Raw genomic sequence first — 288,358 nt, 5'->3', positions numbered from 1 at the left:
TTTTTTTAATAAGTTTATAATATTTCCATTTAACTCATATTTTAATAAGAATATAACTAACTAGATTAGTCTAATATTTAAATATGTAATAACTTTTTTAACTATTAATTTATATATATTTATATATATTTATAACTGTAAGTTTATTAAATGGTCCCTTTACTTTTATTTTAATTAATTAATTTATTTAAATATAGGTTTTTCCCCTAATCTAGTCCATCTAACCATTTCCCGACCAAATTTAGCCATTAGAAAATATAGCCATTATCTGGTCAAGAATTATAGCCGCTTGATGTTCTGATCAAACTATTTAAGATGCTAAGCTAGATCTGATTCTTCAACTTGTCTTGACGATGAACCACACTGGTTGGTTCAAAACACGTAAACAAATGAAATTTCTTGTGATTTACGCTGAAAAGTCTCTCATAAACTTGATATGGATCACAAAAGCCTCAATTCAACAAGGCTGTACTGTTTATGCGAAATCGGCAAAAGGCGTGGATGACATTTTACTAACATGTGTAGATCCATTTGATAGAATATGAAAAATATTATATTCTTCTACACTCGCTATGCTTGAGTGGTATGCCATAGTGAAGCATACCTTGTAGCCTCACATACATCTAAAAGACCTAAAGGGAATTGTGTTTTCTTTGCCTCTTTCTATGCTAACACAACAATGATCAAGATTAATGAGGTGTAGTGGAAATATGTACCTTTCTCCTAGACCTCATGACATTCGTCCACAAATTTGTTGCATAAGTTTCTAGCCTAGTTATACTGGACTCCATTTGTGAGCTGAATGGCTAAAGACACCACCGACATGAGAACTTCATTTGCGCGACATTGCGTCAGAATCTTTCTGGTCAAAATGTGTGCGGCAAAGTGGAATGCTTGGTCGTTGATCGCGTTTATGTCGTACCCCATTTTTCCTTTGAATATCCCATACTTGTTCTTCATATTGTCCACCAAAGTGTGATCGTGATCCTTTCCGAGGAACTCCTTGTAGAAATTCTGTCTAGAAATCTATCTCTGTAGATCTGACGTAGGTTAACCCAATAATGCAATATAACTAAAGAAAAATACTATAACCTACTTCTACTATCAATTTGCGGAAGCTTAAAGATTGAGCAAGATCAAGCTGAACACATACCCAGAGGAAGAATCAATGCACATGAAACACATAAAATACTCAGGGGAAAGCCTTAGCTAAAAACACCCCTATATGTATTATCATACAAGGTGGAAATATATTAGAACTACATAAAGCCTTAGCTCTCATAGCTAGCCAGCTCCCAGTACAATCCTCACAGATGCTCACAGAGAAAATTGGCTTCTCATAAACCTTCCTGTCTACCCTCCAATCTCCTATTTCCTTGCACATTTTTTCCTAGGTGATCCTCCTATTACCAAGTGTAACATTGATCTCACACACTACTCTAACACACTATGAGAACTATGCAATCCTCAAGGAATGATTTCTTCATTGCATGCATGAGTTTTCATTATAAGAGAACACATGCAACTGATAGTACATTGTCCATGTCTTTAATCTCAATTAGGTCTTTCTTAGAATAGACATGCATGAGTTACTAATAAGCGAACCTTTAGTTATCTGGAGTACACTAGTTGAGTGCATGCATGCATCAACTAAATGATAACTCACAATTAGTTCCTCAAATAGTTTGGAACTAATTTCACTCGACTTAACTCAGTAAACTGAGCTAACTAATTACAACTCAAGTATAACTCAATATTATCTCCTTAATTAAGGGATAATCTCCTTAATTTAAGGGATAACTGTTGCATGACTTCAGAAAGACTTCAAGTTAGAAGTCTTCCTATAGTCCTTCTGAAGTTAGAAGTCTTTATGAAGTTAAAAGGCGAGCATCTTGCTCCTCTGTCAAAATATACTGCAACAACATGATCCTCCTCGCTACACAGTCTCTAAGATGATGATATTGGATGTCGGTGTGCCTGGACCTATCATGAAATACTAGATTCTTGAAGAGTTTGATACAACTCTAATTATCACAATACACCACAGTTGGATCCATCCTCTGATCAAATAAACCAACTAGGATCTTCTGCATCCAGATGGCCTCACATGCTGCCTGACTTGCAGCCATGTATTCAGCCTTTGCCGAGATGATTATAACCAACCTTTGTTTCCTGCTATACCAAGAAGCTACAGCTAACCCAAGGTTGAAAATCCCTCTTGATGTGCTCTTCCAATCTGATGGACTCCCTGGCCAATCTGCATCAGTGATGCCCTGTAGCTTCACTGCCTTTGTCTGCATTTACCATAATCCATACAAAGATGTGCCTCTGAGGTATCTCAATACATGCTTTGCCGCCTTCCAAAACATCTTTGTAGGCTGAACCATCGCTTAACTCAGCTGGTTCACGGCATAGCACAAATGTGGTCATGTGTTCACTAAGTACAACAGTGAACCCACAAGCTACCTGTACACAGTAGCCTCCACTACTTCTCCTAAAGTAACATCCTCCTTCCTCTAGTTACCAGCTAGAGGAGTCTGTATGGGCTTGCACTTATCTCATTAGCATACTTTCCCTGAGACAAAAATAACTCCCCATCCTTCTGCCACACTTCCATGCTAAGGAAGTAATGCATGAGACCCATGTCTTTCATCACGAATTCTCTTGCAAGGTCCTCCTTATAAGACATGATCAACTGATCATCACTTGTCAATATGAGATCATGAAGATAAAGTACAATGATTAATGACTCACCTTTCACCAAGATGGGTATAGGTTCGCATTCACTTCACTCTTTGTGAAGCCCAAGCCAGTGAAGTAGTTGTTTATCCTGGTGTACCAAGCACAAGGTGCTTACTTCAGCCCGTACAAAGCTCTCTTGAGTCAACACAAACACGACTCATGATCAAAGGTCTTAAAACCTTTCGGCTTCTCTATGTACACCTCTTCCTCAACCTTGTCATTGAGGAATGCAGTCTTCACATCCATCTGATGGATCTTCCAACCCATACATCAATATAATAGATTAGTACCTTGCGACACGAGAAAGTGTCTCATCATAGTCAATCCCCTCGACCTGTGAAAAGTTGCAGGAAACAAGTCTTTCCTTATGCCTCTCCACACTACCATCAGCAGATTTCTTTACCTTGTAAAACCAACAGGAACACATGAGTTTTCTAAGAGAACACATGCAACTGATAGTACATTTTCCATGTCTTTAATCTGAACTGGGTCTTTCTTAGAATAGACATGTGTGAGTTACTAATAAGTGAATCTTTAATTATCTAGATACACTAGTTGAGTGCATGCATGAATCAACTAAATGATAACTCAGAATTAGTTCCTCAAACAGTTTGGAACTAATTTAGCTGGACTTAACTCAATAAACTGAGCTAACTAATTACAACTCAAATATAACTCAATCTTATCTCCTTAATTAAGGGATAATCTCCTTAATTTAAGGGATAACTATTGCATGACTTCAGAAAGACTTCAAGTTAGAAGTCTTTCTAAAGTCCTTCTTAAGTTAGAAGTCTTTCTGGAGTCAAAATGTCAACATCTTGCTCCTCTGTCGAAATATACTGTAACAACATGATCCTCCTAACTACACAGTCTCTGAGATGATGATAATGGATGTCAGTGTGCTTGGACCTATCATGAAATACTGGATTCTTGGAGAGTTTCATACAACTCTAATTATCAAAATAGACCACAGTTGGATCCATCCTCTGATCAAACAAACCAACTGGGATATTTTGCATCCAGATGGCCTCACATGCTGCCTGACTTGTAGCCATGTATTTAGCCTTTGCCGAGATGACTATAACCAACCTTTGTTTCCTGCTATACCAAGAAGTTGTAGCTGACCCAAGGTTGAAAATCCCTCTTGATGCGCTCTTCCCATCTAATGGACTCCCTGCCCAATCTGCATCAATGATTCCCTAGAGCTTCACTCCCTTTGTCCGCATGTACCATAATCCATATAGAGATGTGCCTTTGAGGTAGCTCAATACATGCTTTGCTGCCTTCCAAAACATCTTGGTAGGCTAAACCATCACTTGACTTAGCTAGTTCACGGCATAGCAAAAATGTGGTCATGTGTTCACTAAGTACAATAGTGAACCCACAAGCTACCTATACACAGTAGCCTCCACTACTTCTCCTAAAGTAGCCTCCTCCTTCCTCTAGTTACCAACTAGAAGAGTCTGCATGGGCTTGCACTTATCTCATTGGCATAATTTCCCTGAGACAAAAACAACTCCCCATCCTTCTGCCACACTTCCATTCCAAGGAAGTAATGCATGAGACCCATGTCTTTCATCACGAATTCTCTTGCAAGGTCCTCCTTATAAGACATGATCAACTGATCATCACTTGTCAATATGAGATCATCAACATAAAGTACAATGACTAACGACTCACCTTTCACCGTGATGTGGTATAGGTTCACATTTGCTTCACTCTTTGTGAAGCCCAACCCAGTGAAGTAGTTGCTTATCCTGGTGTACCAAGCACAAGGTGCTTGCTTCAGCCCGTACAAAGCTCTCTTGAGTCAACAAAAATGCGACTCATGATCAAAGGTCTCAAAACCTTTCGACTTCTCTATGTACACCTCTTCCCCAACCTTGTCATTGAGGAATGCAGTCTTCACATCCATCTGATTGATCTTCCAACCCATACATCAATATAATATATCAGTACCTTGCGATAGGAGAAAAAGTCTCATCATAGTCAATCCCCTCGACCTATGAAAAGCTGCAGGAAACAAATATTTCCTTATGCCTCTCCACACTACCATCAGCAGCTTGCTTTACCTTGTAAAGCCAACGCGAACTCACAACTAACTTATTCTTCGGTCTCAGAACCACCTCCCAAACACTATTACGAACTATGGAGTCATACTCCTTCACCATAACATCAACCCAAATCAGCTGCTGCACTGCTTCCTCAAAGGAAGATGGCTCGGTCTCAACACATTCCCCAAAAAGGGCCATGTATCCAGTCTACCTCTCAGGTGACCTCCTCTGTCTGTGATGAGAAGATGGTTCTCCCACATTCTTTCTCACATCCGTCAACAATCTTTCAACCTCTCTTGTGCGCTTCCGTCCATCTTTGGAAAACTCTGCTTAAGTGGATGTCTCCACTCTTGGAATCTCTGCATGCAGCTACTCTGCATCAATCTAAGGCTCCTCCTCCTTGGGAACCAACAGTTCCTCCATAGCTTATAGTTGGATCTCCCTCTCAAGGGAAACTCGCATGGCCTTCTTCTCATCAAACTTGAGATCTTTGCGAACCATTGTTCTCTGATTGGTAGGCAAGTACACACAATAGTTGTGAGGTGTATCATTGTACCCCACAAGTATCCCCAACTCTCTTGTCGGCTCAGGCTTCTTGTGTGCATCCTTTGTCACATGGAAATATATCGTTGAGCCAAAGATCCTGAAGTGACCCACATCTGGTCTTTTACCAGAGAAGGCTTCCTTTGGTGTCTTCATCCAAAGTATGCCTTGGTCATGCAGCATCGCCTGTGCTACCCGTACAATAGTTTTTTTCTTCCTCTCGACCACCCCATTCTTCTATGGGTTATGAGGTGTTGTTAACTCTCATTTAATTCCTTCTGCAGTACATAAGTCCTTAAAATCTTGAGAGACATATTCTCCACCGTTGTCACTTCTCAAGGCCTTGATCTTCTTCCATGACTCTTTCTCGACCAAAGCTTTGAACTCACAAAACTCTGTGAAGGCTTGGTCCTTCTTCTGCATGAAATAAATCCAACATTTATGAGAAAAATCATCAACGAAAATCACATAATACCTTTGCTTCGTTGTGGATGCCATTGAGAATGGTCCACACAAATAAATATGAAATCGCTCTAAGATGGCCTCTGCTCGACTATCTCGATCATGAAAGGAAGACTTTGTGTACTTTCCCAAGGTACAACCTTTGTGTGTGTCAACTTACTCAAGTTTACCTTTGGTAAGTCCTGTAGATATCTGTTGCAATATCTTCAAAGCCCCATGATGCAAATGGCCCAACCACCTGTGCCACAACTCGCCAATATCTTGCCTTTACACCAATTCTTCTTTTGTACTCAATGCTGCACAATCATATACCTCTAGTTTATAGAGATTCTTCACCCGAATCTCGATCCTCTTGGTCTGACCCAAGGCTATGTGTCTTAGGAATGCCTTTCCTTTACTGAAGACAACATCGTAGCCTTTGTCCTCCAACATCGTGATCAATACCATGTTCTTCTTCAGCCCAGGCACATACTTCACATCTGTCAAGGTGAGAGGAGCTCCATGCTCCCTCTGAAAAGAAACCGTGCCCACTCCTGAAACACTATACTTTTCGTCGTCACCCATCTCTATGCACATATTGAGCTCTTTCTCCTCCAAGGTACTAAATAAACTTTTATCACCGGTCATGTGGAATGAGGCTCCACTGTCAATATACCAAACACAACCCATCATTGATGACACCATGCATGCGATGAGGGTAAATTCCATTTCGAACTAAGAGGCTAATGCCTCACCTTCCGATCCTTTTGTGGATCCCTTCTTGGACTTCTTCGATGGGAAACTAGTTGCATAATGTCCCATCTCATGACAGTTGAAGCATCTCACTTTAGACTTGTCACCCTTCTTCCCTCCATGAAAAGAACTTGATTTGGAATGGGAAGCCTTCCCCTTTTCTTTCCTTGCCTTACTTGCTAAGGCCATATTTTCTTCATCATCATTCTTTGATGAAGAACTATCTCGTGTGCTCCTCTTGATCTCCCCTTGCATCAGATCCGACCACAGTCGTTCCCAATCCAACAGTTTCTCCCTTCCATTCAAAGAGTTCTAGTAGCTATTCCAACTCTTTGGAAGGCTGAGGAGAGCGAGGCCTACCATATCATCATCAACGGTAGTTATTCCCACACTGCCAAGCTCATCTTTGCAAGTTGTGAGCTTGGTCAAATATGCGGAAATAGTATCGCCCTTCTCCATCTTGATTTTTCGAAGCTTATCCTTGAGCGCTAATTTCCTCTAGTCGCTATTGTTCTAGAAGAGGTCCTTCTATGTCTTCCATATTGAAAATGGAGTATCCTTCCCATGGATACTCGAGACAATATGGTCTCGAACTCCCTCAAGGATGATTTGTCTCGCCTTTGCTACACGCTTCTTCCACTCATCCAACTCTTTTGCATTAGCTGCAGCTGACTTTGGGATTTCTTGATCAATGAAATCCATCAAGCGATTGTCTTCTAATACATCCTCCATTATATCTTTCCATGCTATGTAATTCGAGCTGCCTTCCAAGGCATACTTGAGCCTCAAGCCATAAAACACGATTGACCAATGTGAAGTATAATATGAATTCGATTTGCACCTGCAACCCTGAACTTGAAACTTCGAACGCTCTTCTCAGTATATTGTTCACAGCTCCAATAACCTTTGCTTTGATACCAAGTAGAAATTATGTCTATAAATCCAACTCTATAGGCTCTATATGTCTGCTGCAGGTTAACCCGATAATGCAATACAACTAAAGAAAAATATTATAACTTACTTCTACTATCAATTTGTAGAAGCTTAAAGATTGAGCAAGATCAACCTAAACACATATAAACAGAAGAAGAATCAAGGCACATGAAATACAGATAATACTCAGGGGAAATCCTTAGCTAAAAACCCCAATATTTGTATTTCATATAAGGTGGAAATATATTATAATTACGCAAAGCCTTAGCTCTCACAGCTAGCCAGCTCTCAGTACAGTCCTCACAGATGCTCACAAACAAAATTGACTTCTCATAAGCCTTCATCTCTACCCTCCAAGCTCCTATTTCCTTGCACAGTTTTTCCTGAGTGATCCTCCTGTTACCAAGTGTAACACTGATCTCACAGATTGCTTTAACACATTGTGAGAACTGTGTAATCCTCAAGGAATGATTTCTGGACTACATGCATGAGTTTTCTTTATAAGAGAACACAAGCAACTGATAGTACACTGTCCCTGTCTTGGGTCTTTCTCAAAATAGACATGCATGATTTACTGATTTAATCTCAACTAGGTCTTTCTCAGAATAGACATGCATGAGTTACTGATTGATAACTCACAATTAATTCCTCAAACAATTTGGAACTAATTTAACTGGACTTAACTCAATAAACTGAGCTAACTAATTACAACTCAAATATAACTCAATCTTATCTCCCTAATTAAGGGATAATCTCCTTAATTTAAGGGATAACTATTGCATGAATTTAGAAAGACATCTAATTTTAATTTCTCCAACTAATTAACTCAAGATGAATTAATTAATTATTTTCAAGCAGCTAGTGAGACTAAATTCAAATTCTAATTCAAGGATAAATTAAAATTGGAATATTTTTGTTGCCACATTTCAACACTCCTCCGGGCGATTCCACCTTGGTAAGGTAATCTTGTGATCCTCGAGATCAAAATTTGGTATATGGGGATCTTATGGGGTGTATATCATGTATTAATACTAACAATTGTTGCACATGATGTGTTTTCTTAACTTCTACAAAAGTGCGCACATTCAATCTTGACTGCACCAACCCATTTACCCAACATTGTGGTTCCAATGTTGCCACTCTGCTATTTGGGTAGTGAAAATGCTACAAGTAACGATCTGGTGCAAACTGGGGGTACTTCTTCTAGTTATTAAAATCATAATCTATAAATTTAAGCTGCAAAATCTTCCCTAAAATCACTCCTAAAAATGGCACAATAGTGTTGTAAATGTCCTCTCTCTCTCTCTCTCCCTCAATCGATATATATATATATATATATATATATATATATATATATATATATATATATATATTCTTTATTGGATATCTAGTGGTGACTTGGTTCCTCCGATCTTAGGGCTTCAAATTATACACCCTAGCACCAAAAGAATTATTATTTATTCCATTGAACCTAGAGATTTGACTAAGTGAAAAATTTTAAGCCATGTTAAACCATTGTCAAGATGGTCATTCATGTTCAACATGTCCAAGCATAATTAGTCATGATCAACCATTTTCAAGCATATAGTTTATAATCTATTAAAAAGACTTTAGTTTAATGTGCATAACCATAGTCACCATAGTAAATTATTTGTTGACTCAAACTCACCCTGTCAACAACAAATTTACCAATTTACCAAATTTAACTATAGAAATTATATACTATGGTGTACTAATCCTACCCACATACATTGGCCATCAAGTAACAAATATATTAATAATCTACATCATTCTCCACCTTTTACCAATTTACCAAATTTAACTATAAAAATTATGTACTATGGTATATTAATCTTACCCACATACATTGGCCATCAAATAACAAATATATTAATAATCTACATCATTCTCCACCTTCCATACACCAATTATTAACATTAAAAACTGGGAAAAAATATCAACCAACGTATTTCAATCACTTCACTAGTGTGGTTATACCATGAATAAAGCAGTTTCAACCATATAAAAAATGATGTTAATCAACCTACTTTAATCAATTTACTAGTGTGCTTATACTACGAAGAAAAAAATCTCATGTATTAATGCCTATGCTTAATGTCTTATAGACCAAGAATTAAATAAACATTTCAAACTAGTTCCACGAGATGGAGGTTCAAATCTCATTGAGTATATGGCTTGTTGTGTCTTGGCTAGAGACGTCATAGTGGCAGCCAGTTGGATTTGATTTTATTGGTAAGTGTTTCAATTTATTAGTATAAGAAAGAGCTAGTGATAATGATGATTATGAAAATTATTTTTCTCACGTAATAAAAAAAGTAAATTTTTTTATGTATTTTTTATTTATAAGTAAGAGAGAAAGTGAGAAGCTCTTTGATGTAGTATTAAAATATATAATATTAATAAAAAAATTACTTCTATTACCCATTGAATTGTCCCATAAGGCTAAACATTTTATTTATATTTATATTAAAATATTTTTTATTATATTAACTATAAAATGATTTATAAATATTATTCAATTCCAATATTTCAACACAAACACATATACACAATATATACATCTTATATACAAAAAAAAAAATCTATTAATATTTTTATTTTTAATTTCTTTTACATACATTTGATTAATAATATATATATATATATATATATATATATATATATATATATTTTGTTAAATTGGCAACTAGGGCCAAACTCCATGTGGGTCAGCGTTTTATGGCAGCTGATATTTTTATTGGATCCCTCTCATCGAGAGGTGTAGGATTGATCCAAAGATCATCCGATTTCGATAAGTATTTATGGAGATATGAATTTATTTTGTTTATGTAATTATTATCAAGCCGACTAGCTCTTATGTAGGCTCTACAAGACCAACCGACGTGTCTATTCATCATCCTTGTTTTAGTATAAATAGATGAATATTTGATGTCATTTGAATATGTATTCTTGAGTGATCTCCTCCTCTCCATGTCTTGGGTTTTTGGAGAAGGAGACATCATAGAATACGGTGGCCTAGATGATGCCCTAGCTCTCACGCAGATGATGCCCTAAATTACAGTCAGTATGCAAACCTATATGTTTTTCATGATGAATCTCTATATGCTGCTCAGGAAGTGAAACCCTACGTTGTTCATGGAAACACTTCATACATATACGCATGGCATTACGATGGCCTTACGCCTAGCATTACGCTGGCCATATGATAAACACTGTAAAAGGAAGCTTCTATACGAAGCCCTTAAGGAACTTCTATACGCAGTCTAGGGTGCCACTGTCATCTAGCCGCGGTGATAAAATAAGGCTCAAGAAATGAAGCCATCCTAACTCACGCAAAGGATAACTGCAGACCTATTCATGCAATGGATACTCGCAGTTTTGTTCACACAATGGATACACGCAATCCTGTTCACATAAAGGATAAACGCAGTCATGGTATTGCAATATTACGCACAACATTCATAAGATAGTCAGCGTTCTACACCTAACATATATATGCTGGGTAGTCAACATGAATCTAATCCGAAAAGAAACAACCGCAGTAAGGTTATTGAACCCGCAGTCAAGGTTAGGGGAGCCACAGTCTACAAAGCAAAAAGCAAACAAGATAGATCTCGGATGGAGAAACAGGATCTGACTGCACCTCAGTTAGTGTATGAGGTGCATTCATGACCAGAACGAAGAACTATAGATCTCGAATGAAGTAGCTGCAGTAAGGTCTGAACTACATGGAGACATAGCCCTTGGTATGACAGTCTTGGTATTACATGGATAAGGTATGACAATATGTTGTCGTGGTACTCCTATAGAATACCTGGTATAAGGATGACCATGTCATGGATCTATTATATAGATCACATGCCTATTTATAAGGGAAAGCAGTACCAAAGCTACTACAATCTAATAATCGTTGTCGCAGTATTGATAAGGATATCAAATATAGTAATCATGTTGTAGACCTCATTAGAGACCTTGTTGACATAATGAAATGACCGTCATAATAAAAATCTTTGTAAACCAGTCACTGAATACACATCAGATGGGTGCAGATACATGATGTTGAGATCAACTCAGTGATATTTGGGTGCAGTGCAACATGATGAATGGGTAGCATGAAGATCATGAGCAGCATGATGATGCAGGATGCAACATGTTGGTGCTACACAGTAAGGTGCAACAAATGAACGAAATGGATAGAAGCCATCATCTAGGAGAATCAGTTGAAGCAGAATGTCTTCAACTGATCTCATGTATTATTGTTATAGGAAATAATCTATGCTAGATCTAGATAAGTCAAGGTGTTGACTTCTGTTGTAATTGTACTCTCTCTCTCTGCTGATCTTTGAAGATAAAAGAAGATTTGATCAAAGGGTTTCCCCACACATTGTGGGGTTTGTCCCTGGCTCGTGCCACACCTTGTGTCCTCTTGTCTTGGCTTGTCTTCTGCGTTTTATATTTATGTTTTATCTGCAGTTTATTGTAATGCTGATGTGATTGCTAACTGTGAAAATTTTAATAAATTGCTCTAGCATAGAACATACCTAATCTTAACAATATTCCAAATATTTTGTTTATTGTTTATATTAAAAAATGTTTAGTTATTAATATATATTTCAAATAATATGGCCAATACTTAAATTAGTAAACATTTTCATGCATGTTAAAATTAATATACTTGCTAATGGAGATTTGTAGTCCTTCTAAAAAGTTAAAAATCTTTTTGTTACATTGTAATTTTGTTTTTATTAATAAAATTATGAATAAATTTTTAGATTAAAAAAATCATAATATACATTTTATACTAAATTACATAAATAGCAACAATAAGTTAAGATCCATTTTAGCTTATAAAATCGAATAATGATTTTGTAACCATATTTAAATTTAATTAATTATAATCACATAAACTTATAATATAACAATATGTTTAACATGCCCACTTTGCCATAGATATTAGTAACTTGTAAATAGACTTTGTTACCATACCATAATAATTGCAAGTGTCACAAGCACGAGGAGGATATATTTGAAATTAGTTGGAAGCTAGTGTCCATGGTATGAAGTTATGAAGGCATTAAGATAAGTTTCATAACATGGATTCATATTTCAAGGTTCTCCTCCTAGCATAAAGCACTGACATGACACGAGGTTCCGCAATAGAATAAGTTTGATTCTACCACTGAAAAAGATTACACTCAAAGCTAGAGTAGCTTTATCGTGGATGGATTCCCATTTGAGACCCGCTTCGTTAAACCATGATAGACTAAGGGGTCCCCAAAGTGAACCTGGATAGTTGACATAACCACTCCTGTGATTGCGATGTGATTGTGATGTCCAAACTGATCCAGTTGATGATGAGGGTGGCACATAGCAGAGTGTCAGTTGGATAAGCAGAGTGCAGTCCATTTAATTGGCAATCACGACATATGGGACACTTTACATATACTTCCACCATCTAGCCTGAATGCAGCACGATAACCATATCACTAGATAAGAAGAGCCACATCATCTTCCACCGTCATCGGACACCACCATGGCTCTTCAGCTTTTGAATGTCACCACCGCCATTTTTGCACCGCCTTACCTCATCAAAGATCTAACAGTCACCACCGCCTGCCTGCAGAAATGAAAGGGCAACAAGGCCTCACAAAATAATAATTTAATTGATGTAACCCACTTCAGTTTCTGCTATAAATAGAAGAATGATCAGTGAAAGGTGAACATCATCCACTCTCGTCTTTCTTATTTGCGAGTGTAATTTGGCAGTTGTAGTTGTATTTTATCGACTTCATGTTCTATATTGTTCTATGTTGATTTTGTTCAAGAACAGTTGAATGGCGCGGAGATGCAGTGTTTTGACAACTGAAGTCAAGTCAACGTAACGCTGTACATGTGGTTGTATGAACCTTCGACTACCCATATTCCTATTTGGAGTGTGAAATTTATGAACAATGAGTACATTAAGTTGTTGGATCTGTCATCACTGAGTTGTTGTGAGTAGTTCTTGTATTATCAAGTGGCTGGAGTGGAATTGTGTTTTTCAAGTTAATAGTGGCTTGTACCAAGGACGTCAAGTTTGTTTTTCTCCCAATATAGTTTTTCTTTCAATATTTTCTTAGAGAAAGTTAAGGAGTCGAGTGCATGTAAGATAAGGAATGCACTGTTTTTTTCTTTCAACAAACAAATAAAAGAAGCAAAATCTCTTTATTTTCTTTGGTACTATTTTGAAATTTACTCAATCATCATTTTCAAGAGAATTTAGCTTAGTATTGAAGTCTTTTATTTCTCTATCATTTTCTATAGTTTACATTAAAGGAAGAGACATTAATTAGATAGAAAAGTGGTTTTAACTTTCATTCTAATATTTTAGTTATTTGTGAAAAATGGCTTCAAATACGGATACTCAGTCAATTCCTATTTTAACTCAGAACAACTATGATTCATAGTTTATTCAAATGAGGGCATTGTCGGGTTTTCATGATCTTTGGGTATCTGTTACTAATGGGCATGAGAGCCTGCTATTGAGGCTACACATATGGCTCTTACAAATGCTAAAGGAACATTGTTAAGAGAGAACAAAACTAAGGAAAATAAAGCCCTTAGTCTTATTCAACAATGCTTAGATGGCGTGATACTTTCAAAAGATTCAAATACAGAATATTCAAAGAAGGTGTGGGACACTCTCGAATCCTTTTATCAAGGTGTATCCAAAGTGAAAAATGTTAAGCTACAAAATTTGAGAAGAGATTTCGAGAAGATGAAAATGAAAGATGATGAAACTGTGGATGATATAATTCAATTCATGAGTGTTTTTAATCAACTGAGATAGTATGGAGAAGACCTCTCAAACAAAAAAAGAGAGTGATCGATAAACTCTTTCGAAATTTACCAAAGAAATTTGAAGTGATTGTTGTATCCATATAAGAGTTGAAGGAAACAAGTCAAATGCAGATTGAAGAGTTGGCTAGATTCTTGATTGAACAAGAATCCACGATGTCAAGATATAATGCTAACACGTTAGAGAATTCCTTCAAAGCTCTACTTAAATTTAGTAGAGGAAGAGGAAATAGATGAAGAAAAAGTTTGGATAAAAGCCATGGATGAAGAAATTGATGTTATAGAAAGAAATAATACTTGGGATCTTGTAGATTTGCCTCAAGATAAAAATACTATAGGTGTTAAATGGATCTACAAAACTAAAGTACATGTTGAAGGTGAAATTGAAAAGCATAAAGTAAGATTTGTAGCTCAAGGGTTCAGTGAACAACCTGTTATTGATTATACTTAAACTTTGTGCACCTATAGCTAGACTTGACACAATAAGAAGAGTATTAGCTATTGCTACAAAAAATAAATGGAAAATATATCATATGGATGTTAAGTCTGCATTTTTAAATGGTTTTTCAGAGGAAGAGGTTTATGTGAAACAACATCCTAGATATGAAATTGATGGTCAAGAAGATAAAGGTTAGAAATTAAAGAAAGTATTATATGGATTCAAGAAAGCACCCATAGTATGGTATAGTAGAATTGATGAATATATGATTAACAATGGATTCATCAAGAGAGTCAAAGTGAGCGAATTTTTTATACAAAAGTAAACGAGAAAGGTAAAATTTTGATTGTGTGCCTGAATGTTAATGATTTGATTTTCCCTGGAGATCTCTCAATAGATGATTTTGAGAAAAGCATGAAAACATAATTTGATATGACTGATTTAGGCCTAATAAAATATTTTCTTGGTATTGAAGTAACTCAATCTGAATATGCTATTTTCATTTGTGAATCTATGTGTGCAAAGGATATATTGAAAAGGTTCACGATGGAAAATTGTAAGCCAATTGTAACCCAATTGATACAAAACTCAGTAAGGATGATCAAGGTTTAGATATTGATCCAACCTTGTTTAAATAATTAGTTGGATGTCTTATTTATTTGACAACAACAAGGCTCGATATAATGTTTGTTGTAAGTTTAATTTCGAGATTCATGGAGTCTCCAAAGAGTACCCATTGGCTAGTTGGAAAAAGGATTTTAAGAAATATTGTTGGAACAAGAAATTATGGTATCCTATACACATCTAATTTAGATTTTAAACTAATTGGATATAAAAATAGGGATTTTGCATGGAATATTGATGAAAGGAAGAGAACATCTCGGTATGTGTTCAATTTTGGTTCACGTGTATTTTCATGGGCATTATTGAAGCAATCCATTATGACTCTATCATCAGCTGAAGCACAATATGTTGCAGCCACAACCACAACATGTAAGATTGTGTGGATGAGAATAATTTTAAAAGAGTTGTATGAATGCAAAGAACCAACTAATATTTTATGTGACAATAAAACTACTATTACGTTATCAAGAAATCATGGTTTCCATAAGAATAGTAAACATATTGATACGAGGTATCACATCATTCAAGAATTAGTATGCAATAATCAAATATGTATGGAGTTTGCAAATGAGAAGACCTATTTGCAAACATATTTACAAAATACTTGGGTAAAGAATTGTTTGAAACTCACAAGGAAAATGTAGTAGTGTATGATGTAACAACACTTCAATGTAATAGAAAACCTTTTTTTGTTTTTTCTTGGTGGAATAATTAAGGGGGAGAATGTAACTGTAATTATTTCAAGCACACGATGTCTTCCACCACCACAGCTTCCACCACCAGGGCACACCGCCATGGCTCTTAGCTTCCATAGGTCACCACCTCCATTCTTGCACCTCCTCACCTCATCAAATATCACCTACAAAAAATAAAGGGCAACACTGCTTCACAAAATAATAATTGAATTGATGTAACTCACTTCAATTTTTTCTAGAAATAGAAGGATCAACTAGAGGCGGACATCATCCACTCTTGGCTTTCTTATCTGCCATTGTAATTTGGAAGTTGTAGCTCAAGTTATCAACTTCCTATTCTATACTTTCTATTTCAATTTGTTTGAAGGAAATACAATGTAAGCCCCACATTTAAGACCTTGTGTAATAATAATTTATCGTTTTTATTTTTATTTCGTTTTTATCTAACTTTTGTTTTTGTAATTTTTTCCCCTTTTTTATTATTTCCATTTTCATGAATTATAACTTTTGGTCCATATTTTCAGTTTAAGATAACTTATTATTATAATAAAAACATATTTTAATAAATTAAAGTATAAGAATTATATATTTATTAATACAAAATAAAACACACATATTATATATATATATATATATATATATATATATATATATATATATATTAAAGTGTATATATGTTAATATAAACAATATTAGTTAAATATATTTCATCATTTTTGGTGATGGCATTCAACTATACAATGTTTTATTAGGTGTTTCATTTTTGTTATGAAATCTTTGTCTTTATTATTTGTTAGTTTAATTAAGCTAGATTTAAGTTAAGCCTAAGGTACTAGCTACTATGTAGCCCTTGTTAACATTTCTCAATGAATCATATATTATTAAAATTCCTTAAAATTCCTCATCTTTTTGTTACTTAGTCAAAAATCTATATGTTACCTTTGTGAAAACTATAATGAGTCATATAACATATTCAAGTTAAGTTAAAAATTTTACCTGTATTAAATTTATTTAAAAATAATAATTAAAAATCCTATATTTATTAAAATTATTTTAAAAATATATTTTTTAATTAAGTAATTTTGATTACATAACTTTTTATTTGTTTAGGGATATTTAATTTCATTTTTCCTAAATGTTAAGGATAATTTATTGATAATTATATAGGAAAATTGTAGTAAATATGTGAGAATGATTTTTCATTAAAGACTATATTTCACCAAAGTTTTATCTTTATGCCTAACTATCTCATGAAATATTCGCGTTACCTATGCATAATGTTAAATAAGTTGAGGCCAAAAAAAATTCATAGTTTCAATTTATTTAAGAAGAATTCATTAAGTTAAAGTGCATGGTAAACATAAGATTGAAAAAGAACCCATCTTAAACTTACTCTTTGAGTTTGTGGTTGAACACATAGTGGAATAATAATTCTTCTAATGTTTACATTCCTGGACTTAAGTTAGGTTTCTTTATGAATTACTGTCCTTGGGATATGTTTAGTATGAAAACAAATTTGAATTCTTAATCACATTCAATTTGAATACAGATATAAACATAGAATTTTATTTTATTTGTTTTATCTCTTTAGATATGGTTATCGTGGAAAATGTTTTGCTCTTTAATAATTTTGTTATAGGTGTTATTATTGATAATAATTCATGTCAAAATTAAATCCTTAGAATCCTTTAAGTTTCTTCGAGGAATTACAGGTTAGTCATTCCCTCATAGATTTGATTTTGTTAAGATCCACCCTAACACCCTCATGTGATACAATATGACCAAAATATGTCATTCCTTGAACACCAAAGGAACACATTGATAGATTTGCAAACAATTGTTACTATTCACAACATATGAACATGTTTTATAAGCTCTTCCAAAGATTTGTTCTAGATTAGTTTATCATCAAAAAATAATAACACAAATTTTCTAAGGGTTTGAAAACAAAATTCATCAAACTTTGAAATGTAGATGGTGTATTTGTAAGTAAGAATGGCATAAATGACCTTGATGTGTTCTAAATACCATTTTGGGAATGTATTCCTACCACACTCTTATTTGATTATGTCCAAAATGAAAAAGATTTAACTTAGTAATGAAAATTTCTCCATGCAATTCATCTAATAACTCAACAACGACAATCGAGGGTAAGAGGAAACATTGGAGCACATCCTCAGTTCTTGTACTTTCATTGGGGAGATCTAGCATATTATTCTTCAACTACTTTGAAATTTGGATCGCTCTCCTCAAAATCTATAAGAGACTAAAAAACTCACGATTATCCCTTTTTAAAAACCCAATGTTAAGTAGAACATGTCCTTAAGATTTTCCTATGGGAAGTATGGAAGGAGCATAATTAAAGGATTTTTCTAGACAATTGCACATTTAGTGACATAGTCCGACATATTGAAGAAACACATATCAATAATATAATACTTAATGAGTCCTAGTCTTCCCACAATCGGAAAGTATCACATTAGGAGGCTACTATCTTGAATCTACTGGAAATAGCTCCATCAATAGTTAACTAGAAACTTCCAAACCCATAAATCCCCCAACCTACTCCCCATTTCATTTTACTCCCCCCCTGAGGCTTCATCAAGTTAAATTTTAGTGGGGCCTCCATGGGACACTCATGCCAAGTAGATTTCGATGGCATATTCATATATTTGACAAGAAAGAAACTGAGGGTTTATGTGGCCAATTGTGGCACAACCAACAATATTGTGGTTAAATTATTAGACCCAAAGATTAGTCCATAGAGATAGTGATAAAAACTATATATTTTAACCTTTAGGTAGATGAGGATTCACAATTAGCCATCTCCACTTTTCAAAACTTTATGTATGGAGCCCTTGTCACCAAATTGGTAAAGAGCTAGAGACTGTAACTATTGGTTTCTCATGTCCAAAGTTTATTGTTGGGTCTTCCACATGTAGTTACCTCTTACTCTTGACTTTACGAAATAAAAAATTAGACATATTGGCTAATTGGCAAAGTCAAACTAGTGACCTGAATTTCCACTCCCTATGGCCCCACCTTAGAGTGTTTGTAGGCACTGAACAATTGTTTACTATTTTAATAGATGATAACTATAAATAAATGTTGGTGGATCATATTAGTTCTTATTCCTAATGGAAATCTATTACATCTTAATTTTAATATTTTTTATGATTTTGTGTCCCTCTCTCGTTTCTGAGAACAAAATAGTTCTAACTTAAAGTAATCATTTTTGTAAATTTTCTATTGACCAACAAATATTGCAAGAGTGAGGTTGATAGAGTTTTTCTAATTAGTGAAAAATTATGTAACATTGCGTTAAAAATGAAAATTTTCAACTTAGAAAAGAATGACAAGAATAAGAATCTTATCATTGATTGTAATTTTGTTGATTTGTTTGTAATCTACACATGTATGCTATGAAGCATTATTTTTTATTACTGTCACCAATAGTGAAGAGAAGGCACCATGGATAGGTTGAATCCCACCTCTAACATTTCTTGAACGCTATGCTCAATATCACTCTTTTGTCCATGTGGTTATATGTAAGCTCTAATGTTAGGAGGTACACTTCTAGGTTGCAAATGAATAGTATGGTGACAACCCTGAGAAGGTGGAAAACCCTTAAGATTCTCTACAAATACCTAAGAATGATTGCTAATAACTTTTTGTAGATCAAGTGATTAAAGTGATATAGATGATTGAACATATAATGAACTCAATTGTGAAATTACACCTCGATGTCCTTTCTTTAGCAATGTTCTCATACTACTAGAGGTTATTACTTTAGTAGTTTCCCTTACATACATATAAACTAAATTTCCTTTCCTTCTGATAAAAATCCTATAATAATGATCATGAAAATTTAGGGCCATTGTTCCCAGTGATTGTAACAATTGGACCCCTAATACAAAATCAACACCATCATATTGGATTGCAATCATGGGACTAACCAATAAAAACTCGAGTATATTTACTGTAATATGATGGAAATTTCATAAAAAAATTATGGCACCTCCATCTTTAATCATTACCTGAAATTCTAGTACTATACATATAAAGCAAATAACAAGTTGTGCCAATTTGCAATTATTGACTTATTAGTACTACTTGAATCGATCCATACTATCGTATTTTTATTTTTGATATATCTTTCTATATTGAGGGTTCATATTTACGATGCTTCCACTTCTTGATCTTCTTCATATTCACCGTGTATCACTACTACACACAGCATGTTTTAAGATGATTATTTAAGATGAAATTTTAATTTGTCATAGGCTAACTTTTTAAATCTCTTAATTAAGACAAAAGGGAAAAAGACATTGACAGGCTCCATTAGGTAATTGTCTCCATTAACAAAAAGAAAAAACTAAGTCAAAAGGAATCCGGCCGGCAAGAATGTAATTGTCTTAATTTATGATTGAACAAGAAAAACACCCTTTCATTTATGATTGAAGAAGAAAAAATCCCCTTTCATTTCTGCATTCGAAGATGGGAATTTAGATTTGCAGAGGGCTGAAGTGACCAGTAGCAGCTGGAAAATCTTTAATGTTTTTTGAAAAATCAGCCATGCCTCCCAAGCTTGATCACAGGGGTCTAGAGTTTTGGTATTTAAAATAAATTTGCAAAGAATCTCACGGGTGTTCCATATACTCTGGGAAAAATGACACAGCAACCACACCATTTAATACCTTGTGACAGACCATGATTCAACACCTATATTTGATAGGTGGAGATTGAACTTTGTCCAGATCAGAGTTATTAGGTAAGTTAGGAACCCAGTTCGGGTTTTTACCCTTCTCTCCTTAAATTTCTTCTCTGCGAGGTTTTCCTTTCAGATTTGGCTGGAGCCCACCCAATTAGGGTTTTTCCCATCCCTCCTTTAATTTCTTCTCTATGGGGTTTTCTTTGCATTTTGACTCGGTGCGCGGGGTTTGATTTGTAGATTAGGCTCAGTGTTGGGTATAAATGCCAACAATGGCTTCGGTTCTTAATTCTTTCATAACTTAGTCATTCTTAGTTTTATCAACTTCATTCAAGACAGTCTATTTGAGTCTGAGTCTGGTCCTGCATTTACGACTAGCTTGTGCTTCATTGCAGGTAACCTTCTAGGTTATATTCGTGATCCTTTTTGTTTTGCAGGACGCGATGGTATAGTTGTGTTCTTCCAATGGCCACCCCTTTGTTTTTTGTTGAAAGTCGGTTGTATTATGGTTGAACTTGTAGTAGCCTCGGCGAGGGTTCGTTACCCATTACAGGTTATTTGTATTTCTTTCACGTCGTCTATTTAAAATAGTCCTTGATAAGTCATTTGTGCAATTTCTTCCCTGTCTTGACTCGTGTGATGTTCTTTGCTCAGGGTTCAGTAGAAGGTTTGTTGTTGAAACCTTTCTTATGGACTTCTGGTGAGATGGTTTTAATAGAACCTTTCCTTACAACTCAGGCTTTCTAGGAATCGAGACAGGCTCTTTCAACGACAGGAAACCTACAATTCTGAAGAGTGACAGATATTCGTTCTTTAGCAATGAACTAGATTTACCAAAATCTTATCATTCCATAGATGATTACAACCGAGAAAATCAAGGTGCAGAGAATATCCTCTTAACCTAGGTTTAAAACCATAAAAAGAAATAGAATTTTCGTGTGGGAAATAACTAGCAAGTTCAACAAGGAAATCCTCCATTTTTCTATGAACATGAATAGAAAAACCATCAAGAAAATGGCAATTGAGCAACCATTAAAGCAATTAATAACTCTATTTTTCAACGGACAACTGCTAATGCTTTTGTGATTAAATTTATAAGTCCCTTATCACAGAAACTGAACTTGACCAAAGATCCCACATCAAATGTATTGTCATTTCGATTATAGAACCCTGAGTTGCCACCAAGGATAGCACATTTTTATAACACCAGAACTCTGACCCCTTTAACTGCCAACTGCTTTGCAGCTTTCAAGCCCCCAATGCCTGACGTGGTGACTCTGGCATCATACTCTTCTAACTTGCTAGAAAATATCTCACTTTTTCTAGGTGCTTGTCTTGCGATTCCATCATAGTGTTACACAACTTTCTTTTTCAAACATAGAGGCTTTCCTGGTGTCTCTGAGGATTTGAGAAGAAATTTTTCCATTGTCGCAATCGATTGATACAATTTATAGCATGCACCCTTTGCTGGAGTTGATCAATCCCTTCATATGACCTACACTTACAGAACTAGCACTGATCTTTACATAGTGAGGTCTAACAATGTAGTCCACCTCATATTTCCTGAAATAATACTTGTTTTCATGGTGGAAGAAAATTTATTTCCTATTATACAAATATGGACTCGCACTTGTACAATGTCACAGATATCCAAAGCTACAACATCAAGCTCAACTTCATATACTAGTTTGGATGCAATCACAACTCTAACCCTACACTATTTGGTTACATGTAATTTGTATTTTTCACACACCCAACTTCCAAACTCTATGGTCAATGTGCAAAAACTTTCGTTAATAGAAAAGTCAAGCTTTAGATTCCATTCGCATGGAGGAAGAGGCATGCGTGTGGCCAAGAGTGTGGCCAAATGTGTTTTGCAGCCACCCAGTGAACCTTCCTAGGCTCACACATAAACTGACTCATCGTGTTGACTGCCAAACAAATATCTGGTCTAGTGTTGACCAAATACATCAAGGAACCAATCAGCTGCTTGTATAATGTGGGATCCACCAACTCGGAATTTGAAGCATGAAGCTTCTTCCATTTGGTAATCATTGGTGTCAACATGGGTTTAAAATCCTCCATGTGGAATCTTCCAAGGATGTCCACAATATAATTCCCATGCTCGAGGAAGAAATGCCCCTCCTCCAGCCACACCTCCAAACCCAAAAAGTAATGCATCAAGTCGATGTCCTTCATCTCAAACTCCACCACAAGATCTCTCTTGCAGTGCTCTATGATTCTCTCTACACCTCTAATGACCAAGTCATCCACATACAACACCAGAATGAGAGGCTCCTCACTAATCACAATAAAGTAAAGGTTTGGATCTACCTCACTCTTTGCGAAACCCATCCCCTACAAGTATGTATCTATCCTGGAGTACGAAGCTCTGGAAGTTTTCTTCAGGCCATAACGGGCCTTCTTTAGTATGCACACGTGGGACTCCTTCCCATGCACCTCAAAGCCCTTGGCTGCTCAATGTACACCTCCTCCTATATGAAGCCATTGAGAAATGCAGTCTTCACATCCATCTGTTGAATCTTCCAACCCATCTCTGCTGTTATCGATATAATGGAGCGGATCGAAGTATATCGAGCCACGGGAGCGAAGGTCTCCTCATAATCGACTCCCTCTACCTGGGAGAACCCTCTAGCCACAAACCTCACTTTGAATTTCTCAGTTCTGCCATCTGCATCATGCTTTACCTTGTAAAGCCATCTGGAAGTAACCACGGATTTTCCCTCAAGTCTCGTCACCACCTCCCAAACATCATTCTTCATGATAGAAGAATACTCCACCTACATGGCCTCTCTCCAAACCTGCTGGCTAGCTGCCTCCTCATAGTTAGAAGGCTCAGAGTCAAGGATGTTGGTAACCATTGCCATATAGCTACAAAACCTCTCAGGTGGTCTACTCTCTCTAACTAGCCTCTTAGGCTCAGCAACAGATGTGGCATCTCTCAAGGTGTCCTGAAGCCACTTGGGCTTCCTCTTCCCTGAGTGCACTTCTCCCATAGGAGAATGAAACTCCTCCTCCCATCATCATCAGGAGCCTGAACACCTGACTATCTATCTACTGTCATCCTGCCTGCACCTGAACCTGTAGAAGTTGAGGTAAAATGTGAGTTGTCCATCAGTGGACTCCCTAGTGAACTGCTCTGCATGCTGCCCAGAGCACCACCCCTCTGGCTCGGCGAGCCACTGCTCACTGACGGACCTGATATCCTCATAGATGTACCTCTGGATCCTCCTGATCCCTACCCACTGGATCCCTATGACTGACTCAACTGCTGCTGAGGGTCTGGCTGATCCAGATACTCTAACTCCCATGACCTCCTAAAGGCCATGTCCTCCTCAAACTTCACATCCTGTCTGACAACAACTTTCCTTTGCATAGGAATGTAAATCCGAAAGGCCTTTGAAGTCTCATTGTAGCCCACAAAGATACCCTTCTCTGTCATGGGCTCTAGTTTGGTCCTCTTCTCCTTGGGTATGTAGGAGTATGTGATGCACCCAAAGATACGAAGATGTCCAATATCAGGTTTCTTCCCAGAAAAAGCGTCCTCCGGAGTCATGTGCCACAAGGCATGATGCAGACTCCTGTTCTGCAAATAAATAGCTATGTTGCAGGCCTCTGCCCACGAGAACAATGGAAACCCTTGATCATGTAACATGGCTTTGGTAGCCGCTACAATGGATCTATTCTTCCTCTCCGCAATCCCGTTCTGTTGGGGGTTGTAAGGAATAGTGAACTCCCTCCTAATGCTTGCCTCCACACAATAGTCAACAAACTCTCCAAGGGTGTACTCTCCCCCATTGTCTGACCTCAGGGACTTGATCTTCTAACCTATCTGTGTCTCCACAAGAGCTCTAAACTCCTGAAACCGCTCGAAGACCTCACTTTTGGTCTTCAAGAAATAAATCTAGGTCCTCCTGGAGTGATCATCAATGAATAAAACATAGTACTCATATCCACTCAAGCAAACATGAGACATCTGACCGCTCACATCGGAATGAATCAAATCAAGTATCCTAGTCACTCTACTGTCACTGCTCAGAAAAGCAGATTTGGCAAACTTGCCCATCGCACATCCTCTGCAAGTATCAAAGTGATCAGTACTAAAATCTAGCACACCTGTAGTGATCTCCCATAAGTTCCTCAAGGCTCCATGATACATATGCCCCATCTTACGGTGCCAAATATCACACAGCTCAGAACTGCTAGCTCTACTGTCGGTACTACTGCTCAATGCCAAAAGGGACTGGAATGCAAACTTCTACACCTTTGCATGGCGTACACCTATCACTGTAGCTGAATCAGTTGGAGTGCCCCTGGGATACATCAACACCTGTCCTCCCCTGAACAATATCTCATATCCTCTGTCCTCCAAAGCTGAGATGGATATGAGGTTCTTCCTCATCCCTGGCATATAAAGAACATCTGACACATTCAAGGGAGGTTTGGACTCCCTCTAAAATGTCAGTGTTCCCACCCCGACTACTCTAACAACTCTGTCATCACCGAGTACTACCTCTATATCAGTGCCACTCTCTGAAAGCTCGAAGAAGTACTCACAGACTCCTTTCATGTGACATGAAGCACCACTGTCCACATACCAGATACCCAAAGATGCCATGCTCATCAAGGGAAAAGCATGCTCCCTCTGAACCTGTGTGGCACGTGATCCTACACTAGACGACTCATACGTAGTGAACCCGAACTCCCTGTCAAAACGAACTGTAAAGTCCTCAACCTCTATTGAAGCTGCCATGCTCTGGTTTTGCCCCTTCTTCTTCTTCTTCTCTGGACACACAACTGCATAGTGTCCCATCTTTTGACAATTCCAACACTTCACCTTGGAATATTCCCTCTGTGTGTTATCCTATTTACTTTTACCTTTGCCTTTGCCCCCACCATTACTTGTGGAAACCTGCTTCTTCCCTTTGCCTCTCTTGCCTCTTGCCACCAGTGCTACATCCTCATCCTACTCAACTGGGCTGACTGCCCCAAGCTGACGTTTCCTGATCTCTATCTGAATGCAATCATCCCAAAACCTCTCCTATGTGGGAAGGGTCTCACGTGCACAAACCCCATCAACAAAGTTCATCCATGAACGGGGGAGACCATTCACTGCAATCTGCACCAACTCAGTGGGTGGAATGTCCTCTCCAACTTCTGCAAACTCATCTCTCACATTAGTAATATTTGTGAGATATCTAGCTGCACTATCATTACCCATATTAATAGTCTTCAGCTTCTCCTTCGAGACCATTTTCCGGTTCTCATTGGTACTCTAATAGAGATTGGACAATGTTGTCCACATCTCATGGGCATTTCTCTTTCCTCTCACATGAGGAATGTAATGGTCTTTGACTCCATCTAGAATCAGTCTCTTACCCTTGTTTTTCTTTTTATTATACTCGACCAACTGAGTAGCATCAGTAGGCACAACAACAGGGTTCTGTGTGGTATGCACCATGATGTCCCAGACTTCTGCCTCCTCAAAGATACTCTGAATTCTCTCCTTCCAAACATTGTAATTGCTATGTCCATCCAACCTATCCTACACCCCCAATCCCAATGACATCCTGCTGTCCTGAAACTGAAAAATAGCACTGTTGTGGTAAAAATAAAACTGCTATTTATGAAAAATCAGCTTGCTGGAATTTTCTTACTGAAAAATCAGTAGGCTGTAATTTTCCTCCTTATTGTCCCACACTGCACTTGAGCACTTAAGCTCTGATACCATGAAAAAATTTCTCATTTCCCACCCCGGTTTTCAGTTTCACCTTATTTCTCCCATATAGTTAAATGCCCTTTCCAATATCCATACATTCATCAACTGAAAAAATAAATTTTTGTTGAAAACAGAAATTCTGGAAATTTTACAGAATGCTGAAAAACGCAAAAATAAAAAATCAACAGGTACACATAGCCATTTAACACATTTAAACACAGTGATTTTTGGTCAATGTGACCTTGGAAAAACTCCTTACAACTCTTGGGGAAAACCAATTCCAGAGCTCTTTCTTATTTCTGGAAAAGTCTTTTTACAGTGAGAAATATTCAGCAAAAAATCAGCAAGCAAATTTTACAACTTATCTCATTTTCCATGCCTTACAACCAACTAGAAAAACTAGCAACAGCAAAATAAAACAGCAATAAATGTTGTACGACCTCCTCGATTTTTGTGCCAAATTTGTTGTACAGCCTCCTCGATTTTTGTGCCCAACTGCTGTATGGTTTTCCTAGAAAATTGTGCCCAACTTGCTATACAGTTTTCCTACAAAATCGTGTCCAACTGTTGTATGACCTCCACAAATAAACTACTGTACGGATTTCTAGAAAATCATGCCAAATAATTGTCTTTCACTGTGTGCTCACTCAGCTATATGGATTTGCTAAATTGTTGCCTTGGAATGTGTGCCAAGCTGCTGCCTCCTTCTCCTCCTTGTCTAGAAATCTCCCTTGCTCTCTTGCTCTCTCTCTCTCTCAATCTGCTCATGAAAGAATGAATGACCTTTTCCTCATTTTCCTCCCTTAATCTAATCCTAAGTGACTTTTGGGTAATCCCTAAATCCAATGGCTGAAATAGATTGAGATCTAAGGCTAGGATTAAATGCTCATTTAAATCTCACTTTCTATTTTTTTAATTCACCCCACTCTAATAAAGGCCCACTTAGTCATTTATTTCCAAAGTCACTTTTCCTTTCTGATTTTTCATTAACTTTAATAAAGTCACTTTAAAACTAGACTTTAGTAACTTTATCACTTAAAGTCACTTTTAAATTAGATTTGACCTTATAAAAATTATAAAGTCATTTTAGGAGAAAAATTAAATTCTTTTGGACACTTTTCCCTAGGCCAAAGATCAAAGCCTTAGGGAACTACCTATCCTCTGATACCAAATTTGAACATGAGAGACAAATTTAGACCTCATTTCTAGAAACCTCTCAAAAAATAGACATAAAAGATTTGAAGAGATAGGGAAGATCCTCTTGGTGTGTATCATTGCATGACCTATATCTAAAGCCCAAAAAAATTCCTCAAAAAAATGGCATACCACCTAATACCTTGTTGTGCCTATATAAAACAATCAATATAAAGAAAAAGAGGGAAATTAATGCGCCACCCATCACTAGTATAGTGTGCAATGGTCATCACTAATCATGAGAGGCACATAACCTCCCTTGTAGCAAAATATTTATTGGCACCACGAGGATATGTCACATGGATGTGACAAATGGCCATTTTGGATTAGTGAAAGGGAAAACAAATCACACATCACAAACCTCATGTGCTGCAATGTGGCTTGATGACACCAAAATGAAATCATGAAGAAAAAATCTAGTTTCATATGGGACAAATTCATATGGTATGGTCATGTTAAAGATAAAAAATTGGGGGATCAAATATCAATGTATTTGGGTTCCACCACTCGTCACAAATGTTAGCTCCTAATGGGCATATGAGAAACAACATGTCTAATATCTAGGTATATAGGGTGAATGGATTATCCCATGGTTTTCCCTCACACTCCTTTGGAACAAAAATAAGATAAAACTACACATGAGATGTTTCTCCTAAAAATAAACTAACGATCAAGGAGTTCTAAACAAATATAAGTCATTAGCAATTTTGAAGGAATCTACAATAATGATATTGTTTAACTATAATGTGGCTAGGTCATTTTCCTTGGTGACTTCTTTAGATAAGCACATTGTTAACCTGTTTATGGATTCCTTATTGCTATGATTTTCATTTGATTCATTGTTCTGGATAGACTTCTAATACTTTTGCATCTCTCTCTCTCTGTCTCTTTTCCTGTGTGTGTGTGTGTGTGTGTGTGTGTGTCTATCTATCTATCCACACACACACACACACAGATCTATATATATATATAGATCTATATATATATATATATATATATATATATATATATATATATATATATATATATATATATATATATATATAATCTGTGTGTGTGTATGTATGTATATATGTATGTATGTATATATATGTATATATAGATATAGATATTGTACATGTCAAAGTCTTAATATTTGGCCGACCAAATGGGTAGGCAGGTTATTAGTGCTCTCATTTTTGTAGTTCACCTTTGATTAATTACTCCTATTAAAGTTCGAATGTTTATGAAATTTTACTATATATTTAATATATATCTACGACCTCAACTCATTTGAGCTTGACACCAATACAATATATGAAAGCAGAGGAATAACCCTTACAAGCCCCACTATCTACGAGAATTGGTAGATGTGATGAGTAGTTTATAAGAAATAACCCTTTAAGCTAATTTCCTAGTAATATAGGAAGTTATTAATATACACCATAGCCATATAATGATGCACACTATCTAATGGTATCAGAAAACATGCAAGTTATAAATATATTGATAGTGTCTCCAACACATTAATGATAAGATTCAAAAAGAATAGCACAATCATGAGAAAATCCACAAGAACCAATGAAACATCGAAATGTGGCATCATTAAATTTCATAGACATGGAGCACATTGAATAAACAATTCTAACGTGATTCCACCAAGAGATGCCACGTGATTGTGACACATGGCAATTTTGGATTCGGGAAAGCAAAAAAATTGCATATTGCAAACCTTATGTGCAGCCACATGGCTCGATGACATCATGATGACATCATTAAGCAAAATTCCAGTGACCTGTGAGACCAAGTCACATGGTATGGTCATGTTGAAGATAAAAAATAGAAGCTCTAGTTAACTCCCAATGGGCATATTAGAAATAACATGTCTAAGTTCTAGATATATGGGGTGAATGGATTAGCCCAAGGTTTTACCTCACACTCCTTGGGACCATCAATAAAATAAAATTACACATGAGATGGTTAGCCTCAAAATAACAAAATATCAAGGAGTTCTAAACAAAGATAAATCCTCAACAGGTTTGAAGGAAACTACAATAATGATCTCGCTTGAGTATAGTGTGACTAGTCCATTTGCCTTGGTGACTTCTTTAGGCAAGAAAATTGTTAATGTGTTTATGGTTTCATTGTTGCTATGATTTCCATTTGTTTCATTTTTATGCATAGACTTCCTATTGTTTGAAATCTAGAATACAAACACACACACATACACATATGTGTGTATGTATGTATGTATATATATGTGTGTATGTGTGTGTGTATTTTATATGTCAAATTCATTAGATTTTCACAACCAATTGGGTGAACATATTATTAATGGTGTCATTTTTCTAGTTCACCTTTGATTCGTTACTACTATTAAAGTTTGAATGTTTATGAAAATTTTCTATATATTTCATTATGCAATTGATTCTAAAGGTATAAGGTGTGGTTGGTCACTATGGGATGTCCACGAGGATGATCTATGGCCTCAACAAATTTGAGTTTGACACCACTACACTATATGAAAGCAAGAAAGCCCTTACAAGCCCCACTGAGTAGCAAAATTGGTGGATGTCATGAGTTGAGTATACTAGGTTTGACCTATGGCAGTTGACAAGTGCAATGTTATATATAAATATATATTGTTAATCTATCGCATATTGAACATTTGGTGGTGACTAGTCCTATAATCTCGCAACACACTTGGAAATAGGTATTATATGGAATATTTAAGTTAATATATGGTATATTATGAATTTTTAAGAGTTTTGGGAGGATTATTTTTCCAGATTCAGTTCCAAAAGAAATTTCATGATTAGAGTTCAAAGATGAATGTTTAATGTCTTTTGGAATAATATTTGATGTCTATAATTTTGTTTGGTCATTTTGAATATCTATGAGCACATTGTGGGTGTTCTAGATACATAATGATAATAGGTTATGATATTTTTAATGACTAGATTGAAGTTCATAAATTCAAGCATAATATGGGACAGAACATGATAGCTAGCATGAGAGTGTTAGGCCCCTATACTACTAGTGTAACCCCTTATTGTTATTAGTATAACCCACTTATTATATTGATGTACCCATGTAGTGCCCATATTGTTACTATTGTGCCCCATAGAAGCCCACTATTGTTATTATTGTGCCCTTACATTATTATTGTTATGTCGGCTCTGATTATGTTATAACCCCTTAGACTCCTATATATAGAAAGGAGGTCGTTTCATTTGTATCATCCAAGCATTGTTCATTTATGTAATGTAAAGGAGGTTGCCCCCTCGAAGAGGCTGAATTCTAAGGCGTTGATCTATCTTTTCTATATTTTCTTGAGCTGGTTTCATAACATTTGGTATCAGAGCTTTGGATTGTAGGGTTTCGCTGCTCCAAACAGGTCATCGTGGCATTTTCGCTATAACTTTTTTTCTGTGATGTTTCAGAACTTGCAAAAAAAACCATTTGAGAAGAAATCGCGCTAAACCTTGGGTCCGAATTTCAGAGCTTTGCGTGTGACATTTGTGGAGATATGATCTGAGGAAGTTGGTCTTTTTGCAGACTCTTGAATTACATTCAAAACAGGTGACCTGGGGAAAATCGTCATAACTTTCTCTCTCGGGATCGGATTGAAATTTCGTAAGAAGGTATAGAAAGAGGACGGACTGTAGTTACTTCTGTGTGTGTTTCAGATTCAAAGGTTGAAACAGTGACTCATGGCACGTCGTACAAGTTCGCTCTACTGAACGAGTCTAAAAGCAAGTCACTGTGGGAGATTTCACATAACTCTTCCTTGGAGAATCCAATTTGGTTAAGACTTCTGGCATTAAAAAGAGGACACAGAGAGCTACTATAGTTCACAATTTCAGAACTTAAAGATCTGAAATTATAGAGTTATAGTCATTTCAAGGTCGAGCTCCTAAAATCAAGAAAAAGCAAGATGAGGAAGTTTGATGGCAAGGATCCGGTAAATTGGATACTTCAGATGGAGCAATATTTTGATCTACATGGTGTACAACTGTATGAACCAGATCAATTTTTATGGTATGAAGGGCTTTGTTCTCGTAAACAACTTGTTACGTGGTCAATTTTCATGGAGGAAATGGTAGCACATTATGAGGATAAAAAGAGCAACACCTTCTTGAGAGGAACACCACAACAAATGGAAAGAGTAAAAGGGCTTTGTGAGATATTGGAAACCAGATGAGGAGTATGAGTAGCATGTTTGCCAAACATGGAACTATAAGATATGTTCATTTTCCCCATCTAAGAATTTGTCCTTTCTTCCCTATCCCAAAACCCACCATGTAAAGAGAAATGTGAAATTAATTTTACTAATTTGTTTCACTTTTAAAGGATATTTGTTAAATCATAAGTAATGGATGAAAGTTTTATATTGCTGTGACTAAACTTATGCAAATAAACCATGAAAGTTTAGGTAAATTCCAAATTTTTATTTCAATAAATTCTAAAAAACAAAGGAGATATTTTTTCCTTTTTACATGCAACCATGTAGATAGTCCTCATTTCCCTCTCATTCAACACTATAATGTATTAGTTAAATTAGATTAATCTATTAGTTAAATTAGATAAACCAGCAACAATAACACATTAAAACTAAAAACTCAAAGTCTACTAACAAGAATGCACTAAGGTATGAAAAAATAATTTCAGTTAAACAACAAGATTACAAGAACACAAGGAGAAAGTTCCAATTTGTATACATAGTACCAATCTTTATCATGCTAATAAGACATTATTCATGTGGGATTTCATGATTGGATTTCATTTCATATCCTAGTGAGAAAGGTATACTAATCGTGCCAAAAATGAATTTCTTAAGTACATATTGTGGGCTAGATGGAATGTAAACCTCCAAAAACTTTAATTACAACTATACTTCTGCTTGAGTAATACATTGTAGGAAACTACTGCTTGAGTAATACAAAAACGATATGAATACCTATACTGCATTTTTATGGAATAATTCATGACACCAGCACATACCTATGTACTTCTGCAATGTACCAATTCGCATCAATGCATTACAGAAGGTTAGCCCAGGGTAAAACGGTAGTAAGCCCATAATTACACAAACTTATTGGCGCCAAATATTCCTTAGCAGACTAAAATCCTAACGCTACAAAAATTTCACCCGTAAATCCGATGGAAACTCCTGGATTATGTGAATTGAATGCTGAGAAATACCACACAGATTTAAAAAGATCAAGACATTGAGGCTATCTAGCTCTTAAATTCGGCCCTGCATAGAGGACATTCGAGCTTAGTAAAAAACCACTGGCAAATGCAGTTCCGATGAAACAGATGATTGCAAGGCAATTGACTTGCATTTTGTCCAGTAACGAGCATATCATGACAAATGGCACATATCAATATCTCGCCCTCACCATCATCCATGCCAATGGATTGGGCAGGAATGGTAATGGTTTGGGAACAGTCAACAGCCGCAATAGCAGCCGCTACGGGATAACGGTCATGGAGAGCAAGGTATCGCTGACGAAAATGAGGATGAAGATCATAACGTTCAACTCTTAATTCTATACAATTAGCGGCATTACTGTCGTTTTCCAAAATTTGAAGTAGCCGACGCCAATTTGAAAAACTGCCACTCCACACAACTTGCTGGCTCCACACATTTCCGTCTTCCCGACTCCAATCTAAGATCATTCGCAGCAAAACAATATTCATGTTTTCAGCCATTGCAGCCTCCATATTCATTTGGCCACTGTAGTTCGGAGGACGCCATTCATAGATGGCCTTCTCTCCAATGTCATCTAATCGACGTACAGACACATTATCCCAAACATTCTCCAATTCCCACAGATATCTGTTTTCCGTTTCAATCCTTCTAAACACCACACTAGAAACCAAGTGTTGCTGAACAGCACTCTCACTTTCCATGGATGCCGATTGTTCATCTGAAACCACGTAACTTTCCCATACCGTCTTGTCCCCCATCACGTGACAATTAATTCTCCGAAAGATTCCTATCACAATACAGGTATAATCAGTATCACTCCCATTTCTTGATTTCTCCATCCTGTCGCTTTCTGAAAGATATGTCGTAGAAGTTTCTGGACGTACCGCGGAGAAACTGTGAAGATGATAGCGCGATCACACAGCTTTCCTCCGATTACCTCACATATTAATCCCTAAGGGGGTTTATATACTTCTATCATTTTAAAGTTAATACTTACCATGACGTTATTTAGGGCAAGCCGACACAAAAAAAATTGTTGCGTTTTTCTTTTTAAGTTGGAAAAAAAAAATTCTTGTTTTATTTCCCTCTAAAAACATACACAATTATATTTTTCTACATGTTTATATATATATATATATATATATATATATTCATTCAAAGCTCTACCATCAAGTTTAACCATCTAATACGTTGAAAATAAAAATAAAAAATCCGAGAATAACATTAATATTTAAGAATAAAATAAATAGTATAATCAAAATTCATATAAAAAAGAAAAAAGAGTTTTGATTAAATGCAAGGAAGCTCACAAATATGATATCTTTTATTCTCTATTATTTCATTGAAAAAAGAAAGTAGTTTATAAGAACATGTTTTACTTTCTACTTTTGTATATAAAAAAATCCAAGAATAATATTAATATTTAAAAATAAAATAAATAGTATAATCAAAATTCATATAAAAAAGAAAAAAGAGTTTTGATTAAATGTAAGAAAGCTCACAAATATGATATCTTTTATTCTCTATTACTTCATTGAAAAAAGAAAGTAGCTTTATAGTAAAATGTTTTAATTTTTACTTTTGTATTTAATGTTAATTAAAAATTTAGTTTTGTACAGAACAATTTTCATATTTTTCTCATTAGTAATGATTTTTCTAAAACACAATCAAATGTTTCACTTCATCCAAGAAAAAAATTATTAATAGTTTGTGACGTGTTTATTTATCATTCACTCATTTTATGACAATATTACCTATAAATTGTTAGTTCTTTGTTCATTTGTTATGGACAATACTATTTCTAATGTCATCAATTCTTCACAATTATTTGATCCCTATCCTAAAATTGTGAGTGATTATATCTAAATGATAGAATCCTCTCTCTCCACATATTTGAGATCCCATTGTGATGATGTATCAAAAAAAGCTTAGGGAAATGCCTTACCAATTTATTTTTAACCACTACCCTCAAATACATTTTCTCTTTACAATGTAGGAAATTGCTTTATATATTGAGCCTGTTTGGTATAAAATTTACTGAAAAGTGTACTTAAAAAAAAAAAATGAAAGCTTCTTGACCATCCATATTTCTCATGCCACTGTTAATGAAACATCATCCGAACTATTCGTTCATGTATTCCATGCACAATTCTTAAAATTGTTAAAATTCTCAATTCCTCATACTTAATTCCTCAAACTTACATCAATAAAACCCTCTAGAAAAGTGTTTTTTAATCTTGTTATCGCCTCCACTCCTAACACACTTGTTTAAAACATTGAAAATGCATGACAAAATGACCATTTTTCTTGTTAATGAGTTTGTAATAAGCACATTGTTAGAAAATTATATAGTACGGAGCAATGGAACACATAAAATATTGCAGAAATATAAACATAGAAAACACACAAAACAAGAGAGATACTGATATACATGGTTCACCCAGTTTGGGCTACGTCCACCCCGAACAGCTAGTCCTTCCTTTCCATTATCCAGCAAAATGAAGAGACACAACCTACAGCAAATCCGCTGTAATATCCTCTGTTTTCTCTCACAGTCTCACTTCTCTGTTGATTCACTCACAGAATACACATCTATATCTCAGCCTCCAATACAATGCCTTCATACAAAGAGAGGGGTTTCCTTCTAGGGCCAAAAACCCTAAACTAAACATAAGTTCTACCATTAGATCATCTGCCTAATGAACGGCCCAGATTGACTAGAAATTCAATTTCACATTTGTTTTTAGCTTCGGGGGCACTGCCCCTGAGCCCCTGGACCCCCCAGTCTGGGGCGATCGGCCCCCCCGGACCCCCGCGGGGGGGACAAGTCCCCCCTGCACCACCCCTGCGTGGAGGGGTGTACAAACTTCCTGGGGTATACATCCGGCTGAAACAAAGACCACTGAACAATCATGCTCCACACACAACAATCTCCCACTTGGAGAATGATTGTAGAAACTCCACCGCTGCTTCATTTGCTGGACAATGACACCTCTTTGGACCTGGTTGTTTCTCATCTTCATCTTCATCCTTGAAGACCAATTGAAACTGAGCATATTCCCAATTTCTCCCTAGTTACAACTTTTGTTAGCATATCTGCAGGATTCTGGCTAGTATGTATCCTTTCCGGCTTCAACTCTCCATCTTCCAACGCTGATCGTATGAAATGGTACTTGAGCTGTATGTGTTTATTCTTGGAATGAAACGCTGAGTTCTTTACAAGATAAATGGCACTTTGGTTATCACTGTATAACGTGCCCTTATCATGCTCCTTACCCAATTCACCCATAAACCTTTGTAACCAAATAATTTCTTTACTAGCCTCTGTAGTAGCAACATACTCTGTTTCTGTTGTTGAAAGTGCAACAACACTTTGGATTTTTGAAACCCAACTGACAGCTGTTCCTCCAACAGTAAATACATATCCTGTAGTGCTCCTCCTGTTATCTCTGTCACTTGCCATATCTGCATCAACATATCCTTGTAGGGAGATGTTTGAACCACCAAAGCATAATGCTTGATTTGTGGTACCTTTCAAATATCTGAGAATCCATTTCACTGCCATCCAATGTTCCTTTCCTGGATTGTTCATGTACCTGCTTACAACTCCCACTGCATGTGCAATATCAGGCCTTGTGCAGACCGTTGCATACATTAAGCTTCCAACTGCTCATGCATATGGAACTTTAGACATATAATCCATGTCTTCTTGGGTCTTTGGGCACATTTCCTTGCTAAGTTTGAAATGGCTAGCAAAAGGTGTACTAATTGGTTTTGCATTGTGCATGTTAAATCTTTTCAACACCTTTTGTATGTACTCATTCTAAGACAATGTTAATTTACGATTTTTCCTGTCTCTAGTTATTCTCATACCAAGGATTTGTTTTGCAGTTCCCAAATCCTTCATTGCAAATGAATTTGCCAATTTTCTTTTGAGCACATTTATTTCCTGCATGTTAGGTCCTGCAACAAGCATGTCATCTACATACAATAACAATATAATATAGCTGCCATCATTTTTCTTTTTCAAATAAACACAATGATCAGAGTGACATCTAGTATAACCTTGTTCAGACATAAACTTGTCAAATTTTAGATACCACTACCTTGGAGCCTGTTTTAAGCCATACAAGCTCTTCTTCAACCTGCACACTAGTTTCTCCTTCCCTTTCACCTCATATCCTTGTGGTTGCTGCATATATATCTTTTCCTCCAAATCCCCATGGAGAAAGGCTGTCTTTACATCTAGCTTCTCAAGATGCAAACCTTCAGCTGCTACAAGACTTAAAATAGTTCCGATTGAAGTCATTTTAACAACAGGAGAAAATATTTCATCAAAATCAATACCTTTCTTCTGTGCAAACCCCTTCACCACAAGTCTAGCTTTGTACCTCTGTTTTCCTCCATCTTCTTCCTTCAGCCAGTAAACCCATTTATTCTTCAATGTAGTTTTTCCTGCAAGCAACCTGACTAAGTCCCTAGTCCTTCTTCTTGCTTTCAACCTGCATTGCTTCTTCATAACATTCAGGTTCACCAGAATGAGTCAACAATAAATAATATAATGAAGGAGAGTATCATTCAGGGGATCTACTTATCCTGGTAGATCTTCTAACACCAATTTCAGGTGTTTGGGGTGCATGTTACTGTTGTGGAGGTTGTTGTTGTTGATTATTATTATTTTCAAGCACCTTACCTTTTCAGTGATTTCATCAAGAACTACGTATTTCTTGTTTTCTTTTTCCTGTTTCTTTTCCTACAACTGATTCTTATACAAGACCTTTTCATTGAATATTACATCTCTGCTCCTAATGATTTTGTGATTTTCGTAATCATATAAGAGATAACCAAAATCATTAACACCATATCCAATAAAGGTACATTTCTTTGACTTTGCCTCAAGCTTTGTTCTATTTTCTTTATCAATATGGACAAAGGCCTCACAACCAAGAGGCTTTAAAAAGGAGTAGTTTACCTTTTTACCTGTCCATGCTTCCTCCGAAACACCACCATCCAAGGAACTTGAAGGCCCTCTGTTTATTAGATAAACAACAGTATCTACAGCATCTACCCAAAACTGTAAAGGCAATCCTGCATGCAATCTCATGCACCTTGCACGCTCCATGATTGTTCTGTTCATCCTTTTTGATACACCATTTTCTTGTGGTGTTCTTGGAACTGTCTTCTCTTTGAAAATTCCATGTTCTGAACAGTACCTATCAAATTCTTTGCTGCAATATTCACCTCCATTGTCTGATCTAAGACACTTCAATTTCTTTCCTGTCTCAATCTCAACCAAAGCTTTCCATTTCTTGAAAGTATCAAATACATCAGATTTATTCTTAATACAATAAATCCAAGTTTTACTAGTTGCATCATTTGTGAATCTATGTGTGCAAAGGATATATTGAAAAGGTTCACGATGGAAAATTGTAAGCCAATTGTAACCCAATTGATACAAAACTCAGTAAGGATGATCAAGGTTTAGATATTGATCCAACCTTGTTTAAATAATTAGTTGGATGTCTTATTTATTTGACAACAACAAGGCTCGATATAATGTTTGTTGTAAGTTTAATTTCGAGATTCATGGAGTCTCCAAAGAGTACCCATTGGCTAGTTGGAAAAAGGATTTTAAGAAATATTGTTGGAACAAGAAATTATGGTATCCTATACACATCTAATTTAGATTTTAAACTAATTGGATATAAAAATAGGGATTTTGCATGGAATATTGATGAAAGGAAGAGAACATCTCGGTATGTGTTCAATTTTGGTTCACGTGTATTTTCATGGGCATTATTGAAGCAATCCATTATGACTCTATCATCAGCTGAAGCACAATATGTTGCAGCCACAACCACAACATGTAAGATTGTGTGGATGAGAATAATTTTAAAAGAGTTGTATGAATGCAAAGAACCAACTAATATTTTATGTGACAATAAAACTACTATTACGTTATCAAGAAATCATGGTTTCCATAAGAATAGTAAACATATTGATACGAGGTATCACATCATTCAAGAATTAGTATGCAATAATCAAATATGTATGGAGTTTGCAAATGAGAAGACCTATTTGCAAACATATTTACAAAATACTTGGGTAAAGAATTGTTTGAAACTCACAAGGAAAATGTAGTAGTGTATGATGTAACAACACTTCAATGTAATAGAAAACCTTTTTTTGTTTTTTCTTGGTGGAATAATTAAGGGGGAGAATGTAACTGTAATTATTTCAAGCACACGATGTCTTCCACCACCACAGCTTCCACCACCAGGGCACACCGCCATGGCTCTTAGCTTCCATAGGTCACCACCTCCATTCTTGCACCTCCTCACCTCATCAAATATCACCTACAAAAAATAAAGGGCAACACTGCTTCACAAAATAATAATTGAATTGATGTAACTCACTTCAATTTTTTCTAGAAATAGAAGGATCAACTAGAGGCGGACATCATCCACTCTTGGCTTTCTTATCTGCCATTGTAATTTGGAAGTTGTAGCTCAAGTTATCAACTTCCTATTCTATACTTTCTATTTCAATTTGTTTGAAGGAAATACAATGTAAGCCCCACATTTAAGACCTTGTGTAATAATAATTTATCGTTTTTATTTTTATTTCGTTTTTATCTAACTTTTGTTTTTGTAATTTTTTCCCCTTTTTTATTATTTCCATTTTCATGAATTATAACTTTTGGTCCATATTTTCAGTTTAAGATAACTTATTATTATAATAAAAACATATTTTAATAAATTAAAGTATAAGAATTATATATTTATTAATACAAAATAAAACACACATATTATATATATATATATATATATATATATATATATATATATATATATATATATATATATATATATATATATATATATATATATATATATATATATATATATATATATATATATTAAAGTGTATATATGTTAATATAAACAATATTAGTTAAATATATTTCATCATTTTTGGTGATGGCATTCAACTATACAATGTTTTATTAGGTGTTTCATTTTTGTTATGAAATCTTTGTCTTTATTATTTGTTAGTTTAATTAAGCTAGATTTAAGTTAAGCCTAAGGTACTAGCTACTATGTAGCCCTTGTTAACATTTCTCAATGAATCATATATTATTAAAATTCCTTAAAATTCCTCATCTTTTTGTTACTTAGTCAAAAATCTATATGTTACCTTTGTGAAAACTATAATGAGTCATATAACATATTCAAGTTAAGTTAAAAATTTTACCTGTATTAAATTTATTTAAAAATAATAATTAAAAATCCTATATTTATTAAAATTATTTTAAAAATATATTTTTTAATTAAGTAATTTTGATTACATAACTTTTTATTTGTTTAGGGATATTTAATTTCATTTTTCCTAAATGTTAAGGATAATTTATTGATAATTATATAGGAAAATTGTAGTAAATATGTGAGAATGATTTTTCATTAAAGACTATATTTCACCAAAGTTTTATCTTTATGCCTAACTATCTCATGAAATATTCGCGTTACCTATGCATAATGTTAAATAAGTTGAGGCCAAAAAAAATTCATAGTTTCAATTTATTTAAGAAGAATTCATTAAGTTAAAGTGCATGGTAAACATAAGATTGAAAAAGAACCCATCTTAAACTTACTCTTTGAGTTTGTGGTTGAACACATAGTGGAATAATAATTCTTCTAATGTTTACATTCCTGGACTTAAGTTAGGGTTTCTTTATGAATTACTGTCCTTGGGATATGTTTAGTATGAAAACAAATTTGAATTCTTAATCACATTCAATTTGAATACAGATATAAACATAGAATTTTATTTTATTTGTTTTATCTCTTTAGATATGGTTATCGTGGAAAATGTTTTGCTCTTTAATAATTTTGTTATAGGTGTTATTATTGATAATAATTCATGTCAAAATTAAATCCTTAGAATCCTTTAAGTTTCTTCGAGGAATTACAGGTTAGTCATTCCCTCATAGATTTGATTTTGTTAAGATCCACCCTAACACCCTCATGTGATACAATATGACCAAAATATGTCATTCCTTGAACACCAAAGGAACACATTGATAGATTTGCAAACAATTGTTACTATTCACAACATATGAACATGTTTTATAAGCTCTTCCAAAGATTTGTTCTAGATTAGTTTATCATCAAAAAATAATAACACAAATTTTCTAAGGGTTTGAAAACAAAATTCATCAAACTTTGAAATGTAGATGGTGTATTTGTAAGTAAGAATGGCATAAATGACCTTGATGTGTTCTAAATACCATTTTGGGAATGTATTCCTACCACACTCTTATTTGATTATGTCCAAAATGAAAAAGATTTAACTTAGTAATGAAAATTTCTCCATGCAATTCATCTAATAACTCAACAACGACAATCGAGGGTAAGAGGAAACATTGGAGCACATCCTCAGTTCTTGTACTTTCATTGGGGAGATCTAGCATATTATTCTTCAACTACTTTGAAATTTGGATCGCTCTCCTCAAAATCTATAAGAGACTAAAAAACTCACGATTATCCCTTTTTAAAAACCCAATGTTAAGTAGAACATGTCCTTAAGATTTTCCTATGGGAAGTATGGAAGGAGCATAATTAAAGGATTTTTCTAGACAATTGCACATTTAGTGACATAGTCCGACATATTGAAGAAACACATATCAATAATATAATACTTAATGAGTCCTAGTCTTCCCACAATCGGAAAGTATCACATTAGGAGGCTACTATCTTGAATCTACTGGAAATAGCTCCATCAATAGTTAACTAGAAACTTCCAAACCCATAAATCCCCCAACCTACTCCCCATTTCATTTTACTCCCCCCCTTGAGGCTTCATCAAGTTAAATTTTAGTGGGGCCTCCATGGGACACTCATGCCAAGTAGATTTCGATGGCATATTCATATATTTGACAAGAAAGAAACTGAGGGTTTATGTGGCCAATTGTGGCACAACCAACAATATTGTGGTTAAATTATTAGACCCAAAGATTAGTCCATAGAGATAGTGATAAAAACTATATATTTTAACCTTTAGGTAGATGAGGATTCACAATTAGCCATCTCCACTTTTCAAAACTTTATGTATGGAGCCCTTGTCACCAAATTGGTAAAGAGCTAGAGACTGTAACTATTGGTTTCTCATGTCCAAAGTTTATTGTTGGGTCTTCCACATGTAGTTACCTCTTACTCTTGACTTTACGAAATAAAAAATTAGACATATTGGCTAATTGGCAAAGTCAAACTAGTGACCTGAATTTCCACTCCCTATGGCCCCACCTTAGAGTGTTTGTAGGCACTGAACAATTGTTTACTATTTTAATAGATGATAACTATAAATAAATGTTGGTGGATCATATTAGTTCTTATTCCTAATGGAAATCTATTACATCTTAATTTTAATATTTTTTATGATTTTGTGTCCCTCTCTCGTTTCTGAGAACAAAATAGTTCTAACTTAAAGTAATCATTTTTGTAAATTTTCTATTGACCAACAAATATTGCAAGAGTGAGGTTGATAGAGTTTTTCTAATTAGTGAAAAATTATGTAACATTGCGTTAAAAATGAAAATTTTCAACTTAGAAAAGAATGACAAGAATAAGAATCTTATCATTGATTGTAATTTTGTTGATTTGTTTGTAATCTACACATGTATGCTATGAAGCATTATTTTTTATTACTGTCACCAATAGTGAAGAGAAGGCACCATGGATAGGTTGAATCCCACCTCTAACATTTCTTGAACGCTATGCTCAATATCACTCTTTTGTCCATGTGGTTATATGTAAGCTCTAATGTTAGGAGGTACACTTCTAGGTTGCAAATGAATAGTATGGTGACAACCCTGAGAAGGTGGAAAACCCTTAAGATTCTCTACAAATACCTAAGAATGATTGCTAATAACTTTTTGTAGATCAAGTGATTAAAGTGATATAGATGATTGAACATATAATGAACTCAATTGTGAAATTACACCTCGATGTCCTTTCTTTAGCAATGTTCTCATACTACTAGAGGTTATTACTTTAGTAGTTTCCCTTACATACATATAAACTAAATTTCCTTTCCTTCTGATAAAAATCCTATAATAATGATCATGAAAATTTAGGGCCATTGTTCCCAGTGATTGTAACAATTGGACCCCTAATACAAAATCAACACCATCATATTGGATTGCAATCATGGGACTAACCAATAAAAACTCGAGTATATTTACTGTAATATGATGGAAATTTCATAAAAAAATTATGGCACCTCCATCTTTAATCATTACCTGAAATTCTAGTACTATACATATAAAGCAAATAACAAGTTGTGCCAATTTGCAATTATTGACTTATTAGTACTACTTGAATCGATCCATACTATCGTATTTTTATTTTTGATATATCTTTCTATATTGAGGGTTCATATTTACGATGCTTCCACTTCTTGATCTTCTTCATATTCACCGTGTATCACTACTACACACAGCATGTTTTAAGATGATTATTTAAGATGAAATTTTAATTTGTCATAGGCTAACTTTTTAAATCTCTTAATTAAGACAAAAGGGAAAAAGACATTGACAGGCTCCATTAGGTAATTGTCTCCATTAACAAAAAGAAAAAACTAAGTCAAAAGGAATCCGGCCGGCAAGAATGTAATTGTCTTAATTTATGATTGAACAAGAAAAACACCCTTTCATTTATGATTGAAGAAGAAAAAATCCCCTTTCATTTCTGCATTCGAAGATGGGAATTTAGATTTGCAGAGGGCTGAAGTGACCAGTAGCAGCTGGAAAATCTTTAATGTTTTTTGAAAAATCAGCCATGCCTCCCAAGCTTGATCACAGGGGTCTAGAGTTTTGGTATTTAAAATAAATTTGCAAAGAATCTCACGGGTGTTCCATATACTCTGGGAAAAATGACACAGCAACCACACCATTTAATACCTTGTGACAGACCATGATTCAACACCTATATTTGATAGGTGGAGATTGAACTTTGTCCAGATCAGAGTTATTAGGTAAGTTAGGAACCCAGTTCGGGTTTTTACCCTTCTCTCCTTAAATTTCTTCTCTGCGAGGTTTTCCTTTCAGATTTGGCTGGAGCCCACCCAATTAGGGTTTTTCCCATCCCTCCTTTAATTTCTTCTCTATGGGGTTTTCTTTGCATTTTGACTCGGTGCGCGGGGTTTGATTTGTAGATTAGGCTCAGTGTTGGGTATAAATGCCAACAATGGCTTCGGTTCTTAATTCTTTCATAACTTAGTCATTCTTAGTTTTATCAACTTCATTCAAGACAGTCTATTTGAGTCTGAGTCTGGTCCTGCATTTACGACTAGCTTGTGCTTCATTGCAGGTAACCTTCTAGGTTATATTCGTGATCCTTTTTGTTTTGCAGGACGCGATGGTATAGTTGTGTTCTTCCAATGGCCACCCCTTTGTTTTTTGTTGAAAGTCGGTTGTATTATGGTTGAACTTGTAGTAGCCTCGGCGAGGGTTCGTTACCCATTACAGGTTATTTGTATTTCTTTCACGTCGTCTATTTAAAATAGTCCTTGATAAGTCATTTGTGCAATTTCTTCCCTGTCTTGACTCGTGTGATGTTCTTTGCTCAGGGTTCAGTAGAAGGTTTGTTGTTGAAACCTTTCTTATGGACTTCTGGTGAGATGGTTTTAATAGAACCTTTCCTTACAACTCAGGCTTTCTAGGAATCGAGACAGGCTCTTTCAACGACAGGAAACCTACAATTCTGAAGAGTGACAGATATTCGTTCTTTAGCAATGAACTAGATTTACCAAAATCTTATCATTCCATAGATGATTACAACCGAGAAAATCAAGGTGCAGAGAATATCCTCTTAACCTAGGTTTAAAACCATAAAAAGAAATAGAATTTTCGTGTGGGAAATAACTAGCAAGTTCAACAAGGAAATCCTCCATTTTTCTATGAACATGAATAGAAAAACCATCAAGAAAATGGCAATTGAGCAACCATTAAAGCAATTAATAACTCTATTTTTCAACGGACAACTGCTAATGCTTTTGTGATTAAATTTATAAGTCCCTTATCACAGAAACTGAACTTGACCAAAGATCCCACATCAAATGTATTGTCATTTCGATTATAGAACCCTGAGTTGCCACCAAGGATAGCACATTTTTATAACACCAGAACTCTGACCCCTTTAACTGCCAACTGCTTTGCAGCTTTCAAGCCCCCAATGCCTGACGTGGTGACTCTGGCATCATACTCTTCTAACTTGCTGGAAAATATCTCACTTTTTCTAGGTGCTTGTCTTGCGATTCCCATCATAGTGTTACACAACTTTCTTTTTCAAACATAGAGGCTTTCCTGGTGTCTCTGAGGATTTGAGAAGAAATTTTTCCATTGTCGCAATCGATTGATACAATTTATAGCATGCACCCTTTGCTGGAGTTGATCAATCCCTTCATATGACCTACACTTACAGAACTAGCACTGATCTTTACATAGTGAGCTCTAACAATGTAGTCCACCTCATATTTCCTGAAATAATACTTGTTTTCATGGTGGAAGAAAATTTATTTCCTATTATACAAATATGGACTCGCACTTGTAAAATGTCACAGATATCCAAAGCTACAACATCAAGCTCAACTTCATATACTAGTTTGGATGCAATCACAACTCTAACCCTACACTATTTGGTTACATGTAATTTGTATTTTTCACACACCCAACTTCCAAACTCTATGGTCAATGTGCAAAAACTTTCGTTAATAGAAAAGTCAAGCTTTAGATTCCATTCGCATGGAGGAAGAGGCATGCGTGTGGCCAAGAGTGTGGCCAAATGTGTTTTGCAGCCACCCAGTGAACCTTCCTAGGCTCACACATAAACTGACTCATCGTGTTGACTGCCAAACAAATATCTGGTCTAGTGTTGACCAAATACATCAAGGAACCAATCAGCTGCTTGTATAATGTGGGATCCACCAACTTGGAATTTGAAGCATGAAGCTTCTTCCATTTGGTAATCATTGGTGTCAACATGGGTTTAAAATCCTCCATGTGGAATCTTCCAAGGATGTCCACAATATAATTCCCATGCTCGAGGAAGAAATGCCCCTCCTCCAGCCACACCTCCAAACCCAAAAAGTAATGCATCAAGTCGATGTCCTTCATCTCAAACTCCACCACAAGATCTCTCTTGCAGTGCTCTATGATTCTCTCTACACCTCTAATGACCAAGTCATCCACATACAACACCAGAATGAGAGGCTCCTCACTAATCACAATAAAGTAAAGGTTTGGATCTACCTCACTCTTTGCGAAACCCATCCCCTACAAGTATGTATCTATCCTGGAGTACGAAGCTCTGGAAGTTTTCTTCAGGCCATAACGGGCCTTCTTTAGTATGCACACGTGGGACTCCTTCCCATGCACCTCAAAGCCCTTGGCTGCTCAATGTACACCTCCTCCTATATGAAGCCATTGAGAAATGCAGTCTTCACATCCATCTGTTGAATCTTCCAACCCATCTCTGCTGTTATCGATATAATGGAGCGGATCGAAGTATATCGAGCCACGGGAGCGAAGGTCTCCTCATAATCGACTCCCTCTACCTGGGAGAACCCTCTAGCCACAAACCTCACTTTGAATTTCTCAGTTCTGCCATCTGCATCATGCTTTACCTTGTAAAGCCATCTGGAAGTAACCACGGATTTTCCCTCAAGTCTCGTCACCACCTCCCAAACATCATTCTTCATGATAGAAGAATACTCCACCTACATGGCCTCTCTCCAAACCTGCTGGCTAGCTGCCTCCTCATAGTTAGAAGGCTCAGAGTCAAGGATGTTGGTAACCATTGCCATATAGCTACAAAACCTCTCAGGTGGTCTACTCTCTCTAACTAGCCTCTTAGGCTCAGCAACAGATGTGGCATCTCTCAAGGTGTCCTGAAGCCACTTGGGCTTCCTCTTCCCTGAGTGCACTTCTCCCATAGGAGAATGAAACTCCTCCTCCCATCATCATCAGGAGCCTGAACACCTGACTATCTATCTACTGTCATCCTGCCTGCACCTGAACCTGTAGAAGTTGAGGTAAAATGTGAGTTGTCCATCAGTGGACTCCCTAGTGAACTGCTCTGCATGCTGCCCAGAGCACCACCCCTCTGGCTCGGCGAGCCACTGCTCACTGACGGACCTGATATCCTCATAGATGTACCTCTGGATCCTCCTGATCCCTACCCACTGGATCCCTATGACTGACTCAACTGCTGCTGAGGGTCTGGCTGATCCAGATACTCTAACTCCCATGACCTCCTAAAGGCCATGTCCTCCTCAAACTTCACATCCTGTCTGACAACAACTTTCCTTTGCATAGGAATGTAAATCCGAAAGGCCTTTGAAGTCTCATTGTAGCCCACAAAGATACCCTTCTCTGTCATGGGCTCTAGTTTGGTCCTCTTCTCCTTGGGTATGTAGGAGTATGTGATGCACCCAAAGATACGAAGATGTCCAATATCAGGTTTCTTCCCAGAAAAAGCGTCCTCCGGAGTCATGTGCCACAAGGCATGATGCAGACTCCTGTTCTGCAAATAAATAGCTATGTTGCAGGCCTCTGCCCACGAGAACAATGGAAACCCTTGATCATGTAACATGGCTTTGGTAGCCGCTACAATGGATCTATTCTTCCTCTCCGCAATCCCGTTCTGTTGGGGGTTGTAAGGAATAGTGAACTCCCTCCTAATGCTTGCCTCCACACAATAGTCAACAAACTCTCCAAGGGTGTACTCTCCCCCATTGTCTGACCTCAGGGACTTGATCTTCTAACCTATCTGTGTCTCCACAAGAGCTCTAAACTCCTGAAACCGCTCGAAGACCTCACTTTTGGTCTTCAAGAAATAAATCTAGGTCCTCCTGGAGTGATCATCAATGAATAAAACATAGTACTCATATCCACTCAAGCAAACATGAGACATCTGACCGCTCACATCGGAATGAATCAAATCAAGTATCCTAGTCACTCTACTGTCACTGCTCAGAAAAGCAGATTTGGCAAACTTGCCCATCGCACATCCTCTGCAAGTATCAAAGTGATCAGTACTAAAATCTAGCACACCTGTAGTGATCTCCCATAAGTTCCTCAAGGCTCCATGATACATATGCCCCATCTTACGGTGCCAAATATCACACAGCTCAGAACTGCTAGCTCTACTGTCGGTACTACTGCTCAATGCCAAAAGGGACTGGAATGCAAACTTCTACACCTTTGCATGGCGTACACCTATCACTGTAGCTGAATCAGTTGGAGTGCCCCTGGGATACATCAACACCTGTCCTCCCCTGAACAATATCTCATATCCTCTGTCCTCCAAAGCTGAGATGGATATGAGGTTCTTCCTCATCCCTGGCATATAAAGAACATCTGACACATTCAAGGGAGGTTTGGACTCCCTCTAAAATGTCAGTGTTCCCACCCCGACTACTCTAACAACTCTGTCATCACCGAGTACTACCTCTATATCAGTGCCACTCTCTGAAAGCTCGAAGAAGTACTCACAGACTCCTTTCATGTGACATGAAGCACCACTGTCCACATACCAGATACCCAAAGATGCCATGCTCATCAAGGGAAAAGCATGCTCCCTCTGAACCTGTGTGGCACGTGATCCTACACTAGACGACTCATACGTAGTGAACCCGAACTCCCTGTCAAAACGAACTGTAAAGTCCTCAACCTCTATTGAAGCTGCCATGCTCTGGTTTTGCCCCTTCTTCTTCTTCTTCTCTGGACACACAACTGCATAGTGTCCCATCTTTTGACAATTCCAACACTTCACCTTGGAATATTCCCTCTGTGTGTTATCCTATTTACTTTTACCTTTGCCTTTGCCCCCACCATTACTTGTGGAAACCTGCTTCTTCCCTTTGCCTCTCTTGCCTCTTGCCACCAGTGCTACATCCTCATCCTACTCAACTGGGCTGACTGCCCCAAGCTGACGTTTCCTGATCTCTATCTGAATGCAATCATCCCAAAACCTCTCCTATGTGGGAAGGGTCTCACGTGCACAAACCCCATCAACAAAGTTCATCCATGAACGGGGGAGACCATTCACTGCAATCTGCACCAACTCAGTGGGTGGAATGTCCTCTCCAACTTCTGCAAACTCATCTCTCACATTAGTAATATTTGTGAGATATCTAGCTGCACTATCATTACCCATATTAATAGTCTTCAGCTTCTCCTTCGAGACCATTTTCCGGTTCTCATTGGTACTCTAATAGAGATTGGACAATGTTGTCCACATCTCATGGGCATTTCTCTTTCCTCTCACATGAGGAATGTAATGGTCTTTGACTCCATCTAGAATCAGTCTCTTACCCTTGTTTTTCTTTTTATTATACTCGACCAACTGAGTAGCATCAGTAGGCACAACAACAGGGTTCTGTGTGGTATGCACCATGATGTCCCAGACTTCTGCCTCCTCAAAGATACTCTGAATTCTCTCCTTCCAAACATTTAATTGCTATGTCCATCCAACCTATCCTACACCCCCAATCCCAATGACATCCTGCTGTCCTGAAACTGAAAAATAGCACTGTTGTGGTAAAAATAAAACTGCTATTTATGAAAAATCAGCTTGCTGGAATTTTCTTACTGAAAAATCAGTAGGCTGTAATTTTCCTCCTTATTGTCCCACACTGCACTTGAGCACTTAAGCTCTGATACCATGAAAAAATTTCTCATTTCCCACCCCGGTTTTCAGTTTCACCTTATTTCTCCCATATAGTTAAATGCCCTTTCCAATATCCATACATTCATCAACTGAAAAAATAAATTTTTGTTGAAAACAGAAATTCTGGAAATTTTACAGAATGCTGAAAAACGCAAAAATAAAAAATCAACAGGTACACATAGCCATTTAACACATTTAAACACAGTGATTTTTGGTCAATGTGACCTTGGAAAAACTCCTTACAACTCTTGGGGAAAACCAATTCCAGAGCTCTTTCTTATTTCTGGAAAAGTCTTTTTACAGTGAGAAATATTCAGCAAAAAATCAGCAAGCAAATTTTACAACTTATCTCATTTTCCATGCCTTACAACCAACTAGAAAAACTAGCAACAGCAAAATAAAACAGCAATAAATGTTGTACGACCTCCTCGATTTTTGTGCCAAATTTGTTGTACAGCCTCCTCGATTTTTGTGCCCAACTGCTGTATGGTTTTCCTAGAAAATTGTGCCCAACTTGCTATACAGTTTTCCTACAAAATCGTGTCCAACTGTTGTATGACCTCCACAAATAAACTACTGTACGGATTTCTAGAAAATCATGCCAAATAATTGTCTTTCACTGTGTGCTCACTCAGCTATATGGATTTGCTAAATTGTTGCCTTGGAATGTGTGCCAAGCTGCTGCCTCCTTCTCCTCCTTGTCTAGAAATCTCCCTTGCTCTCTTGCTCTCTCTCTCTCTCAATCTGCTCATGAAAGAATGAATGACCTTTTCCTCATTTTCCTCCCTTAATCTAATCCTAAGTGACTTTTGGGTAATCCCTAAATCCAATGGCTGAAATAGATTGAGATCTAAGGCTAGGATTAAATGCTCATTTAAATCTCACTTTCTATTTTTTTAATTCACCCCACTCTAATAAAGGCCCACTTAGTCATTTATTTCCAAAGTCACTTTTCCTTTCTGATTTTTCATTAACTTTAATAAAGTCACTTTAAAACTAGACTTTAGTAACTTTATCACTTAAAGTCACTTTTAAATTAGATTTGACCTTATAAAAATTATAAAGTCATTTTAGGAGAAAAATTAAATTCTTTTGGACACTTTTCCCTAGGCCAAAGATCAAAGCCTTAGGGAACTACCTATCCTCTGATACCAAATTTGAACATGAGAGACAAATTTAGACCTCATTTCTAGAAACCTCTCAAAAAATAGACATAAAAGATTTGAAGAGATAGGGAAGATCCTCTTGGTGTGTATCATTGCATGACCTATATCTAAAGCCCAAAAAAATTCCTCAAAAAAATGGCATACCACCTAATACCTTGTTGTGCCTATATAAAACAATCAATATAAAGAAAAAGAGGGAAATTAATGCGCCACCCATCACTAGTATAGTGTGCAATGGTCATCACTAATCATGAGAGGCACATAACCTCCCTTGTAGCAAAATATTTATTGGCACCACGAGGATATGTCACATGGATGTGACAAATGGCCATTTTGGATTAGTGAAAGGGAAAACAAATCACACATCACAAACCTCATGTGCTGCAATGTGGCTTGATGACACCAAAATGAAATCATGAAGAAAAAATCTAGTTTCATATGGGACAAATTCATATGGTATGGTCATGTTAAAGATAAAAAATTGGGGGATCAAATATCAATGTATTTGGGTTCCACCACTCGTCACAAATGTTAGCTCCTAATGGGCATATGAGAAACAACATGTCTAATATCTAGGTATATAGGGTGAATGGATTATCCCATGGTTTTCCCTCACACTCCTTTGGAACAAAAATAAGATAAAACTACACATGAGATGTTTCTCCTAAAAATAAACTAACGATCAAGGAGTTCTAAACAAATATAAGTCATTAGCAATTTTGAAGGAATCTACAATAATGATATTGTTTAACTATAATGTGGCTAGGTCATTTTCCTTGGTGACTTCTTTAGATAAGCACATTGTTAACCTGTTTATGGATTCCTTATTGCTATGATTTTCATTTGATTCATTGTTCTGGATAGACTTCTAATACTTTTGCATCTCTCTCTCTCTGTCTCTTTTCCTGTGTGTGTGTGTGTGTGTGTGTGTGTGTCTATCTATCTATCCACACACACACACACACAGATCTATATATATATATATATATATATATATATATATATATATATATATATATATATATATATATATATATATATATATCTGTGTGTGTGTATGTATGTATATATGTATGTATGTATATATATGTATATATAGATATAGATATTGTACATGTCAAAGTCTTAATATTTGGCCGACCAAATGGGTAGGCAGGTTATTAGTGCTCTCATTTTTGTAGTTCACCTTTGATTAATTACTCCTATTAAAGTTCGAATGTTTATGAAATTTTACTATATATTTAATATATATCTACGACCTCAACTCATTTGAGCTTGACACCAATACAATATATGAAAGCAGAGGAATAACCCTTACAAGCCCCACTATCTACGAGAATTGGTAGATGTGATGAGTAGTTTATAAGAAATAACCCTTTAAGCTAATTTCCTAGTAATATAGGAAGTTATTAATATACACCATAGCCATATAATGATGCACACTATCTAATGGTATCAGAAAACATGCAAGTTATAAATATATTGATAGTGTCTCCAACACATTAATGATAAGATTCAAAAAGAATAGCACAATCATGAGAAAATCCACAAGAACCAATGAAACATCGAAATGTGGCATCATTAAATTTCATATTGACATGGAGCACATTGAATAAACAATTCTAACGTGATTCCACCAAGAGATGCCACGTGATTGTGACACATGGCAATTTTGGATTCGGGAAAGCAAAAAAATTGCATATTGCAAACCTTATGTGCAGCCACATGGCTCGATGACATCATTAAGCAAAATTCCAGTGACCTGTGAGACCAAGTCACATGGTATGGTCATGTTGAAGATAAAAAATAGAAGCTCTAGTTAACTCCCAATGGGCATATTAGAAATAACATGTCTAAGTTCTAGATATATGGGGTGAATGGATTAGCCCAAGGTTTTACCTCACACTCCTTGGGACCATCAATAAAATAAAATTACACATGAGATGGTTAGCCTCAAAATAACAAAATATCAAGGAGTTCTAAACGAAGATAAATCCTCAACAGGTTTGAAGGAAACTACAATAATGATCTCGCTTGAGTATAGTGTGACTAGTCCATTTGCCTTGGTGACTTCTTTAGGCAAGAAAACTGTTAATGTGTTTATGGTTTCATTGTTGCTATGATTTCCATTTGTTTCATTTTTATGCATAGACTTCCTATTGTTTGAAATCTAGAATACAAACACACACACATACACATATGTGTGTATGTATGTATGTATATATATGTGTGTGTATTTTATATGTCAAATTCATTAGATTTTCACAACCAATTGGGTGAACATATTATTAATGGTGTCATTTTTCTAGTTCACCTTTGATTTGTTACTACTATTAAAGTTTGAATGTTTATGAAAATTTTCTATATATTTCATTATGCAATTGATTCTAAAGGTATAAGGTGTGGTTGGTCACTATGGGATGTCCACGAGGATGATCTATGGCCTCAACAAATTTGAGTTTGACACCACTACACTATATGAAAGCAAGAAAGCCCTTACAAGCCCCACTGAGTAGCAAAATTGGTGGATGTCATGAGTTGAGTATACTAGGTTTGACCTATGGCAGTTGACAAGTGCAATGTTATATATAAATATATATTGTTAATCTATCGCATATTGAACATTTGGTGGTGACTAGTCCTATAATCTCGCAACACACTTGGAAATAGGTATTATATGGAATATTTAAGTTAATATATGGTATATTATGAATTTTTAAGAGTTTTGGGAGGATTATTTTTCCAGATTCAGTTCCAAAAGAAATTTCATGATTAGAGTTCAAAGATGAATGTTTAATGTCTTTTGGAATAATATTTGATGTCTATAATTTTGTTTGGTCATTTTGAATATCTATGAGCACATTGTGGGTGTTCTAGATACATAATGATAATAGGTTATGATATTTTTAATGACTAGATTGAAGTTCATATATTCAAGCATAATATGGGACAGAACATGATAGCTAGCATGAGAGTGTTAGGCCCCTATACTACTAGTGTAACCCCTTATTGTTATTAGTATAACCCACTTATTATATTGATGTACCCATGTAGTGCCCATATTGTTACTATTGTGCCCCATAGAAGCCCACTATTGTTATTATTGTGCCCTTACATTATTATTGTTATGTCGGCTCTGATTATGTTATAACCCCTTAGACTCCTATATATAGAAAGGAGGTCGTTTCATTTGTATCATCCAAGCATTGTTCATTTATGTAATGTAAAGGAGGTTGCCCCCTCGAAGAGGCTGAATTCTAAGGCGTTGATCTATCTTTTCTATATTTTCTTGAGCTGGTTTCATAACATTTGGTATCAGAGCTTTGGATTGTAGGGTTTCGCTGCTCCAAACAGGTCATCGTGGCATTTTCGCTATAACTTTTTTTCTGTGACGTTTCAGAACTCGCAAAAAAATCCATTTGAGAAGAAATTGCGCTAAACCTTGGGTCCGAATTTCAGAGCTTTGCGCGTGACATTTGTGGAGATATGATCTGAGGAAGTTGGTCTTTTTGCAGACTCTTGAATTACATTCAAAACAGGTGACCTGGGGAAAATCGTCATAACTTTCTCTCTGGGGATCGGATTGAAATTTCGTAAGAAGGTATAGAAAGAGGACGGACTGTAGTTACTTCTGTGTGTGTTTCAGATTCAAAGGTTGAAACAGTGAATCATGGCACGTCGTACAAGTTCGCTCTACTGAACGAGTCTAAAAGCAAGTCACTGTGGGAGATTTCACATAACTCTTCCTTGGAGAATCCAATTTGGTTAAGACTTCTGGCATTAAAAAGAGGACACAGAGGGCTACTATAGTTCACAATTTCAGAACTTAAAGATCTGAAATTATAGAGTTATAGTCATTTCAAGGTCGAGCTCCTAAAATCAAGAAAAAGCAAGATGAGGAAGTTTGATGGCAAGGATCCGGTAAATTGGATACTTCAGATGGAGCAATATTTTGATCTACATGGTGTACAACTGTATGAACCAGATCAATTTTTATGGTATGAAGGGCTTTGTTCTCGTAAACAACTTGTTACATGGTCAATTTTCATGGAGGAAATGGTAGCACATTATGAGGATAAAAAGAGCAACACCTTCTTGAGAGGAACACCACAACAAATAGAAAGAGTAAAAGGGCTTTGTGAGATATTGGAAACCAGATGAGGAGTATGAGTAGCATGTTTGCCAAACATGGAACTATAAGATATGTTCATTTTCCCCATCTAAGAATTTGTCCTTTCTTCCCTATCCCAAAACCCACCATGCAAAGAGAAATGTGAAATTAATTTTACTAATTTGTTTCACTTTTAAAGGATATTTGTTAAATCATAAGTAATGGATGAAAGTTTTATATTGCTGTGACTAAACTTATGCAAATAAACCATGAAAGTTTAGGCAAATTCCAAATTTTTATTTCAATAAATTCTAAAAAACAAAGGAGATATTTTTTTCTTTTTACATGCAACCATGTAGATAGTCCTCATTTCCCTCTCATTCAACACTATAATGTATTAGTTAAATTAGATTAATCTATTAGTTAAATTAGATAAACCAGCAACAATAACACATTAAAACTAAAAACTCAAAGTCTACTAACAAGAATGCACTAAGGTATGAAAAAATAATTTCAGTTAAACAACAAGATTACAAGAACACAAGGAGAAAGTTCCAATTTGTATACATAGTACCAATCTTTATCATGCTAATAAGACATTATTCATGTGGGATTTCATGATTGGATTTCATTTCATATCCTAGTGAGAAAGGTATACTAATCGTGCCAAAAATGAATTTCTTAAGTACATATTGTGGGCTAGATGGAATGTAAACCTCCAAAAACTTTAATTACAACTACACTTCTGCTTGAGTAATACATTGTAGGAAACTACTGCTTGAGTAATACAAAAACGATATGAATACCTATACTGCACTTTTATGGAATAATTCATGACACCAGCACATACCTATGTACTTCTGCAATGTACCAATTCGCATCAATGCATTACAGAAGGTTAGCCCAGGGTAAAACGGTAGTAAGCCCATAATTACACAAACTTATTGGCGCCAAATATTCCTTAGCAGACTAAAATCCTAACGCTACAAAAATTTCACCCGTAAATCCGATGGAAACTCCTGGATTATGTGAATTGAATGATGAGAAATACCACACAGATTTAAAAAGATCAAGACATTGAGGCTATCTAGCTCTTAAATTCGGCCCTGCATAGAGGACATTCGAGCTTAGTAAAAAACCACTGGCAAATGCAGTTCCGATGAAACAGATGATTGCAAGGCAATTGACTTGCATTTTGTCCAGTAACGAGCATATCATGACAAATGGCACATATCAATATCTCGCCCTCACCATCATCCATGCCAATGGATTGGGCAGGAATGGTAATGGTTTGGGAACAGCCAACAGCCGCAATAGCAGCCGCTACGGGATAACGGTCATGGAGAGCAAGGTATCGCTGTCGAAAATGAGGATGAAGATCATAACGTTCAACTCTTAATTCTATACAATTAGCGGCATTACTGTCGTTTTCCAAAATTTGAAGTAGCCGACGCCAATTTGAAAAACTGCCACTCCACACAACTTGCTGGCTCCACACATTTCCGTCTTCCCGACTCCAATCTAAGATCATTCGCAGCAAAACAATATTCATGTTTTCAGCCATTGCAGCCTCGATATTCATTTGGCCACTGTAGTTCGGAGGACGCCATTCATAGATGGCCTTCTCTCCAATGTCATCTAATCGACGTACAGACACATTATCCCAAACATTCTCCAATTCCCACAGATATCTGTTTTCCGTTTCAATCCTTCTAAACACCACACTAGAAACCAAGTGTTGCTGAACAGCACTCTCACTTTCCATGGATGCCGATTGTTCATCTGAAACCACGTAACTTTCCCATACCGTCTTGTCCCCCATCACGTGACCATTAATTCTCCGAAAGATTCCTATCACAATACAGGTATAATCAGTATCGCTCCCATTTCTTGATTTCTCCATCCTGTCGCTTTCTGAAAGATATGTCGTAGAAGTTTCTGGACGTACCGCGGAGAAACTGTGAAGATGATAGCGCGATCACACAGCTTTCCTCCGATCACCTCAGATATTGATCCCTAAGGGGGTTTATATACTTCTATCATTTTAAAGTTAATATACTTACCATGACGTTATTTAGGGCAAGCCGACACAAAAAATTGTTGCGTTTTTCTTTTTAATTTGGAAAAAAAAAATTCTTGTTTTATTTCCCTCTAAAAACATACACAATTATATTTTTCTACATGTTTATATATATATATATATATATATATTTTCATTCAAAGCTCTACCATCAAGTTTAACCATCTAATACGTTGAAAATAAAAATAAAAAATCCGAGAATAACATTAATATTTAAGAATAAAATAAATAGTATAATCAAAATTCATATAAAAAAGAAAAAAGAGTTTTGATTAAATGCAAGGAAGCTCACAAATATGATATCTTTTATTCTCTATTATTTCATTGAAAAAAGAAAGTAGTTTATAAGAACATGTTTTACTTTTTACTTTTGTATATAAAAAAATCCAAGAATAATATTAATATTTAAAAATAAAATAAATAGTATAATCAAAATTCATATAAAAAAGAAAAAAGAGTTTTGATTAAATGTAAGAAAGCTCACAAATATGATATCTTTTATTCTCTATTACTTCATTGAAAAAAGAAAGTAGCTTTATAGTAAAATGTTTTAATTTTTACTTTTGTATTTAATGTTAATTAAAAATTTAGTTTTGTACAGAACAATTTTCATATTTTTCTCATTAGTAATGATTTTTCTAAAACACAATCAAATGTTTCACTTCATCCAAGAAAAAAATTATTAATAGTTTGTGACGTGTTTATTTATCATTCACTCATTTTATGACAATATTACCTATAAATTGTTAGTTCTTTGTTCATTTGTTATGGACAATACTATTTTTAATGTCATCAATTCTTCACAATTATTTGATCCCTATCCTAAAATTGTGAGTGATTATATCTAAATGATAGAATCCTCTCTCTCCACATATTTGAGATCCCATTGTGATGATGTATCAAAAAAAGCTTAGGGAAATGCCTTACCAATTTATTTTTAACCACTACCCTCAAATACATTTTCTCTTTACAATGTAGGAAATTGCTTTATATATTGAGCCTGTTTGGTATAAAATTTACTGAAAAGTGTACTTAAAAAAAAAAAAAATGAAAGCTTCTTGACCATCCATATTTCTCATGCCACTGTTAATGAAACATCATCCGAACTATTCGTTCGTGTATTCCATGCACAATTCTTAAAATTGTTAAAATTCTCAATTCCTCATACTTAATTCCTCAAACTTACATCAATAAAATCCTCTAGAAAAGTGTTTTTTAATCTTGTTATCGCCTCCACTCCTAACACACTTGTTTAAAACATTGAAAATGCATGACAAAATGACCATTTTTCTTGTTAATGAGTTTGTAATAAGCACATTGTTAGAAAATTATATATTACGGAGCAATGGAACACATAAAATATTGCAGAAATATAAACATAGAAAACACACAAAACAAGAGAGATACAGATATACATGGTTCACCTAGTTTGGGCTACGTCCACCCCGAACAGCTAGTCCTTCCTTTCCATTATCTAGCAAAATGAAGAGACACAACCTACAGCAAATCCGCTGTAATATCCTCTGTTTTCTCTCACAGTCTCACTTCTCTGTTGATTCACTCACAGAATACACATCTATATCTCAGCCTCCAATACAATGCCTTCATACAAAGAGAGGGGTTTCCTTCTAGGGCCAAAAACCCTAAACTAAACATAAGTTCTACCATTAGATCATCTGCCTAATGAATGGCCCAGATTGACTAGAAATTCAATTTTACATTTGTTTTTAGCTTCGGGGGCACTGCCCCTGAGCCCCCAGACCCCCCAGTCTGGGGGGATCGGCCCCCCCGGACCCCCGCGGGGGGGACAAGTCCCCCCTGCACCCCCCTGCGTGGAGGGGTGTACAAACTTCCTGGGGTATACATCCGGCTGAAACAAAGACCACTGAACAATCATGCTCCACACACAACAATCTCCCACTTGGAGAATGATTGTAGAAACTCCACCGCTGCTTCATTTGCTGGACAATGACACCTCTTTGGACCTGGCTGTTTCTCATCTTCATCTTCATCCTTGAAGACTAATTGAAACTGAGCATATTCCCAATTTCTCCCTAGTTACAACTTTTGTTAGCATATCTGCAGGATTCTGGCTAGTATGTATCCTTTCCGGCTTCAACTCTCCATCTTCCAACGCTGATCGTATGAAATGGTACTTGAGCTGTATGTGTTTATTCCTGGAATGAAACGCTGAGTTCTTTACAAGATAAATGGAACTTTGGTTATCACTGTATAACGTGCCTTATCATGCTCCTTACCCAATTCACCCATAAACCTTTGTAACCAAATAATTTCTTTACTAACCTCTGTAGTAGCAACATACTCTGCTTCTGTTGTTGAAAGTGCAACAACACTTTGGATTTTTGAAACCCAACTGACAGCTGTTCCTCCAACAGTAAATACATATCCTGTAGTGATCCTCCTGTTATCTCTGTCACTTGCCATATCTGCATCAACATATCCTTGTAGGGAGATGTTTGAACCACCAAAGCATAATGCTTGATTTGTGGTACCTTTCAAATATCTGAGAATCCATTTCACTGCCATCCAATGTTCCTTTCCTGGATTGTTCATGTACCTGCTTACAACTCCCACTGCATGTGCAATATCAGGGCTTGTGCAGACCGTTGCATACATTAAGCTTCCAACTGCTCATGCATATGGAACTTTAGACATATAATCCATGTCTTCTTGGGTCTTTGGGCACATTTCCTTGCTAAGTTTGAAATGGCTAGCAAAAGGTGTACTAACTGGTTTTGCATTGTGCATGTTAAATCTTTTCAACACCTTTTGTATGTACTCATTCTAAGACAATGTTAATTTACGATTTTTCCTGTCTCTAGTTATTCTCATACCAAGGATTTGTTTTGCAGTTCCCAAATCCTTCATTGCAAATGAATTTGCCAATTTTCTTTTGAGCACATTTATTTCCTGCATGTTAGGTCCTGCAACAAGCATGTCATCTACATACAATAACAATATAATATAGCTGCCATCATTTTTCTTTTTCAAATAAACACAATGATCAGAGTGACATCTAGTATAACCTTGTTCAGACATAAACTTGTCAAATTTTAGATACCACTACCTTGGAGCCTGTTTTAAGCCATACAAGCTCTTCTTCAACTTGCACACTAGTTTCTCCTTCCCTTTCACCTCATATCCTTGTGGTTGCTGCATATATATCTTTTCCTCCAAATCCCCATGGAGAAAGGCTGTCTTTACATCTAGCTTCTCAAGATGCAAACCTTCAGCTACTACAAGACTTAAAATAGTTCCGATTGAAGTCATTTTAACAATAGGAGAAAATATTTCATCAAAATCAATACCTTTCTTCTGTGCAAACCCCTTCACCACAAGTCTAGCTTTGTACCTCTGTTTTCCTCCATCTTCTTCCTTCAGCCGGTAAACCCATTTATTCTTTAATGTAGTTTTTCCTGCAAGCAACCTGACTAAGTCCCTAGTCCTTCTTCTTGCTTTCAACCTGCATTGCTTCTTCATAACATTCAGGTTCACCAGAATGAGTCAACAATAAACAATATAATGAAGGAGAGTATCGTTCAGGGGATCTACTTATCCTGGTAGATCTTCTAACACCAATTTCAGGTGTTTGGGGTGCATGTTGCTGTTGTGGAGGTTGTTGTTGTTGATTATTATTATTTTCAAGCACCTTACCTTTTCAGTGATTTCATCAAGAACTGCGTATTTCTTGTTTTCTTTTTCCTGTTTCTTTTCCTGCAACTGATTCTTATACAAGACCTTTTCATTGAATATTACATCTCTGCTCCTAATGATTTTGTGATTTTCGTAATCATATAAGAGATAACCAAAATCATTAACACCATATCCAATAAAGGTACATTTCTTTGACTTTGCCTCAAGCTTTGTTCTATTTTCTTTATCAATATGGACAAAGGCCTCACAACCAAGAGGCTTTAAAAAGGAGTAGTTTACCTTTTTACCTGTCCATGCTTCCTCCGAAACACCACCATCCAAGGAACTTGAAGGCCCTCTGTTTATTAGATAAACAACAGTATCTACAACATCTGCCCAAAACTGTAAAGGCAATCCTGCATGCAATCTCATGCACCTTGCACGCTCCATGATTGTTCTGTTCATCCTTTTTGATACACCATTTTCTTGTGGTGTTCTTGGAACTGTCTTCTCTTTGAAAATTCCATGTTCTGAACAGTACCTATCAAACTCTTTGCTGCAATATTCACCTCCATTGTCTGATCTAAGACACTTCAATTTCTTTCCTGTCTCAATCTCAACCAAAGCTTTCCATTTCTTGAAAGTATCAAATACATCAGATTTATTCTTAATACAATAAATCCAAGTTTTACTAGTTGCATCATTAATAAAAGTAACATAATAACGAGAGCCACTGAGAGATGATACCTGAGCAGGTCCCCATACATCTGTATGCACAAGCTCTAATTTTTCATTCTTCTTTTCTTTCCCAACTCTGATAAATCTGACTCTCTTCTGTTTTCCAGAAATGCAATTCTCACAGAAGTCCAAATCAACATTCTTCAAACCTGGCAATAAATTCCTTGAGTGAAGAATCTTCATACCCTTTTCACTCATGTGTCCGAGCCTATGATGCCATAATGCTGCATCTACTCCTTTGGAAGTTAAAGCATTAACAGAGTTAGAAATACCATTGCATAAATAAAATGTACCAACCTTTTCGCCTTTTGCTATTACCAGGGCTCCTTTGGTGACCTTCCAAGCTTTATCTGTGAAATTTGTCACACAACCTTCACCGCCTAACTGCCCTACTAAAATCAGATTTTTCTTTAGATCTGGAACATGCCTTACCTCCTTTAATAGCCATTGGTTTCCATTCTGTTGTTTTACAAGAACCTTAACCATTCCAACAATTTTATAGGGTTTATCATCAACCAGATGAACTTGTCCAAAATCTCCTTGAACATAGTCATAAAAGTATTTCTTATCAGGTGTGGCATGGAATGAAGCCCCTGAATCTATCACCTACGAATCAGTAATATTTTCGAAAGAAAGAATCAAAGCATCTTGTAACACCTCACCTGTCACATTTGCTTCATGATTGTTTTCTTGTTGTGCATCTCCTTATTTTCCCTTCCGAGATCTACAGTCTTTCTTTAGGTGTCCTTTCTTTCCACATTTCCAGCACACTATCCCCGATCTGGACTTGGATCTGCCTTTCCTTGATTTACTGCGATATCCTGAGCTCTTTCCTCTTTCCATTTTTCTTCCTCTAGACTCTGCACTCAAAGCATTTCCCGATGTCTCACCGGAGCTTTTCCGTCACATTTCCTCGCTAAGGATATCACCGACAACATCATCAAACTTTAAAGTACTAGATCCAGAAACGGAGTTACTAATGGCCATTACCAAAGCATTCCAACTTTCTGGTAATGAGCACAAGAATAACAAAGCTCTAACTTCATCATCAAAGTTTACCCCTACAGAACTTAACTGACTTGTAACTGTATTAAAATCATTTAAATGGTTTGCAATAGATCCACCTTCCAACATATTCATATTAAATAACCGTTTCATAAGAAATACCTTGTTTGAGGCCGAGGGTTTTTCATATAGTTTCGACAACGTCTGCATCAAACCCTCTGTCGTGGTTTCCTTCGAAATGTTGAAGGCGACTGATGCAACAAGGCACAACCGTATTGTTCTGAGTGCCTTTCTATCGAGAAGGTTCCATTCTTCGTCTTTCATACCTGTCGGCATCTTTGTTTTTCCACCAAATGGTAGGTATAGATCTTTCTGATACAGATAATCTTCCATCTGCATCCTCCACAACGAGAATTTTTGGCTGTTAAATTTCTTGACCCTAAACTTACCATCTTCCGCCATTGCTCCCACTCGAACCAGGAACCCTTCTTTCCTGCGAGTTTATCAGCCAAATAGACCTTCAGCTCTGATACCAGTTGTTAGAAAATTATATATTACGGAGCAGTGGAACACATAAAATATTGCAGAAATATAAGCACAAAAAACGAACAAAACAAGAGAGACACAGATATACGTGGTTCACCCAGTTTGGGCTACGTCCACCCCGAACAGCCAGTCCTTCCTTTCTATTATCCAGCAAACTGAAGAGACACAACCTACAGTGAATCCGCTGTAATATCCTCTGTTTTCTCTCACAGTCTCACCTCTTTGTTTCTCACTCACAGAATACACATCTATATCTCAGCCTCCAATACAATGCCCTCATACAAAGAGAGGGGTTGCCTTCTGGGGCAAAAAACCCTAAACTAAACATAAGTTCTACCGTCAGATCATCTGCCTAATGAACGGCCCAAATTGACTAGAAATTACTATACTTTTACAAGGCAATTTTACATTTGTTTTTAGCTTCGGGCGCGCTTCCCCAGAGCCCCCACCGGGGGACCTCTGGCCCCCGGACCCCCCAGCCGAGGGGGATCAGCCCCCCCAGACCCCCGCGGGGGGGACAAGTCCCCCCCGCATGGAGGGGTGTACAAACTTCCTGGGGTATACATCTGGTTGAAACAAAGACCTCCGAACAATCATGCAACACATATGTGATATTCCTCTTGATTCCACTTCTATATTTTTTGCCAATTTAACATTGTGTTCATCAATCAACACTACATAAACAAATATTCTTTGCAACATTTCAAATTCCAATGATAGTACTACCACCATTGAAGTTATCGCCTTCCTTCTTTTATGCTTAAAAACATATATCGAATCTTGTGCATGTAAACCCCCCAAAGGAGAAAAATATGACTCTATTTCATCTTGATTTTCCTCGATTCAAACACGACTCCTTTCTAAACATGATCAAAAAACGTTCTATGAAACTACTTCATTTCCTATTAATCTTATCTTATCAATCATAATTCATTCTTTCCTCCACATTTCAATTGTAGGTGGATTTAAAATTTTGGAAAGCATACCTATTTCCCTTAGTTATTGAATTAGTTTTGGTTCGATTAGATGGTATCTTCTACTCCTCACGTATGCATTCTCCATGATCTGAACAAACTTCACCAAACCTACGTTCAAAGATAGCATCTACCTCACCTCCACTCTCCCCCTATAAAAGGAAAATCCGTCACCATTGTCTTCCACATCACTATAATATTGTTCTTAGATTTTCTAGTAGCCCTTATTCGATATTCCATCAAATATGGATAAATATACTTTGGATCACTAGTTAACACCACAATTATTCACCTTTTGAAAAATAATCCAAACACTATGGACAAATATACTTTGAATCACTAGTTAACATCACAATTCTTCACCTTTCGAAAAATCATCCAAACACTCTTCAGTACAAAATATTTTGAGAAAAGGAAAATACTCTCATGGTACCATCCTCCCAAATTTGGTATAGCTAAGTTCTCCCATTTTACCCTTGAAGTCACATTTTTTGGGTTTATGTGTAGGGTTTATATACTTCTAATATACTTTAAAGCCTAATATACTTTCCATGGTGTTATTTTTGACAAACGAACATGAAAAATTGTTGTTGAATTTATTTTTTAATTCGGAAAAACCTTCTGTTAGGCCAGGAAGTAACTCCATTAGGTAGAAAATAATTGACTATCTTATTCCATCAAGTAGGTCCTTATTATATACATGAGGGAGAGACTGTTCAGTTTGTCTTCCGATCACTATTCATATTCCTATTTATCTATTTACAATAATTCACCCAATCATAAGGATTAGGTGTCAACATCCCCCCCCCCTTAATCTGAAGGGATGTTGGTGAGTCCAAGCATCATTCTGAATCATTCAAGCTTTTCCCTTCCAAGTGCGTTGGTGAAGATGTCTACAATTTGCTCATTTGTGGAGCAATGACAGAGATGAATTGTTTTGGCCTCAACTTGATGTCGAATCAGATGATATTTAGTATTGATGTGCTTCGTTCGATCATGGAACTTTGAGTTCCTAGCCAACTTTATTGTAGAGGTGTTGTCAATCATGAGTGGAGTAGATTGTACTTGTTTTACCTATAAATCTTCAAGAATTTTCCTGAGCCATACAATTTCTTTTGTTGCTTCAGCTGCTGCCACGTATTCTGCATCTATTGTGGAATCTGCTGGAACTGATTGTTTGCGTGATCTCCAGGAGATAGCTCCTGATCCAAGACTCATAGCACATCCTGAAGTAGATACTCCAGTTTCTTTGTCTCCATCGAAGACTGAATCAGAGTATCCAATCAAGCTGAAGTCGTCCACCTGTGTATACTTGATTCCAAAGTCTTGAGTTCCCTTCAAGTACCTTAGAAATTTTTTCGCAGCAGACCAATGTCCCTCACAAGGCTTTTGCATAAACCTCGAGAGGATTCCAACAGGAAATCAAATGTCTGGTCTGGTAGTAGTTAGGTAGTTGAGACTTCCTACAAGCTGTTTATACTTTGTTGCATCCTCAAATTCCTTTCCTTCAATAGATGTGAGCTTTAAGTTTTGTTCCATTGGAGTAGTAAGAGGATTGCACTTTGTCATGCCAAACCTGTTCAACAAATCTCCAATGTATTTCTTTTGAGAAAGAGATATGGACTTTGGATGTTGGGTTACTTCAATGCCAAGATAGTAATGAACATAGCCCAAATCAGTCATTTCAAAACTTTTCCTCAATTCCTTATTTATGGATGTAATGTAGCTTTCATTGTTCCCTGTCATTAAAATATCATCTACATATACCACAAGATATACAACTGTTTTTCCAACTTTCTTGACAAATAAAGTTGCATCATCAAGATCAAAATGATTGAAATAGAGTTTCAGAAGATGCTCAGTTAGCTTTTCATACCAGGCTCCCGGTGCTTGTTTGAGGCCATACAAGGACTTCACAAGTTTGCATACTTTATGTTCATGTCCTTTCACAGCAAAACCTTCAGGCTGGGACATAAAAACATTCTCTTTTAGATATCCATTCAAGAAAAAAGTTTTTATATCTATTTGATGGAATATCCAACCGTTCTGAGCTGCTAGTGCAAAGAGTGTCTGGGTGGTAGCCCATTTTGCTGTGGGGACAAAAGTATCCTAATAATCGACCCCTTCCTTATGTGCAAAACCTTTTGCAACCCAATGGAGAAAGAGGATAGTTATGACAGAATAGGAATCTATGTAATTACATACATAAGATCCAAAAAGCAAGGGCCTTGACTCTACTTCCTTCATTCAGTCAGGGTATATTTTGTGAGATAGAGAGGAGGTCAAGGGGAAAGTAGGTAGAAAGAGCAGGCGAGCCTAGCTTTGTGCTTGTCAATTGAGCCATCAGCTTTATACTTGTTCTTGTAGACCCACTTGCAGCCAATTGGCTGGGTTCCAAATGGAGGATCAACCAGCTTCCAAGTGTCGTTCTTTATGAGGGCATCATACTCCTTTTGCATCGCTTCTTTCCATTCATCATGAGAAGCAAATTCCTTGAAGGAAGTTGGTTCAAAATCTGTAGACAAGTTCAATTCACAATCATAAGAAACATCCATATCAACAGGTGAATTACATTAATCTACATCACCTCCATTTTGCCGGTTTGAATTTATGGTTCCTGTCTTTCCAACTTCATCAGGATGAACACTTTCAAGTGCCTTTGTCAGCCACTTTGGGGACCTTTCACAGATGGTCCAGGCTGCTCTGTTGATTGAGTTGGGACTGAGTCAAGATTGAGTCTCGCAATTCTATCAATTACATCACTTAAATCATCATCCATTGTTGGAGTTTCATGCGGGGGAGAGTGTTCTTCAGAAGAAGATTCCACATGTTGATCTAGTATAGGAATCCCCCCTTCAAGATGTGGAATCTGATTATCAAATTCTTGAAATGATTTTGCTTTTGCAAATCTATCTAAGAGATCAAGTTGCCGCTCAACAACATTGTCAGTTTTGGATGATTCAAGAAAAATTACATCTCTAGATACAACAAACTTCTTGTTTACTTCATCATGGAGGTGGTATGCTTTCAACGTGTTTGAATACCCTAGGAAGATACACTTATGACTTCTAGCACCAAGTTTGTTTCTATGTACCTTTGGTATCAAGGCATAACAGGTGGAGCCAAAGACCTTGAGATGCTTTACCGAAGGAACATGTCCATACCACATTTCATAAGGAGTCTTGTTTCTTATAGCATTATATGGACATCTATTCTTTATACATGCAGCACATAGAACAGCATCAGCCCAAAACATTATCTTTACATTTTTGAAGAAAAGCATGGATCATACCATATTTAAGATTGTTCTATTCATTCTTTCAACTACACCATTCTGTTGGGGATTATAAGGCATAGTTGTTTGATGTTTGATCCCATGTTGGCGAAGATAGTTTTCAAATTCAGTTGATGTGTATTCTTTTCCATTATCAGTGCAAATAGACCCAATATGAGATTGTGCATCATTTTCAATCCATTTATGAAAATTCTTGAATGTTTGAAAAGCGTCAGATTTGTTCTTCAATAAATAAACCCAACACATTCTGGTGTAATCATCAATCAATGTCATGATATATTTATTTCCATTTGCAGAAGGAATAGGCATTGGACCACATAAATCTGAATGAATGAGTTCAAGCTTCCTATGCGCTCTTGAATGTGAATCATGAAAAGAATGTTTGCTATGCTTTCCTAGAATGCAAGCATCACATTGCTTAAGTTTCCTAGGAATTGTAGGCAAACCAACAACACCATTTTTCTTCAATAAGTGGAGACTGTCATAGTTCAAATGTCCAAATCTGGCATGCCATAATAAACTTGATGGAAGTGTACCTTCTTCATGATGAGAATTGTATGAGAAATGTTGTGCATGAGCAGAGGTTCCTTGTAGTTTGAGAAGCCTTTCTTCCTCTATTCCGCTCATGACAAGTGAGTGATTAGATGATTTTCTTACCTCAAGCTTTCCATCCAACATATGAATGGAGTGACCTTGCTGGCGGATGTGGACCAAGGACAACAAGTTTCTCTTGAGCTGTGGGAGATATAAAACATGATGCAGAAGAAAGTCTGGAAGACCAGGTAGTTTAATCATGATTGTGCTAAGCCCTCATGGCTTGATTTTTGATTGATCTGCAAAGCATACTGCTCCATCAACATTATCAGTAAAATCTTCAAAAAAATCTTTTCTATGAGTCATGTGGCAGGTTGCTCCTGAATCAAGCAACCAATCATTTTTTCAAGAATCAAGTGAAGCATTAAATAGATCTTCATTTACTCCAATGTTACATTGTGCCACAACATAGTGAGTGGATTCAGGTGCTTTACCTTTGTCTGTATCATCAGCTTTACCTTTCTATTGGTTTCTTTTCTGCTCAATTTTGTCCCATGGTAGCTTGCATGTATAGCCATCATTTGATCCATTTCTTTTACAGTGAATGTAGTGCAAATCTTCCTTTTCTCCTTGAGAATGTCTGCCCCCCTGCCTCTGAAATATCTTCCTCTTCCTCTTCGTCCACCTCTTCCTCTTATAGAATCTTGAGCAGGATGCTTTTCTTTATGAGCAAGGTGCACAATCTCTTTAGAAGATTCAGTGGTTGTCTTCTTTCCAAAAGTTTTCTCTCTTTTAGCAAACTTTTTCACAATAGAGTCAAAGGTTATATCTTTGAGATTTCCATTAGCTTGCAATGACTCAAGATAATTGGAGTAAGTAGGATAAAGTGCCTTGAGAAAAGTGATAAGAGGAATATCCAATTCAACCTTAGTAGATTTGATATCATGCATTATAGACTTTACTTCAGATGCAAGAGCAAGAGGATCATTATTTTCCAGTTCATGAGTGTAATCATGAGTTGAGCAACTCCAAATGCAGAATGTGAGTCATAGATTTCTTTCAGCTTTTGTAAGGCTTCATAGGTAGTTGAATATGATGAAATATGGTGAATCACCTCTTCATTTATAGATGTTGCGATTAATGCATAAGCTTTGTTGTTCTTGTTTTCCCACATGACAAGCTCTTTGTCTGAGGTAGGTTGTGCTGGGTCATTGTCTCCTTCTCCGACACACACTCCTTTCCACAGCTCATCGAAAATGAGGGTGTGTTTTATCATATGGGACCATTCAGGATAGTTCCCTTGCCAATGAGAACTATTCCCACCATGGATATGATTAAATGCATTCTATAAAAGAAAATTACTTCTGCTGATAGAAAAATACTTCTGCTATTAATGTATAAAATTGTACTTCTCGTGGAGAAAAAAGTGCAGCTCTAGTGTAAAAAGATTGCACTATTATATATAGGACAAAGGTATTACCAATTCCTATATGGTGGAGATGATATTACTCACAACACAAAGCTTTAGAGAACCACATAACCTCGAGCTAGAAAACTCGTGCAACGTACCAAATAATACAATGTTCAAACAATACATATGGCTGCGTTAAAAAATACATATGGCTGCGTTCAACAAAATACATATGGCTGCATTCAAAACATATCTAATGTAGAGGTATCATACTGTTATAACACCATTCAAAAGTACCATTCAAGGGAAGCGGCTTCCTATACAAAAATCCCCAATGCCCTCTCTTTTCTGTACATCACGAGGACATGAAATCAGTAAATTACACTTTCATATGCACGCCAACCCGAGATCGCAAACCAAACCAAAATATAACTTCAGCCACACTTTCCAGCTCTTACTTCGCCTTACTTTCTTACTTTCATCGGTCTCTGGATTCTCCACGCATCAGCAGCATACGCATGAAAAGTTCATAATCCAAAAGCAGTCAGCACATTTCCACGCATCTCAGGTATTATAACCACAATAACCACGCATATCAGGTGTTATAACCACAATAATATGCGTATAACAGCGTTCAGGTATTATAATAATATGCGTATAACAGTGTTCAAATACCAAAACGATTTCTAATGCATACTCCAGCAATCACAAGACAGGATTTGAATGTTTAGTGGTGAGGATTCCACGCTCACCGCACCAAGCGCCTCGCCCAAACTCAGAGATACAAACTGAAGACAACATCGCACGAAGAACAGGCAGAGGAACGTTTCAACTTGGAGCAGCGATTCATTCAGGTGAATGCACAACACTTCTGAAACGTTTATGAAACCATGACCGTTTCCATGTCAGGACAGCTTGGACAACGCTGGCAGTGTCAGGCAGAGGAGCATTTGCAATGTCAGGTGTAGGTCTGTATAAAAAGAATATGGAAGACAGGCAGAGGAGTTACAAGGAGCATGAGAGCTAAAAAAGGAGCTGGCTCTGATACCATGTCAGGCCAGGCAGTAACTCCATTAGGTAGAAAATAATTGACTATCTTATTCCATTAGGTAGGTCCTTATTATATACATGAGGGAGAGACTGTTCAGTTCATCTCCCGATGACTATTCATATTCCTATTTATTTATTTACAATAATTCACCCAATCACAAGGATTAGGTGTCAACACCTTCTAATTCTATTTTCCTTCTAAAAGCTACATAGTTATATTTTTCTACTTCTAGTTTAAATATTTTTCTCTATTCTAGGTTTTATCATCAATTTTAAGAATATAATATATTCAAAATAAAAATAAAAATAAACTAAGATTACATTACCATAATTGAGATATAAATCTAATATGTAAAAATAAAATAAATATTATAATCATAATTCATAAAGAATAAGTTTTGATTAAGTATAAGAAATACCTCCCAGATGATATCTTTTCTTCTCATTATTACATCGTGAAAAAATTAAAGTAACAACATTCAAAATGTTTCACATTTTACTTTTTGTATTCAATGTTATTCAAATTTCTAGTTTTGCATAAAACATCAACTTTCATACTTCTATGTTTGGACATATGATGTTTGAAAAACACAATCAAATGTTTGACTTCATCCAAGAAATAATTTATTAACACTTTCTAACATTTTTTATCATTCACTCATTTTTTGATGACACTACCTATGAATTGTTTATTTCTTTTTCATTTGTCATGGACAATACTATTTTAATTGTGATTAAATATGCACAATTACTTGATTCCTATCATATTCTTGTCCTAAAATTAATGGAGTAATTATATCTAAGAGATAGAACTATATGAGTCCACATACTCAAGATCTCATCATGATGACCACTACCCTCAAATAGATTTTCCTTTCACAATGTAGGAAATTACTCTATATGTTGAGCCCATTGGGTATAAATTTTACTCAAGAAATGTACTTTTCTTAAAAGAATGAAATATTTCTTGCAATTTGTATCCCTTGTGTCACTACTAATAGAAAAACAGTAGCATTTTTTGTTTGTTTATTCCTTGCTCAATTCCTACATATGTTGAGTCCACTCGCTACAAAAATTATTCTAAAAATGTAATTTTATTTAAAAATTGAAGCACCCGTCATGGCCATTTGTATCACCCATGGAAATTTTAATGGAAGAGCCTTAAAATTATTTGTTTTTGTATTCCCTACTAAATTCTTAAAACGTACATCAATAGAATCGACTAGAAAAAAAAACATTTTTTGACCTTGTTACAACCTCCACTTCTATCACACTTGTTTAGAACATTGATAATGTATGATTAATTGACCATTTTTCTTGTCAATAAGCCTCTAAAGAGCACATCCATAATGCTCCTCATAATTACTCTTCTAACATTTCAAATTTCAAAGGTAATAGTACCACCACTAATATTTCCTCCTTCCTCCTTTTATGCTTGGAAAGATATATCAAATCCTGAGCATGTATACCCCCAAAGGAGAAAATGACCATTGTAGTTCTCCTTGATTTTCCTCAATTCAAACATTACTCCTCAATAAAAATGATTAAAAATAATTCTATGAAACTACTTCATTACCTGTTAAGCATGTTTTGTCTATCATAAGCTATCCATGCCTCCACATTTAAGTTGTAAGTGGATTTAAAATTCCAAAAAGCATCCAAAAGAATATGTCCCTTTGTTAATTAATTATTTTTAGTTCAATTAGGTGGTGGCTTCTACTCCCAACCCATGCCTCCACCGTGTTATGAATGAAAGTGGTCACACCCACCCTCCTAGCTAGTGACTAACCCTGTAGAAATTCACACTGTAGATTAAATTGATTATCCAATGTACTAAAGAAAAATACTTAATGTACTTCTACAATAAAACTTGAGGAAGCCTAATCGATTTGAGAAAGATCAAACATCACACATATAATAGAGAAGAAGATTCAATCACACATGAAACACAGAAGAATACTCTAGGGAAAGCCTCAACTAAAAAACCCGCTATCTGTACTAGCATACAAGTGGAATATCTCAAGATTACACAAAGGTTTAGCTCTCAAGCTATCCAACTCTCAGTGAAATCTCTCATTGCTGCTCATAGAAAGAATAGACAACACATATGCCTTCCCCTCTATCCTTCAAGCCTCTTATTTCCTTACGCAGTTTCTCCTTGGTCCTCGAGCTATAACATGTGTGATTCTCACCTCACACACTGCTCTGACCTTTGTAGTAACTTCACAATCTTGAAGGAATGAATTCCATCTGCGTGCAAGGTATTTTCTTATAGGAAAAGCATAGAAACTGATAATACATTGTCCCTGCCTTTAATCTCAACTGGTTTTTTGTCTAAACTGACATGCATGATTTATTTATGAGAAACTATTTAGTTATTTGGAGAACACTAGTTGCATGCATGCATGCATTAACTGAATGAACTCACAATTAGTTCCACAAAATGTTTGGAACTAATTTAACTAGACTTAACTCAGTTAACTGAGTTAACTAACTACAACTCAAATACAACTCATCCTTATCTCATTAATTAAGGGATAACTTCATCAATCAAACGGATAACTGTTGCATGTCTTCACAAAGACTTCATGCTTGAATTTCTCCAACTAATTAATTCAAGACAAATTAATTAATTATTTTTTAAATAGCTAGTGAGACTAAATTCGAATTTTAATTCTCACTTTTGATTAAAGGAAAAATCAAAATTGGAATATATCGTGAAATGTTATCTATAGAAATGTTATTTTTAGCATTTCTTGTTGCTATTTTCAACACTCCCTCTCAACAAGAAAGGAATTCAACTCGATCCTGATCCTGAACCTTTTGAATGTTTTGCATGCAACACTTCTCCCAAGTTTTGTTGCTTTGGAAACTCAGGAATAAAAAAAATATCCAACCTGAATGAGAATGATGCCTCTATCATCAAAGTATCTGACTGCTATTGTCTCTGTCAATTGAAAACTTTGCGCTACTACTAACTCTGCCTAGTCATTCCTTCTCTGCGCTCTTTAGTATCTGACTACTCTAACCTCTGTCACTTTGATCTCGGACTGCATCGATCCCACTGATTCCTTCTGCTGCATCCATGCTGCTGCTGGTCCTTTCTCCCAGCACTACATCCACATTGCACCTCCTCTCATCATGTTGCATCGTGCTACCCAATGCTACACTGCAACTCAGTTACTAAGAGGTAAGTAACTGATCTCCCAATTGACCTCCATTTTGGGCTAGAAACACCCTCTGATGCTGAAGCTTCCTGTGCCGCTCCATCTGCATCTGTCTCTACCCACTTAGCCAGTCCTGCTACTCCTCGTCGAGGCTCTCGTAGCAAGGTCTAATGAAAGAGGCTGGGCACCACAAGGATGTTGCCCCTATTCCAGCCTTCTTGATACTATCACTTCACATTGCCCCAACTCCCACCTAGAGGTATGGTTGCATTTGATCCCTTTACCCACTTGGCTCGAAATTCCCCCCTACAAGAGGTCTCTACATGAGTGGATGCCTCAACTGAGTCTCCTCTTGGCTTCTCCAGTTATGGCTACTCCAAAACCTCCTGAAGCTACTTCACCAATTGTGGCTCGTCCACAATTGCCTGAGACTTCTTTTGAGGCTACATGTTGGGAGGTAATTTACTCTCCCTCTCAACCACCAAGTCTCTAACATTTGCCTTTCTCTTCAAGGCTTTGCATGCACCTTGAACCTCAAAAGAATACAGGTTCTGTACTCATGAACTGATCTGCTTCACCTGTCTCATGGTGATGTGTCTAAGGAATACCATTCCCTTACTCAAGACAACGTTGTAGCCTTTGTCCTCCAACATCATGATCGATACCAAGTTCTCCTGCAGTCCAGGCACATACTTCACATCTGTCAAGGTAATGAGAGCTCCATGCTCCCACTGAAAAAAATCATGCTCACTCTTGAAAAACTATACCTTTCATTATTACCCATCTCTATGCACATCTAGAGGTCTTTCTCCTCCAAGGTACTGAATAAATCGTTATTGCAGTTCATGTGGAATGAGGCTCCACCATCAAGAAACCAACCACAACCCATCATCGATGAAACCATGCATGCGATGAGGGTAAAATCCAATTTGAACTGAGAGGCCAATGCCTCACCTTCAGATCCTTATGAGGATCCCTTCTTGGATTTCTTCAATGGACAATTAGTTGCATAATGACCCACCTCATGACAATTAAAGCATCTCACTTTAGAATTGTTAATCTTCTTCCCTCCATGAGAAGAACTCGATTTGGGATGAAATTCCTTCTCCTTCCCTTTCCTTTCCTTACTCACTAAGGAAAAATTTTCTTCAACCTCCTTGCATGAAGAACCATCTCTAGTGCTCCTCCAAATCTTCTCCTACATCAGATCCGACCACAGTCGTTCCCAATCTCACAACTTCTCTCTTCCATTCACTGATTTCTAGTAGCTATGCTAGCTCATAGGAAGATCGAGGAGAGAAATACTCACCATATCATCATCAGCTGTCATGATTCCTACTTCCAAGCTCATCTCTGTAAGTGGTGAGCTTGTTCAAATATGTAGAGATCGTGTCGCCCTTTTCACACTTGATTTTCCTAAGCTTTTCCTTCAGCGCCAGCTTCCTATAGTCATTATCGTTTTGATATAGATCCTTCAATGTATTCCACATTTAAAACAAAGTCTCCTTCCCATGGAGACTTGAGACAATATGGTCTCTTACCCCCTCGAGAATAATCCTCCTCACTCTCGCCACACATTTCTTCCATTCCGCCAATTCTTGGGGATTAGCTGTTGCTGGCTTGGGTAATTATTGGTCAATGAAGTCCTTCAAACCATTGTCTTCTAATACTGCTTCGATGCAATCCTTCCATGCTATGTAATTGGAGCTTCCATCCAGGGCATACTTGAGTTTCAATCCATGGAACACCATTAGTGAATTTTGAGATGTGATAAGGAATTCATTTTGTACCTACAATCAAGAACTTGAAACTTCGAACCTCTGTCTTCTTTGTATACTGTTCTCTACCTTGATCACCTTTGCTCCAATACCATGTATAAATTCTCACTGTAGATTATTGATTATGCAATGTACTAAAGAAAAATACTCAATGTACTTCTAAAACCAACCTTGTGGAAGCTTAATCGATTGAGCAAGATCAAACAGAACACAGAGAAGAAGATTCAATCACACATGAAACACACAACAATACTCTGGGGAAAGTCTCATCTAAAAACCCTGCTATATGTATTATCATACAAGTGGAAATATCTCAAGATTACACAAAGCTTTAGCTCTCAAGCTATCCAGCTCTCAGTACAATCCCTCACTGTTGCTCATAGATAGAATAGACAACACATTTTCCTTCTCCTCTATGCTCCAAGCCTCCTATTTCTTTATGCAGTTTCTCCTAGGTCCTCTAGTTGTAACCTATGTGATTCTCACCTCACACACTGCTCTGACCTCTATAGTAATTGTGCAATCCTAAAGGAATGAATTCCTTCTGCATGCAAAATATTTTCTTATAGGAAAATCCTATCAACTGATAGTACATTGTCCCTGCCTTTAATCTCAACTGGGTCTTTGTCTGAACTAACATGCATGAGTTATTTATGAGAGAATATTTAGTTATGTGGAGAACACTAGTTCCATGCATGCATACATTAATTAATTGAACTCACAATTAGTTCCACAAACTGTTTGTAACTAATTTAACTGGACTTAACTTGATTAATCGCTAACTAATTACAACTCAAATACAACTCATTATTACCTCCTTAATTAAGGAGTAACTTCCTCAATCAAAGGGATAATTGTTGCATGTCTTCATAAAGACTTCATGTTTGAATTTCTCCAACTAATTAACTCAAGATGAATTAATTAATTATTTTTCAAACAGCTCGTGAGACTAAATTCGAATTTTAAATCTCAATTTTGATTTAAAGAGAAATCAAAATTGGAATATATCCTGAAATGTTATCTACAACAATGTTATTTTTAGCATTTCCTATTGCTATTTTCAACAACCCCATCGAAGGAAACTCTTTCACAATGGTCTTCTACATCACTAAAATTTTATGATTAGATTTTCCAATATCCCTTATCCAATATTCCATATAATATGGATAAATATATTTTTCAATCACCATATAACAACACAATTCTTCAACGAGAAAAATCCTCCAAACAATCTTCATTGCAAAATATTTTGAGAAAAGAATAATTCTCTGGGGGTGTCATCCTCCCAACTTTTATATAGCTAACCTCTCCTATTTTACACAAGAAGTCACATTTTTGGGTTGATCCTCCCCACAGAAAAATATAGCTTACCCTTCTAACCTTTTCAAGGATCCATTTTCAGTTGAACCATTTAAGTGGTTTATTTATATGTCACTCTAAATGGGCAATAAATGATAGATATGAGCTAATGAAATCTTTAAAAAATTAAAGAATTTAAATAATTTATGGGTAGCTAACTTGATTACGTTGATAAAAACTTATTATTAAAGGGGGAATTTTAAGTTTTTTGATAGGAAATTTATGAAATAGTCTCGAATGGGTTTGCGTTTATTGAAATTTGATAAACAAATGTGTTGGGTGTATTAACTGAGAAAAAAATTCCTCAACACTTGTTTTATCAATCTAAGAGTAGTGAACATAGATGCATTACATAGTATGTGTACATACAAGAGCCTAGGTACATGCTAACAATAATCTATCTATCAAGGGAAACCTCACATGATCAACATAAAATATATCTATCAAAGCACAATTTCATGGGCTTCAAACAACTAGGATACTTCTACTGGTAGTATCTTAATCAAAACATAAAAGAATTTGAGCTGAAAGTGCCACTATGTTCTTTATTTTTGCCTCCTCCTAGGATGACTCACTTAAGGTCTCACTTATCTTGCTAGTGGATAAAGGGACTCAGCACGTCGCTATGGTATCCATGAGCATAAGACAAAAATGTAAGAGTTTGTAGTTCTATCTCCTTCTTGGCTAGTTGACCGAGTGTTTCACTTATTTTCCACTCGGTAAAGGGACTTAGGGACTTAGTATCTCTATATAGTTTCTATAAGGATAGAGTAGAAAAATAATGGTTATGGTTAAATCAAACAAAGCCACTAAGTAGCATTGTAGTTAGTCTATATTGAAGGATAAAAATGACTAATCCTAAACCTTTCCCCAAGGTTATCATACTGTCAATCACTCTTTATTCATCTCAATACACACTAGATGAGGTTACCTATTATTATCTACTACAAATCCATACTTCAACAAGCAACAGACATCGAATACAAAAAAATTGTAATAATTTCCTCCATAATAAATTAGAATAGAGCATAAAAAATAATTATAGGAACAAAGTAATAAATAGGCTTAGCTTCAAATCTTATCTTATTACAAAATATTACATAAATGGTTGCCTTGAAATGTCAACCAACACTTGTAGCTATAATGAACTTATGTGTAAAATGTGCATATGATATAAACATATTTCTAGAGGTCCACAAACTCATATATCATTAAATAATAGAAGCCACTGAGAATCCATTATAGACTTGCTGATAAATAACTTTTCATCTCAAGCACTTAAGTCTAGATTAAAATATCCCTTTTATGGTCATCTTAGATGTCTATAAATCAAGATTATTCTAGACTAAGAACATCAAGTTGATGTCTACAACCCCATAACAATACTATATTTTAAAAATTGTATAATACACAACATATAGTAAATCCCCACAAACCTCTCTATAGAAATGATATACCATTTACATGAAAGTCAACCTTACGAAACAAGACTAGCACTCAACCCTTGAATTAGTTTAAAACCTAAAGTGACATAAATACCCATATCCCCATACATTTGTTCTTGAATTCAACAAACCATTAAGTAAGTTAAGATAACAAGTCCACGCATTAAAATATTCTATGAAACTTCAAATCTGAGAAACAACTGTAGGTTAAAATTAAATACACAAACACTTCCAAATCTAGGTCATTATCACTCTCATATATACATTTTGGGAAGAGATATACAAGAGAGAAATGAGCTAGGTTGGTGATCCCAAGCTAACCAACTCATTGCCTCTACTAAAATAGATCACAAAAATAATGAGCTCAAGACCAATAAATATTGAATCGTAGTTATCAACCTTTTGAATAAGAGAGCCATAGTCATTTACCTAAAAAAAATATATAAATTTTTTTGATCCCACTAGTCACCACATAGGGTCATCCCATAAGAGAAATGTACTAAAACAACTTCTCCTTTAGAAAATTTTCTCCCCCCAATCACGATCTTCTCCCAAATATTTATTCAAGAAGGATGAAGGGATAATTTAGATAATTTCCCCAACAAATAACTCATCATACCATAATTAAATTTACAAAAGATTGATTTCTCTTTTTCTTGCACTAAATATTAGATGGCGTAAAATTCACTTATGAGGATAGTATCTGAAAATATCTTAATATAGTATGATTTTTGAATTGATAGCGTAGTTTGGGTATAATTGGATCATGGTTGTAACCTAAAATTTTTCTTTGAACACACCATGAATATCTCCTAATATCTATGCTATTTGGAGAAAATTATTCTCAGTAACCAGACTAGGGATGTCTTGGACAAAACCCACATTTTGTATTTCCTAGATTCCACTATGTTTTTCTAGAAATAGCACTCGAAGCTGATGAATCAATTCTTCCTAGCACAAGTTCTCTAAACTACTGATCGTTTCCTCAAAGCTTCTTGAATTGACCTAGGTACAAAGTAAACAACATGAAACCATGTCATTGATGCTATGGGAAAAACTCATGTCTAAAAATTCTCCTTAGAGTCATGTGGATATGCCAACATCAGAAGTTGCTTGCAGGACTTGCATAGGAATTGCAAGAACTCACTAGACAAAACTATTGTTAATAAAAAAATGAGCATTATCCCCCGTAATATATTAAAAATAAAAGGAAATGACAATAATTAATTACTTAGCATTCTTAGGCTTATTATGACATGTTCATGAGAAAACCAAGAGAGGCAATGAATAAGTGAGAGCATGTAGGGAAATGGATAAGAAGAGATGTTTTAAGTGGCAAAAAGGAATGGAAAATTGATAACCCAACATCTCCCACATCCATACACCTTTGGATGTCCCCATGCAGCCAAGGTAATTCTAGTCCTTAGCTAGATTGTATAATCCCTAACGTTGTATGTTATGCCCATAAGATTTTTCAAGCTCCATCAAATCCCTGACATGTACTATTCAAGTTTCTTCCACAAATGAACTAATAAAATATGCATGCTTGTCAAGGATTTCGAAGAAATAAACAATAATATATGAAACTTCTCTTGTAGACTCCCTAGTTCTTCAAAGTCCCACATATTATTTATCAACATAAGAAATCATTTTCTCTCCTTATTTTCCAAGTACACGTTCCATTTCACAGAACATTGAATTAACGTCTAAAATAACAATGGCGAAGACATCATATCAAGCTAAAGATCATTTATATATTGTTAAGTTGAGCTTCTAAAAAACTTTGATAGGGAATCTTCATTAGGTTCGTTATCTATATTATGCATATCTTTAATGTCAAACTGATATATTTTCTTCGATTTCTCCATGCTCTCCATTAGTCCTTCTGTAATCACACTTTTAATAGAAATAAAAGATTGTAATTTTTCATCAATACTTCTTAGTTGTTGTTATTGTTGTGATATTGAATCCAAAATCAAAATATTGCAGACATCCATATATTGTCCCAGTCGAGAGTGAGATGTTTGTTTTTACTTTATATCTTATTCTTCCTTTTAATTTTTGCTAATAAACCATCTACATCATGTGCTACATTTTATATATTCCTCCTCAACAATGGATCTTAGTGTTGTGGGAATAGCCTCCTGAACTCCCCTATGAGGGAGATATGGGGTAGCAACTTTTAAAGAATTAAAACTTTAAAACTACAGAATACCAAAAGAAGGTATGACTCCATTTTGTATTTTTTTATCACTTTCATATTCTGTATCCCAAAATGTTTGCAAAAAATCTTCAATGTTCCTACCATTTCAAATATATTTTGCAATTTTTTCTTGATGGAAAATAAAATCATTACACAAGTAGACAAAACTAAATATAGACATATTAGGAAAAAATAACACAAGTTTTGAAAGAAAACATACTCTTGATAGGAGGTGATAAAAACTCCATGTACATAGCCTGATATGATAAGATACAATAGATTCATAACACCTATGTGCTTGATTTCACTATTGTATGTGGCCTGTAATTTCAGAGTTTCATTACAAATCAGTATGCTTCTAGGTTTTGAATAACATGTGTTCATTCCAACAACATAACTAGTTTTACTACTAGGATCTCTTTCTTAACCATAAAGTGGTAATGAAAATGAATGTCTTGACTATTTTGACCATAAAGTATTGAAACAATTCCATGAGTGTGTTGGTTCAAATCAAAACCATAGTTCAGGCTCAATTTTTCTTCATACATAGATAAATCCAACCCTTCGTTAATTTTTGCGACATCTTCTAAGAATTTTGTTACACTACTTCCAGTATTCAAAATGTGAACAATAAGGATGATGGTAGTACATAGAAGGTAACCCTAATTAGGTGAAAGAGAAGCATCAATGAAATTCCAGTGTATGTTTCTAGCAAGCACATCCTTCTTATTTGTCTATCCATTCAAAGAACATCCTTGACTTTATGCTAAGATTTGCCTCATTCATTTTGCGAGTATCCCACATATTTTTTATATTTTATTTTTCATTAAAAACGAAGAAAATTCATCTCCATGGCTATCAATGAAAGCAATGCATTTTGAATTTCCAACTAGAGTTCCAGTAGCACGTTCCTTGGATCAAAGGCAACACCTATCCCATACCTTGGAATAGATGTCATCACAATTGAAGTAGTGCAAGTGGCTAGTTTCATCTACAAATGATACTCTATTGACATCATCCTCATGAGATGCTATCTTTAATGAGAAAAAATTCATTTGTAGATAATGGATACACACACACACACACACACACACAGATTATATATGTATATATATATATATATCTCATATTTCTTTCAATAATTGTTAGACTTCATTTTGTCACCATGAGAAATGATCATCAAAATTGGATCTCTCGCCATTCAACAACTTATATACGTTGAATAAAGTGTAATTTCTAGACCTCTTGGTATAAAACCCCATTTTTAGGCATATGCATAGTTTTTGTGAACAAAAACCGCTCATGTGCAGTTTCTTCCACTGTAAATTGCGCAGAACTATGCTATGTTTATGAAAAAAAACTGTGAAGGTTAATCAATCAAAATTAAATATAAAAAGTGAGATCTAGAAGCATTGTTGGGTGAATCATTCCCAAAAGGAAGCCTCAAACTCATGTTTATTCGTGCCTAGCCTCATTTTTTATGGAACTAATTCCCATTCTTCAAGGAGCCATCATCCCTCTTTTAGTGGATCTCATCCTCGGACTAAGGATCTCAGAATGCTTCCTTTTGGCCTATTAATCAAGCCATAGGTGGGGGAATTGAGGGAGGCTACTAATACTAAGTTTATATTTCAGTAATCAGGTTGGAGAGCTTATCATTCTTAGAGATGATTGAGATCAATGGGAGGAGCTTCCCAACATCGAGGGACAAGTTTTGTAGATCCTTTATGTTTCTAAAATATATACAAACAAACATTTCTTCTCACTTCATCGTTTAATGGATTAATTTACCAATTTCATGGATGGTTTATGTTATTAATATTTTCCCATTCGAATGATGTTATTTATATTTGTCCATTGCAATGATGTTTGTTACTAGTCTCCTTGATCACTAATTTGAATTACTGAATCATTTATGTTGCATATTCAAGCATGGAGGAGTTGCAATGAAGCAAAAATGTGATCATCATCGAGCATGTCATAATAAGATATGAATTTTCATTTCTCACCTTATTAGGTTAGGATTCAAGAAAAACAGATTCAGGGAATGAAATAGCTTGATTGTCTATTTGTTTCTATTTTCTGTCTAGGATCTATTGAGATCACTCTTATCAGCAAGAGGGATTTATCTGCCTTAAAAATTGGTGACCATACATGGGAATTTCCTATTCTATTCCATCTCCTTGTTTTTTATTGTCGAACCTTTTTTTATAACTTTATCTAAGTCTTGACAAGTTAATGATATTTCATATTTTGTGATTTGTTTGGATACTTTTTATTTCTTGTTTAAGTTTGTTGAACTGCACAATTTCTTCTTACAAACAGAGCATAGATCTCTACAGATCTCCTTTAGCAACAGTGGGCATGCGCATTGTAGTATATTGTCTACTTGCAAATACTCTGAGAATTTTTTAATAAAAACTTTTCCCCTCATTAAAGTATGATTTTTTGTTTTTAAGGTTTCATTACATTTGTCTATGACTTTAGATAGTGTCCATGTGTTTGATCAAGTGTTGTGAAGGATTTTTCTTGAAATTTGTTCGTTTTCAAGGATTGAAAGATAGGGTTTCTGAAGAATTATTGTGTCGATGAGATGTGCTTCTTGTGTTGCATTGAAAACAGGAGTCATTTTTAATCTATTACTGAAGTTTAATCATAATTACACTTTAAGTGTGTATATCATAATATTCATTCAAGCATTTTCATTTTAAGGATTTCTTTGGGTATTTTGAATTTGAATTCCTTTGGTCATTTCTCAAAGATTTGTCTCAATTTCTTAACATTTTTTGCAAAAAAAATCTCCCCAAATTGTGTCTAAGTATTAATCGCGTCTGCGTGTTATTATTTGTTTTCTTTGGATTTTTCACCTGATTTCCTTTACTTACACATGATTGGTTCTTTCGTTGCATTAGTGAAAGGAATAGTCTTGTTTTTCTTTCCCTGATTTGGAATCATCTCATGTTTGTTTTGAAGAATTCTCTTTCTTAGATTACATTTGCATAATTAGAATTCTCATTTCATGAAAAAAAATTGTGCCTAGATCACATTTGCATAGTGTTCACGAAAATTATGCATAGATTATGTTTGCATAGCTTTCAAGCAAATTGGGCATAGATTACATTGTGTGGTTTGAAACATAGAGCTTTAAATTGCATTGAAAAATTAGAAGTGGTACATTTTGGAGTTAATATTTTAAAGAAGAACCTATTTACTTACTCTATCTGTAATTCATCGAAATGAAAATATTACAAATTTCATATTTGATGCATTAGATTTTTGGGTGAAGTCATAATACCATCATTTTCACATGCATTTACCCTTTGAGTAAATAACAACTTATTAACACAATGTTAAATAAAATCAGTTAGTATTTTCCATTTTTTAAGGATCTTGCCACCTACAGTAGCTTAAGTGTAGGGCTTTGGAATAGGGAATGAAGTAAGGTCTCCAAAGCTACAAACAAATAATAGAATCTTGAGTTACAGAGAGAAAATCCAATTATTTTAGTTGTTCTCTCGGAATCTCTTCTTGTACATGCATTAAGAACGAGATGATGTTGAATCTCATGAAGTGATCATACCTACTTCATCAGCTAAGATATAGTTATTTGCATGTATTAAAATGGTACTGAAAGGTACTTGGGGTCACTTGATAGTAAACCTCTAATTGATCATGTGGAGGAGCCTTCAAGGGGATTGAGCTTGCTACTCTACCCTTGTGTGTACATCTGATCTATGAATGTTACCCCACGTAAAATTGTTGTATTTGGTAAACCTAGTGACCATAATGCTAGGGCTCTACCTAAGGTGCCAACAAAGGGAAGGTCCTAGTGTACCTGGAAGAGACATTGACTAGACTCACTTGGACTTTTTTGAGTGTAATCTTTTCTTGAGATGGTATAAGCGAGGTTACTTGCCCTAGACTATTTCATTAAGTAGGTTGTCAGGGTAACTAGTTCTAAATGTTCATATCTATAAATATTTTCACCTTGATCTCTGTGACATCGAATTGTATCACCAACTAGTAAATATTGATCTCTGTGAAAGGTGAGTTTGTATGGTTTGAATCCCTAGATTTTTTAGTGTTTGTTACCTTATTTGTTTTAACTTTTTACAAGACCTTAGGTGTGGATTATGAATATTATTTAATTATAATAATAAAAACTTATTTGGATTGAATATAATGTGAGAAGTTACCAATAGAGACATCCCTTTTAACGGGAACCATAATCCTCTCCCTGATTTTGCAAATGTAGGCCCTCCTTATATGGCTACATTTTCACTTCTTGGATTCATGATAGGTTTACCTTTATGGTTGTTCTCAACTTATTTAATTCCAAATACTCTAATTGTACCATCTCAGCCGAGTTTTTCATCTTAACCAAGTTCTCCATCTCAGCATCACCAACCTACTATTGACCCTTTACCTTATTCATCCAACATGTCCTCCTCCCTTTCTTCTTCTTCTCTTGGTAAAAGACTTGATGCCAGTAACCAAGTGACTAAGAAGAAGAAGAATCAAGATAAGAAAGTAGTCAACCAACCAACCATGGTTGTAAGTATTGGTAATGCTAAGGGAACTTATACAATGCATCATAAAGGAAAATACACTTGAAATGTTTGAAAGGTTGACCACTTCCTTATCAATTTTCCTGTTATTCCTAAGGTTCTAGACGTATGGTCAAATAATTTTCATCAAAAATAATTTTGTTACGCTGTAATTTTGTTTTTATTAATAAAATTATGAATAAATATTTAGATTAAGAAAAATCATTATATACATTTTACATTAAATTACAATAATAGCAACAATAAGTTAAGATCCATTTTACCTTATAAAATAGAATAATGATTTTGTAATTATATTTAAATTTAATTAATTACAATCACATAAACTTACAGTATAACAATATGTTTAACATGCCCACTTTGCCATAGATATTATTAACTTGTAAATAGACTTTGTTACAATACCATGGGCTAGTACATTATCAATACAATCCCTGAAATCATCTCTCATTTCACAATCAATTATCTGAATTTAATTTTATAACAATTTTTTATTTAATGTAAAAGAAAAAATATTATAATTACTTTTGAGATATATCTACACCTTTATCACATGAAAATATATAAATTATAAATGCTAGCTATAAATTAAGATCCATTTCACCATATAAATTAATGTAATTATTTTGTAACCATACTTAAATTTCATTAATAAGCGCAAAAAAAACAAGATTTTTAACTATGGACATTAATTGCCACTTTACCATGGATATTATTAATCATACCATGCCATGAGCCAATACAATGGCACCAATAACACATGCCCAAAAATCATCCCTCATTTCACAATCAAAATAATACATTTAATTTTATTACATTTTTGGGCTAAGAGACACTCTTCATCTCAATATGGAAAAGTTGTTGTAATGTCCATTTAGATTATGCTATCTAAACATTTTGACCTTTCGATATTACATAAAAATAAAATTATTAATTAAAGATTTTGACTCACTGAAATTATATAAAAATAAAAATGAAACTAAAAAAATGAAAGTAATAATTAAACTAAACTAGATCCATCATATCTCTCCCTTTGAATGTATCAAGCTTGGAGTCTTTAAGTTTGAAAACCTTTCTTTAAGTTTTGCACTGAGAAAATAGGTTTTCACATTGAGAGATTTCATCCCACTAGGCACTTGATATATACGAAATTAAGATGGATCTAAGCTAGTTTATAAAAATTAAGAATCCACATTAAGCCTATATATTAGCCCCTAAAACCTAAAATAATGCATAATAACCATTTATAAGCTAGACAAAAATCTTTCATCCTATGAAAAATAACAAACAATACACATGATCCTAGAGACCTAAAACAAGAGAGAAAAAAATATCATACGACAATTAAAGAATTATATATCTATGGAATTCATAAAAATAGAATTAAGTAATATGAGTCTAGATAAAGTAATTTAATAAATAAGTAATTTAATAAATAAATAAATTAACTTTATAGGAAGGAGTAACCAAATCATCATTAAGTTGATCCTACATAAAGATAGATTACATCACAATGAAGTATCTAAGTTTAGATCAATACTAAAATTCACAATCAATACATCGAATAAACAATATAACTATATTCCCTCCCTTACCTCCAATGAATAAATAATTGTGCTTTAGAAGTGAAATTTGATGCAGTAAAATCTTGGTAAAAAATTATTTCCCTCGTCAATTGAGTAATTCTGTAAACAGTTATATTCAAGTGAGGAGAATCTATGTTAGTTTCGGTTTTATGTTGAAATGTCCCTGAGGGACATGTGTGACAATTATGTTAGATGTTGTGGAATTAGCTTCTAAAAGAGCGGTATATATGTAGGAATATGAGAGGGTTGTTACTTACAACCTCAATTTTGTATTAGAGTTAATTTGAAAAGAGAATAATAAAATATATTGCGTCTTGTATAGTTATTGGTCATGTGTAACAAAATTGCAACTTCTTGTAATGGTTTGTTCTATGTAATTTGATGTTAACTTAAATGTTTACTATGTGCTTGGTCCTTGTCATTTTGTGTTAACATTCTATGAGGAGAGGAGATAATTGATCACGTCTATCGTATTTATCATCTCTATTCACTAAAAATGTCATTACAATAAGGATCACTTGTTGAGGGAGTAAATAATTGCAAGTGTCACAAGCACAAGGAGGATATATTTGAAATTAGTTGGAAGCTAGTGTCCATGGTATAAAGTTATGAAGGCATTAAGATATGTCTCATAACATGGATTCATATTTCAAGGTTCTCATCCTAGCATAAAGCACTGACATGACACGAGGTTCCGCAATAGAATAAGTTTGATTCTACCACTGCAAAAGATTACACTCAAAAATCCACAAAAAGCTAGAGTAGTTTTATCGTGAATGGATTCCCATTTGAGACCCCCTTCGTTAAGGCATGATAGACTAAGGGGTCCCCAAAGGGAACTTGGGTAGTTGATATAACCACTCCTGTGATTGCGATGTGATTGTGATGTCCAAACTGAGTTGATGATGAGGGTGGCACATAGCAGAGGGTCAATTGGATAAGCAAAGTGCAGTCCATTTAATTGGCAATCACGACATATGGGACACTTTATATATACTTCCACCATGTAGCCTGAACAAGGCGCATGCAGCAAAGATAATAACCAAGAAGAGCCACATTTGTGTAAGTATGATTATTTCAAGCGCACGTCGTCTTCCACCGTCATCGGACACCACCATGGCTCTTCAGCTTTCGAATGTCACCACCGCCATTTTTGCACCGCCTTACCTCACCAAAGATCTAACAGTTGCCACCAAAGTGAAAAATGTCAAAATACAAAATTTGAGAAGAGATTTCGAGAAGATGAAAATGAAAGATGATGAAATTGTCGATGCTATAATTCAATTCATGAGTGTTTTTAATCAACTGAGATAGTATGGAGAAGACCTCTCAAACAAGAGAGTGATCGATAAAGTCTTTCAAAATTTACCAAAGAAATTTAAGTGATTGTTGTATCCATATAAGAGTTGAAGAAAACAAGTCATATGCAAATTGAAGAGTTCTAGATTTTTGATTGAACAAGAATCCAGGATGTCAAGATATAATGCTAACACGTTAGAGAATTCCTTCAAAACTCTACTTAAATTTAGTAGAGGAAGAGGCAGTGGGTGAAGAAAAAGTTTGGATAAAAGCCATGGATGAAGAAATTGATGTTATAGAAAGAAATAATACTTGGGATCTTGTAGATTTACCTCAAGGTAAAAATACTATAGGTGTTAAATGGATCTACAAAACTAAAGTAAATTTTGAAGGTGAAATTGAAAATAAAATTTTGCACCTAGAGCTAGACTTGACACAGTAAGAATAGTATTAGCTATTGTTATGAAACCAGCTCAAGAAAAGATAGAAAAGAGAGATCAACGCCTTAGAATTCAGCCTCTTCGAGGGGGCAACCTCCTTTACATTACATAAATGAACAATTCTTTTATGATACAAATGACAAAACCTCCTTTCTATATATAGGAGTCTAAGGAGTCACAATATAATCCAGCCGACCTAACAATAATAATATAAAGCCACAAAAATAACAATAGAGGGATTCTATGGGGCACATAAATAACAATATGGGGGTAATAGGGGCACAACAATATAAATAAGGGGTATAACTACAATAGTAATGGGGTAATTACTAGTATTATAGGGACCCAACATGCCCCTCTCCTTCAAAAAAGTGTTGTCCTCAACGCTTGAGCAGTTCTGGGTACTTCTGCATAAAATTCTCATCCTCCCATGTAGAATCTTCAACGGATAAGTTCTTCCACTTGATAAGATACTCTGAAATTGATCGATTTCGTAGCTGTCAAGTTCTTGTTTCTGTGACTGCTTCCGGTTCCAATATAATTTTTCCTTCCTCCTCAAGTTCTGGCAATATTGTTTGAACTGGGAGCTTGTCGCCTATGACCTTCTTTAAACATGAAACATGGAAAACTGGGTGCAATCGAGAAGCTGCAGGAAGCTCCAATTTGTATGCCATAGTACCAATCTTTTCCAACACCTTGTACGGACCATAATACTTTGGTGATAATTTATTATCCTTATTAGCTTGCTTTAGGGACATTTGCTTATATGGTTGTAGCCGTAGGAATACCCAATCACCTACATCAAAACTTCTTTCGCTGCGATGTTGATCTGCCTGTTGGTTCATTCTATTTTGTGTCAACACGAGGTTATCCTTTAAGAGTTGGAGGACTTGTTGTTGATGTTCGATGTGATGTTCCACTGCCTGAACCTTATTTTCTCTTAAATATGATGTGATTGATGGTGGTTGGTACCCATAAAGTGCCATAAATGGGGTCATTTTTGTTGCTGTATGGAAGGAAGTGTTATACCACCATTCAGCCAGAGGCAACCATTTGACCCATTTTGTCTGTTTATCAGATACAAAGCAACGAAGATATCCTTCCAAACATTTGTTTACTATCTCAGTTTGCCCATCAGATTGAGGATGATAAGATGAGATATGAGCTAACTGAGTACCAAGACAAGAAAATAATTCTGTCCAAAAATTTCCAGTGAAAATGGGATCTCTGTCACTTACAATAATCTTTGGGTTTCCATGTAGCTTTTGAACTGTTTCCATAAATGCAGTAGAAACTGTACTGGCTTTAAATGGATGTGATAATGCACAAAAGTGTGCATACTTGGTAAGTCTGTCAACTACGACCATGATGACACTCTTTCCCTCAGACTTGGGTAAACCTGTGATAAAATCCATTGAAACCTCCTCCCAATGTTGGCTTGGAATGGATAAAGGTTGTAATAGACCCGTTGTCTTAATTGTTTCAACTTTAGTTTGTTGGCAAACCAAACATTCTGCCACAAACTTTTGAATATCTGATTTAAGGCCATCCCAAAAAAATTCCTTCTTAACCCTGTGGTAAGTTTTTAAAAATCCTGGGTGCCCTCCTAAGGGAGAAGTGTGCAATTCCATAAGAATCTTTTGTTTTAGCTGGGAATTCTTACAGAGGTATAAGCGATCTTTGTACCATAACGAATCATTTTTCCAGCTAAATGTATCAGAAGTACTGGAATCTTGTTGTAGCTTTCGAATAAGTGCCCACACTTCTTCGTCATTCTTCCATTCCTCCTTTGCTTCGTTTATCCAATCTGGTTGGATAATAGAAATGGCACACAACAATGCTTCCATATCCTCATCCTTTCTTGAGAGTGCATCTGCCACCACATTTTGCTTCCCTTTTTTGTAGATGATTTCAAAGTCATAACCCAACATCTTTGTGACCCACTTTTGTTGCTCTTCAGAGGATAATCTTTGTTCTAAAAAGTATTTAAGGCTATCATGATCCGTTTTTACCTTGAAGTGTCTTCCCATTAGGTAGGGTCGCCATTTCTTAAGTGCATGGAGTATTGCCAACATTTCCTTCTCATAAATAGCTTTGCTTAAAAACTTTCCCTTGATTGGACGACTTTCAAAAGCAATGGGTCTTTCATCTTGCATTAGAACAACACCAATTCCATTTCCTAAAGCATCACATTCCACAATAAAGGTTTTTGTGAAGTCCGGTGTAGCTAAGACCGGTGCTTGGCACATTGCCTCTTTAAGATGTTTAAAGGCCTTTGTTGCTTCCGGATTCCATGAAAATGAATCTTTCTTCAATAATGTTGTTAGAGGTGCTGCTATTCTCCCATAATTCTTAACGAACTTGCGATAATACCCTGTCAACCCAAGAAATCCTCGCAGATGCTTTATGGATGTGGGGATTTTCCATTCCTTAATGGCTTTAATTTTTCTAGGGTCTACCTTAACTCCTTCATGAGATACAATATGACCCAAATATTCCACCTCCTGGACTCCAAAGAAACATTTGGATCTTTTTGCATATAATTGTTTCTCCTCCAATAGTTGTAGCACCTTGTCAACATGTTCAACATGATCCTTCCAAGACTTGCTTTAGATTAGTATATCATCAAAAAATACCAACACAAATTTTCTAAGGAATGGTTTGAAAATTGAATTCATCAAACCTTGAAATGTTGAAGGTGCATTGGTAAGGCCAAAAGGCATGACCAAAAATTCATAATGACCCTCATGAGTTCTAAATGCCGTTTTCGGAATGTCTTCAATCTTCATTCTGATTTGATGATATCTCGAACGAAGATCCAACTTGGTGAAGTAAATTGATCCATGCAATTCATATAGTAATTCATCAATGACAGGAATGGGGAACTTATCTTTAATAGTGAGCTTGTTGAGCTCCCTATAATCTGGACACATGCGCCATGATCCATCCTTCTTGTGCACCAATACTACTGGAGCTGAGAAAGAACTTTGACTCAGTTGAATTATACCAGCCTCTAGCATTTCTGCAACCATACGTTCAATTTCACTTTTTTGGACATATGGATATCTGTACGGCCTGATGTTTGGAGGAACACTTCCTAGAATCAGATGAATAGCATGATCATGATCATGCATAGGTGGGAGACCTTTGGGAGTCTCAAATACCTTGGAATGATTGTCCAGGACTTTTTGGAGATCTGGAGAAATAGATGATTCCAATGTGGAAACATCTAGCGAACATAATTGTGCAATTACACCTCTTTGCTCCTTTTTTAGAAGCTTTGTCATGCCATTAGAGCTGATTATCTTTCCTGGTTTCCCTGCAATACCCCTTAATTCAACTTCCTTTCCTTCCACAGAAAATTTCATGAAAAGTTCTTGAAAATTAAAAGCTATTGTACCCAAGGATTGTAGCCATTGGACTCCTAGTACAACATCAGCACCTCCCATTGGAATGGAAAGCATTGGGCTAGTCAATACATATTCTCCCATGGATAGCTTGATATTATGGCACTTTCCAGAACAATTTATTGTTCCTCCATTTGCAATCATCACTTGACACTCTGGTGCTGGATATAGGAAGCAATTCAATTCTTTTGCTACCCTACAATGAATTAAATTGTGGGTTCTTCCTGAATCAATCAACACTATTACCTTTTTCTTCTTGATTTGTCCTTCTATCTTGATGGTTTGAGGAGTGGTAATTCCCGCCAATGCATTACAAGATATGGTCGGATTTATTTGTTCTTCATCTAGGCTTTGTTCCTGGAATATATCCTCTTCTTTTGACATTTCTTGCTCCTTTTCTTCTTCCTCTTCACAATCTATGTAGAATAATTTCTTCTCACCAAACTTATGACCCTTTGTGTATTTGCTATCACAATTGTAACAAAGCCCTTTTTCTCTTTTTTCTTCCAATTGTTGTCGTGTCAACCTTGTAGGTTGTGGAAGACTATGGGCAACAACACTTCCGTCTTTATAGTTGTGAATGGTATGCTTCCTAGTTGCCATAATTTTGCTTTCCATTTTTCTTGCTAACCTGAATGCCTTCTCTAATGAATCAGGTTCCCAAAGGCACACATCATGTTGGATATTATCCTTTAAAGACCCTATGAACACATCAATCCTATGCTCCTCTGGAATATCTTTTACCCTTATGTTCAATTTTTGGAACTCCTCAATGTGCTCCATTATTGAACCCTTTTGTTTGAGACTTATCAATTGGCTAAAAAAAGTGTTGCTTTTTGTATCCTCATAATGTGCTATCAATTCTTCCCTAAAAATTGCCCAAGTGATAAATTGTTTACGAGAACAAAGCCATTGATACCATACAAACTGATTTGGTTCCAAATATAAAGTTGCCATACGTATCTTTTGTGTGTTTTGCATATTATTGAGATCGAAGAATTGCTCCATCTGTAATATCCATGTGGCGGGATCCTTACCATCAAACTTCCTCATATCGATTTTTGGAACATGGTGAGTCTTCAGTCCAACATTAGAGTCTATGGAATCATGATTAACATTTCTTTTGTTCTCATCATGAGTTTCCTTTAGTACTCTTTCACCCTTAGTGACCATTTCTTGTAGCAACTTATTCATATTTATCTTCAATTCTTCCATATTATCATCCATGCCATCAATTTTAGCGTCCATGCCATTCACCTGAGCTTCCATGCCCTTTATCTTAGATTCCACGCCATTTATCTTAGCATCTGTTAGCTTTTGTGAGCGTGACATTTGTTGCACTTGTTCTTGTAATTTTGATATATCATGTAGCATTTCTTCCTCTTCTTCATGAGTCATGCTAGAGCTTTCAGGTTCCTTACTAGGTGTTTGCATTTTCTTTCCTCGGGGCATCAGTTACCGATAATAATGTTTTACTATGCCCTTTGAATTCCTTCAAACCAAGCTTATGCAAAAATTAAAAAAAAAACTACACACCTTTTTTTTTTACTTTGTAGAAGCCTGATATTGAATCTGATGTACCTCTGTAATTTCGAATCATCTAGTTCTAAAATTGTGACCTGTAGTAGCCTTCTATGTCCTCTTTCCAATGCCACTAGTCTGATCCAAATTGGATTCTCCAAGAAAGAGTTATGCACAATCTCCCGCGGTGACCTGATTATAGACTAGTTCAGTAGAGCGAACTTGTATGAAGTGCCACGTGTCATTGTTTCAACCTTTGACTCTGAAAAATATATAAAAGAAAACTACAGTCCGTCCTCTTTCTTTACCTTCTTACTAAATTTCAATCCGATGCTCAGAAAGAAAGTTATGACGATTTTCCCCAGGTCACCTGTTTTGAGTGTAATTCAGGAGTCTGCAAAAAGACCAACTTCCTCAGATCATATCTCCGAAAATATCGCGCGAAAAGCTCTGAAATTCGGACCCAAGGTTCACCGTGATTTCTTCTCAAATGGGTTTTTTTTTGCGACTTCTGAAACGTCACAGAAAAAAAGTTATAGCGAAAATGCCACGATGACCTGTTTGGAGCAGCGAAACCCTAGAATCCAAAGCTCTGATACCAAATGTTATGAAACCAGCTCAAGAAAAGATAGAAAAGAGAGATCAACGCCTTAGAATTCAGCCTCTTCGAGGGGGCAACCTCCTTTACATTACATAAATGAACAATTCTTTTATGATACAAATGACAAAACCTCCTTTCTATATATAGGAGTCTAAGGAGTCACAATATAATCCAGCCAACCTAACAATAATAATATAAAGCCACAAAAATAACAATAGAGGGATTCTATGGGGCACAGAAATAACAATATCGGGGTAATAGGGGCACAACAATATAAATAAGGGGTATAACTACAATAGTAATGGGGTAATTACTAGTATTATAGGGACCCAACAGCTATTGCTACAAAAGATAAATGGAAAATATATCAGATGGATGTTAAGTCTGCGTTTTTAAATAGTTTTTCAAAGGAAGAGGTTTATGTGAAACAACATCCTAGATATGAAATTGATGGTCAAGAAGATAAAAGTTACAAATTAAAGAAAGTATTATACGGATTCAAGAAAGCACCCAGAGTATGGTATAGTAGAATTGATGAATATATGATTAACAAAGGATTCATCAAGAGTCAAAGTGAGCCAATTTTTTATGCAAAAGTAAACAAGAAAGGTAAAATTTTGATTGTGTGCCTGAATGTTAATGATTTGATTTTCCCTGGAGATCTCTCAATAGATGATTTTAAGAAAAGCATGAAAACATAATTTGATATGACCGATTTAGGCCTAATAAAATGTTTTCTTGGTATTGAAGTAACTCAATTTGAATATGCTATTTTCGTTTGTCAATCTAAGTGTGCAAAGGATATATTGAAAAGGTTCACAACGGAAAATTGTAAGCCAATTGTAAACCAAATTGCAATTGATATAAAACTCAGTTAGGATGATCAAGGTTTAGATATTGATCCAACCTTGTTTAAATAATTAGTTGGATGTCTTATGTATTTGACAACAACAAGGCTCGATATAATGTTTGTTGTAAGTTTAATTTCAAGATTCATGGCATCTCCAAAGAGTACCCATTGGCTAGTTGGAAAAAGGATTTTAAGAAATATTGTTGGAACAAGAAATTATGTTATCCTATACACATCTGATTCAGATTTTAAATTAATTGGATATAAAAATAGGGATTTTGCATGGAATATTGATGAAAGGAAGAGAACACCTCGGTATGTGTTCAATTTTGTTTCAAGTGTATTTTCATGGGCATCACTAAAGCAATCCATTGTGACTCTATCATCAGCTGAAGCACAATATGTTGCAGCCACAACCACAACATGTAAAACTATGTGGATGAGAATAATTTTGAAAGAGTTGTATGAACGCAAAGAACCAACTCATATTTTATATGACAATAAAACTACTATTATATTATCAAGAAATCATGTTTTCCATAAGAATAGTAAACATATTGATACGAGGTATCACACCATTCAAGAATTAGTATGCAATAATGAAATATGTATGGAGTTTGCAAATGAGAAAACCGTTTTGCAAACATATTTACAAAATACTTGGCCGAAGAATTGTTTGAAACTCACAAGGAAAACATAGTAGTGTATGATGTAACAACACTTTGATGTAATAGAAAACCTTTTTTTGTTTTTTGTTGGTGGAATAATTAAGCAGGAGAATGTAAGTGTAATTATTTCAAGCACACGATGTCTTCCACCACCATGGCTTCCACCACTAGGGCACACCGCCATGGCTCTTTAGCTTCCATAGGTCACCACTGCCATTCTTCCACCTCCTCACCTCATCAAATATTGCCTGCAGAAAATAAAGGGCAACACTGCCTCACAAAATAATAATTTAATTGATGTAACTCACTTCAATTTTTTCTAGAAATAGAAGGATCAACTAGAGGTGGACATCATCCACTCTTGACTTTCTTATCTTCCATTGTAATTTGGAAGTTGTAGCTCAAGTTATCGACTTTCTGTTCTATAATTTCTATTTCAATTTGTTTGAAGGAAATATAATGTAAGCCCCACATTTAAGACCTTGTGTAATAATAAATTATCATTTTTATTTTTATTGCATTTTTATCTAACTTTTGTTTTTGTTATTTTTCCTTTTTTTTATTATTTCCATTTTCATGAATTATAACTTTTGGTCCATATTTTTTGTTTAATATAGCTTATTATTATATCAAAAACATATTTTAATAAATTTAATTATAAAAATTATATATTTATTAATACAAAATAAAACACGCATATATAATAAACATATATATATTAAAGTGTATATATGTTAATATAAACAATATTAGTTAAATATATTTCATTATTTTTGGTGATGCCATTCAACTATACAATGTTTTATTAGGTGTTTTTTTTTTGTTATGAAATCTTTGCCTTTATTATTTGTTAGTTTAATTAAGCTAGATTTAAGCTAAGCCGAAGGTACTAGCTACTATGTAGCCCTTGTTAACATTTCTTAATGAATCATATATTATTAAAATTCCTTAAAATTACTCATCTTTTTGTTACTTAGTCAAAAATCTATATGTTACCTTAGTGAAAACTATAATGAGTCATATAACATATTCAAGTTAAGTTACAAACTTCACATGTATTAAATTTAGTTAAAAATAATAATTAAAAATCCTATATCTATTAAAATTATTTAAAAAATATATTTTTTAATTAATTAATTTTGATTGTATAACTTTTTATTTGTTTAAGGATATTTAATTTCATTTTTCTTAAATGTTAAGGATAAAATTTATTGATAATTATATAAGAAAATTGTACTAAATATGTGAGAATGATTTTTCATTAAAGATTATATTTCACCAAAGTTTTATCTTTATGCCTAGCTATCTCATGAACTATTCGCCTTACCTATACATAATGTTAAATAAGTTGAGGCCAAAAAAATTTCATAGTTTCAATTTATTTAAGAAGAATTCATTAAGTTAAAGTTCATTGTAAACATAAGATTGAAAAAGAAGCCCTCTTAAACTTACCCTTTGAGCTTGTGGTTGAACACATAGTGGAATAATAATTCTTCTAATGTTTAAATTCCTAGACTTAGGCTAGGTTTTCTTTATGAATTACTCTCCTTGGGATATGTTTAGTATGAAAACAAATTTCAATTCTCAATCACATTCAATTTGAATACAAATATAAACATAGAATTTTATTTTATTTGTTTTATCTCTTTAGATATGGTTATCGTGGAAAATGTTTTGCTTTTTAATAATTTTGTTATAGGTGTTACTATTGATAATAATTCATGTCAAAATTAAATCTTTAGAATCTTTAAGTTTCTTCGAGGAATTACAGGTTAGTCATTCCCTCATAGATTTGATTTTGTTAAGATCCACCCTAACACCCTCATGTGATACAATATGACCAAAATATGTCATTCCTTGGACACCAAAGGAACACATTGATAGATTTGTAGACAATTGTTACTATTCACAACATATGAACATGTTTTATAAGCTCTTCCCAAGATTTGTTGTAGATTAGTTTATCATCAAAAAATAATAACAAAATTTTTCTAAGGGTTTGAAAACAAAATTCATCAAACTTTGAATTGTAGATGATGTATTTGTAAGTGATAATGGCATAAATGACCTCGATGTGTTATAAATACCATTTTGGGAATGTCTTCCTACCACACTCTTATTTGATTATATCTAAACCGAAAAATATTTAACTTAGTAATGAAAATTTCTCCATGCAATTCATCTAATAACCCAACAATGACAATCAAGGGTAAGAGGAAACATTGGAGCACATCCTCAGTTCTTGTCCTTTCATTGGGGAGATCTGGCATATGATTCTTCAACTACTTTGGAATTTGGATTGCTCTCCTCAAAACTATAAGAGACTGAAAAACTCACGATTATCCCTTTTTAAAAACCCAGTGTTAAGTAGAACATGTCCTTAAGATTTTCCTATGGGAAGTATGGAAGGGGCGTAATTAAAGGATTTTTCTAGACAATTGCACATTTAGTGACATAGTCCGGCATATTGAAGAAAGACATATCAGGAATATAATACTTAATGAGTCCTAGTCTTCCCACAATTGCAAAGTATCACCTTAGGAGGCTACTATATTGAATCTACTGGAAATAGCTCCATCAATAGTTCACCAGAAACTTCCAAACCCATAAATCCCCCAACCTACTCCCCATTTCATTTTACTCTCCCCCTTGAGGCTTCATCAAGTTAATTTTAATGGGGCCTCCATGGGACACTCATGCCAAGTAGATTTTAATGGCATATTCATATATTTGACAAGAAAGAAACTAAGGGTTTATGTGGTCAATTGTGGCACAACCAACAATATTGTGGTTAAATTATTAGACCCAAATATTAGTCCATAGAGATAGTGATAAAAACTACATATTTTAACCTTTAGGTAGATGAGGATTCAAAATTAGCCATCTCCACTTTTCAAAACTTTATCTATGGAGCCCTGTCACCAAATTGGTAAAGAGCTAGAGACTGTAACTATTGGTTTCTCAAGTCCAAATTTTATTTTTGGGTCTTCCACATGTAGTTACCTCTTACTCTTGACTTTACAAAATAAAAAATTAGACATATTGGCTAAATGGGAAAGTCAAACTAGTGACCTGAATTTCCACTCCCTATGGCCCCGCCTTAGTGTGTTTGTAGGCATTGAACAATTGTTTACTATTTTAATAGATGATAACTATAAATAAATGTTGGTGGATCATATTGGTTCTTATTACTAATGGAAATCTATTGCATCTTAATTTTAATATTTTTTATGATTTTGCGTCCCTCTCTCGTTTTTGAGAACAAAATAGTTCTAACTTAAAGTAATCATTTTTGTAAATTTTCTATTGACCAACAAATATGGCAAGAGTGAGGCTAATAGGGTTTTTCTAATTAGTGAAAAATTATGTAACATTGCCTTAAAAATGAAAATTTTCAACTTAGAAAATAAAATGAAAAAACTCAACAATGACAAGAATAAGAATCTTATCATTGATTATAATTTTGTTGAGTTGTTTGTAATCTACACATGTATACTATGAAGCATTATTTTTTATAACTGTCACCAATGGTGAAGAGAAGGCACCATGGATAGGTTGAACGATTCCCACCTCTAAGATTTCTTGAACCCTATGCTCAATATCACTCTTTTGTCCATGTGGTTATATGTAAGGTCTAATGTTAGGAGGTACACTTCTAGGTTGCAAATGAATAGTATGGTGACAACCTTGAGAAGGTGGAAAACCCTTTAGAATCCCTACGAATACCTAAGAATGATTGCTAATAAATTTTTGTAGATCAAATGATTGAAATGATATAGATGATTGAACATGTAATGAACTCAATTGTGAAATTACACCTTGATGTCCTTTTTTTAGTAATGTTCTCATACTGCTAGAAACTAAATTTCCTTTCCTTCTGATAAAAATCCTATAATAATGATCATGAAAATTTAGGGCCATTGTTCCGAGTGATTGTAATAATAGGACCCCTAATACAAAATCAACACCATCATATTGGATTGCAATCATGGGACTAACCAATAAAAACTCGAGTATATTCACTTTAATATGATGGAAATTCCATAAAAAATTTATGGCACCTCCATCTTTAATCATTACTTGAAATTCTAGTGCTATACATATAGAGCAAATAACAAGTTGTGCCAATTTGTAATTATTGACTTATTAGTACTACTTGAATCGATCCATACTATCGTGTTTTTATTTTTGATATATCTTTCTATATTGAGGGTTCATCGAATAATGATATCATCCAATGCATGAGAAGAGATAATTATAGTCTATTCTAACTATATATCTTACGATGCTTCCACTTCTTGATCTTCTTCATATTCAAAGTGTATCACTACTACACAAAGCATGTTTTAAGATGGTTATTTAAGATGAAATTTTAATTTTTCATAGGCTAACTTTTTAAATATCTTAATTAGGACAAAAGGGAAAAATACATCGACAGACTCCATTAGGTAATTGTCTCCATTATGTAGTTCTCTTATTTAAGACAAAAAGAAAAAATTAAGTCAAAGGGAATCCGACTAGCAAGAATGTAATTGTCTTAGTTTATGATTGAAGAAGAAAAAATCCCCTTTCATTTCTGCATTCGAAGATGGGAATTTAGATTTGCAGAGGGCGGAAGTGGCCAGTAGCAGCTGGAAAATCTTTAATGTTTTTTGAAAAATCAACCATGCCTCCCAAGCTTGATCACAGGTGTCTACACATGCTTCTATACATATGCAAAACAATTTACAGGCTACACATATACTTTGCATAGGCTTCACACATATATTCTGAATACACTTCACACATATACTCTATTTTAGTTTAAATCTCTGGAGGCTTCACCCATAAGCCAATAGTGTAGGAAGATACAAACAACAAAAAAGCAAGTCTCATCACTAACTTTTGCTTCTAGAGTTTTGGTATTTAGAATAAATTTGCAAAGATTCTCACGGGTGTTCCATATACTCTGGGAAAAATGACACAGTAACCACACCATTTAATACCTTGTGATAGACCGTGATTCAACACCTATATTTGATAGGTGGAGATTGAACTTTGTCTAGATCAGAGTTATTAGGTAAGTTAGGAACCCAGTTTGGGTTTTTACCCTTCTCTCCTTCAATTTTTTCTGTACGAGGTTTTCCTTTCAGATTTGGCTGGTGCCCACACAATTAGGGTTTTTCCCATCTCTCCTTTAATTTCTTCTCTATGGGGTTTTCTTTGCATTTTGACTCAGTGCACGGGGTTTGATTTGTAGATTAGGCTATGTGTTGGGTATAAATGCCAACAATGGCTTCAGTTCTTAATTCTTTCATAACTTAGTCATTCTTATTTGTATCAACTTCATTCAAGACAGCTTATTTGACTCTGAGTCTAGTCCTGCATTTATGGCTAGCTTGTGCTTCATTGTAGGTAACCATCTAGGTTATATTCGCGATCCTTTTCATTTTGCAGGAAGCGATGGTATAGTTTTTTTCTCCCAATGACCACCCCTTTGTTTTTTGTTGCAACTCAGTTGTATTATGGTTGAACTTGTAGTAGCCTCGGCGAGGTTTCGTTACCCATTACAGGTTATTTGTATTTATTTCACGTTGTCTATTTAAAATAGTCCTTGATGAGTAATTTGTGCAATTTCTTCCCTGTCTTGACTCCTGTGACATTATTTGCTCAGGGTTCAATAGAAGGTTTGTTGTTGAAGCCTTTCTTATGGACTTCTCAGGAGATGATTTTAATAGAACCTTTCCTTACAACTCAGGTTTTCTAGGAATCAGGACAGGCTATTTCAATGACAGGAAGCCTACAATTCTGAAGAGTGACAGATATTTGTTCTTTAGCAATGAACTAGATTTACCAAAATCTTATCATTCCATAGATGATTACAACTGAGAAAATCAAGGTGCAGAGAATATCCTCTTAACCTAGGTTTAAAACCATAAAAAGTTTAAAATAGAATTTTCATGTGGGAAATAACTAGTCAACTCAACAAGGAAATCTTCCATTTTTCTATGAACATGAATAGAAAAACCATCAAGAAAATGGTAATTAAACAACCATTAAAGCAATTAATAACTCTATTTTTCAACGGACAACTGCTAATGCTTTTGTGATTAAATTTATAAGTCCCTTATCACAGAAACTGAACTTGACCAAAGATCCCACATCAAATGTATAGTCATTTCGATTATCAAACCCTGAGTTGCCACCAAGTACAGCACATTTTTCTAACACCAGAACTCTGACCCCTTTAATTTCTAACTAGTTTGCAGCTCTCAAGCCCCCAATGCCCGACGTGATGACTCTGGCATCATACTCTCCTAACTTGTCGAAAAAAATCTCACTTTTTCTAAGTGCTTGTCTTGCGATTTCCATCACAGTGTTACACAACTTTCTTTTTCAAACATAGAGGCTTTCGTGGTGTCCCCCTATTGATATTTATTTTTCAAGCTGACAAAATAGAACTATCAAATTGCATCATTGCCTTCCAAAATAATGCTTGAGTATTTCTAGGTGATTGTCGAACCAATCTCTACTTAGGTTAATGAAATCCTTTATTTCTCTCCATCGCACAAGCCTTTTTTTGTAATAAAATTATAAATCCCATGTTTTCATTCCTTGTCCCCAACATAGCAATTCTTTACAGTGAAATACTTTATCGATTCTCCCCCTGTGCAATAGAGATCCACTATTGTGGCATGGAGATGATTGGTGTCATAATATGGTGTAGTGCATCCTTTAATATATGTAACATAACTCTTCTCACCTCACATAACTCCTCTCATCTACAACCATAAGTGTCCTCGGAGGATGATCTTGTTTATCATTACCATATTGGTTGGTAATGCTACTATGCATTTTGAGGAGGCAACAGTTTGGGACATAGTGTCACAAGTGGTTGTACCTCCAATGGCTACAGACTTGCTGAATTCATAAAAAATAATGAAAAGGAAAAAAATATTTTGATGGACAGTCTGAAGGATCACGGGGTTCCTAAGGTGAGAGGAAACACATATGAATATCACATGTGGACATCTCTAACCACTCCCTATCAGAGTACCAATGAGATTAGGAAGATGTTACTCAAAGGACAATTGAAGAACACTAGAATGACAAAGGTTAAAGGTGTAGATCATTATCTTAGAAGGGTCAAACAAGTACATGATAATTTCACTATAATTGGTGAGGCAATTCAAGCCACATAGTTAGTCATGATAACTACAGCAAGACTCCCTAAATCTTGGGAGGTATTTGGAGCAGAGAATATTCGTGATTGGGACAGATTCTGGGATGATTGTGTGCAACATGAGATACAGAAGGCTGGCAGTGGTGGGGTGAAGATAGCAGATGAGGATTTAACCTTCAAAACCATGGGGAAGAACAAAGGTATGTCCAAGAAAGGGGCCTCATCAGATGGGGCTAATGGAAAGGAGAAGAAAAAAGATACTAATCTATCCAAAGTCAAATGTTGGGCATGTCAGAAGGTAGGACACTATGTTGCTATGTGTCCTGAGAGGGCTACCTCGATCTTGCATGGGAATTTTGAATTGACAACTTACTCTATTTTGAGGCAAGGATGTTCTAGATGGATTCTACTCATTGAGATCATGGAAAATTTTAGGGGCAAATGTTCGCCCTTTGGCGAAATTAAGGGGTTTTAAATTTTTAGTGGGCAAATATTTTGTATCATAGTACATTTTTATAAATCGCCTCAAATAGCCCACCTTATTTTAAGGGAGAGGGTAAAAGAGGTAAATGTAGCCCTTGAAATTAGGAGTTACAACCTTCCATTCACCCTAATTTTCAAGAATAGGTTTTATTTAAGTGAATCCTATGGGCCAAATACCATATTTATAAAAGAGGTATGGTAAATTAATAAAAATATAAATAAATGAGAGGTATGGTAAATAAACAAAACAATTTTTATATTTACTGCATAAGTCACCTTACATACATGCAAGGGTGTAAACAAATAAAAATATAAATAAAGTGGAGGTATGGTAAATAAATAAAACCTTTTTTTATACTTACTCAAAAGGTATGGTGCATAAATAAAAATATAAATAAACTAGACGTATGGTAAATAAATAAAACCTCTTTTTATATTTAGTCCATAACCCTCTTTCTATTTATGAAGGCTCAAAAAAGAGGTTTTATTTAAGTGAATCCTATGGGCCAAATACCATATTTGTAAAAGAGGTATGGTAAATTAATAAAAATATAAATAAACGAGAGGTATGGTAAAAAAATTTAAAAAAAAATTATATTTACTCCATAAGTCACCTTATATTTACGAACACTCAAAAAATGTGTTATATTTAGGTGAAACTTATGGGCAAAATACTATGGGCCAAATACCATGGGCTAGATTATTATTAATACCATGCAAAAAAATGTTATTAACCCTAATATTAGTATTAATAAAAATAAAAATGGCACATGGTATTGACCCATGGTTTTCACATGGAATGAAGCCTATTTAAATGGGGGAATTAAACCAGCATAGATCCATCTTTACTCTAGATCTACTAAGCCCAGCCCCCAGAGGGATCAAATATCGTGATATTCAAACTAGCATAGAGTGAAAAAATATTTGATCCCTTTCGGGGCTTGGTGGATCAAGAGTAAAAATGGATGTTGTAATTTAATGTATGTTAAAAATTTTAACTTGTTTAAAATAAAAAATAAAATAAAAATCAATTATTAATTTTATTAATTTTTATAAATTACTAATAGTAATTTCTAAGCTCTAGGTCTATGATAACCCATGGTATTGACCCATGGTAATACCATGGTATTCACTTGAGCATAGACTATTTAAAGGGGAAATTCTATCATCTTAGATCCATCTTAATTCTGGGTCTACCAAGTGCTAAGAGGGATAAATAGATTTCATCGTGCTAAGAGTGGTAGTTGTGGAGTTAAGATGGATATAGGTTGGTTTTTATGATAATGAGGATATTAAATAGACTTAGGAAATTATATTGTAAAAACATCTTAACGTGAATGGTTAAAGCTACATTTAGTCACTTCACAAAATTTAGTAAAAAATACCAATATCTCCATTAATATTGGTTTTTAACTTTTTCTTAGTTTGTCCTAATGATCTGTAGGGGTTGGAGCCATTGCACCATATTTTCCTAAAAGGTGGAGATTGTTCACCAAAAAGGAAATTAACCTACATGTTACAATGCTGTTAAAAGATGTGAGACCTATGAGGGTAGTGAATTATGCTAATAAGCAATTTAGATTGGGAGAGACGTAATTAATTTTATTATTCAATTGAAGATTTCCAATTAAAATAATAATAAATCTACATTTATATATTCATATATTGATTGGATTGATTCTCACAATGGTCACTTCTTTCATTTAGATCCCCTTCAAGTGTTTTGGATACCTAATAATTTCATATATAATTTAGTTGGGGCTTGCTACTTGTTGGCGTGTTGGGGTAAACAAACATGATGTGTTTTTTTTTGTATCGCAATTGGAGTCTATGGAATAAGAAAGAAATTTGATAACTTGAAAAAAGTGGTAGCATGAAAAAAGTTGTAGAGAAAAGATTAATCTCTCCTACCTTGACAGAACTCATTGTCAATGTGAACACCTACAAGAACTTTGTTGTGGAATATTATCAAAACTAATAGAAGGATATGAAAGAGTGTATTGTAAGAACCTTGACAAACACGGCCACTGAAACTTGGAACATTGTTTGTAGGAAGAGAAAATTATGTTTCTTTTTTCCAAACATGTATGTTTTTTTTTTTTTTTTTCTGAATCAGACTATTCTATTATATTACAAAAAGTCAAAAATTACATCATCAGTGTTACAACAGGGCCTTAGCCCTGTAATTCCTGTCGAGAGATTGACAGTTTGCCCAAGTTTAAACATGTCCAAAATTACATAGGTACAAAAATTGGAAGCGATGACAAACTAGCATAACGACACATGACATTGCATAAGACAGACACCTAAAACATATGGATAGCCGACACATAGATTTTGAGATCTGGACTGAGTCCGAACACATACAAGATGACAATGAGTGAAAACAGAGAGAACTTTCCCATCCCAGCGACTAAGAGCGAACAACACGTCGAATTATTCATCATCGGTGGTATGTGGTTCATCCTCCTCCTTGCCCCTGAAGTGCTTGGGGATGTCTGGGTCGAAGAGCTGGATCCTCTGCGCCGGTTCGTTGGGGCCTGCAAGGGCAGCCTCAGAGTCTGGGGAAGAGCTTTCCTTGATGGGGCGTAACAGATCAATAGTAGGCACCTGCATATCGATTGTGGGGACAATCCCTGGAACCCGAGGAGGGTTTGCCTGTGGTGCTTCCTCTTGACCTCTTGAATTGCCACAGTGCTCAACAGAAACCGAAACGATGAATGTGGAATTTTCCAGAGAGCAGGGGATTCGATAACTGACCATGGGATGCGCAGAGTGTCCGCATTCCGTGATTTCTCCATGCTCTGTTGCCCTACCACGGCCAGCTGCACATCCCCGGGAGCGACGATGGTCTGAAGTTACTTCAATTGAGGAAGAGGGAGAAATTGTATGCCTCTGAGCCGAAGCACGACCCCTGGAGCTTCCACGTCGGCTGCTCATTCTCAAGCGCTCACGCTGCATCACCAGGTTAGCCAGAGAGCAGGAATATCCCTGTGCAATCTTCCACAGAACCAGAGGATGTTCCGACGCTGCCGCCGAGTGCTCATACCCTATGCAAGAGTGCTAGAAAGTGACAGAGGTGTCGGGCCTTTGTAGCGCCATTTTTCCACTTCGCAGGAGAACAGTTAAGACAGAAATGACTGGTATTAATTCCCGCAGAGGAACAACCGCTGTCAATCTTAAATCACCACCAGCCCGGTACTGCGTGGCTCGTCGGGGCTGACACATGCCCATGTGACGAGCCATTGGGCTGCTACGCGTTGGGACCACCCACATCCGGGAGGGAGAGGTCTTTTTGCACCAAAGAGATGTAGTCCTTTTTGAGTTGATCATCATCTACCATGTCCAAAGGGCCGGAGAAGTATGGTAATAGCTGAGAAACACCTTGGTTTGCCATTCTATCTGCTACCTGGTTTGTTGTTCTTCTTACATGCTAGAAGGTTATACTTTGGGGATTTTTAAGCTTTGCCTCCAGGGATTCCAATCTACTGAGCAGTCTCGAGCTTGTTGCTATCTTGACTGTTGTAGCCCCAGCCTGTATTCTCTTAGTCACTGCTATAAGGATGAGAGAATCTCCTTCGACCTCAAGAGGGAAGAAGTGCTTTTGTTCTGCTAGACAGATCCCTTCCCAGAGTCCTTCCAGTTCAGCTGCATTGTTAGTGTCTTTGCCTATTGATCCATAGTAAATGTGCAGTAATGCTCCTGTATGGCTTCTGAAGATTCCTCCAAATCCGGCAGGTCCAGGATTTCCTTTAGCTGCCCCATCGAAGTTAAGCTTGAATGAATTGGTTGCTGGTGGGGACCAGGAAGACGGGGAGGTGGAGCTGAGTGGGGGACGGGTGATGACCTTGGCAAAGGCAGAAAGATCGAGATTCCATTCTTTCAAAATATTACTCTCCTGTTGCGTTTCTGGCATGTCTGTATCATACCAGGTTCTTATGGCTAAGGTTTCCTGGATGTTTTTTTTGTAGATGAGCCACAGAGCGTCTATTGACCGGGATGTGTTGTTGAAGATTCTGTAGTTTCGCTCCTTCCAGAGAATCCAATACAAAAAGCCTGGTATGAGACTCCATAAAGTGTTGAGAAGCTGGCTTTTGAACGGGTTCTTGTTCCAGTTCCTGATATTTTCCGTTACATCCTCCCCCCTGGGTTCTGTTCTCATGTTGCATTTCTCAACTTTCTCCCAAAGTTGCTTAGCTAGCGGACATGTTTCCATTAAATGGCTGATGGTCTCAGAGTTGAGATTGCAATTTGGGCATCTTGATGGCCCAATGAATCCCCGTTTTATCAAATTGTCCCATGTAAGAATGTGTCTTTTACTTAGCAGCCATAAGAAAGTTGAGATCTTGGGCCATAGCCCTGGTAGCCAAACTTGTCCCCATATTTGATCTTTGTCCACTTGGAGGTCTGAATAACGCAGTTGATGGGCTTCTTTAGTGGTGAATGTGCCTTTGGGTGTGTGACCCCATATGAGTTTGTCCTGCTAGTTGGAGTAACGAATTCTTTGATATGTGAGTTCCTGATCAATATCAGAATACGTTTCTCCCTGCCAATCCCTCTGCCAGCTGCTCGCTGGTTTCCATGATTGGTAGTCATGATGCGGGGATTGTTGCCAGAATTGGTGAACATGGGTGAGGTTCGCTTGTTGCATATGAGTTTGCCAGAGGGGCTTTTGGAATAGATTTGCAAGTTTAGGGAGTTGCTGCCACGAATCCTCCCAAAACTTTGCTGTCGTGCCTGAGTGGATTTCCCAGAAGCTGTGTTCTTGAATGAAGTTGCTGTGAATCTTTGCAGTGTTCCAGATGGGTGATCCTTGGGCTGTGGAGTTGATTCTTATGAGATCGCTCCATTGACTTCCTGGGGCATATTTTGCTTGCCATAATCTAGCCCATGGTGAATGAGGTTTGGAGATCCAGTTCCACCACATTCGTGCTCCCATTGTATTGTTGCTTTGAAGCGGATCCCATAGTCCTAGTCCTCCTTCTAATTTGATTTTAAAAACTTCTTTCCAATTAACAAGAGCCCATTTTCGATTCCGTCCAATTGAGCCCCAGAGGAAGTTGCGCTGAAGGTTACGAATGGCTTTAAGGACCCATTTTGGAGCTGCCATGATGGAAAAGAGGTACAATGTCATTGCTTGTAAGACCGATGTGATCAGGACAAGTCTGCCTGCCATATTTAGAGCACGGAAGGTCTAAGATGAGAGCTTTTATTCAAGTTTATCAAGGAGAGACCTCCATGAAGCATGTTTGATGGCTAAATCAGAAAGAGGAGCCCCAAGGTATTTAGACGGCAAATGGGATATGGTGAATCCCAATATTCTGGCAATATTTCTTTGCGTAGAGGGGGGGGTGTTAAAGAAGAAGAGCTGAGATTTCAAGGCGTTAATGGTAGTGCCAGAGGCATCGGAGAAGAGGGAAAGTAGAGAGTTGAATACAGAGGCTTCTCTCGAGGATGGATGACCGAATAACATGGTATCATCAACGAACTGTTGATGGGACAAAGGATTGAGGCCATGGATTGAGATACCTTTAAGAGCTTGAGAGGCGGCAGCTGAATTGAGAAGCCTGCTTAGACCTTCTGCCATTAAAACAAAGAGGAAAGGTGAAAGTGGATCCCCCTGCCTAATGCCGCGAGAGGGTCGAAAGGGAGATGAGGGAGAACCATTCAGCAAGACGGAGAAGCTGGGAGAGGTAATAAGGTTCATAATCCATCTGGTCCAGGTTGCACTAAAGCCAAAGGCTAAAAGCATTTTGTGAATGAAATTCCAACTGAGCTTATCGAAAGCTTTAGAAAGGTCTAGTTTTAGAATCATACCTGGTCTTTTGAGAATCTTTAATGAGTGAATTACCTCATTTGATAGAATTATTCCATCCATGATCTGTTAACTTTCTACATATCCCGTCTGTTCTGGAGAGATGAGTAGGGGAAGGAGTGGTTTGAGCCTGTTCGCGATGACCTTTGAGATTAGCTTGTAGATTACATTGCATAACGCGATTGGTCTGTATTTTTCTGGCCTGTTGGGCTCTTCTCCCTTGGTTACCAAAGCTATGAAGGTGGTATTGGGGGCCGGGAGGATCCAGTGCATGATTCTGGATTCCTCAACGAGTTCCCAAACCTCAACTTTGATGAGCTCCCAAAATTCATGAAAGAAATTGGCGGTGAAGCCATCAGGCCCAGGAGCCTTTCCATCTTTGAGCTGAGCCATGGCTTCTTCAACTTCCTGCAGGGACGTGGGCTGAAGCAGTTTGTTATTGTGATCCTCAGTTATGATGCGAGGAATGTGCTGCGTGATGGCTCTGATTGCTTCATCCCTGTTGTCTATGGGCTCCTTAAGAATGTCCTTAAAATATCCTGTGAATTCCTTTTCCATATCTTCATGTGCTTCGATTCTTTCACCTTGTTGATTGTTGATGAAGGTAATATTATTGTGCATTCGCCTTTGGATTGTGGTTTTGTGGAAGAATTTTGTATTCTTCTCCCCCTCTTTTAGCCAATTGATTCGGGATTTTTGCCGCCAGAGAATTTCCTCTTGTTTCCGACGCTCTTCAATTTGGTTCCAGAGTATCTGCTCCTGTTGTGTTTGTTCGTCTGTTCTGCCTTCTAGAATGAAAGTTTGTTGAAGTACTTGCATTTGCTGTTCCAATTGTTGGCGATTTGCCTAAATATTACCAAAATGTGTGCGATTCCAAACTTTGAGAACTTGTTTCAAGTTTTTCAACTTTTGTTGGAATTGATACATTTTGGCTCCCTCTGGCGGAATATAAGATGTCCATGCTTCGTTGACCACTACCCTAAAATTGGTATTTGTGAGCCAGAATGCTTCGAATCGAAAAGGTCTGTTGCAGCAGTTACCTGGCCTGGACCATTGTAGCAAAATTGGCCAGTGATCTGATCCTCCTTGGGGGATAATGGAAGCATTGAAGTCCCCTCCCAGGCAGATTGCATTATCCGAGATGAAGAATCTATCGAGCCTAGAGGCAATATGGTGAATACCTCGACGCTTGTTAGTCCAAGTGAAAATTCCATTGGAGGTTGGAATATCCATAAGTTGATTGGTCTGTATGAATTGTCTGAGGCCATTGCTGTCACTGTCGAGCCTGATTCTGCCTCCTTGTTTCTCTTCCATGGATGTTATTATGTTGAAGTCGCCGCCGCCGATCCAGAGGGGGAATTGCCTATTTTCATTGAGGATGGAGATCGTTTCCAGAAGATCCAATTTTTGCTGTATTGTCTGTGGAAAATAAACATTTGTAAGATACCCATGGATTCTGGTGCCTATAAGGTGGAAGGATGCTTGGATAAGATGAAGGGTGGCATGGAATTCATATAATGAGATAATCTGCGGGTTCCACAGTATAGCCAGACCGCCTGAAGCTCCAGAGACGTCTACAGAAATAGTGCTGCTTCCTGCCCAGATCTTGTTTCGAATTTTTTCAATAGCTTCGGTGCTGCTTTTTGTCTCTTGAAGAAAAACTATGGTTGGTTTTTCTTGTTGAATCAAGTTTTTGATCATTCTATGTTTTGAGGGGCTGTTGAGTCCTCTCACGTTCCAGGAGATTAGCTTCATGTAAACTGAGGTTTAGGTTTATAGAACTTTGTCAACTTAGGGAATCGCCTTGATTCCATAAGTATTTCACCTACTATTATGGTTCTTTGAAGGTCTGTCTTTCTTCCCCTTTTCTTGGTTTCTTTGAGCACCTTTTTTCCGTCCCAGGGGCTGCCTCCTTGTATGCCAAGACTTCTATTGTGCTGCACCTTGGTTAGGACTCCTTCCAGTCTGTCTATTTGCCAGGGGGGAATTGAGTTGTATTCTTTCTGTTTGCATGCAGTTTCAAGTTTGAAGATGTCAAGACCATCTAAGCTGACATCCACCTGATCTTCCTCCATGCCAATAGGAGAACTCTGTTCTTCCTCATCCGCTTCTTCATGTAGACTGAGGGCTAGAGCTGCATCTGGCTCCATGTCGGTGTCTTGTTGTTTATTGTCCAACATAGATTTCCCTTGGGAGGAGGTGAAGGGACTAAGATCTGAAACCAATTTTTCATTCTCCAAAGCAGGGTTAGGAGTGAGGTGAGAAAGAGCGGGATCTGTGGACTGCATGGGGGCTGAGGGGTTGTGGGAGGTTGAGGGCGTAGAGGGCTTATTTGGGGGGACAGAACTGGGTTGGTCTTGCATAACTTGCGAAGCGAGAACAGAAAATCTGTTCTGGGAGTCGGCTTTGAAGGCATTGTCCGAGACTGGCTGGCTTTTCTTGGCATGCCTGCGGCGGTTGGGAATTTTGGTGAAACCTTCCGAGTCTTTGTCAGAGACAGCAGAAGCGGCTTTGGACTGTAAATTTAATGGACAATCTCGGAAGAGGTGGCCATGCTCATGACATTTGCGACAGCGGAAGGGTATATGCTCATAATCTAAAGGCTGTGTCCATTCAAAGTCATCGTGAAAGAGACTTACCGAATCAACTAAAGCTTTGGTCAGGTGCATCTAAACGCAGATCCTAGCATACGAGGTGTATTTGCGGGTTTTTGTTTCAGCCGCAACTTTGATGAAGGTCCCAAGTTTGTTTCCAATATCGGTCAGCGTTTCTTCTTTCCAATATTCCACTGGGAGGGAATACATCCTTATCCATACCGGAGCCCAGCTGAAATCTTCTTTATCAGGGTTAAATCTTGGTTTCCATTCTGTGAGATAGAGACCTGAAGAGTTGAAGAAGTATGGGCCGCCTACGAATATCCGCGCTTTGTCCTCCACATAATGAAAGATGGCTGTGAAGAAGCCTTTCAGACCCAGTTGCAGGGTAACTTGTCCTTTGGGCTTCCATTTTGAGGCTATCCAGCCTTGTAAGGCCTTTTTCGTAGGCCAGAATCCCAGAAACTTTCCTATTAGTGCATGATCCTGCATGTATTAGATCTCACTATTGATGCGGTGGCTTGGCAGGTCGACCTTGATACGCTCTGCAGCCTTCGGGATACAGGTGGTCGAGGTCGCCTTTGGCTGTGATGACGAAGCTTTGTTGTGCGTCTCTTTTTTTGTGTTTTCCTCTTCTGTCTAGGTTGTGGGTATCTTTTCTTCATTCGTCCAATGTCCTTCCTGCCCAGCTTCAGTGTCTGTGCAAGAGGGGTGCAGAGGCGGTGCATGCTGTTCTTTGTCAGAGATTGGAGTGTCCCTTGGAGGGGAGGCGGAGCTCTCCCCTCCTACCATCTTTGCCATTGCAGGCTACCAGCAGGAGTCCGGCGGCGGCGAGAGCGTAAGCGGTCAGGGGCGGCTAATGGCTAGGGTTCTGAAGCGATTTGCAGTCTGTTGCATCAGAGCGATTTCTAGCTATAGAAAATGCCAAACATGTATGTTAGTATATTACAATTTAATGAATATGTTTTCTTATTATCATACATGGTTTCATACTTTAATAAAACATTCACCAAGACTTCACAATGTTTTATTATTCAGTAAAAGATTTGCCAAGATCTTACAAGATTTTATAATTTAGTGAAAGATTCTCCATCACTATACAAGACAATATAATTTGGTGAGAGATTCGCCAAAAAAAGTATATATAGATATTATATTATTGATAAAATCGCCTCCCATTTTTCCCATGTATCATGGGGATTATCCCATTTATTATACATATAAATTTAGGGCGGTTATTAAAATTTTCCCTGATCAAGATGTTTCTATTTGTTGAATAACTCTTAGTGATTTGAGAGATATTTATGCTTAAATTTGCACCGCACTCATAATGACATGTTGTGTTTCTTCTAAAATTTTATCATTCCTTATTATTATACTTATTTAATTATATTATAGTTATTTTCTCATTAATATTTTTTTCAAATATCAAATTATTCTCTAAAATGATCAAATAATAGATAAACATAGTAACAATAATTTTTTTTATAAAATTAAAAATGAGTTTTCCAAAAATAAACTCACTTTCCCTGGACCATTTACATAAATTAAAGACAGATCACTATACTACATTTATATCATCATCAATAAATAAATAAAATTCTAAAGCATTCTCATAACAACATGATCACAACATACAACCTTCTCCAATACATTTATATCATCAATAAATAAATAAAATTGTAAAGTATTCTCATAACAACATTAAAACATATAACCTTCTCCAATACTTAAAAGTTTAAGAGTCCTTAGCATGTCTTTTTTTTTCTTTTTTCTTTTTCTTCTTCTTTCTTTCTTAAACCCACACAAATAATATATTGATCAAAAATCATTTTTGAAACTTACATGAGACTGAACTAGTTTATCAACCTGATGCATAGCATCCATGCTGATGACCACTAATAAATGCTTTAACAACAACAATAGTAATAAACACTCTTCAATATCCTCTCCTTCTCATGACGGTATGAAAGACTACCTAAGGGATTTCAAATGCTTTCTACGAGTTCTTAAGGTTCCTCATCTTTTCATTCTATTCTAGATTTTGGTGCAAGCTTAATAAGCTATGAGAGCTATGAAAATTAAAACTATTATAGTGTAACTTTGTATATTGAGTTCTAGATGCACGTGTACCGAGAAAAAACTTTAACAAACATGAAATAATAATCTTTGCATATTGAGGCCTAGATTCACGTGTACCCGGCAAAAACGTTAACTAACATGAAATAATAAAATAAGAGTGTTTAATGTCTAATTTCAAACTTCAGAAATACTTCATTTTAGGCTTCTAATGCTCTTCTACAATAAACTTCACACGTACTTCATAATCAGCTTACTTCAAAATTAATAAAATAAACATGATGAAAATTTAAAAAGAGGGAGACATTAAGGCTATCTTCGACTGAAAGTCACTCTTGCATAGAGGGCACTCAAGTTTAGAGAAAAACCACTGAAAAATGCAGTTTCGATGAAATAGGTGATTGCAAGGCAACCGTTTTGCATCGTCTCCTGTGGATAGCATATCATGACAAATAGCACATAGAATTATATCAACCTCACCATCACCTGTGGACAGCATATCATGACAAATAGCACATAAAATTATATCAACCGCACCATCACCTGTGCCAACAGATTGGACTGGAATGACAACTGTTGGGGAAGAGTCAACAGCTGCCAGAGCAGCAGCTAAAGGATAACTCCCATGGAGAGCAATGTATCGCGCTCGCAAATGAGGATGAAGATCAAAACGTTGACCCCTCATTTCTATAGAATTAGCGGCATTACTATTTCCTTCCAAGCGTTGCAGAACCCTACGACCATCTTCAAAACTGCCACTCCATGCAACTTGCTGGCTCCACACATTTCCGTCTTCCCGACTCCAATCTACGATAGTTCGTAGCAAAACAATATTGACGTTTTCAGCCATTGTTTGGCCGCTGTAGTTGCCAGCACGCCATTCAAACTCGGGTTTCTGTCCAATGTCATCTAATTGACGTACACACACATTATCCCAAATGTTCTCCAATTCCCACTTATCTCCGTTCCGTCTGCCAATCCATCTAAACACTACGCTTGAGATCAAGTGCTGCTGAACAATACCTTCACTTTCCCTGGATGCCGATTCGTCATGTGAAAGGCCATCAGTTGCAGTTGTTGCAGTGGAAGGTACACATCTCTCCCACACCATGCCATCTAGGTGTCTATAAGCCCGCTGAAATATTTCTTTCGCACAATTTTTATTTTGAGTGTCGCTTCCAATCTGTGAATCCGCCATCTCGTCGCTTACTGACTTTTTATTTACAATATTCAGTATATGTTGAGGAGTTCCCGCGATCACAACACATTAATCGGAAAACCTTCGATATTGACCCCTTACGCTTTAGATTTCAATTTAGACGAGGTAATATAGATACCTTTGTGTTATTGGTCCCACGCCGACCAAAGAAGGCTGGCTTTGTTACCCTTACTTTGTCCTCAATTATATTTCAATTATATTTTGGTCTCAAAAGATAATTCGTTCATAGGCGGTCACTTATCCTAATCCGAACTTGTTTCAAGTGGTCTACTTAGTCGTAAGTCAAAATAGGTCACATATCTCTTATATAGGGAGGAATAGAGCATGAAACCACAATAAATTGAGTAAAGGTATATGATTAAATGGATTCAAAACAATTAATTAACAATAGATGTGTTAATCTTAGTTGATACAAACACAGGCAGCGCCTAACCAGCCATACATAGGGTATTCAATGTGCCGGGAGATGCACGGGACATAGCCCGCTAACACGCGAATTGCCCTTTCTTATTTAGTGGCGAGTTTTCGAATTCGCGTGTTAGCGGGCTATCTCCTGTGCATCTCCCGGCGCATTGAATACCCTATGTATGGCTGGTTAGGCGTTTCCATACAAACACTATTGACACTTTGTAAATTTAGGTTCTATATGAACTCTTCAAAGCTAAAATGTAACTTAATGTGGAAATAATTATCTCTCATAATCTCATAGGAATTAATAAATAGTGTTTTGTTATTAGAGAAGGATACATAAGTTTACTTAATAAATTGTTGTTGTCACCACACCACAGTGACCCCTAGAGCATGCTTCACAAATGTGGTCCACAACTTCCTAGTGTAACAAATTATTAATTCACCCTCACGGTGCCTCCACTTCTTGTAGCTACGTGTTGGTTTAATATTGACTTAATCAATTTTCTTCTTTAACAATGTGCAATACATGTATAATATGCAACCTCATCGGCACATATACAAGAGATATATAGGGCGAGAAACACTTGGCTTAACACTTGCAAAGCATCAACATATAAGAGAAATATAATTTATAATAAACAAGTTCAAGCACTTGGCTAAACACAACAAATCGGCTTGTAGCCACACACAACATATCTTACAACCTCAACTAGTGTGATGTCTCATTTGCACCTCATTGCAACACTCCCTATAGTGCAATTCTCAAGCACCCCTGTTAGATTCGATGACCAAATGGGAACCTACGTATGGAACCAATACTCATCTCCAAACACTAAGTTTCTCTAGGGTCAAAACACCACATTTGTCCCAATCACTAAAATTCTTGACCAATCGACCAACCTCGAAAGTTCTATCTAATTTTGCCACCAATATTACCAAATTTTGATTCTTGCAACCAAAATCACCAATATATGGGTGAGCAAAAACAAAATTTCATTTTAGACCTAAACACCTAATATTGAGCAAGAAAACACCGTATTTTGGGAAAGAAAAGACCAAATTTTGTTTAAGATCCAAACATCAAACTTCAAGGGTGTCAAAAAAAATTTCAGGGAAGAAAGCACCAAAATATGGGTTGTTTTATATGTGCCCTTAGTAGACCTATTGAACTCGCCCAACTATAATCCACTCAGTGCCCAAATGAACTAAACCAAAATTTTCCACATTTACGTATGTTTGTGCCTACTCATTCTATAAGCTTCATGTTCTCCCCTTGGCAGAGTCCTCTCCCACTCACCATATATGTTATATATACATGAAAACTAGTCATGTGCCTTATGTTATCGATGAAATGTTCCCAACCACCCGCTCGCACCACAATGTTCATTTATGTGCACCCAATCTTTTGCATGTACTCCACACACATATGCCCCATCATGTGGTCCCTTGTCGACATGGCTTACTTCATCAACCAACTTACCTAGATGAGACCCCCTCAGTGCACTTTTACTCATGCACTAGCACACAACTAGAAAAACCATCATGTCACATTATGTGATATAAGCATTATATTTTGTGTCACAATGATGTTTCCCACTATACATGTTCAGTTACTTGTGTGCCCAACTACATGGACTTGACATCCTCTCTCAGTCAAAGAAATTTTCATCCTTAGAAAAGTTATAATCAGTAACCCCGTACTCAAAAAGTCGTGAACCGAAGCATCCATGCAAAAATCCATCTCCAAGTCTCCATGAGAATACCAAAGGTCTCAAGCCTACTCTATCAACACAACATTCAACAAGCATTCTCACTATCCAAAGATATGATGTGAGGACTATTGCCTCCTACTCTATCCATAGTGCCTCAAGTTGATACTACCATCATGCTAATCATTAAAATATTTAAGGGTTGATCTACCTATGAATTTTTCTACCATACTCCAACATAAATATATCATACCTTTTCACATTGATATCCCCCAAGTTTTGTACTAGTTGGGTATATAATTTAACGATCACACACATCCCCTCATAATGTAGATCCTCATTCCATCATCAATCATTTTTTTGGCATTCTTATCACTTCCTCATCCAAAATAACTACAACAAAAATCTAAATGATGTCCATACAAACTACCCCATAGCCAACTAGATGAAGGTATCCAGACGAAAATAAATCTTCAAATAAATCATGTAATCCTTTCGTTATCCCTCAATTCTTGCAACCTCACCTCAAGGTTTTCTATCAAGTCTAATTTGAATCCACTACTCCTATGGTAAATCAAATCGCTCCATCCCTCATCTCCTTCAAAATGAAAACTTCTCTCACATCTCTATGATGGAGTTAGTATCCCCATTTTCCTCAATAAGTCATCCATGTTATTATATAGAATTTATAACTGCTAGCAGAAGTATCTTTCCTAGACCTAGTGGATTGGTCTAGAACAAGAGAAAGAAAGGAATATAAAGTTTCCCTTAGAGATATTGAAGAATGGAAAGTGGATTACTTTAAATTTGTTACAATGTTTTCTCTCCTCTCGCTTTGTAATCTCCAATTGTAGCTCCAATTGATATAATTAGAACCTGCACATAAAATCAACATAAGCCAAATATCTATGACATATATGTAGCATTATCCAATTACTCTACTTAATGGATCAACAAGGCATTGAAATATATGAATGTAAACATAACATAACACATACAGAAAAAAAAAGTACTTTTTGTATTAATATGAATATGAAAGAGTTTACAACCGAGAATAGTAGTTTATCTTGTAGAAGTCTCCCCATGTTGACTTGTCCTTCCTTGTCACAAAGCACACCTCAATGTTTCCGTAATACATGAATATAAGGAATCTATTGGATTCAAGGAATCAAAATTATGGTATGGTCAGACTCCAAAAACCAACACTAATGTTGTAGGTGGCTGTAAATTTATAGAAGAGGGGTGGTAGCTTTAGGAATTCTTATCCATTTTCCAATCTAGGATTGAGATCCACTTAAAATGGTAGGATGAGCTCAAGGGGCAACAAGTGAAATATCCAAGGTAGGTTTAGATAAGATTCAAACTTCTTATGCAAGGTAAATTTTTAAAACAACTCCTGGAAGCGTATCAAAGAGGAAGCTTTGGGATCCTTTTAAAATTTCTTATGTTTCTAGAATTAGCACACCCCTAACAATGGGCAGCTTGTTGCTGATCAACGTTGGTATAAAAGGAAGCAACCTCATCCTCAACACGAGTCCCTAAAGGGGCAGGGTGTGTCAATCCTTAAAAGAAATGTTTTGAAGTAGTTAGCCCCAGAAACTCAGCGATTTGGAAGAGCCATGCTTAGGGCTTTGTGTAGGGATGGTGATTTATCCAATTTGTAGGCTTATTGACTAGATGTGATAAAATTGTGTATAATAGATTGCCCCCAAAAGCGCAATGTTAGAAATGGTAGCTGATGACTGAAGTGTTTTACTTTATGACAACCTCGGATCAAGAACAACCAGTCAAGATCATCATTTGTTATAATACATTTACATCATGATATCTTTTCTGAGGGAGGCATACCCATGCTTAGCATATAAGCTAAAATTACATGTATAATGATGAAGAAATCACATCCCCTGATGACAAAGTGAGGAACCATGATTGGATGACTATTTTCATGATCCCCAAAACAAAGCAATGGATGATATGATATACCAACAGTATGATAACCATCAAGTTGAATGACGCAACCCACATAGTCATGGTGATGAGGTGAAAGTGTCATGTTCAAGAGCGACCTCCTACCATAAAGTGTTCCCAGCTTTTTACCATTTTCCCCAATCATTTATGACCAGTACCTCTTTATTTTTTATCAAGCTTGAGGAGGATAACATATGCTTGTTGTATAATTTCTCCCTTCAGGCGAATCCATCGCTATTTGATGTTTTAATGAGTCTAGCGAAGGTGAAACTCGTCCTTGTCTAGATGGACAAGTTTCTCACTATTTGATGTTTTTAACAAGTTTAACAACAAAGATAACTCGGTCCTTTTCATATTTAGAGAGTCTGAAAAGAAATTAAAAGAGAACTCCAAAATTTATTTTTCATACATTTGTCTCTCAAGTCCGAAAATGCATAAAACAATACAAGGGAGAACCTATTGATCATGTTTGACCAACGAGTGCCTTTTTCGTAGTTAATCTATCTCATCCCGAAGAAGGGGTAAAACTATACTGAGTAGATATCGATTCTAATCCGTTAACAAGCTAGAAATGACAAGCACTCGACAATCTTTTCATGTTTAGAGAGTCTGAAAAGAGCTTAAAGAAGACTCCAATTTGAGGAACGAGTGGTGTCTACGGTAGCAACTAGTTCCGGCAATGTTGGAACTTCTCAGAACATGTTGATTTATGTGAAAAGGTTTGCTATTAAGACCACTCATTGCAACTATTCCTCAAAAATGGTAAAACAACCAAGTGAAAGTGTATGATCAGCCAAAGGGATGGTGGCGATGGGATGAAAACAACCAGGGCTCACCTGACAAAAAGGCTGATAGAATGGCAATAACAAGGGTTAAAATGGAAATGGGTTCAGTTTTAGATAAGCTTGAACCATATGGAACTATGCCTAGATTCAGTTTCATGTTTATAGAACCTTGAAACGACAAACTATGCTTGGATTTAGATTCATTGTTACACAAGCTAAAAATGAAAAACTATGTTTTAATTAGTTTACATGCCCCCAGCATAGTGAAAGGGAGAGTCTCTAATAACTAGATGGAAGTCACTGCAATGAAGCAGGATAATTATCCAACACCTATTTGGCTTCGTCCAGATAGACAAAGCTGACTCGGGTGACTCCCTTCACATAACCTACAGGGAAACTTATCTTTACCACTAGGTGCATGCCCCTCAAGCTTCATTACATTCACCTAAGTAGACTACTCATCACTATCAGGTGGATGGAATGAAGGTTCTTTTACAAGATCAAGTGAAAGACTCGACTGGGATTTTACGAGATCTACTCAAAGACTTGACTTGGAACTTTTCTGTGGGGGTACTTGTTTCATTTTTTAATGAGCTTGACACAAGACAAAGAACTTTGCTCCGATTCCTTGTTTCATAATTTTAATGAGGTTAACACAAGACCAGGAAATCTCCTCGTATATCCTTGTTTCATTTTTTAACAAGGTTGACACAAGACAATGAACTATCCTCGAACTCCTTGTTTCATTTTTCTAATGAGGTTGACAGAAGACAAAGAAGTCTCCTCATACTCCTTGTTTCATTTTTAAACGAGGTTGACACAAGAAAAAGAACTATCCTCATATTCCTTGTTTCATTTTTTTCATGAGGTCGACACAAGACAATGAACCATCCTCGGACCCTTGTTTCATTTTTAACGAGGTTGACTGTTGAGCTAATTTGTGGTCCTAAATTAACACAATTATTTCTTATCAATCCGGGTTGTTTATGCTTTGAGGCAAGTTCACTATATGTGAAGATCAGATATAATCAAACCTTGAAAGATAAGTTATTCAAAAGCTAAAAGTAGTACATCCTATAACTCTAATTCAATCAGCTTAAAAAGAGAGAAATATTGAAAGGGTTCTTGACCTCAAGAAGTCCACCTTCACCTCAATTATCACTTAATGAATCAGAGATCGAAACCAAAAGCTTAATATGGATAAACTATTAATGAAATAAGCTCTTAACTTAAGAGACACATAAGATATTCCATCATAATTCATTCATCTCAATATCCAAATCTTAATGAAAATAAAACTACTTGCATGCAAACAAAAGAAACTAGTTTTGATTCATCATTTTAGCAGAAGGGATGCCCAACTTGAACACCTGTTTTTCCAACTCAATAAAGTGATGAATAAGCTATTAACTAATGAAATCAATCACTATGCATGAACCATAAAGCAAACTGAAATAAAGCTTTGAAAAACTAGTGCTACAATCAACCAGATTACAAGGAAATGAAACTAGTTAACAAGGAAGTGTACTTAGCTTGGAATGGGGGCCCTCCACCCTTGCCTTGCACACTTTGAGAGGTGATATCAGAAGCTTAAATCAGTCATACATCCATAGTATTGCACAAAAAAATAATAATAACACAAGTCTTCAAATTAACTCCTCAATCCAAAGATGTCACGGCATAAAAGTATATCACAAAATCAATACATAAGCCATCAAAGTTTTGGCTTTAAATAAGAAGTCTCATGAACAAACTGATCTATATTCACTCAAACAAACCCATCTACTCTCATCCACCTATCTAAGTCGAATTCATTATCCCCATCCCAAGAAAGATGACCATTCCTATGAAATCTCAAAACTGCCCTATTTCTATGGGATTCCTGCATGACTAGTCATGGTTGACTAGCACCAAATGGGCCTAATAAAGCTTGTTCTGTTCGAACTAAGAATTTCTGGCTTAGTCCTAGTTCCCAAGTTGTCCATCCATGCATTCCATTCGTGCCCAAGTGTCCTGCAACCATATCAACCATAGAGCTATTACGGGAATTTCTGAATCTGCCAATTTTGCACTAAAAACCAAATTTTCATAAAAACTTTAGAAATTGAAAAATTAAAATTAAATACCTGAATGGATATCAAATATACATCAAAATGGGATAAATGAAGTGAAAATGGATGGAAAATAGATGGATAAGTAAGTTTCTTTGAGCAAAAAATAAGACCAAAACTAAGGCCCAACATCTCTCCCTTGCTTATCATCAAGCATGTCCCCATGCTTGCTTGCTCCTCTTTGACCTTCGCCTTTCTGTAGTAGATGTTGTGCCTGTAGATGCTTCCTGTTGTGCTGCCCTGGCCAAACAATCCAGACCTATATCATGTCTCTCCCTAAACAAAGTTGGCTCGATTCATATTTTGCCTGCCACATGTTCTTTTCCTTAAGCCATTTAAATGCTTGCTTAGAAAGTATATCATTTTTCTTTTTCAGCCTCCCCAATTCTTCATTCAATTTCTCATTTGCCTTAACCAATTTAGCATTATCTTTCTTATTTGCCTTGTTTTCTTCTTTTAATTGCTTCTCTAAGATTTTGCTAATTTCCAATTGGTCAGTTAAATAACTTATTCTTCCCAAATTAAGTTCTCTCTCAAAATCTTGTGTTGTTTTCATTAGTGATGCTACTGCTGCATCATCATATGAAGAATCCTTCTCAAATTCCTCTTGTGCAATATCATTCTCTACTTGCTGTCTTGGGGAATATGTTTCTACTTCCTTCTCTAAATCAATGGGACTCTTATTCCTAAATCGTCTAGGAATAGACATAACAGATGTTTCATTTTCTTGCATGGCCATGCTGTTCTGTTGTTTGGCTCTTGTTCTAGGATACAAGGGTGAGTTCATCAATCCTCTATTTTCCTACTCTGTTTTATCCTATACCTCATTAACCTCTTCAATGAATTAATTTTTAGACATGAATTCTTGCCACACTATGCCCTGTGATCTCACCTGATACTCAACTAGGATTTTGATTAATCCTTGGTGGTATATCTGTCCTGCTTTAGGCCTGTGTTCATGTTTGACTGTTTCAATCATTCTCAAAAGGCTCCTATATAGGAAATAAGGCAAGTTAAGCCTATCCTCCCCTTTTATATGTTGCAGAAGTCTGACATGATACAAGTGAGCCACACTATACCCCCTATCACAGGTCAAAAACTTTTAGATAACCAAAACCAACTCACCCCATGGTTCATTAAACCATTCCCTGGGTATTCCTTTTGTTCTATCAAATGTCCCTTTCCGGTTCTTCTCAAGAAATAAAGTCCAGGCTTTCTCCTTGAAGTGCAGGCCTTTGTAACACTTCTCACCTATCATGGGCAGATCTAAAGCTTGGGAAAGATATTCCTGGGTTACGGGAATAATGACATCTCCCACCCGTGTCTGGTCTTGATTGAAATTGTTTATAAAGTCCCTGGTTATTTTCTCAGAGTGGCCATCAAACTTTTGTAGGAAACTTATCATCCCTGCTTGGTAAAGTTTTTCTATAGTTTCCTTCCCCCAGTTCTCTATCTGGAATTTTGGCTCTACTCTGACTGACATTGCTTCTGTAAACCAATGAATGAATTCCTCTGTTGTTACTAATTTCATTTTGAAAGAAAGATATAATTATTTGTTTGATTTCAAAATGAAATTTTTGAAGGCAAAGAACCTTACCTTCCTCCTTTCAATCAACTCAATTCACCTCTGTTTGACTCTGCTCTCAGCAACAGTACTGTTTTAATCCCCTGTTCAATGCCGACAAATACCTGTATACCCTGTCAATATGCTTCTCTTTGTTTTTGAAAACAAAAATACATATACAAACAATATTCATACATGCTCCTGGCCTTATTTTGTTTGCCAAAATTCAAATGATTGTTTACTGTGTATATTTAACCAGGAAAACTGTGTAGTGCGCATGCATATGGCTCTCGGCCTCATCAACAAACATTCAAGATGCTCTCGGCCTAACCCAAAATATATTTTTTTTAAAAACTTTTGACTGATCAACAAAAATTTTCACTGTGTAGTTCGTCAAAATTATGCACACGGCCTTAATTACCAAATCCATTACCAAAACTACACTCGGTTGCAACAGAACTATGAGCACGAAGGCACTTAGCCTTAGCATGGAAAATCGAGGGCTATACACATACGCTCAGACTCTCAAACATAAATGAACACGGCGCATTTGGCTATATTATAGCACTTGGAAATTGGAATCATGCTTGCGGCCTCATCATAAAAAAATTTGCAAATACTCTTGGCCATAAAAATTTGCAAAACACAACTCTCGGCCCATCAAAACTTTTGCAAAAATTGCTCTCGGCTGTCTCATAAAAACTTAAAAACTCTCGGCCTCAAAACACAGATAAAAACAAATAATAGTGCATTTACGTTGGATTTAAATGGCTCGGCAATCAATCTTTCTTTGGCAATCAAAAATTTCACAAGGCATTATTCATTCAATCATCAGGCATTTCAATCCCCTGTTTTGGTGCAAATGAAAACAACAGTGCGCAACAAGGGTTATGGACGCATGTCATTTCATAGCAGTTTGACTGTTTGTTTTAATGTTTAAATCGGCGCATAAGCAAAAAAGGTGTGACAACAACAAAGCGCAGTGCGCGTTCTACAACACTTCACATCTTAATTACCACTCACTTCCATTCAACATAACATGCCATAACAATTTAAGTTTTGTGCCTCCTCTGTTCATAGATTTCATTGTTAACACGGCACGCCATAACAACTCCACATAACAATGCCAAATCCTAACGTGTTAACCATGCAATGCATTCGCATTAAAGTGAAGTGTGATCCACTAGGAGTTCATACCAACATTCACGCAGCAAATCAACAAGTTGGAGGCTACAATTTCGGCTTACCTTAGATCACCAAGCACTTGGAGGGATATCTGGTGCTCCAAATCTTGGTTTAACTGCTCAATTGACTGGTGGTAAGGCAAAGCAATAATTACCATTAATAACTGATAGTTTATGACCAAGATTCACTATATGCTGAGCTTCAAACAACGCCTTACCTGATCGAATCCCCAAAACTTTGCTACCCTGAACGTCAAACACGGAACGATTTGTTTAAATCCACCCAACCCAGTCCACTCTTCTTTTCACCAGGCTGCGACTTCAATCACCATTTCTCTAAGCTCTTTAGCAATGAGGATTATGGTTTGAACAACGCAAATTATTGTTTTAACAGTGATGAGGGTTATGGCTTTGAAATCGGTTCATGGCCGTTTCAGGGGTTGTACTGCTCTCTGTATCTATTGATTGTATGTCACCAACATGATCTCCAGAGGTTGATGACACAGGATGATGTGAACGAGGAGACCATTCTTCTAAGATCCGAAGAATATCAAGACAATTTCAAAGAATATGGTCTCCCGCACAAAGTTTGCATGGATATCGAACTTTGTGAGGCTTAATGAACGATTTCTCATCAGATTTTGCATTCAAAGAAATCATTTCTTGGTTGGCTCTCTACTGAATTTGCTTCTTCTTCTTCTTCTTCTTCCCTTTCTTCTTCTTCTTAGCCACCTTGTTTTCTTCTTTTAATTGCTTCTCTAAGATTTTGCTAATTTCCAATTGGTCAGTTAAATCACTGATTCTTCCCAAATTAAGTTCTCTCTCAAAATCTTGTGTTGTTTTCATTAGTGATGCTGCTGCTGCATCATCATATGAAGAATCCTTCTCAAATTCCTCTTGTGCAATATCATTCTCTACTTGCTGTCTTGGGGAATATGTTTCTACTTCCTTCTCTAAATCAATGGGACTCTTATTCCTAAATCGTCTAGGAATAGACATAACAGATGTTTCATTTTCTTGCATGGCCATGCTGTTCTGTTGTTTGGCTCTTGTTCTAGGATACAAGGGTGAGTTCATCAATCCTCTATTTTCCTACTCTGTTTTATCCTGTACCTCATTAACCTCTTCAATGAATTGATTTTTAGACATGAATTCTTGCCACACTATGCCCTGTGATCTCACCTGATACTCAACTAGGATTTTGATTAATCCTTGGTGGTATATCTGTCCTGCTTTAGGCCTGTGTTCATGTTTGACTGTTTCAATCATTCTCAAAAGGCTCCTATATAGGAAATAAGGCAAGTTAAGCCTATCCTCCCCTTTTATATGTTGCAGAAGTCTGACATGATACAAGTGAGCCACACTATACCCCCTATCACAGGTCAAAAACTTTTAGATAACCAAAACCAACTCACCCCATGGTTCATTAAACCATTCCCTGGGTATTCCTTTTGTTCTATCAAATGTCCCTTTCCGGTTCTTCTCAAGAAATAAAGTCTAGGCTTTCTCCTTGAAGTGCAGGCCTTTGTAATACTTCTCACCTATCATGGGCAGATCTAAAGCTTGGGAAAGATATTCCTGGGTTACGGGAATAATGACATCTCCCACCCGTGTCTGGTCTTGATTGAAATTGTTTATAAAGTCCCTGGTTATTTTCTCAGAGTGGCCATCAAACTTTTGTAGGAAACTTATCATCCCTGCTTGGTAAAGTTTTTCTATAGTTTCCTTCCCCCAGTTCTCTATCTGGAATTTTGGCTCTACTCTGACTGACATTGCTTCTGTAAACCAATGAATGAATTCCTCTGTTGTTACTAATTTCATTTTGAAAGAAAGATATAATTATTTGTTTGATTTCAAAATGAAATTTTTGAAGGCAAAGAACCTTACCTTCCTCCTTTCAATCAACTCAATTCACCTCTGTTTGACTCTGCTCTCAGCAACAGTACTGTTTTAATCCCCTGTTCAATGCAAACAAATGCCTGTATACCCTGTCAATATGCTGCTCTTTGTTTTTGAAAACAAAAATACATATACAAACAATGTTCATACATGCTCCTGGCCTTATTTTGTTTGCCAAAATTCAAATGATTGTTTACTGTGTATATTTAACCAGGAAAACTGTGTAGTGCGCATGCATATGGCTCTCGGCCTCATCAACAAACATTCAAGATGCTCTCGGCCTAACCCAAAATATATATTTTTTTAAAACTTTTGACTGATCAACAAAAATTTTGACTGTGTAGTGCGCCAAAATTATGCACACGGCCTTAATTACCAAATCAATTACCAAAACTACACTCAGTTGCAACAGAACTATGAGCACGAAGGCACTTAGCCTTAGCATGGAAAATCGAGGGCTATACACATACGCTCAGCCTCTCAAACACAAATGAACACGGCACATTTGGCTATATTATAGCACTTGGAAATTGGAATCATGCTTGCGGCCTCATCATAAAAAATTTTGCAAATACTCCTGGCCATAAAAATTTGCAAAACACAACTCTCGGCCCATCAAAACTTTTGCAAAAATTGCTCTCGGCTGTCTCATAAAAACTTAAAAACTCTCGGCCTCAAAACACAGATAAAAACAAATAATAGCGCATTTACGTTGGATTTAAATGGCTCGGCAATCAATCTTTCTTTGGAAATCAGAAATTTCACAAGGCATTATTCATTCAATCATCAGGCATTTCAATCCCCTGTTTTGGTGCAAATGAAAACAACAGTGCGCAACAAGGGTTATGGACGCATGTCATTTCATAGCAGTTTGACTGTTTGTTTTAATGTTTAAATCGGCGCACAAGCAAAAAAGGTGTGACAACAACAAAGCGCAGTGCGCATTCTACAGCACTTCACATCTTAATTACCACTCACTTCCATTCAACATAACATGCCATAACAGTTTAAGTTTTGTGCCTCCTCTGTTCATAGATTTCATTGTTAACACGGCACGCCATAACAACTCCACATAACAATGCCAAATCCTAACGTGTTAACCATGCAATGCATTCGCATTAAAGTGAAGTGTGATCCACTAGGAGTTCATACCAACATTCACGCAGCAAATCAACAAGTTGGAGGCTACAATTTCGGCTTACCTTAGATCACCGAGCACTTGGAGGGATATCTGGTGCTCCAAATCTTGGTTTAACTGCTCAATTGACTGGTGGTAAGGAAAAGCAATCATTACCATTAATAACTGATAGTTTATGACCGAGATTCACTATATGCTGAGCTTCAAACAACGCCTTACTTGATCGAATCCCCAAAACTTTGCTACCCTGAACGTCAAACACGGAACGATTTGTTTAAATCCACCCAACCCAGTCCACTCTTCTTTTCACCAGGCTGCGACTTCAATCACCATTTCTCTGAGCTCTTCAGCAATGAGGATTATGGTTTGAACAACGCAGATTATTGTTTTAACAGTGATGAGGGTTATGGCTTTGAAATCGGTTCATGGCCGTTTCAGGGGTTGTACTTCTCTCTGTATCTATTGGTATTTGCGCTGCGTGGTTTACATGGCCGTCCTATTTGACCACTCACCCGACTGTTGCATGAGGATGGCCGAATCATGTTCACATACGCATACCTCCTGCATCGTAGACTATCCAATGACAACGAGTTGCCATGCCACTGTGTTAAGCTCATACCTGTGTGCTGGCTGGTTGTCGCTTTGTTGACGGCGTTTCATTTGGTCTCTTAACTTCTGGCTGTATATAATATAATTACCACCGTCGTGCGTATGCAATGATATTTAACCAACGCACTTTGTTTTACAATGAGTTTGGAGGATGGATAATTATTGAGTTTGAAGCCTTACACAATACTCCCTACCACATATGCAATCATGGTTTTGTGTTTTGCATACGGTCATGCCATATGGTTTGCAACCGTTCCCTTATATGCGTACCTTCCCTTTATCATATGCAATTGCACTTTGATTTATATCATTTGCCTTCCCTTTATATCATATGTAAATTTGCGCTTGGGTTATGATATATCATATGCGCTCTTCCTTTATAGGCTATGTATATTCGCATATTATTTTTATTGCACCATCTTGACCATAGCGCATACATATAGCGCATAAATATTTGCATATGGCATATAGGGATTGTTAGATAACACATGATTTATATGCACATCGTTATAATTTTAAAATGACCATCTTTGGTCATATTTAAAATTATCACCATGACTAATTCTTGAGTTGTATGTGCAGGTTGAAAGTTGTCCCAGTTTGGCCTTTTTAAGCTCGCAAAGAAAAATACTTAGGGGTAGTAGCATTAATGAAGAGAGGGAATATGCATAGAAATGAAAGGGAATAGGGCTATAATGTATAAGGGTTATAGGAATATAGGATATAAATGATAATGAATATCCCCAGGTACTAATTTCAACTTAACAAAAACTAAAAATTTCTAAGAAAAATTTGAATTTTTAAAGCACAAAATGACCATATATACTCCCCTGGATGATGGCTGTACAAGTAGGATGAAATCAATTGATCAGATGTTGTAGATGGATCCAAATGTAGACTTTATTGCTGCTCCTTGTTCGTCATGTTCTAATTCTTGCATTGATAATCAGGTCCCTCTGTAATGATTCGTTGTTTCAGGTCCCTTTTTCTGCTTACAAAATATGCACATGTTGTGTTGACATTGGCAGGTCTTTCAGGTCCCTTGGCAATGATTTGTTATATCAGGTCCTTCTATTGACAATACAAGTCTTGTTTATACTCCAACGTTCCAGCTAAAGAGCTGATGTTTGCAACTTCAGCTGTCCATTTAAAGAGCAAATGCAAGTCTCCCCCCTTTGTTGAAGATATGACTTGTCCTCAAGTCATTGGTTGGTGGAGTGTACCTGCAGTAAATGTATCTGAGAACAATAGAACAAGTAGAAAGAATTCATAGAGTCCAAGTTTCCCTGGTTTTCCCCTATGAATTCGTGCTTGCAATGTGCCAGTTGCCTGGTTTTCACTTGCAAACAATTTATTTATTTTTTATGTTGTTTTTTATTTTTTATATTTTATATATATATATATATATATATATATATATATTTGTTTCTTTTTTAGATATGTTTTATTCACCTAGTAGACTGGAAGATGGTGGATCTTGTGCCATAAGTTCCAGTTCTGTGTCTTCGATCAGTTGTTTCATAAATGCTTCTTTACTGATAGGCCTATTGTAAACTTTGAGCCTATGTCCATTCACTATAAATGAGGTGGAATCCTGGTCGATTGTCTTGATCCTTACTGCTCCATTGTCAAAGATTTCGTCAATTTCATATGGGCCTAGCCAGTGTGTTGTGAACTTTGATTTGAAGTCTTTGAATTTGGAGTCGAAAAGCAATGCCCAGTTTCCCTTGTGAAATTTCTTTGTCTTGATATATCTGTCGTGCCACTTCATTCTTTGTTGTTGCACTAATGTAGTATGTTCCATAGCTTGCTGACGATGCTCATCTAACTGATTTAGTTCCATGATCCGCTGCTGTTGTGCTTCTGTCAAATCGAGTCCTAGTTCAGCTGCTAGTCTGTATGTATGTATCTAAAACTCTATAGGCAGTAAAGCCTCCTTCCCATTTTATGGTGGATTGATAGGTCCAACAAAGTCAAGTGCCCACTGCTCAAATGGTTCTATGAGAACCTGTGGCTTCAATGGCATTTCATCTGATGTTATTGGTCGTCCTGTTCTCTGGCAGCTGTCACATTGCTTGACATATTTCTTAGAGTCTCTAAAGATGGATGGCCAGTAATAGCCTAGTTGCATCACCTTATACGCTGTTCGTTTATCTGCAAAATGGCCACCACAGGGTTCATCATGACATGCTCTCAAAATGTCTAATATTTCATCTTCCCGTACACATTTTCTAATTATCAGGTCTGAACCAGTATAAAATAAATCACCATTGACCCATGTATATCTAGAGCTTGCTCTAACAATTTTGTATTTTTTCTTTTTAGTGAATTGAGCTGGAAACCTTCCAGATGATAAATAGTTTGCAATATCTGCAAACCATGGTGTTTTGACTGTGATGGCAAACAGATGTTCATCTGGAAAGTTATCTACAACTGGATTTGGATCGGGGGGTGAGTGTATGCGGGAAAGAAAGTCATCCACTTGATTTTCTTTACCTGGCCGATCTTGTATTGTGATATTAAATTCTTGCAGTAACAACAACCATCTTGTGATTCGTCCATTGGTGATGGGTTTATTAATCAAGTATTTCATTGCTGAATGATCAGTATGAATGAAAACTTGATATCCTGTTATATAGTGCCGAAATTTATTTACTGCATGTATAACAGCTAACATTTCTCTTTTTGTGACTGTGTAGTTCATTTCTGCAGGTGTTAGATTTTTTCTTATGAAGTATATTGCATAAGTGAACAAGTTCTCTTTCTGTCCAAGAGAGGCACCTATCGCGGTATCAGATGCATCAGTTGAGATATGAAATGGTAAAGACTAGTTTGGTCCACGAAGAATGGGGGCAACTGACAATTTCTCTTTCAGAATTTGAAATGCATTTTGACAATCATTTGTCCAGTGAAATTCAATATCTTTTGCTAATAGTTTGAACAGAGGTTGGGCTATTTTACTAAAGTTTTCAATGAATCGTCTATAATAGCCTGCATAGCCTAAGAAACTTCTTACCTCTCTCTGTGTTGTAGGAGGCATTAAGTTTACTAAGACTTGGATTTTTGCTGGATCCACCTTTATTCCTGAAGCAGAAATGTGGTGTCCCAGAACTATTCCTTCTGTCAACATCATATAGCATTTCTCATTGCTTAATGACAAATTTGTTTCAATGCATCGTTTCAAAACTTTCTCAAGGTTGTTTAAACAATCATTGTATGTGTTCCCGTAAACTGTGAAGTCATCCATATAGACCTCTACACATTCATGAATTAGATCAGCAAATATTGCAAGTACTGCTCGTTGGAAAGTTGAAAGTGCATTTCATAGACCAAATGGCAAAACATTATATGCATAGGTTCCCCATGGGCAAGTAAATGTTGTCTTGTCTTGGTCTTCTTCTGCTATTCTTATCTGGTTGTATCCGCTAAACCCATCTAAGAAGGAGAAAAATTTCTTGCCAGCTAATGAGTCTAACACTTGGTCAATGAAGGGTAGAGGAAAATGATCTTTGAGTGTAGCTTTGTTTAATTCCCGGTAGCCCACACATACCCTCCACTTTCCATTTTTCTTTGGCACAATAACCAGTGGAGAAACCCATTGACTATCTGAAATAGGATAGATGAATCCAACTTTTAACAATTTTTGCAGTTCTTCTTTCACTATTTCCTTCATCATGGGATTCATTCGTCTTTGAGGTTGTCTTACAGGTTTAAGTTGATCATCTGTATAGATGTGGTGGATACATGTGCTAGGATGAATTCCTTGCATATCAGTATAATCCTAGGCAAAAGCTTTTGAATATTTCTGTAATAGTGCAATTACCTCTTACTCTTGTGCTGGTTGTAATTCATTTCCAATGTTTAGATGTTTTCCAGGATGAACCTCAATTTTTTTGATTGTTGGCTTGGAGACTGTGTTTACAGGAAAGATATCTATAAAAGATTTCTGCAAGGTTTGAATTGTACATGTTTCCTGAAAACATTGATTCAAAAGGTTACTTGCAACTTCATATTGAGCTTTCCTAAGCTGCTCTGAAATACTTGGTTCTGAAATGAAAAGATCCATTAAGTCCTCATTGCCTTCTTCTTCTCTAAAATCAAAGAATTGATTTATGCTTGAAACTGATTTTGTTTACTGCTTTTCTTGAGTTTCAAGTATTGATTCTAAAGAAGTGGATTGTGCAGGTGAATAAAGAGTGATATGTTTCCTTTCATCTCCATGTGAAATAATCATGCTTCCAGATCTGCATCCTATGAAGGCATCAACAGTAGCTAACCATGGTCTGCCTAAGATTAGAGGATGTCCTCCAAAGTTTGTCTTTGGTTGCAAGATCAGGAAGTCAACAGGATACTCCCATGAATCCAAGGAGACTATGATATCTTCTAATATTCCTTCAGGAACAACTTCAGATCTATCTGCTAGTTCCAAGATTGTAGAAGTCTATCTAATGTTGTTTAATTGCAAAGTTTTCATTGTCTCCATTGTCATTACGTTTATAGTTGCTCCCAAGTCTATTAATGTATTTGGTACTGAGAAATTATTTATTGATATGGTAACCATTGGGATACCAGGATCAATATATTTTTCTACTATGGTTTGTGTAGACATCAGACTTGCTAACTTAGTAGGATCCTTTTTCTTTTTCTCTGATTTCTGGATGCACAATTCCTTTATTGTTTTAGCATATATTGGTATTTCTTTAATTGCCTTCAACAAAGGAATTTTTATGTAAGAATTTTTTAACACATCTAAGATATCAAATTGAGGAAGAATTATTTGGTTTTGTTGTTCCACTAACCTTTCAGGATAAGGTGGTGTTTGTGTTGTAACATTTGTTCCTTTCTGATTTTGTACCTCAGTTTGTGATGTTTCAGGTGATTCTCCTTGTTCAGTTGGTTCTTCTATAATTGGAGGAGAATCCTTTTTAAGCACTTTTCCAGACCTTAGATGGACATCATTAAGAGGAAGGATCGAATATGTAGGAAAACATGTTGCTTCCTCCACAGTGTATGCAGATTTGTCCACCTTATTATTTGGATTGGCCATTGGTTGGGCTGGTAGTTGAGTTGGTCTGGGTTGATTTGTAGGTAGCTGTAACTGTTGTGGTTGGGTCAACAACGATGGTGGATTTTGTTATGGAAATGGGATGGATTGCGGATATACAGAATGTTGTTGTTGAAAGGGTATGGATTGTGGATATTGTGGATATTCAAATGGTTGTTGGTATTTTTGTTGTTATTGTTGTTGATACTGTTGAGGTTGCTGGTTTCCATAACCATATCCTCTCCAACCTTGTGCAGGTTGTTGTGAATATTGTTGTGGAGGCCAAGCTTGCCATGGCATTGGAGGGGTCCAAGGATTATGAGTTGGATAGGAATAATTTTGTTGAGGGAATTGTTGTTGATTTGGTTGAGGCATCCTAGGTTGCCATGGTCTTCGTGGTGCAACATAATAGAAACCTTCTGTCCCTGGAACTTCTTCCATTGAGTTCATTTGTAACTCTTTCAATTTTACACAATTTTCTGTGGAATGATTGCCTGTACAAAGACCACAAACCTGAATACTATCCAAAGGACATTCTCTCAAAGGATGTTTCTTTTTACATTTGGAACAAAAGATTGCTAGAGCTTGTTCTTGTTCTTCTTTCTTCTTGTTGTGTCATTCTAAAAACATCTTCCTTTGAATCTCTAGATCTATAATAAGCTTGATATTTCTTAAGGAAGACAGATCGCATATCATCCCAAGAGGCTATTGTTTGTTCTCCTAAACCCATAAACCATTTTAAAGCTGTTGCTTTTAATGTTGCAGGGAAAAGACGAAGTTTATGAACGTCATCAGTATATCCGTATGTTCTACATAGGATATCAAATTCAAACATAAATGCATCAGGATCTTCTGTAGACATTCCATAAAAGTTTGGCAATACAGAAGGTGGAATATTTTTCATTTTTACTTCTTCTCCCAATATTGCACTTGTATCTACTGTCGGAAAACCAAAAGTAGTTTCTTGATCAATTCCATCTTCATGTCTTTTCTGGTCGTTTTCTAGCTTCCTATCATTTTCTTGTTTTGCCTCTTCCTCTCTCTTTCTTCTCCATTCTCTTTGTTGTCTTTCATATTCAGCCCTTTGTTGTTCAGGGGTGAGAATAACGGATCCATGTCCCTCTTCTGCCATTGTTTGATTTATTTCAATTTCAAGTGGAATTTCAAGTTGTTGGAAGATAGGAGGATTTATGGATGGAAAAACAAGTTGTTTTCCTTTTTCCTTTTGTTTTCCGGAAGTGGAGAATTGTTTTTGTTTTTCTTCCCAAGCTAACAAAGTTTGCCTTTCAATCAAGGTTAATCTTTGGCAAGTTCTTTGTTTTTCTACCAACTCCTCAATTGTTGGATTACCAGTAACTGGGGTGTGTGATGATCCTATTTCTACTTGTGGGGGGTTTTTGATAAATCTACCTTGAGGATCTCTATATCTAGGTATAAAGAAACATAACTTAAATGGAATGTAACTAATGTTTTCTTTTTTTGGTTTTGAAATTTATCTTTCTATTGACTATGCCGATATTTGCCTACCCGGCAACGGCGCCAAAATGTTGAGCTAATTTGTGGTCCTAAATTAACACAATTATTTCTTATCAATCCGAGTTGTTTATGCTTTGAGGCAAGTTCACTATATATGAAGATCAGATATAATCAAACCTTGAAAGATAAGTTATTCAAAAGCTAAAAGTAGTACATCCTATAACTCTAATTCAATCAGCATAAAAGAGAGAAATATTGAAAGGGTTCTTGACCTCAAGAAGTCCACCTTCACCTCGATTATCACTTAATGAATCAGAGATTGAAACCAAAAGCTTAAGATGGATAAATTATTAATGAAAGAAGCTCTTAACTTAAGAGACACATAAGATATTCCATCATAATTCATTCATCTCAATATCCAAATCTTAATTAAAATAAAACTACTTGCATGCAAACAAAAGAAACTAGTTTTGATTCATCATTTTAGCAGAAGGGATGCCCAACTTGAACACCTGTTTTTCCAACTCAATAAAGTGATGAATAAGCTATTAACTAATGAAATCAATCACTATGCATGAACCATAAAGCAAACTGAAATAAAGCTTTGAAAAACTAGTGCTACAATCAACCAGATTACAAGAAAATGAAACTAGTTAACAAGGAAGTGTACTTAGCTTGGAATGGGGGCCCTCCACCCTTGCCTTGCACACTTTGAGAGGTGATATCAGAAGCTTAAATTAGTCACACATCCATAGTATTGCACAAAAAAATAATAATAACACAAGTCTTCAAATTAACTCCTCAATCCAAAGATGTCACAGCATAAAAGTATATCACAAAATCAATACATAAGCCATCAAAGTTTTGGCTTTAAATAAGAAGTCTCATGAACAAACTGATCTATATTCACTCAAAAAAAACCATCTACTCTCATCCACCTATCTAAGTCGAATTCATTATCCCCATCTCAAGAAATATGACCATTCCTATGAAATCTCAAAACTGCCATATTTCTATGGGATTCCTGCATGACTAGTCATGGTTGACTAGCACCAAATGGGCCTAATAAAGCTTGTTCTGTTCGAACTAAGAATTACTAGCTTAGTCCTAGTTCCCAAGCTTTCCATCCATGCATACCATTCGTGCCCAAGTGTCTTGCAACCATATCAACCATAGAGCTATTACGGGAATTTTTGAATCTGCCAATTTTGCACTAAAAACCAAATTTTCATAAAAACTTTAGAAATTGAAAAATTAAAATTAAATACCTGAATGGATATCAAATATACATCAAAATGGGATAAAAGAAGGGAAAATGGATGGAAAATAGATGGATAAGTAAGTTTCTTTGAGCAAAAAATAAGACCAAAACTAAGGCCTAACATTGACACAAGGAAAATAACTATCCTCATGGACCTGTTTCATTTTTTAACAAGGTCGACACAAGACAAGGAACTATCCTCGAAACCCCTTTTCATTTTTTAACGAGGTTGACACAAGACAAAGAACTATCGTTGAACTCTTGATCAGAACTCATAAGAGGTCATGAAAGAGAGATATGGTTCCAATGCCCACAGTACATGATGTACAACATCACTAAATTGATCCTCAGTCAATGTAGGTATGGAACAGGTTGCCACATAATTAACCCATGGTGAGGATGATACGATTGGTTTAAATGGACCAATTAGGGAATATGGCTGGCTAGGAGCCATATTTGGATTGGGAAATGAAAGCTGGTCAACAGTGACAATCTTGTCTTCATGCAGGAAACAAATCACTCGAAAGAGTGTGGAAACAATAGCTCCCATGCCATAAACATAGTCGCGCCCAAGACGTAAATTGTAATCTAAAGGGCATGGGACTACCATCACATTCAAACAAATTGTTTTTTCTCCCAAAGTAATAGGTAATTGAGGAAGGATCCCTAATGGTTAACTAGTTCCTCTATTAAAAGACAACGGATTTTGGGTAACTGGCACAAGTGGCGACAAACAAAACGCTTGCCAAGCAGTTGATGAAAGTATACTCACAGATGCACCTTCATCTATAATAGTGTTGGATACAATCATATTACAAACCTGTACTATGATCTGGAAAGGCACATAAGAAGGAAGACGAAATCCTACTAGTTGATTCCAATCAAAGGAAGTGACTAGACTACTTGGAGGGGGTACCATAGAAATGGGAGAATTAACCCCTTGAGTTATGAGAACGGGAGTATTTTCCTCCTGTCTTGATGGAACAATAAGATTGCCCCCAAGCTCATTTGAATATGAAGAAACAAAGAGAAATTGAGTGGTATCATATTCACTCTCTTCGGGAAAGGTACGATTTACTGAAGGTGAAATTGAGTCAATTGTTACCTCGACCTGTTGATTTGGGTCGGGCATAGACCCATAGGATTCACATTCATAGAGAGTGGTTTCGACCGACTATTGATTTTGGTCAGTCAAATCATCAACTAGTGAAGGATTTAGGGAGTGTTTCCCGTAACCAGATGGAAGTCATTGCGGTGAATTAGGACGGTTATCCAACACTCTTTTGGCTTCATTCAGATAGGGACAAAGGTGAATGGTGTGATTCCCTTCACAAAACCTACATGGAAACTTGACTTTTCCCTTCTTTCCATGATCTTTACTATCACTAGTTGATGGTATGTCACCAACATGATCTCCAGAGGTTGATGACACAGGATGATGTGAACGAGGAGACCATTCTTCTAAGATCCGAAGAATATCAAGACAATTTCAAAGAATATGGTCTCCCGCACAAAGTTTGCATGGATATCGAACTTTGTGAGGCTTAATGAACGATTTCTCATCAGATTTTGCATTCAAAGAAATCATTTCTTGGTTGCCTCTCTACTGAATTTGCTTCTTCTTCTTCTTCTTCTTCCCTTTCTTCTTCTTCTTAGCCACCTAGTTACTAGTACCAATACTTTCACCAGGCGAAGAGGAAGAAGGGGAGGAAGAAACAAATGAGGATAAAGGAAAAGGGTCAACTTTAGGATCAACTGGAGGTTGATTTTGTGCAGTTGGAGGTGTACTCAATTGCAGAGAAATCATGACATTTTGAACCAAAGAGGTTGAAAACAACGATACTGGCAAGCCAATGGTAAATCCTGGAAGGGACAATGTAGCCATATATGGGCCACCAATATTTCCAAATGGAGGAAAAGGACTAGGATTCCCATCAAAAGGAATTCCTTGATTGGTGGACTCCAGATTTGTCGCCATATGTTTCAACCTAAGATCAACTAAGAAGAGAACATGGAGGATGTTATCCGTGGTCAATTAAATTTTATGACAATAGAACTTAACTTTTATTTTTCATGTTTTAAGAGTCGAGAAAAAGAAAAAGATAACTCTAGTCACTTTCGTTGTTTAAGGAGATTGAAAGGACAAGCGGTTAGATGAACCTTTTCTCTTAAGGAGGTGAAAAGGAACAAAAGTGACTACTCTGGAGATACTAAGCAAGGGGGTTTACCAAACTAATCACAGAACTGAAATATACACCTTGGTGGTAAATTAAAAAGAAATTACCAAGGATTTACCGTACGACAGTCAGTCTTCCTGAATGTTGTGTTCAATGCATTGTGATCAGTAAGGCGGTAGACTGGGCTTCTTAGGGATAAAGGATTTAAACCTATTGGGGTCTCCCACTATATACACGACAGTACAGGAAGCACAAGTCCATACTAGTACTTACCCATTTAGAGAGGAGGAATTACCCAACCTCAATGAAACGACATCCACTATGTTTTAAGATGCCAAAACACATCTCTAGCCTAGACACCTCTAGATGTTTGTGTTAAATTCTAATGCGTTATTAGGTTAATTGAGGTTAATTTTAGGCTGATCTTGCTTAAAATTTTCCTTTTGGTTTCACCACGTGATGTTTTCCAAAATTCCTAAGAATGCAATTAAAATGAGAAGCAATCTTTCCATTTTGACAATGATAATCCTAGCTACAAGGGAAAGAGAAAACAAGTACTTTTTGGATCAAACAACAAAGAGCACTCACTAATGCATTTCCCTAACCATTCCTTTTAAGCACACACATTCAATCTCCTAAAATTCAATTACATGTATTTATTTTTCTTTTCAGTTCTCCTTAATGTGAATTATGTACTAAGAAAAACAAATGCACAATGATTCAAAAGCTCTTTTCACAAAAATGTCGATTTATGATACTTTCACTTAAAGATAAAGGAAGACTAAATGAAACTTTTAACATTAAGGAAACCTAGATTTTTGACACTTAAATGGAAATATGAAACATATGCACAAAATAGACCAATCGATTATTCTAAGAAGAAGATTTTACGACACTTCGTATTTAACAAAACTATCAACTGAAACAATTTTCGACAATGGACTGCAAATGATAAAACAAACACATAAACAAACATTTAACAATCCAGTCTAAAATGGGTCAAAACAAGGAAACAAAGGCTGCATCCAGAGACAAGAAATCATCTAAATCCAACAAACAATTCAAACAACTGAAAATTGACTTAAGGCTTCAGCTACTAGATGGGAAAACTGATCCAAAAGGAATCATCGCAAGCCAGAGTAAGGGACAATGTGATGCATAGCATTGTCTCTGTGTAGAGGGTGCAATGCATAGCACCCTGTCATTTACAGAGCTACAATGATTACAAAATGACAATTTTATGCTCAAAATTGACTCAAATTTCAGTGAATTGAACTTGAATTTGATGAGAAAAAGAGGGAAAAGTATGTCAAGGTGTTCTAAGAGATTGATTAGCTACTATAAGGGATGAAACTGATCCCCAACGGAGTCACCATTTTGTTATCGGCAAATTTAGTGTCTTTTCGAACGAATAACCCCTAGACCTAATAACAAGTCTAGAACAACAGTTAAAGTAATTCCATTCTTTTTCCTATAGCTAACAAATAAAAGAAAGAGGAGAAAAAGTACCAACCTGTATCTCTCACTTGATCCCTCTTCCCTTTGACCACTTTCGCCACTTCCTTCCATACTTAACTCGCTTGAAAGGTACCTGCACACAAGCCAAGACAGAAAACCATCAAAGCATACATATCAATCTAGTAACTAAACATATTATAGAATCGAAAGTACAATATACATCACATAACACATGAGTGGGAAAAAGCATAGAACTCTTTATTCATAGAAAGGAAGATTATGACCCATGTAGATGCATGTTTGATTTAGCATCATTCTCCCAGCTTCAAACCCTTCCCTCCTCATGGAAACAATAATTTGACATAATAACATTACTCTCTGATCCAGATTTAAACAGGAACACAATAAAATACAGAGATAACCATAAAGACAGATATGCAGCGGAAATAATACCTCAATTCATTACTGTAAAATACTGAAATATGCTTACAAACAGAAATGGAAATAAACCAGCTAGGGCGATGGTAGCTTATCTCTGAGAAGAGATGTGGTGGCTACATGCCTCTGAACTGTCTTACAATGAGTCTCGAAGGCCTATTTATTGTTGAGAAACAATGGAAAACCCTTCACATTCCAAAGCCTAACCCTAGAAGATGAAACGCCAAATTGTGGGCCCCGTTTTTTCGGTAAGTTGGTACATCAACTTCCTGGGGTCGCGAATTGGTCGTACTATCTCCGTTTGATGTGCATGATAACCCATTGGAAAGATCTCTCCGAGGACTACGACGGAAAAGACGATTTTTATTAGAAAAATCGCTGGCGGTGGATTGCCCAAAAAATGTCGTTTAGGGCCTCAAAATGGCTCCGGAAGTTTAGGACCCGAAAAACTGCTAAAAATAGTAAACTGTGTTATAATTAAGGAAACTGAAAAAAGTTGTAAGAAGCACTAGAGGTGATCCAAGGGGAATTAGCAGGTGGCCACCAATATCCACCTGGATCATTCCTCCCCCTTAGGAAGCAATGGTCCCCATTGTGTTGAGTTCCTCCATGAGATGAGGGAACTTCTGCTGCACTTGGTCCTTGGTGACCCACTTGCCCTGGTGAAGGAGTTGTCCTGCTTTGACAACTCGATACAGTTGGATATTCTGCTGGCGAGTGTGCTTGATCTGTGTGTCCATGATTTGATCAGTTGCAGCTTGTTCCATGCAAGCTGGATTTAACTCTGTGGGTGTGAGTTGTTCTGCAATGTCGGACGTGTCTAGTAATGGTGGAAAGTATGGCCGAAGGCAGTCGAAATTGAACACCGGGTGCAGGCCAAGGAATGGGGGAATGCTGAGCTCAAATGCATTGTCTCCCACAGCCTTGGTAATGGTGTAAGGGCCATATCGGAGTGGTCTGAGTTTCTGATAGGCTCCGGTAAGGCGTTCCTTTTGCAAATGCAACCAGACTTTGTCGCCCACTCGAAACTTGTGTAGCACCTGATGTTGATCATGTCGCTGCTTGTACTTAGCATTTGATTTCTCCAGAATGTCATGGACCTGCTAGAAAATATGTTGGATGTGCTCAATGAAGTTGTTTGCCTTATCTGTTTCAGACTGGACATGAGCAGAATCTGCATGAGTATCTGCAAATGGCATGGCCACATCGATGGGACATAGTGGCTGGAATCCCAATCCCACCTGAAAAGGGTTGTGGCCAGTCGAGCTGTGGAGAGCCCGGTTGTAGCTGTGTTGAACATAGGGGAGGCTCCCGTCCCATGTGCGTGGATGCTTTGAGTTGTACATGCGTAGAATGTGTACGATCATCCTGTTGATGACCTCAGTCTGGCCATCAGTTTAAGGATGGAAGGCTGTGGACTTAGTGAGTTTGGTGTCCAGCATCGACCAGAGGCTAGACCAAATTGTACTGAGGAACCTGCTGTCCCGATCCGAAATGATAGACTGTGGGATCCCAAAGTGTACCCATACTCGTTCAAAGAAGAGTTTAGCAGTGGCTTCTGCTGTGATATTCTTCTTGCAGGCCACCATAATGGCCATCTTCGAGAACCTGTCGACGACCACAAAAACACAGTCATTTCCATGCCTAGTGGAAGGGAGGCCTGACATGTAATCCATGGATATGGATTCCTAAGGTCGACTAGGGGTAGGCAGCGGGGTATAGAGGTCTTGCTTCTTGATGGTCGGTTTGGCAATGGCGCAAGCAGTGCATGATCTGATGTACTTCCCGACATCCTGTCGAAGATTCGGCCAATAGAAATATTTCTGTAGTATAGCCACCATTTTCTCAACCCAAAAATGCCCAACGGCCCGACTGTAGTGTGCTTCCCAGATCATCTTGGCACGGTCGCTTGAAGGAACACAAAGGTGACCCAAGTGGCATAACAGGTCGTCCTAGAGGTGAAAATCTAGAACATGTTGACCCTCCAAGAGTGTCTGGTATGTGTGGCCGAATTCTGGGTCGCCTTTGTAGAGCAATGGCCAATCAGAAGTCTCGTGCCCACAAGAGTTGAGAAGGGTGGTTAATGCCATGATCGGTGGTCGACTGAGGCAATCTGCTACATTATTGGTGCTGCCCTTCGTATACTTGATATTCAAATGGAACTGTTGCAAGTATGTGGACCACTTCTGATGGCGATCATTCTGCAATTTCCCTTGGGTCTGTATGAACTGCGGGGGTCGGTGGTCTATGTGGATGACCGTTTCCTTCCCCAAAATGTAATGCTTCCATTGTCGACAGGCCTGCACAATGGAATACATCTCTTTGTCATAAGTGGGATACTTCCAGACTGTGTCTGAAAGTGTCTCACTGTGATATGCCACTGGATGCCCGTGTTGAGTAAGGATTGCCCCAATAGCATAGTCAGAGGCATCTGTCTCAACCTCAAATGGTTGTTGCAAGTCTGGTAATGCAAGAACTGGTGTTGTGTAAATTCGATCTTTCAACTCTGTGAATGCCTTCTGTTGAGATTCAGACCAAAAAAATTTTGCTTTCGCTCCTCCCTTGGTGACCTGACTCAAGGGCCAAGTGATATGAGAAAATCCCAACACGAACCTGCGGTAGAAGTTGGCAAGGCCTAGAAAGCTGCGAAGTTCTGTCAGAGTTATTGGAGATGGCCAATCCTGAATGACTTGGATCTTGGCTAGATCCACATGCACCCCCCATTCATCAATAATGTATCCCAGATACTGAACCTGGGTCATGCCAAAAGTGCATTTCTCCAAATTGGCACATAACTTGTGTTGTCGCAGTGTTTGGAGAACTTGTCGGATGTGGTGGAGGTGCTCTTCCCAAGTCTTGCTAAAGATCAAGATGCCATCCAAGTATACCACTACAAATGAGTTGGTGAATGGCCGCAATATGTCATCCATTAGCCTCATGAAGGTTGCAGGAGCGTTCGCCAATCCGAAAGGCATAACCAACCATTCAAAAAGACCCTCCTTGGCTTTGAAGGCAGTCTTCCACACATCGGAGGGTTCGATTGGTACCTGGTGATATCCTGACTTCAAATCGATCTTGCTGAAATATTTTGCCCCCTTTAGTTGGTCCAGGAGGTCATCAATCTGTGGGATTGGGTACCTATTACAGACAGTGATCTTGTTCAGCGCCCGATAGTCAATACAGAGTCTCCAAGTCCCATCCTTCTTTTGTACCAGCACGATCGGGCTCCCACAGGGCGATGAACTCGGATGGATGTGACCTTTTTGCAGCAGCTCGTGAATCTGCCTCTTGATTTCATCGTTCTCCAGAACAGAGCACCGATAGATTGGTCCATTGGGCAGCGGCGAACCCGGGTTAGATCAATGGAGTGCTTGACCTGACAGTGTAGAGGAACCCCTGCGGGGGAGGTGAAGATGTCCTCATACTCCTCCACGACCTTGTCCATCTGTAGTTGTCGTGCGGAGGGGCCCTGTCTGGAGGTCGTGGCCACTGTCTTCTTCTTTTCTTGAGGGCGTATCATCAGGAAAACAAACTTCCTGGTTTTGGAAATGAGCTTACTGCATTGTTTTGCAGTAACCAAAGAGATGGCGGTAGGCGGTGCTACCTCTGGTATCCTGTACAACTTATTTCCCAAAGTAACAATAACAGCACGGGGCCTTGACTCATACACAGCATGTCGCTTCCACAAGTATGGTTGTCCTAATAACACATCACAAAATTCAAGGGGTGCAATGTCACAGAATACCTCATCCATGAAGGGCTTGATGTTGTATGGAAGGCGACACTGTTGGCTCACGCGAAGATCCCTTCCTTGGTGCAGCCACCCAATGGTGTATGGTTGTGGATGTGTTGTGGTCGGTAATCCCAACCGTTTCACGACCTCTGCCGAAATGAGGTTCTTTTGGCTCCCGGTGTCGACAATGAACTATAGCGGGGAGCCCTTTACCCACATCTGGGAGTGGAAGAGACGCTCCTCCTCCTCTGGATCTTCAGGTTCCTCCTTCTGGATCTTCGTGGTGGCAACAGTGGCATTGGGCTCCGCATCGATAATCTGCTTCCCTTTGTCATTCCCCTTATCGAGTTCTGACTCAGAGTCAGAACATGCATCTGATTCTGAAACCTTTAGCTCGGCCACCAGTGACTGCTTGGCCCGACACTCACTTGTGTTGTGAGTGGAGCTCTTATGGAACTCACACCACTTTCCGGTGTCCTTTTTCAGCTTCGCGGCGCTGTTCTTTGCTTGCAGCTTTGGCGGGTTGTCTTGGGTCACCCCGCCTTGGCTTTGTCCTTTGTTCTGTGGTTTTGGGGCACCTTTCCCTTGTTTCAGATTCGCAGACCCAAAGTCTCGCTTCTTCTGTTTAAACTTTTGCTCGACCTTGACGGCATATCGGTATGCCATGCCGAGCGAGGAGATGTTCAAGAATTCTATTTCTTCTTGGATGTACTTGTGCAGGCAGCCACGGTATTTTAGTACCAAATGCTGCTCTGTATCATTGATACCCAACTTTGTGCGAAGGGTATGGAAAATATTGGTAAACTCTAGTACGTCTTGGTCCCTTCCCTGTCGTAGCGTGGTCCACTTTATGTATTGATCCTCATAGCTTCCGACAGGGTAGTACTGCTCCTTGATGGCATCTCGGAATGAATCCCAAGTCGGTGCGACTGAAAATAGTGAGCCTGTACTTTCATCTTTCTGTTCGCAGTAGGTTTCCCACCAATCCTTGACGTGGGGGGCTGCTTTGAGAAGAACGAAAATAATCTTTTCCCGACTGGAAAAATCATGAACAGAAAAATAACCCTCTAGCACATTTAACCATTTATCGACGGCATCTGCATCTATCTGACCCTCGAATATGGGGATTTCATAATTAACTTGTACCTTAAATGGTGTGGCATTTCCAGAGTTGCTGCTGGAAGCCGATGCGTCGCCCCTGGGTAGCCGCTGAAGGATTTGGGCAAAGTTGTCCATCATCGCGTTCCTTTGTCGCTCGAGGGCTTCTTCGAGCAAGATTTTGATAGGATCTCCTGCCCCCTCGTCTTTCTTTTCATCCGCCATGGGAGGCCGTCGGGATTTGCGAGGCTGGTCTTGCAAAGGTTCGACCAGTTCAAGCCCTAACTCCTTATATCCCGACCTTGTTGGGGACATGCAAAGAAAAACAGAGAAGAAAAGCAAACCGCTCTGATACCACTGATCCGGATTTAAACAGGAACGCAATAAAATATAGAGATAACCATAAAGACAAATATGCAGCGGAAATAATACCTCAATTCATTACTGTAAAATACTGAAATATGCTTACAAACAGAAATGGAAATAAACCAGCTAGGGCGATGGTAGCTTATCTCTGAGAAGAGATGTGGTGGCTACATGCCTCTGAACTGTCTTACAATGAGGCTCAAAGGCCTATTTATTGTTGAGAAACAATGGAAAACCCTTCACATTCCAAAACCTAACCCTAGAAGATGAAACGCCAAATTGTGGGCCCCGTTTTTTCGGTAAGTTGGTACATCAACTTCCTGGGGTCGCGAATTGGTCGTACTATCTCCGTTTGATGTGCATGATAGCCCATTGGAAAGATCTCTCCGAGGACTACGACGGAAAAGATGATTTTTATTAGAAAAATCGCTGGCGGTGGATTGCCCAAAAAACGTCGTTTAGGGCCTCAAAACGGCTCCGGAAGTTTAGGACCTGAAAAACTGCTAAAAATAGTAAACTGTGTTATAATTAAGGAAACTGAAAAAAACTGTAAGAAGCACTAGAGGTGATCCAAGGGGAATTAGCAGGTGGCCACCAATATCCACCTGGATCACTCTCTCTACTAATCTCATCCAACCAGCATTTCCTTAGCTTAAGAAGTTTCAACCTTGGACCAGCCTTGAATGCTTGGTCCTTTTATAGCTGAACAGAGGAGGTTAGGCCATTAATGGCCATCATGAATGGTTTACCATATCTAGGAAGTGGTTCAATGGAGGAAGAGATAATGTATTAAGATTCATTCATCTCCTTCCTCATCCAAAAGCAAGCCAAATCCTTCTAGAAACCTCTAGAAGCATCCATTAGATGAGGAATCCAATGGATTCATTTGAAAAATTCGATGGATATCACTCATCGCAAGTGATACAAAGGTCAGGTGCTATGCATAGCACCTAGACAGTGTAGTGCATGCCATTCATTGCATCCAGATAGAAGGCAACCTGCAATGATCTCCTCAGGGACATTTTTTGGATGAATGGTGTTATGAAACTCTTGAGAGGAAAGCATGATGTAGGTTAACTTCATTAGGGAATTAAAAAAACTGAATTAGGGGTTGATAGACCATAATAATACAAATCTAGAAGTTGGGGTTGATGTGCCCAAATTTTCCTATAACACCCTCATATTCATTCACCTCCATGCATTTTGACCTAGTCCTCCCTTGTGTTGTCCTAGTACTCTCAAACAATCCTCAGCATGCATTGGTACTCTCTACCACACCTCAGCACTCATAAGTGAAGAATGAAACTTGTAACCAATGTTACCAGACATGGAATAGAGAATAAATCAGTGAGGCAAAAGAGATAAGAGTTTTAATCAGATTGGGGAAAAATAAGAAAATAATTGGGAAAAAATTGGAAAAAAATCAGTGAATTCAAAAATAAAAATATACACATATATTGATTTAAAAAAAAAAAAAAAAAACGTTTTTCATTGATATTCAGTAAATCCATGTGCAAAAAAATCATAATATCAATAGATGTCCAAAATATCATGAATGAATAAGTATCTCATATATGTTATGAGTCCAAACATGATCCAAAGTACGGAGTCATGACTCCTAACTAATGACTACATAGAACTAGAAGCAACTGCTTCTAGAAGTTTACAAAAAACTACATACTAATTAGAAAAATTCAGTAACTAAGAGTCTAAGACTTTGAAGAGTGAGAAATAGAAGTGATTCCTCCCACTCCTCTACATGCTTGATTCTCAAAGTTCTTCAAGTCATGTAGGCTTAAAAGAGGAGCTTCCTCTAATTGAACCCAATCTGCTGCATTTGTAGTTTGAAAATCTATCTCTTCAAGGTCTATTGGTGAATGATCCAAACCTATCATTATCATGAGACATTGAAATGTGAATTTAAGTTTGACTTTGAACTTTAAAGTTTAAACTTTAAATTCCAAATCAGCTTATGAAACTTTCAAATTCAAGCTCTCACCTAGTATTTTCTTGTTGCGAAGTTGTAGATTGTAATGGAAAAATACAAGGTCATTTAAGCGAGTTTGTGTCAATTGATTGTGCTTCTTAGAATGTGTTTTCTCAAACATGCTCTAGTTGTACTCACAACTTGAAGCACTGCATGCTTGGTTTAAGATTCGAATGGGAAATCTCTTCAAATCTGGCATATCAGTACAAAAGTTTTTCCACCAAAGACCTAGCAAGTGGCAAGGGTTCGTAAGTAGACATACAAAATACTAAATAGTAAAAACTTAAAAACACAACAAAATTTAATAAAACATTTAACATACAAGATAAAGTTTAAACAAATTTAATGAACTGATAAAGCCTTCAAGCCTCAAAGGGTACCTGGCAACACCTTAGACCTTTCTCGTATAACATTGGTATAGGAAAGTAATTTAGGTAGTGCTCTATAATCCTATACTTGGGAAAATACGTGACTTTGAAATTCTGGATTAAGGAAGCACCTTTCCATTCATGTCATAGGTCCTCTCTGAACCTCCCATCCTCATTAAATTTTCTCTTATCATAAAAATACTATGGGTTTAAGAAGTACCTAGCGGCATGTAAGGGGGAATGCAATTTCCTATCCCAATGTGCATCAATAATGTCTCGAAGAGGCATATAGTTTGCCTCCTGATCCCCATATCTTCTTTTGATGGCCTCCTTTGCGAGATCCATCGCCTAATAAATGTAACCCATAGCGGGTTTGTCACCATCATCCATCCTGAAAGTTTAAGCTTTCAAATTTAAATTAATATGAAACATTGAAAATAAAAAGAAGCTTGAAATGAAATTTAAAAAATGAAAAATTTAAAATACTTGAAGTACCTGAGAACTCTAACAAGGGACTCCATCACAGCAATAATCTCTTCAGCATCTTTCCAGAAACCCTCATTAAACACAAGTGCAACAAATTCAATTCCTTCAAGGGTCTTGGAATGTTTAGATGCCATCCACTCAGGTCCCAAGGACATCCTCTTCAGATTTATATTTTGCTCAACAAGAAATTGCAAATATATGAAATTTGTTACAAATCTAGTCACTGCAGGTCGAACAATTTCTTTACCTTCAGTGTATTTTCTCACAGTGTTTAGGACAATAATGTGGTTGTATAAGTATTTGGTTATGGAATTTTCCTTCTACACAACCTTATGTATCCAATGAAGCTTACCAATATCCTCAAGCATTAAATATGTACAATGGGCAATACAGTAGGTCACAAAAATAGTGGGGTGCGTAATCTCAAAAATTCTACCAACAACCATATAATTAGCTGCATTGTCAGTGACAATTTGTACAACATGTTCTTCTCCCACTTCTTGAATGACTTCCTCCATCATTTTAAAAATAATTTGTGCAATCTTAACCTTGTCTGAGGCATCCACTAATTTGAGAAACATTGTAGCTACTGGACAAGATACAAGGAGATTTATTAAAGTTCTATTCCTTTGATCTATCCTTCCATCACTCATGATCATGTACCCTGTTTCTACCCTCGATGAACAAAACTCAGATAGCACAAGCATGGCATCTTCAACACTTTCTAATAGAAAATTTGTCTTAATTCTTTCTAATGAAGGAGCTATGAACCCTAGGCCTGCAACAACAACTACATCAATCATAGATTTCCAATAAGGACTTATTGCATAGTGGAAAGGTATGTCAGAATAGTACCAAAATTTAGCAATGGCCTTCCCTGCTTGACTATGGATATTTTTTTTCCAATCAGTGGTATCCAAGGTAGGTTGGGAACATGGTTTTGTGTGGGGAGAAAAAAATGTGTTTATGTTTCCACCTCTAATTTTGAATGCATGAGGATTCATTTGGCCTTGAGTTTGATTTTGACATGGAGGCATGTGTGGGAAACTTGGGAATTGCATTGAGGATTCAACAAAGGGAGATGAAAATGGGGTAGTGGAAGAAAAATTGTCAACTCCAGGAGTTATTATTTCTTTTCCTTTCTTTTCTTCCTTTGCATTATGCTGACTCAACATATCAATGGGAAAGGTTGCCTGGTGTTTGACATTTTCATCAACATTTTTGAAGAGACCTATATCATGGTCAGGTATTTCTGCAAGGTGGTACTTAAATCTCCAAATGCCTCCACTACATTTCTCTTTGTAAAATTTACAAAGGATCTTAAGGTCTCCAATAATCTTGTCACAATAAGCCCAAGCAAAGTCCTTCTCCCTTGACATTGTTGTTGTTTTGGACTTGTGTTTAAATTGCAGCTTATGTTTAGAATTAGAGTTGTGCCTTGTATTTAATTTGGCTCTTGTAAAATACAATAAAAAATCAAAATTAAAAATGTCATATATAACTTCTTAAAAAAGAGGTTTGGTTTTAAAGGATATCAGGTTTTTTTAAGAATTGAAGAGCAATTTGTCCAACAACACAAGCACATTTCGACCTAATATATCATTATGACCTTGAAACACAGTTTCGTATATATGAGGAAATGCTACCTAAAGGAAATATTATCAACATATATTGCATTGTAATCTTTAACTTGCAAGTTCGTTTACCATAAGACAACTGAACCAATACATCAATAACAAATTATTGAAGAACATAAATACCCAAAGTTGTGAATACATGGTTAAAGCCTTTGAAGTCGGAAAGACATCGACCATGGAAGGAATGCTTGATGACTTGTTCGATGGTTGTTATGAAACCATTTCTTATTGAATTTTTAAATCTATTTAAGCCCCATTTATATGGTTGAAAATTCATAACCAAAGGAATACGTCGAACATTGAGTTGTTGAACAGTGAAACTTGAAACTTTCCATTGAAAATGACATTGAAACTTCAATATAAAAACATACCTATTATTTAAGCCAAGCCAATGTACCTCGATTGTTGAATAATGAAGCGGCTAAGCCTAAAGGCAACACACGTTGAAGGTGATGCGCGATTTTCCAAGGATCGATATGAAGTATCGATAGATTTTTGGGTTGTGTTATATTCTTTCCACGTAGTTAATAGGGGGTTTGAAGGGCACCCGTAACCCCACATTTTGGACCATATGTTAGGTTGGGTGGACCCACCTATGGTTTTGTGCATGATTTTCGCACATGTTTTTTGGACGCGATGGTTTTCGGTCCATGGTATTGGATGCGATGGATTTCGATCCATGGTATTGGATGCTTCGGCATGTATAAATATGTATTGTAACATTGAAAGGAACATAATGAAAAATCAAGCTGGTAGTCCCGGTTTTGGGATCTAGGGAAAAATCTCTGTGCATATGTGTTTTATGGGTTATGCTCTCGCATTGTTTATTTTCTTTGTTTAAGAATTCGTATGCGGGTAATTTCTGTACAGGGTTAAAACCTACATTTGGTATCGGAGATGTTTTGGCTTCAAGGGGACGCCTTTGTTGCTGAAGGGTTTCGCTCGGGCCTGTGGTAGACCCTGTTCAGTGGGAGATCTGCGAGATCGATTCTGGTGGTGAAAGAAGATGGCGAGCAGTGGAAAGATAGAGATTGAGAAGTTCAATGGTCAGAATTTTGAGTTGTGGAAACTCAAGATGGAGGATCTATTGGTGGATAAAGATCAGTGGATCGCGGTAGATCGGGTACTAAACCATCGGGATTGACCGATGAAGAATGGAAGAAGTTGGATCGGAAGGAAAAGAGCACAATATGATTGTGTGTCTTGGATTCAGTATTGCTGAATCTATCAGGGGAAGTTACAGCAAAGGATTTGTGGGTCAAGTTAGGGACTTTGTACCAATCTAAGTCTCTGGTGAATAAACTATTCATGCGGAAAAAGCTGTATAACCTGAGGATGAAAGATGGAGACTCGGTGACAAAGCATCTGAATGCGTTTAATACTGTGGTAAGTCAGTTATTATCTGTTGATATTAAAATTTCAGATGAAGATAAGTGCATCAGTCTGTTGTGTTCTCTACCAGATTCGTGGGATAGTCTGGTTATTGCAATAGGTAGCAATGCAACTGCTTTGCAGTTTGATGAAATAGTCTCAGCCTTGCTGACGGAGGAGATGAGACGGAAAAATATGGACAACCAGAATGGTGATGCCTTGTCTATACGAGGACGGTCCCAGAACAGAAACAAAAATAAGTCATCGAGTGGGAGATCTAAATCTAGAGGGAGATCTAAATCTCCAGGAAAACCTACAAAGGTGGTGTGCTGTAATTGCAAAAAGGAAGGGCACTTCAGAAGGGATTGTAAATCTAAAGCTCCTGATAAAGGAAAGGGATCTGATGATGCTCCTTCTGCAGAGGCGAAAACCACCTCAAATGAAGGTGGGGATGTGTACTTGGCTTCTTCAAGTACACATGTAGATCATGAGGCATGGTTGATTGACTCAGGTGCATCCTTTCACTTCACTCCCCATAGAGAGTGGTTCTGCGAGTATGAGAAATACGATGGTGGTGATGTCTTCTTAGGAAATGATAAGAAGGCTAGAATCATTGGCCGGGGAAAAGTAAAGTTGAAGTTGCAAGGTGGAAGGGTTAGAACACTTCCAGGTGTTCTACATATTCCTGCATTGGCTAGAAATCTGATTTCTGTAAGCAAGTTGGATGATGCAGGTGTAAAGACGGTGTTCGAGAAAGATACTTGCAAGATGGTTCGAGGAGCACTGATATTGATGCGGGGAGTTCAGATTGGAACTCTTTACAAGCTGCAAGGTAGCACTGTTGTTGATGGGTGCAATAGTTCTATGGTTCCTGAAAATGGAGTAGAAAATCTAGTGGTCTCTGGAGAGAAGACCATGTTGTGGCATCAAAGGCTTGGACATATTGGAGAGAAGGGCCTTCGAATACTTCATGGTAAAGGTATGGTAGAAGGTATGAATGATAGCTCTCTCGATTTTGATTTCTGTGAAAATTGTGTGTATGGGAAGCAAAATCGGGTGAGTTTACCCTCTGGTGGTAAGAGGACGAAACAGATATTAGAGCTTGTGCACAGTGATGTGTTTGGACCTGTGAAGGTTCCATCACTGGGTAAGTCTGTGTACTATGTATCATTTATAGATGACTTCTCAAGGAATACATGGATATATTTCCTTAAGAAGAAATCTGAAGTCTTTGACAGGTTTAAAGAATTTAAGGCTCTAGTGGAAAATCAGACAGAGAAGAAGATAAAGGTGTTGAGGACAGATAATGGTGGAGAATTTTGCAGCAAGGAATTTGAAGAATTATGTAAGAAGTGTGGTATAGCACGGCAGAAGACTACTCCATATACACCTCAGCAAAATGGAGTCACAGAAAGAATGAACAAGACGTTGATGGAAAGGGCAAGAAGCATGCTCAGTGGTGTTGGGTTAGGACAGGAATTCTGGGCAGAGGCGGTGGATACTACATGTTACCTAGTCAACAGGTCACCTTCATCAGCATTGGAGGATAAGACTCCACAAGAAGTATGGACTGGTAAGCAACCCTCTCTTTCACATCTGAGGGTATTTGGATTTGATGCATATGTACATGTTCCAAAGGAGAAACGAACCAAGTTGGATAGTAAATCTGAAAAGTGCATCTTTATTGGGTATAAGGATGGTTTAAAGGGTTATAAGCTTTGGAACCCAGTCACACGGAAGGTTGTGTACAGCCGAGATGTGGTGTTTAGAGAGGTAAAAGATGTTATTAAACATGAAGTCCAACCAAAGGAACCTGAGAAGATAGAGTTTGAGCCAAAGGAGGAAGAATCAGACTCTACAGCAGAGGAGGAATTAGAAGATGAAGAGCCACAAACTCCGGCTGTGAGAAGATCAGTTCGAGAAAGAAGGCAACCAGAAAGGTATAGTCCATCTGCTTTTGCTTTGTCTGTTACTGATAATGATCCCATAACTGTGAAGGAAGCATGGAAAACTCTGGAAAGAGGCCATGGTCGATGAAATGGCATCTTTGCACAAAAATGAGGCTTGGGATCTGGTGGAGTTGCCGGCTGGAAGGAAACCCATTGGCAGCAAATGGGTGTTTAAGAAGAAGACAAATGCAGAAGGAAAGGTGGAGAAATGCAAAGCTCGGTTGGTAGCAAAAGTTTATTCCCAGGTGCCAGGAATTGATTTTGGTGATATTTTTTCTCCTGTTGCCAAGGTAACTTCTATTAGATTACTTTTATCTGTTGCTGCTGCTTTTGATTTTGAGGTAGAACAGATGGATGTGAAGACAACATTTCTTCATAGGGATTTGAAGAGGAAATATACATGAAGCAACCTGAAGGCTTTGCGGTGAAGGGTAAGAAAGAACTGGTATGCAAGTTAAAGAAGTCTCTGTATGGGTTAAAACAGTCACCAAGGATGTGGTATCAGAAATTTGATACATTTATACGGGGACTTGGCTTCACCAGAAGCAAAGCAGATCATTGTGTGTATTTTAAATTAATTGGTGAGCGTATTATTTATCTGCTCTTGTATGTGGATGATATGTTGCTGGTTGGAAATGGCAAAGAAATTATCCAGGATTTGAAGACCCAATTGTCCTCCAAATTCGACATGAAAGATCTTGGTGCTGCAAACTATATTTTGGGCATGGAAATTAAAAGAGATCGGTTAAAGAGGAAGCTCTGGTTAAACCAGAGGAAGTATGTCGAGACAATACTCCAAAGGTTTAATATGCAGGATAGTAAACCGGTGAAGGTTCCTATTCCTATAGGTGTGAGGTTATCTACTGAACAGTGTCCCAAGACACAAGAAGAGGAAGAGGACATGTCTCGTGTTCCATATGCAAGTGCAGTGGGTAGCCTGATGTATGCAATGGTATGTACTAGACCAGACATTGCACATGCAGTGGGAGTATTGAGCAGGTTTATGTCAAAACCTGGGAAGGAGCACTGGACAGCAGTGAAGCGGGTTTTCAGGTATTTGCGTGGCACTAGTGATTATGGTTTGTGCTACCAAGGAAGACCAGGATTGGACAGAGTGTTGGATATTCATGGCTTTGTTGATGCAGACTAGGCTGGAGATCTGGATCAGAGAAGATCTACAAGTGGGTATGTGTTTAACCTATTTGGAGGTGCAGTCAGTTGGATGAGTAAGAAACAATTTGTAGTGGCACTATCAACTACAGAGGCAGAATACGTGGCAGCCACTCATGCAAGCAAGGAAGTAGTTTGGTTGCAGAGAGTTGTGTTCAAGTATGGGGTTAGTACAGGGATATATAAGAATAGACTGTGACAGCCAAAGTGCAATTTTCTTGGCAAAGAACCCTGCTTATCATTCAAAGACAAAGCACATTGACGTTCAGTATCACTTTGTGAGGGATATGATAGAAGACAGAAAGGTGTTGCTGGTAAAGGTGGACACTTTGAAGAATACTGCAGATGCATTGAAAAAATCTGTGAGCTCTGAGAAGTTCTCTTGGTGTAGAGAAGCAATGGGAATCTCAGGGCTGAAAAAAAAAATGACTAAGCTCTCCTGTGGCCCCCTGTGGAAAGAAAACAACAAGTGGATTTCGGTCCATGGTATTGGATGCTTCGGCATGTATAAATATGTATTGTAACATTGAAAGGAATATAATGAAAAATCAAGCTCGTAGTCACGGTTTTGGGATCCAGGGAAAAATCTCTATGCATATGTGTTTTATGGGTTATGCTCTCGCATTGTTTATTTTCTTTGTTTAAGAATTCGTATGCAGGTAATTTCTGTACAGGGTTAAAACCTACATAGATCACACGTTGGCGGCTGCCCGATATGGAGTCTATACTTAGGTTCACCTTGGTGGTTCCCCGATATTGAGTCTGGACTGTGTAATAGTGAGTAGTGATTGATTACTAAAGGTATCAACGTATGAGTTTTGGGCCTGAGAAATGAGGAATAAATTTTGGAATGAATGACATTTAGTTTTTATCAGTGTGACATACCTAAACTTGAAAAAAACTTGCATTGACCGTGAGTTAAACATGGTCAACGTGACTCTGACTCGCAAATATTTAGATCGGATCATTTGGAGAGTGAGCAATTCTGACTCGTGATTAATTTCGGTTGATCAGTGGGTCCTATTTCGCTGCTTGTAACTGAAATCTGAACTAAAAATAGGAGATCTTATAATTGAAACTAATTGTGAATTTTCTAAATTGAAATTGGCCCATTGGCATCGTTTCTATTTGCAGCTGGGCACCTCAATGAAAGAGATTCATTTTAAATCAGGTTCATGGAGAAAATATTTAATGGAAGATGTAAATTTGACTAACAATAGTATCTACTCTGTGTTGAGCCTGAGACCTGCACTTCTTTACACATCCTCTCAGCCTCCTTTTCCTATTCATTTCCTCCTTTTGTCACTCATTCCCTCCATCAAATTGCTTAAATCATTGTATTTTAGGACTTTTTACATGGTTTGCTAATTATGCTAATGACTTGTTGTTGGTTTAGAATTTTGGTTCAAAGTGCTGCGTTTCCGCAGCTCACACAGGGTTTCTGTAGCTCACACAGGGTTTCCGCAGCTGTTTTCTTAAACGGTATGTTCCAGGTGTCCTCCAGGAAGAAGAGCCACATGGGCAAGTTCGTGGAACCAAGGACATGGTGTGTGTCCCTCCAGCTCACCCAAACTGGTCATAAAAACCCATAGTCAACGCAGAGGCAAATCCGGTCAACCAAAGGTCATTGGCGGTGGCACGGCTCTGCGTGTTCTGTTTTGGAGCACGTGGTACCTTCCTCAGCCACAAAGACAGTGGGAGACATGAATCCAACAACGGATTGAATGCCCACAATGACCGTTGCCTAAATCCGAGGACGCAGCCAGATTACGTGTTTTGACACAGCTGCTTGAATAGCTGAAGTTTCGTTAAAGTAGTTTGATTTCCTCTGTATAAATAAAGCGTCTTTGAACGCTGGATAGTTAGTTGTTTTTGTAATCGTTTTGAGCTCCCCACTGTATTTTCAAACTTGCAATCAATACATGAGAAGACTGTCCTTTTTCTAAGCGTGTAACTGTTCTTTGGATTGGCTGAAGTGGGCAGAGGGCCCCTGTTTGCTACAGCCACTGTACAGTAGTTTAATTCCTTGCATTTCGTTTTCTGATTTCATGTATAATAGTTGTATATATATGTCTTTTTATTTGCTGCAATGTTATTTCTTTTCAAACATGTATAATAGCTGTACATAAACTTTGAATTCTGCTGATTTACATTTCTGCACTTTTGTCCATGACTGATCAGTGTGTTATGCAGGTTTCTTAGGCGAGCTCGGGATAGTTTTCTTGCTTTTCTTTTTACAACTGGTGGCATGTGTGATCATCTTATCTAGACTGCTGATCTTTATTTTTGATTTTCATTAGTATCATTGCTTTAGTTTGCACTTTACTTTCTGCTCATAGCTTATCAAGTTGTTCATCTTTTGATGGCTCTTTTTATCATAATCAACTAACTTCAGTAGAGCCAAAATACCACTTAGTGCAGCTTCGTTTATTTTGTTTTAAGACTCACATTGCTAACTTGCTCATAACTCTTTCTTACATGATCAATCCAGCTGAAGGCAAAAAGGTTAAGGGAAAATTAAGTGGTGTGATTTGTCACCTAGATTTTACATTGCTTAAAACTTAATTGAAGAGTTAAAGTAGTTGTTCTTGTTTTTAACTGAGTTAATGTAGATGTCATTTTCATTTTCATTTTCATCAGCAGTATAGGTACTGGGCCAATGCCATTGGTCTTTTATTTGATGCCTTTACTTTCCTTTAAAGCTTTGATTCCATTTCAGTTATTGTTCAAGCTTTCTTTAGAATACTCTTTAAGTTTCAAGAAATCATTTAGAAGTCGCCACAAACACACACATTCACTTGCTTGATTACATCTCCATCACATCACATTAGGAAGGATAAATCAAAAACAAACTAAAAAGATAAAAACGACAAAAGATTAAGAAAAGGTTATCTAAGTACATATAGTACACCTCACTTCATCAGCTTACGAGCCCCGGGTTGACATTTAAAAGTTGCAATTTAGATATCACTAAATTGACCAAACATTTTGGCGCCATTGCCGGGGAAGTGAAATTAGGTAGCCAGATTCTTAAAAAAAAACACAATAAGAAAATTTCAAAGAAGGAAATTGATAACATCTCAAAGTATGCTCTCCTCTTGCACTTAATGTGATCTGGAGGATCAGAAAAGAGAGAGTTATTGGTTTAATAGTTTCTTGAGTATGCTCTCTTCTTGCACCTAGAGTGACCTGGAAGATCAGAAAGAGAATTATTAGCCCAACTTGAAGAAAAATAAAAAAAATGACATGCATAGGGAAAGAGATTCTAGGGGAAGGTTTTTAGCTAGAGACAAAAGTTCAATTTTTACAACTCCATCCACTTCAAGGAATAGACAAGAGACACCTCCCTCATCTCCAACTGACACTCCTAGCCCTAGGATTCTCGGAATTCAAGAAGCAGGAGTCGACTCTCCCATACCTTCCATCGAGTCTGAATTAGAGAGAGATCATTTCCTTCTTTCTCCAGAGAGACAAATTGTAATTGAAGAAGTAGAATCACCTGAAGAAGAGGGAGAAATTCCTTCTCATACACCCTTAGTAGAAGAACTAGAAGACTCCGAAGTCTTCAGGGAAACTACTATGACAGAGGAAGGAGGTGGTAGAGGTAGAGGTAGAGGAGGAGGAGGAGGAAACAATGGAGGAGGTAGAGGTAACATTGGAGGAAATAGGGATGGAGATAACTCATTTGGGTTTCCTATAGTCGATGAGGACTCCCGTGCCACCATGAAGAACATCTCACCGTCTATCCTCCTGAACTTCCATGGGTTAAGGAATGAGGACCCTGAAACATTTCTATTTGAGTTTGAAGTCGTATGTCGAACTTATGATTATCTGGATGACTCTCAAAAACTCAAACTGTTTCCTTCAACATTGAAAGGATCAGCTTTGAAATGGTTCATGGGATTACTCACTCAATCCATTAGGTCTTGGAATGATATGAAGCAGACATTTTTGGATAGGTACCTGGACTATTGTATGTCCACCAATCATAAGGATGAGGTATTCAAAATGATGCAAAAAGAAGATGAAAACTTGGAGGAATTGATTGAAATATTTCAATATAATCTGAAAAGAGCAAAAATGAGTAACTTGGATGAGGAGACCTTGAAAGCCCTTTTACTAAAAGCCATTAGAGATGAATGGATAGATCTTTTGAATATGATGGGAAAAGGAGATGTATCTCAACTTCCACTTTCTGATATAGCAGAATTATGTGTCCATCTCTCAAGGGGGAAATCCAAAGCTCAAAAAGGGCCTAGAGATCCTTCTCTCATCAGAGCAAATAAATCTGCAACTGGATCGGTAAGTAGGGCTGAGATTGGCAACATGCTTGATGAATTCAAAACTGATATCTTAGGGAGTCTTAGTGAGCAACTAGACACCCTTAAGATTCACAATAAGCAGAAAGCAGAAGCTGAGGCTTTGGCCATCTTTTGCCCAAAGTGTAGAAAGAAACATGCTCTAAGGGAATGTCCCTTGGATGTAAAAGTTGTAGAAACATGTGTAATCTGTTCAGAGAACCATGAGACCAAGGATTGTCCTTCAATTCCTGGGCTCAAAGCTGTCTTTCAAGAAGATCCAAATACAATTGAATCTCTCTGTTTTGTTGCAAGGAGACCTTGGCAGGGGCAACAAAATCAAGGGTTTAACAACTCTATGAATTTTCAACCCCAACCAAATTGGAATCCTTGGCAACAACCTTGGTCCCAACCTCAAAATTCTTTTCAATCATGGGTACAAGGTATGCAAAATCCTTATGGGATATTTGCTCAATTTTACCAATATCGTCCATCTTTTCAAAACCAACAAGCTCCACAACTTCCAAATCAAAATCCGCAACTATCATTGCCATTTCCACAACAACAACCTTCTCAACAGAATCCAAATTCTCAACTATTGCTTCCATTCCAACAGAAGTCAAATCAACTTCCTTCTCAGCCATTGCCAAACCCCAATAATAAAAACCCTCAAAATGCCTACATGATGGAAGGTCAGCAATTTCCTACCTATATGATTGTTCCTCTCAATGAAGTACAACTCAGATCAGGTAGAGTCTTAGATAAACCTTCTATAAATGATCAAAAGCAAAGCATTTTTGAGGAAGAATCTCTTGAAGTCAATAAGGGTTCTGAAGCATCTCTTCAAAACCCAAACACTCAAAAAGAAAAAGAAAAAGAATTAACCCCCACAACTCCCATAGTTGAGCAACCTGCATCTTTATCCACACCTCCTTTCCCTGAAAGATTACAAATTGATAAAGGAGTGGAAAAACAAATTTGGTTGCCTGACTATAATTTTCTAGATGAATTGAAAAATGTCTGTATCAAGATTCCCTTGTTACAAGCCATTAAAGAGATTCCTATTCTAGCAAAAACAATAAAGGAGTTGAGTCTTAAAAGACCAGGAAGGAAACCAAGAGATACCAGAAGGATCCACCTGGTAGGAAAAATTGCAGATATTATGATGGGAAAAATTACTATGCAGAAATATATAGATCCCGGTAGTCCAATTGTCAAAACACATATCAATGGGGTAGAAATACCAAATACTTTGATTGATTTAGGGGCTGCTATCAACATCATGAGTAGACAGACTATGGACCAGCTAAAATTTCCTAATCTTATTTTTACACCTACTTTATTGCAACTTGCAGATCGATCAATTATTAAACCAGATGGTGTATTGGAAGACATTCCAGTCTCCCTAGACTCTTGGGAATATCCAGTGGATTTCATGATTTTAACTCCCAAGAGTAATCTAGGAGGGCATCCTCTTATTTTAGGAAGACCTTGGCTAGCCACAACTGATGCTTTCATAAGTTGTAGGTCTGGGGATATGTATATTTCTGATGGTAATTCGACAAAGAAGTTCAATCTGTATCCTCCAGCAAAAGCAATTACATAAATAGGGGATAATGAGTGGGTTGATGATGAAGATACTATACAACCGGTCTTTACCATTTCTGAGATTAGTGAAGATAGTCAAATTCTGAACACATTAGAAAATTTTGAACCATCTTCAGAATATGACCACACACAATTTCAGTTGGATTCTGACATTGAGTGTCTATCATCTAGACAGATGTCTCTTTTCTCTATGGAAGAGTTTGGTAGTTCTGCCATTGAGATTTTTCCAGGAAAAACACTAAATATCAACAAAAACTTGGAAAAATCACAACAGGAAGAGCTAACCAAAGTCTTGCAAAAGCATTCTACTGCATTTGCATGGGAATATACAGATATGAAAGGTATTGACCCGAAGACTTGCATTCATCACATCTATATTGAGGAAAATAGTAGACCAATCAGACAACCTCAAAGAAGGATGAATCCAAACCTTAGGGAAATAGTGAAAGAAGAGCTCCAAAATTTACTTAATGTAAACTTCATTTACCCCATTTCAGATAGCCGGTGGGTTTCTCCTTTGGTTATAGTACCTAAAAAGAATGGTAAATGGAGGGTTTGCATTGATTATAGGGAATTGAACAAAGCAACTTTGAAGGATCACTTTCCTTTTCCCTTTATTGATCAAGTATTAGATACTTTAGCAGGTAAAAAGTATTTCTCATTTCTGGATGGTTTTAGTGGTTACAATCAGATTCAGGTAGCACCTGAAGATCAGGACAAAACCACATTTACCTGTCCATGGGGGACTTTTGCTTACCGAGTACTTCCTTTTGGATTATGTAATGCACCCGCAAAATTTCAAAGGGAAGTATTAGGAATCTTTTCCGATCTAATTCATGATTGTGTAGAGGTCTATATGGATTATTTTACAGTTTATGGTAACTCATTTGAAGAAGCATTAGAAAATTTGGAAAAAGTCCTTATAAGATGTAAAGAAACAAATATTTCATTAAGTCATGAAAAATGTTTCATGATGTTTACTGAAGGGATTGTTTTAGGACATCATATTTCAGGAGATGGAATTAAAGTTGATAGATCAAAAGTTGAAGTCATCTCCAAATTACCTATTCCAAATTGTCAAAAGGATGTTAGAAGTTTTCTTAGGTTTACTGAATATTATAGAAGATTTATTGAAAACTTCACCAAGATAGCATCTCCGCTCTTCAAATTACTTATAAAAGACTGTGAATTCAAATGGGGTCCTGAATGCCAATCTGCATTTGAAGCTTTAAAAACACGGATATCTGAAGCACCCATTCTGAGAGGGCCGAATTGGAAACTTCCTTTCCATATTTCTACAGATGCTTCAGATACAGCTCTAGGAGCTGTCTTGGGACAAAAGGATTTGGTCCCTTATGCCATTTACTACACAAGTAAAAATTTGACTCCCACTGAGTTAAATTATACTGTGACTGAAAAAGAGTTCTTAGCCGTTGTTCATGCAATCAACAAGTTTAGACATTATATAACCGGCTATGAAACTTTTGTCCATACTGATCATTCTACAATTAGATATCTCATGAATAAACCTGTTACTAATGGCAGAGTTACAAGATGGCTTTTACTTTTACAAGAATTCAATATTACTGTGTTAGATAGACCAGGGAAACAAAATACAGTAGCTGATTTCTTGTCTAGAATCCAAAATACTAATGAAGATTCTCCTGTAGAGGATAAGTTTCCAGATGAATATTTGTTTGCAATAACTACTAAAACCCCTTGGTATGCAGACATTGCTAATTATTTGGTTACAGGGAAGCTACCTCCACACTTATTTCCTAATGAGAAAAGGAAAATCATTCAGGAAAGTTCAAAGTATTCATGGATTTCTAATGAATTGTTCAAAACAGGGCTAGATTGTGTGATCAGAAGATGTGTTCGGGAAGATGAAATGCCTGACATCCTTAAGGCATGTCATGATGAACCGTGCGATAGACACTTTGCTGACAAGAGGACGACCTATAAAATCCTTTCTTTAGGATATTATTGGCCTTCTCTCTTCAAAGATGCAAAACAATATGTCAAAAGGTGTGACAACTACCAAAGAGTTCGGAGACCAACTCCTTCAAATGAAATGCCATTACAGCCACAGGTATGCATCGAACCCTTTGAAAAATGGGCTTTAGATTTCATTGGACCCATTAACCCACCATCTAAGCAAAAGAAGTATATATTGGTTTGTACTGATTATGTTACTAAATGGGTAGAAGCAAAGGCATTGCCTTCTGCCACTGAAAATTCAGTTGTTCAATTTCTTTTTGAGGATATTTTTACTCGTTTTGGTGTCCCAAGAGAAATTGTGACAGATTAGGGAAGCCAATTTACATCTAACTTGATGGAGAAGCTGATGGAAGAATACAAAATCAAGCATAGAAAATCTACTCCATACCATCCGCAAGCAAATGGTCAAGTGGAATCCACAAATAAAGTTCTTGAGAGCATCATCACCAAAACCGTTCATCTTCATAGAAGAGATTGGGCAGAAAGGCTTCCTGAAGCCTTATGGGCCTATAGAACTACATGGAGGAACACAACAGGATATTCTCCCTATGAACTTATTTATGGGAAAGAAGTCTTGCTCCCCATTGAGTTTCAAATCAAGACCTACAAGATGGCAGTTCAATTGGGGATGAATCTATCAGAAGCCCAAAAGCACAGAATGGAGCAGCTGAATGAGCTAGATGAGATAAGACAAGATGCAATTTTAAGGACTGATCTAGTTCAGCACCAAAGAACTAAGTCGCATGATTGACACATCAAAGAGAAAAAGTTTCAGAAGGGAGATTGGGCACTATTGTTTGATTCCAAGTTTAAGGACTTCAAAGGAAAATTTCAAACTCATTGGCTTGGACCATATGAGATTGATGAAGTCTTTAACAATGGAGCAGTTCGAGTAAAGACCATTGATGAGTTTCAGACTCCTCTCATTGTGAATGGCCACCGATTGAAAGTCTACCACAAGCCACTCTCAAAGGAGGAATTTGTTAAAATGTTCCAAGAAGATTCTGCAATGAGGCTGGTGGAGAAGAATTCTTCTCCTCCATCAGCCTAGTCTTTGTTTCTTTCAGTTGAAAAAAAAAAAAAAGTCTCTTGTATAAGCCTGAAAACCAATCTTGAATTGGCAGTCTTATGCAGAAAATATAAGGTGAAAATCAGGGGCACCTGACACTTTGTATTTTCCAAAAAAAAAAAAAAATCTCTCTCTCTCTCTTTCCATCTCATTCGCCATTTCAGTTCATCCATCCCATCATCTCCATTCCACTTCATTTTCATTCCATTTCATTCATCTCACTCCATTTCATCAATAAAAGTCCCTCTCGGGACTATTTCATTTAGTTATGTCTTCTCTAACTACTTCTTGGTATAGACAGAAGGGTGTTGTTTCAGTTTCCGCAGCTGAGAACTATTTCCGCAGCTCGCACCAGTTTCCGCAGCCAGCATCACTCTGTCTCTACAGCAGCAGTACTCTGTTTTCAAAAATCACAGTCAGAGGTATCAACATCACCAAGGGCAACAAGGATGGGAGGCACCTGCAAGATAAGAAAGCAATAAGGGGTCAGCAACCTTAATCAACAAAAGGCAAATCTATGAAGGTATGATCAAAATTTTTTCCCAACAACAATTTAATGTCATTTTACGTATAGTTATTAAATCGTGGAAAGAGCCACTAAATGCAATGATTCGCAAGATCATCCCACTCCTTCTCCACGATCATGCCTCATCCACCTCATACCTTTCTAACAGTTCCCTCATCATCATTAATTCAAAACTCGAGTTGGGGCCGCTCCTCCATTACTAGCTGTACCTCTGTGACGTAACCCAATGTACCACGGCTCTCCTTACCGTCATTTCCCCAGCCAATGTTTAAACGTGTGCGTAAGCCACCCGACTCTCAAGGATTCGACTGTTAATCCGTTCACTTATCACTCCATCTCTGCATGCATCTAACCTATTTTTCGTGTTTGTCTTCTACTCTCTCGTATTCACACCATTTCCACTCTCATTTACGCTGCAAACTCCACAGCTTTGTTCTCTGTTTCAAACCCCGACTACTGTTCTGCAATACGCCTCGCATTACGTTATGGCTACTCCACTTACAGCCGTAATACACCTGTTTTTCCTGTGAGCATCCTCCTTGACCATTCTCACGCAGTCAAAGCTTCAGCCGAAGTTGAAAAGCCGAAGATGGGGAAGCTGCTTAGAGCTGAACCTGAGGGTCCGAAGTATTTAGAAGGGTATCCACAGACGAAGGAAGCACTAAAGAAAGCACAATGGCTCAAGTTTATTCAGAAATTCAGAGGGTATAACAAGGAGGTAACGAAGGCATTTGCTCGATCATTCAATGGAAATACCGTGGAAGTGGGAGACCTGAAGTTCACAGTAACAGAGAACACCATAGCCACAGCAACCAGTCTACCTCAAAAAGGAGAAAGATGGTTTAAGAACAGAACAGTGGAAGACCAAGGATGGAAAGACATGCTTAAGAACCCAGGTATGGACACTTCAATATTCACTAAGGGAATTCATGTACATGTCATTAAGGAAGAATGAACTGCATTGTTGTTACTTGTTCAAAAGTTTATCACATATGAGGGCCGCTTTGGCACTATGTATATGTACCATGCAAGAATTATGATGAATTTCATGGATGACCATGCCCTCAATTTACCCTATTTTCTGTTAGCAAACCTAAAGAAAATGAGTTTCACTGTCCAAAAACATGTAGGCCATATTGAATCTCACTTGTATCATCACGGGTTAATTATAATTCTCATAGAAGAGCAGTTAAAGAGTAACAAGGATACATGGGAAAAGTTTCTAACCAGAAACCATTTCCAAGAGGTAACTGAAGCCTCTAGCAGTTCCCCTAGAGTCCCAAAAAGAAGTAGGAGAAGAGAAAGGGGTGCTGCAGCCCAAGATCCTCCTACAGAAGAAACTGAAGAAACTGCTCAAGAAGAAGAGGAAAAGAGAGATAAAACTAAGAAACAGAAAAAGGATAAAGGGAAAACAATTGTTCAAAAATCATATCCATCACCTGAACCTTCAATAGAAGAAGACTATCAAACCTTGGCTGATAGACTAGTACAACTCCAAGCTACTGCCCTCTCAAAGAAGAAACAAAAAGAAAAACAGAGTAGTCAGCAAAAGAGCACTAATGTACAAGTGAGAAGAAGCGGTAGACTTAAAGAAAAAATGAGTGTGACTAAAGAAAAACAATCACATTTCATTGATTTGGGAGAAGGCACACCCGAAAAGACTCCAATTCAGCTAGTTATTGAGCCAAGTCCTCCACGAGAGGAAAGTCCCTTTCAGCAAGAAAGAGAAAACAGTCCTCAAGAATTCAAGTTTAGGCCAAGAAGAACACCAGAAACTGACCCTGACCAGCAGGAGGCATACAATTATTTGAAGACCTTGGAGCAATCAATTGCAGATCCAAGCACTATATTGCCTCTTGAGGAATAGGTCCAGTCTTTAAAACAAGAGGTGTTTGAGCTAGAAGTCTTGAACCAGCATATTAAACAAGAAAACGAAGCATTGAAAGAACAAAGCAAGGTGGACAAAATTGTCCATGACAATACCATGCTTCACTTAGGACTTTGGCAGAAGAAGAATAGAAAATTGAAGAGAAAATGTAAGAAGCTGAGCAGAGCCTTGATCAATTTGAAATTCAAGTGTTTAGTCAGAAAACCAAGGACAATTTTGGCAGCAAGGAGAAAGAGAAGAAGGCTGGATGTTTTGGCAGAAGCATCTGAGCACATGGACTGAAAAACAATGACAAAGTTTTGGTTGCATGAGGACATGCAACACCTTCACAGTGGGGGTATGTTGAACCTCAGACCTACACTTCTTTACACATCCTCTCAGCCTCCTTTTCCTATTCATTTCCTCCTTTTGTCACTCATTCCCTCCATCAAATTGCTTAAATCATTGTATTTTAGGACTTTTTACATGGTTTGCTAATTATGCTAATGACTTGTTGTTGGTTTAGAATTTTGGTTCAAAGTGCTGCGTTTCTGCAGCTCACACAGGGTTTTCGCAGCTGTTTTCTTAAACGGTATGTTCCAGGTGTCCTCCAGGAAGAAGAGCCACATGGGCAAGTTCGTGGAACCAAGGACATGGTTTGTGTCCCTCCAGCTCACCCAAACTGGTCATAAAAACCCATAGTCAACGCAGAGGCAAATCCGGTCAACCAGAGGTCATTGGCGGTGGCACGGCTCTGCGTGTTCTGTTTTGGAGCACGTGGTACCTTACTCAGCCACGAAGATAGTGGGAGACACGAATCCAACAGCGGATTGAATGCCCACAATGACCGTTGCCTAAATCCGAGGACGCAGCCAGATTACGTGTTTTGACACAGCTGCTTGAATAGCTGAAGTTTCGTTAAAGTAGTTTGATTTCCTCTGTATAAATAAAGCGTCTTTGAACGCTGGATAGTTAGTTGTTTTTGTAATCGTTTTGAGCTCCCCACTGTATTTTCAAACTTGCAATCAATACATGAGAAGACTGTCCTTTTTCTAAGTGTGTAACTGTTCTTTGGATTGGCTGAAGTGGGCAGAGGGCCCCTATTTGCTACAGCCACTGTACAGTAGTTTAATTCCTTTCATTTCGTTTTCTAATTTCATGTATAATAGCTGTATATATATGTCTTTTTATTTGCTGCAATGTTATTTCTTTTCAAACATGTATAATAGCTGTACATAAACTTTGAATTCTGCTGATTTACATTTCTGCACTTTTGTCCATGACTGATCAGTGTGTTATGCAGATTTCTTAGGCGAGCTCGGGATAGTTTTCTTGCTTTTCTTTTTACAACTGGTGGCATGTGTGATCATCTTATCTAGACTGCTGATCTTTATTTTTGATTTTCATTAGTATCATTGCTTTAGTTTGCACTTTACTTTCTGCTCATAGCTTATCAAGTTGTTCATCTTTTGATGGCTCTTTTTATCATAATCAACTAACTTAAGTAGAGCCAAAATACCACTTAGTGCAGCTTCGTTTATTTTTTTTTAAGACTCACATTGCTAACTTGCTCATAACTCTTTCTTACATGATCAATCCAGCTAAAGGCAAAAAGGTTAAGGGAAAATTAAGTGGTGTGATTTGTCACCTAGATTTTACATTGCTTAAAACATAATTGAAGAGTTAAAGTAGTTGTTCTTGTTTTTAACTGAGTTAATGTAGATGTCATTTTCATTTTCATTTTCATCAGCAGTATAGGTACTGGGCCAATGCCATTGGTCTTTTATTTGATGCCTTTACTTTCCTTTAAAGCTTTGATTCCATTTCAGTTATTGTTCAAGCTTTCTTTAGAATACTCTTTAAGTTTCAAGAAATCATTTAGAAGTCACCACAAACACACACATTCACTTGCTTGATTACATCTCCATCACATCACATTAGGAAGGATAAATCAAAAACAAACTAAAAAGATAAAAACGACAAAAGATTAAGAAAAGGTTATCTAAGTACATATAGTACACCTCACTTCATCAGCTTACGAGCCCCGGGTTGACATTTAAAAGTTGCAATTTAGATATCACTAAATTGACCAAACACTCTGTATCTCCCATTTCTCATTATTTTTGTCTCTTGTAACTCATACAGAAAGTGGGGTAATAGTGGAGATGTAGCATCAAGCTCCACTCCTTTTAATCCAAAGTTCTACATGCAAACCTTTGTGTCACTTGCGCCGCAAAGCCTCGGCTGCAGGGAAAATTTTAAGAACCCCCCCTAAATTTATAAATATAATAAATGGGCGAATCTCCATGGTATATAGGAAAAATCGAAGGCGATTTTATCAATAATATAATATGTATATATACTTTTTTGGCGAATCTCTCACCAGGCATGGCGAATATTTTACTTAATTATAAAATCTTGTAAGATCTTGGCGAGTTTTTCACTAAATAATAAAACTTTGTAAAGTCCTAGTGAATCTTACCATAGGCTACATGTTGGTTTAATTCCCCCATTTAAATAGGCTACATTCCAGGTGAATACCATGGGTCAATACCATGTGCCATTTTGGTGAATACCATGGGTCAATACCATGTGCCATTTTTATTTTTATTAATTCTAATATTAGGGTTAATAATGGTTTTTTGCATGGTATTAATAACAATCTAGTCCATGGTATTTGTCCCATAGTATTTTGGCCATAGGTTTCACCTAAATATAACCCATTTTTTGAGTGTTCATAAATATAAGGTGACTTATGGAGTAAATATAAAAAAATGTTTTATTTGTTTACCATACCTCTCGTTTATTTATATTTTTATTAATTTACCATACCTCTTTTACAAATATGGTATTTGGCCCATAGGATTCACTTAGATAAAACCTCTTTCTTGAGCCTTCATAAATAGAACGAGGGTTATGGACTAAATATAAAAAGAGGTTTTATTTATTTACGATACGTCTAGTTTATTTATATTTTTATTTATTTACCATACCTTTTGAGTAGGTATAAAAAGACGTTTTATTTATTTACCATACCTCCACTTTACTTATATTTTTATTTGTTTACACCCTTACATGTATATAAGGTGACTTATGGAGTAAATATAAAAAATATTTTATTTATTTACCATGCCTCTCATTTATTTATATTTTTATTAATTTACCATACCTCTTTTATAAATATGGTATTTGGCCCATAGGATTCACTTAAATAAAACCTATTCTTGAAAATGGGCGAATGGATTCACTTAAATAAAACCTAATCTTGAAAATGGGCGAATGGAAGGTTGTAAGTCCTAATTTCAAGGGCTAAGTTTACCTTTTTTACCCTCTCCCTTAAAATAAGGTGGGCTATTTGAGGTGATTTGTAAAAATGTACTATGATACAAAATATTCGCCCACTAAAAATTTAAAACCCCTTAATTTCGCCAAAGGGCGAACATTCGCCCCTAAAATTATCCTTGCTCGGCTGTAGAGTGTGGAGTTAACACCTACCTCTACATGACAAAAGCTACACATACCTTTTGACTTGGTTTTTTCACCTTTTGTACATTCTTTGTTTGGAGTCTGGGACAATGAGCTCCACATACTTTTTTTCCATATCTCTATGTGAGTGTAACTTTGCACATTTTTTTATTCAACCAATATCAAAAGAATTTGTGAGCTTCTTTCAAGGCATGAATACATGCTTGAATGATCGAAATTAGCAAACTTTCTAAAGAAAAAAATTACCATCGAGTTATCCTTTTCCATTTCAAATATGTTAGGAATCTATTGAGAGTTTTCTAGAGATAATTATTAACTGGCCCTCTACTTTTCCCTTTTCCCTAATATAAAATGCATCTCTTATTACATTTCTAATCAAGACATTTACATCAAATACTAGATCAAAGGGCCAAGGACTTTCCATAAATGCTTCCCTATCTAGTAGAAGAATAAATGGTCAACATGTCAGCCTGGCTCCAATTTCTTAGGAGTTAATAATTGGCAATATAGAACTATGCTTAAGCTTTGAAAATGGATTTTCCTCCATATTGATCTTAGAAAGGCCCTTATGAAAGACTTCTCTATATCTCCTCCACTAGAATGAATGGCTTATATGTTGAAAAGTATAGCAGAGCTCCATTCTGAAAAGCCTGATCATCCCATTGTCACCAAGAGCTCCTCCTTTTCCCGAAATTGGACCCAAAACAACATTGAGTAGTTAATTATGATCCAACCTGAGAAATTTTGATTGACACTACAACTCAAGAGCTATTAAATTTAAAGTGCGATAATATGATTCATCATTCTTTCATTGAATAAGTATATTTTTTTTGAATTTGTCATTTGTGCTTGTAGTATGTGGTACTTACCTTGCTTCACCTGAAATGGTTTTATTCTTGTACTATGACAATGCGAGTAAGATTTAGGCCTTTTGTAGTATTTGTACCCCATGATAATTTTTGCAAGATGTATGTCCTATGTGGAAAGAAATAAGCATTTAGTTATTACCTGCTAAACTAAAGCACTATTTCTTTTTTTATGTGCCATGAAATGTCCTCTAAAAATTTAGGACAAATGGGACATAATATCCTATTTTTTGGGGCTAAATCTACCTCAGGCTGAGAAAGGTAGGTCTAGGATAACATCAAACCACGCTTAACTTGGTAGCTAGCCCTACCAGGTCCGGAGAGGGCTCTCTCCTTGTCAATCTCAGGAAAATATGGCCAATAAAGCTTGATATGATTGATATAAAAAACTAATTTTAGGCTAGGTATACTCTCAGAGGAGTTTCATTGAGTCTTATGGTGGTTTTCTAGATCAAATGTGAAAGGAAGTTTTGGGTCCTGGGAATTAACTCAGTTTTGCAGAGTTTTCTGTCGAGTGAGGTAGGCAAGTGATTTAGCACTTTAGATTAGGTGTAATGATGAGTCTTGAGACTGGCAAGGAGTTGGAGATGGCATGGAAGTGTCATGAATCTTGTTCAAATAGTAGAAAACATGTAAAGCTAAATAAACCCTAAGGTAGAGCATGGCAACATCAATGATTTCCACCTTTATACTTGATTCATTTAGTTAAGCAGAAAAGAGAGAGATAATGGCACACATAAACATATGATAACTTGATTCAAAAAAGAGAAAACAATACTAAATCACATTGCCACAAGAATCCCATAAAATGCTACAAACCCTGGTCTGTTTCCTTGCCAAACTACAGAGATGATATACAATAGTGCTCAAAGCATTCACAAGAGTCCAACCTTTACAAATGACTGAAAAATCACATGATATAGACCTCCAAACCACCTTTTCTATCCATGAGGGGTCGAATCCATGAGGAGAGGGGTGGTTTCAACCATATCTATAATAGGAACACAAAAATAGGCAGTGGAACAGCTTGCCTCTAAAACCTAGGAAATTGATTCATTCAACTCAAAACCACCTACAACTGATGTATCTAACTTATCAAGTCAATTTTAATAATTTTGACATCATAGTACATCAATTTACATCATGTCACATCATGAATTTGACCATAAGAGAGAAAAATTCAAACTAGAAGAAAACTAGGTGAAAAACAAAGTTTTTGAGCAAAATTGGCACTTTTTTCATCCTGTGCATAGTGTCACTTTTTATCTGCATAGCACTTTTTCCAAGCTGCTTTTGGAAGGCTTCCTAAGGTCCAAATCCGGTGTAGGATAGTTTGTTGGAAGCCATGTGAATCTACTTTCTGGACCAACTTGAATTTTTTGATTTGGAGTCCATTTACCCCTCTAAAATTGCAATCTCCCAAGACTACTTCCTGTGTGGACAAAAAGTGGCAGAGAGGGCATTTTTCCTTTGACACTTAAGTAATTTAGAGGAAGATGAAGAAAATTAGTGTAAGGCTAAAGTGAACAACAATTATTAATTCATAAGAAATAAGGAAACAAGAGCATAAAATAATAATCCCAATCTCATACACTCAGTTCTTCAAACATGAAGAAATATAAAACAAAGAAAAAGACAGGCATGGAATTACAACACAAGAATTTTTGTAAATTCTCATGAACATTGTTTTCTTTAATATCTACTCAAAAATACAAAATGATCTTGTATGTCAAATAAAAACCAACCCTTTTTCCTTCTACATTTATTTCTTATATAAGCATTACAATAAATGAAACATGTTTGTAGCTCAAAAATAATTATAGTAATACAATAATAGAAGTATAAATATTTTACATACATTCATCTCAAAATATCCTTAAACATATCAAGTTTTTTTTCCAAAATAAAAACAACTTGTTGAAAATTATGTTGAAAATGGGAATGAGAAAATGTATCATGGTTGTCCTTCCCTCGCTGTAGATCGGGCATTGTCATCCTTCAAAAATGGGCTTCTTTTTTCTCTTGTTTTCTTGATCATTCTTGCTGAAATATGTTGATACTTCAGTTGTTACTCCTGTAGGTGCTTGAACCAATAGTTTTGTTGACAGGCTGACTGTTAGTGCTTTTCTCAAACAACTTGTTTCAAAATGCCTTAAAAATGGAAATTTCAAGGCTTCCATACAAAATTCTCTCACAATGGGAATGCCAACTCTCCTCTATGCCCACTTAGTACCTAAACCTGGTAGACGAATGATTAGTGATAGATAAAAAAAAATCACTTTAACATTGAATAATCAAAAACCCAAAAATGGTTACCAGCTTCCTAGCTGAGGGTATTGTCCAACTCCAAAGGAACATCCACCTTATCCATCCTTAGCCTCTTTCTATATCTAGTTTCCATAGGGATGTTATTTTCAGTCTACTTAGCCTTTGAATTTTTAGAACATGCAGTTTTCTTTGTGTTTATTATCAGGTCCTTTAATGGGACATTGTCTACATTTATTACTTACTCAGCAAGGTCAGGCTTTTGTTTCAACTTTATGTTCATTCTCAATATTTTTAAGGGCCTCGTGTGAGGTATTTTATCCCCTTTGAACATGTCAAAAAAGGATGTTTCTTCTTCAGCTAAAACTTCTTCATCATGGGGTTTATGGTTAGGCCTCTTTCCTTTAGTCTCCTATGCTAGATGATTTTCTAATGGGGAAATTTGGTATCAGAGTTGTTTTGGCTTCAAGGGGACGCCTTTGCTACTAAGGGTTTTCGCTCAAGCCTGTGGTAGACCCTGATCAGTGGGAGATCTGTGGGATCGATTCTGGTGGTGAAAGAAGATGGCGAGCAGTGGAAAGATAGAGATCAAGAAATTTAATGGTCAGAGTTTCGAGTTATGGTAACTCAAGATGGAGGATCTGTTGGTGGATAAAGATTAGTGGATCATGGTAGATCCAAGTACTAAACCAAAGAGAGTGTCCGATGAAGAGTGGAAGAAGTTGAATCGGAAGGCAAAGAGCACAATACGATTGTGTGTCTCAGATTCAGTATTGCTGAATGTTAAGAAACCAACTCACAAAAAGATAGAAAAGATAGATCAACGCCTTAGAATTTAGCCTCTTCGAGGGGGAAATGTCCTTTACATTACTCAAATGAACAATTCTTGGATGATACAAATGAAAAGACCTCCTTTCTATATATAGGAGTCTAAGGGGTCATAATATAATCAGAGCCAACATAACAATAATAATGTAAGGGCACAATAATAACAATAGCGGGCTTCTATGGGGCACAATATTAACAATATGGGGACTACATGGGTACAAAAATATAATAAGGGGGTTGTACTAATAACAATTAGGGTTTATACTAGTAGTATAGGGGCCTAACATGCCCCTCTCATTCAAAAAGTGTTGTCTTCTTGATGCTTCCGTATAAAATTCTTGTCCTCCCATGTAGAATATTCAGCGGGTAAGTTCTTCCACTTGATGAGATACTCTAAAATTGAACGATTTCTTAGCTGTTGGGTTCTTGTTTCTGTGACTGTTCCAGGTTCCAATATGATTTTTCCTTCCTCTTCAAGTTCTGGCAATATTGTTTGAATTGGGATCTTCTGAAACTTTTGAATGAGTGGCCATACTTCTTCTTCCTTCTTCCATTCATCCCTTGCTTCGTTTATCCAATCTGGTTGGATAATACAAATAGCACAAAACAATGCTTCCACATCCTCATCCTTTCTTGAGAGTGCATCTGCAACAAAAATTTTCTTCCCTTTTCTATAGATGATGTCAAAGTCATAACCCAACATATTTGTGACCTATTTTTTCTATTCTTCTAAAGATAATAGTTGTTCTAAAAAATATTTAAGACTATCATGATCCATTTTTACCTTGAAGTGTCTTCCCATTCAGTAAGGTTGCCATTTCTTAAGTGCATGTAGTATTGCCAACATTTCCTTCTCATAAATAGCTTGCTTGAGATGTAGCTATAAAAATACCCAATCACCTACATCAAATTTTTTTTCACTATGATGTTGATCTACCCATTGTTTCATTCGATTTTTCACCAAAGTGGCGTTATCCTTTAAAAGTTGGAGAACTTGTTGTTGATGCTCGATGTGATCTTTCACTACTTGAACCTTTTTCTTCTTAATATGTCCTTCTATCTTGAGAGTTTGATCAGTAGTAATTTCTTCCAATGCTTTACAAGATATGGTTGGATTCATTTCTTGATGCTCAATGTGATCTTTCACTTCTTGAACATTTTTCTTCTTGATATGTCCTTCTATCTTGATAGTTTGAGGAATGGTAATTCTAGCCAATGCATTCCAAGATATGGTTGGATTCATTTATTCTTTCTCGATGTGATCTTTCACTTCTTGAACTTTTTTCTTCTTGATATGTCCCTCTATCTTGAGACTTTGAGGAGTGGTAATTCTTATGAATGATTTACAAGATATGGTCGGATTCATTTCTTCTTTCTCTAGGGTTGGTTCTCGGTGTATATCCTCTTCTTTTGATGTTTCTTGATCCTTTTCTTCCTCCTCTTCATAAGCTATGTAAAATAATTTCTTCTTAGCACACTTATGACCTTTAGTGCATTTGCTATCACAATTGTAACAAAGCCTTTTTTCTCTTTTTTCTTCCAATTGTTGTGGTGTCACCCTTGTAGGTTGTGGAAGGCTAGGAGAAACAACACTTCCATGTTTATAGTTGTGAGTGGTAGAATTCCTTGTTTCCATAATTTCACTTTCAATTTTTCTTGCCAACCTGAATGCCTCCTCCAATAAATCAGGTTCCAAAAAACGAACCTCATGTTGAACGTTATCCTTTAAAGTCCCTATGAAGACATCAATCCTTTGCTTCTCATCAATTTTTGAAAGTCCTCAATGTGCTCTTCCATTGAACCCTTTTGTTTTAGATTTATCAATTGACTAATGAAGGAGTTTCTCTTTGTATCCTCATAATGTGCTATCATTTCCTCCGTGAAAATTGACCACGTAACAAGTTGTTTACGAGAACAAAGCCCTTTATACCATAAAAATTGATCTAGTTCTAAATATGAAGAGGCAATACATAGCTTTTGTAATAGTGGTACACCATGTAGATCAAAATATTTCTCCATTTGTAGTTTCCAATTTACCGGATCCTTGCCATCAAACTTCCTCATCTCACTTTTTCTTGATTTTAGGAGCTTGATCTTGAAACGACTATAACTCTGTACTTTCGGATATTTATGTTCTAAAATTGTGACCTCTAGTAGCCCTCTCCGTCCTCTTTCCAATGCCACCAGTTTGATCGAATTTAGATTCTCCAAGAGAGAGTTATGCACAATCTCCCAAGATGACCTGATATATACCTATTCAGAAGATCGAAATTGTATGAAGTGCCACATGTCACTGTGTTAACCTTAGGATTTGAAAAATATATACCAAAAACTACAGTCTGTCCTCTTTCTATAACTTCTTACGGAATTTCAGTCTGGTGCTCAAAACAAAAGTTATGACGATTTTCCCCAGGTCACCTGTTTGGAAGGTAATTCGGGAGTCTACAAAAAGACCAACTTCCTCAGATCATATCTCTGCAAATATAGTGCAAAAAGCTCTAAAATTCGAACCCGAGGTTCAAAACGATTTCAACCCCAATGGGCTTTTTGTTTTACATTTGAGACAACGCAAAAAAAAATTTATAGCAAAAATTCCACGATGACCTGTTTGGAGCAGAAAAACCCTAGAATCCAAAGCTCTCATACCAAATGTTATGAAACCAGCTCACAAAAAGATAGAAAAGATAGATCAATGCCTTAGAGTTCAGCCTCTTCGAGGGGGGGTTAACAAGGGGGGTGATAGGCGCGCCTGTCTAGGGGGTTTGAGGGGGCCGGGTAGCCCCCCTCTACGGGATCCGGGGCAGCGCCCTAGGAAAATTTTTTTTTGGACCCTATATTAGGTTGGGCGAACCTACCTATGTTTTTTGGTCCATGGTTTTGGACGCGATGGTTTTCGGTCCATGGTATTGGATGCTTCGGGATGTATAAATATGTATTGTAACATTGAAAGGAATATAATGAAAAATCAAGCTAGTAGTCCCGGTTTTGGGATCCAGGGGAAAATATCTGTGTATATGTGTTTTATGTGTTATGCTCTCGCATTGTTTATTTTTCTGTGATTTAGAATTCGTATGCAGGTAATTTCTATAGGGGTTAAAACCTACATTTGGTATCAGAGCTATTTTGGCTTCAAGGGGACGCCTTTGTTGCTGAGGGGTTTCGCTCGGGCCTGTGGTAGACCCTGTTCAGTGGGAGATCTACGAGATCGATTCTGGTGGTGAAAGAATATGGTGAGCAGCGGAAAGATAGAGATCGAGAAGTTCAATGGTCAGAGTTTTGAGTTGTGGAAACTCAAGATGGAGGATCTGTTGGTTGATAAAGATCAGTGGATCGCAGTACATCCAGGTACTAAACCAATGGGAGTGGCTGATGAAGAATGGAAGAAGTTGGATCGGAAGGCAAAGAGCACAATATGATTGTGTGTCTCAGATTCAGTATTCCTGAATGTATCAGGGGAAGTTACAGCGAAGGATTTGTGGGACAAGTTAGAGACTTTGTACCAATCTAAGTCTCTGGTGAATAAACTGTTCCTACGAAAAAAATTGTATAACCTGAGGATGAAAGATGGAGACTTAGTGACAGAACATCTGAACGCATTTAATACTGTGGTAAGTCAGTTAGCGTCTATTGATATTAAAATTTAAGATGAAGATAAGTGCATCAGTTTGTTGTGTTCTCTACCAGATTCATGGGATAGTCTAGTTATTGCAATAGGTAGCAGTGCAACTGCTTTGCATTTTGATGAGATAGTCTCAGCCTTGCTAACGGAGGAGATGAGACAGAAAAATATGGAGAGCCAGAATGGTGATGCCTTGTCTGTACGAGGATGGTCCCAGAATAGAAACAAAAATAAGTCATCAAGTGGGAGATCTAAATCTAGAGGGAGATCTAAATGTCCAGGAAAACCTGTAAAGGTGGTGTGCTGAAAATGCGGAAAGGAAGGGCACCTCAAAAGGATTGTAAATCTAAAGCTCCTGATAAATGAAAGGGATCGAATGATGCTCCTTCGGTAGAGGTGAAAACCACCTCAGATGAAGGTGGGGATGTGTACTTGGCTTCTTCAAGTACACATGTAGATTATGAGGCATGGTTGATTGACTCAGGTGCATCCTTTCACTTCACTCCCCATAGAGAGTGGTTCTACGAGTATGAGAAATACGATGGTGGTGATGTATTCTTAGGAGATGATAGGAAGGCTAGAATCATTGGTCACAAAAAAGTAAAGTTGAAGTTGCAAGATGGAAGGGTTAGAACACTTCCGGGTGTTCTGCATATTCCTGCATTGGCCAGAAATCTGATTTCTATAAGCAAGTTGGATGATGCAGGTGTAAAAATAGTGTTCGAGAAGGATACCTGCAAGATGGTTTGGGGAGCACTGGTATTGATGTGGGGAGTTCGGACTAGAACTCTGTACAAGCTGCAAGGTAGCACTGTTGTTGATGGGTGCAATAGTTCTGTGGTTCCCTAAAGTGGAGCTGAAAATCTAGTGGTCTCTGGAGAGAAGACCATGCTGTGGCATCAAAGGCTTGGACATATTGGAGAGAAGGGCCTTCGAATACTTCATGGTAAAGGTATGGTAGAAGGTATGAGTAATAGCTCTCTGGATTTTGATTTATGTCAAAATTGTGTATATGGGAAGCAGAATCAGGTGAGTTTCCCCTCTGGTGCTAAGAGGGCGAAACAGATATTAGAGCTTGTGCATAGTGATGTGTTTGGACCTGTGAAGGTTCCATCACTGGGTAAGTCTGTGTACTATGTATCATTTATAGATGACTTCTCAACTAATACATGGATATATTTCCTTAAGAAGAAATCTGAAGTCTTTGACAAGTTTAAAGAATTTAAGGCTCTGGTGGAAAATCAAACAGAGAAGAAGATAAAGGTGCTGAGGAAAGATAATGGTGGAGAGTTTTGCAGCAAGGAATTTGAAGAATTCTGTAAGAAGTGTGGTATAGCACGGCAGAAGGCTACTCCATATACACCTCAGCAAAATGGAGTCGCAGAAAGAATAATAAGACGTTGATGGAAAGGGCGAGAAGCATGCTCAGTGGTGCCGAGTTAGGACAAGAATTCTAAGCAGATGCGGTGGATACTGCATGTTACTTGGTCAACAGGTCACCTTCATCAGCGTTGGAGGATAAGACTCCACAAGAAGTATGGACTAGTAAGAAACCCACTCTTTCACATCTGATGGTATTTGGATGTGATGCATATGTACATGTTCCAAAGGAGAAACGAACCAAGTTGGATAGTAAATCTGAAAAGTGCATCTTTATTGGGTATAAGGATGGTTTAAAGGGTTATAAGCTTTGGAACCCAGGCACATGGAAGGTTGTGTACAGCCGAGATGTGGTGTTCAGAGAGGTAAAATATGTTATTAAACATGAAGTCCAACCAAAGGAACCTGAGAAGATAGAGTTTGAGCTAAAGGAGGAAGAATCAGACTCTGTAGCAGAGGAGGAATCAAAGGATGAAGAGCCACAAACTTCAGCTGTGAGAAGATCAGTTCGAGAAAGAAGGCAGCCAGAAAGGTATAGTCCTTCTATTTTCTGTTCAAATTTTTCTTTGTCTATTACTGATAATGATCCCAGAACTGTGAAGGAAGCAGTAGATTCAGAGGATGGAAAACTCTAGAAAGAGGCCATGGTTGATGAAATGGCATCTTTGCACAAAAACAAGGCTTGGGATCTAGTGTAGTTTCCTACTGGAAGGAAACCCACTGGCAGCAAATGGGTGTTCAAAAAGAAGACAAATGCAGAAGGGAAGGTGGAGAAATACAAAGCTCGGTTGGTAGCAAAATGTTATTCCCAAGTGCTGGGAATTGATTTTTGTGATATTTTTTCTCCTGTTGCCAAGGTAACTTCAATTAGGTTACTTTTATCTGTTGTTGCTGCTTTTGATTTTGAGGTAGAATAGATGGATGTGAAGACAACATTTCTTCACGGGGATTTGGAAGAGGAAATCTACATGAAGCAACCTGAAGGCTTTGCGGTGAAGGGTAAGAAAGAACTGGTATGCAAGTTAAAGAAGTTTTTGTATGGGTTAAAACAGTCACCAAGGATGTGGTATCAGAAATTTGATACATTTATACGGGGACTTGGCTTCACCAGAAGCAAAGCAGATCACTGTGTGTATTTTAAATTAATTGGTGATCGTGTTATGTATTTGGTCTTGTATGTGGTTGATATGTTGCTGGTTGGAAATCACAAAGAAATTATCCAGGATTTGAAGACCCAATTGTCTTCCAAATTCGACATGAAAGATCTTGGTGCTGCAAACTATATTTTGGGCATGGAAATTAAAAGAGATCAGGCAAAGAGGAGTTCTGGTTAAACCAGAGGAAGTGTGTCGAGATAATATTGCAGAGGTTTAATATGCAGGATAGTAAACTAGTGAAGGTTCCTATTCCTGTAGGTGTGAGGTTATCTACTGAACAGTGTCACAAGACACAAGAAGAGGAAGAGGACATGTCCTGTGTTCCATATGCGAGTGCAGTCGGTAGCCTGATGTATGCAATGGTCTGTACTAGACCAGGCATTGCACATGTAGTGGGAGTATTGAGAAGGTTTATGTCAAAACCAGGGAAGGAGCACTCGACAGCAGTGAAGCAGGTTTTCAGGTATTTGCGTGGCACTAGTGATTACGGTTTGTGCTACCAAGGAAGACCAGGATTGGACAGAGTGTTGGATATTCGTGGCTTTGTTGATGCAGACTAGGCTGGACATATGGATTAGAGAAGATCTACAAGTGGTTATGTGTTTAACCTATTTGGAGGTGCAGTCAATTGGATGAGTAAGAAACAATCTGTAGTGGCACTATCAACTACAGAGGCAGAATACATGGTAGCCACTCATGCAAGAAAGGAAGCAGTTTGGTTGCAGAAATTGTGTTCAAGTATGGGGTTAGTACAGGGAGCTATAAGAATAGACTGTGACAGCCAAAGTGCAATTTTCTTGGCAAAGAACCCTGCTTATCATTCAAAGACAAAGCACATTGATGTTCAGTATCACTTTGTGAGGGATATGATGGAAGACGAAAAGTGTTGCTGGTAAAGGTGGACACTTTGAAGAATACTGCAGATGCATTGACAAAATCTATGAGCTCTGAGAAGTTCTCTTGGTGTAGAGAAACAATTGGCATTTCAGGGCTAGAAAAATGACTAAGCTCTCATGTGGCCCACTGTGGAAAGAAAACAACAAGTGGGAGATTGTTGGGTTGTGTTATATTCTTTCCACGACTAACCTACGTAGTGAACCGGGGGTTTAGAGGGGGGGGCAGAGCCCCCCCTTCATTGCGTCGATTGTGTATCGGGGGGTTCACAGGGGGGGTGGCAGCCCCCCCCCTATCCGGGGGGTTTGAGGGTGGTGGGTCGCCCCCCTCTACGGGGTCTGGGGCAGCGCCCCGAGAAAAAAAAAAATGGACCCTATATTAGGTTGGGTGAACCTACCTATGGTTTTTGATCCATGGTTTTAGACGCGATGGTTTTCGGTCCATGGTATTGGATGCTTCAGCATGTATAAATATGTATTGTAACATTGAAACGAATATAATGATAAATCAAGCTAGTAGTCCCAGTTTTGGGATCCAGGGGAAAATCTCTGTGTATATGTGTTTTATGTGTTATGCTCTCGAATTGTTTATTTTTCTGTGATATAGAATTCGTATGCAGGTAATTTCTGTACGGGGTTAAAACCTACAGGACGGTCCCAGAATAGAAACAAAAATAGGTCATCAAGTGGGAGGTCTAAAACTAGAGGGACATCTAAATCTCCAAGAAAACCTGTAAAGGTGGTGTGAAATGCGAAAAGGAAGGGCACTACAAAAGGGACTGTAAATCTAAAGACCCTGATAAAGGAAAAGGATCTGATGATGCTCCTTCTACAAAGGCAAAAACCACCTCAGATGAAGGTGGGGATGTGTACTTTGCTTCTACAAGTACACATGTAGATCATGAGGCATGGTTGATTGACTCAAGTGCATCCTTTCACTTCACTCCCCATAGAGAGTGGTTCTATGAGTATGAGAAATATGATGGTGGTGATGTCTTCTTGGGGGATGACAGGAAGGCTAGAATCGTTGTTCATGGAAAAGTAAAGTTGAAGTTGCAAGGTGGATGGGTTAGAACACTTCTAAGTGTTCTGCATACTCCTGCATTAGCTAGAAATCTAATTTATGTAAGTAAGCTGGATGATGCAGGTGTCAAAATAGTGTTCGAGAAGGATACCTACAAGATGGTTCCGGGGCCACTGATATTTATGTGGGGAGTTCGAATTGGAACTCTATATAAGATGCAAGGTAGCACTGTTATTGATGGGTGCAACAGTTCAGTGGTTCCTGGAAGTGGAGCAGAAAATCTAGTGGTCTTTGGAGAGAAGTCCATGTTTTGGAATCAAAGGCTTAGACATATCGGAGAGTAGGGCCTTCGAATACTTCATGGTAAAGGTATGGTAGAAGGTATGAGTAATAGCTCTCTATATTTTCATTTCTGTGAAAATTGTGTGTATGGGAAGTAGAATCAGGTGAGTTTCCCTTCTAGTGGTAAGAGGGCGAAACAGATAATAGAGCTTGTGCACAATGATGTGTTTGGACCTGTGAAGATTCCATCACTAGGTAAGTCTTTGTACTATGTATCCTTTATAGATGACTTCTCAAGGAATACATGGATATATTTCCTCAATAAGAAATTTGAAATCTTTGACAAGTTTAAAGAATTTAAGGCTCTGGTGGAAAACCAAACAGAGAAAAACATAAAGGTGTTGAGGACAGATAATGGTGGAGATTTTTGCAGTAAGGAATTTGAAGAATTCTTTAAGAAGTGTGGTATAACACGGCAGAAGACTACTCCGTACGCACTTGAGAAAAATGGAGTTGCAGAAAGAATGAACAAGACATTGATGGAAAGGACAAGAAGCATGCTCAGTGGTGTCGACTTAGGACAAGAATTCTAGGCGGAGGTGGTGGAAATAGTATGTTACCTGGTCAACAGGCCACCTTCATTAGCGTTGGTTAATAAGACTCCAAAAGAGGTATGGACTGGTAAGAAACTCTCTCTTTCACATCTGAGGGTATTTGGATGTGATGCATATGTGCATGTTGCAAAGGAGAAATGAACCAAGTTGGATAGTAAATCTGAAAAGTGCATCTTTATTGGGTATAAGGATGGTTTAAAGGGTTATAAGCTTTGGAACCTAGTAACAAGGAAGGTTGTGTACAGCCAAGATGTGATGTTCATAGAGGTAAAAGATGTTATTAAACATGAATTCCAACCAAAGGAACCTGATAAGATAGAGTTTGACCTAAAGTAGGAAGAATGAGACTCTAAGGGAGAGGAGGAATCAGAAGATGAAGAGCCACAAACTCCAAGTGTGAGAAGATTAGTTCAAGAAAGAAGGCAGCCAGAAAGGTATAATCCATCTACTTTCTATTCAAATTTTTCTTTATCTATTACTGATGATGATCCCAAAACTGTGAAGGAAGCAGTAGATTTAGACGATGGAAAACTCTAGAAAGAGGCCATGGTTGATGAAATGGCATCTTTGCACAAAAATGAGGCTTGGGATCTACTGGAGTTGTCAACTAGAAGGAAACCCATTGGCAGCAAATGGGTGTTCAAGAAGAAGACAAATCCAAAAGGAAAGGTGGGGAAATACAAAGCTCGGTTGGTAGCAAAAGGTTATTCCCAGGTGCTAGGACTTGATTTTGGTGATATTTTTTCTCATGTTGCCAAGGTAACTTCTATAGAATTAATTTTATCTATTGCTTCTAATTTTGATTTTGAGGTAAAATAGATGGATGTGAAGACAACATTTCTTCATAGAGATCTGGAAGCGGAGATCTACATGAAGTAACCCGAAGGATTTGTGGTGAAGGGTAAGAAAGAACTGGTATGCAAGTTAAAGAAGTCTCTGTATGGGTTAAAATAGTCACCAAGGATGTGGTATCAGAAATTTGATACATTTATACGAGGACTTGGCTTCACCAGAAGCAAAGCAGATCATTGTGTGTATTTTAAATTAATTGGTGACTGTGTTATTTATCTGGTCTTGCATGTGGATGATATGTTGCTAGTTGGAAATGACAAAGAAATTATCCAAGATTTGAAGACCCATTTGTCCTCCAAATTCGACCTGAAAGATCTTAGTGCTGAAAACTATATTTTGGGCATGGAAATTAAAAGAGATCGGACAAAGGAAGCTCTGGTTAAACCATAGGAAGTATGTTGAGACAATATTGCAGAGGTTTAATATGCAGGATAGTAAACCGGTGAAGGTTCCTATTCCTGTAGGTGTAAATTTATCTGCTAAATAGCGTCCCAAGACACAAGAAGAGGAAGAAGACATCTCCCGTGTTTCATATTCAAGTGCAGTCGGTAGGCTAATGTATGTGATGGTTTGGACTAGACCAGACATTGCACATCCAATGGGAGTATTGACCAAGTTTATGTCAAAAACATGGAAGGAGCACTAGACAGTAGTGCAGCGGGTTTTTCAGGTATTTGCATGGCAATAGTAATTATGGTTTTTGCTACCAAGGAAGACCAGGATTGGACAAAGTGTTGGATATTCATGGCTTTGTTGATGCAGGCTGGGCTAGAGATTTGGATCACAGAAGATCTACAAGTGGGATTTTTTTAACCTATTTAAAGGTGCAGTCAGTTGGATGAGTAAGAAACACTCTGTAGTGGCACAATCAACTACATAGGAAAAATACATGGCAGCCACTCATTCAAGCAAGGAAGTAGATTGGTTGCAGAGATTGTGTTCAAGTACGGGGTTAGTACAGGGAGCTATAAGGATAGATTGTGACAGCCAAAGTGCAATATTATTGGCAAAGAACCTTGCATATCATTCAAAGACAAAGCACATTGATGTTCAGTATCACTTTGTGAGGAATATGATAGAAGACAAAAAGGTGTTGCTGGAAAAGGTGGACACTTTAAAGAATACTGCAGATGCAATGACAAAATTTGTGAGCTCTGAGAAGTTCTCTTAGTGTAGAGAAACAATGGGCATTGCAAGGCTAGATAAATGACTAAACTCTCTTGTGGCCCCCTCTGGAAAGAAAACAACAAGTGGGAGAATGTTGGGTTGTGTTATATTCTTTCCATGTCTAGCCCACGTAGTTAACCGGGGGGTTAGAAGGGGGGAAAATCCCCCCCTTCGTTGCACTTATTGCATAGTGGGGGGAGTCATTAGGGGTTTGAGGGGTTATGTGTTTTATGTGTTATGCTCTCGCATTGTTTATTTTTTGTGTTCTAGAATTCGTATGCGGGTAATTTTTGTACGATGTTAAAACCTACAGATATGTTGCATGCAAGTTTTAGGATTAATTCCTCTCATATCAAGGTATTCCCATTCATAAGTAGAAGAGTGTTTTTGTAAAATTTCTACGAGTTGATTATTATGTAATTCTTCCAAGTTTTCATTAATGTTTAAAGTTTTGCCTCAAAAAATTCTATTGAATAATTTCCAAATTTTTCCATAGAGTGTAAAGACACTTGTCTAGATGATAGATATTTGATTCAACTAAGGTCATAATGTGAGGAGGGTTCATTAGTTTCCATTATATTTGAAATTTGGTCATCCTCGCTTACTTGTTCAGTAGTGAAAACAGGTTGTATATCATCATCATCATCATCTATCCATTTCTCACTCTCTATTTCTATTGTTGTTTTTGCAGGTGGATACAATGTAAATTTCTTTGTAGAACTTTCGTCTAAGATAAACATGTCACATAACCTACAACCGATGAAAGCATAAGCCATAGATAACCAAGGCATTCTTAGGATTAATGGATGTCCTCCTAAATTATTCTTGGGTGTTAAATCCATGAAGTCGACAAGATATTCCCAAGAAGCTAAGGATACAGAAACATCTTCTATCACAGCATCAGGTTTAATTACAGACCTATCTACTAATTGCAAAAATGTTGGTGTGTATTGAATATTATGAAGCCTTAATGAATCCATGATGCTTTTACTCATTATGTTTATGGCTACACCTAGATCAATCAGTGTGTTTGGTGTTTCAATTCCATTGATGTGAATTTTCACAATGGCGCTTCCTAGATCTATATATTTTTGTAGTTTTGTTTTCCCCATCATGATGTCTACAACTTCCACAGCTAATTGAATTCTTTTTATGTCTTTTATTTCACTTCCTGATATTTGAGTACTCATTTCCTTGATTGTTTTCGCAAAAAATGGTATTTCTTTTATATCTTGCAATAAAGGAATTTCTATACAAACATTTCTTAATTCATCTAGCATATTATAATCAAACAATGTGATTTGTTTTTCTACTCCTCCATCAATTTTCAACTGTTCAGGAAAAGGTGGTTTAATGGATACTAAGGGTTTTTCTATAATGGGAGTATCATCAAAATTTATAGGAACATTTTATGTTTGATTATTTCCTTTTTGAGGAAGAGATATTTTTCCTTCTTCAGATTAATTTTTATCTTTTTGAAGATTTGTGCTTGCTTATTGAATAACAACAAGTTGTTTTCTTTGTAATACTCTACCGGGCCTTAATTGAACATTATTTAGATGTAGTGGAGTTATTACATAGGCTTGAGGATTTTGCCCTTCCATATTGTAAACAGGATGTGACATTTTATTATTTGGATTAGGAAGTCGTTGAGCAGGTAATTGATTTGGTTTTTGTGCAAATGGTAAGGAGAGCTATGGATTTTGATTTTGGATTTGAACTTGAGGTAATTGATTAGCTTGAGGAATTTGATTAGATTTGGGAATTTGATTAGATTAAGGTAGGAATTGTGGTGGGAAATTAGGATGGGATGGTAAATATTGTTGATATTGAACATAAGCCCCATAAGGATTTTGCCATCCCTAACTCCAAGATTGTGATTGTGGTTGAACCCAAGGGTGTGAAGATGGATTCCAATTATTTTGTGAAGACTGAGCAAATTGTTGTGATTTCAAGCCTTGTGGTTGATTTTCTTTAGAGTTCTGCCATGCTCTTTTAGCAATAGAATAAAGAGGGTCTACTTGTTCTGGTATCCCTTCATCATTAAATAAATCCTTAAGACTTTGTAGAGAAGTAAATTCTTTAGTATCATGGTTGTATGCACATATGGCAAAAGTTTCTATGGTTTTTAAGTCTAAAGGACATTCTCTTAGGGAATCCTTCTTTCTACACCTAGCACAAAAGATGGATAATGCATCATTTTCAGACTTTTGCTTGTTTTGTATTTTAGGGGTGTCAATTTGTTCACTCAAATTCACTAAAATATCTATCTTAAAAGTACCAAGCAAACTTCCTAATTCTGCCCTATTAACGTTCCCAACTGTAGATTTATTGATTCTTGATAAGAGAGGATCCCTAGGATTTTTTCCAACTCCTGCTTTAACCCTTGAGATATGTACACATAGATCACAAATATCTACAAATGGTAATTGAGAAATGTCTCTTTTTCTTTTCAAGTGAAGGAGATCAATCCTCTCATCTCTAATACATTTGAGTAGGAGGGCTTTCAAAGTTTCCTCATCCAGACTATCCATTTTTTCCCTTTTGAGATTATAAAAAAATCTCTCAACTAAGTATTCAAGATTCTAATATTCTTTCTTGTCATTTTGAATACTTCATCCCTAATGTTGTGAGGCATACAATAGTCCCTATATTCCTATAAGAATTCTTCTTTCATTTCTACCCATGTCCATATGGAATTCATTCCTAGACACATGAACCATTTCAACGGTGAATTCTTTAAGGTAGGAAGGAACAATTTTAATTTTGAGCATTATGTAGATAGTCATACAATCTGCATAATACTTCAAATTCAAAGAGAAATGTATCTCAGTCTTCACTTATTTTTCCATGGAAATTAGGAAGCATAGAAGGTGAAATATTTTTCATGGTGAGGGTTGTATCCTCATCAAATATGGGAAATCCAAAAGGATATTTATCTCCTCTACCTCTACCTCCTCCTCCACACCTATCTCCCCCACCTCCTCTACCTCTACCTCCTCCTCCAATCCTATGTTGTTCACCATTGACATTGTCTACCTCTCCTACTCCTTCTTTAGCCATAATAGATTCTTCCAAACTAATGTAAGGATCTTCTAATTCTTTTGGTTCCTCTATCAATGGATAATCAAGGTGACTTTATTGTTCCTCTTATTCACTAGGAATTTATAATTCTTCTCCTAGAATTTGTTCACCAGTGAAAGATAGAAAAACTACTACTGTAGCTGGGGATGTAGTCTCTTCTTCTACTTCAATTATAGCCTTTGTAGATGAAGTAGGTGAAGTTATGGATTGGATTTCAGATCTTAAGACTTTAGGAAGTCTTTGTTAGCCTACGAATGGAATTCGATTTTGAGTGGGTGGCGTGGAACTTTGAAGTCGTGGTGGAGTGACAGGATTTGTGGGAATTAAGCTTCTTCCTCGTCCTACAAACATACCTCTAGAGTCTATTTCCCGACGCATATCATGTTTTTATTTGTTTTTTTTTAAATTCTATTTGCACTTCCCTAGAAACGATGCCAAAATGTTTAGTCAATTTAATCTTCTTAAATTATAAGCATAAATTATCGACCAAGGCAGGTAAACTGATGAAGTACAACTGCACTGTATGTGTTAGAAGTATTTTATGTTGTTAAGGTGATTATGTTATCGTTATCTAAATTTATGTCAAACTCTAGAATTATCATTGAGATGATGCTATTATCTATACTAGGATGTTATTTCTAAGATTTTATTGTTAGTTGATTACCCTAAATGTTATCTCTAGAATTAGTTCTGATTGAATTGAGTTTTTAGAATAATTGGATAATGATTTTAACTCTTTTCAATGAAGATGTTATGTTAATCTTATTTTCAACTTATCAATTTTTTTTGGACTTTTATGTTGCAGCTAAACAATGCTAACTATGAAAAAATAAAATAACATCAAGAAAATCCTAATTTATCAACTTGGAAATGAAATTTGCTTGAATTCAAAACTTGAGAAACACTGCCACTCTTATATACTGCAACTTTATTTCAATGCAAAAAGAAAAACAGAAATGAGATTATTGAACTATGAAATCACTAAGCTATGAATGAAATGAAATTACTGAGTTATGCTAGGTATTAATAAAATGAAATTAACAATACAAAACTAAAACAATTAAACCTAGTCGCGAAGTTCATTGAACTACATCTTAAAACATGAAAACAGGGCATCCATGAATTTAAGCTATGAAACAAAAGAAAATATAATTACAATGAATCAAAGGCCTGATCTACACATAGTGGCCCTCCACGAGGCAGTCAGTCGCCTTAAATCAACAACACATAAAATATATGAAACAAGATCTTTGCATTAAGCGAAAAAGAGTTCTACAAGATGATCAAAATTACATAGAGTGGTGCACCCATTACACAGAGCTTCTAGTGTTTTTATATAATTATTATTAACAATATCAGAAACTTAAGCCTACAAGACTTCATTATAATCCTTATCAAAACTAAATCATATCGCTTATTTGCCGATTTTCTATTGAAAAAGAAAATCGATGAAATCTCTTAAAATTTGAACTTTATTCTAGCATTTATGTCTTGTTGTTGACTACCACGGTTCACTGTGTTGTAGTGCAAACCTCTTGATGAATTATCTCGAGTAAATAGGAATCCATGAGAGGATCATTCCCTATCTACCCATATACTCCTTTTCTGAGCTGGCGCACTCGAACCCTGTTAACAATGGAAGTAGCTGCAGATCTGTGGATTAGCTGCAAAATCAGGTCAATTTTGTAGTTGCATGTAAACTTTAATAGAACAATAAGGCATATTGAAAAAATATTAAAAAGAGGACATATGAATGTTTACCTTATCAAAAGCTTATGTTTACTGATTTTTTTGGATGATAGCGGTACGAAAGAGGAGGTAAATATGGACAAAAAGGAGGTCAAGATAAAGAAGTTCTTGGACTCTACAATCGTCAACATTTTTGGCACTAGAAGGAGGTCTAGATGAAAAGATGAATCCTCAAAGTCCATTTGAAATCTCTACAGATTATTCATGACTTACATTACAATTAATCCTCTGACATGTCTGTCTCAGGGATGTGATTTTGTAGTGCTACAAGATATCCTTCATGACTTGTCATGTAACACATATGATGGTGAAGGTAGAGCAACTTTTCTTAGTCATGGAGCGGCCTCCATTGGTTTTTGTGAAAGGAATGAAATCCATGAGTATCCCATTGCCTGCTCAATGTTAGCATTCACGTTCTAAGGTCACACACTATAATGGTGTGTCATGTTGTCCACAACCTCCATCCACTCTTATGATCAGATGATTGGAGAGCTGGCCTATGCTTTTTATCACTATGACTGTAAAGTACTCAATAAAAAAATTCTGGAACTATGTAAAGCTCTCGATGAATCCCACTTACAATTTTGGACACGCTTCTATAATCTTCCTTTTGAAATCCCAGAAGATGAAATTGATTGGAAATTTCACAATGAAACATTTCATTATCTTCTTCACATATCTAAAAATCATCACGTGCTAGAGACATTTGAACCCCTCCCAGCATACGTCAGTGTTAGAGTTTCCAAACCCAAGATGGACAAGGGTTTTGTCACAAGTGACCCTCTGTCTACTTCTCATAAAATAGCTCTATTTCTACAATGCGAGGTGGGAGAAGTTACAAATCCATCTGTTGAAATGTCACATCCTCACACCCCACCTACTCTGGATATCTATACAAATTTGGCTTGCAAGCCTCTTGGCTTTCATGTGAACTTGTTCTCTCAACCTCTGTCCTCTCATTGTGTTGTTCCTTTGGATTGTACTTTGTTTTGTTCTCTCATCATGGACTGCACATTTCTTCTTCACGAGGATCAATTTTTCAACGGATTTGATGTTGAGCAGCCAACCTCCGTTGTATTTTATGATGAGTATGTGTGGGAATCTGAAGAAGAACCTGAGGTGAAGGATGACCTCCTTTTGTCTGCACCTCATTCACTATTTCTTGACATCTTTTTTTATTCTTCCATTCCTAATTTGCCTTGTGAAAATCCATCCCCGTATTTTTACTTTTTATCATTCATAGAACACACCAAATGTTAGTTTGTCATTGAATTATGGAGAGGACGCCATGTTTCTTTCCAAATCCTCCTAATCTATCATCTTCTCTTTCTAGAAACTTGGAGGGTCAACATTATTACTTCTCATCAACCCCTCCATATGATTCGTTAGGTCATGAGGACGCCGACGAACATATCGATTTTTCTGATCATGGGGGTCTTGATCTCTTTACTCCTTCATTTGATCACGATGTTGATTCACCTTTTGTTGATATTTCTAAGCCATCGATCTTCGATGATCTACCAGTTGATGAAGTGGAGACCCCTAAAGTTTTCCAGGTAACTTAGCCGAGGTGATGGTTATGTCAGGTCCTCGCTGTCTTGAGGTCAATTTTTCTTCTTATCAGAAATATGTTAAAATAGCATAGGCTCCTCGTCACTCTCCCTTTTTCATTGAAGATCAATCTAGTTTATAGATTTCACATCCTCCACCTCAATCACATGATCCCATCGCTCATGCACTAGAGGAATAATACACAACAAGAACCCTTGATAAACATAATTTGTCTTCCTTTTTCATGTTTTCTCATTTGTCACAGTCAAATGAGTGTATATGCTCATCGTCGGCGCAGAGCTTTTTGCAACACCATGGTATGTCCGCAAAATGTTTCTCTTGAACTTTTACTCTTTTCTTGTATGTGGACGCATTCATACTTTGAGTGTCTTGGTCTTCATTGTCTTATCTTTCTTATGCGCTCGTTTACTTGAATATCTTTTTGGTCAACCATGCCTTCACCAACATGGGTCAACCAATGCGTCAATGGATGGATTGGAAATATCATTTATGTGAGTAGGACAATTCACTATTTATCGTAGGAGTATGAGTAGTGTTTTTTTCTTTTTTCTTTTTTCTTTTTTTCTTTTCTTGCATGTTTTTGCTTTCATTTACTTATATCCTTTGCTTGTTAATTTTGTTTACTTGTTATGCACCGGTAGGTTTAGCTTCACAAGAAACCGTGTTTGGTTCTTGACACAAGCAGGGTGAAGTACACCAGGACTTGTGCAACTATAAAAAATTGGTTGTTTGTTGCCATCTCTCTTTATGAAGAGATTCTTATCTTCATTCAATGATACCCTGAAGGAAAATATTTTATGTTTAGAGTGAGTCTTGGTTAAAACACAACACTTTCACTTTCAACTAGCACCACCTACTCTAATCGATTTTTCTATATCCGGTTAACCCTTTTCAGCTCAATCAAGTAGAGTAAGGTGAGGGAGAAAATCTTACCAAGTATCCCAGAGGTATATATAACATACTTATATGAAGGGACAACCTCTTCTTCTCTCAATATGTTAGGATACCTCTACCTCCTCATGAAATAAATAAGTTCCTATGAATAGTTCTTTGTAAGTGAAAAACTAAAAACTGAAAATAAAATGAATGCAAAAGAAGAGAAAGTTTTCCTACTCAGAGAGGTCATGCAAGTAACTCTGTAAGGGTACTAACTAGGCTCACTGGTAGTGGAGCTATGATTGTGTTCCTGCGTGACTCTATGGGGGTACTATCCTAGGCCTGCTAGTAGCGGAGCAACACCAAAGATGAAACTAAAACTCTGACATTTATATTACTTGTGCATCAAAAGACCCCTGAGAACTAATCGAAACAACTCAGTTGGCTTAGCTTGATATGTGTGTTGACCAATCAAAAGAATGAAAGGGACTATATCTTTAACTCAAGCTAGTGAAGAATCCATGATGATCAAAGAATCGAACAATACTTTCAAAGGAGATAGACTTTCTTGAAACAAGACAAGGTCCATACAGAGAGCTAGAGTTCTACTAGTGTGTCGCCAACGTTGTAGCAGCTACAACCACACTCCAAAATTTTTCCTTTGCCTTTTTTGGAACCTCCCTCCCAAAAATCCTAGCATAATGTCATGCACTTCTCAGATACTTATGTTTTTATTTGAGTTCATCTTTGGCTTGACAACTTGTGTTTTTTAACTTTTCTTGTTTTTCGACCACAAGTCAACACCTCGTGACTTGGCTCACATGCGGTTGTTTTGCTATCTTGGCAAACTATGCAATCCTAGAGGGAATATAGCCTTGCTCTCATGAATTGTGCAGAGAAGCCCAATAGTCAGTGCTACTGTCGAAAAATGCACAAAGTAGACCGACAAATAGCCTTTCTCAGAGAAATCATGCAAAACATCCAAACATTAGGCTTTGGCTTAGGAATTGCACACACCCAACTGGCAGATTGTCTATAGCTATGAAATTATACAGAGCATGAAAGGGAGTCAAAGCCACTCAGGCTAGGAATTTCACATAAGAATTCCTTTAGCCAATGTTTGATGAATGTGCCGAGAATTTGTTGGGTTCCCTCCCAAACTTCACTATCTTCCCATGCATGCATGACAGCCTTTCCCAAAAATGAAATAAGAAAAAAAGGAAAAAAATGTCCCTAAAAATAGGGATCTACTTTAGGAACTCAAAGTTACATGCAATTTTAATTAGAAACTTCCCCCCAAGTGTCACTTTTTCCTAGATTTGAGGCATGCACGTCATAAACCCTAAATCTACCAAATCTATTTAATGGATGCCCTAGATCTCATTCTACACATTCAATCTTAGATCTTTGGCATTTCCAAGGCATCTATGAACCTTCGACACACTCGACACAACTTTTTGAACCTTTTGATTTTCAAGTCTTTTGCGGCATTTTTTGTCGCTTTTATTTCCTTCGCTTGTGAGAGTGTTGTTTTGCATGTTTTATTGAAAGACCATTGGAATTTTAGCCTTTTTTAACTTGTAGAAGCGTTGTTTCAAGTTTGTCATTTTCTCTCTTAAGCATCACATGCAAAACATTGTTTTTCCACTAAATATCGTCGTTACGGGCACCCTCTCCACTAGCTTTGTTGTTCATCTATTGGACTGATTCATACATTGATTTTGATTGCATGCATGATCATTCACTCCTACCTACACCATCCTTCACTTATGCTTCTGAATCTACTCATTTTCAAGTTTCCCTTGGGTAGATCTTGGCTACCTTAGCTCAGATATTGCTTTCCCCGGCATGCTCTACGCATTCCTCAACTTGAGGCTCTACCTTGGCTGCAGGAATTGCATAGAGTCCACTTATCACTATCCTCCAGCTATGCTCTGTGCATTTTAGGGAGACAGTCCCCAGTATTTCCCACTAGCATTGTGCAATGCACAGTCCCAGCGAGCAGTCAAGCTAGACTAAAATTTTCATTGCGTTGTTCCAGTCCATAGTCAACCTAGCTAGACTACACTCTGTGTTGGTCCAGTCAGCAGTAGGTCTCACTAGCAACTCAGAATATGTAATGCATTGTTTGAGTTGATAGGCTCCAAACGTTGAGAGTCACTACTATGCAATCTTTCCTAGCAGTCACCCGATTTGTTTCATGATCTATCCTTGAAGTGCATTGTATTTTAAACTGACATTTACTTTCCTTGAGTGTCTGCTCTTTCTCTAGGTACATCATTTGTTGAGCAGTCTCTCAGTAGTACAAGCATAATGTTTTCCAAGAGAATTGGATCAAAGGACACTGTAGAGAGCTGCAATGGATATGTGGTTGCACAAGTGTAATTGAAATTACCCGTCTATGTAGACACACAGTTTTTCATAAAGAAGGACATGCAGATCATATGGAAAGAAATAAAGGATATATATTGGCAGGCAGTTTAAAGGAAGATCAACAAATCTATGCAAACATTCATAAGTGATGCTTGTACAAAGTTGCATGTAGGTACCCCACATTCTCATGTGCATATATCATTCACTATGTTGTCGCACATACTAATCCCGAGACGACGACACTGAGCAGCACCAGTAGAACACAACTTTCCACCTTTAGGCCAGAAAATAACCATTAGATGTATCACTTGTCACAGTTGGTGAACTACATGGATGCATTATTCTTCACTCCCAAGAGCTACATGAACTCTAGAGATATCATGAAGCATTTGGTAAAAGAGCCATCAAAGTTCAGGACAACACCCAACTAGGTCTACAAGAAGAGGTCACTTAGGAAGGATTACCAACTCTTGGTCATCTTTACATGTCTCTTCTATGGCCAAGAGAGCATAGATATCTTCCCATAGAGTTGGATTTTTATGTTAGATCAGTTGGAAAATGAAGGAATTCATTTCAACTGGTCAAACATGTTGGCCATTCACCTAAATGGGTATGTGTCTAATGCCCAAAATCCATCTAATGATGGACAAGAAAGATTATGTATGTCCTCATACCTTCTTGATGCAATCTGTGCCCAACAACAGTTCCCTGACATGTGTTGGACATCGACACCATCAAAGGAAACTGTGAATGTTTATTTCAGCTTTCTCTCTAAGTGCATTTACTGAAGATTCATCATAATGTTGTTTGACCAATTCATTTCCCCATTGTATAGGATGATATTTAAACAGGACCCACCTTGCATGCCCCAAGTAGCGATGTAGGCGTTGCTCAACATTGCAGATTGTTCTACCTAACTTGGTGGCACCTTAATCAGGATGTTTAGAGTGGAGTAGCCTCCACATGAGTTACTAAGGTTTTCCATGCATACTATGGTCATGCAACAGGTTGTATACCACATCTCCATAGGGTTGTCAACAACAATACATAAGAGGAAGAAGGCATCTTGGCATAATCTTCCTTTACGGATTGGGTTGTACGAGATCCATACCTTGAAAGATGCAGATGTTGAGATCAAGGAATTGAAGAGGTTCGAATTCAACACCAAGAGTTTCAATCTGTATTATCCTCACTACATATGAAAGAACCACTATGGAAAGGTGTACTTCCCACGGTTCATCGAGGAATGTCATTGGCTAAAGGAAGATCCTTGGAGGTATTGTTATAAATCCTCTAGGCTCAATGAACCATTTAGCATGGTTGTAAAATGGAAAGCCACACTGCGGGCTACAACACCATAGGAAGCAACAACAACAACAATAATGAGTATCAAACTAGTGAAAAACAAAGGAAAGAGGAAGATTGTTGAAATCAAAGAGGTTGAGAAAAGCTACAAGTTCAAAGAATATTCACTTATTCAATGAGTATCTTTGGAGATAGATGCGAAGAGGTGACAACACAACATGGGAGTAGCGTAGAGAAATAGGGAGAACTAAAAATTGGAAGAAAAAAGGAGGAAGTTATAGGAATCGGAGAAGAAGCTAAAAGCATAACAAGAGCTCACGAGGAGAGAAAGTGAAGAAAGGCAGAAACATGAACAAGAAGAAGGAAAAGGAAAAATGACAAAGAAAAATATGTAGATACGGGTTGAGACAGTAGAGTAGCTAGCATATGATGAAGGGAGTGAGAAGGTGTAGGTTTGGGAACTTGCTCAGTAAGTTGAGCAAGTAGTTGAGGTGACAAACATGGAGATGGAACAACATCTACGGGATCAACATATCGATCTCATACCAAGGGCATTTGAGGTCGTACCATTGTCTCTGACACCTCTAGAACCACAACAAGTCCCAAGTGAGCAAGGAGAATTTCTTCTCCTTGGTGATGATCTAGAGACAGATGTGTCTAATCTAATTTACGAGACACATGAGAGGATTGTGCTGGCACAAAGAAAGTAGCTCCTGGATAATCATGCATCACATGCGAACAGAAAATTAAGGGTGATTGTATGCGGTGTTAGACTACATCCAGTTGCCGTGGCAGAGGCTTCTAAGCCTTATGCAGAAGCCACAAGTTAAATGGTCAAGTTATTGATAGCAGAGAATGATCGAAGGGCAAGGACTTGCAAGAGGCTAGGCAAAGAACAAAGCATTTTGCAGGATCTACCATGACAGAGATGAAGAAAGCAATAATGGTGGAGATATCAACTTTGGAGGCCACCATGTGGACAATGTATAGAATATTTGTCACCGTGCACAAAGCAGTTGTCCATTTATATAGTTTTCAGCAAAAGTGTGCTTAGACGACACAAAATCTCAGAGAAATTTACACTACTATTGCGCACATGAAAGAATGGACAATTACGTATAAGGGAGCCTCGCTTTAGTTTCATAAGATGATGAGGCCAGAGGCTGAGGTAGACAAATCATGGATTTAGATGTTGATTTGGAACTATGAGCATCTCCCTCCACTCATCACTAGCATTGAGGATTCCTATGCACGGTTGTTCAAGAGCCTAGATGTCATATTGCAAATGCACAAGATCTGATCAAGGTGGATGTTGGTGGCCACTCACCTATCCCATATGGACCCCCACAACTGTCCCTTTTAGTTTATCAGTTTCCTTAATTATAACACAGTTTACTATTTTTAGCAGTTTTTCGGGTCCTAAACTTCCGGAGCCGTTTTGAGGCCCTAAACGACGTTTTTTGGGAAATATACCGCCAACAATTTTTCTGTCAAAAAATCATCTTTTTTGACCTATTCCTCGGAGAGATCTTTCCAACGGGCTATCATGCACGTCAAACGAAGATAATACGACCAATTCGCGACCCCGGGAAGTTGATGTACCAACTTACCCAAAAACGGGGCCCCCAATTCGGCGTTTCATCTTCTAGGGTTAGGTTTTGGAATGTGAAGGGTTTTCCATTATTTCTCAACAATAAATAGGCCTTCAAGCCTCATTGTAAGACAGTTTTAGAACAATTCAGAGCATGTAGCCGCCACATCTCTTCTCAAAGACAAGCTACGATTGCCCTAGCTAGGTTTATCCAATTCTATTTGTAAGCATATTTCAGTATTTTACAGTAATGAAATGAAGTATTATTTCCACTGCATATCTATCTTTATGGTTATCTCTGTATTTTATTGCGTTCCTGTTTAAATCCAGATCATTGGTATCCGAGCGGTCTACTTTTTCTCTGTTTTCCTTTGCATTTCCCCAACGAGGTCGGGATATAAGCAGTTAGGGATTGAACTTGTTGAACCTTTGCAAGACCAGCCTCGCAAATCTTGATGACCTCCCATGGTAGATGAGAAGAAAAACGAGGGGGCAGGAGATCCTATAAAAATCTTGCTCGAAGAAGCCCTTGAGCGACAAAGGAACACGATGATGGACAGCTTTGCCCAAATCCTTCAGAGGCGATGCATCGGCTTCCAACAGCTACTCTGGAAATGCCACACCATTTACGGTACAAGATAATTTTGAAATCCCCATCTTCAAGGGTCAAATAGACGCAGACGCCGTAGATAAATGGTTAAATTTGCTAGATGGGTATTTTTTTGTTCAAGAATTTTCAAGTGGGGAAAATATTGTTTTCACTCTTCTCAAAGCAGCCCCCCACGTCAAGGACTGGTGGGAAACCTACTGTGAGCAGAAGGATGAAAGTATAGGCTCACTGTTTTCAGCCGCACCCACTTGGAATGACTTCCAGGATGCCATCAAGGAGAAATACTACCCTGTCAAAAGCTATGAGGACAAATACATCAAATGGACCACACTGCGGCAGGGACGAGACCAAGATGTGCCGGAGTTCACAAAAAATTTTCATACCCTTCACACACAATTGGGTATCAAAGATTATGAGCTCCATCTAGTACTCAAATACCGCCGCTGCCTACACAGATACATCTGGAAGAGATGGAGTTCTTGAACATCTCCTCACTTGGCACAGCATACCAATACACTGTCAAAATCGAGCAAAAGTTCAAACAGAAGAAGCGAGACTTTGGATCTGCAAATCCGAAGCCCAAAGGACAAAGCCAAGGCGGGGTGAACCAAGACAACCCCTCGAAGCCGTAAGAAAATAACAACACCACAAAGCCGAAGAAGGACACAGGAAAGTGGTGTGAGTTCCACAAGAGTCCCACTCATAACAAGTGAGTGTCGGACCAACTAGTCGCTAGTGGCCGAGTTGGAGGCTTTCGAATCAGATGCATGTTCCGACCCTGAGCCAAAAACTGATAAGGGGAATCACAAAGGGAAGCAAATCATTGATGCAGATCCCAGTGCCACTGTTGCCACTGCCAAGATCCAGAAGAATGAGCCCGAATAACCAGAGGAGGGGGAGTGTCTTTTCCACTCACAGATGTGGGTGAAGGGTTCACCACTGCAATTCATTATCGATAGTGGCAGCCAAAAGAACCTTATTTGAATAGAGGTCGTGAAGCGGTTGGGCCTACCAACTACACCACACCCACAGCCATATAGTATCGGGTGGCTTCATGAAGGACGAGATCTCAAAATTTGCCAGCAGTGCCGCCTTCCCTACAGCATTAAGCCCTTCACAGACGAGGTATTGTGTGATGTTACACCTCTAGATGTTTGCGATGTACTATTAGGCCAGCCATACTTGTGCAGGCGACATGCTGTGTATGAGTCAAGGCCTCTCGCTGTCATTATTTCTTTGGATAATTCATTATACAGGATACCGGAGGTAGCCCCACCTACCCGCACCTATTTGATCACTGCCAAGAAAGGAAGAAATCTCATCTCCCAGACTAGGAAATTCATTTTCTGTCTGGTTCGCTCCCAAAGTAAGGGGAAGATCATTGCTACATCCATGACCCCCGCAAAGGGTTCCTCCACACTACAACAACAGTAAAGGGATACGGTCATGACAGGACACAGGAACAACTTCTCCTCACCCACAGGGGTACCACACAAGTTTCAGTTGGGAAACAAAGTTTGGTTACATCTGCAGAAAGAACGCCTTACCAGAACCCATCAGAAACTCAGACCACTCTGACATGGTTCTTACACTAGCACCAAGGTGACGGGAAACAATGCTTGGAAGCACAACATTCCTCCATTCCTTCGGTTGCACTGAGTGTTCAATGTGGACCATCGTCGACCATGCTTCCCACCATTTCTGGACACATCAGAGATTGCAGAACAACTCACCAGAGACCCAGCTCAGCAGAAGCTTCCTCATCTCAGGGAGGAACTCAACGCAATGCGGACCATTGCTTCCTAAGAGGGGAGGAATGATCCAGGTGGATGTTGGTGGCTACCCACCTATCCCATCTGGACCCCCACAACTGTCCCTTTCAGTTTATACGTTTCCTTAATTATAGCATAGTTTACTATTTTCAACAGCTTTTCGGGTCCTAAACTTCGGAAGTTGTTTTGAGGCCCTAAACGACAGTTTTTGGGAAATCTACCACTAGCGATATTTCTATAAAAAAATCATCTCTTCCATCCTATTCCTCGGAGAGATCTTTCCAACGGGCTATCATGCACGTCAAACGGAGATAATACGACCAATTCGCGACCCCGGGAAGTTGACGTACCAACTTACCCAAAAACGGGGCCCATAATTTGGCGTTTCATCTTCTAGGGTTAGGTTTTGGAATATGAAGGGTTTTCCATTGTTTCTCAACAATAAATACGCCTTCGAGCCTCATTGTAATATAGTTTTAGAATAGTTCAGAGGGATGTAGCTGCCACATCTCTTCTTAGAGAGAAGCTACCATCGCCCTAGCTGGGTTTATCCAATTCTGTTTGTAAGAATATTTCAGTATTTTACAGTAATGAAATGAAGTATTATTTTCGCTGCATATCTGTCTTTATGGTTATCTCTATATTTTATTGCGTTCCTGTTTAAATCCATATCACTGGTATCAGAGTGGTCTGCTTTTTCTTTGTTTTTCTTTGCATGTCCCCAACGAGGTCGGGATATAAGGAGTTAGGGATTGAACTGGTCGAACCTTTGCAAGACTAGCCTCGCAAATCTCGAAGACCTCCCATGGCGGATGAGAAGAAAAACGAGGGGGAAGGAGATCCTATCAAAATCTTGCTCGAAGAAGCCCTCGAGCAACAAAGGAACGCGATGATGGACAGCTTTGCCCAGATCCTTCAGCGGCTACCCAGAGGTGACGCATCGGCTTCCAACAGCTACTCTGGAAACGCCACACCATTTAAGGTACAAGTTAATTTTGAAATCCCCATCTTCAAGGGTCAAATAGACGCAGATGCCGTAGATAAATGGTTAAATATGCTAGATGGGTATTTTTCTGTTCATGAATTTTCAAGTCGGGAAAAGATTGTTTTCACTCTTCTCAAAGCAGCCCCCCACGTCAAGGACTGGTGGGAAACCTACTGCGAGCAGAAGGATGAAAGTCCAGGCTCACTGTTTTTAGCCGCACCCACTTGGAATGACTTTCGGGATGCCATCAAGGAGCAGTACTACCCTGTCAAAAGCTATGAGGACAAATACATCAAATGGACCACACTGCAGCAGGGACAAGACCAAGATGTGCCGGAGTTCACAAACATTTTTCATACCCTTGGCACATAGTTGGGTATCAAAGATTCTTAGCTACATCTGGTACTCAAATACCGCAGTTGCCTACATAGATACATCCAGGAAGAGATGGAGTTCTTGAGCATTTACTCACTCGGCACAACATACCGATACGCTGTCAAAATCGAGCAAAATTTCAAACAGAAGAAGTGAGACTTTGGATCTACAAATCCTAAGCCTAAAGGACAAAGCCAAGGAGGGGTGACACAAGACAACCCCTCGAAACCGTAAGAAAATAACAACACCACGAAGCTGAAGGACACAAGAAAGTGGTGTGAGTTCCACAAGAGTCCCACTCATAACACAACTGAGTGTCGGACCAAGTAGTCGCTGGTGGCAGAGTTGAAGGCTTCCGAATCAGATGCATGTTCCGACCGTGAGCCAGAACCTAACAAGGGGAATTGCAAAGGGAAGCAAATCATTGATGCGGATCCCAATGCCACTATTGCCACTGCCAAGATCCAGAAGAATGAGCCCGAAGACGCAAAGGAGGGGGAGCATCTTTTCCACTCACAGATGTGGGTGAAGGGTTCACCACTGCAATTCATTGTCGACAGTGGCAGCCAAAAGAACCTTATTTCAGCAGAGGTTGTGAAGCAGTTGGGCCTACCAACTACACCACACCCACAGCAGGTACAGTATCTGGTGGCTTCATGAAGGACGAGATCTCAAAGTTCGCCAGCAGTGCTACCTTCCCTATAGCATCAAGTCCTTGATAAAAGAGGTATTGTGTGATGTTACACCTCTGGATGTTTGTGATGTACTATTAGTCCAACCATACTTGTGGAGGCGACATGCTGTGTATGTGTCAAGGCCTCGCGCTGTCATTATTTCTTTGGATAATTCATTATACAGGATACCGGAGGTAGCCCCACCTACCGCCACCTCTTTGATCACTGCCAAGAAAGGAAGCAAGCTCATCTCCCAGACTAGAAAAATCATTTTCTATCTGGTTCACTCCCAAAGTAAGGGGAATATTGTTGCTACATCCATGACCCCCGCAAAGGGTTCCTCCACACAGCAGCAGTAGCAAAGGGATACGGTCATGACAGAACACAGGAACAACTTCTCCTCACCCACAAGGGTGCCACACAAGTTTCAGGTGGGCAGCAAAGTTTGGCTACATCTGCAGAAAGAACACCTTACTAGAACCCATCAGAAACTCAGACCACTCTGACATGGTTCTTACACTAGCACCAAGGCTACGGGAAACAATGCTTGGAAGCACAAAATTCCTCCATTCCTTCGCTTGCACCGAGTGTTCAATGTGGACCGCCGTCGACCATGCTTCCCACCATTTCTGGACACATCAGAGATTGCAGAACAGCTCACCAGAGACCCAGCTCAACAGAAGCTTCCTCATCTCAGGGAGGAACTCAACGCAATGGGGACCATTGCTTCCTAAGAGGGGAGGAATGATCCAGGTGGATGTTGGTGGCCACCTAGACCCCCACAACTATCCCTTTCAGTTTATCAGTTTCCTTAATTATAGCACAGTTTTCTATTTTTAGCAGTTTTTCGGGTCCTAAACTTCCGGAGCTGTTTTGAGGCCCTAAACAACGATTTTTGGGAAATCTACTGCCAAAAATTTTTCTGTCAAGAATTCATCTTTTTCGTCTTACTCCTCGGAGAGATATTTCCAACAAGCTATCATGCACGTCAAACGGAGATAATACGACCAATTCGCAACCCCGGGAAGTTGATGTACCAACTTACCCAAAAACGGGTCCCACATTTTGACGTTTCATCTTCTAGGGTTAGGTTTTAGAATGTGAAGGGTTTTCCATTGTTTCTCAACAGTAAATAGGCCTTCCAGCCTCATTTTAAGACAGTTTTAGAACAGTTCAGAGGCATGTAGCCGCCACATCTCTTCTCAGAGAGAAGCTCCCATCGCCCTAGCTGGGTTTATCCAATTCTGTTTGTAAGCATATTTCAGTATTTTATAGTAATGAAATGAAGTATTATTTCCGCTGCATATCTGTCTGTATGGTTATCTCTATAATTTATTGCGTTCCTGTTTAAATCCAGATCAGTGGTATCAGTGCGGTCTGCTTTTTCTCTGTTTTTCTTTACATGTCCTCAACGAGGTCGGGATATAAGGAGTTAGGCATTGAACTGGTCGAACCTTTACAAGACCAGCCTCGCAAATCTCGACGACCTCCCATGGTGGATGAGAAGAAAAACCAGGGGGTAAGAGATCCTATCAAAATCTTGCTCAAAGAAGCCCTCGAGCGACAAAGGAACGTGATGATGGACAGCTTTACCCAGATCCTTCAGCGGCTACCCAGAGGCGACGCATCGGCTTCCAACAGCTACTCTGGAAACGCCACACTGTTTACGGTACAAGTTAATTTTGAAATCCCCATCTTCAAGGGTCAAATAGACGTAGATTCCGTAGATAAATGGTTAAATCTACTAGATGGGTATTTTTCTGTTCATGAATTTTCAAGTCAGGAAAAGATTGTTTTCACTCTTCTCAAAGCAGCCCCCCACGTCAAGGACTGGTGGGAAGCCTACTGCGAGCAGAAGGATGAAAGTACAGGCTCACTATTTTCAGTCGTACCCACTTGGAATGACTTCCGGGATACCATCAAGGAGCAGTACTACCCTGTCAAAAGCTATGAGGACAAATACATCAAATGGACCACACTGCGGCAGGGACGGGACCAAGATGTGCCGGAGTTCACAAACATTTTTCATACCCTTGGCACACATTTAGGTATCAAAGATTCTGAGCTACATCTGGTACTCAAATACCGCCGCTGCCTAGACAGATACATACAGGAAGAGATGGAGTTCTTAAACATCTCTTCACTTGGCACAACATACCGATACGCTGTCTAAATCGAGCAAAAGTTCAAACAGAAGAAGCGAGACTTTGGATCTACAAATCCGAAGCCCAAAGGACAAAGCCAAGGCGGGGTGACCCAAGACAACCCCTCGAAGCTATAAGAAAAGAACAACACCACAAAGCCGAAGAAGGACACAGGAAAGTGGTGTGAGTTCCACAAGAGTCCCACTCATAACACAAGTGAGTGTTGGACCAAGTAGTCGCTCGTGGCCGAGTTGAAGGCTTCTGAATGAGATGCATGTTCCAACCTTGAGCCAGAACCTAACAAGGGGAATTGCAAAGGGAAGCAAATCATTGGTGCGGATCCCAATTCCACTATTGCCACTGCCAAGATCTAGAAGAATGAGCCCGAAGACCTAGAGGAGGGGGAGGGTCTTTTCCACTCACAAATGTGGGTGAAGGGTTCACCACTGCAATTCATTGTCGATAGTGGCAGCCAAAAGAACCTTATTTCAACAGAGGTCGTGAAGCGGTTGGGCCTACCAACTGCACCACACCAACAACTGTACAGTATCGGGTGGCTTCATGAAGGACGAGATGTCAAGGTTTGCCAGCAATGCCACCTTCCCTACAGCATCAAACCCTTGTTAGAAGAGGTATTGTGTGATGTTACACCGCTGGATGTTTGCAATGTACTATTAGGCCAACCATACTTATGGAGGCGACATGCTGTGTATGAGTCAAGGCCTCGCACTATCATTATTTCGTTGGATAATTCAGTATACATGATACCGGAGGTAGCCCCACCTACCGCCACCTCTTTGATCACTGCCAAGAAAGGAAGCAGGCTCATCTCCCAGACTAGGAAATTCATTCTCTCTCTAGTTCGATCCCAAAGTAAGGGGAAGATTGTTGCTACATCCATGACCCCCGCAAAAGGTTCCTCCACACAACAGTAGCAACAAAGGGATGCGGTCATGACAGAACACAGGAACAACTTCTCCTCACCCACAGGGATACCACACAAGTTTGAAGTGGGAAACAAAGTTTGGTTACATCTGCAGAAAGAACGCCTTACCAGAACCCATCAAAAACTCAAACCACTCCGACATGGTTCTTACACTAGCACCAAGGCTACGGGAAACAATGCTTGGAAGAACAACATTCCTCCATTCCTTCGTTTGCACCGAGTGTTCAATGTGGACCGTCGTTGACCATGCTTCCCACCATTTCTGGACACATCAGAGATTGCAGAACAGCTTACCAGAGACCCAGCTCAGCAGAAGCTTCCTCATCTCAGGGAGGAGCTCAACGCAATGGAGACCATTGCTTCCTAAGGGGGGAGGAATGATCCAGGTGGATGTTGGTGGCCACCCACCTATCCCATCTGGACCCCCACAACTGTCCCTTTCAGTTTATCAGTTTCCTTAATTATAGCACAATTTACTATTTTTAGCAGTTTTTCAGGTCCTAAACTTCCGGAGCCGTTTTGAGGCCCTAAACGATGTTTTTTGGGAAATCTACCGCAAGAAATTTTTCTGTCAAAAAATCATCTTTTCTGTCGTAGTCCTCGGAGAGATCTTTCCAATGGGCTATCATGTGCATAAAACGGAGATAATACGACCAATTCACAACCCCGGGAAGTTGATGTACCAACTTACCCAAAAACGGGGACCACAATTTGGCGTTTTATCTTCTAGGGTTAGGTTTTGGAATGTGAATGGTTTTCCATTGTTTCTCAACAATAAATAGGCCTTCGAGCCTCATTTTAATATAGTTTTAGAACAGTTCAGAGGCATTTAGCCGCCACATCTCTTCTCAGAGAGAAGCTACCATTGCCCTAGCTGGGTTTATCCAATTATGTTTATAAGCATATTTCACTATTTTACAGTAATGAAATGAAGTATTATTTCCGCTGCATATCTGTCTTTATGGTTATCTCTATATGTTATTGGGTTCCTGTTTAAATCCAGATCAGTGGTATCAGAGCAGTCTGCTTTTTCTCTGTTTTTCTTTGCATGTCCCCAACGAGGTCAGGATATAAGGAGTTAGGGATTGAATTGGTCGAACATTTGCAAGACCAGCCTCGCAAATCTCGACAACCTCCCATGGCAGATGAGTAGAAAAATGAGGGGGAAGGAGATCCTATCAAAATCTTGCTCGAAGAAGCCCTTGAGCGACAAAGGAACGCAATGATGGACAACTTTGCCCAGATCCTTTAGCAGCTACCCAAATGCGATGCATCGGCTTCCAACAGCTACTCTGGAAACGCCACACCGTTTAAGGTACAATTTAATTTTGAAATCCCCATCTTCAAGGTTTAAATAGACGCAGATGTCGTAGATAAATGGTTAAATCTGCTAGATGGGTATTTTTCTATTCATGAATTTTCAAGTCGAGAAAAGATTGTCTTCGCTCTTCTCAAAGCAACCCCCCACGTCAAGGACTGGTGGGAAACCTACTGCAAGCAGAAGGATGAAAGTACAGGCTCACTGTTTTCAGCCACACCCACTTGGAATGACTTCCGGGATGCCATCAAGGAGCAGTACTACCCTGTCAAAAGCTATGAGGACAAATACATCAAATGGACCACACTGCGATAGGGACGAGACCAAGATGTGCCGGAGTTCACAAACATTTTTCATACCCTTCACACACATTTGGGTATCAAAGACTCTGAGCTGCATCTGGTACTCAAATACCGCGGCTGCCTACACAGATACATGCAGTACGAGATGGAGTTCTTGAACATCTCCTCACTCGGCATAGCATACCGATATGCTGTCAAAATCGAGCAAAAGTTCAAACAAAAGAAGCGAGACTTTGGATCTACAAATCCGAAGTCCAAAGGACAAAGCCAAGGTGGGGTGACCCAAGAGAATCCCTCGAAGTCGCAAGAAAAGAACAACACAATGAAGCCGAAGAAGGACACATGAAAGTGGTGTGAGTTCCACAAGAGTCCCACTCATGACACAAGTGAGTGTCAGACTAAGTAGTCCCTGGTGGCCGAGTTGAAGGCTTCCGAATCAGATGCATGTTCTGACCCTAAGCCAGAACCTGACAAGGGCAATTTCAAAGGGAAGCAAGTCATTGATGCAGATCCCAGTGCCACTGTTGCCACTACCAAGATCCAGAAGAATGAGCCCGAAGACCCAGAGGAGGGGGAGTGTCTTTTCCACTCACAGATGTGGGTGAAGGGTTTACCACTGCAATTCATTGTCGACAGTGGTAGCCAAAAGAACCTTATTTCAGCAGAGGTCATGAAGTGGTTGGGCCTACCGACTACCCCACACCCACAGCCGTACAGTATCAGATGGCTTCATGAAGGATGAGATCTCAGAGTTCGCCAGCAGTGTCGCCTTCCTTACAGCATCAAGCCCTTCACAGACGAGGTATTGTGTGATGTTACACCTCTGGATGTTTGCGATGTACTATTAGGCCAGCCATACTTGTGGAGGCGACATGCTGTGTATGTGTCAAGGCCTCGCGCTGTCATTATTGCTTTGGATAATTCATTATACAGGATACCGGATGTAGCCCCACCTACCGCCACCTCTTTAATCACTGCCAAGAAAGGAAGCAAGCTCATCTCCCAGACTAGGAAATTCATTTTCTGTTTGGTTCGCTCCCAAAGTAAGGGGAAGATTGTTGCTACATCCATGACCCCTGCAAAGGGCTATCATGTGCATCAAAAGGAGATAATAAGACCAATTCGCAACGCTGGGAAGTTGATCTACCAACTTACCCAAAAACGGGGACCACAATTTGGCGTTTCATCTTCTAGGGTTAGGTTTTGGAATGTGAAGGGTTTTCCATTGTTTCTCAACAATAAATAGGCCTTCGAGCCTCATTGTAATATAGTTTTAGAATAGTTTAGAGGCATGTAGCCGCCACATCTCTTCTCAGAGATAAGCTACCATCGCCCTAGCTGGGTTTATCCAATTTTGTTTGTAAGCATATTTCAGTATTTTACAGTAATGAAATGAAGTATTATTTCCGCTACATATCTATCTTTATGGTTATCTCTATATGTTATTGCGTTCCTGTTTAAATCCAGATCAGTGATATCAGAGCGGTATGCTTTTTCTCTATTTTTCTTTGCATGTCCCCAACAAGGTCAGGATATAAGTTAGGGATTGAACTGGTCGAACATTTGCAAGACTAGCATCGCAAATCTCGACGACCTCCCATGGCGGATGAGAAGAAAAATTAGGGGGCAGGAGATCCTATCAAAATCTTGCTCGAAGAAGCCCTCGAGCGACAAAGGAACACGATGATGGACAGCTTTGCCCAGATCCTTCAGCGGCTACACAGATGCGATGCGTCGGCTCCCAACAGCTACTCTGAAAACGCCACACCGTTTAAGGTACAAGTTAATTTTGAAATCCCCATATTCAAGGGTCAAATAGACGCAGATGTCGTAGATAAATGGTTAAATCTACTAGATGGATATTTTTCTGTTCATGAATTTTCAAGTCGGGAAAAGATTGTTTTCGCTCTTCTCAAAGCAGCCCCCCATGTCAAGGACTAGTGGAAAACCTACTGTGAGTAGAAGGATGAAAGTACAGGCTCACTGTTTTCAGCCGCACCCACTTGGAATGACTTCCGCGATGCCATCAAGGAGCAGTACTACCCTGTCAAAATCTATGAGGACAAATACATCAAATGGACCACACTGCGGCAGGGACGAGACCAAGATGTGCCGGAGTTCACAAATATTTTTCATACCCTTCGCACACAGTTGGGTATCAAATATTCTAAGCTGCATCTGGTACTCAAATACCGCCGCTGCCTAGACAGATACATCCAGGAAGAGATGGAGTTCTTGAACATCTCCTCACTCGGCACAACATACCGATACGCTGTCAAAATCGAGCAAAAGTTCAAACAGAAGAAGCGAGACTTTGGATCTACAAATCCGAAGTCCAAAGGACAAAGCCAAGGCGGGGTGACCCAAGATAATCACTCGAAGCCGCAAGAAAAGAACAACAACATGAAGCCGAAGAAGGACACAGGAAGGTGGTGTGAGTTCCAAAAGAGTCCCACTCATCACACAAGTGAGTGCCGGACCAAGTAGTCGCTAGTGGCCAAGTTGAAGGCTTCAGAATCAGATGCATGTTCTGACCCTAACCCAAAACCTGACAAGGGGAATTGCAAAGGGAAGCAAATCATTGATGCAGATCCCTGTGCCACTGTTGCCACTACCAAGATCCAGAAGAATGAGCCGGAAGACCCAGAGGAGGGGGAGTGTCTTTTCCACTCACAGATGTGGGTGAAGGGTTTACCGCTACAATTCATTGTCGACAGTGGTAGCCAAAAAAACCTTATTTCAACAGAGTTCATGAAGTGGTTGGGCCTACGGACTACACCACACCCACAGCCGTACAGTATCGAGTGGCTTCATGAAGGACGAGATCTCAAAGTTCGCCAGTAGTGCCGCCTTCCCTACAGCATCAAGCCCTTCACAAACGAGGTATTGTGTGATGTTACACCTCTGGATGTTTGCAATGTACTATTAGGCCAGCCATACTTGTGGAGGTGACATGCTGTGTATGTGTCAAGGCCTCGCATTGTTATTATTTCTTTGGATAATTCATTATACAGGATATCGAAGGTAGCCCCACCTACCGCCACCTCTTTGATCACTGCCAAGAAAGGAAGCAAGCTCATCTCCCACACTAGGAAATTCATTTTTTGTCTGGTTCGCTCCCAAAGTAAGGGGAAGATTGTTGCTATATCCATGACCCCCGCAAAGGGTTCCTCCACACAGGAGCAGCAGCAAAGGGATACGGTCATGACAGAACACAGGAACAACTTCCCCTCACCTACAGGGGTACCACACAAGTTTCAGGTGGGCAACAAAGTTTGGTTACATCTGCAGAAAGAATGCCTTACGAGAACCCATCAGAAACTCAGACCACTCCGACATGGTTCTTACACTAGCACCAAGGCTACGGGAAACAATGCTTGGAAGCACAACATTCCTCCATTCCTTCGCTTTCACTGAGTGTTCAATGTGGACCATCTTCGAACATGCGTCCCACCATTTCTAGACACATCAGAGATTGCAGAATAGCTCACCAGAGACCCAGCTCAGCAGAAGCTTCATCATCTCAGGGAGGAACTCAACGCAATGGGGACCATTGCTTCCTAAGAGGGGAGGAATGATCCAGGTGGATGTTGGTAGCCACCCACCTGTCTCATTTGGACTCCCATAACTGTCCCTTTTAGTTTATCAGTTTCCTTAATTATAGCACAATTTACTATTTTTAGCAGTTTTTCGGGTCCTAAACTTTCGGAGCCATTTTGAGGCCCTAAACACTGTTTTTTGGGAAATCTACCACTAGTGATTTTTCTTTTAAAAAATCGTCTTTTTCGTCGTAGTCCTCGGAGATATCTTTCCAATGGGCTATCATGCGCGTCAAACAGAGATAATACGACCAATTCACGACCCCGGGAAGTTGATGTACCAACTTACCCAAAAACGGGGCCCACAATTTTGCATTTCATCTTCTAGGGTTAGGTTTTGGAACCTTCGAGCCTCATTGTAAGACAGTTTTAGAATAGTTTAGAGGCATGTAGCCGCCACATCTCTTCTCAGAGATAAGCTACCATCGCCCTAGCTGGGTTTATCCAATTCTGTTTGTAAACATATTTCAGTATTTTACAGTAATGAAATGAAGTATTATTTCCACTACCTATCTGTCTTTATGGTTATCTCTGTATTTTATTTCGTTCCGGTTTAAATCCAGATCAAGATCCCTTCTATCAGCACCCTCGGCTATGGCATGAGGAAGAACCAATTCAAGCTTGATGTTGATAAGTACATGGATATTTTGATGCAAGTAGCCAACATTGATGACTCGCATCTCAACGCAAAGAAGATGAAAATGTACAACATTGATCCAAGTACACTCACGAGAATGTTCCACATGCTTCAGGATGAGCTGGACAGAGGCTTCAAAACCATATACCTGGAGGCCATGGAGGAAAGAGTTCTCTTTGACAAAGATGTCATCAAATAGTATGGGGACACAATAGTGCAATACCAAGATTGGTATCAACTTATCACCAAAGAGCATTGAGAGGACGTTACCCAGTTGGCCTTTCCACAAGACTATGAGTGATGTTGTTTGTCTTTCTAGACTAACTCAAGACTATTTTTGTCCCACATGGGTATATGTGGAAATTGTATTACTGTAAATATGGTGTAAGTGAAATTCCTATTGTCATTAGTAGAATTTGAACAGTCACTATTGTATGTGAAGAGTCTTGAGGGTAGTCCAAGACTCAAAGTGGAGTGTCAAGGGTCACCCCACTCTTTGCTATATATAGGACCTCATAACTCATAGTACATGGTTTTGGGACCCAAGATTTTGGCTAGGCATTGCTTACAGAAGGCTTGGAGAGTATTTTGATGAACCTTGGCTTCTCCACAGTGAAGAGTAAGTACATCTTTGGAGGAACAAGCAATTTTGAATGTAATGTTCCATTACTGGGGCTAGTGCCTGTCAATGGTGTATGTATGAATGGAACTTTCACTTTATACAATATAACAAAGCTAGTAGGTTTTCATGAATATGTTGTTATTGTAGTTGGCCTATTCTGGTTTCTTTAGCAACGTATGTTATTTATCTTACTCATTTGTGAATGAACTACTTTGTATGCAGTTATATGAATCTTGTTGTAATCATGTTATTGGTTTAACCCGTCACTTTGGGTCATGGACTATTCTACTTTCTAGCTTGTAATGTAATTCAAATTGTGTGTTACTTTTAGGCCAAATACTATTACAGGTTTCCAAGGGACACACTTCCTTTTCCCCTCCATGTGTTAGAACCCCCATGGATCTCACATGAATCGCTACAAGGTCACACACTTGCTTCCGACAATGATATCACACTTACCTCTGCGCACTATCGCAGTCAAGGCATGGATTTACTACCCATTGCTAGGACTCCTACTCCAAATGGTATGAGGTCTAGTTGGGACTTCTTACCGAGGAGGATCCATTGACATGTTGGCAGGTCCAGCCCGTCAACACCTATGTGAATCAAAGTTGCCTACATACACATATTATATGAGAAAGAGTCACGTAAAGAATCCTAACCATGGAAAATAGAAAACCAAGACTTGTTTTGATGGAAATCTCCCACAGTATTGTGTTAGAACTTCTATTTGATCCTATCAAAAATTACCAACAACATTACCAAAGGATTTTATTGTGGTATTGGCAAGGAAATTATCTATATAAGGAGAATGAGATCAAGGCATTATGTGGGAATTTGACAGATTATTCATGTGTGATAAGATCTGAAATAGATATGCACTAGGGAACAAGGAGAAGGATCAAATTTGAAAGATCTAAACGTGTATTGAAATTTAATGGATATTCTTGATTGATTTTCTTATGTTTAAGTAGCTACCAATGTAATATTTATGGTTATAATGGAGCTATGAACTGAATGTATGTGCAAAGGTATGTGATTTTAACAAATTTTATATGTAAGACATAGATTGTTCGTCCATAGATTATTGGATTTTTTAAATAGTTATTATGTTGATGTCTATACACAAGTTTTACTCCTAAGTATTGCATACATACATGGATCTATGTTATAAAAATTGTGTATACATTTTGAAATATTTTATTTCGACTTGATTTGGGTTGTTAATAGTTGTTCTTGCCACTGAGTAATGTTTATGATCATGATATATTTGATTTTAACAATACAATGGTTTAGATTTGGTATTTAGTGGTATGAGATTTGTACGTAGGTATTATGCATAAAACATGGATATATAAACAAATGTTATTAATGAAAATCATGCATATATTCTTATTTGATCAGGGTTTGTAGTGATACTTGGTTATGGTATTAGATTGGCTTTGTATTATTTGTTATTGATTGCAAAGGGTTGATTGGTATCATGGTATTGATTTATTTAGTATTTACAGTTTTTTTTTAGCATGGTTATTAATATTCGGTGATTGAGCTTATTGTTAGGTGTGGGTCCAATTTTAAAACATGATGAAAGGTGGCCTATAGGATTTGGTTTGTTATTGAGATGGGTGGTTCCAATGTGAAAGATTTTTAAACGGGGTCGATAAAGGTACTAAGGGTTTGAGCCTTTAGTAAGGGAGTTGGAGCTTCCTTCTAGTGGTAGTTGGTAAACCTATTTAGGGAGTAGGAGATTCCTTCTATTAGGAGCCACTAAAATTGATCAGGTGTTAATAGCTCCCTTACATTGGGTGTTTGATAATGAGTGGAGGTTATAGTCTGTTGTAGGCAGAGGATTTCATGCTCGTACGAGTTTATGGTTGTACAAGATTTAATGAATATTTCTTTACAATAAGAAAGAAGACAAAGATGAAAACATTTGTGGTTTGCTCCCAAATTGGGTTTCCACCTAAAATCTTGGTGTCCCTATGTGTTGATGTGTTTGTTATGTGTTAATATTTATTTGTTATTTACTACTCATATTTAATGTATAATTAATGACTAATGAATTAACAATGCACTAGTTAAGTTAGTCACTAATGGAAATTTTTAAAAATAAGTAATATACATATATGTTGTTTGTGTTTGATAACAACATGTACATATGCGAGTTGCTAGAAGTATAGGTGTGTACAAAATTCAGAAAGTACAATTACAAATTAATGGGAATGAAATATTGATTCACCCCTCCCCCCAGTATTTCTAACAATTTATATCATAGAAGGTCCCTAAGAAGAAGCTTGATCAATTAAAGTGAGATCTATTATGATGAGTAGTCAAGAAGGAGTATTTTCTACCAAGCCAAAATTGTTTAATGTTACTAACTCTATGTTTTGGAAATTCAAAATGAGATCATATTTGTAGTCACTAGGAGTTTGTTGGGTCCCCATAATACAATTGATTACCCCATTACTATTGTAGTTATACCCCTTATTAATATTGTTGTGCCCCTATTGCCCCCATATTGTTATTACTGTGCCCCATAGAATCCCTCTATTGTTATTTTTGTGGCTTTATATTATTATTGATAGGTCCGCTGGATTATATTGTGACTCCTTAGACTCCTATATATAGAAAGGAGGTTTTGTCATTTGAATCATCCAAGAATTTTTCATTTATGTAATGTAAAGGAGGTTACCCCCTCGAAGAGGCTGAATTCTAAGGCGTTGATCTATCTTTTCTATCTTTTCTTGAGTTGGTTTCATAACATTTGGTATCAGAGCTTTGGATTCTAGGGTTTCGCTGCTCCAAACAGGTCATCGTGGAATTTCGCTATAACTTTTTTCTGCGACGTTTCAGAAGTTGCAAAAAAAAACCCATTTGAGAAGAAATCATGCTGAACCTTGGGTCCGAATTTTAGATCTCTTCGCACTATATTTTCGGAGATATGATCTGAGGAAGTTGATCTTTTTGCAGACTCCTGAATTACATTCCAAATAGGTGACCTGGGGAAAATTGTCATAACTTTCTCTCTAAGCATCGGATTGAAATTTCATAATAAGTTACAAAAAGAGGATGGACTGTAGTTTCTCGTATATATTTTTCAAATCCAAAGGTCGAAACAGTGACACATGGCACTTCATACAATTTCGCTCTTCTGGAAAGGTCTAAATCAAGTCATCTTAGGAGATTGTGCATAACTCTTTCTTGGAGAATCCAATTTGGATCAGACTGGTGGAATTGGAAAGAGGACACAGAGGGCTAATACAGGTCACAATTTCAGAACTTAAAGATTCAAAAGTATAGAGTTACAGTCATTTCAAGATCGAGCTCCTAAAATCAAGAAAAAGCAAGATGAGGAAGTTTGATGGCAAGGATCCGGTAAATTGGATACTTCAGATGGAGCAATATTTTGATCTACATGGTGTACCACTATTACAAAAGGTATGTATTGCATCTTCATATTTAGAACTAGATCAATTTTTATGGTATGAAGGGCTTTGTTCTCGTAAACAACTTGTTACGTGGTCAATTTTCACGGAGGAAATGGTAGCACATTATGAGGATACAAAGAGCAACACCTTCTTGAGAGCAACACCACAACAATTGGAAAGAGTAAAAGGGCTTTGTGACATATTGGAAAGAAAAATTATGGAAACTAGGAAGCATACCCCTCACAACTATAAAGATGGAAGTGTTGTTTCTCCTAACCTTCCACAACCTACAAGAGTTACACCACAACAATTGGAAGAAAAAAGAGAAAAAGGGCTTTGTTACAATTGTGATAGAAAATGCACTAAAGGTCATAAGTGTGCTGAGAAGAAATTGTTTTACATAGAATATACAGAGGAGGAAGAAAAGGATCAAGAAACACAAAAAGAAGAGGATATACGCCAGGACCCCACCCCAAAGAAAGAAGAAATGAATCAGACCATATCTTGTAAAGAATTGGCAAGAATTACCACTCCTCAAACTCTCAAGATAGAAGGACATATCAAGAAGAAAAAGGTGCAAGAAGTGAAAGATCACATCAAGAAAGAAGAAATGAATCCAACCATATCTTGTAATTCATTGGTCGAAATTTCCACTCCTCAAGTTATCAAGATAGAAGGACATATCAAGAAGAAAAATGTTCAAGAAGTGAAAGATCAAATCGAGCATCAAGAAATGAATCTGACCATATCTTGTAAAGAATTGGAAGAAATTGCCACCCCTCAAACTCTAGAGATAGAAGGACATATCAAGAAGAAAAAGGTTCAAGCAGTGAAAGATCACATCGAGCATCAACAACAAGTTCTCCAACTTTTAAAGGATAACGCCATTTCGGTGCAAAATCAAATGAAACAACAAGTAGATAAACATCGTAGTGAAAAAGGTTTTGAGAAGGAAATGTTGGCAATACTACATGCACTTAAAAAATGGCGACCTTACCGAATGGGAATACTCTTCAAGGATGAGGATGTGGAAGCATTATTTTGTGTTATTTCTATTATCCAACCAAATTGGATAAACAAATAAAGGGATGAATGGAAGAATGACGAAGAAGTGTGGGCACTTATTCGAAAGTTAAAACAAGATTCCAATACATCTGATACATTTAGCTGGCAAAATGATTCGTTATGGTACAAAGATCGCTTATACCTCTGTAAGAATTCCCTGCTAAAACAAAAGATTCTTATGGAATTGCACACTTATCCCTTAGGAGGGCACTCAGGATTTTTAAAAACTTACCACAGGGTTAAGAAGGAATGTTTTTGGGATGGCCTTAAATCAAATATTCAAAATTTTGTGGCAGAATGTTTGGTTTTCCAACAAAATAAAGTTGAAACAATTAAGACATCGGGTCTATTACAACCTTTATCCATTCCAAGCCAACGTTGGGAGGAGGTTTCAATGGATTTTATCATAGGTTTACCCAAGTTTGAGGGAAAGAGTGTCATCATGGTGGTAGTTGACAGACTTACCAAGTATGCACACTTTTGTCCATTATCACATCCATTTAAAGCTAGTACAATTTCTACTGCATTTATGGAAACAATTCAAAAGCTACATGGAAACCTAAAGATTATTTTAAGTGACACAGATCCCATTTTCACTAGAAATTTTTGGACAGAAATATTTTCTTGTCTTGGTACTCAGTTAGCTCATAGCTCATCTTATCATCCTCAATCTGATGGGAAAACTGTGATAGTAACAAAAAGTTTGGGAGGATATCTTCGTTGCTTTGTATCTGATAAACAAACACAATGGGTCAAATGGTTGCCTTTGGCTGAATGGTGGTATAACACTTCCTTCCATACAGCAACAAAAATGACCCCATTTATGGCACTTTATGGGTATCAACCACCATCCATCACATCATATTTAAGAGAAAATTCTAGGTTCAGGCAGTGGAACATGACATTGAACATCAAAAACAAGTCCTCCAACTCTTAAAGGATAACCTCGTGTTGGCACAGAATAGAATGAAACAACAGGCAGATCAACATCGCAATGAAAGAAGTTTTGATGTAGGTGATTGGGTATTCCTACAGCTACAACCATATAAACAAATATCCCTCAAGCAAGCTAAGAAGGATAATAAATTATCACCAAAGTATTATGGTTCGTACAAGGTGTTGCAAAATATTGGTACTATGGCATACAAATTGGAGCTTCCTGCAGCTTCTCGATTGCACCCAGCTTTCCATGTTTCATGTTTAAATAAGGTTATAGGCAACAAGCTCCCAGTTCAAACAATATTTCCAGAACTTGACGAGGAAGGAAAAATTATATTGGAACCGGAAGTAGTCACAGAAACAAGAACTTGACAGCTACGAAATTGATCAATTTTAGAGTATCTTATCAAGTGGAAGAACTTATCCGCTGAAGATTCCACATGGGAGGATGAGAATTTTATGCAGAAGTATCCAGAACTACTCAAGCATTGAGGACAACACTTTTTTTAAGGAAAGGGGCATGTTGGGTCCCCATAATACTAGTGGTTACCCCATTACTATTGTAGTTATACCCCTTACTAATATTGTTGTGCCCCTATTGCCCCCATATTGTTATTACTCTGCCCCATAGAATCCCTCTATTGTTATTTTTGTGGCTTTATATTATTATTGTTAGGTCGGCTGGATTATATTGTGACTCCTTAGACTCCTATATATAGAAAGGAGGTTTTGTCATTTTAATCATCCGAGAATTGTTCATTTATGTAATGTAAAGGAGGTTGCCCCCTCGAAGAGGCTGAATTCTAAGGCATTGATCTATCTTTTCTATCTTTTCTTGAGCTGGTTTCATAACAGAGTTGATCTATTGGAAGTTGTTGAAGGGAGATATCAATAACCAAGATCCTTTCCCACAGATAAGACACAAAATAAGAAGTATGTGAATTATGTAAACGCAATAAATGATATCTTGGGAGGATTAGTAGAATCTGATTTCATGAAAGCCATGCAAATGAATACCAAAAAAAAATATGGGATTAGATTTTCCACAGGTTTGAAGGTGATACTAAGCTAAAAACCAACAACCATTAATCACATAGAATTTAGAATGAGATTCTTAGAATGCATGATGATGAGAGAATTGAAAACTTGCCCTTAGAGTAGAAAAGGTTGTTAACACAATGAGAGAACTTGGTGATAAGATTAAGTATGTTACAATTATTGAAAATATATTGATATAACTAACCCCTAACTTGAGTGAAAAAGTTTCATCTATGGAAAAATTGCAAAATTTGAAGAAACTATCTTTAGAACAACTCCATGGGATCTTGATAGTGTATCATATGAGAATAAAAGGGAATACATCAAAAATGAGAGAAGGTTCCTTCAAAGCCACGTACAAAGGAAACAGAAAGGAAGATCCTAAATATACAACTACATTTTAAAAAAATTGTGAGAAAGTTGCATGTAAGAACTAGTAAGTTCAAAGGTAAACCTTTAAATTTTTTTCTTGTGGAAGAGTATGACACTATGCATCCAAATGTTGATATAAAGATATTATGGTAGGAAAGTTAAAGGAAAGGAAGTATCCATGAAATATGTCAAAAATAAATTTTCTGCAAAGAAAATATTTTATTCTATTGAAGAGTATGAAAACACATTAAATGATCACGTAGATTCAAATTCAAATTCTAACACTAGTTACAAAATACTTATAGGTCATGAAGATCAATTGACTAGTAATTATGAAAAAAATGATCTAATGAATGAATTAAGATAAATTGATAGAATTAGGAATTCAAACACATTTGGAATCTCAATAAAGTAGTATGGTTAATGAAATAAACTTGCTAAAGACTAATTTAGAAGAATCTAATAGAAGAGAGGAAGTCTCAATGAAACTATTTCAAGAGAAGTAGAGGGGCTATGAAAAGATAGAATAAGAAATTGTGACTTTAAGGGAAGATTATGAGAAAAATAAATCAAAATCAGAATGTAATCTCAAATACATAAAGGAATATGAACATTAGAGAATATTATTAATGAACATGGGTCTCCTATAATTAAGATAGGTATTTGATACAACCATATGGCTTCATATCCACAAGATAATGACAAAGAAAAGCATAAGGCTCTTTAAAACAAAATTGAATCGAGTCACACATCAGAAAAGAAATAATCAAGATTAGTCCCTATGTACAAAAATGTTTTTGTGGATATTGTTTTACTTGTAACTCAATTGGAGATAAGGCCACTAATTGCAGGTCAAGCGGATGTAATAGAACTAAACAAGCCTCTAGTTACGTTTGATGGTATAAGTATCACAAATTTTAACACATGATCAAGAATTTTAAGTAGACCTGGAGAAATAAGGAGAAACAACTAGAGACGTAGGTAATATAGCCCCTACTACAGTCCATTGCATTTAATGCATACTTCTAATAGGGACTACATAATTGATTGTGAAGTGTATAACTTCATTGAAAATAGAGATAGCCAAAAGAGAACTTAATAACTATGATCTCGACAAAATCAGTGGTGCATGATCTCACGGGGAGTTATGCTAATAGATTATTCTTTATTATGAAATTTTGTGTTACTAATGTTACATATGATGAATTGATTGTGATCATGAACAAATATGACATGTTCAGGGGGAGTTGTTGTTGTGTTAGGATGGGCTGACCTAGGTTCATATTTTACTGCGCAATAACAAAACCCTCAATCACTGGCCCTTTCAATAACAACCTGCAAGAAAGTCACAATCTCACCCAAAGTGACTATGGGAAGTTGCAGAACTAGGTTTCTATAACCTTGAGGCATAATGTGGTGTGGTAATGTGGTGCTTTCTTATGCTTTAACACTTATAAACTACTTCACATTCATGAACTACTTCACACTCATATATTACTTCGCAGAATTACATTCATCTGTTAAACATATCATAAACGTCCATAAAGTTTCACAATATTGAAATAAAGTGCAAATAATAAGAAAATCAACACATGAAAACACATATTTTACCATGGTTTGTCTCAATGTCAGACTATGTCCACAAGAACTATTGCTTATAATAGAGAATTTGGTACAACAAATAGTTCTTCACATGTGCACACAACTGCAGGTTGTTTGTGAACTAAGTTGCAAATGGTCTATGCTCTAAGCTGAATACCCAGGCCTTCGTGCACTTATCTCTAGAGCCTTACCGCTTCCTCCAAAGTACAGATCACAAAAGTATGACCATAGACATACATTTGGATATAATTAATTGATTCATGCCTTCCTTCTTTACTATTCAACCCTATATATAATTTTGCATTAAGGGATTACATCGCTACATTACCATGGACCCAATAACATGGTTTCAAAAATATAAGGGACTATGGTCCAAAACCATTTAACTTTTAAAATATTATATGCTTTTACAAAAAGGGAGGGGCTTTTCCACAAAGTTCCTATACTGAGTGTTTATTTTGTTTTGTGGTCCCCATTTTACTCCACTACTCTATTATGTGGTCCACTTCACACTCCGTGACATCCTTTCTATTGTGTGCTCTACCCATAAAATTTGGATTCTGTGCCCAAAATCTAGTCAATTTGGTTGCGCCGAACAGATCCCGAACACTCCCATGTGACTCCTCTTGAGTCACTCAGCTACATTGAATCTAATCTTGTGTGAAGTGTTGTTGTATGTGTTGTTGAATTATTATAGAATCTCTACCAGTTGTTTTTTCTTGCTCCACACTTCTTCTAATAATGCTTGTGTGACATGTTATACAACCTTGTTTTATAATTATTTCTCCCTTTGTTAAAACTACTCAAGATTCTCATCCACTTCCTGTAATATCTGGAGGGAATCATCCTGCAAAGGATAAGTCCTTTCTATCAAACTCTCCTCCTCATTCTTCAACTCTTAAATTTTCTTTTGTATCTCCTTTGAATCATTAATATTTACGATCCTCTACTATATTGGGAAGGTATTTGAAGCTACATGAGTGCCCTCCAATTGACATTTCTTTTGCTACATTTCCTCCTATGATTTATGAACATTTGGATGTTCTTGTAGTGAAGTCCAAATTTGCATGATTTCATCCATGAATTTTCCATAGTATGTTAATGTTACAGAGATGCTAGCCATCCTAGTCTTTAAGTCAATCTCCCTCTGTTCATGAACTTCTAGTGACATGGTTGGTTACATCTTTAATTGTATCTCACTGACCTTTACCTCATATTTGAACTATACGTCTACAACATTTTTCTTCAATTCCTTGACTGCAAGGCCGAGCTTCGTGACATTATCTTCTATTGATTCCTCCTCACATACATCCATGTTCGAAACTTCCCTGCAAGTGACTTCGACCACCACTTTCAGTCTCTGTTGTTGTAGCTTAGCTTGTTCCTTGACCTTGATGGCTTGGTCGAGTTGTTTCTTCAGTGCAATGCACTCGTGTTTTATGTGAATGTTTAAGTGTGACGTGCATTTATCACACTCCTTGATCTCATTTGTGACACCTTTTTGCAAGTCATGTAGGACGAGAGTGGGAAATTCTACCATGTTCAGATTCACATGTTCCCAAAATTTTTCCTGCTCCTTGAATTCGGCGGAGGTGAATTTTAGAGCTACGATATGTATATGCATTATCCTTATCCCAAGCATTGTTTCTATCAGTCTTTTTTGTTGGATTCTATGGCCTATCTGCATTGGTGGTCTGGATGTTTGCGCCAAAATATTCATCTCGATAATACTCTATTACACACCTATGATAAGCTCTCTATAGCAATATTCCACCCTATTCCAAGATTCCATTATTATCTCCTAAACCTTGTCTTTGATTTGATCCAAGTCACTCTCAGTGAGAAGCATTAGCGCCTTATGCTTCTTTCTACTCTTAATTGTAGCTTCATCTTGGATCTTTCTTTTCTTCGCAGTAGTTTTCTATGTTTCTGCCTTTTCTATCTCCTTACACGTATCCTCGACTCATTGAGGGTCCTCCTCATGGTGTTCTTCATCCGTTACTAATGGGCATGAGAGCCTACTATTGAGGCTACACATATGGCTCTTACAAATGCTAAAGGAACATTGTTAAGAGAGAACAAAATGAAGGAAAATAAAGCCCTTAGCCTTATTCAACAATGCTTAGATGGCATGATACTTTCAAAAGTCTCAAATGCAGAATATTCAAAGAATGTGTGGGACACTCTCAAATCCTTTTATCAAGGTGTATCCAAAGTGAAAAATGTCAAACTACAAAATTTGAGAAGAGATTTCGAGAAGATGAAAATGAAAGATGATGAAATTGTGGATGCTATAATTCAATTCATGAGTGTTTTTAATCAACTAAGATAGTATGGAGAAGACCTCTCAAACAAGAGAGTGATCGATAAAGTCTTTCGAAATTTACCAAAGAAATTTAAAGTGATTGTTGTATCCATATAAGAGTTGAAGGAAACAAGTCAAATTCAAATTGAAGAGTTGACTAGATTCTTGATTAAAGAAGAATCCAGGATGTCAAGATATAATGCTAACACGTTAGAGAATTCCTTCAAAACTCTACTCAAATTTAGTAGAGGAAGAGGCAGTGGATGAAGAAAAAGTTTGGATAAAAGCCATGGATGAAGAAATTGATGTTATAGAAAGAAATAATACTTGGGATCTTGTAGATTTACCTCAAGGTAAAAATACTATAGGTGTTAAATGGATCTACAAAACTAAAGTAAATGTTGAAGGTGAAATTGAAAATAAACTTTTGCACCTAGAGCTAGACTTGACACAGTAATAATAGTATTATTTGTTGCTACAAAAAATAAATGGAAAATATATTAGATGGATGTTAAGTCTGCGTTTTTAAATGGTTTATCAAAGGAAGAGGTTTATGTGAAACAACCTCCTAGATATGAAATTGATGGTCAAGAAGATAAAGGTTAAATTAACAAAAGTATTATATGGATTCAAGAAAGCACCCAGAGTATGGTATAGTAGAATTGATGAATATATGATTAACAGTGGATTCATCAAGAGTCAAAGTGAGCCAATTTTTTATGCAAAATTAAACAATAAAGGTAAAATTTTGATTGTGTGCCTGAATGTTAATGATTTTATTTTCCCTGGAGATCTCTCAATAGATGATTTTGAGAAAAGCATGAAAACATAATTTGACTTAGGCCTAATAAAATATTTTCTTGGTATTGAAGTAACTCAATCTGAATATGCTATTTTCATTTGTCAATCTAAGTGTGCAAAGGATATATTGAAAAGGTTCACAATGGAAAATTGTAAGCCAATTGTAACCCAAATTGCAATTGATACAAAACTCAGTATGTTGATCAGCCACAACCACACAACATTGTAAAACTATGTGGATGAGAATAATTTTGAAAGAGTTGTTGTATGAACGCAAAGAACCAACTCATATTTTATGTGACAATAAAACTACTATTACATTATCAATAAATCATGTTTTCCATAAGAATAGTAAACATATTGATACGAGGTATCACATCATTCAAGAATTAGTATGCAATAATGAAATATGTATGGAGTTTGCAAATGAGAAGATCTGTTTGCAAACATATTTACAAAATACTTGGCGAAAAAATTGTTTGAAACTCAAAAGGAAAACGTAGTAGTGTATGATGTAACAACACTTTGATGTAATAGAAAACCTTTTTTTGTTTTTTTCTTGGTGGAATAATTAAGGGGGAGAATGTAAGTGTAATTATTTCAAGCACACGATGTCTTCCACCACCACGGCTTCCACCACTAGGGCACACCGCCATGGCTCTTTAGCTTCCATAGGTCACCACTGCCATTCTTCCACCTCCTCACCTCATCAAATATCGCCTGCCGAAAATAAAGGGCAACACTGCCTCACAAAATAATAATTTAATTGATGTAACTCACTTCATTGTTTCTTATAAATAGAAGATCAGCAAGAGGGGGAGATATCCACTCTTGACTTTCTTATTTGCTAGTGTAATTTGGAAGTTGTAGCTCAAGTTATCGATTTCCTGTTCTATAATTTCTATTTCAATTTGTTTGAAGGAAATACAATGTAAGCCCCACATTTAAGACCTTGTGTAATAATAATTTATCGTTTTTATTTTTATTTCATTTTTATCAAACTTTTTTTTTGTAATTTTTTTCCCTTTTTTATTATTTCCATTTTCATGAATTATAACTTTTGGTCCATATTTTCAATTTAAGATAACTTATTATTATATTAAAAACATATTCTAATAAATTTAATTATAAAAATTATATATTTATTAATACAAAATAAAACACACATATATAATAAACATATATATATTAAAGTGTATATATGTTAATATAAACAATATTAGTTAAATATATTTCATTATTTTTGGTGATGGCATTCAACTATACAATGTTTTATTAGGTGTTTTGTTTTTGTTATGAAATCTTTGTCTTTATTATTTGTTAGTTTAATTAAGCTAGATTTAAGCTAAGCCGAAGGTACTAGCTGCTATGTAGCCCTTGTTAACATTTCTTAATGAATCATATATTATTAAAATTCCTTAAAATTCCTCATCTTTTTGTTACTTAGTCAAAAATCTATATGTTACCTAAGTGAAAACTATAATGAGTCATATAACATATTCAAGTTAAGTTAAAAATTTCACATGTATTAAATTTCTTTAAAAATAATAATTAAAAATCCTATATTTATTAAAATTATTTAAAAAATATATTTTTTAATTAATTAATTTTGATTGTATAACTTTTTATTTGTTTAGGGATATTTGATTTCATTTTTCTTAAATGTTAAGGATAAAATTTATTGATAATTGTATAAGAAAATTGTAGTAAATATGTGAGAATGATTTTTCATTAAAGATTATATTTCACCAAAGTTTTATCTTTATGCCTAGCTATCTCATGAACTATTCGCCTTACCTATGCATAATGTTAAATAAGTTGAGGCCAAAAAAATTTCATAGTTTCAATTTATTTAAGAAGAATTCATTAAGTTAAAGTTCATGGTAAACATAAGATTGAAAAAGAACCCCTCTTAAACTTACCCTTTGAGTTTGTGGTTGAACACATAGTGGAATAATAATTCTTCTAATGTTTACATTCCTGGACTTAGGCTAGCTTTTCTTTATGAATTACTCTCCTTGGGATATGTTTAGTATGAAAACAAATTTCAATTCTCAATCACATTCAATTTGAATACAAATATAAACATAGAAAATTATTTTATTTGTTTTATCTCTTTAGATATGGTTATCATGGAAAATGTTTTGCTTTTTAATAATTTTGTTATAAGTGTTACTATTGATAATAATTCATGTCAAAATTAAATCCTTAGAATCCTTTAAGTTTCTTCGAGGAATTACAGGTTATTCATTCCCTCATAGATTTGATTTTGTTAAGATCCACCCTAACACCCTCATGTGATACAATATGACCAAAATATGTCATTCCTTGAAAACCAAAGGAACACATTGATAGATTTGTAGACAATTGTTACTATTCACAACATATGAACATGTTTTATAAGCTCTTCCCAAGATTTGTTGTAGATTAGTTTATCATCAAAAAATAATAACAAAAATTTTCTAAGGATTTGAAAACAAAATTCATCAAACTTTGAAATGTAGATGGTGTATTTGTAAGTGAGAATGGCATAAATGACCTCGATGTGTTCTAAATACCATTTTGGGAATGTATTCCTACCACACTCTTATTTGATTATATCCAAAATGAAAAAGATTTAACTTAGTAATGAAAATTTCTCCATGCAATTTGTCTAATAACTCAGCAACGACAATCGAGGGTAAGAGGAAACATTGGAGCACATCCTCAGTTCTTGTCCTTTCATTGGGGAGATCTGGCATATGATTCTTCAACTACATTGGAATTTGGATCGCTTTCCTCAAAATCTATAAGAGACTGAAAAACTCATGATTATCCCTTTTTAAAAACCCAGTGTTAAGTAGAACATGTCCCTAAGAGTTTCCTATGGGAAGTATGGAAGGAGCATAATTAAAGGATTTTTCTAGACAATTGCACATTTAGTGACATAGTCCGACATATTGAAGAAAGACATATCAAGAATATAATACTTAATGAATCCTAGTCTTCCCACAATCGGAAAGTATCACCTTTGGAGGCTACTATCTTGAATCTACTGGAAATAGCTCCATCAATAGTTCACTAGAAACTTCCAAACCCATAAATCCCCCTACCTACTCCCCATTTCATTTTACTCTCCCCCTTGAGGCTTCATCAAGTTAATTTTAATGGGGCCTCCATGGGACACTCATGCCAAGTATATTTCGATGGCATATTCATATATTTGACAAGAAAGAAACTGAGGGTTTATGTGGTCAATTGTGGCACAACCAACAATATTGTGGTTAAATTATTAGACCCAAATATTAGTCCATAGAGATAGTGATAAAAACTACATATTTTATCCTTTAGGTATATGAGGATTCACAATTAGCCATCTCCACTTTTCAAAACTTTATATATGGAGCCCCTATCACCAAATTGGTAAAGAGCTAGAGACTGTAACTATTGGTTTCTCAAGTCCAAATTTTATTGTTGGGTCTTCCATATGTAGTTACCTCTTACTCTTGACTTTACAAAATAAAAAATTAGACATATTGGCTAATTGGGAAAGTCAAACTAGTGACCTGATTTCCACTCCCTATGGCCCCGCCTTAGTGTGTTTGTAGGCATTGAACAATTGTTTACTATTTTAATAGATGATAACTATAAATAAATGTCAGTGGATCATATTGGTTTTTATTCCTAATGGCAATCTATTGCATCTTAATTTTAATATTTTTTACGATTTTGCGTCCCTCTCTCGTTTCTGAGAACAAAATAGTTCTAACTTAAAGTAATCATTTTTGTAAATTTTCTATTGACCAACAAATATGGCAAGAGTGAGGCTAATAGATTTTTTCTAATTAGTGAAAAATTATGTAACATTGTCTTAAAAATGAAAATTTTCAACTTAGAAAATAAAATGAAAAAACTCAACAATGACAAGAATAAGAATCTTATCATTGATTGTAATTTTGTTGAGTTGTTTGTAATCTACACATGTATTCTATGAAGCATTATTTTTTATAACCATCACCAATAGTGAAGAGAAGGCACCATGGATAGGTTGAATGATTCCCACCTCTAACATTTCTTGAACCCTATGCTCAATATCACTCTTTTGTCCATGTGGTTATATGTAAGGTCTAATGTTAGGAGGTACACTTCTAGGTTGCAAATGAATAGTATGGTGACAACCCTGAGAAGGTGGAAAACCCTTAAGAATCTCTATGAATACCTAAGAATGATTGCTAATAACTTTTTGTAGATCAAGTGATTAAAGTGATATAGATGATTGAACATGTAATGAACTCAATTGTGAAATTACACCTTGATGTCCTTTTTTTAGCAATGTTCTCATACTACTATAGGTTATTACTTTAATAGTTTCCCTTACATACATATAAACTAAATTTCTTTTCCTTCTGATAAAAATCCTATAATAATGATCATGAAAGTTTAGGGCCATTATTCCGAGTGATTGTAACAATTGGACCCCAAATACAAAATCAACACCATCATATTGGATTGCAATCATGGGACTAACCAATAAAAACTCAAGTATATTCACTTTAATATGATGGAAATTCCATAAAAAATTTATGGCACCTCCATCTTTAATCATTACTTGAAATTCTAGTGCTATACCTATAGAGCGAATAACAAGTTGTGGCAATTGGTAATTATTGACTTATTAGTACTACTTAATCGATACTATCGTGTTTTTATTTTTGATATATCTTTATATATTGAGGTTTCATCAAATAATGATATCAGCCAATGCATGAGAAGAGATAATTATAGTCGATTCTAACTATATATCTTACGATGCTTCCACTTCTTGATCTTCTTCATATTCAAAGTGTATCACTACTACACAAAGCATGTTTTAATATGGGTATTTAAGATTAAATTTTAATTTGTCATAGGCTAACTTTTTAAATCTCTTAATTAAGACAAAAGGGAAAAAGACATCAACAGGCTCCATTGGGTAATTGTCTCCATTATGTAGTTCTCTTATTTAAGACAAAAAGAAAAAATTAAGTCAAAAGGAATCCGGCCGGCAAGAGTGTAATTGTCTTAATTTATGATTGAAGAAGAAAAACACCATTTCATTTATGATTGAAGAAGAAAAAAACCCCTTTCATTTCTGCATTCGAAGATGGGAATTTAGATTTGCAAAGGGCGGAAGTGGCCAGTAGCAGCTGGAAAATCTTTAATGTTTTTTGAAAAATTAGCCATACCTCCCAAGTTTGATCACAAGGGTCTACACATGCTTCTATACATATGCAAAAAAAATTACAGGCTACACATTGTTGAAAGAATAGCAGGAAAAATAGGAGAAGAAAGCACAACAGAATGACCAAGAAAAAATAAACTGAATTTGGATTGGACTTTATTAAACAATGATTCTCCGTGTTTTATTTCATGGGCATTCGATAGTTTTATATTACCAATTATCATTACATAACTAATTATTCGGCATACAACTCTCTATTTACATTTACCTAAAGTTACTAATTCATTGTCAAACCAACAAACTCCACCTTGACAACAATTTTCCCATTCATCATCTTTCCTGCAAGCCAAGAGAAGCTAAACACCACCGCATCTTCTCTACTGTAACCGGCTTTGTGAATATGTATGCACAATTTTCTCGTGTATGGACCTTTTTAAGAGCTACTTTTCCACCATCGATCACATGTCTCAGAAAATGATACCTTACATCAATGTGCTTGGTTCTGCTGTGATAGGCAGGGTTTGTAGCCAAGTGAATAGCACTTTGACTGTCACAAAGTATATTCACTTTCTCCTGCGTTCTTCCAATTTCATCGAGCAGACCCTTTAACCAGATTGCTTCTTTACTAGCATCTGAAGCAGCAATATATTCGGCTTCGGTAGTGGATAATGCAACCGTGTCTTGAAGCTTTGACATCCAACTAATTTCTCCACCTGCAAGAGTAAAGACGTAACCTGTAGTAGATCTTCTTCTGTCCAAATCACCTGCATAGTCAGCATCTACATATCCGCAGACTAATCCTTCACTACCGTTAAAGACAATGCAATGGTCACTTGTGCCTCTTAGATATCGAAGCACCCATTTCACTGCTTGCCAATGTTCTTTACCTAGATTTGCCATGAACCTGCTGACAACTCCAACTGCATGTGAAATGTCAGGTCTTGTAGATACCATCGCATACATTAAGTTGCCTACAGCGTTTGCATATGGTACATGAGACATATACTGCTTTTCTTCATCAGCTCTAGGACTCAAAACCGAAGAAAGCTTAAAATGGGAAGCTAAATGAACATTAACAGGTTTCACATTATCCATAGAGAACTTTTCAAGTACCTTCTCCACATACTTCTGCTGTGACAACCAAAGCTTACCATTTTTCCTGTCTCTGTGTATCTCCATGCCCAAGATATGTTTTGCTGCTCCAAGATCCTTCATATCAAACGTCCTAGAGAGTTGAGCCTTTAACCTGTTGATCTCTTCCATGCTTTTGCTTGCAATAAGCATATCGTCAACATACAAAGCTAAGATAATGAATATGCTATTGAAACTTTTGAAGTACACACAATGATCATACTCACTTCTTATAAAGTTCTGGCTCACCATGAAGGAATCAAACTTCTTGTACCATTGTCTGGGAGACTACCTGAGACCATACAATGATTTCCTGAGCTTGCAAACTAATCTTCTGCTGCGACCTCGTACAAAACCTTCTGGTTGTTCCATATATATCTCTTCGTTCAAATCACCATGTAGAAAAGTTGTTTTAACATCTAATTGTTCTAACTCAAGATTAAGCAACGCAGTTAGTGCCAACACAGTACATATAGAAACAAGTTTTACAACTGGAGAAAAAATCTCATGAAAGTCTATACCTTCAACCTGAGAATACCCTTTTGCTACCAGTCGCGCCTTATACCTTTCAATACTACCATCAACTTTCTGTTTCAGCTTGAAGACCCATTTACATCCAACAACACTTCTCCCTCAGGAAGCTCTACAAGATCCCAGGTATTGTTCTTGGCTAAGGAGTCCATTTCTTCTTCCATAGCCATTTTCCATTTCTCGCTATCCGTATCATCTATTGCTTCCTGATAACAAGAAGGTTCCCCATCTTCAGTAATCAAAGCAAACGATGAAGCAGAATCTTCATACCTTTTGGGAGCTCTCCTTTCCCTTGTAGACCTTCTCAGAGCGACTGGTTGCTGAACTGGTTCAGAAACTTTCACTCATTCAGAAGCTTCAACGGCTTCCTTTGTGTCTTCAACACCTTTTTCTCCAGAAGTCTCTCCTTCCTTTCGACTGTCACCGAAAGGTCTAGCCTCCAACTGAACTCGTTGACTCGGCGATACCTGTTCCTGTTCAATTCTTTCAACATTTGATTTTAACAAAGAGGATTCATCAAATGTTACATCTCTACTAGTGACTATCTTCCGCAATGTAGGATCCCACAACCTATATCCTTTCAATGCATAGTCATATCCAACAAAGACATAACATTTCGACTTTGGATCTAATTTTGAATGCTGATTTTTTGAAATAAGAGAATAAGCATCACAGCCAAATATCCTCAAATGAGAATAGTCACAAGACTGACCTGTCCAAACTTCTTCAGGAATTTTACAATCAATTGCTACTGAAGGTGATCTGTTAACTAAATAACAAGCAGTAGATACTGCTTCTGCCCACAACTCCTTTTGCAAGTTAGCATTGGAGATCATGCTTCTGGCTCTTTCCATAAGAGTCCAATTCATACGCTCAGCAACACCATTTTCCTGAGGAGTATAAACAGTAGTTTTGTGTCTAACAATGCCCTCATCCTTACAGTATTGTTCAAATTCAACAGAAGTGAACTCACCACCATTGTCAGTTCTTAGACATTTAATAGATTTGCCTGTTCTTTTCTCTACCATTACTTTAAATTGTTTAAAGACATTTAATACATCAGCTTTCCTTTTTAGCATATAGAACCAAACTCTACGAGAGTAATCATCAATGAACGTTAAAAAATACAATGCACCTCCATATGACACAACAGGGGAAGGCCCCCACAGATCAGAATGAATGTAGTCTAAAGCATCTTTACTATTATGATTGCCAACTTTAAATCTCTGTTTACACTGTTTTCCATACACACAATGTTTACAGAAATCTAAATTCAAGGATTTCAGACCGGGAAGAGATTTACATTTCATCAGTATATGAAGACCTTTCTCGCTCATATGACCAAAACGCTGATGCCACAGACGAGTACTTGCTTCCTCCTTTTCTGACGCAACCGCTGATTCAACGACCTGAGTACTTCCTTTTAACCTGTAAATATTTTTGACCTTTTCTGCCTTCATAACCATAAGGGATCCTTTGAAGACTTTCAAGACGCCATCCTGACCTGTAAACTTATAACCATATGAATCCAACACTCCCAAAGAGATTAAATTTTTCTTCAAATCAGGTACATGTCTAACACTAGTTAATGTCCTAACTGTGTTATCATACATCTTAATCCTGATATCTCCCATCCCAACAGTCTGACATGACATATTGTTACCCATAAACACAGAACTACCGTTTACATTTTCATACGAAGTAAACCAATTTCTATGTGGGCACATGTGATGCGAAGCACCAGAGTCTAACAGCTAGCTATCAAAACTCTGAGCGACATTACATTCAGGTGAAGTTTCATCTATCATACACAATTCTTCAGCAGATAAAACTTCGTCTATTATACCTGAATCAGCCTGATTCGCTTCATTCTTTGGGTTTTCGGATTCCTTCCGTTTCCAACAGTCCTTCTTCAAGTGTCCAACTTTACCGCAGTTCCAAAATTTTGGCTTACACTTCTTGCCCTTCGATTTCGACCTGGAAGACCCCCTTGGTTTTTCTCCTCTTTCCTTTGAGCGTCCTCTAGCGACCATGGCTTCTGATGCAGCTGTTTCAGTGTTGGATTTCCTTCGTACTTCTTCAGAGAGAAGAGCTCCCACGACTAATTCAAACTTCAAAGAATCAGTAGAGCTGAAGCTGATTGAAGTTACGAAGTGATCCCATGATTCAGGCAGAGAACACAACAAGGTTATGGCTTTATCTTCTTCCTGTATCTCGACTTTCATATCTGTTAATTGACAAATTAGTGTATTAAAAACATTCAAATGTTCTGCAACGTTTGAACCTTCTTTCATTTGAACTGTATAACTGTCGTTTCAGATAAATTCTGTTGGTTAATGATTTTGTCATATAGAGTTTTTCAAGTTTTTCCCACAATCGTGACACCGTAGTCTCTTCAACAATGTTGAAGAGAACTTCATCCGCTAGGCATAAGCGGATGGTACTGAGAGCTCGAGCATCCAAGTCCTCCCAGTCTGAAGTAGTCATGGTTGCAGGTTTCTTAGTTGCCCCATCCAATGCCTTGTGCAACCCTTGTTGCACAAGCAGATCCTTAACCTTCAGTTTCCAAAGAGCAAAATTGCTCTTTCCGGTGAATTTCTCCACCTCGAATTTCGCATTCAACATCTTGGCCATTTTTCTTCCTTCCTAGGGTTTCAGTCTTTATATGGTTTTTGCCGGGTTCAAAAAGCAACAACAACTTGATGGGGTTCCTCTTCACGTGGCTCTGGCTTTGCACACAGGCAAGTCACTCTTGCACGCGCAGATCAGCACTTCTCGCTGCAACTGTGGCAGCGAACACGCCTCCTCCTTCTTCCTCGACCAACGAACACTCACCACTCAGAGAGCAAAAAAAAATAACTCTGGCAACCACTCACCACGCAGAGAGCAAAAAAAAAAACTCTGGCAACGCAAAATTTCAAGCAGCACATGCACGCAAGTTTCAGCGCTGGTTCACGCAACGTCCCTTACACGCGGAACAACCCTTCAAGGAGAGAAATCTTCCACGCAGGCAACACCACAGGCAAAACTTACACGCAAGCTCTGCCTGGTTCTATGGCCCTTCCAAGCACGCAGCATGTAGGCAAATTTTCACTTACAAAGCTCTGGGAAAATTTATTTTTTCACCATCGCGAGGTCTTTCACCTCTGCACCATAGAGGTAGACAGTTAGGTAGACAGTTATCCACAACAATGCACTGGCCTCCTTGTCGATCACAGCAAGAGTTTTCACCTCTGCACCGACACGCAGGGGTCTTCACCTCTCCAAAGTCACCCACACACTACGTTCAATCCTATACCTCTGGATTAGCGCTCTTCAAGACCTCCCACATCAACCTCATAGCTGTGATACCAATTGTTGAAAGAATAGCAGGAAAAATAGGAGAAGAAAGCACAACAGAATGACCAAGAAAAACTGAACTGAATTTGGATTGGACTTTATTTACCAACTATCGTTACATAACTAATTATTCGGTATACAACTGTCTATTTACATTTACCTAAAGTTACTAATTCGTTGTCAAACTAACACACATATACTTTGCATAGGCTTCATAGGCTTCACACATATATTCTGAATACACTTCACACATATACTCTATTTTAGTTTAAATCTCTGGAAGCCAGTGGTGTAGGAAGATACAAACAATAAAAAGCAAGTCTCATCTCTAACTTCTGCTTCTGGAGTTTTGGTATTTAGAATAAATTTGCAAAGAGTCTCACGGGTGTTCCATATACTTTGGGGAAAATGACACAGCAACCACACCATTTAATACCTTGTGATAGACCATGATTCAACACCTATATTTGATAGGTGGAGATTGAACTTTGTCCAAATCAGAGTTATTAGGTAAGTTAGGAACCCAGTTCTGGTTTTTACCCTTCTCTCCTTAAATTTTTTCTCTGCCAGGTTTTCCTTTCAGATTTGGCTGGTGCCCACCCAATTAGGGTTTTTCCCATCTCTCCTTTAATTTCTTCTCTATGGGGTTTTCTTTGCATTTTGACTCGGTGCGCGGGGTTTGATTTGTATATTAGGCTCAGTGTTGGGTATAAATGCCAACAATGGCTTCAGTTCTTAATTCTTTCATAACTTAGTCATTCTTAGTTGTATCAACTTCATTCAAGACAGTCTATTTGACTCTGAGTCTGGTCCTGCATTTATGGCTAACTTGTGCTTCATTGCGGGTAACCATCTAGGTTATACTCGTGATCCTTTTTGTTTTGCAGGAGGCGATGGTATAGTTTTGTTCTCCCAATGACCACCCTTTTGTTTTTTGTTGCAAGTCGGTTGTATTATGGTTGAACTTGTAGTAGCCTCGGCGAGGGTTCGTTACCCATTACAGGTTATTTGTATTTCTTTCACGTCGTCTATTTAAAATAGTCCTTGATAAGTCATTTGTGCAATTTCTTCCCTGTCTTGACTTCTGTGACGTTCCTTGCTCAGGGTTCAGTAGAAGGTTTGTTGTTGAAGCCTTTCTTATGGACTTCTGGGGAGATGATTTTAATTGAACCTTTCCTTACAACTCAGGTTTTCTAGGAATCGAGACAGGCTCTTTCAACGACAGGAAGCCTACAATTCTGAAGAGTGACAGATATTCATTCTTTAGCAATGAACTAGATTTACCAAAATCTTATCATTCCATAGATGATTACAACCGAGAAAATCAAGGTGCAGAGAATATCCTCTTAACCTAGGTTTAAAACCATAAAATGTTTAAAATAGAATTTTCGCGTGGGAAATAACTAGTAAGTTCAACAAGGAAATCCTCCATTTTTCTATGAACATGAATGGAAAAACCATGAAGAAAATGGCAATTGAACAACCATTAAAGCAATTAATAACTCTATTTTTCAACGGACAACTGCTAATGCTTTTGTGATTAAATTTATAAGTCCCTTATCACAGAAACTGAACTTGACCAAAGATCCTACATCAAATGTATAGTCATTTCGATTATAGAACCCTGAGTTGCCAGCAAGGATAGCACATTTTTCTAACACCAGAACTCTGACCCCTTTAACTGCCAACTGGTTTGCAGCTTTCAAGCCCCCAATGCCTGACGCGATGACTCTGGCATCATACTCTTCTAACTTGTTGAAAAAAATCTCACTTTTTCTAGGTGCTTGTCTTGCGATTTCCATCACAGTGTTACACAACTTTCTTTTTCAAACATAGAGGTTTTCCTGGTGTCTCTGAGGATTTGAGAAGAAATTTTTCCATTGTCGCAATCGATTGATACAATTTCTTGATGAATATAATATACCAAATTGGGGTTTACCTCATTCAATCCCAAGTGATTTCGGTATTCCAGAAAATGAACTGAGAGCCATTGTAACATCAGATTATTGAACAAGTGAAAATTCACTCATCGTTTTGAGACATTGATCATTGGTATAATTGCTTTTAACTACAATATTGATGGATTAAACTTCATGAGAACTATAGAAATTGTGTTTTGGGATGTTGAAAAGGACCGACCCTCTATCTGGTTGCGATGGAAGTAGTGAAGTGGAAAGGACGGTCCACTAGTTGAGTGGACTATCGAATTTGTGGCATAAAAGAAAAAAAGAAGTTTTAAATAGATACGGTTTAGGATTTCCTTTTGTATTTGGATGTTAAATGGCAACCATGAAAATTTCAGTAATTGGTCGTTGGATCAGGTAATAACTATGTTCTGTAATCAACAACTGCTAATGCTTTTGTGATCAAATTTATAGATCCCTTATCACTGAAACAGAACATGAGCAAAGATTCCACATCAAATGTATAACCATCTCTTTTGTAGAACCCTGAGCTGCCACCAGGAATAAATTACCTTTTTAACACCATAACTCTAGCTCGGTTTACTGCCAACTCGGTTGCAACCACGAGCCTCCCAATTCCTGACCCAATAAATATGGAATCATACTCTTCCGACCGATTGAAAAAAGTCTCACCTTTTCTGGGTGCTTGTGTTGTACTTGCCATCATAGTGCTACACAACTTTCTTTTGCAAACATGGCGAATTTCCTAGTGTCTGTGAGGCTTTGAGGATGTTTTTATTCATTGTCTCAAAGGATTGATACAATTTCTCTACGAGGATAATATACCCAATTGGTTTTGCCTCATTCAATCCCAGGTGTTTTGGGTATTCCACCAACTAAAATGGCAAGAAATGAAACATCAGGTTATTGAACAAGTGAAACTTCACCCATTGTTTTGAGACATTTATCATATAGAGACTTTATTTTAACTGCAATATTGGTGTGCTACACTTGATGAGAACTGCAGAAATGGAATTTTGGAATGTTGACAAGGAGCGGCCCTCTATCTGGTTGCGATGGAAACAGTGAAGTGGAAAGGACAATCCACTAGTTGAGTGGACTATGGAATTTGCGACATTAGAAAAACGGTTTAAAATAGATATGGTTTGGGATTTCCTTTTTTTAAATAATAAAAATTTTATATAATTATATAATTTTTAATACATATGCAGTAACAAAATAATACAACAATACTTGACGACATCAATTTTCTCTTTGGGACTTTTTTTTGTCAGTATTCAAGAAAATATTTGAATGACCTATATGTGGTGACTGAACACTTTCTGCATTTCTTTCTTTATCATTGCAATATTTCTTCTGGATGCTATTATGATTCAAAGTTGAAATAAATTGAAACATAAATGAAGGAACTAAAAGAGGGATTCAAATTAAGAAGTTTTTGATAAGTTGATTATAGATTGATTGCGCCTTATTTTTTCAATTGCTTTTGTTGTCAATTGATCTAAATAATGAATCTCGTGCCTCCTTATTAATAATTATAACTCTGCATGAGCTGGCTTCTCTTCACGTTGTTTTTCGGCATAGAAAAATTTCATGGTAATTCAGGAACCCCTGATCTGACCTGAAGAGGTTTCATTGAGGATGATTTTGCAAAAGTTGAAGAGTTCTTTGATCTTACAATTCGATTATGTATCAAAATCAAATCTAAAACAAAAAGTAAGGATTTATATTCTCATCTTATGGAATAGTCAACTAGTAAGTTTTCTAACATTTTTACTTTATACATGATATACTACTTGCAATTTCCATTCCATTCTGGTGTATATTTCAATAATATTTTCTTCATTTAATTCAAGGCTATCACCATTGAATGTAGTCCATCCATACATGATGAGATAAGAAGACTTTGACATGGAATTGATTATGCAAAGAAGTTTCCAATAATTGGATTTGAAAAATCATCCATGAAATATAAGAAATGAGATTATCTATACTGTGAATTGGTCATGCCAGGCTTTGGTTTACATAGTTCTAAAGCGTATTTGTTACCAAAATTCCCCCAAGTTCAATTTTTTCTCTGTACTTTAACTAATACAAATGCTCATAATGTAGCTCAAAGGGTGATGTAAGTTTTAAGCACTCATGTGTTGTATTAAAAAATTCCAAAATGCATAGTAAAAATTACAAAATCTGTGCTTACAAATTCCGTATATTTTTCAACATATTATGCCATTTTATATGATCTATGCAATGCTTTCCATCTAGTTAAAACTCTAGCATCCATGGAAAGATGGAAAAACTCTAGTATAGGGCTATACTGCTTGGACTCACACAATACTTGTGTATTTTCCCACAGTGATGATTATATGTACCAATAACTCCTCACCTATGCACACCAAAAGCTTTTCCCATCTAGAAGTTGGCTTTGGGGCTCAAACCCATAGGTGATTTTATAACATCCTTCCTCATTCTTTTATTAAGTTCTAACATTGCCAGTGGTGTCATTATCATGCCTTATGAGGCCTCTTTACCTTATGGTTATCATCTATGTGTTGTACATAATATTTTCAAACCTTATGACTGCAAATGTCTATCGCATGATTAGGATTTTGTTTCATAGTAAAACTCTCCACCTATGTAGCTTAAGCATTTTGTAGTCTAAACTAGTGGTATGTATAACAAGGTATGGTATTTTCATAGGGTTTCATCCAAATTGTATTATGCTACATTACATTGCATATCCCATGATTGGAAAAAAAATTCATATTAAAAGTCTCCTCCAATATAGCTCACAAGGCCTACACTAACCATATGTGTAAAAAAAGTGTGGCATTGACTACATCCAAATTGTCTTCTTATTTACTATAGTGACATATCCCATGGTTTATTTTGATATGTAGATCATGAGACCTACACCAATCATGTGCAATAGTATTAGGCACTAATTTTGGGGGAGTCAATTGTTAAAGCCTAGTGGATTCCTGTTGAAAAATCATGAAAAATGACTATAAATCTCGCCTTGTTCTATGGTGGCAACCTTTGGGGTTCTACAGAATCTTTTATATTTCCTACAAGATTCTTTATGGGAATATTCCCCAATATTCCATAGGATTTATCTCGAAAAATGCGCCCACGAGGGGTGACAATTCACCTCTAATCCTCATGCACACTCTAAAAACTGGCCCTGTTGCTCCACACATCTACCTCCTCCTTTGGTGTTGGCTTAAACTGGTTTAAATAACCATAAATGGTGCTTGGTCATATCAACCAACTTGTCCATGATATTTAGCAAGGCAAAGTTAAGTCGTTGGATCCCCGCTGGTCATATGTTCAGAAACTAGACCTGACACATATATGGCATTGAAAGTTGTCGACCCAGCTAATGGTCTCCGCTGGGGGTTATATTTTGTTTTTTTGTTGATAGTTAACACCACCGGCAAACCGACTAACAATTAAGTTGGGTCGGTTCAACAAACGCCAGAGATTTAAGTGGTTACTGGGAATTTTAATTATTAGATAAATTCATTACCACCAACCACTAGACCTGTCCAAATTGTCGCCTCCTTAGGAGAAACTAGGATGCTGACTGGGCTGCTAAGACTCACGTATTGATTGGTACATACATATGAATATGTGACTTACCAAGTTGCTGACATGAAATGACACTTCTATCATCTTGAATGGTTGTCCCTCATTCATACTGCCATGTCACCTACTGATGTCTTCATTCATGCAACTGACATCAACATGCCAAGTTTCCCTACCTGTAAAAAAATAGTTGTTTGTGAAAAAAATTAGTGGGCAATAACTTCTTCAGACGGTGTGGGTTTGAGGTGTCATTTACGTTGTTGGATTTAGAATAATGAGCTCTTCAATTTGAGACTAGTTTTGTTGCATTTGAGGATTTTTGAAAATTTGGCCTTTTAGGATCCTCCTCGATCATTTCTCCCCACTAATGAGCTTTTGGGTCACGAAAATATTTATGAGTCAAATGGAAAGTGAGAGAATTGCTCCCTCACTTTCTCCTTTTCAATCCAAAAATCCTTACTTGGATGCATTCCCTTGAAACCAATATGGAGGTACTCCACATCTCCCTATCATGAAGTCCTAGTTGTCCTGTCGACAATGATATCTTTAGGTAGTTTGTCGAAGTATTCAGCTACAAAATCATCCAATGTAGGAACCTGTCCTACCTCTTCGGTGTTCATGATCAAAGGAGGCTCATAAATCTTCAAGTTTTCAACATTCACCATTGAGTACATCTACATGTATGTTGGAAAATCAAGACAAAAAGCATTGTCTCCAATTTTCTCTAATATGGTGAAAGGACCATATCGGATTTTCTCAACTTCTTTCCTCCCCTTTCCATTATGTCCTTGTTGATGTGGAGCCATACCATATCTCCAACCTAAAATTGGTGATCAACCTGGTTCTTTCAATGTCGAGCCTTGTATTGAACTTGACTTTTCTCCAATTTCTCCTGCACTACATGGTGAATCATCTGAATTCATTGAATGAATGTTAGGTCCCTTCAATTCTAGTGATTCCTCCATTACTATTGTCATTGTAGCCCTTATTGTTATTGTTGTGCCACTATTGTCCCCATATTGTTATTATTGTGCCCCATAGAAGCCCACTATAATTATTTTTATGCCCTTATATTATTATTGTTTTGTTGGCTTTGATTATATTGGGACCCCTTAGACTCCTATATTTAGAAAGAAGGTTTTTCATTTGTATCATCCAAGAATTGTTCATTTGTGTAATGTAAAGGAGGTTTCCCTCGAAGAGGCTGATTTCTAAGTCGTTGATCTATCTTTTCTATCTTTTTGTGAGATGGTTTCATAACAATGAACTTTCGTGTTTTGTCCCTATCATCTTGTTCACTTCTAATCTTCATCTCTCCCAAAGACAATGTCTAAGGATCATTTGGAAAATATCCAATCCATGTACCAAACAATGAGATCTGAGTGGAAGAATGCACTCCCTCATTGTATGCATGTTCCACATAAGAAAGTTTCTCACCCCACAACTTGGGATTCTTACCACAATAGCCCCAGAGTAAATGTATAATTGCGCATTTGAAAATATTTATTTTCTAATTGGTCTGTGGATGAAATGCCATACTCGTCTTCAGCTTGGTATCCATCATTCTTCATAAACTTGTCTAGAACTCTCTAAGCAAATGAGAGTCTTGATCATACACAATGGATGTGGGAAACCCAAAGTTGAGCCATACGAATGGGGGGAAGATATGAGAAGCCTGCTCTGCAATGATCTACTTTTTACAAGGCATTAAGACACACATTTTGCTAAATAAATCCACAATGACACATAAATGGTCATGACCTCTCCTAGGCAAAGGAAGACCACCAACAAAATCCATTGACACACTTTCCTATGGAGGACTTGAAACAAGGAGTGGTGTGTAAAGCCTCAATTTTCTATTAGTGGGCTTGCAAACTTAATGCAACACGCATCCCTTTATGTATCAAGTATCAATTTTTTTCATGTGAGGCCAATAACAAAACCTCTATTAATGACACAAAAATTTTTGTACACCAAAATGACCCAACACAAGAGAGGTATGTGCCTCTCTGAGTACATGTATTCTTTCAGTGGTGGGGATACAAAGTTTTCTAGGATGGTACAACAATTTTCCCTAAAAATGGTAATTGTCTACCTAATGATCCATGAGTGAGCTTTGCATAAATCTCCTTAAAATATTCATCATCAACATACTTTTAAACATAACTTTCAAAATACAAAGAGTCATTTTGAAAAACCATAGATGCAAAAATACGAGGGTGAGAAAGCATATATGCCACTTTTTTGCTAGTGCTCTTCTTGTATCTTATTATCGGGTGAAATTATTAAAGGAACCACATCCACCTGAAATGGCGTACATGTTGAAGCTTGGTTTGCGACTGGAGGTATTGAAAGGTTTGGTGATCGGTGTGAATAATGGTCTCCTTTTGAATCAGATAGTGCTTCGACTTCTTCATGCTTTGGACCAAGGCATACAAATAATTGCCATATGCGGGATAGTTCACAACAACTTGGGAGAATTTCTCTAAATGATAACATACAAGTTTCCTTTGTTGCATCGACACAAATCCCATGGCATACCCACTGACATTTGTATCGATCTCAAAAGGCTCTAGAGGTCAGGTAAGGTCAAAACTGGTGCAACACTAATCTTCTCTTTTGGTGTATCAAAGGATTTCTGCTACTTTCCTCCCCACTAAAAGGTTCAATTCATGCATATCAATGCATGCAAGGGGGATGCAATGATGGATAAGTTGGAAATGAATTCTTTAGTATTGTAATGCACCAAAAATGCTATGTACCTTTGTAACATTACTAGGTTTAGGCCACTTCACAATCACATCAACCTTAGAAGGATTTATTTTTAACCATCCGCCTCCAACAATGTAACCCAAGTAAACCAAAGAGGTCATATAAAATTCACACTTAGAAATTTTGACATATGGATTTTATTTTTTCAAAATAGCAAGCACCTTTTTAACATGACTCACATGATATTCCCATGTTCTAGTGAAAACAAGAATATCATCAATATACATAAGTACAAAATCATGAAGTAAATGTCTAAAAAATTCATTCATCACCCTCATGAATATGGTTGGAGCATTGCACAATCTGAATGACATCACCAACCATTCAAACAACCCACTTTTTATCTTGAATGCAGTGTTCCATACATCATGTTATACAATCCTGACTTGATGATAGCCACTGCGCAAGTCCATTTTTGTGAAATATATAACATTTTTCAATTTATCTAATAAATCATCAATGCAAGGGAGGGGGTAACAATTCTTCACCATTATTTTTTTAAGTTCCATGTAGTCCATGCACATTCTTTATGTGCCATCCTTATTTGGCACCAAAACAATGGGTGAGCCACATGGATAAGAACTTGGTCTTATGACCCCTTGGTTCAATGATTCTTGTACTTGTTTCATTATCCCTCCATATCAACGGCTGACAACCTATACATACCAATATTTGGTAAAAGAGCATCTTATTGCAAGTGAATTTCATGTTGGATCTCATGATTTGGAGGCAACCCACTTGGTTCCTGAAATGTCCCATTATAGTTAGAAACAATTGCATACAATTGTTTTTATGAGTGAGATCACAACCGTGGACAACTTCAAATGTGTCTACATATTTTTCTCTCACAACCATTAGCATGCACCCTTTGCTGGAATTGATCAATCCCTTCATATGACCTACACTTACAAGACTAGCACTGATCTTTGCACAGTGAGCTCTAACAATGTAGTCCACCTCATATTTCCTGAAATAATACTTGTTTTCATGGTGGAAGAAAATTTATTTCCTATTATACAAATATGGACTCACAAGTAAAATGTCACAGATATCCAAAGGTACAACATCAAGGTCAACTTCATCTACTAGTTTGGATGCAATCACAACTCTAGCCCTATACTATTTGGTTACATCTAATTTGTATTTTTCACACACCCAACTTCCAAACTCTATGGTCAATGTGCAAAAACTTTCATTAATAGAAAAGTCAAGCTTTAGATTCCAGTCGTGTGGAGGAAGAGGCATGTGTGTGACCATGAGCTTCCAGTTGCTACCTTATGCCTCCAAGCCTGTGACTACAATTGAATGCTTTGACAAGCCTACGAGTGTGACCTAAATCCCTAGAAAACATGCACGATCTTCACACCCTATAATCTCATACATGTCCCAACCAATCTCCGTGAATGTGTCTCAAACATGTGTGAGCCAAATCAAAGAAGAGAATAGAATAATGTCTCATAATGATGTCTCATAATGATGTCTAAATGTTGTTTTGGTCACTTGTATTTAGAACATTCCAAGGGTGTCCTATTTTATTTACGATCGACGTAATCAAATATCCACATGTGGGTCTTTAATTCAAAAATTCAGTTTCCCTTATCGAGATTAAGTACTTCATTAGCCAAAATTGGTCCTCTCGAAAATAGGAATCTCGTACCATGGTTGGAATTTATCATTGAGATGCCAAATTAACATAGTCATTGTGAACATGATGTAATATTAACTAGGAGAAATGTGAAAAGATGAATTTTACTGACTCGATCATGATAAGTATGTGGAAAAGCTAATATTTATTAGCTTGTTCATTACGAAATAATCAAATATATTATTTGACAAAAAGTTAAATCATATATAATATGATTTTTCTATTATTTATACCATATTTATTATTAAAGAAGGATAAATTTATACCAATACAATAAGAAATAAATAACCAAAATAGCACAAAATGTTATATCATTATTTCTAGAAAAAAGTTCACTCGCCTCTTTAAGGGCGAGCTTCCAATAGAGAAAATCCTCAACCACAAGTAACTTCACAAGGCTTATTTAACATTTCTTGATCCTGATCTTTAGAGACAAAAATTCTAACTAAAATTTGTAAGAGTTTCTATAAATATTAAACATAAATTTCTTAAAAATCTCATAACTTTAGTGATAAATAAAATTTCTTAATTCTTAAATTTAAATTAAGAATTAAAAAACATGACTTAATTTTTTTTAAATTTAACAATACATTGAATTTTATAAACCTATATAGGTCCATATTAACAACGGATCTACAAAGAGCCGAGAGGGATTGAATCTGATTATATGAAAATATCTTTTTAGAAACTTGAAAAGTTATGTACATGTCAAAAGATTTAATCTCTTTTAGCAATAGATAAATCAGTGGTTAAGATGGATCTATAATACTGGTTTCCTATCTCTATAAATAGGTCGAACGTAGTGTAATTTTTAATTGGTTAATTATATTTTTGAATGATTTATTATTAAAAATATTTTATATTAAAAATTGAATGACTTACACATTTTCGTCTTATGAAGAACTAACTAAATTCTTTTATTTTAATTATTTTTCCCTTGTAATGTATTGAAATATTTTACTAATAAAGTTAGAATGAATATGAATAAACTATCTAAATGTATAAAAATATTTATCGTAATTTTACAATCATAGTTTCAACCATACTAAACTTTTTAGTTTGTAAAAATATCTTTGTGTTCTTTTTTTTAAGTTAGTCATTTTGCATGCAAATTCGCATATAAAATTTTGATATAAGTTCACCAATACATCATCTAAAATAAATATTATTTCATAAAAATAAACATCATGATGATAACCATCTAACAAGCATAAACATAATCTAATATACACATTCAAATCACTACCATCGTCTAATTATATACACCTCCAACACATATAAACATCATTAGCTACCACGCAAATTTAATAATCTAATAGGGCGTGATCATCCTGATCACATATACCAAAACACATGCACTGTAATATAACATCATCACAACACATATCCTCAAACTAATATACATCTCATGTCAAATAACTAGTATCACATACACATCTATCTGTAAGCACATTAAATGAACATATCTAACATGACCTAACAATATACACATCAACACCAACATATAAATTAAGTATATAAACATGAACAAAAGAATGCACCATATATATATATATATATATATATATATATATATATATATATATATATATATATATATATATATATATATATATATATATATATATACATACATACATACACACACACACACAAACAAATCAAATAATTGTTATCAAATATCTGATAAAACAAACATAGTAGTGGGATTCTAGTGTCTAGTAGAAGATGATGGATGGTAAATTACTTCCTCAATTGTCGAACTATGAGGTGGAGGAGAAAGTGGTTGCTCTGCTCTCTCGGGAGAAATATGAGACACCTTCTCTAGCTATGGGATGTGATCATCTGGCAAATTATGAGGAGGTGTACTACCAAAAGGACAACCTACACCCTAAGAATAATCCAAGGGTGCAGTACTACCAGAAGGATCATCAACACAATAAGCATGATACGATGGGGTGGTATTACCAAAATCATGATCACCACCCTCATTATCATGATCTGACCAGGTAGCACTTTGTGAACTACACTCAGGTGACATATGTAGCATTGCATGTGTTGCATCTATGCTCGCTACTCGTAGCCTTCTAACTCGAATGAATTGACACATAAGACTCATCATATCACACAGATAGTCCCTCAAGGGATCCATGAACCTAGGATCTACATTGATGTCTCAAGTCCTCGTAGGGTGGACTCATTCCTCAACCAAAACTCTAGACAGTCGGTTGCAATAGTACATCCTAAATATAGCATTGGACCTCTGGGCCCGAATTCCCATGCCCCTCTGCATCTGAGGATGTCCTTCATCCTCTTGGGCCTCGCACATCACCTCATATACTCCCACTGATGGGGGAGAAGGCATGTCCACAAGGAATTTTCTAATGTCTATAAAATATATAGTGCAAAAAATAATTAGACAATCTCATCAAATAATTTAATAAAATGAGTTAAAGATTGTGCTAAAATAAATCTTACTCTAATTAATTAAGACAATCAAATGAAACTAGATAAATTTAAAGAAAACACTAATAATAACTCTAGCATATCTAGGCTCATCTGGTGTGAAGAGGATATTGGGGCATTTTCTATAATCGATACTTTCATATGAAAATGACAACAAGATAAACATGTGGTCATCCTCACTGGCCAATAGCGTAAGTTCCTGGGCGGAAATCCTGGTCGGATACTCTGAGAGGCCCCTCTTGGGCATCATCTAGCCCGACATGCACATCCTCACCTCAATCATTTATCTTAGGAGTGAGAGAGTCAAATTTAGACCTCGTGTCTTGAAACATCTCAAAAAATAGACATAAAAGATCTGAATGGATAGGGAAGCTTGTCCTATTGTATATAATTGCATGACATCTATCTAAAGCCCAAAAAAGCTACCTCAAAAAATGGCATATCGCCTGATACATTGTTGTGCCTACATAAAAGAATCAATATAAAACAAAAGAGGGAAATTAATGTGTCGCCCATCACTAGTATAGTGTGCAAAAGTGGTCACTAATCATGAGATACACCTAACCTCCTATGGAGCAAAAGAATCAATGCTTATCTATATGCCACACACCTAAAAATCTATTGGACAGACTATATGACCCCCAACATATTTCTAAGAGTAGAAAATTTTACTCTCTGCTGCAACCCCATGGGGGACTTTAGGGAATTCAGTAAAATCCTTCCCACTCTTGGATAGGATAGTGATAAAAAATATGTATTCCTCAGAGGGACTATACCATGTGTTAGGAAGAACACATAAATATTGTTGGTGGACATCCCACTGATTGATTAGTTGTAGCAGCAGGCCAGAGTCTGCCTTCAGGGATGTAGCATCATCATAGTACTTAAGGAGGCCTACATTCCTCAAGAGTGCTTGGTTTGCTTCCCTAATAGGGTGAGGGTATAAATCCCTCTCTCGTACCTTCCATGGTTAGTTCATATTGTATTGATCCCCCATTCTCTATTACTCTTGTTGTTGCTCCCTCAGTTGATGTCTTTGTTAAATATAAATGCATGAGTAACTTAAAAATGTATTCATCGATGTACAATTCGTATTTTCTCTTGGTGTATTTTAGTTTAAATGATGCACCAACAACACCACAATGTGTTAGGTTCACACATTGAGCTACGATGCACCTTATAAATTTATTGAGTACAATGTTATCGGTTTCAGCTGAACCTGTCAAACGCACCGCACAGGGAAAAAAATAAAAAATAGAGGACTTTTGGAGCTATTTTGCAACATTAATCCACAAAAAAAATAGATAGAGAGATAGACATTACGTGGACATTTGGTCACCAAGGAGGAATTAACACATAAATGAGAAAAACAAAACTCACCATTATGTGAGAAAATTGGAAATCCATGCACTGAGCATGGTAATGATGGATTGTAAGCAAGAGAAGCATCAACATCAGGGCACTTACGTGAGGAAAGAGTGGCACAAGTGGTTCAGATCTCTACAACACTACAAATGGTAAAAATGAAATTTCTTGCCGGTAGGTTTCTTTTTGTAACCTTGTTTCGGTGCATTATTACAATAACAACGTTCCCTATCTCGAAGAGCACCAATTTTTTTAAATTAAAAATCCTATAACAGTGCTCTTGTTAAGATACATAGGGTCGTTTCAATAAATGAACCAAACTAGTGCTTCATGGGAATATAGCACCTCATTATTTCAAAACTAAAAACCCCCTTAGGTGTGTTATTTCTAGGATGCACCAGGGCATTTGATACATGAAAAAAACTAATTATTCATGGGAATATAAAACCGCTTTTTTTTATTAAATTAAAAACTCTAGAGTGGCACTCTTGATAAGGCACATTGGGGAATTCTAATACATAAATTTCACCACAACTTTGTGGGTATATAGAAGCATAGTTTTTTAAGTTAAAAATCCAAATATGGTGCTCTTTTTAACTACGCACTGGTGCATTTCAACACAAGAAAATAATTTTAGGACCAAGATTTTTTACGTTTAACCTTGTTCTAGTGCTACCAATTGTGTACGAACCATGGCATTATCATACTAGTTTAATATGAGTTAATATGAGGGAATTGTCACAGGATAGCACAAGATTGGGATAAATGTATCTTATCACCTAATTTTTTGTAAATTTAACCCTTTTCTAGTGTTATCAGTTAGTATACACGCCGAGAAATATTTTTATTTAGTGCACCATTTTTTTCTTTTTTTAAATAAATACGCCTCAACACACCATGTTCTATTAGGTGTTCATGCTTATAGGTATAGTAAAGCACCAATGTGTTTGTATATTATAGATGCACCATTAAAAAACATCTGCCCCTCACCTCCACTAGTGACCTCCACTACTAATGGACTTTTGGTTTATTTTTATAAGGGCTTCCACAACAACCTCTGCTATGAGGTATTTTCCTTGTACTAGGTTTTCATTAATGATAACATGATGTGTTTGGTGTCAAATGGGAGCATGGATAGTAGTAGGAGGACCATCCTTAAAGATAAAATAAGAAGCATGATTCTTTGTGAAGTGATGTGACAACGTAAACTCTTGTAGGATATCATTTCATGAAGATATAGGTGCTTGAAGCTTTTCAAAATTTTGATGAAGTTATGATGCAAAAAATATCTTACAGATATATTAGTTTCATAAAATATGGTGATATCTTTCTACTAGTATAAATATGGTCAACCATGTTTAACATGGACAACCATAGTCAACCATACGCAACATGGCATGGCCATGTTCAACATGGACGACACTAGTCAACCATATGCAACATGGCCATGTTCAACATGGACAACCATAGTCAACCATATGCAACATGGTCAACCATAGCAAATTATAATCTATCATAAACAACTATCATAAGAAACTTCACGAAAATTCACCCTTCCCAACAATAACTTTAAAATATTTAACTATAGAAAATGAGGTACCATGGTCAACTAATCCTATTAACATTCATCGGCCATTAACTAGCACAACCACATTAATAAAATGGTTAAGGATGCCAATCTACATCATTTTCCACCTATATACCATAACATTAAAATAAAAAATAATATTAATCAACATATTCCAATCACTATAATCAATATATTAATATAATTATATTACTAATAAAACTTAGTAAATATTATCAAATTACCTAATCCTTTAAGATTTATTGATGCTTGTGAGCTTATTTGCCCATCTCTTAGCCGTTTTGACCGACCATTAAATAAACCACTTAAATGTTTGAAACTGCTAACGACATATGGTATAAATTAAAGCCATATAATCACACTATAAAGTTTTGGTCCGGTATGTATATATAGATTTTAATTTTCTATATTATTTCAAAATTAAACTTTAGATTTGGCAAAGCCCGCCATTTTCCTGGTCGGCCTGTGAAAATAATACAAAGTATATTAGCAACTCTAAAACGGTAATGTAAATATGTAAAGCATTAAGGATCAATATCGTAGGTCATCGGGGGAAGTCTTGGATCACGCTCTGATCTTTTTAACGATATACACGCAGAGTCCTCCTTCAACGTATCTTTCGAAAAGCGACGAGATGGAGGAATCACGAAATGGAATCGATCCTGATATTACCAGCTGTGCCACAAAAATCTTAGAGATGATTGATGGTCACATAAATAACGCGATGAATAGAGGCACCCTATGGGATAGATTTGTACCTTCCACTACAACAAGTGGAACTGATGGCCTTTCACATGAAGGAGGGGGGGCATCCACCCAAAATGAAGACACCGTTCAGCAGCACTTAATCTCGAGCGTAGTGTTCAGATGGACTGAAAAAGACGGCCGAGATGACTGGCAATTGCAGAATGTTTGGGATAATGTTTCTGTACGTCAATTAGCCGACATTGGACAGACCCAGGTATGAATATCGTCCAGTGAATTACAGTGGCCAAAACAATATCGAGGTTGCAATGGCTGAAAACGTGAATATTGTTTTGCTGCGAAGTATCTTAGATTGGAGTCGCCAAGACGCAAATGTGTGGAGCCAGCAAGTTGTATGGAGTGGCAGTTTTGCAAATTGTCACCGGGTACTGCAACTCTTGGAAAACAATAGTAATTCCATACAATTGAGAATTGAACGTTATGATCTTCATCCTCAATTTCGAGAGCGATACCTTACTCTCCATGAGAGTTATCCGTTAGCCGCCGCTATTGCTTCGGTTGACTGTTTCCAAACCGTTGCCGTTCCATCCCAATCAATGGGCAGAGATGATGGTGAGGGCGACATATTGATATGCGCCATTTGTCATGATATGTTGTCCACCGGAACTGAAACAAAACAGTTGCCTTGTAACCACCTTTTTCATAGGAACTGCATTTTGCAGTGGTTTTTTACTAAACTTGAATGCCCTATGTGTAGGAAAAAATTACGAGAATCCTTGGGCAATCAACCCTAGGATTCTAGCAAGTTCATGTAAATATGGGCTTTCAACCCTAGGGCAATCCTTGGTAGCATTGCCACTATGTGCTAGCGTCGTGGTTATTACGTTGATTGTTTTTCTATTTATTATTTTTATATTGAAAGCTTAAGCAAAATATGTTATACTGAGCAGATGTATATACATTGAGAAAGTAAATATATATATTAATTATAATCGATATATTTTAAATTTTTAGAGAGAAAAATAAGAAAAGTAACACACTTTTTCTTTTATTGATAGCTATTTCCACTTTTTAATATGAGAGAGAGTGAGTGACCCGGCTGATTATGTAAAATAATTTTATAGAAAATGAAGGAATAAACATTTTTATTTTATAGAAAAGTATTTTTTAATTTTTAGTATTCGTGAGAGTGAGTGAGTGATAGAGATGATTCTTGATGTAGCATTAAAATATATAATATTAATAGTTAAAATAAAATTATTTATATTTATATCTAAGTGGAATATTATATATCAACTTTTTATAATTATATAAAACAATTAAAAAAAAACAGTTGGAATATTAGATATAATTTATCCTTATAACTTTATGATTCCATATCAATTTGACATAACATGTTTGGATGGGGCATCACACTTTACTAATTTCTTGAGGATAGTTTTTTATATGTAATGAGACAAGTTAATAAGAACTGTTTTTTTATATGTAATGAGACAAGTTAATAAGAACTTTAATGGAGCCAAAAATAAAATTAAAAAAGTAGTTTCTTTCTTTTACCTCTAAAATATTTACATGTAGCATTTTTTAAATTTAAGGGATTCTTATCACTTTACATATTATGACATGGCTATTACATGAAAATTTCTTGTAATGTTTATTAGAAGAATGCGATCTTTGGAGTCATATGACATAAGGGACAATAATATGGTTCTTATGCGAGCGCAAATTGGTTAAATATTTATGATATTATTGTATAAGGGTCCATAGAGTCAATGGAAGGAAGGATGGAGAGAAACTTTCTAATGGAACTATAAAACCCCGGTTTGATGGTTAGGGTGAAGTAAATTTATGAAAAAAGGGATGTAGGGAGTGGAGTCACCACTCAATTTAAGTGGAAATCTAGGAATATTAGGAGAGGGAGAGAAGAGCAAAAGAGAATGTAAAGAAACTAAAATAATTAGAGTTTTAGGTTGATACTTTATTCTAAGGTCATAAATTAAAGTTAGAAAATTTAATTAGGTTTTAAAAATAAATATTAAATGGCAAGAAATTAAAAGGGTGAGACCAAATTAAATAAGTTTAGTTTACTAGCATCCTTCTATTAGCTAATTAACCCAATTGTTGAAGTTGTTTGGAATAAACATGACTTATGTAGTGGGCTTGCAATGGATCTTTCCCAACTAATATATACATTGTGTATACTAGCACATCTTTATGCATATTGTAAGTGGTCTTGATCTCTAATCCAAAGCAATATAATATCCTTGGATATAGAACATGAAAAAATGAAAAAGTAATTTGATGTATGGTGACCTAAAGTTTCCTAGGTAAGATGACACCTCCCTTACACTAGTTGAATCATTTTAGCTCTCTACAAGTAACAAAGTTGAATTTCTAAAAAGGTTAGATTAGAAAAAACAATTGAAACATTGAATGACATGTCAACAATAATTTAAGAAATAAATTTAATTAGAAACAAGAAATACATATAAAGGCAGAAAATTATGCATGAAAGTCAGTGAAGCATACAAAGGAAGAGTATGAGGATCTAAAAGATCTATTTTAATACAAAATTGGTCTTGAAATATAGCTTTTCAAAGAGAGAAGACTTGAATAGGATTTGCAAGATTTAAAGAGGCTTTACAAACAAGATAGGATAAATACAAAGCAAGTTAATCGGTTTGTTGGGATAAACATGTGACAATATGCTACTATGATGTGATTAAACTCCCCATGTACAGGTAAGGAAGTGGAACCAACCAAACCAAACCATTATGACCTTCCACACATGCTACGGAACCTCCAAGAGCCAACCAACCTTTCCAGGTGATCAACCCTTAAGGAAACTTGACATTTCACTTCCCTAGAGCCTCAGTCGCTCCAATGACAAGGCATGCATGTGACTAGGACCCTCTGGTTTCTCCCTCAACAAGGCATCCATGCAACTATGAAATCTTTCAACTAGTTATGTGCCAGTGACCGTTGATTATGTACCACCTTTCTAGGGCCAAGACTCAGACCACTGCCTAGAATATCATTAAACTGTCATAAATGATATTGTTGATGATGCTGGACCTGCCAACATGTAAGGGGATTTCCCAAGTAAGAAGTCCCAATTAGACCTTAGACTATTTAGTGTTGGAGTCCCAGCAATGGGTCGTAAGGTAATGCCTTGACTGCGATGTCGCACAGAGGAAATTAAGATAACTCTGTCAGTAGCAAGGGTGTGACCGCTGTAGTGAGTCAAGGAAGGTGTATGATAGGTTCTAACACAGGTGGGTTGAGATGAGGGTGAAGGTGAGTTTGAGGATGAAAGGGATCAGTCCCAACTTGTCTAGGAACACACAACACATAGGACATACACAGCTTTCGGTGGAACAATCCACTTGGATGCGGTGGTCTCAACATACAAGGTAAGATAACACGTACAACACTCATGGATTAGTCTGAACGAGTGTAACGGCTGTTATAGCAAGGTTCATGTGAAAGGTCTGTATGATGTCCGGTAGAGCAGTTGACACAGATGGGACAACATTAATAGCATATACAACACATTTCCATTAATAGATTATGAATTACAACAAATGAATCGGTTCAGATGTGGAACACAGGTTAAAGAAACATGCATTACACGTGTTAAGGATCAATCTTACAATAGATACAATACATGTGTGAAAATGTGTTGGCTCTTATCATATAAAGAAGTGTACGTTCCAATAATACAATACATCAATGTAAACCTGCTAGCCCCAACAGTGGAACGTTACAACCACATCTGCTTACTCCTCCAAAGAGATGAACAAGCTCCGTGTAGTGGAGAAGCTAAGGCACGTTACAACACTGTCCAAGCTCTTTCCAAGAATAGTCTTATCAGAAGCTTGGCTGACCAAAAGCGTACATAATGAGTTATGAGGGACTATTTATAGCAAAGGGTGGGGTGACCCTTGACATTCCCCTTTGTGATAGTTCAACTACCCTCATGACTCTTCATCCACTCTATGACTGTTACATCCAACTATTAACACTTGAATTACACTTGACATGACGTTACATTACAATGTACATGTATTCATGTGCGAAAACATGACTTTAGCAAGCCATGCAAGACATCACTAACCATCGGTCTGTTGTGATGAGACCAACTCTTGACATATTTGTGATGGTGAAGATGGTGAGTTGATGCCAAGCTTGGTTGTCCGTGATGGTATGCATGCACCCCATGGTGACATCTTGCTAAAGCAAACTCTTGCCTTTGGTGCCTCTGGTGCATTGGTATGGCTCCTTCATCCAACTCGTATGGTAACATGTGCATGGTCTTCTTGGGTGCGGATAAACTGGAAACACACTGATGCATAGTGTTCGTGCTGATCTTCAAGTGTGTTCTGGTGGTCATGCGCATCAACGTGACGAAGTACATGCTTAGCTCCAATTGGACTTGTTTCTTGTCTTCGCCTTGGTGAGTGTGCTGAATGGGTTGGATCGCATGCGCGCGTACAATGACATGCATGTTGTTAAATCCCTTGCATGTGATTAACAACACTGCTCACCATGTCTGCTCTGTGCCAACTACTGGGATGGATCTTTGACTTGTATGGGTGCAGTTTCATCCATGAGTGCATGTTGCGCCCACTACTATTCATGTTCCTACTGCAACTCATTCATCTATCTGTGCAGCTTCATCTTCTTCCTTGAGTTGCTGCTTCAACACATGCAACTTCTTCTTTGTTCCATTCTATGTTTTCACGCGATCATCATGTCGCGTCGTCACCTCATAACCTGAGTCTCTAAAGTTGCTTTCATCATCAGTGTATCTGCTTGATCTTGCAATTTTGTTCCGCCTCTATATTGTCAACAACCTTCCTCTTACATTTGTTGTGTTCATTGTATTCACTGCATTCGTTATGTTTCCTTCAACTACTATTCATGATGCTACTCACTATGATATCTTGATGTTCATGTCTACGAACAACTTTATATCTTTGTGAGTAGGCAAGCTCATAGACATTTGATCGACTGCATCTCTAGGTTTGGTCTGAATGGTGTCTTAGACTTTGCCCTCTTGGAAACCATTGTACATGCACTGTTGAGAGGCAAATGAACACCTGCAATACCTGCAAACATGGCAACACTCATGGAAACCAATCTGTCAATGGAAAACCAAAATGAACTTGAGAACTGACTTTCAACATACCAGTGTGACTGATCATGAAGGTTGTGCAGGCCAGGAGGTCGGGAGACTGGCTGCCAAGGCTGCGAAAGGCATAGTCTGGGCTACTAGAGGACTGACTGGCTACTGGAACTGCGCAATGCATAGTCCAATCTAGGTTATGGTTGTTGGGATTACGCAATGTGCAATTCCAACTGGGAAGGACTACAATACCAGGGACTAATTTGCACAATTTCCTAGGCCAAGCAATCATTGTCCTCCAGAAATGTGCAAAACAGTCCTGAAGGCCAATACTCAGAAAAATGCGCATTTCTGGAGAGGAAGGAAAAGTCTTCCTTCCCTAGATTACACAATGCAGCCTTGGTGAAGGTAGAGTTTGGGCCAAGGTTGGCCCGACTCGCCAATGGGCAGCTGAAAGAAACTAGGACAGTAAATGCATGTTGATACTGAGTGTAAGCATAAGTGAATGATCATGCATGCAAATGATGAATGACAGATTTAGAAAATGGAACAACATGTGTGTGGGTAAGGCAAGTTGCCGAATCAATGACAGTTCGTGGAAAACAGATTCATGCACGCAACAGTAGTGAGATGTTAATGAAAACTGAAATGGTGCTAGGAAAAGTTAATATACATGTAAACAATAGCAGGCATTCAAAGAAATCAATCAAACAGTACTATACAAGTGAAAACAAAAAAAGCGACAGAAATGCAACACAAGGCATGTGCCGACTACTCCTAGATGTGATGTGGGATGTCAGAGCTATAAGTTTGATATGAGGAATGAGCTTTGCAGCATCTTGTTGATGAGTTTTGACAACATCGATGTTGTGATGGGCATGCCACAAATCTTGGGAAAGTGACACTTGGTGGGAGGTTTCTGAAATGATCCTTGTATGTAACCTCCAACTGCTAAAAATAGATCCTTGAAATAAGGGATTCCTTTGCATTCTACCTTGGAAGAAGCAACCCATGCATGAAAGTTTGTTTTTCTTGTTCCAAGAGGGAACTAGTCAACTCAGCCGCACATGCAAGAGGTTGTTCGACTGCTTGAAGGAAATGTGCATTTTTGGCTAGGAGCTAGGCTGACTGCCTAGGAGATTTGTGTAATTTCTAGGCAGAGCAGCTGACTAGTGCACAAATTTGCACAAATTTTGGGCTGAGCAGTCTTGCTGGGGAAAATTGCGTAATTCCTACTAGGAGTGTTGATTGGCAGAATTACCCAATCTTGGAGCTCAACAGGCTACCAGATAGGATTGTCCAATTTCTAGAGGGAAGGCTGGTTGCCCTCCAAAACTGTACAATTTTCTTGGGGAAGTTTCTCAGCCTGTAGTTGGACTAAGTCCGAGTGGACAACTTGTGAGGGGAATGGATCAGGCTATGATTGACAAGCTTCCTTTATGCAAGAAAAACATTGAAGCCTGTGAACTTGATGAAGCAAGGAAAGTTGTTGTGAAAAGTTGGAAGGGAGGCTCCAAAATGAAGATAAGGAAAAATTTTGGAGGGTGGTTGTAGCCGCTACAACAGATATATAAAAATGGAGTAAGGCTACTAATGAAAACATTTGATTAATGACTTGACTAGAACCCTACTAGCCATGACAATAATTTCATCAAGTATATCACAAATATGAAATCTGTCGGTCATAACAAGAAATATGAGCATAGGCGTATCACACTTAGCTGAGAATCGTATGGAAGCACTGATGCCTTATCACAATAGCTGCATTATCATTTGTTAGGTCATATATACATTGTTCATTCAATTTCTAATCAAAACATGATGATATCCATATATTAAGACTATCATAAAACATACTCATAACCAACATACAAGAAACAAAAATAACAAGGATATAACAGCCATAAAATCCAAATATGAACAAGTATGTTTACCCATGAAATACAAGAGGAGAGAATCTCTTATTAACATATGAAAAATTCAACAAACTCTAGAACTTCCACATACCACCCGTCCATAGATTGGCTAAACCAAATCTTTCTTTCAGCCAATCACCCATGTGTCATATTCTAAGCATGAATGTGGGATCTCATGAAACAACTCGGGCAAAACCAAATCAGTGCTTCCACAGGCCAAACCACCTCAACCCTGAGCCAGTTATTCCACCTCATGACCAGAAATCACTTACCATCACCAGATTGGTCTCTACCCAAGCTTTCCATGGCTCCATAGCATTTGTTCCAACCGAGGCTTCCAAGATTAGTAACTCAACTCACAATTGTTGTCGGGCTTCCAGAGCATTTGTCCAACCAGAGCTTCCAGTACTAATAACTCAAACCACCAAGGGATTCCATAATTCTTTTCAAACCAAGGCTTCCAGGACTAGTAACTCAATCCATGTTGTTATGGGACTTGTTAGCTACCTATATCAATAGGTTTCATATTTCATGATTGGCAAAGAAAGGTCCAAATATGCTCTGCTTTGATGATGCAAAGATCCCATATTTCCCAGAGAAGACAATGTGTGTATATAGCTTGAGGTGGACTCAATTTTGATGGATGGTCCAACAGCTTAATCTGGATCATGTCATATTTCAATTTTCTGTTGTAGAATAGAAAAAGAAGTCTGTCCAAACTATTTAATCTTGGCAGACCAGTAGCTTAGGTAGAGAATTAAGGTTCCCAACTGCTTAATCTGGGACCTTGGAAGCAATAAGGGTAGTTCTAGATAGAAAATCAAAAGAAAAAGCCAAGAGAAAAGAAAAGGCATATGAGGGTCTGCAAGTCTAAGTGCACCCTTCATGAAGAAATGAAAAATGCTAGGCAAATAGATGGGTAGGCAGATGGGGTTGCAGAAGTGTCATTCCTTACAATTGAATGTGGGCTAACCTATTCACTAAGGAAAATCAATGGTTTGAGAAGGTCCTCTTCTCCCTTATGTTGCAGCAAAGTAAAGGAGCATGTCTAACTTCCCAGTTTCCCCTTTCACTCCCATTCCTAACATCCCCTCATCAGTTGAGATTTATGGAAGAATTGGTGGTTTTATGGTGGTTCTTATTCCTTTAAAAGCCACATTTCTTGTCTAAAATTCTTTTCATTTTGATCTACTCCCTAAGCTAAGTGATTTTCCAATAAACCTAGTAATCTCACTCCTCATTCACCTTTTTCCATCCATATTAACCCCTAACTTCTATTATCTAAATCCCCTATGTTACCCTTTCCCTACTACTATAACACTATGGTGTATAAACCCCAAGCATTGTATAAATATCCCTCCCCTTGGCATTATAGCCATATGTTCACAATCAGGGATTAAATTGGCACCAGGCTAGTTTAAGAACCCTAAACCCTACCCCTCTTACCCCCTTCAAGAAGTCATCTGACCCATTTAACCCCTTCATATGCTAAAACCTTATAAAAACCCCATTACTATACCCCTAACCCGCTTCGTTTGCGAAATATCCACCAAAAACCCACTTTTTCATTTTATCCAAAGTTCTGGCGCTATGCGCATTTTTACAAAATACATTGAAAAACCATAAAAATCCGCCATAGTCCAAAGTTTTCCGCCGGGTGCAAATCCCAAAAGAAATACTATTTTATTGTCGCCCTCCGCCTGTATTGTTCAGCCATCTCAACGTCCCGTCGACCGTCGGATCGGGCCCTTTTGATCCGACGGCCCTCGTGCATATCAGACCGGCCCCGACGTCCGAGTGTTACCTTCCGATATCTGTCAGAGGGTGACATCAGGCCTCTGCCACGCGCCACCCCCACAGCGTATCGGAGGTACATCTGACATTTCTGCCTCTGTATCAAAATGGGTGCGATATGAAACCGCTAACCACTTCCGGTTTCGGTTGATCCGCCCTGCTAGCGTCACCGCCAGCGTCACCTGCAGCGTCACCGCCGTGTCAGCGCACCGTCCTCTAGTTGCCCCACCTGTCTGCCACTTCACCATCCCCGTGGACCTCTGGTATGCCGCCACGTCACCTGATGATGTCATGCTGATGTCATCCGACCTTGACCCCACCTGATGATGTCATGCTGACATCATCCAAAAAAGGCGCCAAAGTCCTAAAAAACTATATTTTGGCCGAAATGTCGCATTTTTCGCACTTTTTGCAAAAAACACTGTAATATCCTCTGCATGAATTTTACGTCCGAGCCTTTGCCAACCTGCTGAATCAACCTGGAGACCGCTGGCGCGCCTATTCACCTACATTCTTGACCATCGCTGACTGTATATCAGGTATTTATCCGTGCAAATCCTTTCTGCGCCCGGTTTTGTCTGTAAATTGCCAAATTAACTTAAAGCAGTGAAAAAATAGATAATTCACCGGCAAATCCCCTCTGCCTGGTTCCCAGTTGCACCTAGAACGTCAAAATTCACCAGCTAAGCCTCGTTCACCTGAAATTTTATTAAAACTGCATTCTGTTCGTGCATTCGCGAACTGGTGACCCACACTGTACCAACTTGTTGTAAAAGAGGGAGCAAGGCCAGACATTTGCCTCATTCGTGTTCTAAGCAGTATTTCAATTGCTGCAACTCACCTTTGTCCTATGTTCCTGAGTAAATTCACCTTCCTCTTCGAAGAAAACTCTTTGGTGTTGTTCTGCACAGTAACACTAGCCCATAAAGCAACAGAATCCTAAAGGAAATCATGGATCCACCAGTAGCCCTGGTGGCATTAAACGTTGCTCCATTGAATGCCCCTCAGAGACAATTGGAGTGCCAGCCTCTGGCAGACCTGGACTATCAAATTTCAGAGGAAATGCTGATGAGGACCAAGTTCCACATCCACCCGCTAAATGAATTAAAAGCTAAACATGAGAGTGGAACAGATGTGCTGGGCATATGGGACTCTTTTCTCCCTATATTCAAGCTTCCTCAGGTCAATCAGTTCCCTGATTTGATCCACCTATGTGCTGAAAAATATGACCCTACTCAGAGGGCAGTGCTTGACCCTTCAGGCTCAGCTCTGTTCTACATCACCCCAGATGCTATCAAAGAGATGCTCTGCTTCAGGACTGAGAAGAAACTGGTCCCTCTATCACTCATAGACTTGATAAATCAAGGAGCCAGATTGACAGATGCTCAGGTCACCAAATTAAATCAGCTGTACATTGACTCTGACTCTATGAAGTATCCTCCTATCAATCAAGTATACCTCAACCAATTGGGCAGAGATCTTGCAGACATGATTAGTCCCACTTTGGGCTACAATTCAATTGAGTTTGTTGATGAAACTGTGCTGGTAATGATGCTTATGTTTGCCCCTGGCAAATCTCCTGTCTGCTATGACTATGCCACCTATATATCAGACAAAATACATGAGCAATTGATGAACCTGGCAAGAGAAAGGGTGTTCAGATACACCTCCTACATCTACCATTTGATTTTGTACTATCAACACGAAAGATTTCATTTTGCTATGAAAAGATTGGATGCCCAAGGCAATCCAAGGTCAGTGGTCTATTGGTCCTCTGCCTTCCACTACAGATCTCATTCTCCATACACTTACTATGAGTTTATAGATCTCTTCATCCACCCAGCCATGTCTATGTTGATGAGCTCACGTCCTCCAAGGCTCACTGATGACATGCAAAGGATCCTTCAGTTATCCAAAACATACAGCATTGGGGACTGGTACTTCTACCAGAACCACACGGTCATCAGGATATATGGGTGTGAATTACCTCCCTACAGATTGCCCAGATATGTACCCATGAGATTGTTTGCCCTGGAATATTTCAGGCAGTTTGGGAATGCCGATGTGCTGCACTTTTCAAGCAAAGGCAAGAAAGCACAACTAAAGGTCAGGAACCAACTTGGCCACTTTATCTACAACAAAAGGGAAGAAGGTTGGAAGGAGTCGGATAACATGTTAGAATCCCTTGGCCTGCAAACCAGTTTCCTGTGGAAACCATATGACCCCAATCACTTCATAACTCTAAGAAGGGTCAAGTATAGGTTGTCCAGTTATGATCATGTGAGGATTCCTCACATAGAAAAATATGCTAATCAAGTAAAATGGAGAAGAGGAACCCTAGAGGAGCCTGTTACACAAGAAGAGTTGAATCAAAGAGCAGTGAGAAATCTGAAGAAGATGGCTAACCTTGAACTTTGTTCACAGGTACCCACTCTTCCAAGCACACAAGTGGGAGCAGTTGCGTCGTCCTCAACTGCAAATCAGCAAGCAGCCAAAGCTAGTGAGCAAACCTCTAGCAAAGGCAAGGAAAAAGTGATGGAAACAGAACAGCCGCCTCATGAGGAGGTGCAGCAGCAACAGCAGCAGGTAGAGTAGCCACAACAGCAGGAACAACAGCAAGAAGAGGGGCAGCATGACAAAGAGCAGCCATTACAGCAAGAAAGGGCAGCTGAGGCCCCAATTTTCACTGAGCAACAGGCTCAGAACACTGTGCCTCCTAGGCAAGAGACTACTACTGAAGCTTCAGTCCTCCAAACTCCACAAAAGGAGGATATAAGTAGGAAAAGGGACAGAGAGACTCCCCTTACATCATCCTTAGACCAGGGAGGAAAAAGGCATAGAATGAATCCCTTCTCTGAGGAGGAAATGCCAATAGGGCAGTCTCTAGGCATGGGCCCACCTAGTAGAGAAGCATCTGCTAGCTCCTTCCAGCAGGGACAAGACAGAACAATAGGAGGAGAAGTCAGCTCCTCAAGCCACCAAAGAGAAGCCGAAGGAGGAATCAAACAGCAGTTTATTGACATTAAAAGGAAAAATGAGCCACTTAAAATACAGCTCTATAATCATCTGCTGAAAATGGCTCCTACCAACCAGCAAAGACTGATGTCTGCCTATGATGTTCAGGAGGGCAAAATGATCATGAGTCATTTTATGCCAGCTGTAGTACAGCCACAGTCCCCTGCAGATTATATAAGGACCAATCTTGAGGTCCTTGCCAAGGACATCCACCCAATGGACAAAATTGAATTGCACAAACAAACGGGTGAGATGGTGTATGCCTCCTTGGCAGACAAAACACTGGATAACTACAGGCTAGAAAATAGCCTAAATAACACCACTGCCCAGCTTGAATTGGAAAGGGCATCCTCTCAAGCAAAGGATAACAGAATCAGGGCCTTAAAAGATATAATTATAGAACTTGGGCATGATCCCAAGGATATTAAGGCTGTGCAAGCATTGTTGAAATTGAGGGATGCAGACATGGCAGCCCTTAGAAAGATGGTCAAAGTCCCAGCAACAATTCACCCACAAACTGAAGAATTTGCTCAGCTAAGACATGATCAAGATGCCACTGCTTTGCTGGTATCCCTATACAAACAGCTAATCCAAACCCAAGAGAAGCAGGGAGAGTCAGAGGCTGCCCAGGCAGCATTGCAGCAAAAGGAAGGAGGTCAAAACTCTCAGCCTCCTCCTGAAATAATTAACCTTGAGGAAGCTCCTCAAACCACTGCTCCCCCTATTCAACAAGCAGAACAAACAGCACCATCCACCTCAGCACCAGCGCCAACAACAGACCAGGCTTCAAGCCTGGACATGCAGAAACTAAGGAATGAAATCCAAGCCCTGGAAGCCCAAATGTCAGAGTTAAAAGAGGCCAGGGAAAATTTGGTCAAATTGAATGAAAGATATGACAAATCTAAGCAAACTGTAGCAGAAAAGGGCAGGGAAATAAAGGCCCTTAAAGACAGGATTAAGGAGCTGGAGAAGGAGCTCACATTAGATAAAGTGACAGCTGAGCTCAAGACAGTGCTATGGGAAAATATTGGCCAGTCCATCACTGACCAATGGCAATATATTGAGACAATCCATGAGCAGATTGAGCTCATAGCAAAAGCACAGAGAGAAATCCAGAGATCAAGGGCATCTCTAGGCAATATGCCTGAGGTTGCCAACAGAATGATCAATGTGCTTAACAACAGAACAAGTGCTCAGTTAGCTACTATGGGAATCTCCAACAGAACTGAGACCATCCAGCTAATAAAGAGGGTCCTAACACTGAGAAGCCTAGTGCAGACACTAGAAAGAAGGACCCAGGATATGCAGACCGAGGTTAATAGATTCACGGAAAAATTTGTGGCATTGCAAAACAGAGGTCTTCCAAGCTTACTGAATAGCGCAGGAAGACTACTTTCCCATGAAAACTATGCCAAGAGGGTGAACACCTTTGCCACAAATCAGATCACAGAGAAGGCCAGCACCTCAGAGGAAACAGGGCCAGCAACAGGGCAAAGTCTCTACAACAGAGTAGAGAACTTATTTTTTATCATGGATGAGATCAAACATCTGTTTGAAGTACCTCCCACTTTTTATAAATAAACAGAGGTAGATGAGACACTAGAGGCAATTCTGAGACACCAATTGCCCACACAGGAATACTGGACCAAAATGATACAATTGATATTGTAAGCCAGAGCCTGTAAATAAGTTTTGTTATTTATTATTCAAATTTACAAGTGATCATGCACAGGAAAACTTGAAAAGATCAGCATGCATGAAAAGGGAAGGGCTGAGCCAACTCAGCAGAACTATTTGGCCAACAAAGCACAATTGACAGCTAACAGGTAGCAGGGCCGAAAGTTACAGCACGACATGCCATAAAGACGAATTTTCAGAGTTAAAGCAGAACGGTCAGACCGACTCAGTGGCCTCTAAAGGCCAAAATATCTTCTGACAGACATAAAGAGCATTTATGTTGTATTAAAAGCAGTAATAACTTCTTATCTACTGTTCTGTACAAAGTTGGTGAAAACATTCATTTCTCAGATGACTCAACGCCTTAGATATTTTGTATGATCGTTTGTATATATTTCCCCCTCGCATAAGCTTGCAGGGGTTGTTGTTGATTACTCTTCAAGAGTTCTTTTGCTGTAAATTTTCAGAGTTTAATACAAAGGCCGATGGAATTTCCAAAGTCTGTGTTGTCTGAGGGATTGTGATGCGATTTGCTGAGTGCTACAGGATTCCTGCATGTTGTCATGGCTCAATAAGTTTCCTTTAAACTTTCGTTATGCTTCTTTCTGTTATTTTCTCATAACTCATCCATGTTCTAGATTTCACAATTAATGGCAGAGAAAAAGACTAATTCCAGGATTTATTCATAGAATACCCTGAATTCAATCTATGCTATTACAAATGTTTTCTTCAGTTATGGTTATCAAGGTGTGATTCTTAATTGCTGCACCCCTACACTGTATCTTTCACAGGAATTATTGTTTAGGAATTCAAGTTTGCTCCTTTACAATACATCTCTTTCTCACAACCCAGCTTAGTGGAAAATTCTTAATTGCTTTTCACTGGTTGCACACATTTCATCACTATAATATCAAGTTTGTTTCATGAGATATTCAAAAGGCCCTGCAGTTTCAGCAATCCTAATCTACCTCTCAAACAACCAGTAACCAAAGACTCCATTGCCCAATGGACTAGAATTATCTGAAGGTTTACACCTTAGGTACAGAAGACATCCCTCAACCAAAACATAAAACCAAACCCTGAACATCACAGCTAGCCTAAAATACTATCAAAACAGAGACAAATCATAAAGAGAGAGCCCTCTCTGATTACAGTTTGGCTAGAAACTGTAATCCAAAGATTGGTTAGTGGTTACCCCGGCCGTATTCCCTTGGGAGTCATAGGGAACAACCTGGGTGTTAACATAATTGGCGACTCCACTGGGGAACTCCTTAAAATTTTCTAATTACTGTATATCTCCTAAATCTACAGATGAAGTCTGAATACCAGCCAGGAAGCCTTCAGGACTGTTTCTGTTTTACATTAACAGGTTCAGATAAATGCTGCTTCAGTCAATATTCATGTTAGCTTTGAGAAATATACAGCCATTCCAAAATCTTGCCTAGTCCTTACAGATATAAAAATATTCCAAAAAACAAACTCAAAAAGAAGTTCAGAAGCTGGCTCCTAAAAGGGAAACCAGACACACTAGGTCAAACCCTGACCCAAATCCACCAGCAGTTTTTGAAAATCCAAATACAATCCCCAAAATAATTAGGAAACAGCAAAGGCAGGAAAATCCTAGTGATTTGAGTCCTGAGACAGCTCACCCTGAACCAGTTCCAACTCCTATCAAGGTTCTATTTCGGTCTACTCCTGTTTCCCCCAGTTCACCATCTACATCTCAAAGCCCTCCTTTTGCATCTTCACCCACTGCACATATCCCCTTGACCAACACTCTAGGTGCTGCTACACCTGTTACCCCTGTGGTACACATCGTTCCTTTTATCCCAGTTGCTCTTGTAAATCCCCTAACCTTGTGAATATGGCTAACAGATATGCACCCTTGCAGTTACCAGCTAATGCTGCAGCTCTACCCCAAGACTACCAAACTAAAATCTCATATTTTGACTCCACTGGCCATTTTACAGCTATTCAGCATGCCAAAAGGATGCAAGACCATTTTGAGACCTATGAAATAGATGATGACAGTGTGAGAATGAGGATGTTTGTTCAAAGTCTGACTGGGGATGTAAGAACTTGGTTTAGATCCCTGAATGCAAATACCATCACAACTCCTGATGAGCTTTATCAAGCCTTTACTAACAGATGGGAGAAAAAGAAAGATCCTCTGCACATACTTGGTGAATATGACACTATCAAAAGAGGTCCCCAAGAGACTGTTTTGGAGTATTGTGCAAGATTCAACAATGTATATAACGCAATCCCACAAAATTTAAGACCTCCCCCTGATTTGGCCTTGTACAAATTTCCTGATGGTTTTGACCCTGATATGGCCTATCAGTTGAAGGAGAGAGCTCCTGAAACCCTTGCAGATGCCCAAAAGGTTGCTGTCACAGTGGAAGCTAACCTGATTGCCAAAAGAAACAGAGCAAGGTTGGAAAAGAGAACCACCTTCAAAGAAGAACCCTCAGCCTTTGATCAAAAACTGGATGCAATACTCACTGGTATGAAGAGATTGGGAGATAGAGTGGAATCAGTTGAGAGAAAGTCATCATGGGAAGCACCACAAAACAAACCTCCTAGGAATCCAAATTTTAGGAGAACTCAAAATCCAAACGTTGGCAAGGCCAGTTCTGACCCAGACATAAGACCCCCTTTCCAAGAGAATTATGCTGAGACTTCCACATCAAGTGAACCCAATGAAGATCCCCACATTAATTTAATGGGTTTGGATGGTGAAAGTCAAGTTTTTTTAACACAAGAAGATCATGAGAATGATGAAATCAAGCTATTCCAAACCAAATCAGGTGAGTCATTTGACTTTAAACAAGGCTATGACACAGCTGTTTATGAAGTCCATAAACAATACAAGCTAAGGAGTAGAACTGTAAATGTAACACAGCCTGAAAAGATAAAGGATAGCCAGCAGCCCAAAAGAGCCATAGTCACAGAGCCAAATGACACAACGGAATCACTTGCAAAGGAAGTAACCATTGAAGAAATCACTGAACCATTTTCTTCAAAACAGCAGCCCATGGCTACATCATCCTTGCACCCTAACCCAAGTGTCATTCCTCAAGAGATGAGCAAGAAGGGCAAGCCTCAAGATCAAGATAAGAATCAAGAAGAAGAGTTAATGAACAAGGAAAGAACTGTCATCCACAGCCAAAAGACCCAATCTGAAAAACCCTTTGACCTAGAAACTGAAATTAGCAAATTGAAGGTAGCTATTCCTCTTTCAGAACTAGCCAAGCATGACATTTATAAACAACAAATCAAGAAGTCCCTTCAACTTACTAACAACAAAGATGATGTCAATGTGCTGGATGATACCCCAGAATTGCTGTTCGGCCCAGAAGTGGATGGAAAAACAGTAGTCACAGGGATCTTACCTTTTTATGTCAGTTTACATGTTCATGATAAGATATTACACAATGCAATGTTTGACTCAGGTGCCTCTCACAACCTCATGCCAAAAGCAGTCATGGAAAGACTTAATCTAGATATTACAAGGCCATATAAGGACCTATTCTCCTTTGACTCCAGCCAAGTCAAGTGCTTAGGTCTAATAAAAGATCTTTGTGTGTCTCTTGTTCAGTACCCAAATAAAACAATTCTAATGGATGTTGTAGTTGCTGATATCCCACCCAAGTATGGGATGCTGTTATCAAGGTCATGGGGGGCTAAACTTCAAGGTTCCCTACAACTGGACATGTCATACGCCACCATCTCTATTTTTGGGCAACCAAAGAGACTATACAGAGAAACACTAATGAAATACATGGTCAGCAGTGAAGAAAAGCCCCAAAACTTTCCCATATATGCTGTCCATTTAGACATAGACTCATACATACTCTTCAATAATAATACAACTCCCTCAAACAATGATGTTGAAACCAATACACTCATACAAGAGGAGGACACTGATGAAAAAACTGCTACCCAAGAAATAATGGTTAAACCATCACTAAGCAAAGCTGTTGTTCTAGAAATCAAGCTAATTCAATCAAGTGATCAGACTGTCATAGAAGACAAACCAGGTGAAAAATCAGAACTTCAACTTATGATCCCAGATCACAGAGGGGTTATTAAACCCCCCCTAGAAAGAGAGAACCTATGGTTTCTTGAATTTGATGGGTCAGTCAACAAATTAGGGGCAGGAGCCAGAGTTTGGATACACAATAAACAAAACAGTCATGCAGAAGGCCGAGCCTACAGACTAAATTTCAGATGCACCAATAACATGGCAGAATATGAAGCTCTTTTACTAGGCCTTAAACTAGTAAAGTCCCTACAAGCCATAAAAGTGTCAATTCTAGGAGACTCAGACCTAGTTATCCAACAAGTAAAGGGAAATTTTGTCACCAATGACAAAAGACTGAGATCTTATAGATCTGCTGCTGTTGAACTACTACAGTCCTTCACTGAATTTCAAATCACCAAGATTCCCAGAATCCATAACTTGCATGCCCACAGTTTAGCCACATTTGCAAGTACCTGCAAGCTACCTTTTGAGCCCCACCACTGTTTTACAGCTGAGGTAAAACACAGACCTTCTGTCCCAAACAATGTCAAGGACTGGAAAGTATTTGAAGATGATGCACAAATAAACAATTTCTTGACCTTGCAACAAGAATTTGCAGGATTAAATATTGACACTGAAAGAGCAAGTCAATCAAAAATACAGTTTGAACAGAATAACCACCCAATATCACCCAGGACAGCAAAACAAATGCTACATCCAACCATTTTCAACAAAGAAAACATACAACAAATTCAACAAAACAGTTATGAAGAAGTGCCTGTTACAGAGGCTGAAATCATAGAGCTGAAAGACAATTTTCTTCCAACAGGCCTAACTCCATTAGAGGACATCTTTGACTCAAATGACATCCCTAGAAAACCAAAGATGCAGCCCCTTAATGCTGCCATTGAGGAATGCAACATTGGAACCATTGAGAAACCAAAGATAATCAAATTGTCTGCATCCTTACCTCCTGATCAAAAGCCCAAATACATTGACCTTTTCAAAGAGTTTCAGGACGTATTTGCATGGGGCTATGAGGATCTAAAATCCTATGATACCTCTGTTATCCAGCACACTATCCCTCTCAAGCCTAATCAAAAGCCATTCAAACAGAAATTGAGAAGAATTAATCCCATGCTGCTCCCCTCAATTGAAAAGGAGCTACAAAAAATGTTTAAAGCTGGTATCATAGCACCAATCAGGTTTTCTGATTGGATTTCAAATTTGGTACCCACAAGAAAGAAAACTGGTGAAATAAGGCTTTGTGTTGATCTTAGAAACTTAAATCAAGTGTCCCTCAAGGACAATTATCCCTTGCCCAAGATGGATCACATTCTCCAAAGAGTGGTAGGGGCCTCAAGGATTTCATTACTTGATGGATTCTCAGGCTTTAATCAGATCCTAGTACACCCTGATGATCAAGACAAAACTGCATTCACAACCCCATGGGGAACTTTCAAATATGTAAAAATGCCTTTTGGATTGAAGAATGCAGGGGCAACATTTCAAAGAGCAATGGATATTGCTTTTGCCAAAGAGATTCATGACTTCCTTGTCATTTATTTGGATGATCTCACACCTTTCTCAAAATCAGTTCAAGAACATTTGAAACATTTGAGACAGATCTTCCTAACATGTAGGAAATATGGAATCTCCTTGAATCCCAAGAAATCCTTATTTGGTTTGGAGGAAGGTAAGCTATTGGGACATATCATTTCAAAGGATGGCATTAGAATTGACCCAGATAGGATACAAGCTATCTTACAAATTCCCCACCCAAGAAATATCAAAGAATTGCAAGCATTCTTGGGAAAAATCAATTTCTTGAGAAGGTTTATCCCAAACTTAGTAGAACTAATCAGATTACTAAATAACATGCTAAAGAAGGATTCAAAATTGAAATGGACCGTTGAAACAAATCAATCCTTTGAAGGTATAAAATTGGCCCTTACCCAAACTCCAGTCCTAACAAATCCTCAATTTGATAAAGAATTCATCATTTCCTCTTTTGCCTCCCAACATACTATTGCTGTTGTTTTATTATAGAAAGATGACCAAGGAAATGAAAAGCCCATTGCTTTCTTTAGCAGAGCTCTTAGAGATGCACCTCTGAAATACCAAATCATGGAAAAACAAGCCTATGCTTTGGTCAAGGCCATTAAGGACTTTAGAATTTATATCCTTTATTCCCATGTTATAGCTTATGTGCCAAGTCCTATTGTAAAAGACATACTCACTCAAGAAAACTTAGAGGGTAGAAGAGGAAAATGGATTGCCAACATCTTGGAATTTGACATTGAAATAAAACCTACAAAGCTGATAAAAGGGCAAGGCTTGGCCAAATTAATGACAGAATCAAACTTCCAAGCCTTAGACATAAACCAACTGGACAATGAACCGGAGCTGGCGACTCCAAAGATCAATGTAGCCTTTGAACAATCCCCTTGGTACTCTGATATATGTTATGTGTTACAAAACCTGTGTGCTCCCCCAGGATTGTCCAGAACTAAATGTAGGTTCTTAAAAATGAAAGCCTCAAGATTTTGTGTTATGGATGGAAATTTGCTTTGGAAAAAACCATGAAGGGATATTGCTAAACTGCTTAATTGAGAATGAGACTAACAATAACATGAAAGAATTTCATGCAGGTGACTGTGGTGGACACTTGTACTGGAAGTCCACCGTGGACAAAATACTAAGGGCTGGTTACTATTGGCCCACTGTTTTCTCTGATGTTAAAAAGTTTACCACATCATGTCATAAATGTCAAGTGTTTGAGGGAAAGAGAAAGTTACTACCACTTCCCTTGAGGCCTATTGCCACAGAGAGACCCTTTCAACAATGGGGCTTGGATTTTATTGGGGAAATTCATCCCTCATCCTCAGGCCAACATAGATGGATTTTAACAGCTACAGACTACTTCACTAAGTGGATTGAAGTTGTTCCATGCAGACAAGCAAATGATTCAACAATCATTCAGTTTTTGGAGAATAACATATTGGCTAGATTTGGTTGTCCTGACAAAATAATAACAGACAATGCTGCTGCTTTCAGATCTAAGAAGATGGTGAATTTCTGCCACAAATTTCACATTACCTTGGGCCATTCTACTGCATACTATCCCCAAGGAAATGGCCTTGCTGAGTCATCAAATAAAATCCTGGTAAACATTATAAAGAAAGTGCTAGAAGAGAACAAAAAGAATTGGCATAAGAAGCTTGTAAATGCCTTATGGGCAGATAGACTAACAACCAAGAGATCAATTGGGACCAGCCCATATGAGTTAGTCTATGGATTAGAAGCCAAATTCCCCTCAGCACTAGGGATTCCTGTTATGAAACTTCTTCAAGAAAGTCAAGCTGAACCAAATGATATGCAGAGAAGGATAAATCAAATAATATGTCTGCAGCAAACTAGAGATCAAGTTTACAGCAGAGTTCAAGTTTTACAATAAAATTAAAGAAAGCTTTTGATAGAAGGACTAAGGCAGAAGATTCCAATATTGGAGACAAAGTCCTCAAGTGGGATTCAAGAAGGGAAGATAAAGGAAAACATGGAAAATTTGATTCCCTTTGGACAGGACCATTTGCTGTTCAAGCAGTGCAAGGAAACAATACTTATTTCCTCAAAAGTCTTGATGAAACTGATTTGAATGAAGGTCCTGTGAATGGCAGGATGCTGAAGCACTATTTTGACTACCATTCATGAGTGCAGCCTGAGTTTCCCTTGTACATATTTAGGTGTATATATTACTTTCTGTTGATATGTAAAAATGTAGTTTCTCAAAGTTCTACAGGTTGTCAGCAAAGGGCAAATAAGTTTCAATCATTATCAAGACAGGAAGAACACAATTTTGGATTTTCAAAGAGGAATACTCCAACTTTTGATACAAGAAGTCAAGGGGCAAGGCATTCTGACCTGCTGTTCTTGGTCTTTCAAATGAAAAACCATCCCCATGTGGAGCCACTGTTAGCTACCTATATCAATAGGTTTCATATTTCATGATTGGCAAAGAAAGGTCCAAATATGCTCTGCTTTGATGATGCAAAGATCCCATATTTCCCAGAGAAGACAATGTGTGTATATAGCTTGAGGTGGACTCAATTTTGATGGATGGTCCAACAGCCTAATCTGGATCATGCCATGTTTCAATTTTCTGTTGTAGAATAGAGAAAGAAGTCTGTCCAAACTATTTAATCTTGGCAGACCAGTAGCTTAGGTAGAGAATTAAGGTTCCCAACTGCTTAATCTGGGACCTTGGAAGCAATAAGGGTAGTTCTAGATAGAAAATCAAAAGAAAAAGCCAAGAGAAAAGAAAAGGCATATGAGGGTCTGCAAGTCTAAGTGCACCCTCCATGAAGAAATGAAAAATTCTAGGCAAATAGATGGGTAGGCAGATGGGGTTGCAGAAGTGTCATTCCTTACAATTGAATGTGGGCTAACCTATTCACAAAGGAAAATCAATGGTTTGAGAAGATCCTCTTCTCCCTTATGTTGCAGCAAAGTAAAGGAGCATGTCTAACTTCCCAGTTTCCCCTTTCACTCCCATTCCTAACATCCCCTCATCAGTTGAGATTTATGGAAGAATTGGTGGTTTTATGGTGGTTCTTATTCCTTTAAAAGCCACATTTCTTGTCTAAAATTCTTTTCATTTTGATCTACTCCCTAAGCTAAGTGATTTTCCAATAAACCTAGTAATCTCACTCCTCATTCACCTTTTTCCATCCATATTAACCCCTAACTTCTATTATCTAAATCCCCTATGTTACCCTTTCCCTACTATTATAACACTATGGTGTATAAACCCCAAGCATTGTATAAATATCCCTCCCCTTGGCATTATAGCCATATGTTCACAATCAGGGATTAAATTGGCACCAGGCCAGTTTAAGAACCCTAAACCCTACCCCTCTTCCCCCCTTCAAGAAGTCATTTGACCCATTTAACCCCTTCATATGCTAAAACCTTATAAAAACCCCATTACTATACCCCCAACCTGCTTCGTTTGCGAAATATCCACCAAAAACCCACTTTTTCATTTTATCCAAAGTTCTGGCGCTATGCGCATTTTTACAAAATACATTGAAAAACCATAAAAATCCGCCATAGTCCAAAGTTTTCTGCCGGGGGCAAATCCCAAAAGAAATACTATTTTATTTTCGCCCTCCGCCCGTATCGTTCAGCCATCTCAACGTCCCGTCGACCGTCGGATCGGGTCCTTTTGATCCGACGGCCCTCGTGCATATCGGACCGGCCCCGACGTCTGAGTGTTACCTTCCGATATCTGTCAGAGGGTGACGTCAGGCCTCTACCACGCGCCACCCCCACAGCGTATCGGAGGTACATCTGACATTTCTGCCTCCGTATCAAAAGCGGTGCGATATGAAACCACTAACCACTTCCGGTTTCGGTTGATCTGCCCTGCCAGCGTCACCTGCAGCGTCACCACCGTGTCAGCGCCCCGTCCTCCAGTTGCCCCACCTGTCTGCCACTTCACCATCCCCGTGGACCTCCGGTATGCCGCCACGTCACCTAATGACGTCATGCTGACGTCATCCGACCTTGACCCCACCTGATGACGTCATGCTGACGTCATCCAAAAAAGGCGCCAAAGTCCTAAAAAACTATATTTTGGCCAAAATGTCGCATTTTTCGCACTTTTTGCAAAAAACACTGTAATATTCTCTGCATGAATTTTACGTCCGAGCCTTTGCCAACCTGCTGAATCAACCTGGAGACCGCTGGCGCGCCTATTCACCTACATTCTTGACCATCGCTGACTGTATATCAGGTATTTATCCGTGCAAATCCTTTCTACGCCCGGTTTTGTCTGTAAATTGCCAAATTAACTTAAAGCAGTGAAAAAATAGATAATTCACCGGAAAATCCCCTCTGCCTGGTTCCCAGTTGCACCAAGAACGTCGAAATTCACCAGCTAAGCCTCGTTCACCTGAAATTTTATTAAAACTGCATTTTGTTCGCGCATTCACGAACTGGTGACCCACACTGTACCAACTTGCTGTAAAAGAGGGAGCAAGGCCAGGCATTTTCCTCATTCGTGTTCTAAGTAGTATTTCAATTGCTGCAACTCACCTTTGTCCTCTGTTCCTGAGTAATTCACCTTCCTCTTCGAAGAAAACTCTTTGGTGTTGTTCTGCACAGTAACACTAGCCCATAAAGCAACAGAATCCTAAAGGAAATCATGGATCCACCAGTAGCCCTGGTGGCATTAAACGTTGCTCCATTGAATGCCCCTCAAAGACAATTGGAGTGGCAGCCTCTGGCAGACCTGGACTATCAAATTTCAGAGGAAATGCTGATGAGGACCAAGTTCCACATCCACCTGCTAAATGAATTAAAGGATAAACATGAGAGTGGAACAGATGTGCTGGGCATATGGGACTCTTTTCTCCCTATATTCAAGCTTCCTCAGGTCAATCAGTTCCCTGATTTGATCCACCTATGTGCTGAAAACTATGACCCTACTCAGAGGGCAGTGCTTGACCCTTGAGGCTCAGCTCTGTTCTACATCACCCCAGAGGCTATCAAAGAGATGCTCTGCTTCAGGACTGAGAAGAAACTGGTCCCTCTATCACTCATAGACTTGATAAATCAAGGAGCTAGATTGACAGATGCTCAGGTCACCAAATTAAATCAACTGTAAATTGACTCTGACTCTGTGAAGTATCCTCCTATCAATCAAGTATACCTCAACCAATTGGGCAGAGATCTTGCAGACATGATTAGTCCCACTTTGGGCTACAATTCAATTGAGTTTGTTGATGAAACTGTGCTGGTAATGATGCTTATGTTTGCCCCTGGCAAATCTCCTGTCTGCTATGACTATGCCACCTATATATCAAACAAAATACATGAGCAATTGATGAACCTGGCAAGAGAAAGGGTGTTCAGATACACCTCCTACATCTACCATTTGATTTTGTACTATCAACACGAAAGATTTCATTTTTCTATGAAAAGAGTGGATGCCCAAGGCAATCCAAGGTCAGTGGTCTATTGGTCCTCTGCCTTCCACTACAGATCTCATTCTCCATACACTTACTGTGAGTTCATAGATCTCTTCATCCACCCAGCCATGTCTATGTTGATGAGCTCACCTCCTCCAAGGCTCACTGATGACATGCAAAGGATCCTTCAGTTATCCAAAACATACAGCATTGGGGACTGGTACTTCTACCAGAACCACACGGTCATCAGGATATATGGGTGTGAATTACCTCCCTACAGATTGCCCAGATATGTACCCATGAGATTGTTTGCCCTGGAATATTTCAGGCAGTTTGGGAATGCCGATGTGCTGCACTTTTCAGGCAAAGGCAAGAAAGCACAACTAAAGGTCAGGAACCAACTTGGCCACTTTATCTACAACAAAAGGGAAGAAGGTTGGAAGGAGTCGGATAACATGTTAGAATCCCTTGGCCTGCAAACCAGTTTCCTATGGAAACCATATGACCCCAATCACTTCATAACTCTAAGAAGGGTCAAGTATAGGCTGTCTGGTTATGATCATGTGAGGATTCCTCACATTGAAAAATATGCTAATCAAGTAAAATGGAGAAGAGGAACCCTAGAGGAGCCTGTTACACAAGAAGAGTTGAATCAAAGAGCAGTGAGAAATCTGAAGAAGATGGTTGACCTTGAACTTTGTTCACAGGTACCCACTCTTCCAAGCACACAAGTGGGAGCAGTTGCCTCGTCCTCAACTGCAAATCAGCAAGCAGCCAAAGCTAGTGAGAAAACCTCTAGCAAAGGCAAGGAAAAAGTGATGGAAACAGAACAGCCGCCTCATGAGGAGGTGCAGCAGCAACAGCAGTAGGTAGAGCAGCCACAACAGCAGGAACAACAACAAGAAGAGGGGCAGCATGACAAAGAGCAGCCATTACAGCAAGAAAGGGCAGCTGAGGCCCCAATTTTCACTGAGCAACAGGCTCAGAACACTGTGCCTCCTAGGCAAGAGACTACTACTGAAGCTTCAGTCCTCCAAACTCCACAAAAGGAGGATATAAGTAGGAAAAGGGATAGAGAGACTCCCCTTACATCATCCATAGATCAGGGAGGAAAAAGGCATAGAATGAATCCATTCTCTGAGGAGGAAATGCCAATAGGGCAGTCTCTGGGCATGGGCCCACCTAGTAGAGAAGCATCTGCTAGCTCCTTCCAGCAGGGACAAGACAGAACAATAGGAGGAGAAGTCAGCTCCTCAAGCCACCAAAGAGAAGCCGAAGGAGGAATCAAACAGCAGTTTATTGACATTAAAAGGAAAAATGAGCCACTTAAAATACAGCTCTATAATCATCTGCTGAAAATGGCTCCTACCAACCAGCAAAGACTGATGTCTGCCTATGATGTTCAGGAGGGCAAAATGATCATGAGTCATTTTATGCCAGTTGTAGTATAGCCACAGTCCCCTGCAGATTATATAAGGACCAATCTTGAGGTCCTTGCCAAGGACATCCACCCAATGGACAAAATTGAATTGCACAAACAAACGGGTGAGATGGTGTATGCCTCCTTGGCAGACAAAACACTGGATAACTACAGGCTAGAAAATAGCCTAAATAACACCACTGCCCAGCTTGAATTGGAAAGGGCATCCTCTCAAGCAAAGGATAACAGAATCAGGGCCTTAGAAGATATAATTATAGAACTTGGGCATGATCCCAAGGATATTAAGGCTGTGCAAGCATTGTTGAAATTGAGGGATGCAGACATGGCAGCCCTTAGAAAGATGGTCAAAGTCCCAGCAACAATTCACCCACAAACTGAAGAAGTTGCTCAGCTAAGACATGATCAAGATGCCACTGCTTTGCTGGTATCCCTATACAAACAGCTAATCCAGACCCAAGAGAAGCTGGGAGAGTCAGAGGCTGCCCAGGCAGCATTGCAGCAAAAGGAAGGAGGTCAAACCTCTCAGCCTCCTCCTGAAATAATTAACCTTGAGGAAGCTCCTCAAACCACTGCTCCCCCTACTCAACAAGCAGAACAAACAGCACCATCCACCTCAGCACCAGCGCCAACAACAGACCAGGCTTCAAGTCTGGACATGCAGAAGCTAAGGAATGAAATCCAAGCCCTGGAAGCCCAAATGTCAGAGTTAAAAGGGGCCAGGGAAAATTTGGTCAAATTGAATGAAAGATATGACAAATCTAAGCAAACTGTAGCAGAAAAGGGCAGGTAAATAAAGGCCCTTAAAGACAGGATTAAGGAGTTGGAGAAGGAGCTCACATTAGATAAAGTGACAGCTGAGCTCAAGACAGTGCTATGGGCAAATATTGGCCAGTCCATCACTGACCAATGGCAATATATTGAGACAATCCATGAGCAGATTGAGCTCATAGCAAAAGCATAGAGAGAAATCCAGAGATCAAGGGCATCTCTAGGCAATATGCCTGAGGTTGCCAACAGAATGATCAATCTGCTTAACAACAGAACAAGTGCTCAGTTAGCTACTATGGGAATCTCCAACAGAACTGAGACCATCCAGCTAATAAAGAGGGTCCTAACACTGAGAAGCCTAGTGCAGACACTAGAAAGAAGGACCCAGGATATGCAGACCGAGGTTAATAGATTCACGGAAAAATTTGTGGCATTGCAGAACAGAGGTCTTCCAAGCTTACTGAATAGCGCAGGAAGACTACTTTCCCATGAAAACTATGCCAAGAGGGTGAACACCTTTGCCACAAATCAGATCACAAAGAAGGCCAGCACCTCAGAGGAAACAGGGCCAGCAACAGGGAAAAGTCTCTACAACAGAGTAGAGAACTTATTTTTTATCATGGATGAGATCAAACATCTGTTTGAAGTACCTCCCACTTTTTATAAATATACAGAGGCAGATGAGACACTAGAGGCAATTCTGAGACACCAATTGCCCACACAGGAATACTGGACCAAAATGATACAGCTGATATTGTAAGCCAGAGCCTGTAAATAAGTTTTGTTATTTATTATTCAAATTTACAAGTGATCATGCACAGGAAAACTTGAAAAGATCAGCATGCATGAAAAGGGAAGGGCTGAGCCAACTCAGCAGGACTATTTGGCCAACAAAGCACAATTGACAGCTAGCAGGTAGCAGGGCCGAAAGTTACAGCACGACATGCCATAAAGACGAATTTTCAGAGTTAAAGCAGAACGGTCAGACCGACTCAGTGGCCTCTAAAGGCCAAAATATCTTCTGACAGACATAAAGAGCATTTATATTGTATTAAAAGCAGTAATAACTTCTTATCTACTGTTCTGTACAAAGTTGGTGAAAACATTCATTTCTCAGATGACTCAACGCCTTAGATATTTTGTATGATCGTTTGTATATATTTCCCCCTCACATAAGCTTGCAGGGGTTGTTGTTGATTACTCTTCAAGAGTTCTTTTGCTGTAAATTTTCAGAGTTTAATACAAAGGCCGATGGAATTTCCAAAGTCTGTGTTGTCTGAGGGATTGTGATGCGATTTGCTGAGTGCTACAGGATTCCTGCATGTTGTCATGGCTCAATAAGTTTCCTTTAAACTCTTGTTATGCTTCTTTCTGTTATTTTCTCATAACTCATCCATGTTCTAGATTTCACAATTAATGGCAGAGAAAAAGACTAATTCCAGAATTTATTCATAGAATAACCTGAATTCAATCTATGCTATTACAAATGTTTTCTTCAGTTATGGTTATCAAGGTGTGATTCTTAATTGCTGCACCCCTACACTGTATCTTTCACAGGAATTATTGTTTAGGAATTCAAGTTTGCTCCTTTACAATACATCTCTTTCTCACAACCCAGCTTAGTGGAAAATTCTTAATTTCGTTTCACTGGTTGCACACATTTCATCACTATAATATCAAATTTGTTTCATGAGATATTCAAAAGGCCCTGCAGTTTCAGCAATCCTAATCTACCTCTCAAACAACCAGTAACCAAAGACTCCATTGCCTAATGGACTAGAATTATCTGAAGGCTTACACCCTAGGTATAGAAGACATCCCTCAACCAGAACATAAAACCAAACCCTGAACATCATAGCTAGCCTAAAATACTATCAAAACAGAGACAAATCATAAAGAGAGAGCCCTCTCTGATTACAGTTTGGCTAGAAACTGTAATCCAAAGATTGGTTAGTGGTTACCCCGGTCGTATTCCCTTGGGAGTCATAGGGAACAACCTGGTTGTTAACAGGACTTCTAGATCATTTGTACAACCAAGGCTTCTAGGAACTAGTAACTCAATCCACATCCATAAGGAACATGAGAACTAACTAGAAAACAAAAGGAAATACTCCCACAACACCATGGTTATCCGGGAAATGTCAAGGCTAGGAAAATCCACTGTCAATCCAACCATTCTTCCATGCCAATGAGGGATCATAACCAAGAAACCACATACATGTTCCATGCATGCAAAAACTAGCAAGGAAATCATACATGAAACTCGGTACTAGCAAGAAAAACTCACTATAACTGCTGATCTCGATGTCCTATTATGCTTTCCTGCTCTTCTCTTACCTTCTTGCTCCAAAACTCCAAATATGCCACACTCCTCCAAGAGTTCTCAAAGAAAACTCTAAGTGTCTGAGAGTATGAGAGAGAGTAGAAAATGAGAGCTCCAAAACTGAACTAACAAAAAGCCACAAACTAATCCTCAAAATCCTTTTTATTAATGAGACCTATATTTTCTTCAATTTTCCATTATTTTCCTACTCACATGAAACCTATGACCTTTCACCTCCCTTTTCTCCTATTTTCCACTATTTTCATAAATAAAATGCCAATTAATGTCACTTTGCCTTTCCAAATCCTTTGTTATTTCCTTTGCTAATTTCCATAGCCATTAATTAATCACAAGTGATCCTCATCACTATCTTTTTGCCCAACATTTAGCTTGTAATATGTGTCCCATGGTCGTGGTTATTACTTGGCCTTTATTAACTTTAGTACATGGATTTTTTACCGAGGTTGTTATCGAACCCTCCCCCTTGGGGAACACCATCCTCAGTGTTCAATGACACTTACAACCAACAAGAATGTTGAAAAGAAAAACATACTACCCATGGAGATTCATAACTTAGCTCGTTGCAGTATTTACAATGATCATCATGATGAGAAGCAAACTAACATGAGAAACATAAAAACATGACAACCATAACAACATGACACCCATACCACTTATTAGAGATTTATAACACAACTCAAGGTGATATTTACATCCATATACATATATACATATAATAAATATCACACCAAAACATATGCCAAAAACATTCGCTCAACTAGCGAATAGAGAAGGATACATAGCCCAAATCTAATCTGCCATCTCCCATGTAACTTAATCGGGCCCAAAGTGCTTCCATTACACTTTAACCTGCTTGATTACTCAATTTCGAAGCATGAACATCTTTCTCTACAAAGTGCACTGAGGTTTCGACTAGAATTATCCTTTTGGTTCCACTTGCAATACAGACCAACCAATCACATGATTGACATCTTTAACATCTTAAGCAATGACACATGGAAGACATCATCGAATTTCATTTTCGTAGGTAGCGCAATTCGATAGGCTACTGATCCAATCCTCTCAAGAATCTTGAAAGGTCCACAATATTGAGGTGTCAGCTTGGCACATGATCCAATCCTCAAGGATATCTTCTTGGGTTTGATACACAAGTACACGTGTTTCCAAACCTGAAACTCCTTAAAAAAATTGTTTCTATCTACATAAATATTCTATCTATCCTATGTTTCCTTTAGACTCTTCTTAATTACCTACATTTCCTATTCTATCTTCACCAACATGTCTCATCCTATCAACACCTTGTGCATCGGATCACTCCAAATGATCGGAGAATTACAACTCCTCCCATATAATGCCTCAAACAAAGTCATCCTCAAATATTCTTGATACCCATTGTTTTAAGAAAACTCAACCAGTGAAAGATACTCTTCCCACTTCCATTCTTGTTGCATCACATACATCTTCAACATGTCCTCCAATATCTTGTTGATACTTTTTGTCTGTCTATCACTTTGCGGATGATAAGTTTTTTTGAAGGCCAACTATGTACCCAAAACTTCAAATAAATATTTCTAGAATATAGAAGTGAACTTGGCCTCCCTGTCTGGCAAAATCTTCTTTGATACACCATGAAACCTCACTACATCTCTGATGAATACCTATGCTACATCCTTAGGTGAATATGTAGACTTTACTAGAATGAAGTGTGCTACCTTTTTCAACCTGTCAACCATAACCATGATGGAATCATGTTGTCTAGATGTCCTCGGTAAACCTGTAATGAATTCCATGGAAATGGCCTTCCATTTCCATTTTGGAATTGGAATAGGTTGTAGTAGACCACCTCAATGCTTACACTCTGGTTTTAACTGTTGACAATCCAGGGCATATAGCCACAAACTCTGCCACTTCCCTCTTCAGATTCGGCTAATAATAAATATTCTTCATTGTTGTTAACATGTAAGAAAACTCTACCGGTTGAAGATGCTCTTCCCACTTTTGCAATTGATGAATAACATACATTCTCAACATGTCCCATAATCCTATTTACCCGCTCTACTTTTCCAATTGTTTACGGATGATAAGCTATATTGAAGGCCAACTTTGTACCCAAACTTGCAAGTAACTCTTTCCAAAACCTATAAGTGAACTTGGCATGTTTGTCTGAAACAATCTTGCTAGGAATACCATGCAACTTCACTATCTCCCTAATGAAGACCTATGCTACCTCACTAGCTAAATTTGTCGACTTCACTAGAATGAAATGTGTTACCTTTGTCAGCCTTTCAACCACAATCATGATGGAATCATGTTGTCTATATGTCCTCAAAAAACCTGTAACGAATTCCATGCATATGACCTCCCTTTTCCACTATGGAATCGGAATTAGCTACATTAAACCACGTAGACTCTTACACTGATTTTACCGATTGACAATCCAAGCATCTCACAACAAACTCTACCACATCTTTCTTCAAATTCAGCCAATGGTAGAACTTCTTAACTATTGTCAATGTCTTCTAATATCTCGAGTGACCTGAATAAAGATTAACATGAAATTCCCTCAAGATAAGCTTCTTGAGCTCACTATTTTTTGGCACATATATCATGTCCCTAAATATGACCAAACCATCTTTCGTGAGATGATACTCGACATCCTATTCACTTGTATCCTACTTCTGTAACCTATGCTTAAGCTACTAGTACCTATCATCCTGTTGTCCTGCCAGCAAGATTTTATTCTGTAAAATTGTCCCATATGAACTTATAGTTTCTATGTGATTTACATGTACTCTCCTACTGAGAGCATATCCAACCTTGTTCTCTTTTCCCTTAATGTACCTAATCACAAAGTCCAACTCGTTGATGCTAGCCAACCACCTAGCTTGTTTGGCATTTAGATTAGGTTGGTAAAATAAATATCTCAATCCACTGTGATCACTCATTAGAATAGACCTCCTACCAAGAAGATAGCGTCTCCACATCTTCAATGCATGAATGATCTTAGCAAACTCAAGATCATGTGTCACATAATTTTTCTTGCGTTCATTCATTTTCCTTAACTCGTAGAATACTACCTATCCTTCCTGCATTAGAACCCCACCAAGTCCTCTCTTGCAATCATCTGTACATACCACAAATTTTTTATCTAGATCTGCAATTTTTAGAACTGGAAAATTTGTATGTAACTACTTTGACTGCTCAAAATTGGCTGCACATTCCTCTGTCCATTCAAATTTCTTTCCTTTTCGTTGTGATGATGTAATAAGATAGGAAATCCATGAGAAGTTCCTAATGAACCATTTATAGTAACCTTCTAATCCCATAAAAGATATGACCTCATCCACATTCCTAGGAGTTTCCCATTCCATGATAGCTTTGATCTTTTCTGAGTCCACCTCTATGCTTTCCTTAGAAACCACATGCCCGAAATAATGTACCTTTGTTTGAAAGAAGTTGCATTTACTAAGTTTGCCATACAAAATATGCTCTCATAGAAATTTCAACACTATTGCTATGTATTCATCATGTTCTTCCTCATTCTTAGAATATATCAGTATGCCATCAATGAATACAATCACAAAGTTGTCCAGATAAGGACACAACACATTATTCATCAAACACATGAAATTAGTTGGAGCATTAGTTAAACCGAAAGGAACCACAACAAACTCATAATGCCCATATCTGGTCCGGAAAAAAATCTTGTAAATGTCCTCTTATTTGATGTGTACCTAATAGTATCCTGATCTCAAATCAATATTCAATAACATTATTGCTCCCTTCAATTGATCAAACAAGTAATCAATCCATTGCAAAGGGTACCTGTTCTTAATCATCACCTTGTTCAACTACCTATAATCAATGTACAACCTAAGAGTAACATCCTTCTTCTTCACAAACAATATTGGTGCACCCCAAGGTGACACACTTGGCCTAATGTATCCCTTGTCAAGCATTTCCTTCAATTGCAACTTCAATTCCACCAATTCCAGAGTGCTCATCCTATAAGGCGCCTTTGATGTCAGTGCTTCTCCCAGCATCAACTCATTAGAAAAGTCCACTTCCCTAGGAGGCGATAAGTTTGAAATATTTGTTGGTAATACATTCTGAACTTGCTACAAAATTGAATACCTGTTCAATACCTTAGCATCCTCAACATCCTTACATTTATCACTAGAAACATGCAATGCAAACAATACACACCCTTTCCGACGACTACGATTTACAAGCATAGTTGTAACCATTCTAACTGACGTCACCTTCTTCATTCCTTGCAAGATTGCTTTTTCTCCATTGTCATCCAATCAATCAATAATATTTTCATAAAAATCCACCTTATTCATGTGAACATAAAACCAATCCATACCCAATAGCATACTGTACGATCCCAATGGAATTCCATTTAGGTGTGTTGATGTAAACATATCGTTTAGCTCAAATGCACAAGATTTTTGTTAGGTCCCTATACTACTAGTGTAACCCCTTATTGTTATCAGTATAACCCTCTTATTATATTGTTGTACCCATGTAGTCCCCATATTGTTATTATTGTGCCCCATAGAAGCCCACTATTGTTATTATTGTTCCCTTATATTATTATTTTTATGTCATCTCTGATTATATTATGGCCCCTTAGACTCCTATATATAGAAAGGAGGACTTGTCATTTGGATCATCCAAGAATTTTTTATTTGTGTAATGTAAAGGAGGTTGTCCCCTCAAAGAGGCTGAATTATAAGTCGTTGATCTATCTTTTCTATCTTTTTGTGAGCTGGTTTCATAACATTTGGTATCAGAGCTTTGAATTCTATGGTTTCACTGCTCCAAATAGGTCATCGTGGAATTTGCACTATAACTTTCTTTCTGTGATGTTTCAGAAGCTAAAAAAAATCCAGTTGAGATGAAATCTCACTGAACCTCGGGTCCAAATTTTAGATCTTATCTCGCTATATTTTAGGATATATGATCTAAGGAAGTTAGGGTTTTTGCAAGCTCCGGAATTTCATCTAAAACAAGTCATCGTGGAAGTTTTTCTATAACGTTTTCACTACGAAGTTTCAGAACCTAAACAGAAAACTCATTTGAGAAAAAATCGGTCTGAATCTTGAGTACGAATTTTAGATCTTATATCGGTATATTTTTGGATATATGATCTAAGGAATTTAGAGTCTTTGCACACTCCTGAATTACATCCTAAACAGGGGACCTTGGGAAAATCGTCATAAATTTCTCTCTGAGCATCAGATTGAAATTTCGTAAGAAGTTACATAAAGAGGATGGACTATATTTACTTTGGGTACAATGTTCAAAGCCTAAGGTTGAAATGGTGACATGTGGAACATCATACAAGTTCACTCTACTCAATTAGTCTACAATTAGGTCATTGCGAGAGATTGGGAATAAATATTTCTTCAGGAATCCAATTGCGATCAGACTTGTAGAGTTAGAAAGAGGACTCAGAGGGATATTGCAGACTGAAATTTCACAACTTAAAGATCTGAAAGTACAGAGTTACAGGTGTTTCAAGATCGAGCTCCTAAAATCAAGAAAAAATGAGATGAGGAAGTTTGATGGCAAGGATTCGGTAAACTGGATACTACAGATGGAGAAATATTTTGATCTACATGGTGTACCACTGTTACAAAAGGTACGTATTGCATCTAATTATTTAGAAATAAATCAATTTTTATGGTATAAAGGGCTTTTTCTCGTAAACCACTTGTCACGTGGTAAATTTTCACGAAGGAAATGATAGCACATTATGAGGATACAAAGTGAAACACCTTCTTTAGCCAATTGATAAATCTCAAACAAAAGGGTTCAATGGGAAATCACATTGAGCACTTCCAAAGAATATAAGGGTAAATGATATTCCAGAGAAGAGAATGGTTGATGTCTTCATAGGGATTTTAAAGGATAACAATCAACACAAGGTTCATCTTTAGGAACCTGATTTATTAGAGAAGGCATTGAGGTTGGCAAGAAAAATTAAAAGTGAAATTATGGAAACAAGGAATCCCACCACTCATCACTATAATTATGGAAGCATTTTTTCTCCTAGCCTTCCACAACCTACAAGGTTTACACCACAACAATTGGAAGAAAAAAGAGAAAAAGGGCTTTGTTACAATTGTGATAGCAAATACACTAAAGGTCATAAGTGTGTTGAGAAGAAATTATTTTACATATATTATGAAGAGGAGGAAGAAAATGATCCAAAAACATCAAAAAAAGAGGATATACACGAGGAACCCACCCGAGAGAAAGAAGAAATGAATCTGACCATATCTTGTAAAGCATTGGAAATAATTACCACTCTTCAAACTCTCAAGATAAAAGGACATATCAAGAATAAAAAGGTTCAAGAAGTGAAAGATCACATCAAGAAAAAAGAAATGAATATGACCATATCTTGTAATGCATTGGCTGGAATTACCACTCCTCAAATTATCAATATAGAAGGACAAATCAAGAAGAAAAATGTTCAAGAAGTGAAAGATCACATCGAGCATCAAGAAATGAATCAAACCATATCTTGTAATGCATTGAAAGAAATTACCACTCCTCAAACTATCAAGATAGAAGGACATATCAAGAAGAAAAAGGTAATAGTGTTGATTGATTCGGGCAGTACCCATAATTTTATTCATTGTAAGATAGCCAAGGAATTGAATTGCTTCCTATATCCAGCACCAGAGTTTCAAGCGATGGTTGCAAGTGGAGGAACCATAAATTTCTCTGGAAAGTGCCATAATATCAAGCTATCCATGGGAGAATATGTATTGAATAGCCCAATGCTTTCCATTACAATGGGTGGTGCTGATCTTTTACAAGGAGTCCAATGGCTACAATCTTTGGGTACAACAGCTTTAAATTTTCAAGAAATTTTCTTGAAATTTTTTTGGGAAGGAAAGGAAGTTGAATTGAGGGGTATCGAAGGGAAACCAAGAAGTATAATCAACTCTAACAACATTACAAAGATTCTAAACAAAGAACAATGGGGCGTAATTGCACAATTATATTCATTAGAGGATCCCACATCGAAATCATGTTTTTCTCCAGATCTCCAAAACGTTTTAGACAATCATTCCAAGGTACCTATTTGTGATCAACCACGATTTGTGATGCTCTAACAAGGTCAATCATAATCAATCGTAGTTATCTATAGTTAAACAATTACAACCATGCTCAACCACTTGCCCATATTTAACAAAAGTTAACCTAGGTGAACCATGGGGAAAATTGTCAAACCATGGTAAACAATTGTAAATATGGCCAACCATGTTCAACATGGACAACCATGGCCAACCATGTTCAACATGGACAACCATAGTCAACACTTGCCCATATTTAACAAAAGTTAACCTAGGTGAACCATGGGGAAAATTGTCAAACCATGGTAAACGATTGTAAATATGGCCAACCATGTTCAACATGGACAACCATGGCCAACCATGTTCAACATGGACAACCATAGTCAACCCGATGCAGCATGGCCATGTTCAACATGGACGACACTAGTCAACCATATACAACATGGCCATGTTCAACATGGACAAGCATAGTCAACCATATGCAACATGGTCAACCATAGCGAATTATAATCTATCATAAACAACTTTAGTTTAACATATACAACCACATTTCTTGACCAAAGTTCACCCTTCCCAACAATAACTTTCAAATATTTAACTATAGGAAACGAGGTACCACGGTCAACTAATCCTATTAACATTCATCCGCCATTAACTAGCACAACCACATTAATAAAGTGGTTAAGGATGCCCATCTACATCATTTTCCACCTATATACCAGTCAATAACATTAAAATAAAAAATAATATTAATCAACATATTCCAATCACTATAATCAATATATTAATATAATTATATTACTAATAAAACTTAGTAAATATTATCCAATTACCTAATCCTTTAAGATATATTGATGCTTGTGAGCTTATTTGCCCATCTCTTAGCCGTTTTGACCGACCATTGAATAAACCACTTAAATGTTTGAAACTGCTTACGACATATGGTATAAATTAAAGCCATATAATCACACTATGAAGTTTTAGTCCGGTATCTATATATATTTTTTAGTTTTCTGTATTATTTCAAAATTAAACTTTAGATTTGGCAAAGCCCGCCATTTTCTTGGTCGGCCTGTGAAAATAATACAAAGTATATTAGCAACTCTACAACGGTAATGTAAATATATAAAGCATTAAGGATCAATATCGTAGGTCATCGGGGGAAGTCTTGGATCGCCCTCTTATCTTTTTAACGATATATACGCAGACTCCTCCTTCAACGTATCTTTCAAAAAGCGAGGAGATGGAGGAATCACGAAATGGAATCGATCCTGATATTACCAGCTGTGCCACAAAAATCTTAGAGACGATTGATGGTCACATAATTAACGCGATGAATAGAGGCACCCTATGGGATAGATTTGTACCTTCCACTACAACAAGTGGAACTGATGGCCTTTCAGATGAAGGAGGGGGTGCATCCACCCAAAATGAAGACACCGTTCAGCAGCACTTAATCTCGAGCGTAGTGTTCAGATGGACTGAAAAAGACGGCCGAGATGAGTGGCAATTGCAGAATGTTTGGGATAATGTTTCTTATGCGAGCACAAATTGGTTAAATATTTATGATATTATTGTATAAGGGTCCATAGAGTCAATGGAAGGAAGTGTTGAGAGAAACTCTCTAATGGAACTATAAAACCCCGGTTTGATGGTTAGAGTGAAGTAAACTTATGAAAAAAGGGATGTAGGGAGTGGAGTCACCACTCAATTTAAGTGGAAATCTAGGAACATTAGGAGAGGGAGAGAAGAGAAAAAGAGAATGTAGTGAAACTAAAATAATTAGAGTTTTAGGTTGATAATTTATTCTAAGGTCATAAATTAAAGTTAGGTTGTTGAAGTTGTTTGGAATAAACATGACTTATGTAGTGGGTTTGCAATGGATCTTTCCCAACTAATATATGCATTGTGTATACTAGCACATCTTTATGCATATTGGAAGTGTTCTTGATCTCTAATCCAAAGCAATATAATATCCTTGGATATAGAACATGAAAAATGAAAAATTAATGTGATGTATGTTGACCTAAAGTTTCCTAGGTATGATGACACCTCCCTTACACTAGTTGAATCATTTTAGCTTTCTACAAGTAACAAATTTGAATTTCTAAAGTTTTTAGATTAGAAAAAACCAATTGAAACATTGAATGACATGTCAACAATAATTTAAGAAATAAATTTAATTAGAAACGAGAAATACATATAAAGATATTGAAAATTATGCATGAAAGTTAGTGAAGCATACAAAGGAAGAGTATGAGGATCTAAAAGATCTATTTTAATACAAAATTGGTCTTGAAATATAGCTTTTCAAAGAGAGAAGACTTGAATAGGATTTGCAAGATTTAAAGAGGCTTTACAAACAAGATAGGATAAATACAAAGCAAGTTAATCGGTTTATTGGGATAAACATGTGACAATATGCTACTATGATGTGATTAAACTCCCCATGTATAGTTAAGGAAGTGGAACCAACCAAACCAAACCATTCTGACCTTCCACACATGTTACGGAACCTCCAAGAGCCAACCAACCTTTCCAAGTGATCAACCCCTAAGGAAACTTGACATTTCACTTCCATAGAGCCTCAGTCACTCCCATGACAATGCATGCATGTGACTAGGACCCTCTAGTTTCTCCCTCAGCAAGGCATCCATGCAACTGTGGACTCTTTCAACTAGTTTTGAGCCAGTGACCCTTGATTATGTGCCACTTTTCCAAGGCCAAGACTCAGACCACTGCCTAGAATCTCATGAAACTGTCACAAATGATATTGTTGACGATGTTGGCCCTGCCAACATGTAAAGGGATCTCCCTAGTAAGAATTCCCAATTAGACCTCAGACCATTTGGTGTAGGAATCCCAACAGTGGGTCGTAAGGTAATCCCTTGATTGTGATGTCGCATAGAGGTAAGTAAGATAACTCTGTCAGTAGCAAGGGTGTGACCGTTGTAGTGAGTTAAGGAAGGTGTATGAGAGGTTCTAACATAGGTGGGTTGAGATGAGGGTGAAGGTGAGTTCGAGGTTGAAAGGGATCAATCCCAACTCGACTAGGAACACACAACACACATGACATACATAGCTTTCGGTGGAGCATTCCACTCGGATGCAGTAGTCTCAACATACAAGGTAAGATAACACGTACAACACTCATGGATCAGTCTGAATGAGTGTAACGGTTGTTATAGCAAATGTCCGGTAGAGCAATCGACATAGACAGGACAACATTAACAGCATATACAACACATTTCAATTAATAGATTATGAATTACAACAAATGAATCAATTCAGATGTGGAACACAGGTTAAAGAAACATGCATTGCAAGTGTTAAAGATCAATCTTACAATGGATACAATACATGTGTGAAAACGTGTTAGATCTTATCATATAAAGAAGTGTAAGTTCCAATCATACAATACGTCCATGTAAACCTACTAGCCCCAACAGTGGAACGTTACAGCCACATCTGCCTGCTCCTCCAAAGAGATGAACAAGCTTTGTGTAGTGGAGAAGCTAAGGCGAGTTACAACACTATCCAAGCTCTTTCCAAGAATAGTCTTATTAAAAGCTTGGCTGACCAAAAGCCTACACAATGACTTACGAGGGACTATTTATAGCAAAGGCTGGGGTGACCCTTGACATTCCCCTCTATGGCAGTTCAATTACCCTCATGACTCTTCACTTACTCTATGATTTTTACATCCAACTATTGACACTTGAATTACACTTGACATGACATTACATTACAATGCATATGTATTCATGTGAGACAACATGGCTTGAGCAACCCATGCAAGACATCACTGACCATTGGTATGTTGTGATGAGACCAAATCTTTAACATACTTGTGATGGTGAAGGTGGTGAGCTGATGCAAGCTTGGGCATCTGTGATGGTGTGCATGCACCCCATGGTGACATCTTGCTGAAACGAACTCTTGCCTTCAGTGCCTCCGATGCATTGGTATGGCCCCTTCATCCAACTCGTATGCTAACATGTGCATGGTCTTCTTGGGTGTGGCTGAACCGGAAACACACTGATGCATAGTGTCTGTGTTGATATTCAAATGTGTGTTGGTGGTCATGCACATCAGCTTGCCGAAGTACATGCTCAACTCTACTTGGACTTACTTCTTGTCTTTGCCTTGGTGAGTGTGCTGAATGGGTTGGATCACATGCACA

The sequence above is a fragment of the Pinus tabuliformis genome, chromosome 5_1 (genome assembly GCF_031772625.1).
Source record: "Pinus tabuliformis cultivar Carrire ecotype Pingquan chromosome 5_1, CPIR1, whole genome shotgun sequence".
NCBI classification, from domain to species: Eukaryota; Viridiplantae; Streptophyta; class Pinopsida; order Pinales; family Pinaceae; genus Pinus; species Pinus tabuliformis.
Note: the sequence above shows the minus strand (reverse complement) of the source record.